At 45.8% G+C, this 288,358-nt stretch overlaps 1 protein-coding gene across 8 annotated transcripts; it reads right to left on the bottom strand.

Annotated features, from left to right (window-relative positions):
• Positions 1-58,184: 58,184 nt before the first annotated feature.
• On the bottom strand, positions 58,185-267,657 carry CALCOCO2 (calcium binding and coiled-coil domain 2). 8 transcript variants are annotated; one of them, XM_077459788.1, is made up of 23 exons: positions 267,504-267,657; positions 265,892-266,033; positions 212,902-213,141; positions 203,647-203,725; positions 199,547-199,683; positions 190,494-190,535; positions 188,916-189,011; positions 164,747-164,817; positions 161,542-161,626; positions 151,911-151,990; positions 147,102-147,186; positions 131,420-131,515; positions 128,578-128,649; positions 117,407-117,514; positions 110,695-110,790; positions 110,435-110,503; positions 103,030-103,137; positions 101,193-101,288; positions 99,037-99,132; positions 96,440-96,557; positions 73,707-73,732; positions 65,407-65,459; positions 58,688-58,825 (listed from the first exon to the last, which is right to left on the bottom strand). In XM_077459788.1, coding segments are annotated over exons 2-23 (1,899 nt in total). In that variant the 5' UTR covers positions 265,937-266,033; positions 267,504-267,657; the 3' UTR covers positions 58,688-58,824. The 8 variants fall into 8 exon arrangements, with proteins under 8 accessions (XP_077315909.1, XP_077315910.1, XP_077315906.1 ...); XM_077459783.1 differs by lacking the exons at positions 65,407-65,459; positions 265,892-266,033; positions 267,504-267,657 and adding exons at positions 254,178-254,340; positions 254,441-254,559 and having other exon boundaries at positions 58,185-58,825; XM_077459784.1 differs by lacking the exons at positions 65,407-65,459; positions 265,892-266,033 and having other exon boundaries at positions 58,185-58,825; positions 267,504-267,651.
• Between the last annotated feature and the right edge of the window lie 20,701 nt (positions 267,658-288,358).

Below are 288,358 nucleotides of genomic sequence, written 5' to 3'. Positions count from 1 at the left end.
TACCCTCCTCTTTGAAGAGGTTGAGCGGTGTCATATTTCTACTGGGGCTGCTTATGATATCCCTGTGCTGTGCTGACTTCCTCCTGGGGGTTCTTATTATGAAGGGATCACACTATCCCTGTGCTGTGCTGACTTCCTCCTGGGGGTTCTTATTATGAGGGGATCACACCATCCCTGTGCTGTGCTGACTTCCTCCTGGGGCTGCTTACGGTGCTGCTGTCAGTGCTGTATGTCACGGTGCTGCTGTCAGCGCTGTATGTCACGGTGCTGCTGTCAGCGCTGTATGTCACGGTGCTGCTGTCAGCGCTGTATGTCACGGTGCTGCTGTCAGCGCTGTATGTCACGGTGCTGCTGTCAGCGCTGTATGTCACGGTGCTGCTGTCAGCGCTGTATGTCACGGTGCTGCTGTCAGCGCTGTATGTCACGGTGCTGCTGTCAGCGCTGTATGTCACGGTGCTGCTGTCAGCGCTGTATGTCACGGTGCTGCTGTCAGTGCTCTGTATTACGGTGCTGCTGTCAGATGCCTCTATCACGGTGCATGTGTCATTCCGGTATGTCACGCTGCTGGTGATCATCTCCTGCACCCTCTTCTTTGCCTACCCTGGTCCCTGACCTTCCCTCTCCTCCATTGCCTTCATTAGCTCCATAGTCCTGAATTGTTAGAACAATTTCCCAAATAAAATAAAAATGCTTGTAGTTATCGATCCCAAATTCACCTCATACATGTATTATGTCATTGTCCAGATGGTGGGACTACGTTTTACCCCCTAATAATTACCACGTGGCCGCAAATTCGACATGAAGGTTTGCAAAGTTCGCCTCCCATTGAAGTCAATGGGGCCCGCGGCGAACGTTCGGTTTCGCGAACGTTTGGGTCCGTTCGCATTTCGCGTTCGCGAAACGTCCCGTCGGAAGTTCGTCCATCACTAGCTCTGAGTTTGAGAATCTGGGACAGAGATATTTTACAGAGGTGGCTAGATCTTCAGATCTCACTTTTCATAAACCGGCCATCTCATGACAGAAGGGTTTGTCCTATGATGAGAAGTGAAGAGCCTACAACCTCATGGGACACTACTCTGAAGAGTTTAATATACATAGAGGTACAAGACAGGTTTGCCCACTGTCTCCACTCATATTCACGATTGCTATTGAATCACTGACTATAGCCATTAGATCGAATCCAAATATTAAAGGAGTTCTATGCGGATCCCAGGAACATAAGTGTGCTCTGTTTGCGGATGACATGCTCCTCTTCGTTACATCCCCATTAACCACTTCAGCTCCGGACCAATAAACACCTTAAGGACCAGAGGTCTTTTTGCAATTTCGCACTGCGCTGCTTTAACTGGTAATTGCGCGGTCATGCAATATTGCACCCAAACGAAATTTGCGTCCTTTTCTTCCCACAAATAGAGCTTTCTTTTGATGGTATTTGATTGCCTCTGCGATTTTTTTTTTTTGCGATATAAATGGAAAAAGAGCGAAAATTTTGAAAAAAAAAGATATTTTCTTCTTTTTGTTATAAGAAAAATCGAATAAACTAAATTTTAGTCATACATTGAGGGCAAAATTTATTCAGCCACATGTCTTTAGTAAAAAAAATGTCAATAAGCGTATATTTTTTGGTTTGCGCAAAAGTTATAGCGTCTACAAACTAGAGTACATTTTCTGGAATTTACACAGCTTTTAATTTATGACTGCCGATCTCATTTCTTGAGGTGCTAAAATGGCAGGGCAGTACAAATCCCCCCCAAATGACCCCATTTTGGAAAGTAGACACCCCAAGGAAATTGCTGATGGGTATGTTGAGCCCATTGAATATTTATTTTTTTTGTCCTAAGGGATTGAATAATGACAAAAAAAAAAAAAAAAATTTTTTTTTACAAAAAGTTGTCACTAAATGATATATTGCTCACACATGCCATGGTTATATGTGAAATGACACCCCAAAATACATTCTGCTGCTTCTCCCGAGTACGGGGATACCACATGTGTGGGACTTTTTGGGAGTCTAGTCGCGCACGGCACCCCGAAAACCAATCACCACCTTCAGGATTTCTAAGGGTGCAAATTTTTGATTTAACTCCTCACTACCTATCACAGTTTCGAAGGCCATAAAATGCCAAAATAGCACAAAACCCCCCCAAATGACCCCATTTTGGAAAGTAGACACCCCAAGCTATTTACTGAGAGGCATGTTGAGTCCATGGAATATTTTATATTTTGCCAAAAGTTGCGGGAATATTACAAACTTTTTTTTTTTTGCACAAAGTTGTCACTAAATGATATATTGCTCACACATGCTATGGGCAGAAGTCAAATTACACCCCAAAATAAATTCTGCTGCTTCTCCCGAGTACGGGGATACCACATGTGGGGGACTTTTTGGGAGCCTAGTTAACTAGCTACCTAGCGACACTAGCGACACTGATGCAGCGTTCAGAAAAATTATCGCTTAGTGACACTGGCAAAAGGGGGTGAAAGGGTTAACTAGCGGAAATCAGGGGGTTAAAACCATTATTGGGTAGTATATCGGGGTACCTAGCGCTATAAAAACCTGGCGGTGAACCTAAAAAAATAAGTAGCTACCTAGCGACTGTAGCGAAACTAATGCAGCGATCAGAAAAACGATCGCTTAGTGACACTGGCAAAAGGGGGTGAAAGGGTTAACTAGCGGCAATCAGGGGGTTAAAAACATTATTGGGTAGTATATCGGGGTACCTAGCGATATAAAAACCTGGCGGTGAACCTAAAAAAATAACTAGCTACCTAGCGACACATGCAGCGATCAGAAAAATGATCGCTTAGTGACACTGGCAAAAGGGGGTGAAAGGGTTAACTAGCGGCAATCAGGGGGTTAAAAACATTATTGGGTAGTATATCGGGGTACCTAGCGCTATAAAAACCTGGCGGTGAACCTAAAAAAATAACTAGCTACCTAGCGACTGTAGCGACACTAATGCAGCGATCAGAAAAACGATCGCTTAGTGACACTGGCAAAAGGGGGTGAAAGGGTTAACTAGCGGCAATCAGGGGGTTAAAAACATTATTGGGTAGTATATCGGGGTACCTAGCGATATAAAAACCTGGCGGTGAACCTAAAAAAATAACTAGCTACCTAGCGACACATGCAGCGATCAGAAAAATTATCGCTTAGTGACACTGGCAAAAGGGGGTGAAAGGGTTAACTCTAGGGGCAATCAGGGGGTTAAATCTTTATTGGGGGGTGATAGGGGGCTACCCTGGACCTAACACTAACTGTCCTGACAGTTTTTACTGTCACAACTGACACTGAATGCATTGATCAGTAAAGAAATGATCAATGCAATCAGTGACACTGTGACTGGGGGGGGAGGGGGGGCGGGGGGGGGGATCGGGGGGCGATCGGGGGGGGATCGGGGGGGGTTTGTGTGCCTGTGTGTACCTACATGTCAGTGTAGTGTTCGTGCAGACTTACTTTTACTCTTCTCCTCGTAGTCCGGTCAAAAAGACCGCCCCGAGGAGAATGACATCACTTCCTCCTTCCTGTGTAAACAATACACAGGGGAGGAAGCTTCTCATTGGCCAGGAGCGATCCAGAGGGGGTGGCCGAAAACGAACGGCCATCCCCTCATCACGGATCGCTGCTGGACCGAATCGGACCGCCGTATCCAGCGGGAGGGGGTCCGATGGGACCCCCCACCCGCTGGAAGGCAATCACGTAGATGTACGTGATTATGCCTGCCTGTGCCATTGTGCTGACGTACAATGGCAATACGGCGGTCCTCAAGTGGTTAATATCCACACCCAATTAAGAACGCTCAAGGACTTTGGTGCCCTCTGAAGGTTAATATATCTAAATCTATGGCTCTCAACATTTCAGTCCCAGAACACCGGCTAGATCAACTTAACCACTTGACCACTGGGCACTTAAACACCCTTAATAACCAGACCAATTTTCAGCTTTCGGTGCTCTCACATTTTGAATGACAATTACTCAGTCATGCAACACTGGACCTATATGAAAATTTTGTCCTTTTTTTCACACAAATTGAGCTTTCTTTTGGTGGTATTTAATCACTGCTGGGTTTTTTATTTTTTGTGCTATAAAAGAAAAAATACAGAAAATTCTGTAAAAAAAATAATTTTTCTTTGTTTCTGTTATAAAATTTAGCAGATTAGTAATTTTTTCTTCATAAATTTTGGCCAAAATTTATACTACTACATATCTTTGGTAAAAATAAGTACAAATTGTTGGATATTATTTGGTCTTTGTGAAAGTTATAGAGTCCACAAGCTATGGCGCCAATATCTGAAAATTGATCACACCTGAAGTACTGACGGCCTATTTGAATTTGAATTCTTGAGACCCTAACATGCCAGAAAAGTACAAATATCCCCCAAATGACCCCTTTTTGGAAAGAAGACATTCCAATGTATTTAGTAAGAGGCATAATGAGTTTTTTGAAGTTGTCATTTTTTCCCACAATTCTTTGCAAAATCAAGATTTTTTTTTACTTTTTTTTTTTTTTTCACAAAATTGTCATATTATCAGTTTATTTCTCACACAGCATATGCATACCACAAATTATACCCCAAAACACATTCTGCTATTACTCCCGAGTACGGCGATACCACATGTGTGAGACTTTTACACAGTGTGGCCACATACAGAGGCCCAACATGCATGGTGCACCATCAGGCGTTCTCTAGCACCCAGGACAATTCTGACATTTCTCTCCTACATGTAAAAATCATCATTTATTTGCTAGAAAATTACATAGAATCCCAAAACATTATATATGTTTTTTTTAGCAAACACCCTGGAGAATACAATGGTGGTCGTTACAATTTTATCTCGCATGGTATTTGCGCAGCAATTTTTAGAATGCTTTTTTTTGGAAAAAAAACAGTTTTGTGCTTAAAAAAAAAAAAAAAAAAAACACAGTGAAGTTAGCCCAATTTTTGCATAATGTGAAAGATGAAGTTACACCGAGTAAATCGATACATAACATGTCACTTTTCAAAATTGCACAGGCTCGTAGAATGGTGCCAAACGTCGCTACTTAAAAATCCCCATAGGCGACGATTGAATTTTTTTTTATTGGTTATATGTTTTGAGTTACAGAGGAGGTCTAGGGCTAGAATTTTTGCTCTCACTCTAACGTTCGCAGCGATACCTCACATGTGTGGTTTGAACACCGTTTTCATATGTGGGCGGGACTTACGTATGCTTTCGCTTCTGAATGCGAGCACATGGGGACAGGGGCGCTTTAAAAAAAAAAAAAATTTATTGTTAATTTTACTTAATTTATTTTAGTTTGACATTTTTTTCCCCAAAAATAAATTTTTGATCACTTTTATTCCTATTACAAGGAATGTAAACATCCCTTGTAATAGGAATATGGCATGACAGGTCCTCTTTACAGTGAGATATGGGGTCAATAAGACCCCGCATCTCACCTATAAGCTGGGAAGCCTGAAAAAAAAAAAAAGATTCTGGATTTGATCGTATTGGCGAGTCGGTAGAAGCACCGGAGGGCGGCGGGAGGGGGGGGTGTCTATGGCTGGATATTGCAGGGTATCACCGACTAGTGATGGACGAACGTTTCGCCCGGCGGTCGTTTCGCGGCGAATTTCCGACTTTCGCCGTCCGCGGGTTCGAACGCCTTTTTCCGTCGTTCGCCCCGGCGGACTTACGTGTTTAATGTATACAAGAACTTTAACCTTTCGTGACACGTTTATCATGTGTTACAGGACAACCAATTGAGACATGACAGCTCATGGACACTTGGACATTCCCCCTAACCTATAAATACACCCGATCCGGTGGCCATTTTACATTCTTTCTTCTGTCACTGTAGGGAAAGGATCCTGTGTGGAGTAGGGACAGAGAAAACGCTAGCTATTTGGTACACAAAAGTTCTTTTCAGGACTGGTATAGGTGTTAGGTCAGCAGCCTGAGTTTCTTTTGTCAGTTTAGATAAAGGGACAGAGCGCTGTATGCTGCTATTTTAGGGACAGCTCAGCCAGATTAGTCTTTCTTCATCATCATCATCATCATCATCATTAGCTGTTACTATCAGGTCCACAAAAGAGCTATTCCAGCTAATCGTTCCAGCCTACTCTTTTTTGCCAATTTGTATAGGGACAGGCAGGAAGCAGTGTGTCAGGCAGTGAGGATAATTTTAAAGACTTGCTGTTACTATTAGTTCCACAAAGGTTCTTTTCAGGACTGGTATCAGTGGTACGGTAATAGGCTTGTACACGTATAATATTCTTTCTTCCAAATATAGAAAGAATATTATACTTGACTGCTGCCCTTCTGCTGCAGTCTGCTAATCATTCACAACTCACTTGTTCCACAAAGCTCTTTATCAGGACTGGTAACTTGGTCTGTCTAGGGTGCTACGGTACATAGGCTTGGGTGCGGTACAGTCTGCTGTTCTGTAAGGACCGCTATCGGTCCACAATACATAGGGTTGCCGTGCACTACTGCTGACCGCTGCCCTATACTGCAGCAGTCCTTCAGCGGTATAGGGACTGACGCACAGTCTGCTAAACACTAATACACAACCTGCTTGGTCCACAAAAGTTCTTATAAGGACTGGTAACTTGGTATAGGGTGCTACGGTACATAGGCCTGAGTGCGTTACAGTCTGCTGTTCTGTAAGGACCGCTATCGGTCCACAATACATAGGGTTGACGTGCACTACTGCTGACCGCTGCCCTATACTGCAGCAGTCCTTCAGCGGTATAGGGACTGACGCACAGTCTGCTAAACACTAACACACAACCTGCTTGGTCCACAAAAGTTTTTATAAGGACTGGTAACTTGGTATAGGGTGCTACGGTACATAGGCCTGAGTGCAGTACAGTCTGCTGTTCTGTAAGGACTGCTATCGGTCCACAATACATAGGGTTGCCGTGCACTACTGCTGACCGCTGCCCTATACTGCAGCAGTCCTTCAGCGGTATAGGGACTGACGCACAGTCTGCTAAACACTAATACACAACCTGCTTGGTCCACAAAAGTTCTTATAAGGACTGGTAACTTGGTATAGGGTGCTACGGTACATAGGCCTGAGTGCAGTACAGTCTGCTGTTCTGTAAGGACCGCTATCGGTCCACAATACATAGGGTTGCCGTGCACTACTGCTGACCGCTGCCCTATACTGCAGCAGTCCTTCATTGGTATAGGGACTGACGTACAGTCTGCTAATCACTAACACACAACCTGCTTGGTCCACAAAAGTTCTTATAAGGACTGGTAACTTGGTATAGGGTGCTACGGTACATAGGCCTGAGTGCGTTACAGTCTGCTGTTCTGTAAGGACCGCTATCGGTCCACAATACATAGGGTTGACGTGCACTACTGCTGACCGCTGCCCTATACTGCAGCAGTCCTTCAGCGGTATAGGGACTAAGAGTTTTGTCACAGGGTGATTTAAAAAATGACAGGCAGAGGAAGAGGCAGGCCCTTCCGCAGGGGTGGTAGGGGTAGGGCAGGAGCAACAGCCTTGAGCCAAAGTGGGAAGTTGCAGAAGGTGCGTTCAATTACTTTAAAGGACGCACCAGACTTGGTTGAGTGGCTCACTCAGCCTTATTCTTCTGCACCCTCCTCATCCTCTCGATCTGCACCCTCTTCTTCACTCTCTGCTATGTGCACCCCCAAAGACACTACCACCAACAACACCACCACCACCACATACCTTCCGCTTGAGTGCAAATGGGGGCCTTCATGCTCCAGTGTTTTAATAGGGACCCCCGTATAAAAAGCATGAGGGTCAAGGACCAGTACTGGGTGGCAACGTACTTAGATCCCCGGTACAAACACAAAATGGCGGAAATGTTACCGCCGTCGCAGAGGGCTGTCAGAATGCAGCACTTCCAGGCCTTGCTTCGAGAAATGCTGCATTCTGCTTTTGCGTGCGCTGGCAGAGGAGCAATTCCCACTCCCAGAGAAGGATTTGCGGGTACCAATCCAACAGCGCCTGCAAGAAGAGGCCGGTTTGAAGATGTGTTGGTGACTTCGGATATGAGGTCATTCTTTCAGCCGACCCATCGACAGGTGTCATCCGGATCCAGCATCAGGGAACGCCTAGACCGTCAGGTGTCCGACTACATTGGGTTAACGGCCGATGTGGACGCTCTGAGGAGTGATGAACCCCTAGACTACTGGGTGGGCAGGCTTGACCTCTGGCCAGAGCTTGCCCAATTTGCAATCGAACTGTTGGCTTGCCCCTCATCCAGTGTCCTGTCCGAAAGGACGTTCAGCGCAGCAGGGGGGATTGTGACCGATAAGCGTACTCGCCTAGCTCACGACAGTGTTAACTACCTCACATTTCTAAAAATGAATGAGGCATGGATCTCGGAGGAATTCAACACATGTGATCAGTAGACCATGTATATGTCTATAAACAATTTTTGGAATCAAGCACACAGACCTTCTTAATTCATTTGGCTCACTTCCCTGACCCAAAAAAGCACACCGTACTATATGCCCCTACCCTCCTCTTTGAAGAGGTTGAGCGGTGTCATATTTCTACTGGGGCTGCTTATTATGAGGGGTTCCCACCATCCCTGTGCTGTGCTGACTTCCTCCTGGGTGTTCTTATTATGAGGGGCTCCCACCATCCCTGTGCTGTGCTGACTTCCTCCTGGGGGTTCTTATTATGAGGGGATCACACCATCCCTGTGCTGTGCTGACTTCCTCCTGGGGCTGCTTACGGTGCTGCTGTCAGCGCTGTATGTCACGGAGCTGCTGTCAGCGCTGTATGTCACGGAGCTGCTGTCAGCGCTGTATGTCACGGTGCTGCTGTCAGCGCTGTATGTCACGGAGCTGCTGTCAGCGCTGTATGTCACGGAGCTGCTGTCAGTGCTGTATGTCACGGAGCTGCTGTCAGCGCTGTATGTCACGGAGCTGCTGTCAGCGCTGTATGTCACGGAGCTGCTGTCAGCGCTGTATGTCACGGTGCTGCTGTCAGCGCTGTATGTCACGGAGCTGCTGTCAGCGCTGTATGTCACGGAGCTGCTGTCAGCGCTGTATGTCACGGAGCTGCTGTCAGCGCTGTATGTCACGGAGCTGCTGTCAGCGCTGTATGTCACGGAGCTGCTGTCAGCGCTGTATGTCACGGTGCTGATGTCAGTGCTCTGTATTACGGTGCTGCTGTCAGTGCTCTGTATCTCCTGCACCCTCTTGTTTGCCTACCCTGGTCCCTGACCTTCCCTCTCCTCCATTGCCTTCATTAGCTCCATAGTCCTAAATTGTCAGAACAATTTCCCAAATAAAAAAAAAATGCTTGTAGTTATCGATCCCAAATTCACCTCATACATGTATTATGCTATTGTCCAGGTGGTGGGACTACGTGCTACCCCCTAATAATTACCCCGTGGCCGCAAATTCGACCTAAAGGTTTGCGAAATTCGCCTCCCATTGAAGTCAATGGAGCCCGCGGCGAACGGTCGTTTTCGCGAACGTTTGTGTCCGTTCGCGTTTCGCGTTCGCGAAACGTCCCGTCGGAAGTTCGTCCATCACTATCACCGACTATGGCTGGGTATCTCAGAGTATGGCTGGGTATCTCAGAGTATGACATTACAGAGTATTGCGTTGCAGAGCATTGCAGGATATTGGAGGGTGTTGCAGAGCATTGCAGAGTGTTGCACGGTATTGGCGGGTGTTGCAGAGCATTGCAGAGTGTTGCAGGGTATTGGTGGGTGTTGCAGAGCATTGCAGAGTGTTGCAGGGTATTGGCGGGTGTTGCAAAGCGTTGCAGGGTATTGCAGAGTGTTGCAGGGTATTGCAGGGTATTGCAGGGTATTGCAGAGTGTTGCAGGGTATTGCAGAGTGTTGCAGGGTATTGCAGAGTGTTGCAGGGTGTTGCAGGGTATTGCAGGGTGTTGCAGGGTATTGCAGAGTGTTGTATTGCAGAGTGTTGCAGGGTATTGCAGAGTGTTGCAGGGTATTGCAGAGTGTTGCAGGGTGTTGCAGGGTGTTGCAGAGTGTTGCAGGGTGTTGCAGGGTGTTGCAGAGTGTTGCAGGGTGTTGCAGGGTGTTGCAGAGTGTTGCAGAGTGTTGCAGAGTGTTGCAGGGTGTTGCAGAGTAATGCAGAGTATTGGCAGGGAATTGAGGGGTTAATTTTCGGTGAGCAGCGATGTGGGCACTGCAGATGCAGCCCATATCGCTGCTGACACCGATCTCTTCCCCCTCCGCTGTTCCGATCGGTACAGGGAGGGGGAGGGAGGAACCGGCGTCATAACATGACGCCGGTTTGTTTACAAGTGATCACTCCATCATTTGACGTAGAGCGATCACGTGGTAAACGGCCACTATGATCCGTGATGCACCGGGTCCTGTGGACCCGGCGGTCACGGATGCTCTCGAGTGCGTGCCCCAGGGGGCGCGCGAGAGCGGAATTCTGGGAGGACGTCATATGACGGCCTCCCAGAGTTAAGAAACCGCCCTGTAGCCGTCATTCGGCTATAGGGCGGTTGTTAAGTGGTTAAACAACATTTTCCCTTTACTTGGGACACAGATTCTATACCTTACCTGGGAATCACACTCCCCAGTAAGGTGGACAAACTCTTTGCTGCAAACTACCCACAAATTTTCAAAAAACTGGAGGGGGACGTCGGGGTGTGGTCTATCTTGGCTGGGTAGGGTCAATGCGATTACAATGACCCTGATGCTTCGTACTTTATACCTCTTCCATTCACTGCCCATTCCTATTCCCAAACATTTCCTGAGCAAATTCCAATCACGCATTATCCACTTTGTTTGGGGAAAAGAGGGACACCTTTTATCAAAGGAGGTCCTTTTTTGCCTCAAAATGCAAGGAGGATTAGGTCTTCCAAATTTATGGTGGTACTACCAGGCCGCTCAATTGGCCCAAATTTCCTCAGTATATTCTGGGGGACCAAAACCGGACTGGATATCCATGGAGAGTCAGGCGGTACCACTCCACATGATAGATTTTTTGATATGGCGTCCCCGGAAACTGAGACCCCCAATAATGGCCCCAACACTTTCACACTTGATGGTACTTTGCGACACATTCTACAAACAGAATTCGCTGGTTTCTTCCCTGAGACAATTGGTCCATATTTTTCATAATCAAGACTTTGTTCCAGGATTGAACACAACAGCTTTCCGGTGGTGGTTGAATAAGGGCATGTTTAGAATTGGAAATTTCTTAACCGCATCGGGCCCTCTCATGCTGACTGACTGTGTTAACAAATTGTAAATGCCAAATAGCGAAAAATCTAGATTTAACCAAATCAATTAATTAATTAATTTTTAAGGGGTGGTATCTCACAAATTTACGCCTTTATTAGCGAGTAAACACAGCTTGCTTCCATATGCTCAGGCATGGGAGGCGGACTTGGGTTTGTCATGGGAGCTGAATAAATGGCACAGTCTTTTCCAGAAACCTAATAAGGGTATTCTCAACATAAACCTAATAGAGGCAAACATTGAGGTTTTCACACGTTGTTTTTTGTTTTCTTGCACTCCATATGATCACAGTTATCTATTACTAGCTACATCACTTGTAGAAATGTCCCTAGGCAGCCCATACATTTGAATGGTGGGGCAGGGAGGGGGCAGAGCTAGATCCCTGTTGGGGTGGCTGACGTGTACTCCCTTGAACCGACTGAAACAAAATCAGACATTGACACTCTGCCGACCCCTGCTCAATCTTATTAACCTATGGCACGCAAAGAGTTTATTGTCGATCATTTGCTCTGATCAATGGTTTATAATAAGCCTTCAGAGGATCCGGTATCATTGATATGGGTTATATATTTGTTACATTAACACACTGTTATCTTCTTAAATTTCGTTTTTGATAAACCCTACCGAATGGCCATGTTGGCACACGTTTGGGATATTTGTTATTACGATGTTACTGATGAAACTAAAAATGGTTTCATAGCATAAGGCTGTGGGTGTGGCCTACTTGCCCAGCACTCGGGGGTACATTTCGCGCAGAGCGGTATGGCCCTCATTTCTACTACCACCTTGTCTCAGCAGTCGGCAGCAGAGAAGAGGACAAAAATCCTCCACCAGATCCTGCGCCTCTCCATGCAGCAATGAGACGACTCATCTCTAACCCCCCTCGTCTTCTCAATCAGCAGCAGAGAGGAGGACAGACCCACCCTCTACCAGATCCTGTTCTTCTCAGTGCTGCTGCCCCTCATCTCCACCTCCCCTTGTCTCAGCATCAGCAAACTCCAGCAGCTGACTCCAGGCATCCTCTGGTCCTCCACAAGACTCTGCAATTTCTGCTTCCCAGCTCTGTCCCCAGCTTCTTCCCCACAACAGCACAAGGTAAGGGGGGTGCACTGTGATGTAAGGGAGGGTGGGGGACTCTTGACTTCTGATGGCAAGGGGGGGCCTCTTGACATCTGATATAAGGGGAAGTGGGGTTGGGTGCTCTTGACATCTACTCTTACAGATACAACTGGCCCTTCCAGGGCAACCATAATGCTGACATTGCTCGCAATGAAATTGAATCTGACACCCCTGCTTTAGCAGAAGGGACTAATGGTTATTGCAGGAGCAGTGCTAGATTCCATCCAGGACCCATGTCTTCTATTGAATGCCCCGGGTCTCTTGGAGTTGATACATTCTATGCATTATACAGTTTTGGAATGTTGGAATTATATATTAAGCCTCGTACACACAATGGGATTTTCCGCAGACAAAACCTCGGACTTTCGTCAGAAGGACGTGTGCCTGGATTTTGTCTTGCATACAAATGGCAAGGAATTGTCAGCCAACAAACATGAACGTACTGACGTACTACTTGGTTTTTCAGCTCTTTAGCGCCACCCTTTGGGTGCCTTCTGCTAATTTTGTGTTAGTAGAAATGTGGGTGGTGTTTGGCACTTTTCATTTTGCGCTTTTCACATCAGCACCATGTTCAGGCGCCAATGGCGTCCGTGATTTCGTAGACGTCGGCATTGCTGGATGTGCTACATCATCTGGATGGTGTGGGGGAGTGTCCTCCTTTGCGTGCCTCCAGATGACGGTGGGCGGCTCCTGCGCTCACATGTCGGCCATCCATACATGGCGTTGGGGGCGAAGCTTCCTGGGCACTTTCAGGGGCATATATTGGAGGTCAGGCATGACGTGGATTTTAATTTCTCTTCATTGAGGACACACAGTTGTGGAGGTCGCTTGTTGTGACTTATTACTCTTATATTTAGATATCCACCACACCCAGGTACTTACTATTCTCACATTTAGATATTCACAATATCTAGGCACATCGGTGTGTTTATTTTTACACAGTTCACTTTTGAGCACTCATTTTTAATTTGTTTTTTTGACACTACAGATTTTATCATATAATCACAGTCTATTCCTCTTTTTGCTCTTATCTTGTCATTTTCTGGCATCCCTCCGCCATTCTATCTTCCCAACAGTCTCCATGTTCCTACCAGCTCTGGCCCAGGCCCTTTACTTACACATAGACATCTTTATACCATTGCTTATTTACTTTACTCTGTTACTTTAGATGCCTGACAAACATACTTATGTTTACAGCCTATACTTTTTATGGACTAGCGAGGTCTCTAGGGACACATCGCAACATCCATGCTGTGCCTGCCCTCCGTTTGGCCCCTGGTGGGTCCCTGCCTGACTCCGCCCCCTCAGCTCCCTGGTGAAGTTCAAGTTCAGTGGCCAGTATGGGGAGCAGGACCCCTCTTACCCTGTGCCTTTATAGTCATTAATATGTTATATCGCCAAACTTGTACCTTTTTCATCCTAGGTACATTTTTACACGCATCCACCACGTTGGGTACTAAAGATGCCTTTGTATTATGACTACTATTACATTTATGTACCAATACTCCATGTTTATGTATTCCTTTTAAATTGGCATTTGTTGGTGATATCTATGCATGTGACAATTTTACTTGAATACATTTTATACTGTATTTACTACTGTTATGCTTAGGGCGAATCTTTTATTTTTCATTTAGCGCTTTTCAGTTCGTTTCTGAATGGCCGTTTATCAATCAGACATGTTGCAGAATCTGAGGAGATAACGTGTTATTTATTATTGACCAATTATGTCATATGCCTTTGCTGTGGGAGCTCCAGGAGAATAATCCAGATGTTTTTCGGAATTATCTCCGGATGACGGACCCCTGCTTTCACCAACTCTTGGCATTGCTGACCCCCTATATTAAGATGCAAGACACATGCATAAAGCTTTTATTTTATTTTTTGGTTGAATAATAATAATTTGATTTGGTATATTTTTGGATAAATAGAATGCACTTTTTGGTTACGTTCTATTGACAGATAGCATGTGTAATTTTATTTGGTTTCTTTTTTAATGCACAATAAAAAAAATAGTGGAGACTAATACTTGGCTAAAATACAATGTAAAATTGAGAAGGGACACCAACATAGTTGTATCTTTCATCTTAAAAACTAAGAGATAATGGTGTTGTGGTAACTTACCCAAATAAAAAAACAAACATAATAATATTCTTGATTATCACTAGAAAAAAAGCCTTTGAAAGTTAATTTGCAATAACTCCATCAGTATCACCAGCAAAGCAGCTTCATTAGGTAAAAAGGTAGTGGTGCGCGGTACTATGGTGAAGAATCTAGTTAGAACAGGTTTAATATATTCAATAGGTACTCAAAAGATTAGAAGATAAATGTAATATCGTCTCCACTACCGGTAATAAATGGAACGTAGAAAAAGAAAAGACAATATATGTATATAAAAAATATTAAAAATATATATATATATGTATATATAGTGAGGGATCCCCTGATGAAGTCACGTGACCGTGACGAACACTAGTCGGGACGCTACCGGAAGTGACGCAATCGAGCTCGAGGCTCGTTTATACACCATACAAAAACTCTGTCTGTTTGTGAGTACCAAAGCTGTTTTTATAAATAAATTTCAATACTGTTGAAAAATACTATACTATGGGGCTCCCTTCCTCCTTATCTGTTTAACCCCTTGCATAAAACCGCCGAGGTATACCACCAATTCCCCCCCCCACGCTGAAGTACCGCTGAGGGACCACTTACAGAGCCCAATACGGCACAGTAGGCAGGAGACGCCAGGACCCGGGGACACGTGAATAGGACCTCAAGGGATAAGGACCACCAGGAACCCTGAGGATACATATACCATATGCTGTTACCTTACAGCTGTAAGGTAAGGGGACACCCATATTCTGATTACACAGGACCACGTGGGAGATATCACTGTTTAAATCTCTACCTTATAGTGCACATATATTTTAAGCACCAGCATTGCAAGCGACTGTCTTGTTACATGCGATTTTGGGCTAATCGTCACTTGTTGTTGCACCAGCTGAATGGACAATTTTAACTAGGATTACTGTTCCATTGTTGTTTTTTATATTTTTTATAGCTTCAAACACTGTGCACCTTTTTCCTTCTGTTTTGGATTATTCCCAGAGGGTTGTTTCCCTCTCACCAACACTTGGATCGTTTATGCGTTTTTGTTTTGATTCAACAATTTGATTTATTTTCTTTGATTGTATGATTCAATTTAGTGCACTGCACCGATATTTAAGTCTATGGTATAAAGACACCCGCACAGAGTCACTTTGCTTAACCCTCCCTTGGCTTTAACACCATATGCGATTTCTTTAGTCACAAGGCAAGCATTACTTACATCTTTTGCCTTTATCTAGCTAATGATTACTTTTGTACACTGTTACACATATACTTTGACTTAGCAGATTTTCTTTTCAGATCTATTTATTGTTCAGCACTAGCACTTTGTATGCGTTTTTCGTCATTTTTAACAAATCGCATGGTGATTCACTTTATATATTTTTTATTTCGTCCACTATTTTATGTATAGTACTTTAGTCACTGAAACAAATACAGTAGTAGTTATTTTCACGGACCTTCTTTATATTCAGCACTGCCACTTTATGCAACTCTGCTACCTAAAAAATCACATTGGGACCACTAGTCTTATTTATCATTAATTGTTTTTCTTATCCATTTGTCCACCACTCAAAATACTACTACGCAATAGGAGTGAGGGTCCCTCACTATATATACATATATATATATTTTTAATATTTTTTATATACATATATTGTCTTTTCTTTTTCTACGTTCCATTTATTACCGGTAGTGGAGACAATATTACATTTATCTTCTAATCTTTTGAGTACCTATTGAATATATTAAACCTGTTCTAACTAGATTCTTCACCATAGTACCGCGCACCACTACCTTTTTACCTTTTGTCTTCTCCAATTGGGGTTCAAGTACCCCATTTCAGTGTGTGCAGCGGTGCAACAATTAGATTACTCTTTGATTAGGCGCAGGAATATTCTCTTTTATACAAAGCAGCTTCATTATTAGCCCATTAAAGAAGAAGAGAATGTGCGCTGCATTTCAAGATTTCATAATTTGCCATGTCATGAATGTTGAGTCTCCATTACGAGCACTAGTTTACAAGACCGACCGCTTCTGGCTCGTCCTTGTCCGATGGACTTGTGTACATGCGCTGGGAAAATTTGACAACAGACATTTGTCCGGAAAATTTTAAAGCCTGCCATCCAACATTTGTCCGCGGAAAATCCGACAACATTTGTAAACTCCATCAAACAAATGTTGTCGGATTTAACGCCAACTGCCTTTCATCACACAATTCCCATCAGAATCTCTGATCGTGTGTACGAGGCTTTAGTCTTAGATTTGATCCAAAATGGTCATCGTGGTATCCTACCATCCTCTTAAAAGGAATGTTGGTGCTACACAAAATTATAGGGGTGTGTGTGTGTGTGTGTGTGTGTATATAATTAGTATCTCACAAAAGTGAGTACATCCCTCACATTTTTGTAAATATTTTATTATATATGTGACAACACTATAGAAATGACACTTTGCTACAATATAAAATAGTGAGGGTACAGCTTGTATAACAGTGTCAATTTGCTGTCCCCTCACAATAACTAAACACATAGCTATTAATGTCTAAACCGCTGGCAACAAAAGTGAGTACACCCCTAGGTGAAAATGGCCAAAATGGGCCCAATTAGCCATTCCCCCCCGGGGTCATGTGACTCTTTAGGGTTGCAAGGTCTGAGGTGTGAATGGGGAGCAGGTGTGTTAAATTTGGTGTTGTCGCTCTCATACTGATCACTGGAAATTCAACATGGCACCTCATGGCAAATAACTCTCTGAGGACCTGAAAAAAAAGAATTGTTGCTCTACATAAAGATGGCCTAGGCTATAGGAAGATTGCCAGAACCCTGAAATTGAGCTGCAGCACTGTGGCTAAGACCATGCAGCGGTTTAACAGGTCAGGTTCCACTCAGAACGGGCCTCGCCATACTCGACCAAAGAAGTTGAGTGCATGTGCTCAGCGTCATATCCAGAGGTTGTCTTTGGGAAATAGACGTATGAGTGCTGCCAGCATTGCTGCAGAGGTTGAAGGGGTGGGGGGTCAGCCTGTCAGTGCTCAGACCATACGGTGCACACTGCATCAAATTGGTCTGCATGGCTGTTGTCCCAGAAGGAAGCCTCTTCTAAAGATGAACACAAACTCCCCCTTAATGGGACTTTAAATGGACCACCAATACCACCAAAATTGGAGATAAAACTTGTATTTTTAATTCATATGACAAAACTTTAAAAAAAGAGAGACCTCCAGACATGTAGTATCTCTAATAAAACAACATCAGACAACTGTACATAGAAAACACATGTATATAACCACTCTCATTGATGTCCCAAACCCGACGCTTTTCCAGTCTCTGCTACTGCAGAACCTTCATCAGGGGTAGAGAGAAATGAAGAATATCAAAGCAGTTCTGTTGAGAAAAAATAAAATAAAGATAAAAAACCAACCTTATTGAAAATGCTCCTCCAGAGATATACGGCAGGAACATAACATGTGTCTCAAGCGTATCTCGTGTGGCCAAAACATCAGCCGCTTGGGCACCACATGCTTGGCCAGACATATGTTGACCTGCCATGCAGCTCATTGGCAAACCTACCTTAAAGACCCACACCAAAGAACAAAGCAGACCTCTCCTTGCTCCTCATCAGCTGGGATCTCCAACCCCACTAGACCTTGAGTCCTCTTTGAAACCTGCACTGAGCGGAATGAAGGTGTAGAATTAGGTGTGTCACAGCCAAGTACTTGCGGACAGTACACCAATGTCCGATTGTAGCAGGCAAATTTCCCTGCCCCAGCTGCTGGACCCTCGAAAGAAGTTCACTCCCAGCCATCCACATGCCCAGCGGTTGAATGCTAGCTTGGCTAAATTGCTAGCACTTCAACTGCTGCCTTTTCAATTGGTAGACTCGGCCCCCTTCCGTGAGTTTGTGCAATGTGCGGTTCCTCAGTGGCAGGTTCCCAAATGGCACTTTCTCACAGAAGGTGATTCCAGCTCTCTACCGGCATGTGGAAGGCAATGTCTATGCCTCGCTGGACAGAGCGGTCAGCGGTAAGGTGCATATTACCGCTGACTCATGGTCCAGCAGGCATGGACAGGGACGTTGCCTATCTTTCACAGCCCATTTGGGTCACTCTTCTGGCAGCTGGGAAGGATGCAGGACAAGGTGCAGTAGTGTTGGAGGTTGTTCCGCCACCGCACCTCCAAAATGCTACTACTGGTTGTGATACACCTCTCTCCTCCACCCCCTCCTCTTCTTCTTCCTCCATGGCCTCTTCCAGTGCTTTGTCCTCAGAACCAGCGGTGCTCCGTAGGCGTTCAAGGGTCTACGCAAGCAAAAAGATGCTGTGCTTGCGCTGGTTTGTTTGGGGGACAGGAGCCACACTGGGGCAGATATTTTGTCAGCTCTGCAGGGGCAAACCAAGAGGTGGTTGATGCCATGCCAGCTTAAGCCAGGAATGGTGGTTTGCGACAATGGCACCAACCTCCTCTCCGCCCTCTGACAGGGACAACTGACCCATGTGCCCTGTGTGGCTCACGTCCTTAACCTGGTGGTGCAGCGGGCAGGTACCCCGGGCTTACAGGATGTCCTGAGGCAGGCCAGGAAAGTCTGTGTGCATTTCTGCCAATCATATAATGGCAGTGCTCTGCTGGCTAAGCTCCAAAAGGAGTTGAACCTTCCCAAGAACCACCTTATATGTGACATGCCCACCAGGTGGAACTCAACGTTGGCATGCTTCAGTGGCTGCACATGCAGCAGAGGGCCATCAATGAGTACCTGTGCGACTACAGCACCAGGACAGGGTCAGGGGAGCTTGGTTTTTTTCACCAAGCTAGTGGGGCATGATCAGGGATGCATGCACTGTCCTGTCACCATTTGAGGAGGCCACGAGGATGGTGAGCAGTGACAGTACATGCATCTGTGACACTGTACCTCTTGGCCACCTGTTGGAGCATACGCTGCATCGAATAATGGACAGGGCACTTGGCAGAACAGAGGCAGGAAGAGGCGGACATCCTTGCCTCTCAAGGCTCCCTTTATTCAGACAGTGTTCCTACTGTGCCGCCCATCACACAGGAAGGGGAGGAGGAGGATTGTGTCAGCATGGAGGTGGAACCTGGCACTCAGCATCAGCAGCAGCAGTCTTTTAGGGATGATTTACAGTTCCAGAAACCTGTGGACTTGTACGTGGCTGGGAGGAGGTGGCTACAGATCATGTTGTCCTTAGTGACCCAGAGGACTCCGGACCAAATGCCTCAGCTAACCTATGCTGCATGGCCTCCCTGATCCTGAAAAGCCTGTGGAAGGATCCTCGTATTCATCGGATCAAGGAGAGGGACCATTACTGGCTGGCCACTCTCCTTGATCCACAGTACAAGGGTAAGGTTGCCGACCTTATCTTGCCATCGCAGAGGGAGCAGAGGATGAGACATCTCCGGGAGGCCTTGCAGAAAGGTCTGTGCAATGTGTTCCCAGAGACTGGGAGGTTACAAACTCCTGGTCCTGGACAACGTGTTGCTGAGGCTTCGGTCAGTTACAGAAGCAGCAGTGGAGAAGGTGGCCGTCTGACCGATGCTTTCAGACAATTTTTTAGTCCACAGCCCCAAGGTATGATCGGTTGCAGCAACCATCGCCAGCATCTGATTTACATGGTGCAGGAATACCTAGTGGCAAGGTCAGACTTGGACACCGTTCCCACTGAAAATCCTCTGGCTTACTGGGTCTTGAGGATGGATCACTGGCCAGAGCTTGCACAGTATGCAATTGAGCTACTGGCCTGTCCTGCATCCAGCGTTCTTTCAGAACGCACCTTTAGTGCTGCTGGAGGCTTTGTAACCGATCACAGGGTGTGCCTGTCAACCGACTCGGTTGATCGACTGACCTTAATAAAGATGAATCAGTCTTAGATCACCACCAGCTACCAAGCACCTGAAACGGATGTAACCGAATATTTTTTTTTTTTTTTAAATGTCACATCCCTTCAAGACTGCCTGTGCTGATGCTGGGTGACTGTCCTGTTATGTTGACTGACTATCCTCTTCCTCCTTAATGATCCTGCTGATAGCTTGGAAGAACATTTTTGGTTCTGGGTGACACCACCAGTGGCTAAGGCCCAATTGTTCAGCCCCTGTTTAACAGGGGCATGTAATTACAATTTTTGATGCAATACTTTGAAGCAGGGCTCATTCCTACACTCCAACTAGAGTATCTGGGAGAGGTTGCAGTGTCGTGGCACCAGCACCAGTGCCTAAGGCCCAATTTTTCAGCCCCTGTTTAACAGGGGCATGTAATTACAATTTTTGATGCTTTGCAGCAGGGCTCATTCCTGCACTCCAACTAGAGTATCTGGGAGAGGTTGCAGTGTCCTGCATAAATTGGTCTCTGGCCGAGATCATGTTAGTGACAAAGGAAGATACACAAGTCTCCCACTCCTCCTCTGTCGGGTCTGGGATGTCTAGCTTCCACTTTACCAGGGTTTTTCAAGTTTCTTCAGTGGGGCTATAGATAAGTGGAAGTATAGGGAGGAGAGGGGTTTATCTATGATCTTGGTAGTAAGTAGTCCCTCCACAGAGTCTGACTCCAGCACAAGCTGTGCCGGGAACTGTTTCCTATATGTATGGCGAAGCTAGTAGTAGCGAAACGGCATCCACCTCGGTAGTACATAGGTGCTTTTGAGATCAGAAAAGGTTCTCAGCTTGCCCCCCGAGACTATATGTTTCAGCTTGGTTATACCCTTCTTTGCCCATACCTGGGGATCTGGAACTGTATTCATGTGTGGTAGGTTGGGGTTGCCCCAGAGAGGGATGTGGGGAGAGAACGTCCCAGGGGAGCTAAAGTGTACCCTGGTCTTATTCCAAACATTAATGGTTGTCCGCATCAGCTCCATGATGCCAGGGTGAGATCTTGCATACCAGGTTGCTGAGGGAGGAGTATGAGCCCATTATGGCTGCCTCCAAGGTCACCGCCGGATTGTCCCGTGGCTGTGAGAACCACCATCTAACCATCACCAAAGCAGCCACCCAGAAGTAGGTCTGAAAATCTGGCAGGGACAGGCCTCCCTGGTTGACAGGCAGCTGAAGGGTAGTAATGGCCAGTCTCAGGGTCTTCCATTCCAAACAAAGGAAGATATTATACTTTTTTATTTTGGCGAAGAATTAAGCTGGGTGGGTCAGAGGGGCGTTACGAAAGAGGTATAGGAATTTGGGGAGATAGACCATCTTAACCAAGTTTACCCTACCCACTGGTGACAGGGGGAGGGTCCTCCAGGCCCCACATTTCTATGAAAAACTTTTTAGTAATGGTTGAAGATTCAGTTCATAGTATGAGGTTGGAGTCCCAATCCTCACCCCTAGGTATTTAAACTCAGATGTCCAGTTTAAGGGAGTACCTGTTGTTGGATGCTGCCCCGACGCATTTTGTGAGAAGAGGATCGATTTTCCCCCAGTTAACTTTGATGCCTGAGAATAAGCCGAATTCGTCTATTATTTGGAGCACTGGTGGGAGGGAGGAGATGTCTTGAAGAAAAAGGAGGGTATCATCGGCATATAAGGATATTTTATCCATTATCATACCAACTTGGATTCCTTTTACTGAGGGGGCGGATATAATGCAGGCTGCCATGGGTTCCATGGCTAGCACAAATAGTCCAGGGGATAGTGGGCATCCCTGTCTGGTGCCCCTGGACAGGGGGAATGGCATAGACAATTATTTGTTCATATACGGGCTGTGGGGTTGCGGTATAACATCTGGACCCAGCTGATAAAATGAGGGCCAGACCTGAATTCTCAAATGATCGCCCAGAGGTAGCGCCACTCAACCGAGTCAAAAGCCTTTTTGGCGTCTAGAGGGGCGACTACCTCAGCGCCGCCTCCATCTACTCTGGAGAGATGTGTATCTAATTTTTAGGGACTCATTAATGACGGGAATAGTCCCACTGGATTGGCGCAGGGCGAACGTGGTGCCTATATTTAAAAAGGGATCAAAGTCTTTACCAAGTAACTATAGACCTGTTAGCTTAACTTCTATAGCTGGGAAGATACTGGAGCGTTTAATAAAAGACCACATCGACGAGTTCTTGCTGAACAAAAACACTTTAAGCAACAGACAACATGGATTCATGAAAGACAGAAGTTGTCAGACAAATCTGATTTCTTTTTATGAGGAGGTAAGTAAAACCTTGGACAGAGGGGTGGCGGTGGACGTGGTATACTTGGATTTTGCAAAAGCATTCGATACAGTTCCCCACACATGGCTCATGTGTAAGGTAAAGTCTACAGGTTTGGAAATATCAGTTTGTAAATGGATAGAAAATTGGCTAGAAGACAGAATTCAGAGAGTAGTGGTTAATGACTCTTACTCTGAATGGTCTAAGGTTATCAGTGGTGTACCCCAAGGTTCAGTGCTGGGACCCTTACTTTTTAACATCTTTATAAATGATATTGGGTCTGGGATCAAAAGTAATATTTCTGTCTTTGCAGATGACACCAAGATATGCAGTGGAATAACGTCTTTACAGGATGTCTCCAATTTACAAGCCGACCTCAATACACTGTCTAATTGGGCGACTATGTGGCAGATGAGGTTTAATGTTGATAAATGTAAAGTTATGCACTTGGGGCCTAAGAATATGCATGCATCATACATGCTAGGGGGAGTACAACTGGGGGAATCCATAGTGGAGAAGGATCTGGGGGTTTTGGTAGACCATAAGCTCAATAACAACATGCAATGCCAAGCTGCTGTTTGCAAAGCGAGCAAAGTCCTTTCTTGTATTAAGAGAGGTATGGACTCCAGAGAAAGAGATATAATTTTGCCCCTGTTCAAATCATTAGTAAGACCTCACCTGGAATATGCCGTTCAGTTTTGGGCACCAGTTCTCAAAAAGGATATCGGGGAACTGGAGAAAGTGCAGAGAAGGGCAACCAAACTGATAAGAGGCATGGAGGAACTCAGCTATGAGGAGAGATTAGAGGAACTAAATTTATTCACTCTTGAGAAGAGGAGATTAAGTGGGGATATGATCAACATGTTCAAATACATTAGGGGTCCATATAGTGAACTTGGTGTTGAGTTGTTCTCTGTACGGTCAACCCAGAGGACACGGGGGCACTCTTTACGTCTAAAGGAAAAGAGATTTCATCTTCAAGTACGGAAAGGTTTCTTCACAGTTAGAGCTGTGAAAATGTGGAATAGACTCCCGCCAGAGGTGGTTCTGGCCAGTTCAGTAGACTGCTTTAAGAAAGGCTTGGATACTTTCCTGATGGTACATAATATAACTAGGTACTAACATAGGTAAAGTTGATCCAGGGAAAATCCGATCGCCTATTGGGGGATCAGGAAGGAATTTTTTTCCCCTGCTGTAGCAAATTGGAGCATGCTCTGCTGGGTTTTTTTTTCGCCTTCCTCTGGATCAATTGTGGGCATAAAATTGGGTATCTGGATTGTACGATTATTTTTTATTTTATTTATTTGTTTTTAAGGTTGAACTGGATGGACTTGTGTCTTTTTTCAACCTGACTAACTATGTAACTATGTAACTATGTAAGGAGGCACCGAATGTTTGTCGGTCCCTCTGCCCAGCATAAATCCAGACTAATGCACGTGAACCAGCGCCGTAATCACTGTGTTCAATCAACCGGCCAACACCTTGGCCAACAGCTCTGCGTCTACATTAAGGAGGGAAATTGGGCAGTACGAGGAACACTGCTCAGGGGATTTTTCGAGTTTAAGGATAACCACTATAACTGCCTCGGCCATTGTCGGGGGCAGCAGCTCCCCTTCCATGACTTTTTGCAGCACTACCGTAATTTAAATGATGGTAGTATTTCCTCTATATAAGTTTTAAAAAATTCAGCAGTTGTATAGGGCCATCTAAAGCTTCTCTAAATGTGGATGTTAGGCAGGGGAGCTCCACTCCGTTGAGGTATGCCGCCAGCTCTTCTTCTGTGCACCCCATTCTGGAACCATATAGGTCATGGTAGAACGCCGCAAATCTGTCATTAATGGAGGAGGGGTCTGTCAGAATCACACCATCCAAATTGCATATACCCGAGATAGTCACCGGGGAAGAGCTCTCCCTTGCCAGCCATGGCAGCATACTATCAGTCTTTTCTCCATGCTCAAAGATTCTTTGGGATTGATGTAGGAATTTAGCCTTGGTGGCAGATGTTCGCAGTAGCATAACATCCCTCGGCGCCGCCTGGAAATTAGAGTTAGCCTCTGGAGCCCCCGACTCTGAGTATTCCTCCTCCAGTGCTGCCACCCTTACCTCCAGCCTTTCGGGTCTCCTCCCCTAGATCTCTACGCATCCTGTGTATATGGGACTGCAAGCTACCCCTAGTGAAGGCCTTAAATGCATCCCAGGATGTGGTCAGAGATATCGACTGATCCAACTCCCGCTAAAACACTGTATTGCTTCAGATCTATACGGCTCAGATATTCTCGAATCAGACAGCCAGAACCTGGACAATCTCCACAGACTCTCCCCCAGTGCATCGGACATGCCCAGCCTCAAAGCAAGCGGGGCTTGATTGGAAATGCCACGGGGGAGAATGGTGACATCCCGGACCCTGGGTAGGACAGACAGATGTGTGAAAGGGTTTTGTGTGAGGCTGAGTGGCATGTATAGGCCCTCTGAGAGGGATTTCCCCATCTCCAGACATCAGTAAGATTAGAGGCTTCCGCCCAGATGAGCCGCTCCGAAGACAAGCCCGCTCCGGGCGAGAATCTGTCCACCCCAGGATCTGGTTAAAATCTCCTAGCATCCCCACATTGTCTGTAGCATACATGGCAATTTTAGAAATAAGTTGGTTAAGTAATCTCATGGAGCTGCTGAATCAGGATCAGGATCTAAAATTAACAAAGGTGTTGACTACCAGACTTTCCCAAGTTATCACTACCTTGGTAGACATAGATCAGACGGGCTTTATTCCGCAAAAATCTATGGACACCAACCTTCGCAGACAGTTTGCTCATCTACAGATTGAACATGACAGGTCGGGAACTAGGGTAGTAGTGTCCCTTGACATGGCCAAGGAATTTGATTCAGTAGACTGGCAGTATATGTTGGCAGTTCTGCCGCACATGGGCTTTGGAGAGGTTTTTGTGACTTGGATCTCTCTGCTCTAAAATAGGTACCTCGATCTCCTTTCAGTTTAGAGTGGGCAGGGGCAAGGTTAAGGCTGCCCGCTGTCCCCATCCTTGTTTGCTCTAGCAATAGAGCCCTTGGCTATAGCTCTGTGGTGGTCACCTGAGGTTGGAGCATTAGAGGTAGGGGTATCAGGGAATGCATAGCGTTATACGCGGATGACATACTTCTCTTTCTACGAGACGCAAGGCCATCCCTGGAGGCGGTGTTCGGGGTGCTTGACAAATTTGCCATGTTCTCCAGGCTCCACGTTAATTGTGAGAAGTCTAATGTGATGGCTCTTGACGCAGATGCCCATGCTCTAGCGACCAACAGGGTACCCATTGAATGGGTGCAGAAGTTCAAGTATTTGGTGTATGAGTATCCCCCTCGAGTTGGTGACTTTCTGTCCCTAAATCTTCTCCCGTTACTAGCCAGGGTTAAAGTGCAGCTGGATGCGTGGAAACATCTACCATTGTCCCTGATTGGTAGGGTTAACTTACTTAAAATGAAAGTTCTACCGGTGTTACTATACCTTCTGTGAAACGCCAATTTGGATTCCCTGTTCCTTTTTTAGGAGAGTGAATAGTCTGTTTAGCTCCTTTTCTATGGGCCGCTGCACACCCCAGAATAAGTCTTCGTACTTTGCAGGAGCCCTGGGGTCAAGGTGGCTTGGCATTTCCGGACCTTTTTAAATATTTCATAGCAGGGCAGATGGTGATTGCTCGATGCTGGCTGACAAAAGACGATGGGGATTCGGCAACGGTACTAGAGGCAGCCCTTTTGGGCTCGTATGAGAGCTTATCCTACTTAGTATATAGGGGCCCACAAGCCTCTCCATCTTTGACGGTCTCAATTCGAGCAACGGTGCAAGCGTGGGACAGGGCACAGATCTTAATGAAAAACGGAGTGGGGAGCTGGTCGCCAGACACCCCCCTTTAGTTCAATCCCAGACTACCGCACTTTGGTGCGATTCCTGATCCAGTAATATGGGCCAGGGTTGGCATCAAACAACTGAAGCATGTAGTGGGGGGGACAAGGCTATTCATGTTTGACCAACTGAAAGTTAAATACAACCTTCCAAATTGGTATCTATTTCGATATCTCCAGTTGAGACATGCCTTTCTCACTCAGTTCATTTCTGACACTCTGGAGCTGGGTGTGTCCCCGCTGGAGAGTACGCTAAGGACAGAGGACTTGCCGAAGCCCCTTTCCACCGTCTACAAAGAATTATTTGTTGAAAGGCCAAATATGCTTAAAAAATATAGAGACACGTGAAGCGCATTAGTAACAGATTTCAGGGGGGGGGGGGGGATTGGGACGACATGTGGGATTACCCGTTCAAAACCCTGGTATCAGTCAGAGACAGGCTCATTCAATTCAAAATTTTACACAAGGTGTACTATACCCCTGCAAGGATAGCTGGGATATATGGTACGGGTACAGCAGGGTGCTGTCGCTGTACGGATAGCCACGCTGACTTTGATCATATATTGTGGCAGTGCCGACAGATAAAGGACTTCTGGAAGGGAGTGACGCACACTATACAAACAGTACTTTCGGTGCCGATTCCTGTCAGTCGCGGCATGTCTGCTTGGACTGGTGGAGGAGTTGGCGCCCCGAAAAGGCGCAGAGGACTATGATCTCCCTGCTTTGTTTTATGCACGCAAAGTTATTCTGTTGTGTTGGAAAAAACCCAAACCGCCTACGGTGTCTTACTGGAAAAGTATCATTAATAAAGCACTACCTTTTTATAAGGCTACATACCTAAGCAGGCTACATACCTAAGCAGGGAAATTTGAGAAGGTGTGGCAGTGTTGGCTAGATGCCAAGGATACCTTGAATTAATTCACTGAGCTGGGGGAGGGCTCCTGAATAGCCATCTGATATACTGGGCAGTGTAATAATGTAATTACGGTTATTTATTTGCCTAACCTTAGGGGATCAGGACTGCCATTAAAGTGGTTGTAAACCCTTCCAAACCACTTTGACCTACAGGTAAGCCTAGATTAAGGCTTACCTGTAGGTCCAAGAAATATCTCCTAAACCTATACGGTTTAGGAGATATTTGCCCGAAGACAGGCACCGCTGTCTACGGTGCATGCGCCGTAGACAGCAGCGCGCAGGCGCACTGAGCACGGCATTTCCAACAACGGAGCTGCCGCGCGTGTCGGCTCCCGTGCGCGGGAGTGACGTCTTCGCGGCTCCGCTTAATGACAGCGGCGGAGCTGCGAGACCCCACCGAAAAGATGGATGCGCCGGACTACAGGGGACAGCGGTGACATCGCTGGATCCTGTGTCAGGTAAGTGACACATAATGGGCTACTATGCGATGCATAGTAGTCCATTATGCTTTGCCTTTGCAGGGAATGAAAGAGGAAGTAAACCCATCAGAGTTTACTTCCTCTTTAATGTCTGGGAAGTATGATTTGTGTGTCGATCCATCCGGAGGCCTCCTCTGGGGAAGTGAAGAATCGTGTAGACTCCCCATCCTCCACCCTCAGCCTGGCCAGGAAGAGCATGCTGTATTTAATATGATGGGAGCGAAGCCTTGCTCTTACGGCGTCAAAGGTTTTCCGTTGCTTCTGGGTTTCCAATGAATAATCCGGGAAAATTAGGAGTTTTTCATTTTCAAAGCGAAGTTCACCTTGTGCCCTGGCCTCCTTCATCACTATATCTCTGTCCCAAAAATGAAGGCGTTTGAAGAGGAAGGTGCGGGGTGTCACTCCTTGGGGTCCCCTGGTGGTGGGTATGCGATGGGCCCTTTCCACAGTGAAAAATGGAGAGAAGCGAGCCGAAGGGAGTAGCTGTTGAAGTAAACGTTCAGCGAAAGCCTTAGGATTCGTGCCTTCTGCCCCCTCCGGGAGTCCCAGGACACACAAATTATTCCTTTTGTTGCAGTTTTCTGTGTCTACTGCACGGGATTCAAGGGCCTTTACCCTGGCCCTTAAGTGCGTGTATGTCAGCCCCATGGTCACATACTGTATCCTCCGTCTGGGAGACCCTCTGCTCCACCTCAGTCATTCTGCCATGAAAGGTATCAAAGTCCTTCCTAATAAACTCCACATTGGCTTGTATATGGTCCCCCTTACCAGTCAGGGTGGTTATGGCCTGCAGAACTGCCTTAAAATTGGCTGCCGTAGCAGGCAGTTTGTCGGGGTCTTCGGCCTGGTTCTCCATCCGGGCAGGAGTCCTAGGCGAGGCCGTGGGTAAGGCCCTGTAAAAATTGTCGAACTTCACAGCCTTTTTCCGGGATCAAGGCTGGCTCTTCCTCTTTTGCACACCCCAGGAAGGGTATCAGGAGCAGAGAGGGGCAGGGGACACCCGTTAACTGTACCTTGTCAGGCAACTCTGGGCTTCTCAGGCTGCCCTGTAAAATCACAGGCAGCTGTTTGAGGCAAGATTGTGGCCCCGGCCCAGTCCTTCTCGGGGTCTCTGCCGGTTTATTCCTCCTCCAGGCACCGTGAAGGGTAGCAGGAGCAGAAAGGGTGCAGGAAGAAGTCTTCCTCTATATCTTCCAGGGGGGGCTCGGGCGGACTCCACATTGGCCCTGTGAGGCCGCGGGTAGGGATCTCAGGCGAGCCCACGGCTTCGGCCCAGTCCACTAGGCCCAGCACCACCACCCCTCCTCAGGGTCCCATCCGGCTTATTCCCCCCAGCACTCTGAAGAGCCGGATGATTTAATAGGGGCAGGAGGAGGCCGTCCACAGTGTCAGGGGTGCGGGCAGGGATCCCAGGCAAGTCCACAGCCTCAGGCCCAGTCCACTGGATCCTGCACCGCTGCCTCCCCTCAGGGTCTCAGGCAGATTGTTCCCCCCAAGCAGTGAGAAGGGAAGCAGGAGTGAATAGGCAGGGTGAAGTCGCCTGCAGTGTGTGGTGGACGTTCGGGCAGGCTCCGCGCTGGCCCTGTGAGGCCGCAGGCATGGATTTCTAGGTGATCTCCAGGCGGCCAATTCTTCCCCCAGAGCGTCCGGAGTGGCCCCCCTGTCAGGAGGGATGAGTGGGGGTATATCACAAGGTTCCTGCACCCCGAAATATGCTGAGCACAAGGCCAGTCTTTGGGAGCTCAGACAAACAAGTCTGCTCCCATTGCCATCTCGGACACGCCCCCAATTAGAATTTTTCGATGCAATGCTTTGCAGCAGGGCTCATTCCTGCACTCCAACTAGAGTATCTGGGAGAGGTTGCAGTGTCGTGGCACCAGTGCCTAAGGCCCAATTTTTCAGCCCCTGTTTAACAGGGGCATGTAATTACAATTCTTGATATAATATTTCACAGCAGGGCCTGTTCCTGCGCCCACTAAGAGTAACTGTGAGGGCTTATAGTGTTGTGGCACCAGCACCACCACCACAACCACCAAAGGCCCAATTTTTCTACCACTGTTCAACAATGGCATGTAATTACAATTCTTGATATAATCGTTCATAGCAGGGCGCTCCAGCACCCACCAAGAGTCACTTTGAGGGCTTACAGTGTTGTGGCAACACCAACACCTTAGGCCCACATTTCTGCAGAGCATATTGGGCAGGCCCCTACTTTCAAACATCCAACTTACAAATGTCTCCTAGTTGCAAACAGAAGGAGACAATAGGAAGGGAGATGAAAAAATACGGACAGCAAAAAAAATTATACAGGGGTGATAACCCTTCCCTATGTTTTCCAAAAAGCTTACAAATAGATTTTCTGACTGGCGCTACAGTTTAAAAATGTACCAGTTCAAAATTACAAACAGATTCTACTTAACACAACAAACACAACAAACAATACACAGTCCCTGTCTTGTTTGCACCGCCTGCATACTGCTGTTCTGAGTATATAGGGCCTGGGGGCCCCACGCCTTTACTTTTTTAATTTGGGTACAGGGTCCCCCTTCATATCCGTACAAGACCCAAAGGGGTTGGTAATGGGCAGGGGGGGCTACCCATGCCATTTTTCTCAATGATTTTCATCTGTATTGCCGGAACCAGACATTACATTAAAATCGCAAGCAGTTTTAAATGACTTTTTTTTCCCGTTAAATGTCATTTTGTGCAGGGACTGTTCTAAACACGGGAAACACGTGGCACTTCACAGGCATATTATAGACACCCCCCAGGCACGATATTTAAAGGAATATCTCACTTTTTTTTTTCACTTTAATCGTCATTAAAATCAGTGCTCCCAAAAAAACTGCCGTTTAAAAAAAAAAAAAATTGGCATTGATCCATGTCCCTTGGGGCAGGAGCCAGGTCCCCAAACCCTTTTTAGGACAATATCTTGCATATTAGCCATTAAAATTAGCACTTTTGATTTCAAATGTTGGAGTCCTATAGACTTCAATGGGGTTCGAAAGTTTGTACGAATTTTTGGTCCGAACCGTACCGGGGGGTATTCGGCTCATCCCTAGTGTAGTAATATGGCTGAACCAGAGTGACTCCATCTTTGTAAGTTCATATGGGATTGTGCTTAGATTCTGTATCTGCAGACTGTAGCAGTTTTTCTGTAAACATGCACATAAGGAAATATAGCTTGCATAGGCAGTCTCGTTCTATGCTGTCTAAATAAAGAGATTGTGTCACAATATGTCTGGGCCACATATCCCATGACTGTGATTCAGAAGCAGATGACATGAGTAATGATATGTAATGATGGTGTGTAATGTACGCCTATGTATTAACCACACCCATGTTCTATGCAATGATTGGCTGATAAGGGTGCATATAAAATGCAGTCCCTCCCACAATATATTAGACAACTCCTGAACGTTGGTCTCGACTCGTCTCTCCTTGTGTTTGTCAGGATGTTTGTCTCCTTAATACTGCAGTATTAAGTAAAGGGTTTCGTGAGTATTGTAATTGCGTTAATTACACCTAGCTGGTCTTTGTCAGGTATATAGAAATACCATTTTAATCACAACACCTAGTGGCCCCACAAATTATTGACACTTTGGGCCCAATTTGGACATTTTCATTTAGGGGTGTACTCACTTTTGTTGCCAGCGGTCTAGACATTAGTGTTGAGTTATTTTGAAGAGACAGCAAATTAACACTGTTATACATGCTGTACACTCACTACTTTACATTGTAACAAAGTGTCATTTCTTCAGTGTTGCCACATGAAAAGATAGAATAAAACATACAAAAATGTGAGGGATGTACTCACTTTTGTGAGATACTGTGTGTGTATGTCTAATATATATATTAACTATTTATCTAATAAATAACTGGGGGGATGTGTAGCGGATGACATTTTGGACAAAGTGTCATTCGATTGTAAATTTAGTTTTTGCCTCAGAGCGGTAATGGGGTTCTGAGGGTTAATTATGTAGGTTAACTTTGACATCAGTTTGGCTGGGCTGTGTTAGAGTTCTGCCTGGTCATGTGTACAGTGAGGTGCACATGACAGGCCAGAACCAGGCCTGGTTGGACGTTTTGGGGATCAGCTTCCTCTGAGCCAATCAGTGGGTGCCGGTCACGGAGCGTTCGACGCTTCGCAACATGCTTCTGTTGGTTAGCCCCAATAGACCTGCCTGGTCTGGGGCAGGGATCCGTCTGTTCCCGAGTCTCGGAACCGGCTGGTCTGAGGCGCAGTAACTGAGGGAGGATTCAAGGTGTCCAGGTGTGCTCTTAGCTTGGAGGGGCACCACAGCTCGTGAAAGTGACCGGGGAGGACTCTTTGGAGGAGGGCCAACAAGCTGACATCCTAAGAAGTGCCTGGTTACTGAGTTGGGAAGGACATTGATGAATCCACGCTTTTTCCAGTACTCTCAAGGAGACAGAGAACATTCCAGGTACTGAGGAAAAAGGTTCCTGTTCACTTTCAGTTACAACTTTTTCAAGGTCCAAGATTTTACAAGTTCTTTTTTAAAGTGCTCACTGCCATAATCTCTGGCTAGAGCCTTGTTCAGCCTTGAAGCGCCCAGCTGCGAGTGGCTACTCTCGGGGTGATACTAGAGACGTTGTTATGTCTGCAGTTCAAGGTGCCTGAGTTCTTCACCTTTGCCCTCTGTTCCCATATGAGACTGTGTTGTTGGATGTTACGCCTGCAAAATAAAACCTTTCAAAAGGACTTTATTGGTGTCAGCGTCCAAAGTTGTTGGTTATCAACCCTGGGAACCCCTAGACGTGAAAGGACAAGCCAAGTGGAGGTAGCCGGGTCCGCCCTGCAAAGGGTTATGGCCGCTACACGCGGGGGCTCGCAGTCCGGGATTTACAGTTACCTCGCAGGGCCTTGGAACAGAGGGTGAAGAATGGTTTTTGAACTGTGCCATAAAGATCAGCGCCATTTTGGAGAGACTTTCACTGAGGTGCATAAGCATGAGAGGAGCCTGTACCAAAAGCCTGTGAAATTACACAGGAGCCAGCGCCCAGTGGGAGGAGTCTAGGCTGATCTTTTCCCTGCATAAGGTACTGCATGAGAGTGTGTTGCGAAAGGAAGAAGCAAGTTTGTTTTCTCTGAGTCTGGAGAAAAGTTTGAAAATGCACCGATCTTCGCACACGCAGCCAGCACCTGGACCCAGGATGCCTACAGTGAGGTGGCCAGTGAACATGCAGACGCCTGGTACAGTAATTACAGATACAAAAATAGAAAAATTAAGAAACCCCCTAGAAGTGGGACTTTATAGGTACTACCATATTCACATACATAGGAAAATGTGTGTGTATGTATATGTATGTGTGTGTGTATGTATATATATATATATATATATATATATATATATATATATATATATATATATACGGTATATAAAATGTTTTATTATACAAAAAATACATAATTACAGTATCACAGAAACATATACATAATTAAGGATCCTATCAGCCACACTGCAGTCCAAAATAACGGACCACCAGGGGGCCTACATGTGCACTGGGGCCCCACTGCAAAGCCCGGGCTTGGAGACGGACACTGGTTTTGGCATACTTGGTGGGGCCATGACTTGAATCCAGTATGTGCAGTGGGTACAACTTGATGCATCCCTCTCCTGTTTATTAGTGGCCTGTAATCGACATCACTGTTTGACTAAGATTCTCCAGCCTCTTCTGGGCCCCAGTGCACATGTAGGCCCCCTGTTGGTCCGATATTTTGGACTGCAGTGTGGCTGATAGGATAGGTGATTAAGTAGGGGAATGCAATATTATTCCCTTGTCTTTTCCAATTTTCCATTTTCTTGTTTACCATCTTTAAAGAATATCTGGTTGGACGGGATTTGTATTGTCCCCTGTGTCAGGATGTCGACTTCTGCATTTATTTTAAAATAGTTTTGGATGCTAGAATGTACCTATCTAGTGATTAGGATATATGGTGTTACCCAGAAAAAAATCCCTGATGAAGGAGAATACGACTCATCTCTGAAACGTTGTTGGGTTTGGGTTACTCCATTACACCTATCCATGATTTTTTGTGTATTGTTATGCATCCTTGATTATTTATATGTTTCTGCGATATTGTAATTATGTATTTTTTGTATAATAAAACATTATATATATATATATATATATATATATATATATATATATATATATATATATATATATATATATATATATATATATCCCTCCTACATATGTGAATATGGTAGTACCTATAAAGTCCCACTTCTAGGGGGTTTCTCAATTTTTCTATCCTTCTGGGGATGTGGTACACCTTTTATAGCAGATTTATTTCAGATAGCTCTGTTTCAGTAATTACAGATACAGGCATTTGGTTGCTGCTGCAGGGGCGGTTTGTCCTGCGCAATATCGGGGAAGTTGAGGCCCTCAGGATGTTGTGCATGAAGTGTGATGTGTTGGTCACAAACCCCCGGCCGTTCTCAAAATGTCGGATGTGTGGTGACTATGTGTTCAGGGTCGAGCAGCCAACCGTGCAACCCCAGGCCTTCCGGTATGATTGGGTCACGGGTATCTCCACGGAGGAGTCTGTTGGATATGCCCCAGTGTTGTCCTTCAGGGCTCAGACTGCCAAGAGGGATCCTGCCCCTTCTGAAGCTTTGGAGACCCTCACAGAAGTTGCGGATGTGACTCTGCAGAAGAAGGCTGCCGCTGCAGCATGGGCCATCCAGACGGAGGAGCAAAGCAGCAAACCCCGACAACGCAGAGGCAGGCTTTCCTCCTGCACCCCAAGGCCAGATATCTGGGGGAAGGTGTTTAAATGCAAGCGGCGGGGCACTGCAAGTGCTGCTATGGAAAACTATCTACCTGCAGGAGTTTCCTCGTCTGACTTGCCAGTTGAGACCGGCTCCGACGAGGGAGACGACTGGTATTTTGAGCCAAAGCTGCCGTGAGTAAAAGGTTTTAAACTTTTAAAGCTTTTATGCTAAACTGAACTGTTGCCGGTGCATGGACACTGCCCGAGAATGACGGGGTTGTTAGGCCCCTGAGACTTTTTTTAGGCGGGCGACAACAGAGTATGGACTTGATCTCTCCTGTGTTTGGGGGAAGTCATGGACATTGTGAAAGAATTGACATATAGAAAATGTTCTGGACCACCTTAAGGTCTCAAAGTCACTGCGAAAGATGTCCTTCACTCGGAAAATTGTTGAACTGATTTCAGGGCTGTTTGTTGCACTGGAGCTATGGTCGGCATATCTATTGTGACAAAGTTATAATATCCAGACCGGATAAAGAGAGTGCCATATATTTCATCACCACCGTTGATGCACAAGGAAAAGACCTAACTTTGCCTGATCCAAGGTTTTATTGGTGAACTGTTCCTGGAGTTGCGTCTTTGAAAAATTTTGCAGAAAAGAAGAATTTCTTTGTGTCTTCAGCTTTTTAAGTGTTTTCTGCAAGTTACAAGGACTCTGGGGTAGTTAGGTAGGTAGTTACTACAGGAAGATGCACGTCAAGTTCTCCAGGCTTTTAGGCCACCGTGCTCTGTTATTGAGAGGCTTGCAGTTACAGCGGCTCTGACCACTAGGTGGCGTGAGTCGGCAGGAAAGGAGCAGTAATAGGCAAGAACTTCTTCTCTCACAAGTCGTTAGAAAATGTTAGAGAAATATTTCATGTGTCTATGAAGGAGGAAGTTCCTTTGTATTAAAAATGGAATTTCGCCCTTCAGGGCGAAATGTACAGTGTTGTCTTTTGTATTATGTTTTCTTTCAGGATGCACGGAAATCGACTGCCAAGCTCATCGGAGGTTGGGTGGGTTTAGTCTGTTAGCTGGGTGGTATATGTACAGCATTGAATGTGTCATTGTGAAAACGTTAATGTTTGAATATGTTTTCCCTTCTTTCCCTTCTTTCCCTTCCCCAACACCCAAAAATAAAAATAAACCTCAGGCACTGCATAGTTTTTTTGATAGGATTTTTACCCTGGTTGTTGCCTAGACGATGGGGACATCGTCTAAATAACTGGGGGGATGTGTAGTGGATGACATTTTGGACAAAGTGTCATTCGATTGTAAATTGAGTTTTTGCCTCAGAGCAGTAATGGGGTTCTGAGGGTTAATTATGTAGGTTAAGTTTGACATCAGTTTGGCTGGGCAGTGTTAGCGTTCTGCCTGGTTATGTGTACAGTGAGGTGCACATGACACGCCAGAACCAGGCCTGGTTGGACGTTTTGGGTATCAGCTTCCTCTGAGCCAATCAGTGGGTGTGCCGGGCCCCGCTGAGGAATCTGGGGAGGGGTACTTAAGATGTTGAGGTCACGTGTTAAGGGTGGTTCGTTCATGAGGCCCTAGAGGTCTGTTCCTGTTTCCTGGACCGGGGGTAGCCCCACGAGGGGTCCCGGTCACAGAGCATTCGACGCTTCGCAACCTGCTTCTGTTGGTTAGCCCCAATAGACAAGCCTGGTCTGAGGTAGGGATCCGTCTGTTCCCGAGTCTCGGAACCGGCTGGTCCGAGGCGCAGTAACTGAGGGAGGATTCAAGGCATCCGGGTGTGCTCGTAGCTTGGAGGGGCACCGCAGCTCATGAAAGTGACCGGGGGAGAACTCTTCGGAGGAGGGCCAACAAGCTGGCATCCTGAGAAGTGCCTGGTTACTGAGTTGGGAAGGACATTGATGAATCCACGCTTTTTCCAGTACTCTCAAGGAGACATAGAACGTTCCAGGTACTGAGGAAAAAGGTTCCTGTTCACTTTCAGTTACAACTTGTTCAAGGTCAGAGATTTTACAAGTTCTGAATCAAAGTGCTGACTGCCATAATCTCTGGCTAGAGATTTGTTCAGCCTTGAAGCGCCCAGCCGCGAGTGACTACTCTCTGGGTGATACTAGAGACTTTGTTATGTCTGCAGTTCAAGGTGCCTGAGTTCTTCACCCTTGCCCTCTGTTCCCATATGAGACTGTGTTGTTGGATGTTACCCCTGCAAAATAAAACCTTTCAAAAGGACTTTATTGGTGTCAGCATCCAAAGTTGTTGGGTATCAACCCTGGGGACCCCTAGACGTGAAAGAGGACAAGTCAAGCGGAGGTAACCCCAAAAAGTTAAGGCTGCCGTGCAAAGAGTTTTATTTATATATATATATATATATATATATATATATATATATATATATATATATATATTATGCCATATATATATATAATATAGCACCAACCCCCCAAGGAGCGGCTGGTTTTGTTGGGCTTACCATTACCTTCTTGACCTTGTGTACGTCTAGGGGTTTCCCGAGGTAGATAGCCCAAAGAACTGCAGGGGCTGACACTGGATCCACTTCCACAAGTAGACAGAACAGTCTCTCAAGGAAGGGTAGAGGGTTAGGTAGGAAGTTCAGGTACTCTTGGAACTGCAAAAAGATAGGAAGTCTCTCACTATAGAAATCCAGAGAATTGCCACTCACAACTGGATTCTCACAGCTACCGGATAGGCCTAGCAGCCAATAGAATATTTGAGTAAAGCGAAGCCTCTGCCACAGACTTGCATATAGGACACTTGAACAAAGTCTCTGCCACTGACTTGAATGTAGAACACTTGTGAATAAAGTCTCTGCCATAAACTTGACTGTAAATGTAGGATGTAGATAAATTTAGAGAGCCATACCGTACGAGTGTAGATTCACTTGGTGTCTTTCAACTGAGCCTCCAGCCTCTTTCTGAGAAGCCAGCCTTCAGTGTGGCCTTCTCCCGAAGAGTCCTCCCCTGGTTGCTTCCTCAGTTGCTGGGCCTCCACAGATGAGATGGCACCAGACCACCTTTGAATCCTCCTTTCAGTTACTTTGCCTCGGAATTGGATGGATCCGCACCCCAGGCCATGAGAGCCATGGGAGCTGGTCAGGAGGACAGGACCAAACCGACAGATCTTCTGGACCGGAATCCAGAAGCACGTGATGTCAGTACCTTAAGTACCCTCTCCCAGAATGCACAGCAAGATGACACTCCAACTGGGCTGGTTCCGAGAAAGAATGGCACTCAATGCATTCTCACACTTGCCAGTAGTAACAGCGCCACCTGTGTCCAAGCAGAACCCAGTGCAATCCAGCTAGACTGGTACTGAAACCATAATTTGGTATAATTGACCCTAAAACCCAACTGTGGTTTTAAGAATTTTAAATAGAGAAAAACACATAGCGTGTGCTCTTCAGGAGTCGGCGCTACATATGTATTTCTAAACACACACACACACACACACACACACGCCATGTAGCAGAGTAGAGTTTGCTTTTCATATACTGTATCTTTTTAGAGTTGCAATACTGAGCTGGACAAGAAAACCAATTTAATATGAAAACCACTAAACTAAAGGTTGTTAAACCAGTAAACATCTCGCTCCAGTGCGGCATTTGATGAGTGTTAGTAGTGTCAAGATAATGTTTTAGTGTCCCACAGTAACCATTCAGCTTTGGAGTATAATTTTTCCAGTGACGGTCTGAAAATAAAAGGAAAGAATCTGGTTGCTATGGTGACCACAACTCTTAATTCAGACATTCTGACAAATAAAACCCGATTTTGTTAGCAATCCTTTCAAGCTGATAGAGAAATCGGACATCTGAGCCAAATGTCCGTATCCTGATTTTCAACTGATTTTGGACTCTGATCTTGAGCAAACAGTGTTGCTGGATGACATTTACTGTGAAATACATAAGGGGTGTCGCAGAAATTTGTATGTCTCTGTGGAAATTGATGACAAATGGTGTAAATTGCGACCGATTGATGTATGTGTCAGTTAGGCCTCATGCACACGAGACGCCGGGGCAAACTCTGCTGGACACATGTCTTTAAAAGCTGAAACCGGCGTTTAGGAACACCTCTTTTGCCGCGATTTTACCGCGATTTAGCTGCGTTTTACCGCGTTTGCGTCTAGAAGTGTTTAGTTAAGCTAACATCATAGACCCTCCCCAAACTCAAAAAACAGTATTATTAACTATTTTAGCCATTTTGTGAGACCAGAGTGAGTAGCAGCAGCTGTGAAAGCAGCAGTGTACTTGTATTTAGCATGTCACTTGCCACATCACCTGCCACAAGTTGTGGATTGTCCACTTGCCACGTGACTTGCCACATCACCTGCCACAAGTTGTCAATTGTCCACTTTCCACGTCACCTGCCACGTCACCTGCCACAAATTGTGGATTGTCCACTTGCACGTCACTTGCCACCTCATCTGCCATGTCACTTGCCACAAGTTGTGGATTGTCCACTTGCCACGTCACCTCCCACAAATTGTGGATTGTTCACTTGCCACGTCACTTGCAACGTCACCTGCCACAAGTTGTGGATTGCAAATTGCCACATCACCTGCCACGTCACCTGCCACAAGTTGTGGATTGTCCATTTGCCACGTCACCTGCCACAAGTTGTGGATTGTCCACTTGCCACATCACCTGCCACAAGTTGTGGATTGTCCACTTGCCGCGTCACTTGCCACTTCACCTGCCACAAGTTGTGGATTGTCCACTTGCCGCGTCACTTGCCACTTCACCTGCCACAAGTTGTGGATTGTCCACTTACCACCTGCCATGTCACTTGCCACAAGTTGTGGATTGTCCACTTGCAATTGCAATTGTTTACCCACTTGCTTACTGGGCACTTAAACCCCCCTCAGTCCCAGACCAATTTTCAGCTTTCAGCGCTGATGCACTTTGAGTGACAATTACGCGGTCATACAACACTGTACCCAAATTAAATTTTTATCATTTTTTTCCCACAAATAGAGCTTTCTTTTGGTGGTATTTAGTTACAGCTCGGAGTTTTATTTTTTGCTAAACAAACAAAAAAAGATGCAAAAAAAAAAAAAAAAAAAATCATGTTTTAATAGTTTGTTATAAAATTTTGCAAACGGGTCATTTTTCTCCTTCATTGAAGTGCGCTGATTAGGCGGCACTGATAGGCTGCATTGGTGGGCACTGATGGGCTGCATTGGTGGGCACTGATGGGCTGCATTGGTGGGCACTGATAGGCTGCACTGGTGGGCACTGATAGGCATAGTTAAGGTGGCACTAATAGGCACAGATAAGGCGGCACCGATGGGCACAGATAAGGCGGCACTGATGGGCAAAGATGGGCACAGATAAGATGGCACGGATGAGTGGCACGGATAAGTGGCACGGATGGGTGGCACGGATGGGCACTGATAGGTACCACAGATAGATGGGACTGATGGGCACTGATAGGTGGCACTGATAGGTGGCTCTGATAGGTGGCACTGCTGGGCACTGATGGGCGGCACTGCTGGGCACTGATGGGCGGCACTGCTGGGCACTGATGGGCGGCACTGGGGTGCAGCACCTGAGGCAGATTTTGGGTGGCACTGTGGGTGGCACTGCTGGGTGGCACTGCTGGGTGGCACTGTGGGCACTGCTGGGTGGCACTGTGGGCACTGCTGGGTGGCACTGTGGGCACTATGGGCACTGCTGGGTGGCACTGACAGGGGGGCACTTACTTTATTTCAGGATGGCACTGCGGGTGGCAGGCTGGCACTGGCAGGGGGCAGGTGTCCTTTTAAATTGCTGGCCGTGATCGGGACTGATGTCCCGAACACGGCCGCCGGCGATCGGCTTTTTTTTTTTCTCCTCGCGCTGACAGCGAATACTAGCGAATACTAGCCGATTACCGGCTCCGTTTTATCACATGATCAGCTGTCATTGGCTGACAGCTGATCACGTGATAAGGGGTCGGGATCGACCCCTTACACGGATCGGTGATCAGGCGAGTCTCACGGACTCGCCGATCACAGAGCGCGCCGCGCGCGCCCCTCAGGGGGCGCGCAGGCCGCTCGTAACCGGGACTACGTCAATAGACGTAGTCCCGAAAATGTGGGTCCGCGCTATTGCTGTCATTTTGCAATAGCGCGGATCCCAAGTGGTTAAAATATTTTTTAATTGTTTTTCTTCATTTGCCATCATTTTTTGAGATTTTTAATGTAAAAAAAATAGGTCACCTTTAAAAACGCTTATAAACGAAAACGTGGCAAAACGTGGTACCGACGTTTTGCCGTGTTTTGCGTCTGAAATGTGAAAAACGTTTGCGTCTCAACCCATTTTTTTGCTTCTGAAAAAACGAGGTCAAATGCAACTGCATAAAAACAAGACTGTGCACATGGACACATAGGATAACATTGAATGAGTTCAGGGGCAGTTGAAACAAGTGTCCAACTGCCTCTGAACACGTGGGCCATGGATGGGTATTCCAGCATGACAATGACCCAAAACAAACGGCCAAGGCAACAAAGGAGTGGCTCAAGAAGAAGCACATCAAGGTCCTGGAGTGGCCTACCCAGCCTCCAGACTTTAATCCGATGGAAAATATGTGAAGGGAGCTGAAGGTTCGAGTTACCAAACGTCAACCTCGAAACCTTAAAGCGGGGTTCCACCCTAAAATGGAACTTCCGCTGATCGGAACCCTCCCCCCCTCCGGTGTCACAATTGGCACCTTTCAGGGGGGAGGGGGTGGAGATACCTGTCAAAGACAGGTATTTACACCCACTTCCAGGCGTAGACTCCCGTGGGAGTCTATGCCTCTTCCTGTCCTGCCGCTCTGTCTGCTGGGACACACACGGGTCCCAGAGACAGCGCGGACAATTCCTATTGCGCTGCGCGACTCGCGCATGCGCAGTAGGGGTACCAGGAAGTGAAGCCGATTCGCTTCACTTCCTGATTCCCTCACCTAGAATGGTGGCGACAGCAGCCGAGAGCCGAGCGATCGATCGGCCTCGGCTGCCGGCATCGCTGGAACCCGGGACAGGTGAGTGTCCATTTATTAAAAGTCCACAGCTGTAGTATTTATAGCTGCTGGCTTTTAATATTTTTTTCCCCAGTACAGTCCCGCTTTAATGACTTGGAGAGGATCTGCAAAGAGGAGTGAGACAAAATCCCTCCTGAGATGTTTACAAACCTGGTGGCCAACTACAAGAAATGTCTGACCTCTGTGATTGTCAACAAAGGTTTTGCCACCAAGTACTAAGTCGTGTTTGCGAAGGGGGTCAAATACTTATTTCACTCATTAAAATGCAAATCAAATTTTTATAACTTTTTTGAAATGTGTTTTTTGGGATATTTTTGGTGTTATTCTGTCTCTCACTGTTAAAATAAACCGACCATTCAAATTATAGACTGATCATTTCTTTGTTAGTGGGCAAATGTACAAAATCGACAGGGGAGCAAATACTTTTTCCCCTCACTGTAGCTCCCAAATGTCCCTGATTTCGAGGGAATGTCCCTGATATGGAACAATGTTCATCTGTCCCTCTTTCCTCTTCATTTGTCTTTCATTTTGTTCTGACCTATATAGTTGTATATAAAATGCATTTTTTATCTTTCAAACAGTGTTTCCTAGAGCTAAACCTTGCATCCAAATTCTAAATTGCTGTATCTGTAAATTTTAAAAGCCAATATAAAGGAATGGCAGTGGTAAAAAAAAACAAAAAAAAAACACTTGTGGGTTTAACTAATTTTTATTTTGTGTGTGTGTGTGTGTGTGTGTGTGTGTGTAGTTCTCCTTTAAGGGGACATGGCAGAGGGTGTGTCCTCTGTCTACATATTTATGTTAATAGTGTCCCTCGTTCCCATCTCAACAAGTTGGGATGTATGCTGGTATGGCAGTATTTCTTTATGAATTTGGGGCAACGATACTGACAGAGTGCATAAATTTGCTGCAGATGTTGAACACTTAAAATAAAAATGCCTTTAGTGAATTTGGCACAAGGCTTTCCTTTACATCCACACTACCAGAAACATGCATACTTGTCAACAGTCCCGATTTTCCCAGGACAATCCCGATTTTAGAACCCTCATCCCGATTGGAGGCCGTCCCAATTAATCTGCTTTTGTCCCAGGAAATCAGGACTGTTTTTGGCTCCAAAAAATATGACCGCTGCAAGATCTCTTTCCTGTTTCCCCCTAGCTCCCAGCTCAGATCCAAAGTCCGCCCCTCCAGCCCTGCAGCTCCTACAACTCTCCCTCAATAACATTGCGAGGGAGAGTTGTAGGAGCTGCAGTGCAAAAAAAGCTGGAGCGGTGGAGATTAGGAGGAGCTGGAGTGAAGTAGGCTGGAGGGCGGAGTTCCAATCTCAGCTGAGAGACAGCCGAGAGCCTGGGGAAACCGGTTTTCTGGGGGAAACTGATTTTGGCACAACATTCGTCTGTGAGAGGAGGGCCAAGGGACTCTACTGCACTGGGGATACCTGATGTAAGGAGGCACGTCACTGCCGGGGGACACCTGATGTAAGGAAGCATTCCGCTGGGGATGCCTGCTGTAATGAGGGACTCCGCTGGGGATGCCTGATGTAAGCAGGGGCTCTGCTGGGGACACCTGATGTAAGGAAGGATTCTGCTGGAGACACCTGATGTAGGGAGGCGCTCTGCTGGGGGCACCTGATGTAAGGAGGGGCTCTGGTGGCAGGCGATGTGACAAGTAACACGCTCAGGGCTCCCACTGATTCTGCATTACATTGAGTTAAATGATTTAATTTTATATTACAATGTATTAAGAGAAATAATATGCTTCAATCATCCAGACACTATAACAACCATGGTACCGTAATGATGTAAGGAAGCATTCCGCTGGGGATGCCTGCTGTAATGAGGGACTCCGCTGGGGACGCCTGATGTAAAGAGACACTCCGCTGGGGACGCCTGATGTAAAGAGGCACTCCGCTGGGGACGCCTGATATAATGAGGGACTCCGGTGGGGACGCCTGATGTAAGGAGGTGCTCTGCTGGGGACGCCTGATATAATGAGGGACTCCGGTGGGGACGCCTGATGTAAGGAGGTGCTCTGCTGGGGACGCCTGATGTAAGGAGGGGCTCCGCTGGGGATGCCTGATGTAAGGAGGGGCTCCGCTGGGGACACCTGATGTAGGGAGGCGCTCTGCTGGAGACACCTGATGTAGGGAGGCGCTCTGCTGGGGCACCTGATGTAAGGAGGCACTCCGCTGGGGACACCTGATGTAAGGAGGCACTCCGCTGGGGACACCTGATGTAAGGAGACGCTCCGCTGGGGACACCTCATGGCATCTGGTGGCAGACGACGTGACAAGTAACAGGCTCAGGGATCCCACTGATTCTGCATTACGTTGAGTTGAATGATTTCATTTTATATTACAATGTAATAATAGATATAATGTGCTTCAATCATCCAGACACTATAACAACAATGGTACCGTAATGATTGAACAGCTAACAGGTGTTTGGAGTATCTTTATCTGCTGATTGTTAAACTTTCTGGTGTACACATATTTCTATTGTGGTGTAGGATCTGGGCCTGCAGTCAGTCCATCCCTCTTTCTTTCCTTCCTTCTCTCTCCTTCCCTTCCTATCTTTCTTTCTTTCTCACTCTATCCCTCCTTCATCTCAGACTCAGACGTAAGCCACGCCTACTATATACTTAAAACCACGCCCATTTTTTTGCCGCATTTTTCTTTTCCTTCTACACCATGCCTTAAAACGAATGCCTACCCCCTAATTATAAGACTCCACCTACAGACAAAGTGTCCATATACATTTTTTTACAATGTTAGCAACTATGAACGCAAATGCCTTATTAAATCACCCCCTCTTTTACAGATATTCAGACTCCAATTGTTGTAATATTGACTTAAGTCTTCCTGAGATTTTTTATGCCTGGCCTAAATGTAGGAAAGAAAGTAGCTGCAAACAATCTTCATCAGATATGTAATCTCACCAAACACTTGGCATTAACCACTTCAATACTGGGTACTTAAACACCTTCCTGCCCAGACCAATTTTGAGCTTTCAGCGCTGTCGCATTTTGACAATTGCGCGGTCATACTACACTGTACCCAAATGAAAATTTTTATCATTTTTTTCCCACAAATAGAGCTTTCTTTTGGTGGTATTTGATCACCTTTACGGTTTTTATTTTTTGCTAAACAAATAAAAAAAATACTGAAAATTTTGAAAAAAATAAGGTTTTTTTTTGTTTGTTTCAAAACTTTGTAAATAAGTAAGTTTTCTCCTTCACTGATGGGGTTACACTGATGGGCAATGATAAGGCGGCACTGATGGGCACCGATGAGGTGGCACCAATGAAGTGGCACTGATGAGTTGGCATTGATGGACACTGATATGTGGCACTGATAGGCGGCACTGATGGGTGGCACTGATGGGTGGCACTGATGGGTGACACGGATGGGCACTGATAGGTGGCACAAATTGTCACTGATAGCTGGCACGGATTGGCATGGATAGGCATGGATGGGCACTGATAGGTGGCACGGATGGGCACTGATAGGCGGCACAGATGGGAACTGATAGGCGGAATTGTATTATAATATACTGTACTAATGGATGCCAATCAGTGCCAAACAATAATGCATGCCAATCAGTGATGCCCATTGTGGGCACTGATTGTCATCCATTATGGGCTCTGATTGGCATCCATTGTGGCACTAACTGGAATCCCTGGTGGTCTAGGGTGGCATACCTTGTCCTGGGCATCCCTGGGGGTTTGGTGGCATCCCTGGTGGTCCAGTGTGGGCATCCTCGGGGGGGCTGCGCTGATAATCGATTGACGATCACCGGCTCTTCCTATTACACTGTGATCAGCCGTGATTGGACACGGTTGATCACGTGGTAAAGAGTCTCCGTCGGAGACTCTTTACCGAGATCGTAGTTGCCGGGTGTCAGACTGGCTCAAAATCCTGTTTACGTCATATGACGTCCGGTCAGGATTTTGAAACCACTTTGCCGCCGTGTATCTGCTATAGGGCGGGCGGCAAGTGGTTAAGGATGAGCCGAACACCCCCCTTTTCGGTTCGCACCAGAACCTGCGAACAAACCTAAACTTCGTGTGAACTTTAGAACCCTATTAAAGTCTATGGGACTCGAACGTTCAAAATCTAAAGTGCTAATTGTAAAGGCTAATATACAAGTTACTGTCCTAAAAAGTGTTTGGGGACCCGGGTCCTGCCCCAGGGGACATGGATCAATGCAAAAAAAAGTTTTAAAAACATCAGTTTTTTCAGGAGCAGTGATTTTAATAATGATTAAAGTGAAACAATAAAAGTGTAATATTCCTTTAAATTTCGTACCTGGGGTGGTGTCTATAGTATGCCTGTGAAGGGGCGCATGTATCCCGTGCTTAGAACTGTCCCTGCACAAAGTGTAATTTCTGCAGGAAAAAAAGTCTTTTAAAATCACTTGCGGCGTAATACAGAGAACACTCAATGAGTGTTCTCTGTATTACAGGAGCCAATAATTCATTCATTGATAGAAAAAAAAAAAAGCGTGGGGTTCCCCTAAATTCAATTACCAGGCCCTTCAGGTCTGGTATGGATATTAAGGGAAACCCTGTTTCAAATAAAAAAAAATTGACATGGGGGTCCCCCTAAAAATCCATACCAGACCCTTTATCCGAGTACGCAACCTGGCAGGCCACAGGAAAAGAAGAGGGAACGAGAGAGCGCCCCCCCCTCCTGAACCGTACCAAGCCACATGCCCTCAACATTGGGAGGATGCTTTGGGGGTCTGTGACCCCTCAAAGCACCATGTCCCCATGTTGATGGGGACAAGGGCCTCATCCCCACAACCCTTTCCGGTGGTTGTGGGGGTCTGCGGGCGGGGGGCTTATCAGAATCTGGAGGCCCCCTTTAACAAGGGGACCCCCAGATCCTGCCCCCCCTGTTTGAAATGGTAAGGGATTTCACAAAGAAAGTGTAAAAATGGTTAAATAAGACAAACACACTTTTGAAAAATTCCTTTATTAAAAAAAAAAAGATTCCAGTGGTGGTAATCCACTCTTGCTATCCAGTGATGGATGATCATCTCTCCGGGATCCAGCGATGGCTGATCTGATCCAGTGACGGGTGATTTTCAGTCCAGCGCAGTCCATCCATGCATCCATCTACTGTCTCCACTGAGGAGACACTGCGGGGAGCCCAGCGCCTGATGTTTCTTATATTAGGAGGGTGGGGCCACCCGTCACCTGACCCCGCCCCCTATGACGCTAGCGAGGGAAGCCAGGGGTTCCCCAATGATGTATGAGTGACCCCGCCCCCTCTGATGTAACGTAATGTTACAGACCCCCAAAGCATGCTCCCAATGTTGAGGGCATGTGGCCTGGTACGGTTCAGGAGGGGGGGCGCTCTCTCGTCCCCCCTCTTTTTCTGCGGCCTGCCAGGTTGCGTGCTCGGATAAAGGGTCTGGTATGGATTTTTAGGGGGACCCCCACGTCACGTTTTAATTTGACATGGGGGTTCCCCTTAATATCCATACCAGACCTGAAGGGCCTGAATTTATGAAATTTAATGGAATATTACACTTTTATTGTTTCACTTTAATCATTATTAAAATCACTGCTCCTGAAAAAACTGATGTTTTTAAAACTTTTTTTTGCATTGATCCATGTCCCCTGGGGCAGGACCCGGGTCCCCAAACACTTTTTAGGACAGTAACTTGCATATTAGCCTTTACAATTAGCACTTTAGATTTCTCCCATAGACTTGTACAGGGTGTTCGAATTTGCCACGAACAGCCCAAATTGTTCACTGTTCGCTGAACAGGCGAACAGGCAATGTTCGAGTCGAACTCGAAGCTCATCCCTACTTGGCATCCACGGATATCTTTATTGCAAGCCCTAGTATTTAGGCAAACAATATGAAGCAGTAGATGTCGGCATTTGCAGTATTTGAAGGTCTGAAGGAATATTTATTTCTGAGCCTTAATGTGTGTACCTTGCAGGAACAATACAGGAAGGGAGGAAGTTACATAATAAAAAAAGGAAAATTACAGAAAACAAGTGCAGCTAACACAGTGACCCCAGGGTGGCAGCATAACCATAAAAGGGAAGGATTAGAGGCAATGACTGCAGTTAGCACAGTGACCACAGGGTGGCAGCATAAATATTAACAATGTAACAACAAAAGAACATAGATGCAATTGCATTGCCCATATAACTGTTGTAGGCTTCACAAGGTATCATATAACAGTCAGTGTTGTCTGTTTTATAGGAATAAAATAAAAGAGAAGGAAAGGGAATTAAAGAAGAATTCCTGTTGAATGACCAAACTAAGAGCTTTAAATATAAACTATTAACAATTCCTTTCTAAAAGGGCTTTAATAACACACTGGTCAATGTAGCATTTTTTGTAAACACATGGTACCCTAGGGTGCCTCTCGAGGTTGCAAGGAGTTCCTCGGGCAATAAGCAATTTCTGCCTCTCTGCTTTCTTTGGGGGCACTCGTGCAGGCTCGCTCCCGATCCCTACTGTGTGTGTCCAATAACTCAGAGTGCAGCAACTTGCAACATCCCCCCCCCCCCCGCTGCGTCCTCACTGGCTGTGATTGACAGCAGCAACAGCCAATAGTATCCACAGCTGCCTCTGATCCTAAAGGGAGCAAGAGAGTGAAGAGAGCCGCTGCTCCTATACACAGTGCTGGATGGAGATGGGGCTCTGGTAATTATATGTGAGGGCTGGGGGGGAGCTGCATCCAGAAGTTTCTTGCATTAGGTAAAAAACTTTCAGCCTTTAGAACAACTATAAGCCAGGATAGATCTCCCCGCAGGCATCCCTTCATGCAAGGGAAAATAGGTTAGTTCCCCATCAGGAGCCCTGTGCCCATAGCATGCTGTTAGGACAAAGTCACTACCTCTGGGTCTGGGCAGGAACAGGTTAAAGAGTAAATGGGCTATCCCACTAAACAACCCAGACACTTATATTTGTAAACTGAGCATTTTTAGGAGAAGGTTATCATGAGATAAAATAAGTAATTATGTAAACATCCCTTGTAATAGAAATAAGGCTGACAGGTCCTCTTTATGACAAGATCTGGGGTCAAAAGACCCCAAATCTCTCCTTTGCCTTTAAAAGCAAAAGTTAAAGTTTTTTTTTCCGCCTAAAGCTTTAAAAAAACAAAACTGTTTACTTCCACCCTGGACTGGAAGTGATGTCAGGACGTCGCCCCAGTTCTCCAAGGTCATAGAGACGATCAGAGACGATCTGGTCTCTGTTCACCTTTCTGACCAGCCAGCCACACTGTTGCATTGTTTCTCGGGCACGCTGGTAAAAATGGTAAGCCAGAGAAACACCGTTAACTGGCAGGAGGAGTGGGGGGGAGTGGGGTGTCCCCTCCTGTTGCTTCTGAAAGCGATCCATTTGCTAATGATCCGCTCGGACCACTTTCTCTAATGAGAAAGCCAGCCACCAGCTGAAAAATAAATAACTTCAGGGGGTTATGGCTGATATCTTTAGCCATAACCCCTGTAAACCACTTGCAAACTGCAATTTATACAGTATATATGTATTGCGGTCGGCTAGTGGATACAGAAAATAATTGTAAAAATTTACAAACATTCACAACAGTATAATCCCCCCCCCCCCCCCGTGCTGTCACTGAGCATGCTCGCATTGTGTACTAATTATATTTCTTGGTTAAAATCCCAGAGCCCTCATAACAGACTCCTAATAGACTGGCTGTGACTGGACACATTTGTTTGATCCTAATAGGTCATGATGTGACATTTTCATCTACAGGGCAGGAATTTCACAGCTGACATTTCTCATGAATTATGTGTATGACAGTGACTGAACATTGCAATTCAGCGTTCACTGGGCTAAGGCATCAATAGAGCTTTATTAGTGTTGCATGATAAGGATACGTTCCAATCAAAATTGACAACTGAGCAACAAATTCAATTCTGGAGTCAGCCTACCTGCCTTGAGGCTCTGCATACTGCAACTAGGGTTGCCACCTGTCCAGGATTCACCTGGACAGTCCGGGTTTTGAATCATGTGTCCGGGTTTCAGTCAGCCTGAATCCCGGACACATTTTTCAGACAGGAATATGGCTCAAAACAGGGCCTGACAAGAGGGTGAGGGAGCACTATGTGCGCCACATTATTATTATTTTTGGAGTGCCCAAAGATGCCGCAGATCTGTTACAATCCTATAGTGTAGATCAGGAATCTCCAAACTATGGCCCTCCAGCTGTTTCAGAACTATACGTCCCATGAGGCATTGTAAAACTCTGGCATTCATGGACACGACTAGGCATGGTGGGAAATGTAGTTCCTAAACAACTAGACTAAAAAAATGTAGCACTGCATCCATAAGGGTTGCTAAGTATAGTCTTCCCTGGACCTCCCTCTGATTTTCCTGCAGCCAGACACTTATGAATTATCACACTATAACCGCATACTCTTCTGCTCGCAGTCTAGGGTATTTGTTTTTTTGTATTTTATTGGTAGAACTTGGATAGGAGAAGGGATTAGTGAGATACGCCAACTTGAACTCTGCACAGATGAGGACAACTCTCACTTGACCGCATTAAATCAATCTGGATAGCAGATTCCCTGCTGAACCGCACTATAGCAGTGTGGGAAGATAAGTCCTTTGCTTGCCCTGGCAGCAGACTCAATGCACCACTCTTCTCCAGCACACTCACTAATATCCTCTTTAGCTGACACCCGTTCCACTGACTTCTCTAGCCTGAAGGGATTGCCCTCACAGAACAGACCCTTAGACACAGGTCTGTACTCAATGCAGCCAACAACGGATCCTTCCTCTTAGCTCCACAGGACATCTGGGTTGCAGTTTCCTCGATTCTGGCCCTCAGGTCAAACCCCCCCCCCCCCAGGCTGCATCCGTATGGCAGCCTATACAGAGGAGGGGCAGCAGCCCCCTCCCTCCAGGACCCCACTCTCCAGCCGAAGACCCCAACCACATGTGCCCTAGGCATATATACAGTCACCCAGCATGCCTTGAGGCACCTGTTTCTGCCACTGGCCAGGGCTGTAACTATGCCTATGCTCCCATTTGTCAGGTTTCCTCCCATTGTTCAATATGCCTCATTCTAATAACTTACAAAGTCATCCACAACTTGCCCCCCCAGCTACTTAAAACACCGACCTACTCGTTCCGTTCGTTCCTCCCAAGACCTCGTGCTCTTTAGTTCCCTCGCCACCTCCTCCCATACTCGCCTCCAGGACTTTTCCTGAGCCTCTCCAATCCTCCGGAACTCCCTACCCCAATCTATCCGACTATCTCCTACTCTGATTGCCTTTATTCAATCCCTGAAAACCCTTCGCTTCAGAGAGGCCTATCCGGCCCCCACCTAACAACTGTACTTTTTCTTTCTCCTTAGATCATCCCCCACAGATATTACCTTTTGTATCACTTGACCCTCCCGGCTAGATTGTAAGCTCTAAGGAGCAGGGCCCTCTGATTCCTCCTGTATTGAATTGTATAGCTGTACTGTCTTCACTCATGTTTTAAAATGCTGCGCAAACGTTTGGCGCTATATAAATCCTGTATAATAATAATAGCAATATTAATTCTATTTGACCAGTGTGAAATAGGCAGACAACATGAGCAGCACCTGAGCACAATGAGCTTGAAGAAAAAGTGGCAACCCTAAGTGAAACCAGGTCAGGCTGAAACTTAAAGGGGTTTTCCAGCAGCTTAAAAAAAAAGTAGCTTCTGACAATTAATAAGGACACTTACCTTTCCAGGGCACCCGCAATGTCGGCCGCCCGAGGCCAACCCGCTCCTTGGCTCTTGGGTTCCGGAGCCGCCATCCTCACTAAGGGAAACAGGCAGTGGAGCCTTGCAGCTTCACTGCCCATTTCTTACTGCGCATGCGCGAGTCGCGCAGCGCTTTGTGAATGGGACGCGCTGTGTTAGGAAACACACAGTTCCCAGAACACAGCGCGCCCCATTACCCAGGAGACAACGTGAGGAGGAGAGAAGACCGAAGATCACCACGGAGTAGGAAGAGGCAGATTAAGAAGACTGCCTAGCAACAGGGGTTTCTGGTAAGGTAAACATTTTTTTTTTCAGATTTTTTTTTTTAAGAATATTAATGCTGTTTTTTTTTTAGGGTGGCCCTCCACTTTAGTAATTAACTTTCAGTAATTTTTTCATATTTCCATCTATTAAATGCTCTTGTTGTTTTAACTTTGGATAGTAAAACATTTTTTTTTTCTGCCAGTAAATATCATATACAGCCTACTTTCTGTTTCTTGTCTGGTAAAAAGCCTAGGCTTATGACATCATAAACAGCTCTCTCTCTCACTCCCTGAGAGTTTGCTATGAAGGGAAGGGGGGGTGAGTCATAAGAGGGCCAATGAGAGCTACAGAGCTGGAGGTGGGCCTCTATGTGTCTGTGTAAATACAGGATGTGAACAGGCAGCAGCTTCAGCTGCCCACAGTTAAAATGGTTGCAGCCAGACTCAGTAGAGGGAGATTTCTGCAGCATATTTGGTAAGTACGGAATCACAGTATATATAAAATAATATGCAAAGTGGTTGGAGGGAAGCTTCAGAATGGCAAATATGTTTTTATTACAAATTATGTGAGCAGACTGCAGTTCCCAATTAAAGCATAACTATAGTCAACTCCACCTCAGTGCATTGGTGTCCCGGAGTTCCCACACCGGCCGTTGGCATCTTTGCCCAGTCTTCTTCTGGGTTCTGATCTTCAGCCGTTTTGATTGGCCAGGCTGAGATGATGTCACTTCCTCACATGCCAGGGAGTTCATTTGTCACAGAAGATGTCATGCAAGTCGGTTTACAGTGGAGAACAGGAAAGTAGGATGTAGAAGACACAGTATGACAAAAAAAAAAAAGAGAAATGTTTTCACTAGAAATGCACTTTAACCACTTGACCTCCGAAAGGTTTACCCTCCTTCATGACCAGGCTGCTTTTTGCGATACGACACTGCATTAGTTAACTGACAATTGCGCGGTCATGGGACGATGTACCCAAATAAAACTCATGTCCCTATTTCCCCACAAATAGAGCTTTCTTTTGGTGGTATTTTATCACCACTGTGGTTTTATTTTTTGCATTATAAACTAAAAAAGAGCGACAATTTTGAAAAATACCCAATATTTTTTATTTTCTGCTATAAAACCTATCCAATAAAAAAAGGTAAAAATCTCATTTCTTTATCAGTTTGGGCCAATATGTATTCTGCAACATATTTTTGGTAAAAAAAAATAAAAATAAAAATCACAGTAAGTGTAAATTGCTTGGCTTGCGCAAAAGTAATAGCGTCTACAAACGATGGTATATTTGTACTTATTTTTTTGCTAGTAATGGCGGCGACTTATATCGGGACTGCGATATTGCGGCAGACAAATTGGACACCTGACACTTTTTTGGGGCCCAATGACACCAATACAGTGATCAACGCTAAAAAATATACACTGTCACTACACTAATGACACTGGCTGGGAAGGGGTTAACATCAGGGGCAATCAAAGGGTTAACTGTGCCTAGGTTGTGGGTTACTCACTGTGTGAGAGGTGCTTTTACTAGGGGAAGGCAAAGATTCATGTTCCTGCTTTGCAGAAACAAAGGATCAATGCCTTCCCTTCTGACAATCTGCCTTGTTTACATGGGCAGATCGGTGCTCTGCCTGTGTCCTGTGTAATCGGTGGGTGTCAGCAGACATCAAGCTTGGGGTACCCGCTGCTGGGCTTCTGCTGTGTATAATGACAGTGGAAGTGGGTTGCCGGTGTAGAGCGTGCACACCCCAGACCCAGAAGCATCAGATCACATACAAGGTAAGTGATCTGCTGCAGATCGGCCGCCTTGCCGCAGTATATATGCGAGGGTGGTCATTAAATGGTTAAAACCACCTTTATTTTTGTAATCTAGGAACTCTGGTAACCTGGTAAAGAATGGACATTCAAATAATTACATATTCTTAAAAGGGAAGTATATGTCACGGTCCCTACTGTGTATTTTGGACAGCCAGGTGTAGTCACGCCTCAAGTGGCTCTGGGTGGTATTGAACTCATGACTGCCAGTAGTTGTTCCCGTTACCTTACCTCTGAGCCACACCTCAGTTCTATTCTGCCTGCTTTCCAGCCATGTCTAGTTTTGCATTAGTACTGTGGGCAATTCTGTTTGTACCTTTCACTCTTGGATCAGCTGTGGCAGGTTACCTAATCAGCTAGGGTATAAAACACTGCCTCACTCTGAGGGCTTTGTCAGTTCATGTCTCTTGTTGCCAAAGGTTCCTGAGTTCCTGAGTTCCTGAGTTCCTGAGTTCCTGAGTTCCTGAGTTCCTGAGTTCCTGAGTTCCTGAGTTCCTGAGTTCCTGAGTTCCTGAGTTCCTGAGTTCCTGAGTTCCTGAGTTCCTGAGTTCCTGAGTTCCTGAGTTCCTGAGTTCCTGAGTTCCTGAGTTCCTGAGTTCCTGAGTTCCAAGACTGACCCCGGCTACCGACCCTGGCTTGTATATCGTTTATTCTGTCTTCTGGAATCCCTGACTACGGCTTTACCTGGACAATCCTTTGGCAAATTCCTGTCAAGCCCCCGTGCACAGATTCACAGCCCAGGTAGCTTATCTGTTTGTTACTGTGGGCTGTGTTTATTTGCAAGGGTGAGCCTACATCTCTGCAACATGGACTCCAATCTAGGTAAGCCCTTACAGTATGGCCCAAGCTTGTTTGGCCATACTTACCATGTGAGTCACAGGAGTGCACCTACTTTTGCACTCTTGTTACCCAAAGTCAGCTGACAGCTGGCTAAATTCTGCTGTTGGCTGATGTCACAGAGCCGCTCCAGTCTTTGAGAAGATCCCAACAATAATATTGGGATCCACCAAGTTTTCTGACCGGCAGCTGGCTCAGCCTTTCAGAGTGTCACTTAGAGGCTGAGTCCGCCGCTCCCTGTCTGCTCCACAGCCTGGTGCTCCAGTGAGCACTGGAGGAGTAGAGCAGAGATTGGTGATTCACAGCCACCGCTCTCTACTCAGAGCAGAGCTGAAATCTGAGCGAACAGCAGTCATGCAATTGCTCAGTTCTCAAGCTTAGAGTTAAAGAGGAAGTAAACCTCTGATGGGTTTTACTTCCTCTTTAGCTCCCTGCAAAGCCTGCAAATTAAAAGCATAATGAGCTAGTATGAATCGCATACTAGCCCATTATGTGGCACGTAATTGTGAAGTGGAAGGAAAATGATAAATGGTTTTCAAAATTTTTTACAAATAAATATCAGAAAACTGTGGCGTGCAGCCCTCTTTACTCTGATACCCCTAACGAAAATGTAGTGGAACCAATTGTCTTCAGAAGTCAACTAATTAGTAAATAGAGTTCACCTGTGTGTAATTGAATCTCAGTATAAACACAGGTGTTTTGTGAAGACCTCAGAGGTTTGTTATAGAGTGTTAGTGAACAAACAGCATCATGAAGGCCAAGGAACACACCAGACAGGTCAGGGATAAAGTTGTGGAGAAGTGTAAAGCAGGGTTAGGTTATTAAAAAATATCCCAAGCTTTGAACATCTCACGGAGCTCTGTTCAATTCATAATTCGAAAAGAGTATGGCACAACTGCAGTTTGTTCTGTGCCCATGTGCAGCCTGATCTGTGCCCATGTGCAGCCTGATCTGTGCCCATGTGCAGCCTGATCTGTGCCCATGTGCAGCCTGATCTGTGCCCATCTGCAGCCTGATCTGTGCCCATCTCCCCCATCAATGCAGCTCACCATATCTCATATGAAATCACCGAGCCGTCACCTGTTTATTCGGCTCTCAGTCGGCAGTCACATACACAGTCCCGCCTCTACCATTGGCATTGGACCAGCTCTTGTGATAGGACACAGGTCTAATGCCGGTGGCGGAGGCGGGACTGTGTGTGTGACGTGAGAGCCGAGTGGAGATGATGGCTCGGTGAATTCCAGCAGCACTCGTTCCCCTCCAAAATATGTGGTCAGCGTATAACACACACCCACGATTTTCCCCCTATTTTCAGGGGAAAAAAGTGTGTGTTATACGCCGATAAATATGTTGAATAAAACCTTTTAAAAAATGTAATTGCACGCAAATTTAATGTGCACGTAGGTCCCGCACCCATATCTAATTGGTGATTGTACCTCACATGTGAGGCATCTCTGCAAACATCAAAGTGTGACTAATAATTCTAGTACCTTAGCTCACATTTAACCACTTCAGCTCCAAAAAGATTGTGACCACTTCCTGACCAGGCCATTTTTGCGATCGTGCGACACTGTACTAAAATAATATTGACTTCCTTTTTTTCCCCACAAATATAGCATTCTTTTGGTGGTATTTGATCATCTCTGCATTTTTTTTTTCCCTATAAACAAAAAAAAGTCTCAAAAATGTTGAAAAAAAACCCCAATATTGTGGCGGATAAATCTGACACTTAGGCTGGGTTCACACCTATGTGATTTGGATGTGGCTTTCACCACATCCAATTCGCATAGCAGGAGAATATGAGCGGCTCTCTATGGAGCCGGTTCACATGTCTCCGGGGCAGCTGCGGAGCGCACTGCACAGAAAAGATTCTGCCCTGATTCGTCCCTGAAATGGAGTACAGGGACGGACAATGTTTAGGTTTAGGTGTGAACCGAGCCTTAGTGCCACTTTCTGGGGACCAGTGACACCAATACAGTGATTAGTGCTAAAAAACAAACACTGACACTGTATAAATGACATGGAAGGGGTTAACGTCAGGGCCAATCAAAGGGTTAACCGTGTTCCCTATGAGTGTTTTCCTTAGACCCCTTTCACACCAGGGCGTTTTGCAGGCGATATAGCGTTGGAAATAGCGCCTGCAATCCGCCCTAAAAAAGCTGCACCATTGTCTGTAGTGTGAAAGCCCCCGGGCTTTCACACTACAGCGGTGCGCTGGCAGGACGTCAGGGAAAAGTCCTGCCAGCAGCTTCTTTGGAGCGGTGAAGGAGCGGTGTGTTTACCGCTCCTCCACCACTGCTACCCATTGAAATCAATGGGGCAGCGCTGTAATACCGCCAGCAAAACGCCACTGTTGCGGCGTATTGCTGGCGGCTTTTACCCCTTTCTCGGCCGCTAGCGGGGGGTAAAAGCACCATGCTAGTGGCAGAAATGCGCTGCAAATCTAAAAATAGCAGCGTTTTACCGCCGACCCTATGGGCAGTGTGGTGTGAAAGGGGTCTAAAGTGGAGGTCCACCCTGAAAAAAAAAAAAATTACATGGAAATGCAACAAAAAAATTGAAAATAAAAATGATTTACTCACCAGAAATGCCTGTTGCTAGGCAAATCATCCTAATCTGCCACTTACTATTCAGTGGTGATCTTCAGTCTCCTCCTCCTTGGGTTGATTTCTGGCAAATTTGGGCGCGGTGTCTTCTGGGACCTATGTGTATCACAGAAAACAGCCGCCCATTCAGAAATCACTGGGGGACTTGCGCAAGCACAGTAGGAAACGGGTTTCCCTTAGTGAGGATGGCTCACCTGATATGAGGGATGGATCGGCCGACATCGCGGGCGCCCTGGACAGGTAAGTGTCCTTATTAAAAGTCAGCAGCTACAGTGTTTGTAGCAGCTGACTTTTACATTATTATTTTTTTTAGGGCTGGAACACAGCTTTAAGCCCCATACACACTCAGATTTTCGTCTTCTGATTTACCAAAACCATGTAGTGCAAGGGCCTGCCTGATTGCATACACATTGAAATTCCTTTTGACCTCATATTATATGGTTTTGGTAAATCTGAAGGAAAAAAATCTACAGAAAATCTGATAGTGTGTATGGGGCTTTACTGTGTGGGGGACGGATGCACTCAAGGAAGAGAGCATGAAATTGTCCAAAATGTCTTGACGTTGCTGATGCCTTAAAGAGGAAGTAAACCCTGATGGGTTTACTTCCTCTTTGATTCCCTGCAAAGGTAAAGCATAATGGACTACTATGCATCGCATAGTAGTCCATTATGTGTCCCTTACCTGACACAGGAGCCAGCGATGTCACCGCTGTCCCCTGTAGTCTGGAGCGTCAATCTTCTCGGTGGGTCTCGCTGCTCCGCCGCTGTCATTCGCTGAAGTCGCGATGACGTCACTCCCGCGCATGCGCACGGGAGCCACCACTCGCAGCATATCGCCATTGACAGCGGCGCGCTCAGTGCGCCTGCGTCACCTCATTCTGAACGATCGGATTTTCCGACAACTTTGTGCAACCGTGTGTATGCAACACAAGTTTGGGCCAAAATCCATCGGAATGTCTGATCATGTGTACAGGGCACAAGACTGGGATGTCATTAAAGTTCTTGTATGTAAAGGCAGGTGACCCAATACTTTTGACAATATAGTATATGTGAAAACTGTCAAAATTGGCCTGGTAGGCAAGTGGTTAAAACAGCCTCCCACTCTGAGGAAGCAGTAATTCCGTTGTTTTTTTTTTTTTTTTTTTATATATATATACATTGAATGGTTAAAAAAGACTATTCTAAATTCAATAAAAAAAGATACACAGTAATCAACTAACATTGATAAATAATGATTCAATTGAGAAGCTCTCACAATCTATAATTGATATTTCATACAATACATTAAGACATAATACAATACTCAAATATCTGTTTTTAATTCAGTATAACGATTCCAAAAAATCAACAGTATTATGTTTATTTAATATCCTTATTATATCTACCTTTCGCAACCATATATTCACAAAACAGGTGCGGCGTGTATAGGGTTAATTGGACAACTGTTACATCATCTGCAGCATTGCAACATTTTGCATAGATTTTCAACACATTTCTTGCAAACGTTATTTCTCCCCCAACTGCATACATACATTATACAGAGAAGATAAATGATCGCACTGACGCACAACTAGAATTTTTTAGTATTTTAAACAGTTTGTCAGTTTATGATAAATATATATATTTTAAACATTTAATATAAAACTGAGAACTGCAGGTTTTTAGAAAAAGAGAGCAACCACTTCCACGCTGTCCCTCCATTTATGTGCATTCTTACATTTTCTACTTCCAGCAACAATACAGTAAAGTTGAATTCTGTAAGTGATATAACACGCCATTAGCCATTGAGTTCATAATCGTGACACAACACATGATCCTTAAACACTTGTTCATCAACATCTTGGAACTCTGCAGAACAATATGGGCACTTCTTTGTCAGTGTTGGTATCTCTTGTTGCTCCAAACTGGTTTCAAAATGCTGCCCAAACGATTCATTCTGTGCAATAGATATAAAAATTACATTGAATTGAACATTGCAACATATTTATTTAAACTGGTAAAAAAAAGTTATTTTTTTATATTTACAGTAAAATCTTTTTCTTACATTTTATTGAGGAACACAGAAATTTAGGAAATCTTAAACAATCGGATTATACTGCCACCTACAGGAAGGGAGGACACTGAGTACGAAAACATTAAGTCCACCGGGGGGGGGGGGGTAGAGGGGGCCATGGCCCCCCAACATTATACTGTGCCCCCCAATTAAACTGTGGTGTCACTAGGTTATTCCTTGTCCCCCACTTGTGCCCCCCGGTCACATGCGGCATGCACAGCAAAGGAAACGGACACAAATAAGCAAAGAGAACAGAGCAGAGGGAGGATCTGCCAATCACCTGCCCAACTAGGCACTGATCGACCAAAGCTAACCTTCTTCGGAGGCTGTGTCCAGCCCCAGATCCAGGGTCTGGCTGCCACCCATCCCTCCTCCACTCAGGGCAGGAGATCATGGCATTCTCGGGGTGCCCTAGGCTTTTGTTGAAGAACCTGACAACCAGGAGGAGAGGACTCGGGAGGCAGAAGATCAGGCAGGCCACCAGATGACTACCAGGAGGAGAGGTGATTGAGCCATCACACCAAGGCCAAGCAAAGTTCTTAGTGGGGTGACTAGGGTTGGAATTTGTGAAGAGGGGGTATTTGTGGAGTGTAGGGGGTAATGCTGGAGGTTAATAGTGCATCCGCCGACACCAATGCTGGGGGTTAATAGTGCGTCCACCGACACCAGTGCTGGGGGTTAATAGTGCATCCACTGACACCAATGCTGGGGGTTAATAGTGCATCCGCTGACACCAATGCTGGGGGTTAATAGTGTGTCAGACACCAATGCTGGGGGTTAATAGTGCATCTGACACCAATGCTGGTGGTTAATAGTGCGTCCGCCGACACCAGTGCTGGGGGTTAATAGTGCATCCGCTGACACCAATCCTGGGGGTTAATAGTGCATCCGCTGACACCAATGCTGGGGGTTAATAGTGTGTCTGACACCACTGCTGGGGGTTAATAGTGCGTCCATCGACACCAATCCTGGGGGTTAATAGTGCATCCGCTGACACCAATGCTGGGGGTTAATAGTGTGTCTGACACCACTGCTGGGGGTTAATAGTGCGTCCATCGACACCAATGCTGGGGGTTAATAGTGCGTCTGCTGACACCAATGCTGGGGGTTAATAGTGCGTCTGCTGACACCAATGCTGGGGGTTAATAGTGCATCCGCTGACACCAATCCTGGGGGTTAATAGTGCATCCGCTGACACCAATCCTGGGGGTTAATAGTGCATCCGCTGACACCAATCCTGGGGGTTAATAGTGCATCCGCTGACACCAATGCTGGGATGTTAATAGTGTGTCTGACACCACTGCTGGGGGTTAATAGTGCGTCCATCGACACCAATGCTGGGGGTTAATAGTGCGTCTGCTGACACCAATGCTGGGGGTTAATAGTGCGTCTGCTGACACCAATGCTGGGGGTTAATAGTGCGTCTGCTGACACCAATGCTGGGGGTTAATAGTGCGTCTGCTGACACCAATGCTGGGGGTTAATAGTGCGTCCGCTGACACCAATCCTGGGGGTTAATAGTGCATCCGCTGACACCAATGCTGAGGGTTAATAGTGTGTCTGACACCAATGCTGGGGGTTAATAGTGCGTCCGCTGACACCACTGCTGGGGGTTAATAGTGCGTCCTCCGACACCAATGCTGGGGGTTAATTGGGCATCCGCTGACACCAATGCTGGGGGTTAATAGTGTGTCTGACACCAATGCTAGGTGTTAATAGTGCGTCCACTGACACCAATGCTGGGGGTTAATAGTGCATTCGCTGACACCAATGCTGGGAGTTAATAGTGTGTCCGCTAACACCAATGCTGGGGGGTTAATAATGCGTCCACTGGCACCAATGCTGGGGGTTAATAGTGTGTCTGACACCAAGGCTGGGGGGTTAATAATGTGTCCGCTGGCACCAATGCTGGGGGGGGTTAATAATGCGTCCGCTGGCACCAATGCTGGGGGGGTTAATAATGCGTCCGCTGGCACCAATGCTGGGGGTTAATAGTGCATTCGCTGAGACCAATGCTGGGAGTTAATAGTGTGTCCGCTAACACCAATGCTGGGGGTTAATAGTGCGTCCGCTGACAACAATGCTGGGGCATAATAGTGCGTCCGCTGACACCAATGCTGGGTGTTAATAGTGCGTCCGCTGACACCAATGCTGGGTGTTAATAGTGCGTCCGCTGACACCAATGCTGGGAGTTAATAGTGCGTCCGCTGACACCACTGCTGGGGGTTAATAGTGCATCCGCTGACACCTATGCTGGGGGTTAATAGTGCGTCCCCCTGACACCAATGCTGGGGGTTAATAGTGTGCCTGCTGACACCAATGCTGGGAGTTAATAGTGTGCCTGCTGACACCAATGCTGGGAGTTAATAGTGCGTCCCCCTGACACCAATGCTGGGGGTTAATAGTGTGCCTGCTGACACCAATGCTGGGAGTTAATAGTGTGTCCGCTAACACCAATGCTGGGGGTTAATAGTGCGTCCGCTGACAACAATGCTGGGGCATAATAGTGCGTCCGCTGACACCAATGCTGGGTGTTAATAGTGCGTCCGCTGACACCAATGCTGGGTGTTAATAGTGCGTCCGCTGACACCAATGCTGGGAGTTAATAGTGCGTCCGCTGACACCACTGCTGGGGGTTAATAGTGCATCCGCTGACACCTATGCTGGGGGTTAATAGTGCGTCCCCCTGACACCAATGCTGGGGGTTAATAGTGTGCCTGCTGACACCAATGCTGGGAGTTAATAGTGTGCCTGCTGACACCAATGCTGGGAGTTAATAGTGCGTCCGCCGACACCAGTGCTGGGGGTTAATAGTGTGTCCACCGACACCAGTGCTGGGGGTAAATAGTGTGTCCGCCGACACCAGTGCTGGGGGTTAATAGTGGGTCCGCTGACACTAGTGCTGGGGGTTAATAGTGGGTCCGCCGACACCAGTGCTGGGGGTTAAAAGCATCCTTAAATTTAAGCAGCTTAAATTTAACCACTAGCTGACCAGCCTCTGTCGATATACTGCAGCAGGTTGGCTCTCCTGCGCAAATCGCTGTAGCTGTACGTCGGTCCTTTAAACAGCTATAGCAGGTGTGTGCCCTCTGCATGGCAGGGGATCCGGTGCACATAGGTCAGCAGTCGCAAGCATGAGAGCCAGAACGGGGATGTGTGTGTGTGTGTGTGTGTGTGTGTGTGTGTGTAAACACACAAATCCGTGTTCTGACAGGAGAGGAGAAACAGATCCTATTAATTCCTAATAATCAGGAACAGCAATCTGGCTCCTCCTCTAGTCAGTCCCATCCCCTCACAGTTAGGAAGACACATGAGGGAACATATTTAACCCCTTAATCACCACTAGTGTTAACCCCTTCCCTGCCAGTGACATTTACACAGTAATGAGTGCATTTTTATAGCAGTGATCGCTGTATAAATGTCAATGGTCCCAAAAATGTGTCAAGTGTATGATCTGTCTGCCGGAATGTCGCAGTCCTGCTAAAAATAGCAGATTGCTGCTATTACTAGTAAAAAAATAATAATAATCATAAAAATGCCATAAATCTATTCCCTATTTTGTAGACGCTATAACTTTTGCGCAAACCAATCAATATACACTTATTGCGATTTTTTTTTTTTTTTTTTTTTTTTTTTTTTTCAAAAATATGTAGAAGAATATATATTAGCCTAAACTCATGATGCAATTTCTTCTTTTACATTTTTTTTCGATATTTATTATAGCAAAAAGTATAAAATAATGTTTTCTTTTTTCAAAATGGTCGGTTTTTTTTTTTGTTTTTTTTTTAATAGCGCAAACAATAAAAACCAGAAAAGGTGATCAAATACCACCAAAAGAAAGCTATATTTGTGGGGAAAAAAAGGACGTCAATTTTGTTTGGGTACAGTGTCGCACGACCGCGCAATTGTCGGTTAAAGCGATGCAGTGCCGTATCACAAAAAATGGCCTGGTCATTAACCACTTTCAGACCGGACCATTTTGCTGGCTTAAGACCAGACCACTTTTTGCGATCGGTTTAACTGACAATTGCGCTATCGTGCAACGTGGCTCCCAAATAAAATTGACGTCCTTTTTTTCCCACAAATAGAGCTTTCTTTTGGTGGTATTTGGTCACCCCTGTGGTTTTTATTTTTTGCACTATAAACAAAAAAAGAGCGACAGTTTTGAAAAAACGCATTCTTTTTTACTTTTTGCTATAATAAATATCCCACAAAAATGTATAAAAAAAACGTTTTTTCCCTCAGTTTACGTGTATTTTTTTACATATTTTTGGTAAAAAAAAATCGAAATAAGCAATTATTGATTGGTTTGCGCAAAAGTTATAGCGTTTACAAAATAGGGGATTTTATGCCATTTTTATTAATTTTTTTTTTACTAGTAATGGCGGCGATCAGCGATTTTTATTGTGACTGCAACATTATGGCGGACGCATCAGACATTTTTGACACATTTTTGGGACCATTGTCATTTATACAGCAATCTGTTCTATACAAATGCACTGATTCCTGTGTAAATGACACTGGCAGTGAAGGGGTTAACCAGGAGGTGGCAGTGTAGGGGTTAAGTGTGTCCTAGGGGCGTGTTGCTAACTGTAGGGGGAGTGGCTGTTTTACCCATCACTTATCTCTGCTCCAATTACAGGGAGCAGAGATCAGTGTCACTGTTGCTAGGTAGAACGGGGAGATGCATGTTTACTTTAGCATCTCCCGGTTCTTCCTCCCCGTGAAACGTTCGCGGGTATCCCCGCGGCAATCGAGTACACAGGACCCGCGATCTGACTCACGGAGGTCCCGATGGCAGGGCACCACATTTAAAGGGATGTACCTGTACGCCCATTTGCATGTCCGTGCCATTCTGCTGACGTATATCGCCGGGCGCCAGTCAGGAAGCGGTTAAGGAGGCAAATCCTTCCAGGGCTAAAGTGGTTAAACTATAAAGAAAAGCTTTTGACAGCTTTCCTCTGTTTCTGAGGTCTGAAGCAATACCTGAAGAAGAAAGGAAAACTCTTGAAAGCTTGTCTGTTAAGTGTTAAAGTGGTTGTAAACCCTTACAAACCACTTTGACCTACAGGTAAGCCTAGATTAAGGCTTACCTGTAGGTCCAAGCAATATCTCCTAAACCTATATGGTTTAGGAGATATTTGCCTGAAAACGGGCACCGCTGTCTACGGCGCATGCACCGTAGACAGCGGCGCGCAGGCGCACTGAGCGCGGCATTTCCAAGAATGGAGCTGCCGCGCGTGTCGACTCCCGTGCGCATGCGCGGGAGTGATGTCATCGCGGCTTCGCCGAATGACAGTGGCGGAGCTGCGCGACCCCACCAACAAGATGGATGCGGCGGACTACAGGGGACAGCGGCGACTTCGCTGGCTCCTGTGTCAGGTAAGTGACACATAATGGGCTACTATGCGATGCATAGTAGTCCATTATGCTTTGCCTTTGCAGGGAATGAAAGAGGAAGTAAACTCATCAGGGTTTACTTCCTCTTTAAGTTAGTACAATAGAAAGGTATCATTGCATACCGCATTACTCTCCCATTTTGTAATCTTAATTATATATACTTATTTTGTTTTTTTTCAGTGGTGAAAATTATTAGTGCCCCCCTAGTTTTGACTATGGTATCTTATGTGCCACCCCCCCCCCCCCATATATTGTTCCCAGAGTCACCACTGAAGCCAACCCTCATAAAATTTCTCCTTTAACTGTTATGTCTCAGGTTTTGAGCAAGCAGTGTGAGAGTCAGTGGTATATGCTCAATGGTTTCAATGTGAGTGGTGCACACAGGGCCCAAGGATAATGAGGCTCACTGTGCTTTCACACCGCACACATTGAGGATTTCTCTCAGCAGTGGCTGTTGTGAGGGGGTTCGCTCGGTAGCGGGTGTGTGTGACCCCCCTGGATGGGTTCACAACACAAAGTCAGGCACAGCAGACAGCGGTGTAGGTGCAAAAAACAAAAGGTCCGGTTTATTTAGGCTACATGCAGTGATACATATAACAGCCAAACAAAATAAAACAAGAAAATAAATCCTGGTCAGCTTGACCTCTAACTACACACGTAGACTCCCTGTCTAACAACTGGGTGCAGCCTTGTGCTGCCCCAGTCCCTGTCTCTATTGTAGGGGTTTGCCACACAGGCGTTAACTCACCGCACAGAACAGATCTCAGACTCCCCAGTCTATACACACAAAACTGGTTCCAGGATGGAGCATCTCCCTATGCATGCTGGGGTTTTTTGTAGAGGTCTTAATGAGCCCACTTACTTCAGCTGGGCTCATTAACTCTTCCCCTCTAATTGTAAAAGTCTGCATAAAGCCTGAATCTAGGACACACATATTTCCCATCCTGAATACAACCAGGTGATTTTACCTGCGTGCTGCCACACTGTCTGTTCTGTTGGATTTGACCTATTACTAACTCACCCCCACCACCACCACCACCACCACCAATGATAAGCTCACCTACCATGCACAGCAGGATGAAACTTTATGCAGTGCTCCTCCAACTCCCAGCTCCTGCTGTATAAAGTAAGGGGACACTGGTCAGGGGGGCTCCTAATCCAAGGAGGACGCTGATCTAAGGGGGGCATCTAATCCAAGGGGAAGACACTGATCTAAAGGGGACTCTGATCTAAGGGGTTTCTCTAATCGAAGGCGGACTGGAAAAAGCAGGGCAGTGAACAGGGGTGAGCAGCACAGGGGGTCAGCAGGGCAATGTACAGGAGGCTCAGGAAGGCATGGTACGAGGTAGTCAGGTGAGCACACCACTGAGGGCTTAGAAGGGCACAGAAGTGGTTTCTGGATGCAGGGAAGCTACTGTGACATATCTACCTGTTCTAGTGCTGATCCCAGCCAGCTCTCTCTCATTTATCTCACATGATGTCAAGTGCCTTGGATGGACTGAAAAGGAAGGCCAGTTGGGATCAGCACAGTACATTCCGTGGATGAGCTTGGGCGCATTCGGACAAGAGCCTGAACCTGCCCAAGCTATCCTGCCTGAAAGCTGTCATAGGCGGCAGAGGCATTCCCTGCCCCACAGCTGCACCTAAGCAAAGCGCATGCTGCAGGGTGGGGAATGCCTTTGCTCGCTAAGTTCGGCTTTGACAGCGTCCCGGCAGCTCACTGCTTTCCTGCTCAACTCTGCCAGTTGGGGGTTGGCAAGGCAGGGACAAGATCACAATCTACCTGTCACCTGCCCGCGGTTTACTGGTAGATTGTGATCACTAGGTTGTCAACGCCTGTTCTAGAGTGTCCAAAGAAATCAATAAGTCTGAAGCATCAGCTGGGATTGTTCTAAGAGAAAGAGGTCATTAAAGACAGGTTTGTGTTCTCTATTCATCTGTCTTGTCCAGTTAGCAATAGTCTAGGAAACAGACATGGCGACAATGGCTGGCTGAAGGGCTGGGCCTGCAAGGCTAAGGAGGCCTTAAAGAGGATCCAAACGACAACAGAATCATTGATAGGATCATCCTCAATAGGAACTATATTGGGTTTTTTTAAATCAGAAAAATAAATGTTATTGTGTCACAAATGCAATTGTACAATCGCATTCAGGAGGGAACCATCAGCATATACAGTGAAGTCAATACAGTGTACAAAGGATGTACAAGGCTCAGAAAGCTAAGATATAACATTTCCATATATCACGGAGCACAGTAGTAATATCTGTATCCTTAATATACATTTTTATTATCCTGCATACACATGGTGAACGGACTCTTAAATGATTGACACAAAAATAGTCAAATATATAATATAATACACAAACGATGTATGTAAAACTAACTACCTTCCAACAGGAAGGCAGACAAACCAGCAAAAAAAAGTGTGTATTACCTTGACAATGATCCATAGGTCTTTAACAGGCATTTTTATTAGCCGTCCAGTGAGATGAAGAGACAAATGACTATACATACAGCCGTGACCAAGCCAGAAGAGCCCTAGTTGCAGACTGTGAGAATGACTGCTACTATAGATCTAGAGGCACACAGAGATTACATCTGGAGCAGATGTCCCAGCACCAGTTGGGATGGCGCTAGACCCGGACGGAGTGTCTAGCCATGGCTGCCATATTTTATAGAATTTGTTAGGAACTTTTCTATGCTGATATGTTAACTTTTCCCTAATGAGAATGGTATTTAACTGTTCAATCCATGTTTAGTTGTTGGAATGCGCAGAGATAACCACAGGCCAGCAATCTGTTTGTGTGCAATATACAACAATCTAAGTACTGCTACATTAGTTGGAGGAGTAAACAATTCCTCATCTACTGCACCCAGCAAGCTAGTCACTGGATGCAATGGAACAGTGGCTTGATAGACAATATAATATCAGTCACATTTTTCCAATATCCAAAAAGTTTCGGGCAGCACCACAGCAAATGCACTAGGTCTCCATTAGCTCCTCCACATTTGGAGCACAGAGGACAATCCCTCCTACCCCATCTGTGAAGCAGCACCTGAGAGTTGTTTATCTTGCATAGAACTTACCACAAAGAGTTGGCCTGACGGGGAGGCTGAGATGATGGGCATAGATTCTAGGCAAAATTCCCAATCCTCACCCCCTATCTCTCCCAGGTCTTGTTCCTACCGCTGTCTACATGGCAATCTAGCTGTGTCATGTGTCCTTGAGGAGAGGTAAATGTGCGAGATCATGCCCTTTTTATTCATTGCGGCAAGTATGTCACACTTCAGCCCCGGAAGAATTTAGCCAGAAAAGGTTTCAAACTGAGTTATTGGGGACATCTGAAATGAGGTGGTAGTGTCTCCTAAGCACAGGAGTGTATCGTCTGCATATAAAGAGACTTTGTCCTCCACATGCCCTCTTATAAAACCTGTTATTAATGGTGAAGCTCTGATTGTCTCTGCCAAAGGTTCCAGGGCTAAAGCAAACAACAGGGGTGACAATGGGCACCCATGTCTCGTGCCACTGTGAAGACAGAAAGATTCAGTGACGGCCCCATTAATGCGTAACCTAGCTGTGGGATTTGTGTATAGCAGTTGGACCCATTTTATAAAATCTTCCCCCAATCCGAAGCGTTTCAGGACCTCCCATAGGTATGGCCACTCAGTGCTGTCAAATGCTTTAGCAGCGTCAAGGGACAGCACTGTGATATTGCCAGGGTTGTCAATCAGAATCTGTAAGTTGAGGAATAAACGGCTAATATTCAAATCTGTTGATCTAGAGGGAATAAATCCCGATTGGTCTCGTTGAATCAATTTTTTAATAACTGATGTGAGACGAGTAGCCAGCACTCTGGCCAAAAGTTTTATGTCTGTTGTTAGTAAGGAGATCGGTCTATAGGAGTCTGGGAGAAGAGGGTCCCTGCCTGGCTTATGTAGGAGAATAATAGTAGCTTCAGACATCGATGGAGGCAGTTGGTCAGTTGCCAAGGCCTCCGTCAATGTCTGCTTTAATTGTGGCATTAAAGATTCAGAGTATTTTTTGTAGACCTCTGCAGGTAGCCCATCTGAGATTTACTGGGGGGGAGGGCTAGTGCCTCCAGTAGGTCATCAGTGGTGAGGGGGCATTTAACATATCCCTATCAGACCGGAAAAGCTTCAATAGTGTGCTTCCTGATAAGAAGTCCTGAATGGCCGTGGCAGTAGAGGAAACCTTTTAGGAATACAAATCTGAATATGAATATGAAAGGCGGAGAAGGTCTGCAAAATATTGGAATGGAAACTCACTACTGCCCCTGACATGTCGCGAACAGCTGAAATGAAGAAGGAGCCTCTGTTGGACTTGGCCATCATGGCCAGCATATAGTACAATGTTCTCCCCTTCCTCATAGAATTTTTGGTATAGGAAGAAATTATAATTTTCAGCTTTCGTGAGAGTCATTTGCTTGGCCATATTTTGTGCCTCAAGCCATCTCCTCTCAGTTTGGTTGGTGGGATTAGCAATAAACACCGACTCTGCCTCGCTAACCTCCTGCAGCACAGAAAGCTCCCAGGCTTTGGTCCTGGTCTTCACAGAGGTGATTTGTTTAATAAACTGGCCCCAAAGGAAAGCCTTAAGTGCGTCACAGTACACCCCAGGGGAGGTTGTATATCTATTGATATTAATAAAATACGTTATGACAGAAATGACTGGGTCAGGAGTGGGGAATAAGGAGAGCCAAAACAGATTTATTTTCCAGTACTTACGTTTAGGAGGGCCTAAGGTATTTATTTGAGCTCAGTATGGAGAGTGATCAGAAATCGTCCTCGGTTCATACTGGGCATCAGTGATGAGGGAGAGCATTTCCTTGTTGCAAAGACCAAGATCAATCCTAGAAAGGCCTCTGTGCGAGGCCGAGTGACAAGAGTAAGTTTAACTAAGAGGATTTTTTATCCACCATACATCATGTACTCCCAACTCCGCTAGAAGATTAGCAAATGGTGTTGGTCCCCCAGTCGGGGTCCAACGGGAATGAGCCTGCATAAATTTGTCTAGCTCAAAGTCTAGGTAATTATTGAAGTCTACAACAATGAGAGCCGGAACATTAGGGTGACTGGCCAAAAGCCCATCCCAATCTTAAGGATTTCTGCAGAGAAGGGAGGGGGTATGTACACATTAAAAAGTGCATCTCTAATAAAAAGCAACAGTCTTTGAAGTATTAAAAGAGGAAAAGATGATAATCCCTTCACCAATTTTCAGTGTGTATAGGGAAGCACACCACACCACGTGAGACTCAAATCTGCTTATCAGATAGCAGCAAGTGATAGGCATTTATTAATAACTTCCCAAGGGATCACATCTGAACTTGTCAATCACCAGTAAGTAGATGGTTAAAATACACTGCAAAGCTTGCATCCATTCACTTGTCCCAGGCAGCAACAAAGCAGTAAAATTCTAACTCTCAGTGGGCGTCTCACCCAATCAAGGGGATATCGTCACTAAATGAAAATACAGCAGCGTATGGTGAAGCCCGTCTCACTTGTGAAAGGATTTATTGTAGCAACTTACATGTGCAGTCAAATAAAACGATCATCATAAAACAAAACAGCAGCGACATTCAGCTTGCTTGTGTCGCATATCCAGCCTCACAGATTTCATCTGAGTGGATATCATCAGAGGTGTGATAAAGTGACGGTTAGAAGGGTGCAGATCAGCTGGAAGTAAAGATGGCCAAAAACTTAGAGGGGTTTTTAAACTAGGTGACGGGTTATGCCAGAGGTAGAAATAGTCAGTGCGGAACATATTCCAGAGGGTAGTATTGGGGGCATTAGTGGTAGGTTGACTAAAGCAAATAAACTCAAGGTAAGTATAGTAACAAGTCCTAGTTGCAATCTCGGAACACCCAATAAGAGGATAGTATGTGGCCGGTCTAAACTACGTGGCATGTTCAACAATGCCAGGAGCCTGGCAGACAAGATGGGTGAACTAGAGGTACTGTTGTATGAGTAGGATTTGGATTTTGTGGGAATTTCAGAGACCTGGTTCAACAGCTCTCATGATTGGCTGGCAACCATTCAAAGGCATTCCCTTTATTGCAAGGATAGAGAGGGTAAAAAAGGGGGGGGGGGGGTATGCCTATATATCAAGAATAATGTATGTAAGTGAATGTGAGAGATGACATCACTAAGGGAGCTAGGGAGGAGGTGGAATACTTATGGGTAGAGCTCTAAAGGGATGAAGCTAAGGGGAAAATAATACTGGGAGTATTCTATAGGCCCCCTAACCAGAGGGAGACGGATCTCCTATCACAATTTGGATTAGCAGCAAGGATGGGAAGTGTTATCATAATGGAGGATTTTAATTATCTAGACATAGATTGGGTGGAGGGAATCATGCATTTGTTTAAGGCTCGCCAGTTCCTAAATATCTTGCAGGACAATTTCATGGTTCAGATGGTAGGCACACCAACTAGAAATAAAGCATTACTGGATCTACTTATTACCAACAATACAGACCCGATCACGGATCTGGAAATATGGGGCAATTTAGGAAACAGCGATCACAGGTCAATTGGCTTCAGTATAAATCACACAAATAGGAAACACAAGGGGAATACAAAGGCACTGAATTTCAAAATAGCCATCCTCCCTAAACTACAAACCTTGCTAGAAGACATAAATTGGGATAAAATCTTAGGAACAAAGAACATGGAGGAGAGATGGGTTGGCTTTAAGAGCATATTAAATAAGGGCATTAGCCAATGCATCCCATTGGGTAATAAATTTAAAAGCGCCAACAAAAGTCCCAGGTGGCTTAACTCCAATGTAAAAATGCATATAAAAGCAAAGGATGTTAACAGTATGTAAGTATGTAAACAGTAAAAAAGGCAGGACAGACGATATTGGCCCCATAAAAAATGAGGAAGGTCATCTGGTTACAAAGGATGGGGAGATGGCGAAGGTATTTCATTTATTCTTCTCCTCAGTCTTCACAAGGGAATCGGGGGGCCTTCAGTAACCAAAACTGCAGTGTTTATCCTCATGACACATCACAGGAAGAAGCTCCATGGTTAACAGAGGACAGAATTAAAATTAGACTTGGGAAACTTAACATTAATAACTCACTGGGACCAGATGGCTTGCACCCGAGTGTACTTGGGGACCTCAGTCAAGTAATTGCTAGACCATTGTTCCTAATTTTTACTGACAGTCTACTGACTGGAATGGTACCAGCTGATTGGAGAAAAACCAATGTAGCACCAATATATAAAAAGGTCCCAAAATACATCTCTGGGAATTACAGACCAGTTAGCCTAACATCAATAGTATGCAAGCTCTTTGAGGGGATGATAAGGGACTATATACACATGATTTTAGTAATGAGAATGGTATCATTAGTAGTAATCCAGAATGGATTCATGAAGAATCGTGCTTGCCAAACCAATCTATTAACCTTCTATGAGGAGGTGAGTTGCCATCTAGATAAAGGAAGGCCCGTAGACGTGGTGTATTTGGATTTTGCAAAAGCATTTGACACAGTTCCCCATAAACATTTATATTTACAAAATAAGGTCCGTTGCCATGGACCAGAGGGTGAGTACATGGATTTAAAACTGGCTACAAAGGCGAGTTCAGAGGGTGGTGATAAATGGGGAGTACTGTGAATGGTCAGGGGTGGGTAGTGGGGTCCCCCAGGATTCTGGGCTGGGACTAATTCTATTTAATTTGTTCATAAACCACCTGGAGGATGGGATAAACAGTTCAATCTCTGTATTTGCGTACAATACTAAGCTAAGCAGGGCAATAACTTCTCCGCAGGATGTGATAACCTTGCAAAAGGATCTTAACAAATGTAATGGGGTGGGCAACTACATGGCAAATGCAGTTTAATGTAGAAAAATGTAAAATAATGCATTTGGGTGGCAAAAATATGAATGCAATCTATACACTGGGGGGAGAACCTCTGGGGGACTCTAGGATGGAAAAGGACCTGGGGGTGCTAGTAGATGATAGTCTCAGCAATGGCATGCAATGCCAAGCTGCTGCTAACAAAGCAAACAGAATATTGGCATGCATTAAAAAAGGGATTAACTCCAGAGATAAAACAATAATTCTCCTGCTCTACAAGACCCTGGTCCGGCCTCACCTGGAGTATGCTGCCCAGTTTTAGGCACCAGTCCTTAGGAAGGATGTACTGGAAATGGAGCGAGTACAAAGAAGGGCAAGAAAGCGATATATAACAAATATATATTTTTTGTTTTTATATATATATATATATATATATATATATATATATTTTATTATTATTTTTTGTATGGTTGGTTGTTTGACACATGTAATAGGGCGCTGTAAAGCCCCCTTCTTTATTATACTTTGAATAATGTTTTACACAAATTGAGTTTTAGTTATGGGTAGGCAAGTGGGTGGGCTTTTTCCTTTTTTTTTTTTCTCTTTCTCTTTTGAAGAGGACATGATCAAGGATCTGGAGTGTTTTCTCGGGGTGGGTGGGGGGGCTAGTGTGGAGTATGTTAATGAAAATATTTATATAGATATATTGTGCAATGTGTATTTCTATGTTGTATGTTGGAATTTGTCTTAATAAAGAAAAAGTGATTATAAAAAAAAAATAAAAATAAAAATTGTGCCTTTCAAATTTCAGCCTAAGAAAAGGTATGTCAGGCCACAACACAGACTAGTTCTGCAGTCCAGGATAGGAACTGTGAGAACTCCTTGAGAACACTGGAAGTGTACACAGGACACACGGCAGCTCTAAATTTCAGAAACAACTAACAGGTATTTTTGTGCATTTATCAAACCGATATAACAAAGTCTTCAATGGTATATTTAACATGCCAAAAAGGGAAGTGAATAAAAGATGTTCATTGTTAGGGTTTACATACACTTTTAGGTTCTTAATTTGCATGAAAGTATTTACATAGATGATAGCAACAGTATACCCTGTCATGTATACATTTTTCTAATCCAGCTTCTTGTTTTTACAAGATGAACAATGGACAGCGACTGAAGGGTTGCTAAGGGCTAAAAGCCACCCATGTAATTGGCACCGGAAACCAAGATGCTCATTTTTACTTCCACTAGGAATACCAAATCTCTGATGATTAATTTCTCAGTCTTAAGGGAAGCTGTCTCATGCTTGTGACCCACTGGTGCTTTTTAAACACATTTCATGTTGCTAATAGTGTCTAAATGTTCAGTAGTCTGAAATTACACAATTCCTATTAGAATGAATTGTAAGTGCTAATTAATGTACTTGAACTAAAATGTTTACCAGTTTTGTAATTAATAGCATGATCATGTTTTTTATTGTATTGTGTTTTAAATGCTAAACTTTAGCAGAATACTAAACGGTGTTATCCAAACTCACCTCTGCTGGGATCCTAGGAGGAATTGCTGAAAAAATACAAACATATGTCAAATTAATAAAATTGCAAGCTAACTCTATAATACCATATATGTGGCATTAGTAAATGCTAACACACACTTAGCCTATCACTCAGAACCGGTGACTTCAGTACTTTTTCAGTGACTACACTGAAACAAGAATACAGATCAGGAGCTCTGATTTGCCTCTGATCTTCAGACTTGTCCAAAGTCAGTGTCTCAGAAAGTATTGAAGCTAGAAAGGCCAAAACAATCAGCATTTTCAGAATGATGTCAGCAATGCTAGACCCTGTATTTGGCTTTATTCACATCAGCACATAAACCTATACCTCTGTGTAGAGAGTCATGTTTATCCATATAGGGAATGACCGGTATTCCGTGCAGCCATCCTGCCAATATCAATGACAGCCTCAGAGATGCAGTGGTTGTGTCGATCTATCTGCCATTGCCAGTGTTTACATCCATACAGGGACGGACCCACAGCTCTGGACGGGAATCTGTTTCCTTCTAATAGGACTGGGCCAACCTCTAATCAAATCTACCTTGGGTATTTGGGGTTTTATCATGCCTCATCCAATGAGGTAAAGACGGTACTGCACTTCTTCCAGACCTATGGCACACTTCTTTGGGTTTGCTCTTGAACCCGCTTCTGGTATGGAGTTTAATATCGCCTCTACCCTGGGAAAATTAATCTCCCACTACATCATCTAGGTAGGCTACTGTGAAGTACTATTGAGACCTAAGGGTCTCATTCATCATTTGCTGAAATGTAGCAGGCTTGCAGGCCAAGCATACTTTGGGGTAGCAAATGGTGTCTTTTCTTTTGCCTGGTTCTAAATCTTGTGGGACCCAACCTCTCAATGAGTTCATAAACGCTGGGCATAGGGTAGGCATCAAACTTTGATACCTTGTTCAATTTTTTAAAGTCGTTACAGAACCTCAATGAATCATCATCGTCTTGGGAACCATTACTATTTGGCTATACGACTTCGTTTTGGCCTCCTCTATTAACGCAAGGTCTAATATGCTTTGTACATCCTTGGCTACTACTTGTCTGTGGGCCTACAATAAGACTTAAGTCAAACTCAAATATTGGAGTCCATAATAAAGCTAATGGTTAATTATTTTTGTGCAGTCTGGCAATTCTGAGAAAATTATTCTTATTTCATTACAGAAACTCACTTTTTGCTTCTAGGCTACAAACAGGGACTCAGCTTTCTAAACCTCCCATATGCCCTTCTTTTTCTTTGGAGTCTGGCTAAGAGGGCTTCTCCATCTTTCTGGGCTTACATTAAATTTGCATTCTAGATCTTCTCCTTCTTCCATATGTCTGGCTGCTATACCCTGTAGTTTATCTGCTCAACCCAAATTATCTCATAGGGTTCCTGCTATTTAGCAAGAATCCTACTCTTTCCACTGTGGGCACTTCACAGATCTATTGTATCCCCAGCTTTGGGCAGCATCAGTATAACAGACTCACAGCTGTTATAGCAACCAAAAGCTGTTTATGTTTTGAATCCTGTCTGTCGGCTACCTACTAGAAGTGTTTTTTTACTGTTGCCTGATCAATTCTACATGCTGCCGAAGATACCGCTAATGTTGAGGTTAATTAATAAAAAATATTCATGGCATTATTTCAAATGTGTGTGTGTATATATAACCAATTTTTTTTTTTACATTTTGGAGAGAGAAGTCAAGGGTTGGAATCCCTGTCAGGTCTTTATTGTGCCGGTTGTTGCTATGGTTGAATAAGTGCCTTTGGAAAGGTCTTGTCAGCTTGCAATCGCAAAATTAGTTCTAGTTGTAGATCAACATCAGACTTCTTTTGCTGAGCCTCTGCTTCATAGATTCACCTTCTTCATTTGTCCTGATGGCCATTAGTGACCCAAGACAGAAAGTACGTGCACGTCAGCAGGCCCTCCGTAGTCACGTCACGTCCAGCCCCACGCCATGTTGCATTCCACGCTGGTTACGGCTTTTTCCTGCTACCATCTGTTCACACAGCCACTGCTCAATGCTTCCACAATACTGGAAATTTCCTGAGAGGACGTGTGCCTGTATTATTCATATATTTATGAGTTGCCACTCTGTAATTAAACTGTTTATTTTAATGCTGCACTTAGTCTAGCACCCCTCTTTTTTTCCACTATATGTATCCTATTTACAGATGGCCATCCTGGACAAGATCTAGAGCTTTTTGCCCTTACTGGCTGGGCTTTATACCCTTTTTTCTTGAACCCTGAATTGACGCTATGGGTTCCAGTATGACCCCTTTATATACAGTATGTCCTACATTTCAAGTAGCTATAATTTACTTTCAGGTGAGTGTATGAAGGCTGCTAGGGCCCAAAGGTACCCTCTTGAAGAGATGCACGTTATTGATTATTATAACTACTCACCTCCAAATTTATCCGGTGGTTTGCTTGTTATAATTGGTGGTAACACTTGAATAATTGAGACAGGAACCTCTACGACACACATTTATTGTAAGTTGAAAATACCCATATTAAATTCAAACAATTGAAATATTAGGCTGGTTATTATCATACCTATACCTTTGTTGTGTCTCGCTGGCTGCTACCTATAGGACACCCCCACATTTGCCTGTGTTTTGGTCCATGTTGGTGTTATGTCTCCGCATCTACTCACCTGTATTGATCTAAGTTATACACCAATTAATGTAAGTGAACTAGGATCATTTTAAGTGCTTGTACAATGCACATTGCTTTGAAAAAATGTATAGATAGTTTGTTAACGTTGTTTTTTCCATCTATTTAGATATACAGTTAAGCTCCTGAGGAAGCACTTTGCAGTGAGAAACCAGTTGTGCGGGAACTGTTCGCAACCCAGGCTGGAATAGTCCCCAAATGACAGTCATCAGGCAGATTAAATTTTTTTGTCATTTGTTATGTCACTCCGTATCGGGGTAACTAACCAACAATGAAGGTGCTATTCAATAGATGAATATTTGGTTATACACTTTGGATAATACTCAATTTTAATATTGTAGTCGTTTTTTTATATTTTTGTATGAATTTTGTTAAAATAAAGATGTACATATGTTTTTAATCTTAACATTTGTGCCTGAAAAAGTCCATCTTTTCCTTGCAAATCTCCTTCTATGAAATATTAGGAAATTGCATTGTGTACTTTATTGGAGCCCTCAGCAACAACCTGTGGTGACACTCTGCATTAGTGAATAGTCTATTTGTCTACCTTGACTGTGTGTATGGTTGTGTATTTCTGCCCTAACAGAGCGTGTGTCTGCTGTGTGTGTGTGCCCTGACTTTTTGTGCATGTTTCTGCCCTGGCCATCTGTTTTCTGACCACTTGTGTGTCTTTTTTTACTGTGTCTGTTTTTCAAAGGACAACAGCATGTAATGTAACGTACTGTGAACTACCGTATTTATTGGCGTATAACACGCACTTGTTTTACCCTGAAAATAGAGGGTAAACCGTGCTTGTGTGTTATACGCCGATATCTGTTTTTTTACAGGGGGCAGGGATCGGGAGTCCGCCCCGGGTGCCACCGATTGGGAGGGTGTCAGGCCGTGGGACAGCGCTGCCAGTAAACTCTAATGTTCAGAAAACATTACTGCCAGCCCTTTGTCTTATACCGCTCCTCCTGTGTAACTCTCAATGTAACTCTAAGCCTCTGACTCCCTTAATTAACACTGCTCATTGTGGCTGCTCTCCTCATCCCACTCTGCCTCCTCCTCGTGTGTAGCTTTTCATTGGAAGAGGAGAGCGGTCACGTGACCATCAATGACAGAGAGGAGAGCAGTCACATGACCAGGTCCACAAGAGAAAGCGGCATTAATGGAGGTATTTAGAAGCTTTCATTTACAATGAGAGTGACACAGGAGAAGCGGTGGATGAGAAGGGGCTGACAATGTGAAGTTTTCTTAACCTTGGAATATGCTTGCAGCGCTGTCCCTGTCCCAGTGCTGGGAGTGCAGGGGGGGGGTCTTTATAATGAAAGGGGGCTGTGTGTTGTACAGGGGGCCGTGTACTATGCAGGTGGGGTCTGTGTATTATGCCAGGGGGCTGTGTAACTTTTTCTCCTGAAACGTCTCTCTTAAAGTTAAGATGCGTGTTATACGCCTGTGCGTGTTATACGCCAATAAATACGGTATTGTCAGGGCTGGCTTAGCCCTTCCTTCTCTGGGCTGGCTGCTCAGCTGTCGGCTATTTGCCAGCTCTCATCTCTCTCCACAGTTACCCAGCTGTCCCTGATCCTGCTCGTTTGACCTGCCTACTTAAAGCTGTCCAGCTCACTTCATCTTTGCCTTCTCCTTGTTCACATCACAAGAAACCATCTCCTGCGGTTCTGTTTAAAGACTGGCTTGCTGACATCCCTTCTGGCTCCTTATCCTGCTTGCTGTTGCTCCACTTGGGTCCCCGACTTCTGGCCTCGCTGATTACCTGATCTGGTTATTGAACTCTGGCCTGGCTGACTACCCGATCCGGTTACTGGACTCTGGCTATGCTTTGACTACGCTTACTCTATTTACCTTTTTATTTTTTATTAATAAACAAGTGTGATTTAATTGTACTTCTGTCTCGATTTGGTTCATGGATTCTGACAGGTATATACTGTATGCATTATACTTATCTATGCAAAAGGTTATTGGAGCCAGGTACTGGAGAGGATACTGCAAATCCTTGAGTACTGTATACAAGCTGCTGAAAGATGGCAAGTGGCTCAGATGTGAAGTTTGCAATCGCAAAGCTGAGAAATGCCAATTACCAGCTGTGGAAGTTTAATCTAGGAATGTTTCTGAACAAGGATGACTCATGGCAAGTGCTGAATACAGACAGACCCACAAACGGAGAGACGGAGGATTGGGACAGGAAGAATAGACAGGCAATAGCGACTATAAGCTTACTAGTGGAAGATGACCAGCTTATCCACAGAGAAAACGGCCAAAGGTATGTGGACTTCATTACAAAAAATACATAAGCAAAGAAGTGGCCTCATATCTGAAGAGACAAGGAATAGTACACTAGAAAACCACACCATGCACATGCTGTTGAGAAGGGGTGTTGGAAGGACAACAGCATGCAATGTAACGTACTGTGAACTATATACTGTATGTATTATACTTATCTATGCAACATCTGTGTGCATGAGGTTGTCTGTCCTGATTCTGGGTGTGCAATACAGAGCCTGTGTACTCCATTAAGGTCAAATGGTGACAACAAAGGGAAGAGAAGACACACTGGAGGATAATGTAACATTGCAAAGGAAAAAGGTTGCTAGGGAGTGGGAGCGCCGCACTAAACAAAAATGTTGCGTGAGCCAAAAGAGTATAAAGCTGAGTGTGTACAGGAAGCCTTCAGTACTGCTATAAGGAAGTAGGAGGAGAGCGGGAAGGTGAGAGCAAACACTCAAATTAGGGAAGAGGTTAAATCTTTGGTCCTTTTATACATTTTTTTTCTTCCTGTTTGTGTCCCATTGGGGAGATTTCCTTCCTTTTCCTGCCCATATAACAGATGTCTCCAAGACAAGATTGTTGTTCTGGTGACTTTAACATTTTGTATTTCTCATCACTTTAGGTTTTGGTGACAATGGTTAAGAGGACAACATACAGGGTGAATCTACCTGATTATTTATAGAAAAGCCAATGATTGTCATCATAAATCTAAAACATGGGCAAAGAAAAAATTAAAAATACATATATACTATATGCATATACACACATACCGATCAGCCATATTATTATAACCACTGACTGGTACTGTACAGTGAATAACATTAATTATCTTACAATGGTTTCTGAATAACGGTGAGATTTAAATGGCAGCAAGTGAACATGTTGTTCCTGAAGTTGGTCTGTTTAAAGCAGAAAAAATTATGAATTTGGCATTTGAGCGACTTTCACAAGGGTCAAATTGTAATGACCAGACGACTGGGTCAGAGCAACTCCAAAACTGCAGCTCTTGTGGGATGTTTCCAGTCTGCAGTGGTCAGGACCTACCAAAAGTAGTCCAAGGAAGGAAAATCGACAACAGAGTCATATTCACGTGGGGAGCGAAGGCTGGCACGTAATGTTCGATCTATTAGAAGAACTTCTGTAGCCCAGATTGCTGAATAGTGATGGACGAACTTCCAACGGGACGTTTCGCAAACGCGGACTGCAAACGTGGCCGATAGTTCGCAAACCGTAACGTTCGCGGCGGGCCCCATTGACTTCAATGGGAGGCGAACTTTGCAAACCTACAGGTCAAATTTGCAGCCACAAAATAATTACTAGCTGTGCAAACATAGTCCCACCACATGGCCAATGACATAACACATGTATGAGGTGAATCTGGGATCGACAACTACAATTATTCTTTTTTTTTATATGTGAAATTGTGACAATTCAGGACTGTGGAGCGCATGAAGGCAATGAAGGAGAGGGAAGGCCAGGGTAGGCAAAGAAGAGGGTGCAGGAGATGATCACCAGCAGCGTGACATACAGCAATGACACCTGCACCATGATAGAGTGATCTGACACCAGCACTGTGATAGAGAGCACTGACATCAGCAGCGTGACATAAAGCACTGACACCAGCACCGTGATATACAGCACTGACATCAGCAGCGTGACATAAAGCACTGACACCAGCACCATGATATACAGCACTGACACCAGCACCGTGATAGAGAGCACTGACATCAGCAGTGTGACATACAGCAGTGACACCTGCACCGTGATAGAGTGATCTGACACCAGCACCATGATAGAGAGCACTGACATCAGCAGCGTTACATAAAGCACTGACACCAGCACCATGATCGAGAGCACTGACATCAGCAGCGTGACATACAGCAATGACACCTGCACTGTGATAGAGTGATCTGACACCAGCACTGTGATAGAGAGCACTGACATCAGCAGCATGACATAAAGCACTGACACCAGCACCGTGATATACAGCACTGACATCAGCAGCGTGACATAAAGCACTGACACCAGCACCGTGATATACAGCACTGACATCAGCACCGTGATATACAGCACTGACATCAGCAGCGTGACATAAAGCACTGACACCAGCACCATGATATACAGCACTGACACCAGCAGCGTGATAGAGAGCACTGACATCAGCAGTGTGACATACAGCAGTGACACCTGCACCGTGATAGAGTGATCTGACACCAGCACCATGATCGAGAGCACTGACATCAGCAGCGTGACATACAGCAATGACACCTGCACTGTGATAGAGTGATCTGACACCAGCACTGTGATAGAGAGCACTGACATCAGCAGCATGACATAAAGCACTGACACCAGCACCGTGATATACAGCACTGACATCAGCAGCGTGACATAAAGCACTGACACCAGCACCGTGATATACAGCACTGACATCAGCAGCGTGACATAAAGCACTGACACCAGCACCATGATATACAGCACTGACACCAGCACCGTGATAGAGAGCACTGACATCAGCAGTGTGACATACAGCAGTGACACCTGCACCGTGATAGAGTGATCTGACACCAGCACCATGATAGAGAGCACTGACATCAGCAGCGTTACATAAAGCACTGACACCAGCACCATGATCGAGAGCACTGACATCAGCAGCGTGACATACAGCAATGACACCTGCACTGTGATAGAGTGATCTGACACCAGCACTGTGATAGAGAGCACTGACATCAGCAGCATGACATAAAGCACTGACACCAGCACCGTGATATACAGCACTGACATCAGCAGCGTGACATAAAGCACTGACACCAGCACCGTGATAGAGAGCACTGACATCAGCAGTGTGACATACAGCAATGACACCTGCACCGTGATAGAGTGATCTGACACCAGCACCATGATAGAGAGCACTGACATCAGCAGCGTGACATAAAGCACTGACACCAGCACCATGATCGAGAGCACTGACATCAGCAGCGTGACATACAGCAATGACACCTGCACTGTGATAGAGTGATCTGACACCAGCACCGTGATAGAGAGCACTGACATCAGCAGCGTGACATAAAGCACTGACACCAGCATCGTGATATACAGCACTGACACCAGCACCATGATAGAGAGCACTGACATCAGCAGCGTGACATACAGCAATGACACCTGCACCGTGATAGAGAGCACTGACATCAGCAGCGTGACATAAAGCACTGACACCAGCACCGTGATATACAGCACTGACACTGGCACCGTGATATACAGCACTGACACCTGCACCATAAGCAGCCCCAGGAGGAAGTCAGCATAGCACAGGGATGGTGGGAGCCCCTCATAATGAGCATAGCACAGGGATGGTGGGAGCCCCTCATAATATGCACAGCAGAGGTACAGCCCCAGGAGGAAGTCAGCACAGCACAGGGATGGTGGGAGCCCCTCATAATAAGAAGCCCCAGGAGGATGTCAGCATAGCACAGGGATGGTGGGAGCCCCTCATAATAAGCAGCCCCAGGAGGAAGTCAGCGCAGCACAGGGATGGGGGGAGCCCCTCATAATAAGCAGCCCCAGGAGGAAGTCAGCACAGCACAGGGATGGTGGGAGCCCCTCATAATGAGCATAGCACAGGGATGGTGGGAGCCCCTCATAATATGCACAGCAGAGGTACAGCCCCAGGAGGAAGTCAGCACAGCACAGGGATGGTGGGAGCCCCTCATAATAAGCAGCCCCAGGAGGAAGTGAGCACAGCACAGGGATGGTGGGAGCCCCTCATAATAAGCAGCCCCAGTAGAAATATGACACCGCTCAACCTCTTCAAAGAGGAGGGTACGGGCATATAGTACGGTGTGCTTTTTTTGGACAAGGAAGTGAGTCAAATGAAGAAAGAAGGTCTGTGTGCTCGATTAAAAAAATCGTTTATAGACATATACATGGTCTACTGGTCACATGTGTTGAATTCCTCCGAGATCCATGCCTCATTCATTTTTAGAAATGTGAGGTAGTTAACACTGTCGTGAGCTAGGCGAGTACGCTTATCGATCACGATCCCCCCTGCTGCGCTGAACGTCCTTTCGGACAGGACACTGGACGAGGGGCAAGCCAACAGTTCGATTGCAAATTGGGCAAGCTCTGGCCAGAGGTCAAGCCTGCCCACCCAGTAGTCCAGGGGTCCATCACTCCTCAGAGCATCCACATCGGCCGTTAACCCGATGTAGTCGGACACCTGACGGTCTAGGCGTTCCCTGATGCTGGATCCGGATGACACCTGTCGATGGGTCGACTGAAAGAATGACCTCATATCCGAAGTCACCAACACATCTTCAAACCGGCCTCTTCTTGCAGGCGCTGTTGGATTGGTACCCGCAACTCCTTCTCTGGGAGTGGGAATTGCTCCTCTGCCAGCGCACGCAAAAGCAGAATGCAGCATTTCTCGAAGCAAGGCCTGGAAGTGCTCCATTCTGACAGCCCTCTGTGACGGCGGTAACATTTCTGCCATTTTGTGTTTGTACCGGGGGTCTAAGTACGTTGCCACCCAGTACTGGTCCTTGACCCTTATGCTTTTTATACGGGGGTCCCTATTAAAACACTGGAGCATGAAGGCCCCCATTTGCACTAAACTGGAAGCGGTGTGGTGGCCTGGCTCCTGCTCATCATCCAGGATAATGTCGTCCTCTTCATTCTCCTCTCCCCATCCACGCACAACAACAGGGATCCCAGAAAGGTTTAAAGCATGCTCTTCTTGCTCCTCCTCATCCGCCCCGGCACCATCCTGTTCTGACTTCTCTTCAGACTCCTGTTGTTAACTTGTCTCAGATAGAGTAGCCCCCCTGGGAATTCATCCAGCATTGCGACTTCCTCATCTTCCCGCTCCTGCTCCTCCACAGCTTGATCAATGACACGATGCAATGCACGCTCCATAAAGAAGGCATAAGGTACCATGTCACTGATGGCGCCATGGCTGCGACTGACCAGTTTGGTGATCTCCTCAAATGGCCGCAGAAGTCTGCATGCGTCGCGCATGAGCAGCCACTGGCGCGGTGAAAAAAAACCCAGCTCCCCAGAACCTGTTCTGCCGCAGAGTTCATACAGGTAGACGTTAACTGCACGTTTCTGCTGGAGCAGCCTATCAAGCATATAGAAGGTTGAGTTCCATTGCGTCGGGCAATCGCAAATAAGACGTCTGACCGGCAGATTGTGTCGCCGCTGAATGTCGGCAAGGCGAGCCATGGCCGTGTAAGATCTTCTGAAATGGGCCGAGATTTTCCTTGCCTGCCGCAAGATGTCCTGGACCCCAGGGTATTTGACAACGAATCGCTGCACGGCCAAGTTTAAGACGTGTGCCATGCATGGCACGTGCGTAATTTTGCCCTGTTTCAATGCGCTAAGCAGATTGGCACCATTGTCACACACCACTTTACCAACTGTCAAATTGAGCGGTGTTAGCCACTGATCTGCCTGTGAACGCAAAGCTGAAAGGAGTGCCGGGCCAGTGTGGCTCTTGGCTTCCAGGCACAACAGACGCAGCACAGCATGGCAACGTCTCACCTGGCATGTCGAATAGGTTCTGGGGCGCTTGGGTGGCGCAGCAGAAGAGACGCTAGCAGCGGAAAAGGAGGAGTCAGCTGAGGAGGATGGAGGAGGAGGAGAAGAAGAGCCGGGCCTGCATGCAATCCGTGGCGGTAAAACCAAACCTACACGGGTGCCACGGGTTACATGCTTGACGGCCGTCAGAAGGTTCACCCAGTGGGCAGTAAAAGTGATTTGCCTTCCCTGCCCGTGTTTGCTAGACCACGTGTCTGTGGTCAGATGTATCTTGGCACCGACACTGTGTGCCAGAGATACATTCACTTGCCGCTGAACATGGCCATATAGCTCTGGGATGCCCTTCTCTGAGAAATACTTCCTTCCTGGGACCTTCCATTGTGGTGTTCCAATGGCCACAAATTTTTGAAAGGCCTCCGAGTCCACCAGTTTATATGGCAGTAGTTGGCGGGCTATCAGTTCTGACAAGCCAGCCGTCAACCGTTGGGCAAGAGTGTCATCCGGCGTCATCATTTTTTTACGCTCGAACATTAGGCCCACGGAAGCCTGCCTTTTTGCAGAAAAATGTGAGCTTGGCGTGATGGAAGGTGGAGTGGAGGACAATTGTGAGGAGAGAGGAGAAGGAGAAGGAGAAGTGGAAGACGAGGCTGGATGGTGAGAGCCTGGAGTGTGGCTTTGTGTGTTCCGTTGCTCCCACTGGGCTCGGCCATGGCTGCTCATGTGCCTTCTTAAGGCGGTCGTCCCTAGGTGAGTGTTGGGCTTACCGCGACTAATGCGTTGACTGCAAAGATTGCAGATGGCAACGCTATTGTCAGCATCGGACACGTTAAAAAAAGCCCACACTGCGGAGCCATGTGTCGGCGTCCTGGGAGCGCCTGATACATTAGCAGTCTGCTTTGTCCCTCCTGTGCAATGTAAGTTATTCCTGCTTCTCCTCCCTATCTGCTGGTCCATATCTCCCTCTGAACTCCCCTCCTCTTCCTCTCTTGTGGGCACCCACGTGACATCACTAGACACATCATCATCGACGTCACCTTCCCCACCGCTATAAGTAGAGATCTCGGAGTAGGCAGCAACACCGGGGACCAACCTCCTCCTTGGGCTCATCTGGATACTGTCGTCAGACTGCAGAGTGGCGGTTGTTGCTACCTCCTCTTCCTGATCCAATGCCAAGAGTGGCTGCGCATCAGAAATGTCTTGATATGGATCGGAAAATAATTCCTGTGACTCAAGCGGAAGGTATGTGGTGGTGGTGGTGGTGGTGGTGTTGTTGGTGGTAGTGTCTTTGGGGGCGCACATAGCAGAGAGTGAAGAAGAGGGTGCAGATCGAGAGGATGAGGAGGGTGCAGAAGAGTAAGGCTGAGTGAGCCACTCAACCAAGTCTGGTGCGTCCTTTAAAGTAATTGAACGCACCTTCTGCAACTTCCCACTTTGGCTCAAGCCTGTTGCTCCTGCCCTACCCCTACCACCCCTGCAGAAGGGCCTGCCTCTTCCTCTGCCTGTCATTTTTTAAATGACCCTGTGACAAAACTCTCAGTCCCTATACTGATAAAGGACTGCTGCAGAATAGGGCAGCAGTCAGCAGTAGTGCACCTCAACCCTATATATTGTGGACCTATACCAGTCCTTAAGGATTAGCAGACTGTACCTCACTCAACCCTATGTACTGTAGTACACTATACCTTACCAGTCCTTATAAGGACCTTTGTGTAACTAGTAGGTTGTGATTAGCAAACTGTACCTCAGTCCCTATACTGATAAAGGACTGCTGCAGTATAGGGCAGCAGTCAGCAGTAGTGCACCTCAACCCTATATATTGTGGACCTATACCAGTCCTTAAGGAATAGCAGACTGTACCTCACTCAACCCTATGTACTGTAGTACACTATACCTTACCAGTTCTTATAAGGACCTTTGTGGAACTAGTAGATTGTGATTAGCAGACTCTACCTCAGTCCCTATACTGATAAAGGACTGCTGCAGAATAGGGCAGCAGTCAGCAGTAGTGCACCTCAACCCTATATATTGTGGACCTATACCAGTCCTTAAGGAATAGCAGACTGTACCTCACTCAACCCTATGTACTGTAGTACACTATACCTTACCAGTCCTTATAAGGACCTTTGTGGAACTAGTAGGTTGTGATTAGCAGACTGTACCTCAGTTCCTATACTGATAAAGGACTATATATATATATATATATATATATATAGAAAGGCCAGTGTGGTGGCCTGAAATTATGGGAGGAGCCCGGTGGTGTATATAACCAGCCCGTTCGCCTTTCCTCCTCGTCGGTTCCGGTGCGCGATATCTGATACGTCAGACATCAAGGGCTGACTATCCAGACCAGATGCAGTGAGCCTGTTCGTGAGTTCCCGCGTTATTCGTTTCCGTCTTGACAACTCGTCTTCCCGTACATCAGCGTCCGTGGGTTTCGCCGTCGGAGTGTCGTCGTACCCATCGAATTTGTCGTTTCACGTTGGGCCGGCTGTCGCAGGTTTGGCTTCGGCATCCCCTTTTCAATTATGTATTTCGATGTACCATCAACATTCCCTGTACTCTCGACCCGCTCGCTTCTTTTAAATCGAATGTTTTACCGTGGCCCTCGTACGCATGTCACTATTTTCTATTTTCGATGTAGTCGTTATCACTTTTCGACACGTTCGATTACGCCACGTCAGGCGATTCATTCGCAGGTACGGCATTCAAAACTATTCGTCTGCCCGAGCATTTCTATTAGTATCGGTCGAATCGTTCGACTCACAGCCGACTGCTTGTTACGACAAGGCAAGCAGTCCGCACGTTTCGCTTTGTCTGCTCCAGTTCGAATATATGTCTCTTCATTCATGCAGTTATGCTATGTATCTTATTTTATCTCATGTCAAATCATTTCACTCCCAGTCATTTCTACCGTTTCAAATCATTTCTGTCACTAGTCGCGCTCTGGCGCGAATCTTGTCGCACCTCTGGTGCACCGATTCGCTTTGAAGTGCCCCAGGGTTCGGCCTCATTTCTGTACATGCTCCAGAGACTGAATCACTCGCAGGTTCACGCACGGTCCCTGATTCTCGTCTCTGTCATGGCATACCATTTCTGTCACTTATTACGCCCCAATTCGAATCCTGTCGCATTCCTCTATGCACCGATTCGTCCTGGTGTGCCCAGCTGCTACGCCTCATTTCGGTACATGCTCCAGAGACGGATTCTTTGTAACCTACAGTCCAGTCGTTGAATCCTGTCTCTGTCATGGGACATCATTTCTGTCACTTATTACACTCCAATTCAAATCCTGTCGCATTTTTATGCACCGATTCGTTCTGGTGTGCCCAGCTGCTACGCCTCATTTCAGTACATGCTCCAGAGACGGGTTCTTTATTGCTACCATCAGTCCAGTCGTTGAATCTTGTCTCTGTCATGGGTTATCATTTCTGTCACTTATTACGCTCCGATTCGAATCCTGTTGCGTTTATTTATGCACCGATTCGTCCCGGTGTGCCCAGCTGCTACGCCTCATTTCAGTACATGCTCCAGAGACGGATTCTTTGTTGTAACCGTCAGTCCAGTCGTTGAATCTTGTCTCTGTCATGGCATATCATTTCTGTCACTTATTACGCGCCAATTCGAATCCTGTCGCATTTCGTTTTATGCACTGATTCGTTCTGGGGTGCCCAGCTGCTACGCCTCATTTCAGTACATGCTCCAAAGACAGGTTTCATCTGTTGCTTCATGGGGTCGTCCTCTGATTCTTGTCTTTGTCATGGGTTTTCATTTCATTTCACCTATCACGTTCCGGTACGAATAGTCACATCTGTGTACCAAATTCATCTCGGCGTGCCCCAGGAATGGCCTCATTTCGGTACATGCTCCAGAATCCATTTCGTGCTCGGTCGCAAGTTGTGGCATGGCGATCTGGATCTCTGTCATGGCAGGTTCTCTCACTTCACTGTCACATACCGCTTCCCGGTTTGGGTCCAGTTGATTCTTCAATGTTTGGACGCCTACCGGGGGCCTTGCTCCTCGGCCTCATTTCATTATCAGTTGCCTCGGAAGGGAAACTCAGCTTCGTTTAGGTGGGTCTCGCCGTTTTCTCCACATACAAGCGTAGACTTCTTGCAATCGTTGCAAACGCACATCCAAGCGTAGACTTCTTGCAATCATGGCAAGCACGCATCCAGATATAGACTAATCGCAATCATTACAAGCACGCATTCGAGCATAGACCTCTGGCACTCATTGCAGGCATGCATTCGAGCTTAGACCTCTTGCAATCATTGCAAGCACGCATTCGAGCATAGACCTCTTGCGATCATCGCAAGCACGCATTTGAGCATAGACCTCTTGCGATCATCGCAAGCACGCACTCAAGCATAGACTTCTCGCAGTCATCGCAAGCACACATTCGAGCATAGACCTCTGGCACTCATTGCAAGTATGCATTCGAGCATAGACCTCTTGCAATCGTTGCAAGCACGCATTCGGGCATAGACCTCTTGCGATCATCGCAAGCACGCATTCGAGCATAGACCTTTTTTCATTCATTACAAGCACGCATTCGGGCATAGACCTCTTGCAATCGCTGCAAGCACGCATTCGAGCATAGTCCTCTCGATGGCATTACAAGCACGCATTCGAGCATAGACCTCTTGCAATCATTGCAAGCACGCATTCGGGCATAGACCTCTTGCAATCACTGCTAGCACGCATTCGAGCCTAGACCTCTCGCGGTCATTACAAGCACGCATTCGAGCATAGACCTTTTGCATTCATTACAAGCACGCATTCGGGCATAGACCTCTTGCAATCGCTGCAAGCACGCATTCGAGCATAGACCTCTCGCGGTCATTACAAGCACGCATTCGAGCATAGACCTTTGCATTCATTACAAGCACGCATTCGGGCATAGACCTCTTGCAATCGCTGCAAGCACGCATTCGAGCATAGACCTCTCGCGGTCATTACGAGCACGCATTCGAGCATAGACCTCTTACACTCGTTACAAGCATGCATTCAAGCATAGACCTCTTGCAATCGTTGCATGCAGGCATTCGAGCTTAGACCTCTGGCGATCATTGCAAGCACGCATTCGAGCATAGACCTCTTGCACTCATTACAAGCACGCATTCGAGCATAGTTCTCTTGCAATCATGGCAAGCACGCATTTGAGCATAGACCTCTTGCAATCGTTGCAAGCAGGTGTCCAGGCACAACTTGTTGCAATCATTGTGGGCAGGCACTTCTGGCTGCGCGATGGATTGTTTTGGGGAAAGCCTGGATACCTTCCTAAAGATACGTTGTATTACGGGGTACTTATTTATAGGTATAGTTGATCCAGGGAAAAATCCGATTGCCTCTCGAGGGGTCAGGAAGGAATTTTTTCCCCTGCTGTAGCAAATTGGGCTATGCTCTGTTGGGGGTTTTTTGCCTTCCTCTGGATCAGCTGCGGGCGTAGAATTGGGTGTGTCGGCTTGTGTGATACTTTATTTAATTTGATTTGTGGTGGGACTGGATGGACTTCGGTCTTTCCGGCCTGGCTACCCATGTGACCTACCATAATTCCTTGCAATCGTTGCAAGCACGAATCCCGGCATAACTCCTTGCATTAGTTGCAGGCACGCATCCTAGCATAACATCTTGCAATCATAGCAAGCACGCATCCTGGGTAACATCTTGCAAGCACGCGTCCAAAACATACATTCAAGCACAACTCCTGCAGTCCTCGCAGTGCACATGCGGTAACATGAACGGCTCACAGTCACTACGTACACATCTCCAGTGACAAACTCCCGGGCATTTATCGCAAGCACACGTTTAACACACTTTTGGTCATACCAAGACTCGCGACTTAGCATAACTTCTTGCAATCATTCGTTGGCAAGCACGTTCTCAGTGGCACACGAACCGGCTACACGTCATTTTCAGCAGCACTCAATCGGCCACTCGTCTCCTGTGGCTTTTCTTACACAACCACTCACTGTTGTCTGCCTACTCATCTCTTCCTTAGGACAGTTGAGTTCAACTCCCGTCCCGCACCAGGATCATGTTGACACACGCAACTGACTTCTTCCTGTAGCACGCCCAGGCTATTTCTAGCCAGCGTTCAGCATTTCTTATCCTTACAAATGCACGGAGAGCCTTCTGTCATTCGGCCCATACAGCAAGATCCCCACTACGAGGCATCCAGAGGCATCAGCCCATAGCCAACGGCAGACGCTCGCCCATCACAACTACCGTCTTTAGGGGCATATAATATCCTCGCATATTCCCCTGTCTAGTCATCCAATAGACACCTACAGTCCCTACACGGCATGTCGAGTTTCCCTATGCGCATCATCCCTCAGGGTTGCGCCTTTGTGTCACGCCTATTGGTCTTACTGTCCCTCTCACAGGATTCAGAGCAAGTCCTCAGCCTGGATCCCGCGGCAATAGCAGTCCTTGCCTTGCGGGAGGAATTGCTATCGTTTGGGATTGGCGTCTCCCTGTTCATTTCCTCTGTGTCTTCCCTTTCTCCCCAGGTGATGACCGACGCAGCGGCCTCCACGGGCTTGCGGCTGTTTTTGGCCACCTCTGGCTCGCAGCTCCCTGGCCTCCCCAGTTACTGGCAATTCCTGGCTGCGCCAAGGCGTCCTCTCTGTTGATTATGTCCTTTCTACGTCGACTGGTCCAGCTCTTGTTGTTGTTTCAGTTCAACATCCGTTGTTCCTTTATCCCCGGTAAATTCAATCAGGCAGCGGACGCCCTCTCCCGCTTTAACCTTGTCTCGTTTTCCGTTCAGGTACCTGGAGCCGGACCAACATCAGCAGCTATCCCGGACTGGTCTCAGCTGACCCTGGATTAGCCCCTCACCTCCTAGCGGCTACACAACTCATTGATCACTCCCTTTTCCGCAAATAACCTCAAGGCCTATCAATCAGCCTGGAGGGCCTTTAATCGTTTAATCACGGATCACAGCACAGAGACGTCCCGTGTCAAGCAAGTCATAGCCTTCATTTCCTACTGCCACTCGCAGTTGGCGTTATCCTTTAATACGACCCGGCTATACCTGACCGGTGTATAACATTACACCTCCCACCAGGACCCTACCGTACCCTCCTTATTTACCTCGCCGTTCAGGCTGTTATGTGCGGTATCCAGAAGCGCCAGCCGATGGCCGGCACCAGACTACTGCCTATCACAGGAGACGTTTAGAAATGTGTCAGATATCCTGGCCACTGCACCTTTTCGGTCTCCACAGTAGTGTCATTTACAAACAGCCATACACCCGGCCTTCTACGGCTTCTTACGGCCAAGCGAGTTTACTTGTAGTAGCCTCACAGCACGCATGCTGTACAAGCACCACCTGGTCCGATACAAAGACCATTCCGCCTTATACTTAGCAGTCTCCAAGACACAGCAGCTTGGCTCGGGTACGGACATACACTTCTATAAGTCCAACAACCGCTGGTACCCGATCGCCATTCTCACCGCTCGTTGCCCCTTTTGGCTGATCAACCAAGTACTAGTCTGCTTCTGCCGTTTCACACTAAGCCTCTGAACGCTGCCCGCTTTATGGATCATCTCAGGATACTCCTGGGTATCCTTCGCCTCTATCCTACCCACTATTCATTCCGTATCGGAGCAGCTTCAACAGCATCCCGCCAAGGGGTCCCGGACCACATTATCAAGAAGTTGTGCAGATGGAGGTCCACCTGTTTCGCCCGCTTCATATCCAATCCGCTAGTGGAGATGGCCCAGGCCTTTGTCGAGCTCACCCAGTAACAAACTTGAATCAATAGAAGGCAACCCCTACCTGAATGTTTTGCCCCCTTATTTTGGTATACCGTACGTCGGACCAGGGCACACTTTCAGGTCCATTTCAAGTAAGCGAGTTTATGTTAACCTTGTTTGTCATCCTTATCTGTATCGGTCAGAGGGCTCTGGACCATAAATATATATATATATATATATATTATAAAATATACATTATATAATTGGGGATAAGGTAACAGGGACATAATATTTCGAAAAAAAAAGAAAAATGTAATTGAATGTGTAGGGCTATTAATCGTACAGCATTACATTTTACCATGTTCTACTGTTTTAGGTAATAAAGTATACAAAAGCATGGATTGCATTTTAATATGTTTCAACGTGGCCAAACTGGGCCATAGCATGAAATGAAATGGGGCACTGTTTTCAATCAAGAAATCAGCCAGTTACACCTCTGCATTAAAAACAGAACTGGGTGTTATGGCTGCCATAACTATAATGATGTCTAGAACTCAATACGACACAGCCAACACTTACAGATAGATATAGAAGAGGCCATATAACAGACCAAACTGGCCATATACAAGACTTTCTGATCATTTGTATGGGAATGCTCAATGCCTTAGAAAATCATTTTTATAACCCACATACATATCCAGAGTTCACTGCCTGGGTTGTTGATTGTTCAGCAATGTACGGGGCTTTCTAAAAAAAAGTGAAGGCTGTCCGAACCTGTCCATAAAATTGGTGAAAAAAAGCAAATGGATGTATTTTAATAAATCAGAGATAGTATTTTAACAACGTGTCCTTAACTTAACTTAATTTCCCAATGATTCACTATCGCTCAATTCTGTAAGTGTTCTAATGTACTATCATTTTTGATGTAAAGGGACACTTTTTAGTTACCATGGACAATCTCAAGTTTCCAGGCAGAAAGAACAGTATATATAATATAAAAGTGCATGCAGGGCACTGGACAAAGCACTAGGGACAAAATGGAGATGAAATGATTTGATACAGTAATGTAATCTGTAAGATTACAGTGTACTGTATGTGTTATGAATTTTGTACTTTTTGAATTTGCCGCCGGGCTCCCCCCCCATGCGTTGCGATGCTCGCAGGGAATGGAGTCCGGCACACAGAGCTTCGGCCAGAGGACACAGCCCACATACATAGTGGGGGGGACATTGCAGGATCCTGGGGTCAAGATAAGTAACCTTTACCAGGATTCTGAGATGCAAACCTGAGTGTGGCACAGGGTTACCACTAATAGTACTTAAATGTAATCCCGAGCCACATTCGGGAATACCGCCAGGGAGGTTAGCAACGGATGACTCATCAGCTGTCAGCAAGGTTCCCTTTTCCTCTATTACTGGAAGTGTTTTGTTGTTTTCTTGGACATACTTATAAACATAGATCAGCTCTCAAAATTCGAGCAGGTGAGTGGAAATTAGCTGAGGGTGAGTGTGGAGCAGAGGTGGACTGATCCGACAGTTTCCTGGCTGATCTCTTCTGGCAGAAACGGTGCAGATTTTTTTACAGGGCATCATTGCCTACCACCCCCCTGGCCACTCTAATGCTCTGTAATAAAGGCCGCACTGCTGATGTGCACGGTTAGGCCCTGATGAGGCTGTGTCGATGGGCACTGATGAGGCTGCACTGATGGGCACTGATATGCTGCACTGATGGGCACTGATAAGGCTGCACTAATGAGGCTGTGCTGATGGGCACTCATATGCTTTATGTTAATATTGTTAAAGTTGTCATTAATATACATTTTTGTAACTTAATTCTGTCTAAAACATTTAACAGTGTAATTTCATGAGATAATTTACGAGGGCATGTTTAGGGGCGGAATTAGTAATGGGTTGAGCAACTGGTGGAGAGTAACTCTTAAGACCTGGCTAGTAGTTCAGGGCTTGACATTTTGAGCCCTGACATAGATAATATGTCAAGTCTGAATATAGATTTCAATGTATTACAAGTTAAAGGGCAAACATATGACAGTATAATGTGGTTCATGAACAATGTTCATGGTTCAATCATTTTTGTTAAGTTAAAACAGAACAACAAGAGAAAGCATCTAGTCCGCCCACGCAGGGCCCAGGACTGGCAACATGGGTATAGACAGGCTTACAGAGTATAAACAAAAAGGGAGGAGCATCCTCCATAGTCAATTGTTGATATACACAAATACCGAACAAAAAACAGTTCAGGGATCATCGGAGGTGTCAGTCAAAGCCAGCCCAAACAAGTCACGTGGTGAGAAGGGAAGGCATACGCCAACCAGGATTCACAAATTGTTAAGAACTTGGCGTGAGAATCATCAATATATTGGACATTTGTTTATTGAGCATCACAGCCCTCCAACGGTCTCTCGCTTCCTGAAAGGGGACTGTAGGTTTCTTCCAGGCCTGGACAATCATCCTCTTAGCTGATATAAACAGATAGGATGCCATTTTTTTTCGACGCGCAAGAAGGCAAATTTTGCATTCTTTTGAAAGTTCAGATAAAACAGAGTGTGTAGTATGGCAATCACTGGAGACCAAAAGCCTCCCAGAAGCAGACAGACAGCAGGTATGTAGAACAGCTCCACGATGACCACATCCTCAGAAACAGCGGTAACAGACTGGATTAACAAGGCCGATATGGGTAGGAACCCAATACCACCTTAGGAGAACTTTATACACCTCCTCTAGAATGGCAGTGTTATGTAGGTATTGGCGACGATACAGTTTTACTTTAGTATGATTAATAAGAAACATATTGGGAAGATGTCATTTTTTTAAATGTATATACACTGTATATTCATTTGAATAGAGTTTGAGGTTTATAGACGTTTCAGATATAAATGGATTTTGAATATGTATTGTGACCTTTGGTGCTTCTAGTGATGGGATGGAGAAGCCGTGGTAGATTAGTGTATTATATAGATGGTTTAGGTAGCAGCTTTTGACTTTTATATATTTTAGGCTGTGGTGATGAATGGCGTCTCCCTATACTTGTTGTCCTGGATGTTGGGGGCGAGGAGATCCGGTGAGTGATCCCTCCCACCATTTGCATCATTAACCACATCCTTGAATGGCCAGATAAGATGGGTATAACCATTATAAGTGGTGAACGGAATGTTAGGCTCCACACACTGATGAAGTCCACACCCGGACGATACACGTCTGGGAATAGGAACCAGACCTTCGATTTTTCAATCCCGCGGTCACCACTACCTATGCTGAAGCGCCTTGAGAGCTGATTATCTGTCCAAAATGCTGGCACGGTTGAATGCCTTTTATGTGAGTGCGTTATCTTCATTTTATTCGACAATAAACACTCTGACAGAGAGCACTAGATTTCCTTCTGTTTGATTTTCATATACCGCTGATTGAGAGCGTGCAATACTGACAGGAGGTGTTGGAGATTGAATCACAGACCAGGAGCAGTCATCTGAGATTATCCCCAATAGGGGACTGCATGCTTAGACCTGCTTGTGAAACAGGGGTCTAAATATAAGGTGAATGGCCATCCATTCACGGTGGAAGATTACTATTGATGAGCACATTTATTTTTGTTAAAAATGGAGGTGGAAGATCACAGCCTACTATTACAATGAACTTTGGAGCCATTTATTTTGATTGAATTTTACTATTTATTTTATTGTAGCTAATTTATTTTGCTTTTAGCACACACTGATACACATATAGATCTTTTTTTGAACGTTTGATACACTGATGCTAGTTGCGCTGCACTAAATGATTCTAATTATATTTTGAAGTGACAGCGAACGCTTTTGCCCCGTACATACGATTAGACTTTCCGACCACAACAAAACCGTGGATTTTTGTTCGAAGGATGTTGGCTCCAACTTGTCTTGCATACACACGGTCACACAAATGTTGGCCAACAATTACAAGTGTAGTGACGTACAAGACGTATGTGATATTTCCATTATGAACGCTAGTTATATCTCTGGCTTATACTTGATTCCGTGGACTTTTGTCCGATGGACTTGTGTACACATGATGGAAAGTCCGGCAACAAACATTTGTTGGCGGAAAATTTGAGAACCTGCTAGTCAACATTTGTTGGCAGAAAGTCAGACAACAAATGTTTGATGGAGTATACACATGGTCAGACTTTCCGCCAACAAGCTCACATCCAACATTTGTTGTTAGAAAATCCTATCATGTTTGGCAGCAACTGGAATATTTATTTTGAAAAGCTATTGGGATTTATTCACTTTATATATTTGCGGTGATTAAGGTTGCAGTTTATTTTTTATATAACAATGTCTAGGAGTGTGGAAAATGATCCACCACACAGGATAACGTTTTGCATATAGGGCGAGTTTAGGAACTGGCATCCTCTTCAGCTATATGAACGGTTACAACTGCTGTATAAAGATCAAGATTACACATGCAAGCACAGCAGAAAATGTGTATTTAACTCATAGTTCCACAACAGCTGTAGAGCACACTGGGGTGTCTAAGCTTGCTTTAACACATACCTGGATATGGATTCCCATAGACCAGTCCCGGGGCCTGGGACATGGAGAAGGCAAGAGAGGCTGAAGAACGTTCCTGTAAAAGTTTGTGGTTGAGGTCATCTACTTCTTCTAGTTTTCTCTGTAAAGAAGTAAAAGCATTATAAACCTTTGTACTGGCACCTTGTATTTTTCACCTGTATAAGATGTACATTAGTCATGTAGTTTCATGGTGTCATTTGTTGCCCCTGTATACACATTCTTGTGTCAGAAGTTTCTGCTTGTGTTCATGGCACATGGCACTGCACAAGTTAATACATGTCCCATGTCTGTAGTCTAAGAACTGACATTTCCTGTGAATAAACTGTATCCCACAATCCCTGGTTCTCTCAGTCTAGTGCTCTGCAGGTGAGAGATGCACAGTATTTAGATCTGAGGCAGACCAAGCAGGCAGAGCAATTAACAGAGAGATCACCATTCACGCACTGTACATGACTGTTGCAAACAATGTGAAGTGAAGGGAAAAAGAAGAGGTTCAGGAGCTTTCAGAGGATGTTACAAAGGGCAGAAAAAAAACAGTAAGAAACAACTGATTTTAAAAATGGATTCTAAGGTCATTAAGCGGTGGATATGTATGGCTTTTTAGTGTCACTTCAAAATTTTAGAACTTGGGGTTCTCCATTGTATGTTAATGAGGGGAAACTCAGTGTCCATCTTTTTCGATGGGGACAGATTGTGTTTTTTTTTATTTCAAATTGTTCTTGGTAGATTGCAGGTCTACCCAGGCCAAGGCTGCTCCAAACACCTAGAAGGGAGGAAATCTTTTTTTCTTTTTTTTTTTTTTTATTAATTTAGGGTACATGCACACTGTGGTTCTTGTAAAGGCTTTTCTTCTGGCAGGAAAAAAAGCAGCTTTCAAAATGCCCCTAGGCTGCATTTTTGCAAATATGTTTAGACGCGTCAAACGCTTAGGATTTTATTAATTTAATTGACCAGAATATTATTTATTATTATTTTTTTATTCTGGCCATTGAAATGAAAAAAAAGCATTAACACACACCTAGCGCTTAGGCACATTTAGATGGGCTTACGTGTGTTTAGGAGCATTTTGGTGTTTTTTTTCTTGCCAAAGCACTCCTCTCTTGAACACACAAGTGATTTTTTTCTGCCTCTAAACTCATGTAAATGCCTATGTGTTCATGAAAACATAGGCTGGGATTAAAGGGGCATTTAGACACAGAAAAAAAACTCAAACGCCTGTAAAACAGGTGTTTTTGAGCTACAGTTTGCATGAGGCCACTGTGTGAATGGGAGATCATAAATATATAGTCTGATTTTTCCAAATTTGATGGCAAAAGTGGAAATACAGTTTACGTTTTACTGTTGCCTGTGCCCATTAACCACTTGCAGACCGGACCAATTTGCTGGTGAAAGACCAGACCCCTTTTTGCAATTCGGCACTGCGTCGCTTTAACTGACAATTGCGCGGTCGTGCGACGTGGCTCCCAAACAAAATTGACGTCATTTTTTTCCCACAAATAGAGCTTTTATTTGGTGGTATTTGATCACCCCTGCGGTTTTTATTTTTTGCGCTATAACCAAAAATAGAGCGACAATTTTGAAAAAAACACATTATTTTTTACTTTTTGTTATAATAAATATCCCCCAAAATTATATAAAAAAACATTTTTTTCCCTCAGTTTAGGCCGATACGTATTCTTCTACATATTTTTGGTAAAAAAAATCGCAATAAGCGATTATTGATTGGTTTGCGCAAAAGTTATAGCGTTTACAAAATAGGGATAGTTTTATGGCATTTTTATTAATAATGTTTTATTATTTTTTTTTTTACTAGTAATGGCGGCGATCAGCGATTTTTATTGTGACTGTGACATTGTGGGGGACCCATCGGACATTTTTGACACATTTTTGGGACCATTGTCATTTATACAGTAATCAATGCTATATAAATGCAGTGATTCCTGTGTAAATGACACTGGCAGTGAAAGGGTTAACCAGTGGGTGGCAGTGTAGGGGTTAAGTGTTCCTAGGGGTGTGTTACTAACTGTGGGGGGGTTGGGCTTTCATTTAGTGAACACTGATCTCTGCTCCAATCACATGGAGCAGAGATCAGCGTCACTAGTTGCTTGGCAGAATGGAGAAATGTTGTTTACACAGCATTTCCTCCATTCGGCCGCTCCGTGAGACGATCGTGGGGATGCCCGCGGCGATCGAGTCCGCGGGTCCCGCGACCGGACTCACGGGGGTCCCGCAGGACGGCATTGAATATTGGACGTACCTGTACGCCAATATGCCTGCCCGTGCCATTCTGTTGACGTACATCGTCGTGCGCTGGTCGGGAAGTGGTTAAAGGATACTGGTGCAAAGATGAAATCACTCGTATGAACTGAAATGCACAGTTCAACTTTTGTCCTTTCTGGTTTGAATTCAGCGATGGTAACCCAGAGTTGGTAAGTGATGTGTATAAAGAGCAGTGGCCACTGAATTAACCACCATTTCCTTGATGTGTTCTTCCATGTGAGCATTTTTAGTCTTTATCTGCAATTGCGTGTTATATACAATCATACACATAAAATTTTGGTAGGGACAGATTTTCTTACTTCAATTATTTCTTTGAGATCTGTGACTTCTATGTCTCTCAGCTGAATAGTGCTCCTTAATTCTCTTATTAATTCTTTATTTTTCCTGTCTTCATCCTATGAAATCAAAGCATAACAAATCATTACACAGTAACGTTACAATTGAGAACAATCTTTGCACTTCACAAAGGAGGAAGTTCCAAGATACATAATAAATTTAAAGTGTAAGTATAGCCAAATTAGTATTTTTTAGATTAGGGAGTGCTTGGACTTCCTGGTAGTAAATTTTTTGCCCTTTTTTTTGGTGGGTAGGAGGGGGGGATATCCTTTCACTTCCGGTCTTGGAGAAGCAACAAGAAGGAATCTCTTGAAAGGGGTAATCCCCTCTAAGCCCCCTTACACACGGTCGGACATTCCGAAAGAACATGTCCAATCGGACCGTGTTGTCGGATAATCCGACCGTGTGTGGGCTCCATCTGACTTTTTCCGCCGGAATGTCTGACCAACAAAGTTTAAGGGCTGGATATAAAATTTTCCGACAACATGATCCGATCAGACTTTGTCTGATCGCTTGTAGAGAATTCCGATTGGACAAAGTGGCACGCATGCTCAGATCAAATTACGAGACAAAGCTATTGGCTACTAGCCAACTTTTTCCGACCGTGTGTATGTAACACCAGTTTCGGACAAAATCCGTCGGAAAAAATCAGACGGATTTTGTGGTCAGAATGTCCGACCGTGTGTACGGAGGCTTAGACAGTTACACCTGAACAGGTGTCCCATTGGAGGGCTCATCCTCACCTATTGTTCCCATGTCACCCTAATGCCGAGTATACATGGTCGGACTTTATGACGGGAAATGTTCGATGTGAGCTTGTTGTCGGAAAGTTCGACCCTGTGTAGGCTCCATCAAATATTTTGCTGTCAGAATTTCCAGCCACAAATGTTTGAGAGCGGGTTCTCAAATTTTCCGCCAACTTCAACTTATCGGAAATTCCGATTGTGTGTACACAAGTCCGACGCACAAAAGCTCACGCATGCTCGGAATCAAGCAGAAGGAGCCGCACTGGCTATTGAACTTCCTTTTTCTCTGCTCAAAGTTCCTCCACCCCAAATTCGCTCATCCATGTCTTTATGGACCTTGCTTTGTGCACTGGTGGGCAGTCATGTTGGAACAGGAAGGAGCCATCCCCAAACTGTTCCTAGTTGAGAGCATGAAATTGCCCAAAATGTCTTGGTATGCTAACGCCATAAGAGTTCTCTTCACTGGAACTAAAGGGCCCAACCCCTGAAAAACAGCCCCACATCATAATCCCTCCTCCACCAAATGATTTGGACCAGTGCACAAAGCAAAGTGCATAAAGACATGGATGAGCGAGTTTGGGGTGGAGGAGCTTGACTGGCCTGCACACACGATCGAATGGTCTGCCGGAATCATTCCGTCTGACTTTTGATGTTGAAAAGTCTGGTCGTGTGTACGCGACATTAGGATTTTATTAATTTAATTGACCAGAATATTATTTATTATTATTTTTTTTTATTCTGGCCATTGAAATGAAAAAAAAAAGCATTAACACACACCTAGCGCTTAGGCACATTTAGATGGGCTTACGTGTGTTTAGGAGCGTTTTTGTGTTTTTTTCTTGCCAAAGCACTCCTCTCTTGAACACACAAGTGATTTTTTTCTGCCTCTAAACTCATGTAAATGCCTATGTGTTCATGAAAACATAGGCTGGGATTAAAGGGGCATTTAGACACAGAAAAAAAAAAACTCAAACGCCTGTAAAACAGGTGTTTTTGAGCTACAGTTTGCATGAGGCCACTGTGTGAATGGGAGATCATAAATATATAGTCTGATTTTTCCAAATTTGACGGCAAAAGTGGAAATACAGTTTACGTTTTACTGTTGCCTGTGCCCATTCCTTAAAGGATACTGGTGCCAAGATGAAATCACTTGTATGAACTGAAATGCACAGTTCAACTTTTGTCCTTTCTGGTTTGAATTCAGCGATGGTAACCCAGAGTTGGTAAGTGATGTGTATAAAGAGCAGTGGCCACTGAATTAACCACCATTTCCTTGATGTGTTCTTCCATGTGAGCATTTTTAGTCTTTATCTGCAATTGCGTGTTATATACAATCATACACATAAAAGTTTGGTAGGGACAGATTTTCTTACTTCAATTATTTCTTTGAGATCTGTGACTTCTACCTCTCTCAGTTGAATAGTGCTCCTTAATTCTCTTATTAATTCTTTATTTTTCCTGTCTTCATCCTATGAAATCAAAGCATAACAAATCATTACACAGTAACGTTACAATCGAGAACAATCTTTGCACTTCACAAAGGAGTACGTTCCAAGATACATAATAAATTGAAAGTGTAAGTATAGCCAAATTAGTATTTTTTAGATTAGGGAGTGCTTGAACTTCCTGGCAGTAAATTTTTTGCCCTTTTTTTTTGGTGGGTAGGAGGGGGGGATATCCTTTCACTTCCAGTCTTGGAGAAGCAACAGGAAGGAATCTCTTTAAAGGGGTAATCCCCTCTAAGCCCCCTTACACACGGTCGGACATTCCGAAGGAACATGTCCAATCGGACCGTGTTGTCGGATAATCCGACCGTGTGTGGGCTCCATCTGACTTTTTCCGCCGGAATGTCTGACCAACAAAGTTTGAGAGCTGGATATAAAATTTTCCGACAACATGATCCGATCAGACTTTGTTTGATCGTTTGTAGAGAATTCCGATTGGACAAAGTGGCACGCATGCTCAGATCAAATTACGAGACAAAGCTATTGGCTACTAGCCTGAAGGTAGTCCCGTCGTAACGAACGAACGTCTTCACGTTCCGAACGATCGGATTTTCCTGCAACTTTTTCCGACCGTGTGTATGTAACACCAGTTTCGGACAAAATCCGTCGGAAAAAATCAGACGGATTTTGTGGTCATAATGTCTGACCGTGTGTACGGGGGCTTAGACAGTTACACCTGAACAGGTGTCCCATTGGAGGGCTCATCCTCACCTATTGTTCCCATGTCACCCTAATGCCGCGTATACATGGTCGGACTTTCCGACGGGAAATGTTCGATGTGAGCTTGTTGTCGGAAAGTTCGACCCTGTGTAGGCTCCATCAAATATTTTGCTGTCGGAATTTCCAGCCACAAATGTTTGAGAGCGGGTTCTCAAATTTTCCGCCAACTTCAACTTATCGGAAATTCCGATTGTGTGTACACAAGTCCGACGCACAAAAGCTTGCGCATGCTCGGAATCAAGCAGAAGGAGCCGCACTGGCTATTGAACTTCCTTTTTCTCGGCTCAAAGTTCCTCCACCCCAAATTCGCTCATCCATGTCTTTATGGACCTTGCTTTGTGCACTGGTGCGCAGTCATGTTGGAACAGGAAGGAGCCATCCCCAAACTGTTCCTAGTTGAGAGCATGAAATTGCCCAAAATGTCTTGGTATGCTAACGCCATAAGAGTTCTCTTCACTGGAACTAAAGGGCCAAGCCCAACCCCTGAAAAACAACCCCACATCATAATCCCTCCTCCACCAAATGATTTGGACCAGTGCACAAAGCAAAGTGCATAAAGACATGGATGAGCGAGTTTGGGGTGGAGGAGCTTGACTGGCCTGTACAGAGTCCTGACCTCAACCCAATAGAACACCTTTGGAATGAATAAGAGCGGAGACTGCAAGCCAGATCTTCTCATCCACATTAGTGTCTGACCTCACAAATGTGCTTCTAGAAGAATGGTCAAACATTCCCATAGACACACTCCTAAACCTTGTGGAAAGCCTTCCCAGAAGAGTTGAAGCTGTTATAGCTGCAAAGGGTTGGCCAACTTAATATTGAACCCTACGGACTAAGACTGGGATGCCATTAAAGTTCATGTGCGTGTAAAGGCAGGCATCCCAATACTTTTGACAATATAGCATATATAACTATATCATTAGATGACCTTAAAAGACAGGGTTCTATACACTGCCAACAGTTATAGTCTGAAAAATACATTCACCTGCGCCTTTGCCTGCTTCTGTTCCATTCTGATCTTGTACTCTTGAGCAAATTTGAGGTTTGTTTTAAGCTCTGTTATTTTATTTTCCAAGTCAGACACTTTCTTCTCCTAAAAGGGAAGTTTACAAAAGTCTGTTTTCATCAGACAGCAAATAAGACATGAAAAGAAGATGGGTCGTGAAATCAGTTTTTACGTATTACAGTCCTGCCTGCATGACTGGCATCCCTTCACTACTACTCCATGTATTTGCAGCACTGTATACATGTATTAACGGCTCCAAGATCTGAATAAACATATAAAAAAAGGCCATTGAAGCACTTAGGCAACCATACATTCTAGGTTAAAAAAATAAAGATACGTATAGAGACATTTAGGGCCCATTCACACCAATTTACACCTGACATCACACAGTCCCTTTATCAGCAGTGGGTGCTACAGTGTCATCACATCACATTGTCACTGTTGCATGAGGAAGGGGTTCTTAGTCTTGTATTTTTTTGTTTGATGTTGCACGTTTGTCACTGTGTAATGAGTAGGGTGTGGGTCCTCAGGCCTACCCTCAAAGTTTTTGGTGGGGGGGGGGGGAATGGCCTTTTGGTTTAGTTCGCCCTCTCTCATGGGGTCTCCCTTCGGGGGAGCCCCACCGAGTAGAGAAAGGGGGTCCATCTGGTTTTGGCCAGATGGACCCGAGTGATGTACCTCAGTCCCCATCTGGAGTCTAACGCCCCGGAGGATCAGGGCAAGGTCCTTCCTATGGAGGACCAGTGTAACGTTTTACGTTGCACATTTTGTGTCACCTCTTTATGTGTGTGCACTTTTTTGGTTTCACACGCCACAGTCTTTTTTAAAAAAAAAAAGTGTTCTTAGTAGCTTTTGGCTGAGATCAAGTGTAGTATCTCTTCTTATCAGTTACCAGAGGAGGCGCTGTGCTGCTCCTATTTGGGGAGGGCTATGCACATCCTTTGGTGTGATGGTATCTAGATGGTTTGTATCAGCAGGGACCGAACCTGAGGGCTCCTATATCTAAAGGCTGGTACTCTGTTGTGCCCGAGCGAGCCAGAAGGATGCTCCTGGTGAGGATGGGTGCTGCACTGATCTGGCCGAAGGCTGGGTCATCCTGGCCTTTTGGCTAGGATTGGTGTGGTCTCTGTTCCTGTCAGCGTCCAGTGGAGGAGCTGCCGCCCTGACCTTTAGGCAGGTTGGGGTACTGCAATGCATATCCAGTAGTATGATGGGGGGCCTGGAAGGCTAGTATCGGTGGATGCCATATCTGGTGTCTGTGGCTCTCCGTGAAAAAACCTAGAAGGACTCACTATTTCGCAGTGATGGAGGTTGCACTGGTCCGGCTGAGGGCTGGGCCCGAAAGAAGCCTGTGGTTCATGGAGTGGCAGTCCAGGGGTGCCGTAACCAGGGCCGTCTTTAATATTGATTGGACCCTGGGCAAAGCTTTTCTTGGGGGCCCCCCTCCCCAAGCAGTTTTGCTCTCCACCTGCTCTGAGACATACAATAAATAGCAGTTAGACTCAAAATCAGTTTACTGAATCAGATCAGGCAGCTATTGCGATTGGTTGCTAGAGGTTTCAGTGTATCATTACCGCTCACTGACTGGTTGCTAGAGGTTACAGAACATATTACAGCTCACTGGTTAGTTGCTAGAGGTTACAGCACATGATTTCTGCTTGTTGATTGGTTGCTAGAGATTACTGTGTATATGACCTCAGGGGGGCATGATATACATATCAATGCCACCAGCCACCTCTATTTACATATGAATGCTGGTAATTTACATGTAAACACAGGGTCTGCAGGTGAGTCATCTGGGACTCAGCACAGGACTAAAACCTCAAGGGGTGAGAGAATTTCAACCAGGATAGTTGGCAAGTATGAAGCAGCTGCTTTGGGCCCCACAACAATGACAGGGCCCAGGGCAGCTGCCCCTTTTGCCCTGCCTTAAAAACGGCCCCGGCCGTAACTTAACTGTGACTGAGGGTCACTTTTTGTTGTAGCACCAAGGTCACTGCACTACCACACACTTTTTTCACACCTGCCTCTTGGGCCGGGCCTTTTGGCTGGGACCAGAGGAATTTTTTATTCCAGGCCGAAGTGCAGGCCATTATATTGCACAATGGTCATTTTCACTTCCTCTGCCCACTTCTTTTATTTATAGCCCTTTGTTTGTCACTTTTTTGTCTTTTTTTTGTACACGGTTACGCACATGTGACTGGTAGGGTGTAGGTCCTCGGGCCTGCCCTGAAAGTCTTGAGAGGGGGTGGACATGGTCTTCTGGCTTAGTTTGCCCTCTCTCATGTGAAGCCCCACCTATTACTTGGTTGGGTCTGTTTCGGCAGACCCTCCAAAGAATGGGGTCCATCTGGTTTTGGCCAGGTGGACCAAGTGTAAGTACCTCAGTCCCCTTCTGCAGCCTAACGCCCTGGGGGATCAGGGTTAAGGTCCTTCTTTTTTGGAGGACTATGTGTACACCTATTGCACATTTTGTGTATCACTCTTTATGTGTCTGCACTGGGTGGAGTTTTTGGAGTGTGTTCACACAAAAAAAAGGGGTTCTTAGTAGCTCCGAAATGTTGCATCTTTTTGTGACAAAACCTTTTTTCACTTTATTGGCTGGTTCATCATTTATCTACTGTTTGAATTGTTTCCATACGTACTTCTCCCAGTGAGGATCCTCTCCACCGATGATCAAGCCTTCCTGCATCAATGGGTACCAGCATAGAACCCATTGATTCAAACCTTTCAGCAATGACAAATAGTGTTACAATTGTGTATAGGATTTATAGGGGCAGGAAACTAGGTTTTCACCATTCTGTCTGCTTTCAAACTCTTCTTAAAGCCTCAGGCCTCTGCATTATGACAAGTGTAAGGGCATCTCAGCAGGATCACTTATCCCTGCAATTTTATTATATGCAAAAACATTTTTTTGGGGGGGGGGGGGGGGTGTGAATAGACTAAGGTAAGGTGATATCTTATCATTTAAATTCCTTCTCTCAGTTTTGTGGTTATGCTATTAATTGGACAAAATATAAAAGGTTGTGGTCATCAGGAGATCTGGGAGAATTAAAATTTGCTTTAACACCCTTTGCAGATGCTACATCTAATATTCAATAATTTGAAATATATATACCATGAGATTTGGGTTGTTTATATGAACTGAATTAACAGCATATTTTCTCAAATTTTACAAAACAACTGGGGTAACTTATCAAGTCTTATGGGGCAAGTGGCTCTAATTAAATTGATGATAGTGCCTTTATTACATACAGATGTTGCCTTTTTTGTTAAAAACAAAAAGCAAGGCATTCCAGAATTGTATCTGGCATTCTTAAAAGTATACCGTGTCATGCAGACTTTTATAAGATGTGGGATTACCATACCTTATTTTGGTATACTATCAAAGCATTATAAAGTATAGCAAAACATCGACTACTTTTTATTAAAAAGGGATTATTTTCAATTTTGTTACACAGTGGGGCTGTGTAAAACAGGGTGACAGATTTATTATATGACCAGTTTTATTCATAATTGTATATGTGTTTTGAGTGTTTCAAAGACAATGGCAAATCTGTAACAGGTGTTTGAAAAATGAAAATTTGGCTACTTTGATTGTAAGGAAAGCAAATACACACAAAAGTTGCAAAATGTTAAAAAGCAGGCAGCCTATTTTGCAAATGATGCACAATCGAAAAATTCATTCATAGGCTACTGATCCTTTTTTTCTTTCTGTTTTTCTTTTCTTTCTGTAGAATGATCAATTCAATTTAAATATTTCTGTAAATATCAGAAACTATGAGGCTGATTTAATAAAGGCAAATAGGCTGTTCACTTTTCAAATGAATGATAAGCTAAACATTAATGTTATGTTAAAAGGTCTTAAAGGAGAAGTCCAGCCTGAGCTTTTTAGGCTGGACTTCTCCTAAGGGTCACAGGAGTGCAATTCGTTTTGCACTCCTGTGACCCGTTTTCAGCAGAGAGCGGTCTGAAATCCGCTCTCTGCTGATGTCACTATCAGTCGAAGCAGCACGTCATCCCCACTTCCTAAGTCTGGATCCGCCAGCTGCCTTGACTGATGGCGGTCTCAGCTAGCCACTGAGCTGCTGAGACAGCCGCTCCCCACCCCTCCACAGCTCAGCCCTCCAATGAGCAAGGAGGATTAGAGCAGGAGAGATGCTGACTGACAGGCAAGACTGCCAAGACTGCTCTCATCAAATAGCTGAAAAATGTAACTTCTAGACAAAAATGATATTTATCAACATAAACTACTTAGGGAAACAGAGACAGTGCCTTCCTCACCAATGTTCACATATACCGGGGCTGCTGTGAAGGCTCTGTCTCTGTTTCCCTCTCAGAAACCCACGAAGGGAGACCATTATATTTCTTATATTAAGGTTGGCTTACAACCACTATCATCTATTACGTTCCAATCCTCCCCCGTTTTGGGGCACTACTGGATGTGTGCAACTGGAGGATCTTTAGATTCTTTATTACTCCCCTTTTTTTTTGTCCTTTACCTGTATGCTTTTTGAGGTTCATACTACCACCCTCATCTTTATATTGACGAGCCTTGTCTTAGCTATGAGGAATAAAATCATCATAATCTTTATGTTTCATGGAATGCGTAACATGTAGAGCACCTCCGAGCGAAACCATCTATGATACACTGTTCCTGCAAAAGATTTTTGTGATTCTATTGTATTTTATCCCTATACTATATAAAATGGGAATGTATGAATCATTTGTTTAATTGTGATACAGTAGACAGTGTAATCGTCATGCTCTGAGATACAATAATGGATGTTTTGTCTTTTTAGAAATAAATATTGTTTGAATTTATAATTTTCCTGTATGTCTATGCCTAAAAAGTCCATCGTCAACAATAGTTGTTTTCTTCTTTAGTAAATGCTAGAAAGATTGACTGGGTACGGGGATGGAATATATCAGCATGGAAGCAATGTCTGGAAAAAGTCCTCAGGCTGTCAAGGCAAAGATTGCAAAGCTCCTAAGCTGAGATGGACCATTCTTGCATGTATGCTTTCATTGGCCACTGATTTCCCCATTTTATAAATGCATAAAATTATCTTTGTGGTACAAAAGTATGGTTAAGGTATTTACAAATTAAGGGCTTTTTTAAAATGATGTGTATAATTTTGAAAAATCGTGAACAAAACAGACAAAAAAAAGGAAAAGTGTTGAATATTAAAAAATCCAAACCTACATACTAACCTAAATGGCTACAGCATCGGTCCAATGCTGCAGCTGTTCCCTGCCAGCTTTAAGATTGGGAACTGAGCGATCACCTAAATGCTGAAGGCTCATTTCTTGGTCTTCACTGAGCAGAGAGCCAATCACTGTCAATCACCTGTTTTCTGCTCTGCCTCTCCAGTGCACACAGGAGCACTGTTTGTGGAGGGGGCAGGGGGGCTGGGTCAGGCTCTCAGCGGCACACTGAAAGGCAGAGCCAGCTGTTGGTCAGGCATCTGGGTGGATCCTGACCTTAAAGTCCTTAAAGATCCTTCCAGAGCCTGGATGGGCTCCTTGAGGTCAGCTGACAGATTTTTCTCACAGAAATAAGTGCATTCCTGTGGCCCAGAAGAGAAGTATAGCCAAATAAGCTTTGGTCATACCTCTTTTAAAGCGGTAGTTAAAGTGATAACGTTTTTTTGTTTTGTTTTTTGTTAAAAATAACAAACATGCTATACTAACCTACACTTTGCAGTGGATTTGCACAGAGCAGCCTGGATCCTCCTCTTCTGGGGTCCCTCTTTGGCTCTGCTGGCCCCTCCCCCCTGTTGAGTGCCCCCACAGCAAGCAGCTTGGTATGGGGGCACCAGAGCTGAGCCACAGATCCCTGTGTCTATTCAGACACAAAGCTGCAGCCTGGCCCTGCCCCCTTTCTCTCCTCATTGGCTAACTGACTTTGATTAACAGCAACAGGAGACAATAGCGCTGCATTGCTGTCTCAGCTAATGAGGGGAGTCCCGGGCAGCCAAGACACTCCTACAACAAAAAACCAAGTTTACTACCACTTAAAAAAAACAGCTAAGGAAAGCAGGAGTAGAAGGAGTTTATACGAGTACTTAAAGAGGAAGTAAACTCTCCCACTCTGATGCTTCTTTTCATTTAGTCCATTATAATAAGTAATTATCAAACTATAGCCACTGTAATCCAGCCCACATTTCATATTACTTACTCTTTAAAGAAACTTTAAAAAACTTGTTTCCAGGGGTTAGGCAGCGCCATCTTAAGTATTGTTTTCTGAGTCCACAGTGGATTGTATTTCTGCCCTTACATTAAGCACTTCCTGTACTGTTAACCAAGCCTCCTTCTCAATGCAACGTTTCTATGGCAACCCTGCTTCCCTGTTCAAAGCTGACTTGTTTTATTTCATAGTATTTACTTGTGCCAATTGTCTAATGTTTACCTTTGTCAGTCTTGTCAGCTTCAGCTGATAAGACTGCAGTAATGGCCAGGTTTACACTGCATGTGATGTCACATGGTCACATGGGTTGTAGGAGGAAGCTCTGAGTGATTATGCAGCCTCCTGGGATATCAGTGCCGTAGGTAGTCCTGACAATAGATAGACAAGCACATAGAGAGTGTGCTGTAAATCAGGGGAGATCTGGGCATGCTCAGTGACGTCATTCTAAAGAACAAAAAGGATTACAACAATACTAAGCAAGTAAGGAGATATCTACAAGCATTGTTCATTAGGGTTTTTTACGCTGATTTACATGGGACAAAGTTGTGGGGGAGAGTTTACAACCACTTTAACTGACGTTAATGAACAGTTAAGAAGGGCAAAACTTTTATGGAAACATAAGAAAATTTGTATTTATTTTCTTCGCAAAATTGTAGGTTGGCTGAAATGGACATTAAATGCAGACCAAAAAAACAATACTTTCGTTTTCAAATAAGTACTCATTTATGAATGAAGGCTACAACTTCTCTAAATCCATCACTCATACAAAGCTGCTGTCGGCACTCCTAATACACAGAGTGGAACTTGCTGACAGCGTAAGAGGATACCACCTCAGCTGCACGCCTCCATCACCACTGTAGCAGCCCAGATGGCTGGCATAAATTTAAATGCGTCTGTTTACATCCAATTACCTCCGAGTCTGTCTAGGTCTATAAAAAAAATTGGAAAAAGTGTGCTCTTTTTTCATTTTTTCCAACCTAAACATGACAGATCAGGGATAGTTTGATGTAAACAGATGCAAGTCTGTTTACATCTGGCTGTCCATAGATCAAATCTGGGTCTGCAAAGTTCTGGGCTGGACTGGACACAACCTATGTGAGATAGTCCATAGACTAGCTTGGTGCTTGGTCCTAGTGTAAAAACAATGTTTTTTAATAGTAAGTTGTGAACACCATGTATACTATACTCTCTTACCTGTCTGTTCACTATTTGTTCTAATTCTGTCTTTGCCTTCTTTTCATCCGCCATTATCCGCATATGCTCCTTTTGTATAAAATATATATTATTAGTATCTGTCATATAGCAAGTAGTTAAAGCTAGAATAAAAAAACACAGTTTATGAAACACAAGCTGGTTTATTTATATATTTTTTTCTCCTTGCACCAATTATCTTTGCAAAGGTGTAGGGGAATCTAAAAAGGTTCTAGACCAAGGAAGAAAAGAGGTACAATTACCTCAAAGTTGTCTTTCAGCTTGACTTCATTGGCTTGAAAATGAGTAATATCTAAATGTAATTTTTTCATTTCTTCATCTTTAGTTGCAAATTCCTTCTGTAATATGAGCATAATTATTTTATGATCAATATATTTATTATACAAGATTAACGATATAACCAAAGGATATGCATCATACATCCAGAAGAACATTGATAAGTTTCATTGTGCATCCAAAATATCTAGCCATAAGACACAATCAGCTATCAATAAATGCCACAACTTCTGAAAAACAAGGTCACACGGACCCCTCCAATATTTGGCTCAACAACATTACGAGGAGATCAAGAAAAAAAAAAGGAGTAGAAAAGAGGAAAGAGAAATAGTCTGAACCTGTGAACCTCAGCCAATACTCTGCTGGGTACAATATTAAGTACTGTATTTATTGGCAATGACCCCGCTTCAAAATCTTTGGGCACTTGTACCCTGAAGATTGCAACCGATAAAACACAGGTTAATGGAGCTTAATTATTTTTAATGCCAGAAGGCAACTGCATTAAAACCAGAAAGTTCATCCATGGTCATTTGTTTCATAGTTCAAAAGGTTGCATAAAGACACAAATACATCCAGTTCAACCTGTGTACTTGGTGTATGTGTATCAAAAATTATTTCCCATATACCTGTATATTGTGTTCACTAAGATGCACGTCCAAGAGTCTTTTAAAATGATCAATACTTCCTGCTGACACCACCGATTGTGGAAGAGAGTTCCACATCCTTGCAGCCCTAACAGTGAAACACCCCCTAAGCAGCTTAAAGTAATTGTACAGGAAAAAAAGTTTATTAAAAAACAAACATGGTATACTTACCTGCTCTGTGCAGTGGTTTTAAACAGAGTAGCCACAATCCTCCTCTTCTCAGGTCCCCCACAGGTACTCCGGACTCCTCCCTCTTGCCGAGTGCCCCCATAAGGAAGCCGCGCACGCGTGCTCCTGAGCTGGCTCTCTGCATCTATAAGGCACAGAGAGTGTGGCTGAGCCCCGCCCCATGCTCCTGCCTCACTGGCTGTGATAGACAGCAGCGGGAGCAAATGGCTCATACTGCTGCATCTCAGCCAGTCAGGAGGAAGAGACCGAGGAGAACCTTGAGTCTTGTGCACATCACTAGATCGAGATCGGGCTTAGGTAAGTATTAGGAGGGGCTGAGGGGGCTACTGACAGGCTCAATTAACGGACCCTGAGCAGATCACCCATGACAGGAGAACCAACATACCTGTTGCTGACTCCAGGAATATGAGCTGCAGCGGTGAAGGAGGAGAGCTCTGACAGTAAGCGGGTCACACTGGGGACACTGATGGAGATTGGAAGGTCAGACTGGCAGCATTCGGCTGGCAGCGGTGGGGGGTGTTGGGGGGGGGGGCGAGTCAGGTGGCAGTTGTCAGGACCAAAAGAGCCAGTGCAAGAATTTTTGGCTACAGAGGCGAAGGTGCATTTTTGATGCCCTTCCACTCCACTGTCCACCTGCCACCCCTCCACAATGCAACCCCCCCACCCCTAATGTCTACGGCCATGCTGGTACCGCCTTCACATTATGCCCGTGTTTGTGATGCGGTGTTACGTAATCCCCCTCTCAACAAAAATCCTCTCCCCACCTCTAGCAAAGATCCTCTCCTCCCTTCAAGCACAAGCCCCCACCCCCCCCCCCATCCTGGGTCAAATCCTCTCCCCCATCCTCCCCAGCATGAAATGAATCCTCTTCCCCCCATGCCAGCATAAGTACTCTCCCCAGTTCTGTCACAAAAGCCTCTCCCCTTCTAATACAAGTCTATACTTCCCAACTGTCCTGGTTGAGGTGGGACCTTCCTGAGATACAAATTAAATCCTGTGTATCCGGACTAAGGGTCTGTTTATACCAGAATGCTGTGAGGGAAACCTGCATTTTGCGTGCGTTTCCCACACTGCATTCAAAATGCACTGCCATAGCGATTTGTAGTGGTTGTCAACTTAACCTCTTTACGCTGTACCTCCTGACGATCACGTGATCTGGTTACCGTAGATGCCGGTAACTGTGAAGGGGGCATGCAGGGCATGCACTCTTGGCACAATGCTATTGATCACAATTCATGCAAATATGCGCCAAATATATGTGCACCAAATGGTTAATGACTCCCCAAATCCAGGTCGCAAATGTGGTGTTTGCCTGCACCAGATCGTATGATCAGCAGTACCATGCAATCCTTTGCTGTGCGTGCATAACTCTTGGTGCAGACCAACACAGTTTTAGCCCATTCAAATGAAAGGACTGAAATCGCACAGTACCTGGAAGGCATGTGAACTGCAAAGGAACGCACAGCACGTTCCTATGTGATTCGTGGTGTGAACTGGCCCTGAGTCTTGGAGCCCATTGCCAAAAAAAAGTTCAGGCACTTGGCTCCACTAACTTGCCTGACAGGGGGGCACTAGCATAGGCATCTGGAGCAATTGGCCTGAATTTCCAGCTAGGTTCCAGGATCCCAGACACTACGATTGTCTCCTCAATAGCAGCCAGTTTTCCTTTGAAGAAGGGAGGACGGGGGTAAGTTGTCAAAGAATACTTGCATTGATTTTTTGGGGGGGGGGGGCGGTGCGGGATAAGAGGATGCTCTATGTGCTAGGGGACACTTTCAGAGAGGAGAGAAATTGTGCTGGGGGGGTTTGAATAAAAAAATCTGCCCCCCCAACACAAGTTTTCTCCCCTCCAAAATGTCCCCCTAGCACATACAGCATCCTCTTATCCCCCCCCCCCCCCCCCCCAAAACACTACTAGTATTCTTCTTTGACAACTTGCCCCCTTCTCTGAGTCTCCTTCCCTGTGTCTCCTACCCCTGCAAAAGCCGAGCATTCAGATTTAGTATGATCAGCATGTCCTGTCCTGTTAATGCTGTGTCCATTCTCCTCCCCCTCCTCCTCCTGTCTGTGACATGCGAGTTTAGGAGGAGAGGGCGGGGCCTTTAGTCCGTGTGTTATGGCCAGTACACCCAACCCGAAAATCAGACGTAAAAATACCACTTTTGTCACGATTGTACGATAATCGGATCATTAGTACAGAGCTTTCGAGAGCCGATCATGACAATTCATCCGATGTTATTCAACCGGACAAGCACGAAAATTTTCCTTGTATGAAACCAGATCGTACGATTTTTGTTTAGTCCGTATAGTTGTCGTCCGAAAATACAATACAAATACATTAAAACACATGGCATCACTTCAGATTTTATTTTTATTTTTTGTCGTACGAGAATTTGAGACTTTAGTAACCTATTTAATTTATACTTGCGACTATTAAGCGAAAAAAGTTGTACGATCTGTTGTACGATATTCGGATCGTGTGTACGGGCCATTAGTGTGTGAGGTGGGGGGGGGGGTAGGGGGAGATGACCGTACAGAGTAATTGCAGCATGTGGGAACAGAAACACCCTTCACGAGCTGTGAGTCAATCACTGGAGCCAAGCGCCACAGGTGAGAGTACCAGCAGCCGCTCCATCAGGCGCCGGACCGGAATCTTTTGTGCAGTTTTGGGGCCCCCTTACAGTGGCGGAATGCCAGGGCCCAGTCGCAAGTGTGACTGTTGTGACCCTGGTAGTTCCTCCACTGGTCTGCTAGCTTTGCTTGATGCAGCTTGGCATTGCATGCTATTGCTGAGTCTGTCTTTAACTACTTTAAACTACTACTACTTTAGTAGTAGTACTTTAAATTTTCAACATTAAACCTAATTTGCCATGTAGTTGCCCATCCCAATTTTTTTATTCAGATTTTCTTGTAAAGTTTCTATATCCTGCTGTGAGTGTGTGTGCTGCTACTCTACTTATTTTTGTGTCATCTGCAAAATCCAGATACACCATATCCACAGGCCTTCCTTTATCTAGACGGCAGCTTACTTCCTTGGTAAATGTTAACAGGTTGGTTTGGCAAGAACAATCTTTTGTAAACCCATGCTGATTGCTACTAATGGTACTGTTTTCATCAGCAAATTCTTGGATATAGTCCCTTATCATTCCCTCTAATAGTTTACATACTATCGATGTTATACTGACAGGCCTGTCGTTTTCAGGAATATATCTCTGCCCTTTTTTGAATATTGGTACCACGTGGGCTTTTTGTCAATCAGCTGGTACCAATCCTGTCAGTATGCTGTCCATAAAGACTAGTGTGGATTACAGGACCACAAACTATTTCTCACAGCTAGCGCCCACAGGACTACCTCTAGCAGGACCCATAAAAGTTCCACCTCTGTTCTGTACTCTTGGACAAATTACTTTTTTGGCATCCATCTGTCCATGAAAAACAAATGTTTTTTGCCCTCCCAATGTATACCAGCACATTAAAGTGGATGTAAACCCACTCTCATCCTTTCTAAACTACTGCAATATTGGTTATCTAGAAGGATATACATGCAGGAGGCTATACTTATGAATGAATGAATGAATGAAATACTTATATAGCGCACAATGCGAACTGAATCGCCTCTAGGCGCTGTGGCGAGCTTTGATCATCTGCTAAAAGAGGAAGGTCTTGAGTTTTTTCCTAAAAGCCAGGTGATTTTCTTCCAGGCGGATGTTGATTGGTAGAGCATTCCATAGCAGAGGCCCTTGGACAGCGAATCTCCGATCACCCTTGGATTTATACCGGGCTTTGGGCACGAGGAGGAGGTTTTTGTTGGCTGATCGAAGACTGCGGTTTGGTGTGTAATGATTTATTTTCTCCATTAGGTATTGCGGAGCTTCTCTATGCACGCATTTGTGGGTGAGGCAAAGGGTCTTGAACGTGATCCGATTTTTTACGGTTAGCCAATGTAAGCTCCTCAGTGAAGGAGAAATGGATTCCCAGGGTTTTTTTTCCTGTTATCAGCCTTGCCGCCGTGTTTTGGATCAGTTGTAATCGCGCAAGTTGATATTGTGGTAATCCTATGTAAAGCGAGTTTGCGTAGTCCAGTCCTGAATTAATGATTGTTCCAACTACCACTGCTTTGTCATTCTTTGGGATAAAAGGGATGAGTCTGCGAAGCATGCGCAGTAGATGGTGAGATCGACTGACTACAGATCCTATTTGCGCATCCATTGACATTTGTGCGTCTAAAATAACCCCGAGACTCTTCGCTTTGGTCTTTGGGGAGATAGTCTGCCCAAAGACGGTTGGTGGAGACCAGGAGGTTTTGGTTGCGGGCTTATGATTTGGGTGTAAGATAAGAAGCTCTGTCTTTGATTGGTTCAGCTGGAGGGAGTTGGTGGTCATCCAGTCCTCTATTGATTTGAGGCAGTTTTCAAGTTGTTGTTGGTGATCTTTTTTTCCATTGATCCGGAAATAAAGTTGCGTGTCGTCAGCGTAAGAGTGGAAGCAGAGATCTGAGCATCTGATGATTTGAAGGAGTGGGCGAATGTAAATGTTGAAGAGAACGGGTGACAACGGAGAGCCTTGAGGGACTCCGCAGGTGACTGCCCGAGTTTCGGAGAGGAATTTTCCTAGTTTCACTGTCTGTGACCGATTTCCTAGGAAGGACGCGAACCAATGGAGATCTATGTCTTGGACTCCGGCTACTTCTGTGAGGCGGACGAGTAGAGTATTGTGATCTACTGTATCAAACGCTGCACTTAGGTCTAGCAGTACGAGGAGACACGGCTCTCCGTCATCTGCTGCTTCGAGGGCGTCATCCCAAATCTTGAGGAGAGCTGTTTCTGTTCCATGACCCGGGCGGAAGCCTGATTGCAGCGGGTCCAGGAGTTTGTGAGTATCCAGGTGAAGTTGTAGCTGATGTACTACAGCTTTCTCCATGATCTTAGAAATGGTGTTGAGGCTTGTAATCGGCCTACGGTTGTTTGGATCCTGAGGGTCCAGGTTTGGTTTCTTGAGTAGAGGTTTGACAATGCCTTGTTTGAGGATGCTGGGAACAATCCCTTCGTGGAATGATCGGTTTATGAGGTGGGTTATGGTTGGAGCCACGATGTCGGAGCATTCTTTCAGTAGTTTTGTGGGGATGATGTCAATAGGTGAGGTACTGTCACGCAGTTTATTAATGATGTTTTTTGCGGTGTCTACGGTAATTGGGGATAGTGAAAATTTTGGCGGTTGCGGTATGTTGGTGCGGACATCCTCTTTATGTATTTGCTGGCTGAGGTTGGATGTTGATACTTATCTGTCAAATGTCTCCCCTCTGTCTGCTATGAGACCCAAAAAACTGCAGATTTTGTGGGTGGGTCTGTTTTAGAGCTCAGTAGGTGGAGTCGTGATGTCAGTAGACTCCCCGCCCATTTCTACACTCCCCTTATCAACATGCGTTTTCTCCTGTGTATTTCTTACACTGAACTTCTACTATGATCACTAACATCCAGTCAAAATCCAGAAAAGTCCCCACATGACTTCAGCATGCCAAATCATGCTGAGGTGTAGAACAGCCAATCCTGGGAGAGCTGCTGAAGAAAGGAATGGGGTGAGAATTAAAAAATAATGTATGTCTTAGGCTAGTGCATGAGATATGTAAATCACCTGTCAATCACAGCAAGGGGGAAGAATGGACAAAGATTTCACAGTTTGTCTGTTTTATTTCACTGAAAAAAGATATGAGGATTGCTCAGAGCTGGATTAACTCTTTGTGGCAAGGCTGGGCACATCTGATCTGAAATCCCATACTCTATATTGTGCCAGACAAAAAAAATCAGATTTACATCCACTTTAAATTAAAATAACTATAAGTGCTTACCTGCTGTAAGGCCAGCTGTTGATTTAGTTTGGATACCTTGTCTTCTGCTGTTTTGAGCATTGTACTAGTCATCATTAAATTGCTCTCCAGGTGCTGTAACTTCCCTGTCTAAAAGGATAAACATTTTTTGTTTAATAAGACTTTTCAAATTATCTCCATCTTGAGACCTAGTAGGTACATCATAAAGATAATGAAGATAAAAAGTATCCTTACAAATGATCTTCACACAACTGCACAATAGCCTTATTATATATATATATATATATACATATATATATATATATATATATATATATATATATATATATATAGATTAAAAGTGACTGCGGCAAGTCAACCCTGAGTTTAACAATCATTTCCTAGCAGCTACGTATTTGGAAAAAATTAAACTAGTCCGTACTTATTATTTATGTATCCAAAATAAGAACTGTCTGTGCAAAGTGATTCAGTCCTCCCCTTGAAACTGATAGTTTGAATCCGAAAGTAGAATTAGGCAGTATTTGACATTTTGGTAAACAAGGATCTGTTTCTACAATGCTGACCCATAATCATTGTTAGGGCAATGTCATCCAATAGTGATACCTGTGTCCTTTCAAAACAAGAAAATGTTTAAAATAGGAAGTTCTCAGTTCTATGGGCAATATCAATAGCGCAGGCCCTGTTGTTTCAGATTTAGGACAATATGGGCCCTGGGCATGGATCTCCCATTTAAAAAATAGTCTGTGCGATATTATAGCTTATAATTTTTAGTAAGTGGTGGGAGATCTAATATTTATATTTAGTATTAGGCCTTTATATCTTCATAAACCTGACTTTATTTGGTTACCCATTATCATAGGATTTATGACCTTGGGTGTTGCAGGGAAGGTTATGGGAATAGTAAGGGAACTCAGTATATCTCTCTGCTTCACTATATGATTGGACATCTAATTGAAATAGTGACTCCTTACTATTAAGTGGGTATTTCCCATCGTTGATATGCACAAGAATGAGTAGTGCCGTATGTTAGATATACAGTATCTCACAAAAGTGAGCACACCCCTCACATTTTTGTAAATATTTTATTATATCTTTTCATGTGACAACACTGAAGAAATTATACATTTTGTTACTATGTAAAGTAGTGACTGTACAGCTTGTGTAACAATGTAAATTTGCTGTCCCCTCAAAATAACTCAACACACAGCCATAAATGGCTAAATCGCTGGAAACAAAAGTGAGTACACCCCTAGTAAAAATTTCCAAATTGGGCCCAAAGTGTGAATAGTTTGTGTGGCCGACATTATTTTGCAGCACTACCTTATCCCTCTTTGTCATGGAGTTCACCAGAGCTTCACGGGTTGCCACTGGAGTCCTCTTCCACTCCTCCATCACGACATCACAGAGCTGATGTATGTTAGAGACTTTGCTCTCTTCCACCTTCCGTTTGAGGATGCCCCACAGATACTTAATAGGATTTAAGTCTGGAGACATTGTTGGCCAGTCCAGCACCTGTACCCTCAGCTTCTTTAGCAAGGCAGTGGTCATCTTGGAGGTGTGTTTGGGGTCGTTATCATGTTGGAATACTGCCCTGTGGCTCAGTCTCCAAAGGGAGGGGGATCATGCTCTGCTTCAGTATGTCACAGTACATGTTGGCATTCATGGTTCCCTCAATGAACTGTAGTTCCCCAGTGCCGGCAGCACTTATGCAGCCCCAGACCATAACACTCCCACCACCATGCTTGACTGTAGGCAAGACACACTTGTCTTTGTACTCCTCTCCTGGTTGCCGCCACACACGCTTGACACTGTCTAAACCAAGTAAGTTTAGCTTGTTCTCATCAGACCAAGATAAAGTAATCCACGTCCTTAGTCTGCTTGTCTTCAGCAAACTAAATGCAGGCCTTCTTGTGCATCATCTTTAGAAGAGGCTTCCTTCTGGGACAACAGCCATGCAGACCAATTTGATAAAGTGTGCGGCGCATGGTCTGAGCACTGACAGGCTGACCCCCCCCCCCCCCCCCCCCCACACACACATCGCACTCAACTTCTTAGGTCGACCATGGCGAGGCCTGTTCTGAGTGGAACATGTCCTGTTAAACCGCTGTATGGTCTTGGCCATCATTCTGCAGCTCAGTTTCAGGGTCTTGGCAATCTTCTTATAGCCTAGGCCATCTTTATATAGAGCAACAATTCTTTTTTTCAGATCCTCAGAGAGTAATTTTGCCATAAGGTGCCATGTTGAACTTCCAGTGACCAGTATGAGAGAGTGAGAGCGATAACACGAAATTTAACACACCTGCTCCCCATTCATACCTGAGACCTTGTAACGCTAATGAGTCAAATGACACCGGTGAGGGAAAATGGCTAATTGGGCCAAATTTGGACATTTTCACTTAGGGGTGTACTCACTTTTGTTGCCAGCGGTTTAGACATTATTGGCTGTGTGTTGAGTTATTTTGAGGGGACAGAAAATTTACACTGTTATACAAGCTGTACACTCACTACTTTACATTGTAGCAAAGTGTAATTTCTTCAGTGTTGTCACATGAAAAGATATAATAAAATATTTGCAAAAATGTGAGGGGTGTACTCACTTTTGAGAGATACTGTATTTGTAATCTCCTTTTGTAGTTGCTGTTCTGTCTGCCCCCACGCCTGCCCAAGTAGAAGCATTGTGAAACATTGCTTGGTTTCCGTCTCCCTTGTTGTGTGGACCCTCAGAGAGTTTGGTGAGCTTCAAATTGTTATATGGTGTTGGTTTCTTTATTTCTAATGTATGGTTGATAATCTCTATTTTTTTGTTTGATTTTAGTTTTCAAAACTGCACCCGTATCCCTCCTGAAGAACCTGGTTCCCCCAGAAAACGCGCTGAGGCGAATTTTCCTATGGCGAAAGTATCCCCAGCAAATGCAGAATTGAAGAAAATGTGGAAAAGTAGAAACACCACAGTATATAACAGTACACTCAATGTATGGGGACTTTGATCCTGTGGGGCAACATTTAAAGTGAAGCATTGTATGTAATTGTTAGGGATGAGCCGAACATCCCCCTCCCCCCCCCCCGGTTCGGATCGCACCAGAACTTTCGAACAGGCCGAAAATTCGTACGAACTTTAGAACCCCATTGAAGTCTATGGGACTCGAACGTTCGAAATAAAAAGTGCTAATTTTAATGGCTAATATGCAAGATATTGTCCTAAAAAGGGTTTGGGGACCTGGCTCCTGCCCCAGGGGACATGGGTCAATGCCTAAAATGTTTTGAAAAACTGCAGTTTTTTCTCGAGCACTGATTTTAATGAGGATTAAAGTGAAAAAAAAAGTGAAATATTCCTTTAAATATCAAGCCTGGGGGGTGTCTATAGTATGCCTGTGAAGTGGCTCGTGTTTCCCGTGTTTAGAACAGTCCCTGCACAAAATGACATTTAATGGCAAAAAAAATCATTTAAAACTGCTTGCGGTTTTAATGTAATATCTGGTTCCAGCAATATGGATGAAAATCATTGAGAAAAATGGCATGGGTAGCCCCCCCTGCCCATTACCAGCCCCTTTGGGTCTTGTACGGATATTAAGGGGAACCCCGTACCCAATCCATATTAAAAAAAGGAAAGGCGTGGGGACCCCAGGCCCTATATACTCAGAACAGCAGTATACAGGCGGTGAAAACAAGAGAGGGACTGTGTAGGTTTGTTGTGTTAAGTAGAATCTGTTTGTAATTTTCAACTGGTACATTTTTAAAATGTAACTCCAGTCAAAAAATCTATTTTTAAGCTTTTTGGAAAACATAGGAAAGGGTCATCACCCCTGTATAATTTGTTTTGCCGTCCGTCTTTTTTCATCTCACTTCCTGTTGTCTCCTTCTGTTTTCAAGTAGGAGACGTTTGTAGGTTGGATGTTTGAAAGTAGGGGCCTGCCCTATATGCTCTGCAGAAATGGCGGAACAAGGTGTTGGTGTTGCCACAACATTGTAAGCCCTCAAAGTGACTCCTGGTGGGCGCTGGAGCGCCCTGCTGTGAACGATTATATCAAGAATTGTAATTACATGCCATTGTTGAACAGTGGTAGAAAAATTGGGCCTTTGGTGGTTGTGGTGCTGGTGCCACAACACTATAAGTCCTCACAGTTACTCTCGGTGGGCACAGGAACGGGCCCTGCTATGAAATATTATATCAAGAATTGTAATTACATGCCCCTGTTAAACAGGGGCTGAAAAATTGGGCCTTAGGAACTGGTGCTGGTGCCACGACACTGCAACCTCTCCCATATACTCTAGTTGTGGTGCAGGAATGAGCCCTGCTGCAAAGCATTGCATCAAAAATTGTAATTAAACTGGTGGCTGGTGGCATCACCCAGAACCAAAAATGTTCTTCTAACATATCAGCGGAGGAGGAAGAGGATAGACAATCAACATAACAGGACAGTCACTCAGCATCAGCATAGGCAGTCTTGAAGGGATGTGATATTTCAAAAAAAAATTATTCAGTTACATCAGCTTCAGGTGCTTGGTAGCTGTGGGTGATCCAAGACTGATTCATCTTTATGAAGGTCAGTTGATCAACCGATTCGGTGGACAGGCGCACCCTGTGATCGGTAACAAAGCCACCAGCAGCACTGAAGGTGCGTTCCGAAAGAACGCTGTATGCAGGACAGGCCAGTAGCTCAATTGCATACTGTGCAAGCTCTGGCCAGTGATCCATCCTCAAGACCCAGTAAGCCAGAGGATTTTTGGTGGGAAAGGTGTCCAAGTCTGACCTTGCCCCTAGGTATTTCTGCACCATGTAAATCAGACGCTGGCGATGGTTGCTGGAACCGATCATACCTTGGGGCTGCGGACTAAAAAATTGTCTGAACGCATCGGTCAGACGGCCACCTTCTCCACCGCTCCTTCTGACCGATGCCTCAGCAACACGTTGTCCAGGACCAGGAGTTTGTAACCTCCCAGTCTCTGGGAACACGTTGCACAGACCTTTCTGCAAGGCCTCCCGGAGATGTCTCATCCTCTGCTCCCTCTGCGATGGCAAGATAAGGTCGGCAACCTTATCCTTGTACCGTGGATCAAGGAGAGTGGCCAGCCAGTAATGGTCCCTCTCCTTGATCCGAAGAATACGAGGATCCTTCCGCAGGCTTTGCAGGATCAGGGAGGCCATGCAGCGTAGGTTAGCTGAGGCATTCGGTCCAGAGTCCGCTGGGTCAATAAGGACAACATGATCCGCAGCTACCTCCTCCCAGCCACGTACAAGTCCACGGGTTTCTTGGGACTGTAAATCATCCCTACAAGACTGCTGCTGATGTTGAGTGCCAGCCTCCACCTCCATGCTGACACAATCATCCTCCTCCTCCTCATCCTGTGTGATGGGTGGGACAGCAGGAACACTGTCTGGATAAAGGGGGCCTTGAGAGGCAAGGAAGTCCTCCTCTTCCTGCCTCTGTTCTGCCTCAAGTGCCCTGTCCATTATTCCACGCAGCGTATGCTCCAACAGGTGGGCAAGAGGTACAGTGTCACTGATGCATGCATCCCTGATCATGCCCCACTGGCGTGGTGAGAAAAAAACCGAGCTCCCCTGACCCTGTCCTGGTGCCGTAGTCTCACAAGTACTCATTGATGGCCCTCTGCTGCGTGTGCAGCCGCTGCAGCATGGCCAACATTGAGTTCCACCTCGTGGGCATGTCACATATAAGGTGGTTCTTGGGCAGGTTCAACTCCTTTTGGAGCTCAGCCAGCCGAGCACAGGCATTAAATGATCGGTGGAAATGCACACAGACTTTCCTGGCCTGCTTCAGGACATCCTGTAAGCCCGGGTACCTGCCCAAGAACCACTGCACCACCAGGTTAAGGACGTGAGCCACACAGGGCACATGGGTCAGTTGTCCCTGTTCGAGGGCGGAGAGGAGGTTGGTGCCATTGTCGCAAACCACCAATCCTGGCTTAAGCTGGCGTGGCGTCAACCACCTCTCGGCCTGCCCCTGCAGAGCTGACAAAATATCTGCCCCAGTGTGGCTCCTGTCCCCTAAACAAACCAGTGCAAGCACGGCCTGGCATCATTTTGCCTGCGTAGCCCCTTGAACACCTACGGAGCACCGCTGGTTCTGAGGACAGAGCACTGGAAGAGGCCATGGAGAAAGAAGAAGAGGAGGGGGTGGAGGAGAGAGGTGTGTCACAACCAGTATTAGCATTTTGGAGGCGTGGTGGCGGAAACAACCTCCAACACTACTGCGCCTTGTCCTGCATCCTTCCCAGCTGCCAGAAGAGTGACCCAATGGGCCGTTAAAGACGGGTAACGTCTTTGTCCATGCCTGCTGGACCATGAGTCAGCGGTAATATGCACCTTACCGCTGACCGCCCTGTCCAGCGAGGCAAGGACATTGCCTTCCACATGCCAGTAGAGAGCCGGAATCGCCTTCCGTGAGAAAAAGTGGCGTTTGGGGACCTGCCACTGAGGAACCGCACATTGTACAAACTCACGGAAGGGGGCCGAGTCTACCAACTGAAAAGGCAGCAGTTGAAGTGCTAGCAATTTAGCCAAGCTAGCATTCAACTGCTGGGCATGTGGATGGCTGGGAGTGAACTTCTTTCAACGGTCCAGCAGCTGGGGCAGGGAAATTTGCCTGCTATAATCGGACGTGGGTGTACTGCTAGCAGAGTGCCCGGAAGCACTTGGCTGTGACACACCTAATTCTACACCTTCATTTCTCTTAGAGCAGGTTTCAGAGAGGACTGAAGGTCTAGTGAGGTTGGAGATCCCAGCTGATGAGGAGCAAGGAGAGGTCTGCTTTGTTCTTTGGTGTGGTTCTTTTAGGTACGCTTGCCAACGAGCTTCATGGCAGGTCAACATATGTCTGGTCAAGCATGTGGTGCCCAAGCGGCTGATGTTTTGGCCCCGCGAGATACGCTTGAGACATATGTTGCAAATAGCAGCGGTGCGATCTGATGCACTCATCTCAAAAAAGGCCCACACCAAAGAACTTTTAGTATAACGCGCAGAGGCAGTGCCCTGCACAGGCGGAGCTCTGCGGTGTGATTCAGTCGGTGTGCTGCCCCTAAGCTGGCCCCCAAAGGGCATCCCGCCTCATTGGAGATGTGCCTCCTCCTCCTCCCTCCTACCAGGCACCCACGTGGAGTCAGTGCCCTCATCATCCCCTCCCTCTTCATCGCTGGAGCAAACCTGGCAGTATGCTGCAGCTTGTGGAACATGACTGCCAGATTGCTGTCCTTCTTGAGCATACCCTCTCTCTGCACTAAAGCTACTGCCTTCCTCTAGCTGAGTTTCATCATCAGAGCCTACAAAACACTGGGCATCCTCCTGGAGCATGTAGCCAACACTGTGCTCAAACGTGGTGGGTCTAGGGAAGGAGTCACTGATGATGACATTGAGACGAGGGAAGACGATGCGTTGGCAGCTGCTTTGCTAGTACCCTGAGCCTGGGTGAGAGAGGATGAGGAGGATGAGGAGGGCTTGGTCATCCACTCTACCAAGTCTTCAGCATGATGCGGCTCAACACGTCCAGCTGCCGAAAATAAGGACAAGTGTGTCCCATGGCCACGTGCTGATGACGATGCACCGCGTCCACGACCAGCACTGTTGTCTCTAAACACAGAGCCTGCTTGCCCTCTTATCAGCTCGTGCCTGTCTGCCTCTCCTTGTTGGCCTTCCAGACATGGTAATGGCCTGAAGGGAGATGGGAAAACCAGCAATTGGGTAGTGTATATTGTGCTGGAGGCACACAACACCCACTAACTCCTGCAGATGCCTTTATTATAGAACAACAGGAATTAAAGGGTATATACCGGTGTATACTGTGCTGTGCTGGAGGCACACAACACCAACTAACTGGCTCAATTAGGTAAGAGCTATATAGGTGGATAATGGTGTATACTGCGGTCAGGGCACGCAGACAACACCCACAAACTCCTACAGCTGACTGAAAGCTGAATTACAGAAGAGCAATATAGCTAGCTATATAGGTGGATAATGGTGTATACTGCGGTCAGGGCATGCAGACAACACCCACAAACTCCGACAGCTGACCGAAAGCTCAATTACAGAAGAGCAATATAGCTAGCTATATAGGTGGATAATAATGTATACTGCGGTCAGGGCACGCAGACAACACCCACAAACTCCTATAGCTGACTAAAAGCTGAATTACAGAAGAGCAATATAGCTAGCTATATAGGTGGATAATGGTGTATACTGCGGTCAGGGCACGCAGACAACACCCACAAACTCCTACAGCTGACTGAAAGCTGAATTACAGAAGAGCAATATAGCCAGCTATATAGGTGGATAATGGTGTATACTGCGGTCAAGGCATGCAGACAACACCCAAAAAACTCCTACAGCTGACCGAAAGCTCAATTACAGAAGAGCAATATAGCTAGCTATATAGGTGGATAATGGTGTATACTGCGGTCAGGGCACACAGACAACACCCACAAACTCCTACAGCTGACCGAAAGCTCAATTACAGAAGAGCAATATAGCTAGCTATATAGGTGGTTAATAGTGTATACTGCGGTCAGGGCACGCAGACAACACCCACAAACTCCTACAGCTGACTGAAAGCTGAATTACAGAAGAGCAATATAGCTAGCTATATAGGTGGATAATGGTGTATACTGCGGTCAGGGCACGCAGACAACACCCACAAACCCCTACAGCTGACTGAAAGCTGAATTACAGAAGAGCAATATAGCCAGCTATATAGGTGGATAATGGTGTATACTGCGGTCAGGGCACGCAGACAACACCCACAAACTCCTACAGCTGACTGAAAGCTGAATTAAAGAAGAGCAATATAGCTAGCTATATAGGTGGATAATGGTGTATACTGCGGTCAGGGCACGCAGACAACACCCACAAACTCCTGCAGATGGCTGAAAGCTCCATTACAGAAGAGCAAGAACACTAAATCGGTTGATAACAAACAATGTATACTGTGTTGAAGGTACACAGAGAACACCCACTAACTCCTACAGACGCCAACACACTACACAAGGCCGCCGCGCTGGCGGCCTTATATAGTGTGGGGCGTGTACTACACAGCCTGAGCTATGATTGGCCACAGGCATCCTGCCTGTGGCCAATCATTGCTCTCCTCGCTGCCGGCGCTGTGATTAGCCAAGCATGCGGGGTCACAGCACTGCATGCATGAGCCAGCACTGCACTGCGATGGTGCAGTGCATTGTGGGCCGTGAGCGCCACACGAATTTGGCGCGAATGGCCCATAACGTTCGGTATTCGCCGAACGTGCAAACTGCCGATGTTCGAGTCGAACGTATGTTCGACTCGAACACTCAGCTCATCCCTAGTAATTGTAATAACTTTTAACATTTACTATCTTAAACATATATGTTGCTCAAAATAAAATTGTGACATTTTTAACCGGTTCCCGACCAGCGCACACCGATGTACGTCAGCAGAATGGCACGGGCAGGCATATTTCGCCTAACTGGTACATCCAATCTTTAATGCCGCCCTGCCATCGCGAGCGCGCCTCCGGGGGTACGCTACCGTGCCGGTCGGGAGTCCCGTGAGTCTGGTCGCAGGTCCCGCGGACTCGATCGCCGCGGGCATACCCGCGATGGTCTCATGGGGTGGCTGAATGGAGAAATGCCGTTGTAAACAGCATTTCCCCATTCTGCCTAGCAACTAGTGACGCTGATCTCTGCTCCATGTGATTGGAGCAGAGATCAGTGTTCACTAAATGAAAGCCCAGCCCCCCACAGTTAGTAACACACCCCTAGGAACACTTAACCCCTACACTGCCACACACTGGTTAACCCCTTTACTGCCAGTGTCATTTAAACAGGAATCACTGCATTTATATAGCAGTGATTGCTGTATAAATGACAATAGTCCCAAAAATGTGTCAAAAATGTCCGATATGTCCGCCATAATGTCGCAGTCACAATAAAAATCGCTGATCGCCGCCATTACTAGTAAAAAAAAAATGATAAAAAATTATTAATAAAAATGCCATAAAACTATCCCTATTTGGTAAACGCTATAACTTTTGCGCAAACCAATCAATAATCGCTTATTGCGATTTTTTTTACCAAAAATATGTAGAAGAATACGTATCGGCCTAAACTGAGGGAAAAAAAATTTTTTTTATATATTTTTGGGGGATATTTATTATAACAAAATGTAAAAAATAATGTGTTTTTTTCAAAATTATCGCTCTATTTTTGTTTATAACGCAAAAAATAAAAACCGCAGGGGTGATCAAATACCACCAAAAGAAAGCTCTATTTGTGGTAAAAAAAGGACGTCAATTTTGTTTGCGAGCCACGTCGCACGACCGCGCAATTGTCAGTTAAAGCGACGCAGTGCAGAATCGCAAAAAGTGGTCTGGTCTTAGGCCAGCAAAATGGTCCGGTCTGTAAGTGATTAATAGGGTGTAAAAGTGTCTTGGCACCAGAAAAATCCATATTTCTGTGTTTTTCCAATTGTTCCAAGAGCATAAGTGTAGGCACGTGTGCTTCCTCGTCCATTGGAATCTATGCCCATGGATTTCCCACTGATTTTCAGGGGAATAAATTGCGTGTTATACACCAATAAATACGGTATGTGAACCCAGCCTAAAAAACTTTAAAGTGGACCTTAACTCAAAAGTAAAATTGCTGCTTATTCCCTCTCCACCCCCATCACTAACACTTTTGACATTTTTTTTATTCCGGGAATGAAGTGCACTTGGGCATGTCCCTTGCCCACACCCCCCGCCTGCAGCCTCCGGGGACACGTTACATGTCCCAGGAGGCTGCAGAACCAGTCCCGCATCACCTCCTGACCCTGCTGGAAGGAAATCTTCCATGCGCATGCGAGGGAGTGACGATATTGGTGCTCTGGCCACTCACAGCGCCGGAAAGCCACGATATCCGGAAGACACGCCGAGGGAACATGTCAGCTCCCTCGGTGTGTATCGGGTGAGATGTCGGGGGCTCGTTCTAAGGTAAGTATTTCATAATGAGCTAGTATGCGGTGCATACTAGCTCATTATGCCATTTGCCTTGCTGGTGTGAAAAAAAACAAAAAATATGTCAGCGGGTTTATTACCGCTTTAAGTTCCTCTTTAACTTGCTGCACACATACTGTACATTTACATGTATTCATGTTAACAGGTATATTTCAAATACAAACTTTTTGTTGTAGAATAGTGGATAAATGGTCAGGGCACAGATTATTACTTTACCTCTTCCTTCAGTAATCGCTCAAATTCCTCTTTCTGCCTCTTCTCTGATTCCAAAGTACTTGTTTGCACCTTCTATATAAAAGTACAGAATTAACTAGATGACTGTCACTGTAATACTTTCACCCAATCAGCATGGTTATTGGCCATATCTAGAAAAGGCTAATAAACTCCAGTTTCATTAACAGGATATCACAATTTCCCTCTTTGGAACAACAATGCCAAGTGTACTCAGCTTGTAATAAAGGTTCCCATGATCCTCATTCCTGCATTCTGTAATTAGCTCACTGGCTTTAACCCCTAACAGAGCCTAAAGTCAAATTACATGCAGCCCTGGCATTTGTCATCTTGTTAGACGGTGAGTTCGTAAAACTGTGACCATACAATTGACAATTTTGAAATAAATGTTCATGCAAATATTCATATGAATATTCTCAGCACATTCGATCTCTTGACGATTGTCCTTAGAAAGTACAGTAATACATTGGTTTGCGAGTAACGTGGTATAGGTCCTTTTGCAAGATGAGCAACATTTTTTTAAATTAACGTGACGTGATATGTGAAAGCTGTTTTGCAAGACGAGCAGTAGGACAATCACCATTTTAATGTAAAAAAAATAAAATTAGAATTACACTCCCGCATTAAGGAGTCTGGTGCTCATCCATGTAAAGCCGCTGATGTATACAGTAAACCACTGGTGTAAACAGTACTGTATGTGGCCAGGGATCCAGGGGCGCTGGTGGCTCCTAGTGCTTTCTGGAGAACTCGGAGACACTCCCTGCTGGGTGGGGCGGGCATAACATTCAGAGCACATGAAAGTGTCAACAGTTCGAGTGGCTCTGAGTTCTTCAGAAAGTGCCCCCGCACCTCTGGCCACATACAGAAATGTAATCACCAGCGCCCCGCACCTCTTTCCACATACAGTCATGTATACACCAGTGCCCCCGCACCTCTGGCCACATACAGTAATGTATACACTAACGCCTCCGCACCTCTGGCCACATACAGTAATGTATACACCAGCACCCCTGCACCTCTGGCCACATACAGTAATGTATACACTAATGCCTCCGCACCTCTGGCCACATACAGTAATGTATACACCAGTGACCCCGCACCTCTAGCCACATACAGTACTGCATACATCAGCGCCCCCGCACCTCTGGCCACATACAGTAATGTATACACCAGCGGCTTTAATGGATGAGCACCAGACTCCTTAACATGAGTTATAAGCTGTTAGTGTAATTCCCCAAAAAATGTTTACATTAAAACTGAACCTTCTACTGTTCAGATTGCCCCTGTACCTCTGGCCACATACTGTATACACCATACACTTTATACTGTACTGTATTTTGCATTGCTGTGATCATTTTCATATGGATAATTGGTTGTGGAAGGAATCATCTAAGTTTCCGTTATCTCTTATGGGGAAATTCACTTTTATATACAAGTGCTTTGGATTACAAGCATGTTTCCGGAAAATAAATTATGCTCACAATCCAAGGTATTACTGTACTTTAAAATTTTGTTTGCTTTTTAACATTTGATTTTAGAATGAAAGAAATTTCCCAAAATGTAAAACACATACACTGTTAGAAATCTGTTTGTTCGAGAAAAATTTACCATCCTGCTCCTTTACTATTTCTTGTCACTTCGGTTGAAAATGACCATCAATTTGATCCCAACAATGATTAGAAAATTGAAACAAACATTTCAAACAAAATTTACTAGTGTATGGCCAGCTGTAGGGAACAACTGAATGATCATGTACCAGGAACAACGGAATTCGTAAATGGAAGTGTACATTAACATTTCATAGCAGTAAATTTCATCTCCCTATGACCTGTCTGACTAAAACAATCTGTACAACTCTTCTGGAAGTATGGATGGATGAGCACAGGGGGCACAGCAGCATTGCCATTCTGAGATGAGTGGGCACATCATATATAAATGGTCAATATAGTGAACTTGGTGTTGACTTATTCACTGTAAGGTCATTACAGAGGACAAAGGGGCACTCTTGTTGGCTAGACCCCCTCTGTACTGACCCCCCCCATGATCCCCTTCCTGCAGCGCTGCTGACCAGCCTCCCGTCCTCCCCCTCCTGCTGGCTACAGCTGCTGGGGATCAGTGTCAGGATGGAGAGTGGGGAGGAAGCTGAGGCTGATAAACATTTCCTGTTGACCAGCGCTTTCCTAAATGAACACAGTGAGCGATCGATACCAATCGCTCCTGTGTTCATTCATCAATGAAGCATAGTACACAGTTTACTATGCTTCAGATTGAATGGATAGGCTTTTATTCATTCACCTGCAGTGCAGCTAAGGTCTGTTTATACTTTTGATGTCTCAACAAAACACCCCCCCCCCAAAAAAAAACAGTAAGACCTTGTTCACATGGGGCATATTACAGCATTTACCATTGAGAGGCTATGTTTACCTTCTGTGCATCCCTGTGCAGGCAGTTCCATTTATGTCTATTGGGAAGCAATGGTTGCACAGACACAGCCGCTGCTCTCGATTTGACATCTGTGTTGGTATGAGTACATGTCCCTGATCTTACAGTGTCTACTTTGCACCTGCACCCACACAAATGTCAGATTGGGAGCAGCGACTGAATCCGTGCAACCCCTGTATCAATTGACATGACTAGGACTGCCTGCACAGGGATACATTGAACACCTGTGCATCCCCACGCGTGTAGACACGGCTTGTACACAAGCGTATACCTTATGTGAATGGGGCCTTAGTAGGAATTTAACAGATTTGTAAGTTATGTTGTTGTGTATCCTTGACTTTTTTTTACTGCGCCCCCAGATTAGATCAGAAGTTGGCATACAAACCTCAAGCTTAGCCGTCAGTTTGGTGACCTCTTTTTTACAGTTATCAGAAAGAGCACTGAGGTTCTCTACTGCTTGCTGCTTGGCTTTATTCTCACTCTGTAACAAAAGAGAGTAACATATTGATTGTGGTCACAGATGGAAGTACCCATCATATTGTAATCCTGCATATTTTCCTGCCTTAGTATTTGTATCTTTTCCTGTATTAAGAGTCTTACTCTTTGTTATTGCACAAAATATACAATATATAATGATTTTTGGTCGAATTTGTTCATTTTGTACTCAGTGGAACTAGCAATCCAGCTAGATTGGGCTTGTTTCCAGCAGACGTCTATTGTTTTCCTACCCAAAACTGGGGCTGTGGATATCCTCTTCCCTACATAATAGCAATTAATACCAATACTAATATCAACACTAATATCAAATGTCAGTATGCCAAATGTGGTCAACAATGATCTATCAAAATTGTTGGGAAGGTAATACTCTATCCAAGTAACCATATACAGTTGTGCTCATAAGTTTACATACCCTGGCAGAATTTATGATTTCTTGGCCATTTTTCAGAGAATATGAATGATAACACAAAAACTTTTTTCACTCATGGTTAGCGTTTGGCTGAAGCCATTTATTATCAATCAACTGTGTTTACTCTTTTTAAATCATAATGGCAACAGAAACTACCCAAATGACCCTGATCAAAACTTCACATACCCCAGTTCTTAATACTGTCTATTGCCCCCTTTAACATCAATGACAGCTTGAAGTCTTTTGTGGTATTTGTGGATGAGGCTCTTTATCTTCTCAGATGGTAAAGCTGCTCATTCCTATTGGCAAAAAGCCTCCAGTTCCTGTAAATTCTTGAGCTGTCTTACATAAACTGCACGTTTGAGATCTCCCCAGAGTGGGCCAATGATATTGAGGTCAGGAGACTGAGGTCCACTTGGCCTTGTATTTTGGATCATTGTCATGTTGGAATGTCCAAGGACGTCCCATGTGCAGCTTCCTGGCTGATGAATGCAAATGTTCCTCCAGTATTTTTTGGTAACATAATGCCTTTATCTTGCCATCAATTTTGGCCAAATTTCCTGTGCCTTTGTAGCTCACACATCCCCAAAACATCAGCAATCCACCTCCGTGTTTCACAGTAGGAATGGTGTACCATTCATCATAGGCCTTGCTGACTCCTCTCCAAATGTAGTGTTTATGGTTGTGGCCAAAAAGCAAAATTTTGGTCTCATCACTTCAAATGACTTTGTGCCAGAAGGTTTGAGGCTTGTCTCTGTGCTGTTTAGTATATTGTAAGTGGGATACTTTGTGGCATTTGCGTAGTAATAGCTTTCTTCTGGCGACTCGACCATGCAGGCCATCTTTCTTCAAGAGCCTCCTTATTGCGCATTTTGAAACAGCCACACCACGTTTTCAGAGAGTCCTGTATTTCACCTGAAGTTTTTTGTGTTTTTTTCTTTGCATCCCGAACAATTTTCCTGGCAGTTGTGGCTGACATTTTATTTGGTCTACCTGACTGTGGTTTGGTTTCAACAGAACCCCTCATTTTCCACTTCTTGATTAGAGTTTGAACACTGCTGATTGGCATTCTCAATTCCTTGGATATCTTTTATATCCCTTTCCTGTTTTATACAGTTCAGCTACCTTTTCCCGCAGATCCTTTGACAATTCTTTTGCTTTCCCCATGACTCAGAATCCAGAAACCTCAGTGCAGCACTGGATGAAAGATGCAAGGGTCTGTCTGGAGTCCAGAAACTCATTGACCTTTTATACACACACACACACTAATTACAAGCAAACAGATGACAAGTGAGGATGGTTACCTTTAATAGCCATTCAAAACCCTTTGTGTCAACTTGTGTGCATGTTATCAGGCCAAAATCACCATGGTATGTAAACTTTTTATCAGGGTCATTTGGGTAGTTTCTGTTGTCATTATGATTTAAGAAGATAATAAATGGCTTCAGCCAAAAACTAACCATGAGTGAAAGAAATGCTTTCGTGCTAGTATTCAGATTCTCTGAAAAATGGCCAAGAAATCAAATTCTGCCAGGGTATGTAAACGTATGAGCACAACTGTGTGTTTGAAAGTACATATCCTATCATATAAGACAGGGGTCTTCAACCTTTTTTCACTTAAGGGCTGGATTCAATTTATGTGAATGCATGGAGGGCTGCATTCACCTGCTAATAAATTAAGATAATAATAAGATACCTAACATGTCATGCTTTAAAACTCGTGAAATGGTGACAAACTACAGTACTTAAAAATCTCCATAGGCGATGCTTTAAAAATTTCTACATGTTACCAGTTTAGAGTTACAGAGGAGGTCTAGTACTAGAATTATTACTCTCTCTCTAACGATCCCAGCGATACCTCACATGTTTGGTGTTAACACTGTTTACATTTGCGGGTGCGACCTACCTATGCGTTCACTTGAATGCAGAATGGAGGGATGGGCGCTTAAAAAAATAAATAAATTTGTATATAGTTTTTTGTTTTTTTTACACTGTCCCTTAATTTTTTTTTATCACTTTTATTGCTCACACAAGCAATGTAAACATGCCTTGTGACAGTAATGCCACTTATACATGATCAGACTGTCCGGCGGACTTAGCCCGGCAGATAAACAGCCGGACTTTGAAGCGGAGGTCTGCCGAACTTTTTCGAATGAGCGGACCTGCCCACACACAACTGGACTTTTCCGCCGTACTTTTGAAATAAACAGACTTACCCTTACATGGAGGAAAGTCCATTAATTTTGAACGCGGCTCCAGGTAGCCGGGACTAGCGAAGGAAGTCAATGTCGCCACCTTCGGTGGCGAGATTGACACGTCGATGGCCCCGTCACCTGGTATGGACTTAAAGGGGAAGCCCTATGCCGGAAAAACGGCGCGGGGGTCCCCCCAAGGTCCATATAAGACCCTTATCCGAGCACACAGCCCGGCCGGTCAGGAAAGGGGGTGGGGACGAGCGAGCCCCCCACCCCAAAGCACCTTGTTCCCATGTTAATGAGGACAAGGGCCTCTTCCCGACAACCCTGGCCATTGGTTGTCGGAGTCTGCGGGCGGGGGGCTTATCGGAATCCGGGAGCCCCCTTTTTATAATGTACCCCTACCCATTCACCTGTAAATAAAATGTAATTAAAACACAACACAGGGTTTCAAAATCATTTATTGCACAGCTCCGGGGGTCTTCTTCCGTCTTGGAGGGTCTTCTCGCCGGACTCCTCCGCTATCTTCTGCTCTTTTGCTAGCTCTTTTACTAACGGAGGAGCCCGGCTTTCTTCTTCGTTGCCACCCGGGGGTCTTCTTCCGACTTCGGGGTCTTGTCCCCCTCTTCGGGGGTCTTGTCCCCCTCTTCGGGGGTCTTGTCCCCCTCTTCGGTTCTTCTTGCCGGGCCTCCGCTTTCTTCCTTTAGCTCTTTTACTAGCGGTGGCCAGGTCTTCTGTCGCCGCCTCTTCTTCCGACTTCGGGGGTCTTGTCCCCCTCTTTGGTTCTTCTTGCCGGGCCTCCGCTCCTTCTTCCAGCTCTTTTACTGGCGGTGGCACGGTCTTCTTTCGCCGCCTTCTCTTCTTCTTCCTTGAGATGTTGACTCAACGCTGTCTCTGGCCATAATGACAGGGACGTGATGCGCGGCGACTTATATAGGGACAATGGGCGGGGTCACCGGGTGATGTCCCCCGCCCATTATGATGTCACAGTCCCAGCATCCCAGGGTCTTACACGCTTTATATGGTGACTGTGGGGAAATAGGACTCCCAGGTGCTGAATTACCAAATTCGATAGAAGAATTTCTTCCAAACACAAAATAGGTTCTCAGATTATATAAAAGGCCCAACTCCAAACGGTGTGCATATAGAGTGGAAAGATAAGGCCATATAGCGTAATTCCGTTTGTAAAATAAATTTATTAAAAAAAGGTAGCAAACTTACATTTAAGTAGTTTTTTCAAGCGCTTTCAGTATAAAAATGGTGGCAGTGGAGTCCACCCGACGCGTTTCATCCTCATAGACATCGTCTGGAGTGTACCTCCACTGATGCCGGACTTACTTATATAGACTATTGAGCACAAATGAGCAAGATTCCATCTTCCTGTGTCACCGCGTGTCACTTCTGGTTTTGAGTTAAGATGGCCACTAGGCGTGCGTTCCACGCCTCTATTAAATTGTGTAACTTTGCGTTCCACTATAATAGCCTGTGGTATAACCAATCTAATCACTTCCGGATAGAATCAAGATGGCGACCGGGCGTGCACTCCACGCCGCCATCTGTTGCCCTGCATTTCCCCCATATCATCTTATAGTGGAACACATAACGTCACTGCCGGAAGTGATGCAATGAAACAGACCGCATCACTCCCGGGTAATCTCAGAATGATCTCCAAGTGTACGAATCATGCCTAGGTCTCATTATATTATTTGCGTTCCATTCGCGTTCCACCGTCCATCGACGGCAACGTGAGTGCCAGACTAGCACTTACCAGACCGGTGAGGGCGCTTGGGCAGAGGGTGGTCTCCTGTACGTATCCGACTTACAACCCCTGATAGAGTAGACAGGTGGCTGAGAGTGCGGAGTGGTAAGAGAGCCTGTGGTGTGGCTCCAGGAGCAGGAACTCGCAGGAAACTTCAGCAGCAGGTATTTAGGCAGGACACAGGCAAAACTGGGTGCAGAGCAGGAACTGAGCAGGCAGGTCCGGGTTCAGGCAGGGTTCGGCAACAGACAGACAGCAGAAGTACAGAAGGAGCAGGCAGGAGCGAGGTCAAACAGGCCGAGGTCAGGTGCAGGCAGAGGTCAGGGGTGTCCAAGGAGAGCCGGGTCGTCAGGAGATCAGGAAGCAGAAATGCAGGATACAGGCAACGGAACAGGAACCGGGCAGCTGTTGATCAGGCAGCACCTGAATGGACTAAGCAGCAGACCTAAATAGGCCGATTGGCGCCAAGCGCCGCGCGCGTGCCGTCGTGCACGGGCGCGCGCGCACCCGGGCGCCAGCACACACACCAGCGTCTCCCGAAGCGCACACAACAGGGCGCACCGGCGCGCATCGACGCGCACCGGCGCCAGCAGGAGCACGCATGGGCACACACCGGCGCGCACCAGCGCCCGCAGAAGCGTGCACAGGAACGCGCACCCCCGCACGCACAGCCGCACATCGGCACACACCAGCGCTGGCAGCACCGCGACCATCCAGGTAACGTCCCTGACAGTGCCCCCTCCTTAAGGGCAGACTCCGGCTGCCCAAGTGAGAGGATCTGGAAACCTGCCGGTTCTTGAAGGCCCGCAAAAGTTCCTGAGCATGCAGGTTTCCCTCTGGCTCCCAGGAGTTGTCTTCAGGGCCATACCCTTTCCATTTGATGAGGTACTGGGTTACATTACCCTTCTTCCTACAATCAAGAATTGCTTCGACCTCAAACTCCTCTTCGTTGTCCACTATAACAGGTTCGGGTGGGCCAGTAGTGCGGCCAACAAAGGGGTTTGGGGTAACGGGTTTCAATAAGGTCACGTGAAAGACCGGGTGCACTCTAAGAGAGTCAGGTAGGTTAAGTTCATAGGCAACTTAATTTATCTTCCTCTTTACTGTGAAAGGGCCCATGAATTTAGGGCCTAATTTCCTGGAGGGACAGGCCATCTTTAGGTTAGCTGTGGCTAACCACACTTGGTCGCCGGATGCCAGAACAAGTTCTCCACGTCTCTTCTTGTCAAACGTCCGTTTATAGTATTCCTGGGACTTGGCCATAGTCTTCTTTAGGAGTTTGTTGTTATTGGAGAAGAAATCCAAAGTCTCGGAACCTGCAGGAACAGTACATTCTGGAACTGAACTAGGTAAAAAAGCTGGGTGGAAGCAGTAATTGGCAAAGAACGGTGTTTGATTGATGGTGGAATGTAAGGAGTTGTTACATGAGAACTCCACCATAGGTAGTAACAGGACCCAGTCATCTTGCGAAAAAGAAAAAAAAACAGCGGATGTACTGCTCCAGGGACTGATTAGTTCTTTCCGTTTGTCCATTTGTCTGGGGGTGATAAGCAGATGAAAATGCCAATTCAATTTCAAGGGACCCGCAGAGCGCCTTCCAACCTTGAAGTGAATTGGACACCTCGATCAGACACGATACTCGCTGGGACCCCATGCAGCCTTACAATTTCCTTGACAAAGATCTTGGCCGTCTCCATTGCCGAGGGGGTGCCCCTCATCGGGAGGAAGTGAGCCATTTTGGACAACCTATCAACTACAACAAAGATGGTAGAGAACCCCTCGGATGGGGGAAGTTCCACGATAAAAATCCATCGAAATCTTTTTCCACGGTCACTCAGGGACAGGCAAAGGTTTCAGTAGACCCCAAGCCCGTGTCCGGCTGTTTTTACTTCGGGCACAAGTACTACAAGAGTCCACATAGTCCTTACAATCCTTAAGTAGTTGAGGCCACCAAAAGGACCAGCTCGGCAGTCTTCAGGGTACCAAAGTGTCCGGCCATCTTATGGTCGTGGCAGAGCTCCAACAGGTTCACTTTCAAGGCTTCAGGAACCACAATTTTGCCTTTATGCCTTTATGCCAGAACAACCCCTCACTACAGCTGACTTCAGGGACCGGGGGCATTTCCACAGAAGCCTGTCTGATCCGGGAGATAAGGTCCCCTTGGAGGAGCAGGAAGTTCCCAGAAGAGAGGATTGTGTCAGGAGGCAGAGTCTTTTCAGGGTCATAAAACATGCGTGACAGCGCATCCGGCTTGACATTCTTAGAACCAGGTCTATAGGTAATGTGGAATTGGAACCGGGGAAAAAAAAGAGCCCATCTGGCTTGCCGTGGTCTAAGTCTTTTAGCAGTTCTCAAATATTCCAGGTTTTTATGGTCAGTGTAGACCAAGATAGGATGTGCAGCACCCTCCAATAGATAACGCCATTCCTCCAGAGCGGCCCAGAAGTTCTCGGTCTCCAACGCCATAGTTCCTTTCGGATGACGAGAGTTTACGGGAAAAGAATGCCACCGGAAAAAGAAGGCCCTGGCACCCTGTCGCTGAGAGAGCACTGCCCCCACGGCGATTTCTGAAGCATCAACCTCAAGGACGAAGGGCAAGGCGTTTCAGAATAGAGGCAGAAGTAAATAGCGTCTTGAGTCTTTCAAAGGCCACCTGAGCCTCAGGGGTCCAAGAGAATCGGGTACCCTGCCTGGTCAGTTTGGTGATGGGAGCAATAATTGCAGAAAAATCCCTGATGAATTTCCGGTAGAAGTTGGAAAAGCCAATGAAGCTCTGTACACCCTTCTTGTCCACAGGCGCAGGCCAGTCCAGGATGGCAGACACCTTTTGGGGATCCATCTTGATGCCCTCCACTGATATAACCAGGCCCAGGAATTTGATGGACTGGCGTTCAAATTCATACTTTTCGAGTTTCGCATTGAGCCCGTGTAACCTGAGTCAGGTTAAAACGCTATGGACGTGTCTACGGTGGTCCTCCAATGATGAGGAAAAGATTAAGATATCGTCCAGGTATGCAATTACATATAGATCCAGGTAATCACGAAAAATAGCATTGACAAAATTTTGAAAGGTCGCGGGTGCGTTACACAACCCGAAGGGCATGACAAGGTACTCGAAGTGCCCAAAACGAGTACGGAACGCTGTCTTCCATTCGTCTCCTTCACGGATACAGATTAGATTATAAGCTCCGCGAAGATCCAATTTCGAAAAGATGACTGCAGATCCCAGCCTTTGGAATAACTCGGGTACTAGGGGTAAAGGATAACGGTTTTTAACAGTTATTTTGTTAAATTCCCGATAGTCAATGCAGGGACGTAGGGAGCGGTCCTTTTTTTCAACAAAGAAAATGCCAGCACCGGCAGGGGAAGTAGAAGGACGGATAAACCCCCTTTTCAGGTTCTCATCGATATAATCTTTCAGCGTGCCTAGCTCCTGCTCTGTTAGTGGAAAAATTCTTCCAAAAGGAACTTCAGTGCCTGGTAACAGTTCTATAGGGCAGTCATAAGGCCTGTGGGGGGGAAGAGTCTCTGCCCCTTTCTTGCTGAATACATCCAGAAAGTCTTTATAAGGTTCAGGGATGGACTGATGTAATTCCGGATCGACATCCAAACAGAGAAGCTGAGAGGAATCATTGGTTGGTCGGCCCAAGCAGTGTTGTTGACAGTATTTAGAAAGAAACTTAACTTCTCCTGTGGCCCAGTTTATGCTTGGATTGTGGGCCTGCAACCAGGGTATCCCCAGGATAATGGGAAACAGGGGGGAGGAGATGGCATCAAGACATAGGTGCTCCTGGTGACAGGTGCCCATAGTAGCCAGCAAAGGGACAGTCTCTTGCGTGACAGGACCAGAACTAAGAGCGGAGCCATCCGCTAGGTGTACAGCAAGCCCCTGAGCCTTGGGTAGAAGCGAGATGTGATGGTTGGCAGCGAAATTCAGATCGATGAAGCAGCTGCATGCTCCGGAGTCAATGATGGCTGACACTGGAAAATTCCCTGCTGGAAGCTGCAATGTGATGAGAAGAGCAAGGTGAGAACTGGGTTTTTGCAGAACAGAGGCACACATGGAGGAAGTGGAAACACACTTACGTGTCTTGTTGGGGCAGGCCCTGACATAGTGCCCAGGTTCCCCACAGTAGAGGCAAAGGTTATGAGCACGTCTGCGCTGCTTTTCTTCAGGGGTCAGCGAGGGCCAAAGCAAACCGAGCTGCATCGGTTCAGGAGCTTCCAGAGCAGGAGCAGAAGAGGTGGAAGGAAACTGACCAGCAGAACTGGGAACCTTGGGGAGCATCCAGGTGGGCGGAAGTGGCTGGAGGATCTCTCCAACCGGCGCTCCCTTAATCTGAATGGAGAGATTGACAAATTCATCCAGGGTTTGTGGTATTCCTACCCGTGCCAACTCATCCTTAAGGTGGTCAGAAAGTCCCATCCGGAATTGGTCACGCAAGGCGGCGTCATTCCAATCCGTGTCGGAACTCCAACGACGGAATTCCACCGCATAGTCCTCAGCCACCCTGCGACCTTAGAGAGAGTGCAGTGTGGCTTCTGCAGTCGCGGTCAATTGGGGGTCCTCATATAGTTGAGACATGGCCAAGAAGAAATCATCAAGGCTATCCAGGGTTCCAGATTTCTGCTCCGGCAGACGGTGGGCCCAGGTCTGAGGCTCGCCGGACAACAGGGATATCACAAAGCCCACCTTAGTTGCTTCTAGAGAAAATGTCCGGGGCTGCAGTGCGAAGTAAAGTTCACAAGAATTGTGAAACGCACGGTACTTGGTGTGATCACCAGAAAATCTTTCAGGCGTAGGTACTCGTGGCTCTGGAGGAAGCATCACTACGGAGGGTGTGGATGAAAGGCCGGTGGAAGAGGTTCCTTGAGGGTTAGATGAGGAGGACAAGGCTTGAACTTGCTCCTCCAACCTTGAGTAGCCTTCCTGGAGATTCTTCACGGCTTGGGTCAGACCAGCCAGGTGTCTGCATAATTCGTCCATGGGGGAGGCCCCCTGCCCGGGCTCAGTCATGGCTGCCTGATACTGTCAGACTAGCACTTACCAGACCGGTGAGTGCGCTTGGGCAGAGGGTGGTCTCCCGTACGTATCCGACTTACAACCCCTGATAGAGTAGACAGGTGGCTGAGAGTGCGGAGTGGTAAGAGAGCCTGTGGTGTGGCTCCAGGAGCAGGAACTCGCAGGAAACTTCAGCAGCAGGTATTTAGGCAGGACACAGGCAAAACTGGGTGCAGAGCAGGAACTGAGCAGGCAGGTCCGGGTTCAGGCAGGGTTCGGCAACAGGCAGACAGCAGAAGTACAGAAGAAGCAGGCAGGAGCAAGGTCAAACAGGCCGAGGTCAGGTGCAGGCAGAGGTCAGGGGTGTACAAGGAGAGCCGGGTCGTCAGGAGATCAGGAAGCAGAAATGCAGGATACAGGCAGCGGAACAGGAACCGGGGAGCTGTTGATCAGGCAGCACCTGAATGGACTAAGAAGCAGACCTAAATAGGCCGATTGGCGCCAAGCGCCGTGCGCGTGCGTGCGCCGTCGCGCACAGGCACGCGTGCGCGCACCCGGGCGCCAGCACACACCAGCGTAGCCCGAAGCACACACAACAGCACGCACCGGCACGCATCGACGCGCACCGGCGCCCGCAGGAGCGCGCACCACCTCGCGCACAGGAACGCGCACCCCCGCACGCACCGCCGCACATCGGCGCACACCAGCGTGCCCAGCACCGCAACCATCCAGGTAGCGTCCCTGACAGTGAGCGGCCTCTAATTAACAGCCAATAGAGCCGGCGGGCGTGCGTTCCACATTTACGATGTATCTATTATTTGCATTCCACATTCTTTTACGGATGGAGTATGTTAAACGGCCCCACCCCAAACCAAAATGTAGGATGGACACACCACCTCCCACATATAAAGAATGCCGCTATGTCCACACAAAAGTGAACAGTACATCCGCATATTGGGGACAAAAAAAAAAATCATAAAAATATATATATTTTCACTCATTAGAGCCCATATTTGTAATGTGAATGGCAATGCACTGCAAATATACCTCAAATTTAAAAATACTCCAGAATGATTCTAGTACGCATTGACCAAGGAGGTAAGACAGAAACCCACAAGAAAAAAAAAAATTCCCCAAAAAAATTCAAGCTTCATTGATGAAAGCATTGATGTCCTACTCCACGTTCATACCGAACGGAGACTGGGACTGGAGCACGTAGATTCAGTAAGTCTCTAACCGAGACACCCCTTTCGTCATGGCACCCCCCCTCCACGGGGGTACATATTTGTCAATGGCAACAAATTGTGTTCCCTTTGGATTACTGTTGTGAAACTCCTTATAGTGTCTAGGGACACTGTGTTTGGAGTCCTTACTTTTAACCAAAGCAATATGTTCCCCTACTCTAACTGAAAATGTCCTTGTTGTACGTCCACAAGGGCAAGTAATTAAATACACCACGTATCTGGTACTACACGTGCAAAACGTTTTAATAGTGTATTTATTTTTAGTAACTGATGACATAAACTCAACCATTTTATGTTTCCCTAATGTGTTGTATTGGCACACAACACATTTCTTACAAGGAAAGAAACCAATCAAGTTATGAAAAATGACGGGCGGACAGGTGGGTTTATAATATTTGGTGCAATACGGCTTTGTAAAGAAGGTGCTTCTTTAAAGAGAACTTTTGCTCACTCGGGTAATTTGGAACCAAGAATGGAATCATTTCTAAGAACATCCCAATGTCTGTTCACAATGGTTTTAATTTGTTTATGTTGTATTGAAAATTATGTTAACATGGCCCATATGAAACTCTCATCAGGTTCTCGTTGAGGTTTAATGGCTAAAAGGGAGTCTCTACTGACATTGGTTGCCTTTTGTAATTCTAAATCAAGGGTTTTGATGTCATATCCTTTATCAAGAAATCTTTGTTTCAAAGTTTCAGCCTGCACAATAAATGTATCCATGTCAGTGCAATTCCTCCGAAGCCTGAGAAATTGGCTGCGTGCAACTGAACCCAGCCACGATTTGTGGTGGCAACTGTCCATGGAAATAAAACCATTACGGTCTGTGGGCTTGAAATAGGTTTTAAATTCAAATCTGTTATAAACTATTCCTATTTCTAGGTCCAAAAAATAAATCTTATTGGTGCTCATGTCATATGACAAATTCTAATGACAGAGGTATAGTATTAGGAAGTCAAAGAATTCCTTCAAAGCATGTGCAGTGCCATTCCAAAGGAGGAGGATGTCGTCAATATACCTTGCCCACAAAATTAATGATGAGTTCTGTTGAGCATAGATGACATCCTCCTCCCATTTGGCCATAAAAAGTTCTGTGGCAAATTCTAAAAGCTCTACAAGATATTCACATTGGAACGGTGCAAGAGAGTGCTCACGATCAAGAAAATGGTGAAACGCCTCTATAACCCTTCCATGCGTCATGTACGTATAGAGAGACGCCACATCCGCCGTAGCAATAATACAATGGTCCTGGAGCTTAATATTCTCTAATTTCCTTATTGTAGCACCGGTATCCTTAAGATATGATGGTGTTTTTCTAACGAGGGTCTGTAAATAAAAATCTATATAACAACCTATGCGTGAGGTTATTGAATTCATGCCACTCACTATCAGTCTTCACGGGGGTTTAACTGGACCCTTGTGAATTTTGGGTAAATAATATATTCTGGGTATTAATCAAGGATGTTACAAAAAAAAACGCCCCCCTATGCACACCCCTCCGCATTCCTTGGACTAAACTCCTTATAGTTATACCTGTATTATAAACAGCAGCTGCTTAATATAAGAGTCCAAAATAGAAAATTGGCAATAGTACAAAAAACAAATAAAAGTCCTTTTGATAATATTGCAGCAGCCCTTTTTTCCTCATTCACATATGAACATTACTCTTCATGATCAATACAATGAGGTAGATACTGGAAAGGTAGAGTCTCTTATTGTGATTTGTGCACAGCTTCCACCCACGATTCACCACTTGTGGTAAAAAACACCTCTTTTGGGGGTGCACTCACCAGACCATAAATAAAATAGAGCCTTGATATCTCAAGCTTAGAAACTCCGCTTTCCACTGTCCGTCTCCAACCATCCACTAGGTGTCAGGGTTGATTCACATAGGGAGATCAAACAAAGATTATTCCTAGCATGGACACCAGCTGATGCTCCCTCAGATATCATGTATTGCTGAATAGTGCAATGAACACCATTAAAGAAATACGAGGACAGGTGTGTATATAGAAACTTTCCTTACACGCCAATCAGTGTGCACAGCTTAGACAGACTCCTCTCCCAACCAAAACAGCAGCATGTCAGTTCATATGGGGAGAGCCACAAAAATAGGGGCTATGAATGAATGTCTTAAGATTTTTTGCACATTTGGAACAGCTCACTGAGATACAGCATGTATCCTGGCTAGGAATCTGTCTAAGCTGTGCCCGTACGCTCACGAAACGCGTCACATTCCAGTGACATCATCTCTCCGCGTCTGCTGCTTTCCACGCTTCCTATGCTCCAAACCTCGTTTTGAGACCCATCTCCACCCCGGCCGGCATTTCCACCGTGCGGTGTAAACAACGAACGGCCTCCAAAGCGCAGCAGAGAGGATGAAATTATGACAACAACTGACGATCTCCCCCTGATGGACGATTTTTATAATTACATGCTCATGATGATCACATAAAATGCGAGTTGCCTGTGCATTTTTTTACAAAATAAATTGTGTGTTAAAATCTACACTCAGAGGCGCCCCTCTCCTTACTTTCTTCTAGAGTCTTTTAGAACCTGGTTTCAGTTCCCCATCGGAGGCAGCCCTGCTCGTGGATCATCTATTGTCATATTTCCTTCCCTGCAGTCATTGATTGTGGACTTATGTATGGACAATTTTGACATACCGTATATACTCGAGTATAAGCCGAGATTTTCAGCCTCTTTTTTGAGGCTGAAAGTGCCCCCCTCGGCTTATACTCGAGTCATCGCTGTCTGCCCGCTCGATCAGCGTGTCGAGCAGACAGACAGCGGCCATTCTATCATTCAAAAGCCGCGCCTCCAGCTCCGCCTTCGCCTGTGATAGGCGGAACACTGAATTTCCCAGCAGCCTGTGTTCCGCCTATCATGGACATCGTATCATCCTCGTACTACGGACGAGGATGATACGATGTCCGTGATAGGCGGAACACAGGCTGCTGGGAAATTCAGTGTTCCGCCTATCACAGGCGAAGGCGGAGGCTTTTGAATTTTACAATGGCCGCCGAGGCGCCGACGAAGAGGGCACGGGACGGAGGCAAGGCAAGGCACGGCACGGGACGGGACGGGACGGAGGCAAGGCAAGGCACGACACGGGACGGAGGCAAGGCACGGCGGCAAGGCACGGCACGGGACGGAGGCAAGGAGGCAAGGCACGGGACGGAGGCTCGGGACAAAGGCTCGGGACACAGGTAGGCTGGACACACACACACACACACACACACACACACACACACACACACACACACACACACACGGATGGATGGAGACACACACACGGATGGATGGATGGAGACACACACACGGATGGATGGATGGATGGAGACACACACACACAGGGATGGATGGATGGAGACACACACACACAGGGATGGATGGATGGATGGATGGATGGAGACACACACACACAGGGATGGATGGATGGATGGACACACACACACACAGGGATGGATGGACGGACACACAGGGATGGACGGACACACAGGGATGGACGGACACACAGGGATGGACGGACACACACACAGGGATGGACAGGCATGTCTCACCCTCGGCTTATACACGAGTCAATAAGTTTGCCAGTTTTTTGGGGGGTAAATTGGGGGCCTCGGCTTGTATTCGGGTCGGCCTATACTCGAGTATATACGGTAATGTATATATTGAAATAAACATAATTCAGTTATATTACCCTCCCCCCCCCCTTTCATTTTCTCCTTTTTCTCTATTTTCTTCCAGTTTTATTTTAATTAATTTAGTATATATTTGCTATTCCAATAGAAATATTTTTTCTTGGTCCCCCTAAAAATAAGTAATAAATAATCTTTTGACAATCCTCATTACCAATGAGTTGCGCCATTTTAGTGTGTTAGCTGCTTCTTAACATTTGGATAGCGCAGTGCTTTTTTGGTTTTATTTTTTGTACACTTAGCACCAATCAGCCTAAAATATTGGCTGCAAAAAACGGCATCATATATTGGCCATCGGCTGGCCCGATTTCCAAATACCGGCATCGGCCAGAGAAAGACCCATATGGGCTGACCTCTAGACACTGTTTTCCCATTTTTTGGGACTCAAAGACCTCTTGCTGTGAATATATCAGAATCTAGAGACTGCAGTGCGTAGGATCAGCCGGATCTCCTCATCATGCATAAAATGTAAGCGTTCTCTGCATAGGGACAGTTATATTCCTTGCAGGGTTTCACTCCAGGTTTTCTGGTCCCCCATTAGGGAGCTCAGCAACCTCACAGATGGAAGTACACCATTGCATTTTACCTCCTCTTCTTACATTTTATCCAACCATCTAATAAACCACAAAGCTATAATGAACTATCCCACAACCTCTGTCTTCTTCCCTTTTTCTTTTTCTTCTTGGAGGCACCCCAGTTATGTTCTTTTATTCCTTGTTATTTTTTCTGTACTGGAAGCAGTTAGGCCAAGAATTTATTTAGGACTCGTATTCCATGACGAGTAGATTCTAGACTGATTTGTCGTTTCTAAAAGTCTAAATCCAGGAACAAAAATTGTATGTACAACGGCTAACTAATCTTTAGATGCGGTGGCTGCATTCATTTTCTATGTTTTTTATTTTGATCGACTGCTCCTGCCGGTAACACACTTCATGTCCTTAGGTGACAATTCTCAGCAGGAAGTGTGTTAGGACTACAGAACTCCCCCCATTCTCATCTCCATAACATAGGGAAGGGTGGTTGAACTAGATGACTTGTGTCTTTTTTCAACCTGACTAACTATGTAACTATGTATTCTGTAGTTTACAAAGGTGAACTGGGCAAGACTGGAAAGCTTGCTTCAGCAAAAAACTGCAGTTTTGCACACTTTCAATGTTATGATTAACAGATTAAAATGGACAAATAACAGAAATTCATTGGTTTTACATACACTTTATAGAAAATCTTTGAGAAAGAAAATCCATAGATCAGAAACTCACCTGCAGCTTTTTATTTTCAGCCTCAATTTTTTCCAGATCCATCATCTTTTGCTTTACTTCTTTTTGTAAATCCTGCACTTGTTTCCTGTTTTAGGAAAAAATAAATGCATGATTGCATGTTTATGGTAATTTATGGTCTTTTTAAAAAAAAAAAATTGGCTAAAAGTAAGGGAGGTTTATAACCCCCTTTTTTTGTTGCCATTGGAGAGATTTCCCTTCACTTCCTGTCCTACAAACAAACCACAAATGAAGACTGGAGACTAATCTGTGCTTATCAATATAGAAATGATCTACTGCTGGTTTAGAAAAAACACAATGCGTGGCAATAAATTCATAAAAGCCTACAAGCATGATGGAATAAATATATCATACGAGCACTTGACATGCTGAGGACAAAATTTTTTTTTAAAAATTGTGCTTTCTTAATTTGTTTATTTTTGAATTTTTAATATTCGTTTACAAAAGCTTGTAGGCTTTTATGAATTCATTGCCATGCATGGTGTGTTCTTTCTAAACCAGCAGTAGAGGATTTCTAGATTGATAAGCACAGATTGGTCTCCAGTCTTCATTTGTACTCTAGTGTTTACTCATGGTGGGTGCCATTTTCTTGTAGAATGTTTATCAAGGAATTTTTGATCACGTGAATGGAGCAGTTTATCCACATGCTGACCAGCGCACAATGATATACGTCGCCACAATGGCACGGCTGGACAAATGGCCGTACAGGTACGTCCCCTTTAAGATGCAGCATTGTGGGCCTGTTGCATGCTCTGTGACCATGCCCTCGGGTCACGCGGACTCCATGTCCACCGGGTACCTGCGATCGTGCCACGGAGCAGAAGAATGGGGAGATGCCTTTGTAAACAAGGCATTTCCCCATTCTAATTAGTGACATGACAGGGATCTACTGCTCCCTGTGATCGGGAGCTGTGATCTCTGTCATGTGCGTGGTAGTCCTCCCCCCCCCCCCACAGTTAGAATCACTCCCTAGGACACACTTAACCCCTTGATCGCCCCCTAGTCTTTAACCACTTCCCTGCCAGTGTAATTTGCACAGTAATCAGTGCATTTTTATAGCACTGATCACTGTATAAATGACAATGGTGTCAAAAGTGTCCAATGTGTCCGCCATAATGTCTCAGTCACGATAAAAATCGCAGATCGCCGCCATTACTAATAAAAAAAATTAACAATAAAAATGCCATTAATATATCCCCTATTTTGTAGACGCTATAACTTTTGCGCAAACCAATCAATATACGCTTATTGCGTTTTATTTTTTTTTACCAAAAATATTTAGAAGAATACACATTGGCCTAAACTGAGGAAAAAAATTAGTTTTTTTTATATTTTTTAGGGGAATATTTATTGTAGCAAAAAATATTGATTTTTTTTTTAAATTGTCACTCTTTTTTTGTTAAACCACTTGCTTACTGGGCACTTAAACCCCCCTCAGTCCCAGACCAATTTTCAGCTTTCAGCGCTGATGCACTTTGAATGACAATTGCGCGGGCATACAACACTGTACCCAAATTAAATTTTTATCATTTTTTTCCCACAAATAGAGCTTTCTTTTGGTGGTATTTAGTTACAGCTGGGAGTTTTATTTTTTGCTAAACAAACAAAAAAAGATGCAAAAAAAAAAAAAAAAAAAAAAATCATGTTTTAATAGTTTGTTATAAAATTTTGCAAACGGGTCATTTTTCTCCTTCATTGAATTGCGCTGATTAGGCGGCACTGATGGCTGCATTGGTGGGCACTGATGGGCTGCATTGGTGGGCACTGATGGGCTGCATTGGTGGGCACTGATAGGCTGCACTGGTGGGCACTGATAGGCATAGTTAAGGCGGCACTAATAGGCACAGATAAGGCGGCACCGATGGGCACAGATAAGGCGGCACTGATGGGCAAAGATGGGCACAGATAAGATGGCATGGATGGGTGGCACGGATAAGTGGCATGGATGGGTGGCACGGATGGGCACTGATAGGTACCACTGATAGATGGGACTGATGGGCACTGATAGGTGGCACTGATAGGTGGCTCTGATAGGTGGCACTGCTGGGCACTGATGGGCGGCACTGCTGGGCACTGATGGGCGGCACTGCTGGGCACTGATGGGCGGCACTGGGGTGCAGCACCTTTGAGGCACATTGTGGGCACTGTGGGTGGCACTGTGGGTGGCACTGTTGGTGGCACTGCTGGATGGCACTGTGGGGGCACTGTGGGTGGCACTGTGGGCACTATGGGCACTGCTGGGGGGCACTGATGGGGGGCACTGATGGGGGGCACTTACTTTTATTCAGGATGGCACTGCGGTGGGCAGGTGGGCACTGGCAGGGGGCAGGTGGTCAGCTGTATTGCTGGCCGTGATCGGGACTGATGTCCCGATCACGGCCGCCGGTGATCGGCTTTTTTTTTCTCTCCTCGCGCTGTCAGCGCGAGGAGGAATAATAGCCGATTACCGGCTCCGTTCTATCACATGATCAGCTGTCATTGGCTGACAGCTGATCACGTGATAAGGGGTCGGGATCGACCCCTTGCACGGATCGGTGATCAGGCGAGTCTCACGGACTCGCCGATCACAGAGCGCGCCGCGTTAATCCGCGCTAATGCCGTCATTTGGCAATAGCGCGGATCCCAAGTGGTTAAAGGGCATAAAATAAAAACCGCAGAGGTGATCAAATACCACCAAAAGAAAGCTATTTGTGAGGGAAAAAAGATGCAAATTTTGCTTGGGTACAACCTCACACAACCGCCTAATTGTCAGTTAAAGCGATGCAGTGCCAAATTGCAAAAAGTGCTCTGGTCAGAAAGGGGGTAAATTCTTCCAGGGCTGTAAGTGGCTATAACTCTGGTCTTTGTCATTGCACATTTATGCTCCTGTTCCCCTGATGATGCTCTGTGATGCGAAACGCGTTGGATGGGGCCACGAACACATGATGTCACACGCCCCCCTGTTGCCCAGTTGTCGGCAGGGCTCCATGCTGCTTGAATGCTTTTGATCCTCCTGATCCATGTGAGTAACTTGTGGTGTTTTGTTTTAAACAATTAATGTGTACTAGCAGTATTCACGCTATGTGCGGCCTATGTCCTTTTTCCTCTATGGCGGCTATCTTAGTTGGATCCAAGGTTGTGGCGATGGTATTGGTGTATATTACATGTTGAAACCCAGTGGACTATACTGATTCTATATAGAGACACCCGGAGGGATCTATTACTTATATATACTGTATGTATGCTTGATCTCTGTAATTGTAGATCACAACCATCTAGTAAGAGGCTTGATTAAATTCTGATACTCTGTTAATTTGTACATGTTTGATGAATCACGTGTGTGATTTGCAAAGATTGCTGATAGAACAGACTATATTCGATTTTCATGTGGAGAAAGGCTGCACTTGTCATCTCTTGGCAATAGTCAGCATGACCGGGATCACATAGAAAGATACAAGTGGTCATAAATCCTTACATATACTTAGTGAGGTGACTGGCCTCAGGCGATACACAGGGATAAAACAAATCCTCCTACATAAGTTGTACCTGTCTATCTGCAATCTTCTCTTCTCTACAATCGTTCAAAGTCCAGAATTTATAAAGCTTTTCTGAGCTTTCAGAAAGCAGGGGGCAGAGAGCTGAAATTGCACTCTGCATAGCTCAGTGAGGACAGCACTGATAGCTGATTGGAGGGAAGAGACACCCCCCACCCCCTTTCACACAGCACAAAGGAACAGAGCTAAGGCTATCAATCACAGGGTGTGTGCGGGAGCTCCCTCCCCTCTCACCTTTATTTCTTGGTGTCAGGAAGTGACTTATGCTGATAGCAGAGGAACAAAGCAATAGACAGAAATTACACTTAGTGCTCTGGATTGAGACAAGTATACATGATAGAGGTGTGTGCTTTGTTCATATTCCATGTCCAAGGTTTACAACCACTTTACCCAAAATGTGTTGCTATAGATTTGGATAGAGTGCAAATTGTTTAAGCCTTTGTCAGACTTTACCATGGAAGTCACAGGCAATAAAAGCACTCTTCTAGTACTCTGGGGGAAGGTAAGAACATCTAAGTATTATTTGCTTTTTGTATCTTCATTAAAGAGATTTCTCTTCTGTCTTATTCAGTAGTAGTTAATAAGTAGTAACAATAAAACAATAAACTGACGCGTTTCGGCAATAGCGGAAAAGCGTCAGTTTATTGTTTTACTGTCACTCTGATGTACCAATAAACGACACAAGGATTACAGTTTTGCCGGCTCTTCTTACTACTGTTGCATTGGAGTGTGTTAAGATACATCGAGGCTCAGCACCTGTGAGTGGACCTGGTGTATGGATTGAGTTGTCCCTGCAGAGAGCGCTGTTACCTTTTTTCATCTTCCTAATCAGGACAGAGACAGCAAAATTGTAGAATAGTAGAAGTACCCTCATAAATAAATGCAATTGGCAAGTTGCAAGTTTATTGAGAATAAAACTGTCCATATTTATCGAGGGGATAATATATTATAACTGGATACTGACATTTATAGGTAAAGTTGATCCGGGGAAAATCCTATCGCCTCTTGGGGGATCAGGGAGGAATTTTTTCCCCTGCTGTAGCAGATTGGATCCTGCTTTGCTGGGGTTTTTGCCTTCCTCTGGATCAAATGTGAGTAAAGGATTGTGTATATGGGATTGTATGGTTTTTGCCACCCTTTATTGGTTGAACTAGATAGTTTTGTGTCATTTTTCAACCAGACTAACTATGCCACATTAAGAAAACAGAATTCAGTAGTATGCAATATATGCAAAGAGCCATCATTTACGTATACATACAATAGCACCTCTGATTCTTGGTTCTTTCTCAACCACGACTCTTTTTCCGATTCAAGGTTCTCCACTTTGATTTGCAGATCCTGATTAATTGGACAAATACATTACTTTAGATGCTGATAATGTGTGACTTCAATGAGCTACTTGTCAACTAAGGTACATTTATAACTGACATGAACACAAGCGGGTAAAGTGGTAAGGACCAGGCCTATTCTGACACTTCTCTCCTACATTAAAAAAATCTGTTCTAGAAATCTACTCAAACATTATAAAAAAATTTTTTTTTTAAGCAGAGGCCATAGTGAATAAAATGGCAGGCGTTGCAATATTTTATGTCACACGGTATTTGCTCAGTGTTTTTTTCAAATGCACAAATACTGGGCATTTTTACCAGCCCAATTTTCAGCTTTCCGCTTTCACTGCGCGGTCATCCAACACTGTACTCAAATTAAACTTTTATAATTTTCTTCACAAAAATAGAGGTTTCTTTTGGTGGTATTTAATCACAACTGGAGCTTTTATTTTTTGCTAAATAAACAAAAACAATGTAAAAAAAAATGTTTTTCTTCGTTTCTGTCAGAATTTTGTAAATAAGTAAATTTTCTCCTTCACTGATGTGCGCTGATGAGGCAGCACTGATGGGCACTGACAAGACAGCACTGAAGGGCACTGATGAGGTGGCTCTGATGAGGAGGCACTAATATGCAACACTGATGGGCACTGATATGCAGCACTGATAGGCGGCGGTGTTGGGCACTAATGGGCAGCACTGATGGGCACCACTGACTTGCATCATTGATGGGCACTGATTGGCATCACTGCTGGGCACAAACTGGCATCACTGATGGGCACAGATTGGTATCACTTCTGTCTGGTCACATTGTGGCAGCACTGCTTGGCACTGTTGGGGCTGCACTGATAATCAGGGCACTGATTACATACACAGGTTTCCCCTGTGAGGAGATGCCGCTGATTGGCTCTCCTCAACACTCTGTCAGCGTGAGGCAAGGAGTAAACTTATGTAAACAAAGCATTTCCTTGTTTACATATGATCAGCTGTTATTGGACACAGCTGATCATATGGGTAAAGAGCCACGTATTCAGCTCTTTACCGAGATCTGGGCTTGCGCATTGTCCCAGGGGCACATCATGCCTTCGTTTGCGCACCCGACTGGGGCGACATCATATTTTTGTAAAATATGAAAGATTATGCCAAGTAAATAGATACCTAATATGTCATGCTTTAAAATTGTGCACTCTTAATGTGGTATGAACACCGTTAACATATGCAGGCGTGACTTACGTATGCATTCACCACTGTGCACGAGCATGGGGGGACAGGGGTGCGTTAAAATGTATTTATTATTGTTTATTTTGTTACTTATTTTACACTATCCCTTTAAAAAAAAATTTATCACATTTGATGTCACAAGTAATGGAAACATCCATTTCTTGTAACAATAAGAACCCACATCTCTCCTCTACAATGGAAAGCACTAGATCAGAAAAAAAAAACATTGACCTAATGCTTTCCAAACAAAAAAAAGGGGTTGTTTACATTGGCTGTGAAACAGAAGTGATGTCATGGTGTCGCTCCCAGCCTCCCAGGTCACAGAGTTGAGCAGAGGCCATCTTTCCTCTGCTAATCTCTATGACCAGCTGCCGCAACCGCCAGATCGGTTTCTGGGCTTCCCAATGAACCAGGTAAGCCCGAGAACCACTGGAAAGCAGTGGGACGGGACGACCCATCCCACCACTTCTAAAAGTAACGTAGCGACTAATCAGCCGATTGGCTCACTTTTATCGAAAAGAACAGCGGCTGCTGAAAACACAGGTATTCCACTTCAGAACCATTAAATATATTTCCAGTTAGGCGGTCTTGAAATTAACCCAAAACATAAAATGTATTATATTTCAGCTTACCAATCATTATATGTGGTGGCTGCATTCGTTATCTTTTTTTAGACTTTTTTCCCTCTTTTCATCTGGCTATTTGGCCAATAACACACCTCCTGTATTTGAGTGCTCCCATTCTAGATGAAAGAGCGCAGAGAGCATCTTTGGCCGGTAGCATTGTCAGTCCAGGGGGGGGGGGGGGGTGTGTTATGCCGCATACACATGACCGGACTTTCCGTCGAAATGAAGCCTGACGGACTTTTTGACTGACTTTTCGACAGAGTTCCACTGAAATGGACTTGCCTACACATGATCACACCAAATTCAGATCGTTTCACGCAATGACGTATGATGGGACTAGAAAAAGGAAGTTCAATAGCCAGTAGCCAATAGCTGCCCTTGCATCGTTGTTGGTCCATGGGACCTGCATACAGACGAGTGGTTTTCTCGATAGGAACTGGTTCCGGCGGAAAGATTTGAAACATGTTCTATTTCTAAAGTCCGTCAGATTTTTCTAAAGAAAAAGGTCCGATGAAGCCCACACACAATCTTTTCTGACGAAAAGTCTGGTCGTGTGTTCACGGCATAAGATGTACTACCAGATTTAGATACACTAACAAATTAAAGCCAAACCCCAGCTAATACTTTATAAGCAGTTACAGCAACAGTTTTTTCCATTTTGGGATAAAGGTTTTACATGATTAAATACAGTTGTGCTCATAAGTTTACATACCCTGGCAGAATTTATAATTTCTTGGCTATTTTTCAGAGAATATGAATAACACAAAAACATTTCGTTCACTCATGGTTAGTGTTTGGCTGAAGCCATTTATTATCAATCAACTGATTACTCTTTTTAAATCATAATCACAACAGAAACTACCCAAATGACCCTGATCAAAAGTTTACATACCCTGGTGATTTTGGCCTGATAACATGCATACAAGTTGACACAAAAGGATTTGAATGGCTATTAAAGGTAACCATCCTCACCTGTCATCTGTTTGCTTGTAATCAATGTGTGTGTATAAAAGGTCAATGAGTTTCTGGACTCCTGACAGATCCTTACATCTTTCATCCAGTGCTGTGCTGACGTTTCTGGATTTTGAATCATGGGGAAAGCAAAAGAATTGTCAAAGGATCTGCGGGAAAAGGTAGTTGAACTGTATAAACGAGGAAAGGGATAAAAAAGATATCCAAGGAATTGAGAATGCCAATCAGTAATGTTCAAACTTTAATCAAGAAGTGGAAAATGAGAGGTTCTGTTGAAACCAAACCACGGTCAGGTAGACCAACTAAAATTTCAGCCACATCTGCCAGGAAAATTGTTTGGGATGCAAAGAAAAACCCACAAATAACTTCAGGTGAAATACAAGACTCTGAAAACATGTGGTGTGGCTGTTTCAAGATGTACAATAAGGAGGCACTTGAAGAAAGATGGGCTGCATGGTCGAGTCTCCAGATGAAAGCCATTACTACTCAAATGTCACAAAGTATCCCACTTACAATACGCCAAACAGCACAGAGACTAGCCTCAAACATTCTGGCACAAAGTTATTTGGGGTGATGAGACCAAAATTGAGCTTTTTGGCCACAACCATAAACACTACATTTGGAGAGGAGTCAACAAGGCCTATGATGAAAGGTACATCATTCCTACTGTGAAACACGGAGGTGGATCGCTGAAGTTTTGAAGATGTGTGAGCTACAAAAGGCACAGGAAATTTGGTTAAAATTGATGGCAAGATGAATGCAGTATGTTATCAAAAAATACTGGAGGAACATTTGCATTCATCAGCCAGGAAGTTGTGCATGGGACGTACTTGGACATTCCAACATGACAATGATCCAAAACACAAGGCCAAATCGATCTGTCATTGATTACAGCAGAATAAAGTGAATGTTCTGGAGTGGCCATCTCAGACTCCTGACCTCAATATCATTGAGCCACTCTGGGGAGATCTCAAACATGCAGTTTATGCAAGACAGCCCAAGAATTTACAGGAACTGGAGGGTTTTTGCCAAGAGGAATGAGCAGCTTTACCATCTGAGAAGATAAAGAGCCTCATCCACAAATACCACAAAAGACTTCAAGCTGTCATTGATGTGAGGGGGCAATACGTGGTATTAAGAATTGGGCTTTTGATCAGGGTCATTTGGGCAGTTTCTGTTGTCATTATGATTTAAAAAGAGTGAAAGGATATTTTTTTTTTTTTTTTGCGTTATCATTCATATTCTCTGAAAAATGGCCAAGAAATCATAAATTCTGACAGGGTATGTAAACTGGTGAGTACAACTGTATAAGCTGATCATAGTAAACACCCCTGTCAGTAATAAATGGTTTGACTCAATCCTCTAACTGTTACATCTGCAAGAGAGCTTGCTGTGTTAAAAAACAACAAACTTTACTGGCTGTATCACCAGGTGAAAAAAAGGGAAAGAAAGCCTAAAAAAGAAAACGAATGCAGTATTCACATCTGAGATTTGGTAAGCTTCAATATAATATATAATAGAATATAATAAATTGGGTTTAATGCCGTTTTCAATCAAGCTGAGATCTTGGTACTGACTTTAAGAGCCAGCAAAGGGCTTTCTGAAAAAAGTGATCAGGCGGCTCTAAAAATGCCTGATCACTTTTATGGAGCTCTCAAAAAGCACACCTCCTGTTGGCATCACCTGTGGTGGTTTCTGGGCATTACTGTTCCTCCAAGGACCCCAGGACCACAGCAAATAGCTTCCCAATAAAAACAAGAGGGAACATCAATTCCTTGATCTGTCCTGCAACTAATGAACCCGGAAGCTGTGTGTATTATGTCACTTCCAGGATCACAGCTGTCATTCCTTGGCGAATGTAGCCAGAGGATACAGCTATTCAAACACAATCTGTTTTTGAATAGCTGTATTGGAGGGCAGGGGACACATAGGAGTTGATTTACTAAAGGCAAAAAGACTGTGCACTCTGCACTTTCTCCAGAGCTTAGTAAATAAGGTAAAGCTTCACTTTGCAAAGAATAACCAATCACATACAAGGAAAATAAAAAAATAATAAAATTTTTGCTTGCATGTGATTGGATGATAGAATTCAGCAGAGCTTCCCATCAATTACATTGATGGAGCAACTGATCTTGCAGTGTGCAACTGCAAAGTGCACAGTCTATTTGCATTTAGTAAATTAACCCAGCTGTTTCCATAAAGAATACCGGTCACCTGCAAATGGTTAGAATCCTTGTGATAGATAAAGAAAAAATGTAAATATATAGAATACATTGAAATGTTCACCCCATCACACACCCAACTTGAAAAGCGCAGCATAGGACAAGCATGTGTATATAAACATAAATTGCGCCGCACATACGAGTTATGGTCACTAACATTGGAGTAAAAGTAATAATTCTATTGCCATAATTCATGGTTAACTCTAAACTTATAACCTGTGAAGGCTTTAAAGAGTCACCTATGGAGAATTTTGAATACCGTAGTTTTTTGCAATTCTACAGGTGTACAATTTTATAGCCCAACATGTTTGGTATCTCTTTTGATGCAACCCCTTCTTTTATATTTTACTGAAAAATTGGGTTTTGTGTTTGTGTGCACTAGAAATAATTTTAGTGTATTTTTTCCTGAAAATATGCTTTTGATAAATAACTTCACAAATATTGTACAACATAAAAAATTGTATCCACCACCATTTTATTCTCCAGGGTAAAAAAAGTGCAAAGTGCACATGACAGCTGTGAATTTCTGGCAGGATAAACAGGTATTTTGTTGCTCTTATCACACAGATATAACAAAATGCTTTCAATATAGTATGAATAACATCAAAAGGTAGCAAATAAGAAAAAATCATTGTTAGGCTTTACAGTACATACACTTTAACCACTTCAATACCGGGCACTTTCCCCCATTCCTGCCCAGGACAATTTTCAGCTTTCGGCGCTGTCGCACTTTGAATGACAATTGCTCGGTCATGCAACACTCAAACCAAACTTTATTTTTATAATTTTCTTCCCACAAATGGAGCTTTTTTTTGGTGGTATTTGATCACCTCTGGGGTTTTAATTTTTTTGCTAGACAAAATAAAAAAGACCAACATTTTTGGAATTTTTTTCTTTGTTTCTGTTATACAATTTTGTTTTCTCCTTCACTGATGAGGCTGCACTGATAAGGAGGCACTAATATGTAGAATTGATGGGCACTGATAGGTGGCACTGATGGGCACTGATAGAGGGCACTGATAGGCACTGATAGGGGGCACTGATAGGCAATTATAGGGGGCACTGATGGGAAATTATAGGGGGCACTGATGGGCACTGACAGGCGACACTGATGTGCACTGATAGGCAGCACCAATTGGCACTGACAAGTGGCACTGATGGACACTAATAGATGGCACTGATGGACAGCACTGGTGATGAGGTTCTGAAAGGTGTTACTGATGGGCACTGTGATGGCCCCTGATTGGCACTGTGGTGGGCACTGACTGGCAGCTTATGGGCATGGATTTGCAGCTGTGGTGGGCACCTCTCAAGGGGGCTGCGCTGATGATCAATGTGCTGACACCCACTCTGACAGAGAGAGCTGTCGATCGTCTCCCCCTGTCAGTGTGAACCGAGGAAAGCCGTTTATGGCAAAGCCGTTTATGGCACCCGCCTCTCAGCCAATCAGATGGCCGGGTCTGTTACTGGTCACCTGAGTGGCTGAAACGTCAGGCGCTGTGATTGGATGAGGAGGACGGGAGAAGACACATGGAGGGGAGAAGACGCATGGAAGACAATGCTCGCCGTCACCCACTGCCCCGCCGAGACAGGGTAAGTGCCCAGCAGATGGCGAGCGGGCAGGAGCGAAGGGGGATCACATTGGCAGCATTGGATGGCACAGTGGCAGCATTGGATGGCACAGTGGCAGCATTGGGAGTATTTGATGTCATAGTGGCAGCATTGGAAGCATTGGATGGGACAGTGGCAGCATTGGATGGCACAGTGGGAGCATTTGATGGCACAGTGGGAGCATTTGATGGCACAGTGGCAGCATTGGGAGCATTGGATGGGACAGTGGCAGCATTTGATGGCACAGTGGGAGCATTTGATGCCACAGTGGGAGCATTTGATGGCACAGTGGGAACATTTGATGGCACAGTGGCATTATTGGGAGCATTTGATGGCACAGTGACAGCATTGGATGGCACAGTGGGAGCATTTTATGGCACAGTGGCAGCACTGGGAGCATTTGATGGCACAGTGGCAACATTGGATGGAACAGTGGCAGCGTTTGATGTGCACAGTGGCTGTGTTTGATGGGACAGTGGCTGGAACTGAGCGGCACAGTGGCTGCGTTTGATGGCACAGTGGCTGCGTTTGATGGCACAGTGGCTGCGTTTGATGGCACAGTGGCACCGTTTGATGGGCACAGTGGCACCGTTTGATGGGCACAGTTACAGTGGCTGCGTTTGATGGGCACAGTGAGGCTGCAATTGATGTTTTTTTTTTTTTGAATTTTTTAATTTGTTTGCGCCCCCCCAAAAATTTTGAGCACCAGCCGCCACTGGTCACAGCTAATCACATGGTAAGGAGCCTCTGTCAGAGGCTCCTTACCACAATCGGGTATGCGGCGTGTCAGACTGACACACTGCACCACCGATCGCCACTCTATACGCCCCCGCAGGCGGGCACGCTCCGGCATGTTATCCTGAAAGACGTCATATGACGTCCAGTCAGGATAACAGAACCACCACCCGGCCGTCATGCTGCTATAGGCCGGGCGGGAAGCGGTTAAGGCCACATTCACACTGGGCCCAAATGGGCCCAGCAGGCCAGCACTGATTACAAGAACCGCAGAAAACGCAGACTGTCTGCATCCAGGGCCAATAACTTACAGGTGATGGCTGCATGAGTGATTAAATGCGAGGGGCCGCGATTAGCTGTGGATGCTGGCAGCCTGCCCTTGCCTTCACTGGGCCTGCTCCCCACAGCCAATCCTTGGAATCCCCTATTGGGGATCTCTCATTAATTGGTGTCGGGTCCATTTGCAGGAGTGAATGTGGCCTAATGCCGCATACACACAAGTCCGGCAAACTCAAGTCCGCCGGACAATCCGCCTGTGTGTAGCCTCCGGTGGACTTTTTTTTACCCAAAAGTCCGGCGGACTAAGAAAGTATTTTTGCACTCCAATCTGTCCGCCGGACTCGCTTTTCAGCGGACAGTACGGCCTTGTGTGTGCTAGTCCGCCGTTCTTTTGAATTGAGTGGACTTTTGCAGCGCGGAGAAAAGTCCGCTCATTTTGAGCGCGTCTCCAGGTAGCCGGGGCCAGCAAAGGAGGCGTCGCTGGCCCCGTCACCTGGTATGGACTTAAAGGGGAACCCCTTACGCCGAAAAATCAGCGTGGGGGTCCCCCCCTAGGTCCACATCAGACCCTTGTCCGAGCATGCTACCCGGCAAGCCAGGAAAGGGGGTGGGGACGAGCGAGCACCCCCCCTCCTGAGCCGTGCCAGGCCGTGTGCCCTCAACATGGGGGGGTGCCTTGGGGAAGGGGGGGCCGCGCGGCCCCCCCACCCCAAAGCACCTTGTCCCCATGTTGATGAGGACAAGGACCTCTTCCCGACAACCCTGGCGTTGGTTGTCGGGGTCTGCGGGCGGGGGGCTTATCGGAATCCGTGAGCCCCCTTTAATAAGGGGGGCCCCGGATACCGGCCCCCCACCCTATGTGAATGAGTATAAGGTACAATGTACCCCTACCCATTCACATAGTTCTTCATGGTTCATCTTGCCGGGGTGGCCCGGCAAGAAGAACCGAAGAGGGGGACAGGACCCCCGAAGAGGGGGACAAGACCCCCGAAGTCGTAAGAAGAGGGCGGCGGCGAAGAAGAAAGCCGGGCTCCTCCGCTAGTAAAAGAGCAAGCAGAAGATAGTGGAGGAGTCCGGCGAGAAGACCCCCCAAGACGGAAGACCCCCGGAGCTGTGCAATAAACTATTTTAACCCTTGTGTGTTGTGTTTTTTTTTTTACTTTTTTTTTTACAGGTGAATGGGTAGGGGTACATTGTACCCCATACTCATTCACATAGGGTAGGGGGCCGGTATCTGGGGGTCCCCTTATTAAAGGGGGCTCCCAGATTCCGATAAGCCCCCCGCCCACAGACCCCGACAACCAACGGCCAGGGTTGTCGGGAAGAGGCCCTTGTCCTCATTAACATGGGGACAAGGTGCTTTGGGGTGGGGGGCCGCGCGGCCCCCCCTTCCCCAAGGCACCCCTTCATGTTGAGGGCACACGGCCTGGCACGGCTCAGGAGGGGGGGGGCAGCTCGCTCGTCCCCACCCCCTTTCCTGGCCGGCCGGGTAGCGTGTTCGGACAAGGGTCTGATGTGGACCTAGGGGGGGACCCCCACGCCGATTTTTCGGCATAGGGGCTCCTCTTCAAGTCCATACCAGGTGACGGGGCAAGCGACGCCTGCTTCGCTGGCCCCGGCTACCTGGAGACGTGCTCAAAAAGAGCGGACTTTCCTCCCCGTGTGTGGGCGAGTCCGTTCATTTCAAAAGTACAGCGGATAGTCCGGCGGACTTAGTACGCCATATTAGTCCACTGAAAAAGTGCCGTGTGTGGGCAAGTAGCTCGTTCGGAAAGTCCGGCGGACAGTCCGGCGGGAAGTCCGTCAGACTAAGTCAGCCGGATAGTTGGCTACGTGTGTACGCGGCATAAGGGAGAGTTAACAGAAACAAAATCTAAACTCAGATGTTGGAAACTCACCTGTAACTGTTTATTTTCAGCCTTAAGGTTTTTCAGTTCCATGTCCTGTTGCTCTAATTCTGTTTCTAAATCATGCACTTTACACCTGTACCAGGAAAAGAATAAAAAATAATAAAAGCATGATGCATGGTAATATTAGTGTATAGTGTATGAGTGCAAAATCTGTACATACACACTAAAGCCTGGTACACAATATTATTTTTTCATTCAACCCAGCGGGCTGAACAAAAACAAAATTTGAGGCACGCTAGAGGAACCACTGTACTAACTATCAGATGTTAGTACAACAATCTCTATGCTGAGCTATTGTGTTCTGACACCCCCCGCCAGAACACATCGGTCAGCACTCTCAGCCACTTGCTGAGAGTGCTGAACGGGAGCTGATAGGCAGATCTTTTTCGGTCATGCCTCTTTGACAGAAGCAGGACGTTCAACCAGTTTCTGCTTGACCAGCTGATCCTGGCCTATATTCAGTAAAAAAAGCTGTTAGATCCTGTCTTCTCTGATCCTCTCCTCCTTCCACTGTCCCAATATATTTCCTGATAATACAGAGCCAGGGGACAAGCTGCACATGCTCAGTTTGGTGTGTATTTCTAGAGAGTTGTTTTTTTTTTCTTTGGAGGGTGCATGTTATCAGCACAGGGCCAATCAGCACTGTGCAGACAGAGGGTCAGAGGTCCTGCATCCTCATAGGACAGTCAGTGCAGAATGAAATCTCCTCCTTCAAGCTTTAACCAGATACTGACAGAAATCACATGACTGCTACTGTATATACTGATGAGAAAAGGTATTTAACAGTTTATATTTACTAAAATAATTGCATTTTCATGTTCTGTCTACTGTGGGAGACCAGATATAGTGAATGCAGGGTCCTGGGTTCAGGAACACTTTAACGCAGATTAGCATAAATGGCAATTTAAACAGAACTAAGCACATATCAGGGGAAAACAGTAAATCTATATCATTAGCTTAAATCAATTTATCAATTAGCAAATCAGCAATGAACAATGTATGATAACTCTACTGTAAATGCATTCAGAATGATAGCAGCTCTATACTGGTTCTGAGTGCACTCAAATGAATGAACAGAGGCGGGGTACCTCCTTAACTGGCCAGCGGCTAGAGCTTTAAGCTGGTTACAATTAGGGGCAGTCCTTAGTACTAAGTTTCGTTGGAGCTCATTGGCACATTTTGCTGCCATCAATAAGGCCTGCAGGCAGTATTAGAGCTATGGGGTCACTGGTTATGTAGCTCCTAGTGGCTTATTCCCTAGCAGTGGTAAGTAGTGGCTGCAAGGCCCGCTCGCCAGTCCCGGTAACACAGTGTTAGTTGCCCCTCCAATCAGGCGTCTGCTCGCTTAGGTTGCTTGGGGCGACTCTGGCAGGCAGCATGGCAATGACCAGGAGCGTTGCCTGGTCTACAAAAGATCTGGGGCTAGAGCCCATGGCAGCGTAGTAAAGAAAGTCATATGTTTGGGCGGGCATACACATGTATATACAGTAATATACGTGTGTGTGTGTGTGTGTGTGTGTATATATATTCCTAGAGAGCCCCCCACTTACATCAGGGTCCCCAGAAAGTCCTCCTTATATCAGGGTCCCCAGTGAGCCTCCTTACATCAGGGTCCCCAGAGACCCCCCCACTTACATCAGGGTTCCCAGAGAGCCCCCACTTGCATCAGGGTCCCCAGAGACCCCCCCACTTACATCAGGGTTCCCAGAGAGCCTCCCCCTTACATCATGGTCCCCAGGGAAACACCCCTTAAACCAAGGTCCCCAGATAGCCTTCCCCTTAAAACCAGGGTCCCCAGAGGGCCTCCCCCTTCCATCAGGATCCCCAGAGAGCACCCCACTTACATCAGGGTTCCCAGAGAGCCTCCACTCCCCTTGGGGATCCCTGCAGAGGCTCAGGGCTATCTGCTTTCCCATGCTGTAGTAGCTTCCAATGGTGTGGCCTCCCTCCGTCTCTGGAAATGACACCCCACGCTTCGTCCTCTCACAACCCTGACCCCGATAACACTCTGCAGACTCACAAGATCCCCCCCCCCCCATGGCTGTGGGTTTCTGCTGACTCAGACTCTCTTTCTATGGCTGACAATCTTGGGCACAGTCATTCTCTCCTCCGCCCTATCCTCTGTCATGCTCTCCTTCACTCTCTCTCCCCCCCCAGCACTCTCCTCCCAGAGCCTTTTCCCGGGCTCCTTGTTCTCTCTTTCATCCAGTACTGCAATCTGGACCCTGTAGTCCGCCACCAATCAGAATAAATGGGGCCGCCTGTGCTCTGGGACTACATATCCCATAATCCATTTGTCCTCCTCCCTGACTGGTCCCTAGGAGAAGGGGGGAGGAAACAGAGTGAGCAGCGGGTGGGAGGAAACACACAAGCCCAAAGCTGCACTCTTCCTCTGGGATGGCTGGCCAGGTCTCCTTCTGTGACGCTGCTCCGAGCAGGGGGGGGGGCCCACAGATTCTTACAACACAGCCACTGTGGTCCCCGTTGTCACTGCTCCCCGCGCTGAGAGGAGAAAGGCGGGAGCCAGGGGGGGAGACAACTGGCAGCCGCCCTGTGTCCCATGCAGCAGCCAGCTTTTTGGGTGGATTTATTAAAGGCAAATTGACTGTTCAGTTTGCAAGTGCAGTTGCTCCAGAGCTTAGTAAATGAGGTGAAGCTTCACTTTGCGTGTGAGACATGCGTGTGAGACATACAATCTTGCGTTATGGATTCCATACTCTTGCTTGAACATTCTCAATTCGAGATTGAGTGGCTTTTCTTTAAATATGCATGCGCTATTCGAGAGCGAGTGTATCATATCAACAGAACACCTGTTGCAAAGTGAGTGGAACTCGGAACCAAAGTGGAGCGCATACTGGAAGATTGTATGTTTCACGCGCATGCGCAGTTTGGGAGCATCCCATATCTACAGAGCATCCCATATCGACAACACTGGCACCAATGACAATTAAAGACATTTCTCCTCCCCTCCTGTCTCTGTGACCAAACAGGAAGTGATGGAAAATGTCTTCAATCACAACAAATGCAGTTGGTGAGGTGCAAGTTTATTGAACATAAGACTATATATATTTACGTGTATGAGATATTAAGTAATTGTATAATGCCGTATAGTCTGTACAATGTTGAAGCTCTGAGTAAACAAAATTAAGTAGTATGCAAAATATGCAAAGAGCCATCATTTATGTATACATACTCTAATTCTGGGATGTTTCTCCTCAACGCCTCTTTTTCCTCTTCAAGGTTCTTCACTTGGCATAGCATAACCTGATAAAAGACAGATGCATTCCTTTATTAGATTTTTAGACACTGATAATGTGTGGCTTTATAACATGCTCATTTCTTGGCTGTCATGCATATACTTTGGCTTCAGTGCTTTCTAAATCTGTGACCTGGAACAAATATGTTAAAGCAGAGTTCCACCCAAAAGTGGAAGTTCTGCTTTAAATACTCCTTTCCCCCTTAGATGCCACATGTCATTTTTTTATTGGGGGTGGCAGGTACCTAGTTTTGACAGGTACCCAGCTCCCACTTCCGTTCGGGCCACCTAGACAGCTCGAGCAGAAGTTCCTCCCCCCTCCCTCCTTGCAATATTCTGGGACATGTCACAGGTCCCAGAAGATTGCCCGACCATTGAGGAGGCGTGGCACGATTCATGCAGTGCGCACCCGGCTGTGATACCGCAAGCTGTCGCAGCCGGGTGCCCACACTTCAAAATGCCAGCACCGGGAAGAGATGAAGGAGAGAGCTGGGGGTTTGGGTGGTCGCATCGCTGTATCCTGGGACAGGTAAGTGTGTGTTTATTAACCACTTAACCACTTAAGCCCCGGACCAATTTGCAGCCAAAGGACCAGGCCCCTTTTTGCGATTCGGCACTGCGTCGCTTTAACTGACACTTGCGTGGTCACGCGACGTGGCTCCCAAACAAAATTGGCGTCCTTTTTTTCCCACAAATAGAGCTTTCTTTTGGTGATATTTTATCACCCCTGCGGTTTTTATTTTTTGCGCTATAAACAAAAATAGAGCGACAATTTTGAAAAAAAATGCTATATTTTTTACTTTTTGCTATAATAAATATCCCCAAAAAATATATAAAAAAAATGTTTTTTCCTCAGTTTAGGCCGATACGTATTCTTCTACATATTTTTGGTAAAAAAATTGCAATTAGCGATTATTGATTGGTTTGCGCAAAAATTATAGCGTTTACAAAATAGGAGATAGTTTTATAGCATTTTTATTAATTTTTTTTTTTTTTTTTAACTAGTAATGGTGGCGATCACCGATTTTTATTGTGACTGCAACATTATGGCGGACACATCAGACATTTTTGCAACATTTTTGGGACCATTGTCATTTATAGAGCAATCAGTGCTATTTAAATGCACTGATTCCTGTGTAAATGACACTGGCAGTGAAGGAGTTAACCACTAGGGGGCGGGGAGGGGTCAAGTGTGACGTGTATTTTTTTTACTGTTGGGGCGTGGCTTTGCATGTGACGTCACTTATAGTCTTTCCCTATAAACAGGGAACAGACAATCAGTGACAGCTACACTAGGAAGCACGGGGAGAGGTTTGTTTACACTTACCTCTCCCCGTTCTTCAGCTCTGTGACCCGATCGCGGGACACCAGCGGCGATCGGGTCCCGCAGCCACGGTCACGGAGCTCAGGACCGGGTCGCAAGTGCACCGCCAGCGGCGCGCTCGCGATCCACGGCTGGGCACTTAAAGAGCCCTGTACAGGTACGTGATTGTACCCAGCCGTGCCATTCTGCCGACGTAAATGTGCAGGAGACGGTCCTTAAGCGGTTAAGGACCGAGCCTCTTTCTGAGATTTGTTGTTTACAAGTTAAAAACATTTTTGCTAAAAAATTACTTAGAACCCCCAAACATTATAACATTTTTTCTAACACCCTAGAGAATAAAATGGTGGCCATTGCAATGCTTTCTGTCACACCGTACTTGCGCAGCGGCTTTACAAGCGCACTTTTTTGGGAAAAAATACACTTTTTTAAATAAAAAAAAAGACAACAGTGAAATTAGCCCATTTTTTTTTATATTGTGAAAGATAATAAATTGATACCCAACATGTCACACTTCAAAACTGCGCCCACTTGTGGAATGGAGACAAACTTTTACCCTTAAAAATCTCCATAGGCGATGTTTAAAAAAATTCTACAGGTTGCATGTTTTGAGTTAGAGGAGGTCTAGGGCTAGAATTATTGCTCTCGCTCTACCAATTGCGGCAATACGTCACATGTGTGGTTTGAACACCGTTTTCATATGTGGCCGCTACTCACATATGCGTTCGCTTCTGCATGCAAGCTCGGCGGGAAAGGTCACGTTTAAAAAAATGTTTTTTTTCTTTTTCTTATTTATTTTACATCTTTATTTTTTATTTTTACACTGTTCTTTAAAAAAAAAAAAAAAGAAAGATTGTGTCACTTTTATTCCTATTACAAGGAATGTAAACATCCCCTCTAATAGAAAAAAAACATGACAGGACCTCTTTAACCACTTGAGATCCGCACTATAGCCAAATGACGGCTACAGCGCGGATCTCCTTTTCCGGGACTACGTCTATTGACGTAGTCCCGTGCACGAGCGGCCTGCGCGCCCCCTGAGGGGCGCGCCCGGCGCGCTCTGTGATCGGCGAGTCCATGAGATCCGATCCGTGCAAGGGGTCGATCCCGACCCCTTATAACGTGATCAGCTGTCAGCCAATGACAGCTGATCATGTGATATAACGGAGCCGGTAATCGGCTATTATTCCTCCTCGCGCTGTCAGCGCGAGGAGAAAAAAAAAAGCCGATCACCGGCGGCCGTGATCGGGACATCAGTCCCGATCACGGCCAGCCCTGCTAGTGCCCACCTGCCCCCTGCAGTGCCACATGTCTAAAAAGTAAGTGCCCCCCGTCAGTGCCACCCAGCAGTGCCACCCACAGTGCCACCCAGCAGTGCCACCCAGCAGTGCCCACAATCTGCCTCAAAGGTGCTGCACCCCAGTGCCACTTATCCGTGCCCATCAGTGTCATCTACCAGTGCCCAGCAGTGCCGCCCATCAGTGCCCAGCAGTGCCACCTATCAGAGCCACCTATCAGTGCCACCTATCAGTGCCCATCAGTCCCATCTATCAGTGGTACCTATCAGTGCCCATCCGTGCCACCCATCCGTGCCACCCATCTGTGCCACCCATCCATGCCATCTTATCTGTGCCCATATTTGCCCATCAGTGCCGCCTTATCTGTGCCCATTGGTGCCGCCTTATCTGTGCCTATTAGTGCTGCCTTAACTATGCCTATCAGTGCCCACCAGTGCAGCCTATCAGTGCCCACCAATGCAGCCTATCAGTGCCCACCAATGCAGCCCATCAGTGCCCACCAGTGCAGCCTATCAGTGCCACCTAATCAGCGCACTTCAATGAAGGAGAAAAATGACCCGTTTGCAAAATTTTATAACAAACTATTAAACATGATTTTTTTTTTTTTTTTTTGCATTTTTTTTTTGTTTGTTTAGCAAAAAATAAAACTCCGAGCTGTAATTAAATACCACCAAAAGAAAGCTCTATTTGTGGGAAAAAAATGATAAAAATCTCATTTGGGTACAGTGTTGTATGCCCGCGCAATTGTCATTCAAAGTGCATCAGCGCTGAAAGCTGAAAATTGGTCTGGGACTGAGGGGGGTTTAAGTGCCCAGTAAGCAAGTGGTTAATGTGAGATCTGGGGTCAAAATGCAAAATGCACTAAAATGCAATAATAAAAAAAAGTCCCTTTAAGATCTATGGGCGGAACTGACGTTTTGACGTCATTTCCGCCCTGCAATGGTATGGAGATGGGTGGGGCCATCTTCCCTCACTTGTCTCCATACCCAGGAAGGAGAACCATCCGACCGCCTCCACCACTACCGATGGCTCCACTAAGTGGCGGAGGGCACTGGAGAGCCCTCTCCTGCCGCCAATAAAAGTGATCTTGCGGCGAATCCGCCTCAGAGATCACTATTATCGGAAACCAGACCGCCCGCTGAAGAAGAGGATACCAGGGTGAGAACAACGATATTCCTTTTCAAAGTGAGGATGTATATCGTCATGCGGCGGTCCGGAAGTGGTTAAAATTCAGCAGCTACACTTTTTTGTAGCTGATGACTTTTAATAAACACAAAAACGGCTGGAACTCCTCTTTAAGATATGGAATTTTGAAACTTTCCTGACACTTATTTACAACATGACTGTCCTAGATCTTTGACTCAAAATACTGAAGTTAGAAACAGCCAGGCAAATAGCAGTTTCTAAAGAGGGCCAGTAATGGCAGCCCCCCCCCCCCCTACTTTTCTAGAGCCAGAAAAACTTTCAAACATGTCAAATCAAAATTAAAAAAACAATTATTGTGTGTGACATTGGTTGTGGTTGCCACCGTCCTTATTAACTATATGTAGAAAACCACAATTGTTCTTTTTAGGACTTTGATGACAACTTCTAACCTAAAAGTAAGATTAAAACAACATTTATTTCCTCAGTTCAAAAGGTTTGAACCATATATATTACATCACATGCTACATAAATTCAATGGGGTACATTAGCATTTATTACTATTTTATATGCTTCAACAGCTTGCAATATAATGAATGATGGTCTTTGCATGCACTTATGGGGGTCTTGATGACTTGGGAGTCTATTTACATGGATCCAGACTTTAATTTTCTATATAGGACTGATGCAACAAATATAGTCGTTCTTCTTAATGTATTATGATGGCTGAACTATTATGTATAAATTGTAATATGTGGATAGTAAAAAATGTATATTTCAGAATGGTATCTTATCCCTGAGGAAAATAATTGGTATGAAACATGTTGGAGTTTAGTGATGGACGAACTTCCGACGGGACGTTTCGCGAACGCGAAACGCGAACGGACACAAACGTTCGCGAAAACGACCGTTCGCCGCGGGCTCCATTGACTTCAATGGGAGGCGAATTTCGCAAACCTTTAGGTCGAATTTGCGGCCACGGGGTAATTATTAGGGGGTAGCACGTAGTCCCACCACCTGGACAATAGCATAATACATGTATGAGGTGAATTTGGGATCGATAACTACAAGCATTTTTTTTTTATTTGGGAAATTGTTCTGACAATTCAGGACTATGGAGCTAATGAAGGCAATGGAGGAGAGGGAAGGTCAGGGACCAGGGTAGGCAAACAAGAGGGTGCAGGAGATACAGAGCACTGACAGCAGCACCGTAATACAGAGCACTGACATCAGCACCGTGACATACAGCGCTGACAGCAGCTCCGTGACATACAGCGCTGACAGCAGCTCCGTGACATACAGCGCTGACAGCAGCTCCGTGACATACAGCGCTGACAGCAGCTCCGTGACATACAGCGCTGACAGCAGCTCCGTGACATACAGCGCTGACAGCAGCACCGTGACATACAGCGCTGACAGCAGCTCCGTGACATACAGCGCTGACAGCAGCTCCGTGACATACAGCGCTGACAGCAGCTCCGTGACATACAGCACTGACAGCAGCTCCGTGACATACAGCGCTGACAGCAGCTCCGTGACATACAGCGCTGACAGCAGCACCGTGACATACAGCGCTGACAGCAGCTCCGTGACATACAGCGCTGACAGCAGCTCCGTGACATACAGCGCTGACAGCAGCTCCGTGACATACAGCGCTGACAGCAGCTCCGTGACATACAGCGCTGACAGCAGCACCGTGACATACAGCGCTGACAGCAGCTCCGTGACATACAGCGCTGACAGCAGCTCCGTGACATACAGCGCTGACAGCAGCTCCGTGACATACAGCGCTGACAGCAGCTCCGTGACATACAGCGCTGACAGCAGCTCCGTGACATACAGCGCTGACAGCAGCTCCGTGACATACAGCGCTGACAGCAGCACCGTGACATACAGCGCTGACAGCAGCTCCGTGACATACAGCGCTGACAGCAGCTCCGTGACATACAGCGCTGACAGCAGCTCCGTGACATACAGCACTGACAGCAGCTCCGTGACATACAGCGCTGACAGCAGCTCCGTGACATACAGCGCTGACAGCAGCACCGTGACATACAGCGCTGACAGCAGCTCCGTGACATACAGCGCTGACAGCAGCTCCGTGACATACAGCGCTGACAGCAGCTCCGTGACATACAGCGCTGACAGCAGCTCCGTGACATACAGCGCTGACAGCAGCTCCGTGACATACAGCGCTGACAGCAGCTCCGTGACATACAGCGCTGACAGCAGCTCCGTGACATACAGCGCTGACAGCAGCTCCGTGACATACAGCGCTGACAGCAGCTCCGTGACATACAGCGCTGACAGCAGCTCCGTGACATACAGCGCTGACAGCAGCACCGTAAGCAGCCCCAGGAGGAAGTCAGCACAGCACAGGGATGGTGTGATCCCCTCATAATAAGAACCCCCAGGAGGAAGTCAGCACAGCACAGGGATGGTGGGAGCCCCTCATAATAAGAACACCCAGGAGGAAGTCAGCACAGCACAGGGATGGTGGGAACCCCTCATAATAAGCAGCCCCAGTAGAAATATGACACCGCTCAACCTCTTCAAAGAGGAGGGTAGGGGCATATAGTACGGTGTGCTTTTTTGGGTCAGGGAAGTGAGCCAAATGAATTAAGAAGGTCTGTGTGCTTGATTCCAAAAATTGTTTATAGACATATACATGGTCTACTGATCACATGTGTTGAATTCCTCCGAGATCCATGCCTCATTCATTTTTAGAAATGTGAGGTAGTTAACACTGTGGTGAGCTAGGCGAGTACGCTTATCGGTCACAATCCCCCCTGCTGCGCTGAACGTCCTTTCGGACAGGACACTGGATGAGGGGCAAGCCAACAGTTCGATTGCAAATTGGGCAAGCTCTGGCCAGAGGTCAAGCCTGCCCACCCAGTAGTCTAGGGGTTCATCACTCCTCAGAGCGTCCACATCGGCCGTTAACCCAATGTAGTCGGACACCTGACGGTCTAGGCGTTCCCTGATGCTGGATCCGGATGACACCTGTCGATGGGTCGGCTGAAAGAATGACCTCATATCCGAAGTCACCAACACATCTTCAAACCGGCCTCTTCTTGCAGGCGCTGTTGGATTGGTACCCGCAAATCCTTCTCTGGGAGTGGGAATTGCTCCTCTGCCAGCGCACGCAAAAGCAGAATGCAGCATTTCTCGAAGCAAGGCCTGGAAGTGCTGCATTCTGACAGCCCTCTGCGACGGCGGTAACATTTCCGCCATTTTGTGTTTGTACCGGGGGTCTAAGTACGTTGCCACCCAGTACTGGTCCTTGACCCTCATGCTTTTTATACGGGGGTCCCTATTAAAACACTGGAGCATGAAGGCCCCCATTTGCACTAAAGTGGAAGCGGTGTGGTGGCCTGGCTCCTGCTCATCATCCAGGATAATGTCGTCCTCTTCATTCTCCTCTCCCCATCCTCGCACAACAGGGATCCCAGAAAGGTTTAAAGCATGCTCTTCTTGCTCCTGCTCATCCGCCCCGGCACCATCCTCCTCTGACTCCTCATCAGACTCCTGTTGTTGACTTGTCTCAGATAGAGTAGCCCCCCCTGGGAATTCATCCAGCATTGCGACTTCCTCATCTTCCCGCTCCTGCTCCTCCACAGCCTGATCAATGACACGACGCAATGCACGCTCCAGAAAGAAGGCATAAGGTACCATGTCACTGATGGCGCCATGGCTGCGACTGACCAGTTTGGTGATCTCCTCAAATGGCCGCAGAAGTCTGCATGTGTCGCGCATGAGCAGCCACTGGCGCGGTGAAAAAAAACCCAGCTCCCCAGAACCGTTTCTTTCGCAGAGTTCATACAGGTAGACGTTAACTGCACGTTTCTGCTGGAGCAGCCTATCAAGCATATAGAAGGTTGAGTTCCATCGCGTCGGGCAATCGCAAATAAGACGTCTGACCGGCAGATGGTGTCGCCGCTGAATGTCAGCAAGGCGAGCCATGGCCGTGTAAGATCTTCTGAAATGGGCCGAGATTTTCCTTGCCTGCCGCAAGATGTCCTGGACCCCAGGGTATTTGACAAGGAATCGCTGCACGACCAAGTTTAAGACGTGTGCCATGCACGGCACGTGCGTGATTTTGCCCTGTTTCAATGCGCTAAGCAGATTGGCACCGTTGTCACACACCACTTTACCAACTGTCAAATTGAGCGGTGTTAGCCACTCATCTGCCTGTGAACGCAAAGCTGAAAGGAGTGCCGGGCCAGTGTGGCTCTTTGCTTCCAGGCACAACAGACGCAGCACGGCATGGCAACGTCTCACCTGGCATGTGGAATAGGTTCTGGGGAGCTTGGGCGGTGCAGTGGAAGAGACGCTAGCAGCGGAAAAGGAGGAGGCAGCTGAGGAGGAGAGGGAGGAGGATGGAGTAGGAGGAGGAGAAGAAGAGTCAGGCCTGCATGCAATCCGTGGCGGTAAAACCAAATCTACACGGGTGCCACGGGTTACATGCTTGACGGCCGTCAGAAGGTTCACCCAGTGGGCAGTAAAACTGATATACCTTCCCTGCCCGTGTTTGCTAGACCACGTGTCTGTGGTCAGATGTATCTTGGCACCGACACTGTGTGCCAGAGATACATTCACTTGCCGCTGAACATGGCCATATAGCTCTGGGATGCCCTTCTCTGAGAAATACTTCCTTCCTGGGACCTTCCATTGTGGTGTTCCAATGGCCACAAATTTGCGAAAGGCCTCCGAGTCCACCAGTTTATATGGCAGTAGTTGGCGGGCTATGAGTTCTGACAAGCCAGCCGCCAACCGTTGGGCAAGAGGGTTATCCGGCGTCATCATTTTTTTACGCTCAAACATTAGGCCCACGGAAGCCTGCCTTTTTGCAGAAAAATGTGAGCTTGGCGTGATGGAAGGTGGAGTGGAGGACAATTGTGAGGAGAGAGGAGAAGGAGAAGTAGAAGACGAGGCTGGACGGTGAGAGCCTGCAGTGTGGCTTTGTGTGTTCCGTTGCTCCCACTGGGCTCGGTGATGGCTGCTCATGTGCCTTCTTAAGGCGGTCGTCCCTAGGTGAGTATTGGGCTTACCGCGACTAACGCGTTGACTGCAAAGATTGCAGATGGCAACGCTATTGTCAGCAGCGGACACGTTAAAAAAAGCCCACACTGCGGAGCCATGTGCCGGTGTCCTGGGAGCGCCAGATGTGACCGTACATGGTCGATGACTCGCTCCTGATACATTTGCAGTCTGCTTTGTCCCTGCTGTGCAATGTAAGTCATTGCTGCTTCTCCTCCCTATCTGCTGGTCCATATCTCCCTCTGAACTCCCCTCCTCTTCCTCTCTTGTGGGCACCCACGTGACATCACTAGACACGTCATCATCAACGTCACCTTCCCCACCGCTATAAGTAGAGTAGGCAGCAACACCGGGGACCAACCTCCTCCTTGGGCTGATCTGGGTACTGGCGTCAGACTGCTGAGTAGCGCTTGTTGCTACCTCCTCTTCCTGATCCAATACCAAGAGTGGCTGCGCATCAGAAATGTCCTCTTGATATGGATCGGAAAATAATTCCAGTGACTCAAGCGGAAGGTATGTGGTGGTGGTGGTGGTGGTCGTGTTGTTGGTGGTAGTGTCTTTGGGGGTGCACATAGCAGAGAGTGAAGAAGAGGGTGCAGATCGAGAGGATGAGGAGGGTGCAGAAGAGTAAGGCTGAGCGAGCCACTCAACCAAGTCTGGTGCATCCTTTAAAGTAATTGAACGCACCTTCTGCAACTTCCCACTTTGGCTCAAGCCTGTTGCTCCTGCCCTACCCCTACCACCCCTGCGGAAGGGCCTGCCTCTTCCTCTGCATGTCATTTTTTAAATGACCCTGTGACAAAACTCTTAGTCCCTATACCGCTGAAGGACTGCTGCAGTATAGGTGAGCGGTCAGCAGTGGTGCACGTCAACCCTATCTATTGTGGACCTATAGCGGTCCTTACAGAACAGCAGACTGTACCGCACTCAAGCCTATGTACCGTAGCACCCTATACCAAGTTACCAGTCCTTATAAGAACTTTTGTGGACCAAGCAGGTTGTGTATTAGTGTTTAGCAGACTGTACGTCAGTCCCTATACCGCTGAAGGACTGCTGCAGTATAGGGCAGCGGTCAGCAGTGGTGCACGTCAACCCTATCTATTGTGGACCGATAGCGGTCCTTACAGAACAGCAGACTGTACCGCACTCAAGCCTATGTACCGTAGCACCCTATACCAAGTTACCAGTCCTTATAAGAACTTTTGTGGACCAAGCAGGTTGTGTATTAGTGTTTAGCAGACTGTACGTCAGTCCCTATACCGCTGAAGGACTGCTGCAGTATAGGGCAGCGGTCAGCAGTGGTGCACGTCAACCCTATCTATTGTGGACCGATAGCGGTCCTTACAGAACAGCAGACTGTACCGCACTCAAGCCTATGTACCGTAGCACCCTATACCAAGTTACCAGTCCTTATAAGAACTTTTGTGGAACAAGCAGGTTGTGTGTTAGTGATTAGCAGACTGTACGTCAGTCCCTATACCAATGAAGGACTGCTGCAGTATAGGGCAGCGGTCAGCAGTAGTGCACGGCAACCCTATGTATTGTGGACCGATAGCGGTCCTTACAGAACAGCAGACTGTACTGCACTCAGGCCTATGTACCGTAGCACCCTATACCAAGTTACCAGTCCTTATAAGAACTTTTGTGGACCAAGCAGGTTGTGTGTTAGTGTTTAGCAGACTGTGCGTCAGTCCCTATACCGCTGAAGGACTGCTGCAGTATAGGGCAGCGGTCAGCAGTAGTGCACGGCAACCCTATGTATTGTGGACCGATAGCGGTCCTTACAGAACAGCAGACTGTAACGCACTCAGGCCTATGTACCGTAGCACCCTATACCAAGTTACCAGTCCTTATAAGAACTTTTGTGGACCAAGCAGGTTGTGTGTTAGTGATTAGCAGACTGTACGTCAGTCCCTATACCAATGAAGGACTGCTGCAGTATAGGGCAGCGGTCAGCAGTAGTGCACGGCAACCCTATGTATTGTGGACCGATAGCGGTCCTTACAGAACAGCAGACTGTAACGCACTCAGGCCTATGTACCGTAGCACCCTATACCAAGTTACCAGTCCTTATAAAAACTTTTGTGGACCAAGCAGGTTGTGTGTTAGTGTTTAGCAGACTGTGCGTCAGTCCCTATACCGCTGAAGGACTGCTGCAGTATAGGGCAGCGGTCAGCAGTGGTGCACGTCAACCCTATCTATTGTGGACCGATAGCGGTCCTTACAGAACAGCAGACTGTACCGCACTCAAGCCTATGTACCGTAGCACCCTATACCAAGTTACCAGTCCTTATAAGAACTTTTGTGGACCAAGCAGGTTGTGTATTAGTGTTTAGCAGACTGTACGTCAGTCCCTATACCGCTGAAGGACTGCTGCAGTATAGGGCAGCGGTCAGCAGTGGTGCACGTCAACCCTATCTATTGTGGACCGATAGCGGTCCTTACAGAACAGCAGACTGTACCGCACTCAAGCCTATGTACCGTAGCACCCTATACCAAGTTACCAGTCCTTATAAGAACTTTTGTGGAACAAGCAGGTTGTGTGTTAGTGATTAGCAGACTGTACGTCAGTCCCTATACCAATGAAGGACTGCTGCAGTATAGGGCAGCGGTCAGCAGTAGTGCACGGCAACCCTATGTATTGTGGACCGATAGCGGTCCTTACAGAACAGCAGACTGTACTGCACTCAGGCCTATGTACCGTAGCACCCTATACCAAGTTACCAGTCCTTATAAGAACTTTTGTGGACCAAGCAGGTTGTGTGTTAGTGTTTAGCAGACTGTGCGTCAGTCCCTATACCGCTGAAGGACTGCTGCAGTATAGGGCAGCGGTCAGCAGTAGTGCACGGCAACCCTATGTATTGTGGACCGATAGCGGTCCTTACAGAACAGCAGACTGTAACGCACTCAGGCCTATGTACCGTAGCACCCTATACCAAGTTACCAGTCCTTATAAGAACTTTTGTGGACCAAGCAGGTTGTGTGTTAGTGATTAGCAGACTGTACGTCAGTCCCTATACCAATGAAGGACTGCTGCAGTATAGGGCAGCGGTCAGCAGTAGTGCACGGCAACCCTATGTATTGTGGACCGATAGCGGTCCTTACAGAACAGCAGACTGTAACGCACTCAGGCCTATGTACCGTAGCACCCTATACCAAGTTACCAGTCCTTATAAAAACTTTTGTGGACCAAGCAGGTTGTGTGTTAGTGTTTAGCAGACTGTGCGTCAGTCCCTATACCGCTGAAGGACTGCTGCAGTATAGGGCAGCGGTCAGCAGTGGTGCACGTCAACCCTATCTATTGTGGACCGATAGCGGTCCTTACAGAACAGCAGACTGTACCGCACTCAAGCCTATGTACCGTAGCACCCTATACCAAGTTACCAGTCCTTATAAGAACTTTTGTGGACCAAGCAGGTTGTGTATTAGTGTTTAGCAGACTGTACGTCAGTCCCTATACCGCTGAAGGACTGCTGCAGTATAGGGCAGCGGTCAGCAGTGGTGCACGTCAACCCTATCTATTGTGGACCGATAGCGGTCCTTACAGAACAGCAGACTGTACCGCACTCAAGCCTATGTACCGTAGCACCCTATACCAAGTTACCAGTCCTTATAAGAACTTTTGTGGAACAAGCAGGTTGTGTGTTAGTGATTAGCAGACTGTACGTCAGTCCCTATACCAATGAAGGACTGCTGCAGTATAGGGCAGCGGTCAGCAGTAGTGCACGGCAACCCTATGTATTGTGGACCGATAGCGGTCCTTACAGAACAGCAGACTGTACTGCACTCAGGCCTATGTACCGTAGCACCCTATACCAAGTTACCAGTCCTTATAAGAACTTTTGTGGACCAAGCAGGTTGTGTGTTAGTGTTTAGCAGACTGTGCGTCAGTCCCTATACCGCTGAAGGACTGCTGCAGTATAGGGCAGCGGTCAGCAGTAGTGCACGGCAACCCTATGTATTGTGGACCGATAGCGGTCCTTACAGAACAGCAGACTGTAACGCACTCAGGCCTATGTACCGTAGCACCCTATACCAAGTTACCAGTCCTTATAAGAACTTTTGTGGACCAAGCAGGTTGTGTGTTAGTGATTAGCAGACTGTACGTCAGTCCCTATACCAATGAAGGACTGCTGCAGTATAGGGCAGCGGTCAGCAGTAGTGCACGGCAACCCTATGTATTGTGGACCGATAGCGGTCCTTACAGAACAGCAGACTGTAACGCACTCAGGCCTATGTACCGTAGCACCCTATACCAAGTTACCAGTCCTTATAAAAACTTTTGTGGACCAAGCAGGTTGTGTGTTAGTGTTTAGCAGACTGTGCGTCAGTCCCTATACCGCTGAAGGACTGCTGCAGTATAGGGCAGCGGTCAGCAGTGGTGCACGTCAACCCTATCTATTGTGGACCGATAGCGGTCCTTACAGAACAGCAGACTGTACCGCACTCAAGCCTATGTACCGTAGCACCCTATACCAAGTTACCAGTCCTTATAAGAACTTTTGTGGACCAAGCAGGTTGTGTATTAGTGTTTAGCAGACTGTACGTCAGTCCCTATACCGCTGAAGGACTGCTGCAGTATAGGGCAGCGGTCAGCAGTGGTGCACGTCAACCCTATCTATTGTGGACCGATAGCGGTCCTTACAGAACAGCAGACTGTACCGCACTCAAGCCTATGTACCGTAGCACCCTATACCAAGTTACCAGTCCTTATAAGAACTTTTGTGGAACAAGCAGGTTGTGTGTTAGTGATTAGCAGACTGTACGTCAGTCCCTATACCAATGAAGGACTGCTGCAGTATAGGGCAGCGGTCAGCAGTAGTGCACGGCAACCCTATGTATTGTGGACCGATAGCGGTCCTTACAGAACAGCAGACTGTAACGCACTCAGGCCTATGTACCGTAGCACCCTATACCAAGTTACCAGTCCTTATAAGAACTTTTGTGGACCAAGCAGGTTGTGTGTTAGTGATTAGCAGACTGTACGTCAGTCCCTATACCAATGAAGGACTGCTGCAGTATAGGGCAGCGGTCAGCAGTAGTGCACGGCAACCCTATGTATTGTGGACCGATAGCGGTCCTTACAGAACAGCAGACTGTACTGCACTCAGGCCTATGTACCGTAGCACCCTATACCAAGTTACCAGTCCTTATAAAAACTTTTGTGGACCAAGCAGGTTGTGTGTTAGTGTTTAGCAGACTGTGCGTCAGTCCCTATACCGCTGAAGGACTGCTGCAGTATAGGGCAGCGGTCAGCAGTAGTGCACGGCAACCCTATGTATTGTGGACCGATAGCGGTCCTTACAGAACAGCAGACTGTAACGCACTCAGGCCTATGTACCGTAGCACCCTATACCAAGTTACCAGTCCTTATAAGAACTTTTGTGGACCAAGCAGGTTGTGTGTTAGTGATTAGCAGACTGTACGTCAGTCCCTATACCAATGAAGGACTGCTGCAGTATAGGGCAGCGGTCAGCAGTAGTGCACGGCAACCCTATGTATTGTGGACCGATAGCGGTCCTTACAGAACAGCAGACTGTACCGCACCCAAGCCTATGTACCGTAGCACCCTAGACAGACCAAGTTACCAGTCCTGATAAAGAGCTTTGTGGAACAAGTGAGTTGTGAATGATTAGCAGACTGCAGCAGAAGGGCAGCAGTCAAGTATAATATTCTTTCTATATTTGGAAGAAAGAATATTATACGTGTACAAGCCTATTACCGTACCACTGATACCAGTCCTGAAAAGAACCTTTGTGGAACTAATAGTAACAGCAAGTCTTTAAAATTATCCTCACTGCCTGACACACTGCTTCCTGCCTGTCCCTATACAAATTGGCAAAAAAGAGTAGGCTGGAACGATTAGCTGGAACAGCTCTTTTGTGGACCTGATAGTAACAGCTAATGATGATGATGATGATGATGATGAAGAAAGACTAATCTGGCTGAGCTGTCCCTAAAATAGCAGCATACAGCGCTCTGTCCCTTTATCTAAACTGACAAAAGAAACTCAGGCTGCTGACCTAACACCTATACCAGTCCTGAAAAGAACTTTTGTGTACCAAATAGCTAGCGTTTTCTCTGTCCCTACTCCACACAGGATCCTTTCCCTACAGTGACAGAAGAAAGAATGTAAAATGGCCACCGGATCGGGTGTATTTATAGGTTAGGGGGAATGTCCAAGTGTCCATGAGCTGTCATGTCTCAATTGGTTGTCCTGTAACACATGATAAACGTGTCACGAAAGGTTAAAGTTCTTGTATACATTAAACACGTAAGTCCGCCGGGGCGAACGACGGAAAAAGGCGTTCGAACCCGCGGACGGCGAAAGTCGGAAATTCGCCGCGAAACGACCGCCGGGCGAACCGTTCGGCCATCACTATTGGAGTTCCTAAGCTGAGTGGGCCAACCAGTAATCCAATAATTGCGAGCTAAATCATCAGCTGTGGAGAATACCATTTGGACCGCATTCCTTGATGTTGTAACCCAGATCTGTACAATATTTTATACTATGTAACATGTGATGTAATATATGTGGTTCAAACCTTTTAACCACTTCAGCCCGACTGAAGAATTTACTCCCTTCCTGACCAGGCCATTTTTTACAATACGGTGCTGCGTCGCTTTAACTGACAACTATGCAGTCGTGCGACGTTGTACCCAAACAAAATTGAAGTCCTTTTTTTCCCACAAATAGAGCTTTCTTTTGGTGGCATTTGATCACCTCTGCGGTTTTTATTTTTTGCACTATAAACAAAAAAAGAGCGACGATTATGACAAAAAAATTTTACTTTTTTTTATTGATTTTTTGTTACTAGTAATGGCAGCGATCTGTGATTTTTATTGGGACTGCAACATTGCGGTGGACAGATCGGACACTTTGGACACTATTTTGGGACCATTGACATCTATACAGTGATCAGCGCTATTAATTGCTATTGATTACTGTGTAAATATCACTGGTAGGGAAGGGGTTAGCACTAGGGGGCGATCAAGGGTTTAAATGTGTGTCCTAGGAAGTGATCCTAACTGTGGCGGGATGGGACCTGCCTGAGTGAGGAGAACGACCATTGTTCCTAAGCAGTGGGAACAGATCGCTCTCCTCACCTCTGACAGAACGGAGATCTGTCTGTTTACATTGACAGATCTCTGTTCTGTCCTTCTCAGGAGCAATCGCAGGTAGCTGGCTGGCCATCGCGGCTGCTGGCCACGCGCATTGGCTGCTGCATCACGTGGCAGATGCGCATTGGGTGCCCCCTACACTCCTTAACCCCTTAAGCCCCCCGGACCATTTGGCTGCCCAAAGACCACAGCACTTTTTGCGATTCGGCACTGCGTTGCTTTAACTGACAATTGCGCGGTCATGCGACAAAACAAACAAACAAAATTTTTCATTTTTTTCCCACAAATAGAGCTTTCTTTTGGTGGTATTTGATCATCTCTGCGTTTTTTTTTGTGCTATAAACAAAAAAATAGCAACAATTTTGAAAAAAAAAACGCATTATTTTTTACTTTTTGCTATAATAAATATTCCCCCAAAAATATATAAAAAAACATTTTTTTTCCTCAGTTTAGGCCGATACGTAATCTTTTACATATTTTTGGTAAAAAAAAAATGCAATAGGCGTTTATTGATTGGTCTGTGCAAAAGTTATAGCGTCTACAAAATAGGGGATAGTTTTATGGCATTTTTGTTATTTTTTTTTTTACTAGTAATGTCGGCGATCAGCGATTTTTATCGTGACTGCGATATTATGGCGGACACATTGGACAACTTTGGCACGATTTTGGGACCATTCACATTGATACAGCGATCAGTGCAATTAAAAATTAATTGATTACTGTTGTAACTGTGACTGGCAGTGAAGGGGTTAATCACTCAGTTGCGCTGTAGGGGTTAAGTGTGTCCTAGGGAGTGATTCTAACTGTGGGGGGGGGGCTATGTGTGACACGACACTGATCACTGCTCCTGATCACAGGGAGCTGTGATCAGTGACAGTGTCACTAGGCAGAATGGGGAAATGCTTATTTACATTAACATTTCCCCGTTCTTCCTCTTTGTGAGACGATCGCGGGTATCCCCGTGAACATATAGTCCGCGGGACCCACAATTACACTCATGGAGGTTGCGACGGGCGCACTTCATAAAGGGCAACGTACAGGTATGTTAATCTGCCTGTACGTGCCCTTCTGCCGACGTATTTTGGCGTGAGTCGGTCGGCAAGCGGTTAAAGCATCCACCATACAGCTACGGCAATTTTCACAAATCTTTTGAATTACTAATTAGGTTGCCATCGCTTATGTGAATTGATTATGTTTTTATGATTGCCATGTGCTTATAATGCATATATTTGTGAATATGATGACATTAGTCTTATACCTATGTATAGATATGATAATACTCATTTATAAACCTCTTTTTTTACATTACGAATGTATTACTATTGATGATATTATATCATGTATATGTGCAGATATTACAACAGTTAAGCATGGACTTTCCTATATAAAATTTATCATCATTATGTATTGACAAATCTTTACTCTTACAATAAACTTCGACTGCATTGATTTACAGGAGCCAACCACTTCATTTAGTCCAGTCCCAATTTCCTTCTTGAACCTGGGATGGAGGCGCATTATATGCACCTCATTTAAAGTCCCAACCCCCCTTCTATAGACCGGGAGAAAGTGGGAGCATCAGCAGTGGTGACAGCACAGTGATGGAGGGCTCAGTTTTAGAGGTAAATCTGCAAATAATGTGCTAGTATGCGATGCAAAGTGGAGTGGTAAACTTTACTATTACTTTAAAGCATCTTCTTTCTGGGCAACTATTATTTTTTGTATATGAATATACACATATATATATATATATATATATATATATATATATATATATATATATATATATATATATATATATATAAGAAGGCCAGTATGGTGGCCTGAATTTATGGGAGGAGCCCGGGGGGTATTTAACCAGCCCACTCGCCTGTGGTCTTTGTCGGTTTCCTGTGCGCAATACCACGTCACTAGGCCGACAGCTCGTGTTGATTACCATTCGGATAGACGTCTCTCTTCTAGAAAGTCTTGTGGTTTTCGTGTCCCGTCCGTTTTTGTACAACGTCGCCGGCTCGACTGCCGCAGGTAGGGGTCTCGATTGACCTTCCTTTCTATTTTGAGTGTCGTTAGAACCTGAAATATCGAATCGGTCGTTATGATACCGGGTTGTTATCACTCAAACGCACCATGTTCGCAACGCCCTTCATTTCACGGGCGTCGTTCGGTAGATGTTGCTTGTAAATGCACTGTTTAGTAGCTTGATATATAGTCTTGTTAAACGTGTGCCACAGTCAAATCGTTGCCAGTCGTATCTCACGGCACAACGACTCATACCTCTGCCATAGCTGGCTCACGTAGGTCATTTCTTCATTTCACTCTGTTCTGTCACTTGCTGCGCTCCGATTCGAATCCAGTCGCATCCGTTAAATGCGCCGATTCGTTCCGGTGTGCCCCTAGTTGCTCGGCCTCATTTCGGTACATGCTCCAGAGCCCGCTCGTTCCTAACCGTCCGGGTCTCTGTCATGGGAATCATTTCACGTCACCTACTACGTTCGAATCGATACCAGTCGCGTTTTCAAAAATCGCACAGGTTCGATCGACGTGTCCCAGTTGTCTTGGCCTCATTTCGGTACATGCTCCAGAGCCCGTTCGTTACCAATCAACCCGGGTCTCTGTCATGGGAGTCATTTCACGTCACCTATTACGTTCGAGTCGATGCCAGTCGCTTTGTCAAAACGCACAGGTTCGATCAACGTGTCCCAGTTACGTTGGCCTCATTTCAGTACATGCGCTAGAGCCCGTTCGTTGACGGTCGCAGGTTGCGTCCTCTCCGAGTCGTAGCTCTATCATGGGAAACATTTCATCCTCACCTAGTACGCTCAGTTCGAATCCGGTCGCATCCCCATGCATCGATTCGTCCGGACGGCCCCAGGTTTTTGTTGGGTTTTTCTCGGCCTCATTTCAGTGCATGCTCCAGAGACCGGTTCGGTTCCAGTCTCAGTTTGTGGCCGGCCGTTCCAGGCCTCTGTCATGACAGAAGTTATTCAGTTCATTTCACTGTCACGTTCCGGTTCGAATCCAGTCGCACGGTCACATGCACCGATTCGTTCCGGTTCGCCCCAGGTTATTTCCCACATTTCAGTACGTGCTCCAGAGTCCGTTCTGTTGTCAGTCACACTTGCGACACGACCAGTTTGTGCCTCTGTCACGGCAATCATGCTTCATTTCACGGTCACTTATAGCGCTCCGACTCGAGTCCAGTAGCATCCATGATGCATCGATTCGGTTCGGCGTGCCCCAGAGGGAACAGCCACATTTCATTTGTTTTCTCAACAGGTTGCCTGGTTGTACGGTCTCAGTTACAGCACTTACTTATGCTCCCGCATTGGACACAAGTCGTCCCACTCTTCGTCCTTTACGCAATAAATACCTCGGATTAGGACAAAAAAAAAAACGGCTAAAATGAAAAGACAGGGAAAATGAGGAAAATAGAGGCGTGATAATTAAGAAGTTGTGGCGAAAAATATCTACTCACCGGTGCACTTCGGTTGTGTTAGCCAGCCGCTTACATCGCTCTTCAGTTTACTTGTTAGGCTCCTCAACAATTGTCATCTGTTGTTTCTCTCTCCAGGTCAGTCAAGTTTAGTAGGTCCACCCTGCACCAGCTTGGACGTTATCTCCCAGGTAAAAAAAAAAAAGAGGGGTAGGAGTGGAAAAGGCGACAGCAAACCGGACTGGTACACATATATATGTACGCAAAGGCACGCGACAATATATATATATGAATACACGTTCGCTCCCGCCTTAGTACCCAGCAACAGGTAGGTTCGTTTGGAAAATAGAGAAACAGTCTTGACTTATGTCGTCCTCTATAGGTTCCGGTCGTCCATCTGTCTTCCCCAAAGAGATAGGACATCACTCCTAGGGCACGATTCACCAGGAGCCATGTCCCAACTCGGCAGCGAAGACCTTACTGCCCCCTTGTCACCTCGCCCGCCTTCAGTGAGCGACAGCGTACAGTCCTTCAGGGGCTGGACTATCCCCAGGCTGACAGCGGAGCTGAGACGCAGGGGCATTCCCTTCCCAGCCACGGCTAGGAAGGCAGAGCTTTTCAGGCTCCTCTCTACCCTGCCAGCTACCGCCGGGCCTAGTACCCCGCCTCAGGCTACTCTCCAGTCCATCTCAACGGCTATAGGCCAGCTGCATGCTATGGTGTCATCCCTATCCAGTTCGGTCACGGATGTCCAAACCAGAGTGATCCTCCTAGAAACGCTCCCAGCTACAGCCACCCCTGTTCCGGCCTCAGTCCCGTCTCCACTGCCGACAGGTATCGTAGGAACATGTCCCGTGGTCTGTCCAGCACATCTGGTGCCGGCCAGCATAAGGAAGGACATCTTGGACGGCAAGGATGTCAACCTTGCCTCCCTGCTTATTTCAGTACACGACCTGGCAGAGAACAAGGCTTACACCTGGGGGGATGTATCTGTAGTCCTCAAAGCTAAGGACCCCAGGCTAAATCGTAAACTTTCCATCCCAGAGTTTACCCTAGCCTTTGGGATGCTGAGAGACGTCGTTTGCTCAGCTTCCCCTGCCAGGAGGGAAGAACTGGATTTGTACCTCCACACGGTGGTGGACCTAGGGTACAAGTACGGAGGCTTTGCCTTTTACGATTACCATCGTTCCTTCTCAGCTAAGGCAGCCGCTAAACTGGCACAGTTCCAGTCACCCACAGACTGGAGCCTTATGGATACTGAACTATTCTGCCGGCATTTTGCCGGCCTTCGTTCACCCCTGTGTGCCATCTGCCAGTCCTCCACCCATACCGCTCCCTGGTGCGCCAACATACCGGTTAGTCGCCCGATAGAGTTCCCCTCCACCTCTGCTGCAGCCCTAGGCCCATCAGGCCCTGCACCAAAGAATCAAGTGGACAAGTTTGGACGTACGGTCCGAACCGTAGGGGGTGCGGCCATCTGCAATAACTACAACTATGGTTCTTGAAATTTCAGCCAGTGCCGCCTACTGCACATCTGTGTTGTATGTCACAGAGCGCACCCCAGAAATTTGTGCGAGGTCAAAGCGCACAAAGGCTCATGACTGAGCCGTATAGACGTCCTATGCTTGGGCTTCTACCTCACTACGCACCCCACTCCTTCACTAGCCACCTTCCTCATCGGTGGCTTCACGACAGGTTTTTACACCGGCCTCATCTCCCTACCCCACCAAACCCACGAGTGCAGAAACCTCCGCTCAGCAGCCTCTGACGAACAGGCCATTGACCTACTGCTGCAAAACGAGGTGGAACGAGGCTTCGTCATAGGGCCCTTCATACAGCCCCCCTTCAATATGTGGAGAGTTAGCCCTATTGGGCTTGTCAAGGGCAAATTTTCAAATAAAAATCGTTTGGTGTACGACCTGTCTGCGCCTCGTTCTTCCCACATTCCCAGCTTAAACTCCTTGATTCCTTCCGAAGAGTTCTCCTTAAAATACACCTCTGTGGACATGGCAATTCAGGCCATCCTTAAAGTAGGCACAGGTGCGTGGCTGGCCAAAGCTGACATATCCGACGCCTTTAAACTGTTGCCTATCCACCCGTCCCTCTGGTGCTGGCACGGGATTAAGTGGAAGGATCAATATTACTTCGCCACTAAGTTGACGTTTGGCTCCAAAAGCAGCCCGTGGCTGTTCGACACATTCGCTCAGTCTCTCGAGTGGATTCTCCTGCACAAGGTCGGTTGTCAGCAAGTTATCCACTACCTAGATGACTTCTTGTTGATTGAACAGCCGGGCGCACCTCCTAGGGATCTCGACAAATTAAGGACCGTCTTTGGGAACCTCAATGTTCCCATCGCTGAACATAAGGTGGACGGGCCCGCACATTCAGTCACCTTCCTCGGAGTCAATCTAGACACCAGCTCCATGCAGGCCAGCCTGCCCCTTGACAAACTAACCCGCATCAGGGCAGTGCTCCACGAGTTCACCCGGACCAGGGGATGTACAAGGAGACAGCTTCAGTCACTGTTGGGCATGCTCAACTATGCCATGCGCATTATTCCACAAGGTCGCTCCTTTGTCTCACGCCTGTTGGTCTACCTTTCTCAGGCACAAGACCCGGATCAAATCCTCTTCCTAGATACCGCAGCCTTAGCAGACCTGTCAATGTGGGACGAGTTCCTGTCCACCTGGAATGGTATCTCTCTCTTCATCCCGTGCATCTCACTGCTCTCACCACAGGTAGTCACAGATGCCGCGGCCTCTACAGGGTTTGCGGCAATTTTTGGCCACCATTGGTTCACCGGACCCTGGCCTTCTCAAATACTTAGGATCCCGGGGTTTAGTCAATCCTCATCACTTTTCGAGCTCTACCCCATGGTAGCAGCCGCCCAGCTCTGGGGTCCTACCTGGTCAGGACAAACGGTAGGTTTCACCACCGATAATCAGGCCACAGCCGAAATTGTCAACAAAGGCAGGTCTAAATCTCCCTCCGTGATGTCCTTCCTACGCAGGCTGGTGCAGCTATCTCTACAGCACCAGTTTAATGTTGTCTGCATGTTTATTCCAGGAAAATATAACCTTGCAGCTGACGCTCTGTCCCGCTTTAATTTCCGGTCCTTCTTTCAGCAGGTTCCCAGTGCAGATACGGTGTCAGCTCCTATCCCGCATTGGTCTCAGTTGACCCTGGACTAGAGCATCTACATGGAACCACTCAGCTCATCAACCATTCACTATCGGACAATACTCTGAAAGCCTACCGGGTAGCCTGGAAGGCCTTCAATACATTTCTGGTTGCCTCCACAGTAGGCACCCCCACAGATGCTAGGCACATACTAGCCTTCACCTCGTACTGCCACAACCAACTGGCCTTGTCATTCAACACCATCCGCTTATACTTAGCTGACGTACAGCACTTCCTCTCACTTCAGGATCCTACCAAACCCTCTATCTTTTCGTCCCACGCAATCCGAGCCATCCTACGCGGCATCCAGAAGCAACAGCCGCCAGTAAAAGTCAAACGGCTCCCCATCACCAGTTCCATCTTCAGGGACATGTCCACCATACTCACCAGCTACCCCTTTGGTGTTCTCCCCAGCCTGGTCATACAGGCAGCCATTTACCTGGCCTACTATGGCTTCCTTCGGCCCAGTGAGTTCACTCATAACAGCCCACACAGCCCAGTCCTTCGCAGACGTCATCTGCTCCGTCACCAGGACCACTTCATCCTCCACCTCTCGGTAACCAAGACCCAGCAAACAGGCACCGGCGTAGATATCCACCTCTACAAAACCAACAACGCCTGGTGCCCGGTCGCGGTGCTTACACAGTTACTCTCTCGGCTACCCGAGCTCCCGGACTCTAGCCCTCTTTTGCCCTTCCCGGTCAAACCGTTAACGAACTGCCAGTTCATTAAACATGTTAGGATTCTCCTCCGCAACTTGCTCCTCAATCCCGGTGAGTATTCCGGCCACTCCTTCCGCATCGGAGCAGCTTCATCCGCATCCCGACCTGGGGTCCCGGACCACGTCATCAAAAGATTGGGCAGGTGGAAATCGGCCTGCTTCACTCGGTACATCCCTAACCCACAGGTAGAGATGTCTCGAGCATTCACTCAACTTGCTCAATAAAGGTTAAGCTGGAAACAATAAAACTCTCTTATCCCTACCTAAGTGTTTTGCCCCCTTATTTTGGTATACCGTCTATTAGACCAGGGCACACTTTCAGGTCCATTTCATATAGGGTATCTCATGATAAGTTTGTATTGTTCGGATACGTATCGGTCATAGGGCTTCAGCCATAAGTAAGAAGGCCAGTATGGTGGCCTGAATTTATGGGAGGAGCCCGGGGGGTATTTAACCAGCCCACTCGCCTGTGGTCTTTGTCGGTTTCCTGTGCGCAATACCCACCCTCCCATCCCCTTTTTTAGGGCATTTATCAAAACATTTCTCTTCAAACACATTCATTTCTAATTACTGGGTATGCCCCCTTATTTTGGTATACCGTCCATTAGACCAGGGCACACTTTCAGGTCCATTTCATATAGGGTATCTCATGATAAGTTTGTATTGTTCGGATACGTATCGGTCATAGGGCTTCAGCCATAAATATATATATATATATATATATATATATATATATATATATTAGTATTTCAAATTGTTCATATTATATTCATGTTTACTCCTCAGGAATTCAGGGTAAACTGTTTATGCATGCGCTTAATACGAAGGTATAGACATTATAGAGATACCATATTTTCCTTCTCTATTCTGTTGTCCTTCTCTGTTGCAGTCTGTAACTGAGTCTCTACGGTCTTCATCCTCTCAGCCTGATCCTGAATTATTTTCTTCAAGAAAACAAAAAGAGAATTATACATTATATAATACAGTATCATTGAAAGTAGCCCCTGCTTATGCATGTTTTCATCAGATACCCTGTTTGATTTTTCAGCTTTGCGATTGGTTAATTAAAAATGTATAAATAGGCATTATTTTATAGGTTTGGATGGAGTAGCAAAGGGTTAGGACTCCTTTTCATTGCTTTCTGTGCCCCTGCTGGGTAGGATCACCCTCTCTATTTGTCCCGGTAAACATTATCACCAGGACAGAAAGTGATGGGAAATCCAATTTTTTTGAGTTGTCACCAGTACAGAAAGTGAGGGGAACTGTTTAACTGTTCAAGTAACAACTGTCTCACTTCCTCTCACTTCTGTTGCTATTCTAGCACTGGAAGTGAAGGGAAATCTTCCCAATAGGACACAGACGGCAAAAAATTATTTGCTACACTATCCAAAACTAAAATCAGAAAAAGTCTTTAAGGAAAACAAGGTGGATAACATATTTAAATGGCTGTAAACCCTTATATATACCACTGAAGTGACTAGCCTTAGGTGTTATACAGCGAGAAAACAAATTCTCCTACATAAGTTGTACCTGTTTATCTGCAGCCCCCTCTTCTTTACAGCCTCCTAAAGCACACATTTAACACAACATTTCTAAGCTCTAGAGTGGTGGTCTCCAAACCGCAGCCCGGGGGCCAGATGCCTGCTTTTATTCAGCCCCATTTCATCCACTGACGGGGCACAATTCCTCCCACTGACATCAACGATGGGGCACAATTCCTCCCACTGACACCAACGATGAAGTACAATGATACCAATGATGGGACACAATTACTCCCGCTTAAACCAACAATGGGGCATTATTTATTTCCACTGACGTCAGGACTTTCTGCTCCTACTGACCACTGTCTGGCCCTCATAAAGTCTGAATACTAAATCACAAGCATTGAGTTTCCTCTAACTGGGACTTTTTAACTGAAGTAGCCTCTCATCTAAAGTCCCAATTAGAGGAAACTCAATTCTTGTGATTTAGTATACAATTTAGGGATGTGGGTTGGCTAACTTCTTTTGCTAAAAACTTGTAACACCACAAACCCCCTATTTCGTAAAGTCTGACAGACAGTAAACTGGCCCTTTATTTAGGAAGCTTGGAGACCCCTGCTCTAGAAGGCAGGGTGTAGGGGTCTGATGTCATGCACTGTACAGCATAGAGCTGAGTGTAATCAGAGACCTGAGTGGAGGGAATCTATACAACCCCCTCTACGCAGTCTCCTATGGAAACCAGCACAGTTAAGGCTGTCAATCACTTTCTGTGTGCTGGAGGAGAGGCATGGCCAACCCAGAGGATTATGCGGCACAACCTGTCAGAAGAGCTTAGTAGTTAGGCTAGTACAGTACACACTCCAGAGTAGTGGTCCCCAAACTGTGGCCCTTTGCTTGCTTTTATCCATTTATGGCCTGACATTTTCACTTTTGAAGTAGTGGTACCTTAAGCTTTTTGTTCTCCTCATTCACGTTTTCGATTTCCTCCTAAAATTAAAATAGAAAAGCAACGGATTAGGATAGCAGCAGCTGTGAAAGACTAAGGACCTTTATGGAGGGTATTCAATGGATATTACAATAAACAAGCTGCACTTACAAATGATAGTGCTCGAAGGAACACCTTTTGAGCACCACTTTTGAGCACATTCCACCATGTATTGTACAATATGTTTGTAATAGCTACTGCTAGAATGTGCTATTGGAGGTAACATGGAGCTTGTCTTTTATTTCCAGCTACTGTTAAGTGTAGAGAACAACAAAGAAAGAAAAGGTGGTTTCATGTGTTTTGAACCATGACATCACAGGTGACATCACATCACTTGTTTCTAGTGCTCTGCTACAAATGCTCTTTTGGAGTGATCTGTCATGCTTACTGTCAGTGCCTACTGTCATTGATAGCCAGCAGTGTTTCCAGTGCTTAAGCTGCCAGAACTCTATTGCATTCTCTCTACGCACTACCTGTTTATTAGGTATCAGGTGTACCATTTTACCTTTGGATACTGGGTGTATCCCCACATCTTTCCACACCCTATGGCTACATGCCTGCTCCTGGCTTGGTGATTTTGAATATACGTTTATCTCCTATTAACAAAATGTATTTATTATGTTTGACAACACTTTTTTTTCTTGTTTGTATATTTACTATTGTTTTCTCTATCTGGTTAGTGAAAAACATTGATAAGCTCCCGAAGAAGCGTTATTCGTGAAACATGTTGAGCTTGTATCTTTAGAAATTGTATTTTGCTCCCACTCTACCAAGGGAACATCCCAGTGGCCATACGTGCACTGACCCGGGCCCAGCGGATAGGGCTGGATGTGCTGTTTACCACTTTTATAAGTCTGTACTGTATATGTTTTTACATTTATTTTGTTAATTTGTTACTAATAAAAGTGTTTTTTTAATATATTCGTGCCTAAAAAGTCCATGTTTTCCTCTGATTAATTTACATTTCTGTATAGGACGTGGCACCTTTTATCACTTCTTATACACCCACAGTACCATCCAGTGGTGGTGTATCTGTTGCCAAATTATCTGCCATGATCCACTAAGTCCAAGTGCCATTGTAAGGGCTGATGCCAATGGGATGTGGGTTTGTGTCAATTACATCACTCTGGTATCAGTTGGCAATGTCAAACACACAAAGACATCAAAAGGGCACGAAGGCCTAATGCATTACCAGATAAAACTTTATTCAAGTTTAGAAAATTAATGAATGCTCACAAATGCTGAAGGCTAGTACAGCAGTAAAAAACAGGCCTAAGTGACCAGGTAGCCTCTGGCATTACAAAGACTCACCAGCTAAAGTGTTTCAAGGGATGAACCCTCTTCATCAGAGCAAATCAAGTCAATGTCACATCTCTTCATATTAGTATTTAGGATATGACATTGACTGGCCTTGCTCTGATTAAGATGGTTTGTTCCTTTAAATGCATTAGCTGGCAAGTCTCAGGGATGCTAGAGCCATTTTTATACGTAATCTTATGAGGGCTACCCTGTCATTTGGGTCTAGTTTTTACTGCTGTAATCGCCTTTGGTTTTTCTGAGTATGCATTCATTACTTGTCATCTCTTGAATATAGTTTTATCTGGTAATGCCCTAGGCCTTTGCATTATTTTGATTTCTTTGTTTGCTATAAAGATTTCCCACTCTGAAGAGGGCAGCATTGGCGCAGGCTACCAGGACGTGTTAAAAGGTGATTTTTAATGGTCCATAATACAGCAGTCCTTATGAATTTCCTAGTGCTACCGTGCCATTTGGAGGTACAGTTAGTAATGCTTCTGGGATCACTCAGAATTTGACAGGTGCTTTTGACCCGCAGTTGGCCTCCTTGGCTTCATATGACTTCCTCGAGTTGAAGTGGCCATCATCCCAGTATGAAAATTTTCAGCTGTCGATTCTCTTTTAGGCAGAAGTGATTCAAGTGGCTGAACAGCCAGTGGATCAATTCTGCTGGTGTGGGAATGGTGGTCCCCCCTTCCCACCACTGCCTTTCCTGGGCACTGCCATCAGATCGCGGAGCCCGGCAGCAACGGCGGCACTACAAAGAGAGGAACTGATGTTGTTCCTCCCTCTCAGTGACCCTAGAAACGAGAAGCGACAAGGATTTCTCTACTTCTGGTTTTGGTTCTTTATTTACCCTGCCTTTACCAGCCAGGGAAGCAGCCAATCAGAACGATTTGTGTCTGATCGGCTTCATTTGAGCCCAGAAGAGAGATTTGGGGTCTAATAGACCCCAGATCTCTCCATAAAGAGGACCTGTTACAGCCTATGCTTTCACATTTTGTCCATTCCTTATGAAAGCAATAATGCTGATTTTAAAAAAAAGTTAGAGACAGTGTAAAAAAAGTTTTATACAGGCATACCCCACTTTTAAGTACACAGTGGGGTTTATTTACTAAAGCTGGAAAGTGCAAAATCAGGCTCACTTCTGCATAGAAACCAATTTTACAAAATCTTAATTGAACAAGCTGAGGTTAGAAGCTCACAAAATGTATTTTCTTTTATAAAACAGATTACAATACCGATATAAGTACAGGAATCATGAACAGCAAATAAACATTAAAGGTGCACTTAGTCTTCCACATCTGTTCTACAGTTACATCTCTGCTGACTGGTGGGGTTGGTCTTAGGTAGGGATTGAAATCCAGAAAGGAGAATTTGTTTGCTAGGGGATGGTGCAGTGTTCACTGTGTACTGACGTTTGTTAGAGATTAACAGTAAGAGCTATGTGGAGATAGTAAATCTATTATCTCGTGTTCTGTAACCTGTACTTAGGGCGATGTTTGTATGGTCATATGTAGGGTGGAATAGTGAAACTGATGAGTAGGCTGATCTTTTGGGCAGTTGAGGGATTGGGGTATGGGGGTACCGAGGTTGGGATGGAGAAGGTGAGGTGGGGGGGTAGGGAAGGAGTGGGAGGGGGTATTGTCTCTGGCTCCCATTTATCAGCGCTTGAGCAGGTATACCATAGATCCAGCTGGTAGGTTGAGCGTGAGGTAAGTGTAAAACCCAGATGTTATAGCATTTTAATATTTCAACGGGAGAGGAGGTCTTCAGCAGGTAGATTAGGCTGTTTTTTTTTTGTTGTTGTTTTTTTTTTCTCCTCTTCCCCCCTCCCCCTCTTAGTCTCCTTTATTAGGTTAGGTGGGAGAATTTGTTATTTTGTCATATTCAAGCGTTGTTTTGTAGTGCCTCCAGCCAGCCCATTTTTTACTGAATTCGGTTGGGGTGTCATGTATGAGTTTTTCCATATCAGCAATTTTCCTGATTTTGGCGAACCATTCTTTAAGTGAGGGTGTTTGCGACGATTTCCAGTGAAGTGGGATACACTGTTTAGCTGCATTAATCATATGCATTGCTAATGATTTTATGATATACTTTGTGTGGTAGTGGCGAGTGGTGAAGGAGGATTTGGGCTGGGGAGAATGTCATGTTTAGGGAGGTGACTCTGGAGGTGATGCGATGAACTTCTTTCCAAAATGTTTGTAGGGAAGTACTGGCCCACCAGACGTGGAGCAGGGTGCCTTTTGCCTCCTGGCATCTCCAGCAGTCGTCGGGGACATTTGGGTTAAATTTGTTTAGGAGGGCCGGTGTGCGGTACCATCTGGATTGTATTTTGTATCCATTTTCTTGGGTATTCACGTTAATCGATCCCTTGTGTATGAAGAAAATTAAATAAGGAAGGGAGAGGCCTAGGCGCTACCTATCATAGCTAAATAAAATATGTGTATAAACCCTATATATGTGAGCAGAGTAGAAAAAATTCCAGGTAAGTAATAGTTACCACACACAGGAGGTCACAGTGAAAGATTTTGTAGAAGATGTTTCTTATAGAGTTATATCCAAAGCGGGCTACACAGAGGTACTAGGGGTAGGTGACTCTAACGAGAAGGAAAACAATTGTGCCCAAATTCTACATAAACGTGTGGCCAGTGAATGAAAAATAAAAATATTAATAAGAATTCCAAAAATAGAAGTAAAAGTTCTCCAGTACTGGCTAAACCATGTGTACGTGCCACTATAAAATCATAAGTGTATATAAATACCAGAATGTGACTGTGCTCAATATACCATAGATACAATGTATATATATAAAAGTGATTATATATGTGCAAGCAACTGTGCAGCAAATATAAACATGTACAGCAAATAATATATATTATGTGCAAAAATAGCAGTCGGTGTGCACTAGTGTGCAAAAATGCAAAAAATTCCAAAAAAGCTCTTATATAAAAAGCCCCTTTAAAAAATGTGTGCACAAAGGATGTGCAAAGAATGTTCAGAGAAAGTGCAGAAAAATACAGAAAAGGTGCAGAGAAAGTGCGGGGGTTATACTGATAATATATATATTTTTATTTATTTTCTGCTTCGTGCTTTCTGTTTTTGTTGTTGCTGTTTTTTAAACAAGTTCTTTTAATAAGCTTTCTTATTATTATTATATTTTGTTATATATTTTTGTCATATATATATATTTTTATTTTTTGATTTTTGTTGGCGTAATAAAAAAACTTTTGGATAAAAATATTTTTTTGAGCGGATTTTTTTGAGCATATTTTTAAAAATTTTTTTTGAAAGTCTGAAGATACTGCACTATGAGATCCCTTTCACTATTATTATCTTTCTGAAGATCCCCTGGCACAGTACTACCTGTTGAGCAAAAACTAGTCCACGCACCAAGGAAGGTGATACAGTTGGAGAGTGAAGGCCCGCTGGATGTGCCCCCTTCGGACGTGCCTACCCGTGGAATAATCAGATCCTGCACCGTGCAATACTGAAGGCTTGACCGCCCCGTGTGGGCACAGAGTTTTGGTGAGTGGGGACCTGAGGGGGCGAGCACGGAAGTCACCTGAATTTCTTCATGTTTGAGCACCAGTCACTTTTATCTGCACCCACTGGAAGATTTTGAAATTTTACTTGGACTGTATCTATTTTGGACTGTTTTGCTTTGTGCTCCTCTAAAGGACTGTTTTCTTTTCAAATAACAATTTATTAAGTTTTCGTGGTCGCATAACAAAAGTAGTAGTGCAGGCATACAGCAATAGTAACATGGCTTCCAAAACACAGGAGGCCCAACGTAAGTGGGCAGTGCAGAAAAGTACAGTACCGGGAAATACAGCGGGATCAGACCAACCGACCCAGGGTGCACAGCAGGACGGAAGACACCAAGAGTCAGTTATCCGTGCTGGAAACCGAGAGGCCACCCGGGGTCTGCTGCGTAGCTTACATTCCAAACTTAAAACAAAACAAGGACCATCAGTAGTATGAACGAGAAGAGTGGAGGAGAAAAGAGGAGAGAGAAGGGAAGAAAGAGGGAAAGACAGAGAAAAGGAAATAGAGTGCCAACGGTCCACTTCACCATGTCCACACCGGTTCACCATCAATCCTCCAGCAGCCGCCATCTCCCCCAGACCAAGTCATGCTCTTCAAGCCTGTCCCTCACCCTGGCAGTCATCTTCTCCATGAGCTCAACGTCCTTGATCCTGGAGTAAAGGGCCTCCCTAGACGGGGGTAATGGATTCTTCCAGTTAAGGGCTATCAGGCAGCGGGCCGCTGTCAGGATGTGCCTAAGGAGCTTCCGGCCCGGCCTAGTCAGAGCGGGTTGGGACAGGCCCATCAAGAAAAATTTGGGGGAGTGGGGTACGGGAACGTCGAATAGACGCTGGAGCAGCTCACGAGTCGTAAGCCAGTATGGGGCAATCAGGGGACAGGCCCAGTAGATATGGAACAGGGAGCCCCGCTCCCTCAGACATCGCCAGCAGCGATCCGAGGTAGAGGGGTATATCCTGTGGAGAATATCCGGGGTCTGGTACCAGAAGAAAATAATTTTGTAGAAATTCTCTTTGTACAATGTACACAGAGAGGATTTGGCTGCCTGGCGCCACACCCCCTGCCAGGTCTCAAGGGGGAGCTCCTCACCCAATTCCCCCTCCCAGCGTTTCTAAAGGACTGTTTTCATTGTCCGTGTAGGACGTTCTTAGTAATCTAATCATGTATTCAGTATAACCCCCGCACTTTCTCTGCACCTTTTCTGTATTTTTTCTGCACTTTCTCTGCACATCCTTTGCACATCCTTTGTGCACAAATTTTTTAAAGGGGCTTTTTATATAAGAGCTTTTTTGGAATTTTTTGCATTTTTGCACACTAGTGCACACCGACTGCTATTTTTGCACATAATATATATTATCTGCTGTACATGTTTATATTTGCTGCACAGTTGCTTGCACATATATAATCACTTTTATATATTTTTATATATATACATTGTATCTATGGTATATTGAGCACAGTCACATTCTGGTATTTATATACACTTATGATTTTATAGTGGCACATACACATGGTTTAGCCAGTACTGGAGAACTTTTACTTCTATTTTTGGAATTCTTATTAATATTTTTATTTTTCATTCACTGGCCACACGTTTATGTAGAATTTAGGCACAATTGTTTTCCTTCTCGTTAGAGTCACCTACCCCTAGTACCTCTGTGTAGCCCGCTTTGGATATAACTCTATAAGAAACATCTTCTACAAAATCTTTCACTGTGACCTCCTGTGTGTGGTGATAACTATTACTTACCTGGAATTTTTTCTACTCTGCTCACATATATAGGGTTTATACACATATTTTATTTAGCTATGATAGGTAGCGCCTAGGCCTCTCCCTTCCTTATTTAATTTTCTTCTTGCTATATCTCACACTCCTCTGGGTCTGTGAGACATAGGGGCGGCGACACCTTTTCCTGATAGCGTTTGTCTGGTGTACTTACATATACCATTTAGCGCGGCTGTGGCCTTTTGAGAGAGCTCTTATACAGTTTTCTGATCCCTTGTGTATGTTTAAAAAGATTTGTTCCCAATTCTCTTCCGAGATTGGGACAGAGAGATCCCTCTTCCATTTTTTGCAAGCTAGGCTGTCACCGGCTTTAACGTTGGCAAAAATAAGATTATGCGTTAGAGAGATTAGGTGGGACTGGGGTGTCTGTTGTATGCATAGTCTTTCAAAGGGCGTTAGCTGTCTTGAACACTGCGAGCCTTTATCTATAGATTTTAGTGTGCGAGGAGCAGGTATTTCCATGGGGGTATCAGTGGCCGTTCCATCTTAATCGATAGTTGGTGATAGAGTTGGTGTGTTCTGATATGTTCACCTGGCCAGTTCTCGGACAGGTAGCGGTCATGCATTCCCGGGGGGAAATCGGGGTTTAATTTTATTGGGGTCAATGGTCCTGGTGTGGAAGAGATTGAGGTTTGTCTGCATGTCTGGCATAAGTAATCTAGGATTGGTCCAATCAGGGGGTAAGGCGGATTTCTTGTGGAATAGAAGCTCATTGGTTTCTATGCAGACATGAGCCAGATTTTTCACTTTCCAGCTTTAGTAAATAAACCCCATTGTGTACTTAAAGATGGGGTATGCCTGTATAAAACAGATAATTAAAAAAAAAGTAAAGTGCCCCCGCCCCCTGTGCTTACGCGTAAACGAGAGTGCATACGCAAGTCCGGTACACATATATAAACACTGATTGCACCACACAAGTGAGGTACTATCTCTAGACCTTCTATGTAACTCTAAACTGGTAACATGTAAAGGCCTTTAAATCATTGCTAATAGAGATTTTTAGGTACTGTAGTTTGGCATTGTTCCACAGACTTAGGCAATTTTTAAAGAATGACATGTTAGAGATATATTTACTCGATGTAAGATCATCTTTTATATTTTAACAAAATGGGTATTATATAGTGTTTTTGTGTGCAAAAAAATAATTAAATTGTATTTTTTCCCAAAAAATTGTGTTTGAAAAATCGCTGCGCAAATACAGTGTAACATCCAAAATTGCAACAGCCATCATTTTATTCTCTAGGGCTACCTTTTTTAACCAGGGTGCCTTCGGGTGTGCCTTGACAAAATGCCTAAAAATTGCAGAAAAATTGTGTACAAGGCACTGGGTGGATCAAGCCTGTCTTTTGTTTATGCACGGATTTTCATTGTGCACCATTACAACCTTCCAGCTGCCAGCGCCTTAAGAACCAGTGATGTCATTGGTTGAAAAGGAGAGTATTGGGTGGCTGCACATCAGCACTGGGGACAGATTTGTTAAATGAGGGAGTACCATTGTGCAAAGGTGTATTTCCTCTGGAAGAATAAATCATATTGGCTGTCCGACATGTGTGGATCTTGGCGTGTTATGCTTAACTATTAGTTTAGTATTTTGCATTTTAGAATGGGGTGCCTCGAGATTGAGCATCATTTTAAAGGGTGTCTTAACTGATAAAAGGTTGAGAAACCCTGCTTTATGGTCTTTGCTAAAAAAAACATATATATCATTTTGGGGGTTCTAAGTATTTTTCTAGTAAACAAATACAGATTTTTACATGTAGGAGAGAAATGTCAGAATTAGCCTTGGTTGGAACTGGTTAAATGGGTTTTGTGTTCACATTGACATGTATAGGAATGCAAAACCCACTTGAAGAGAATAAAAACCTGTCAACACAAGACCTAGAACATACTTTGAATTAACAGCTACTATCCCAACAACATTTTAAAAGGGCACCTGGGACTCAAGTGGTCAACAGCTGTAGCTTCAAACAAGCTTTTAGAAAGCATTTTGCAAGATTTTATGGCTGTCAAAGCTTGCTAAAGCTTGTCTAACACTATAGATTGCCTTACCGTACTCAAGTTTGTACTTACTGCTCCCAGAAGACTTTTGAAGGGAGCCTACATGTCTTCAAGAAAACTGCTGGTCTTCTCTATCTAAATGCTTGCTAAGTCTGATGGGTTCATGTGCACAGACTTTTGTTATGGTCCAAGTTCTCTTCTTTCCCATACAAGTCAATGTGAATGCAAACTCACCTCAAAGCATATAAAAGCTATTCTTTGAACAACTCAAAAGCACAATAAAGCAACTCGGAAGAAACTGAATGCATACTGTATTCTGAAGCCCAAAGACTGATTATTTGTCGCGTGTATGACATGTATAACTCGTTTTAAAAGTTGAAAACAAACCACTGTTGCCACGATCACAATTTCATTTTCCTCATCATCCTCCCTAAACTGGAAAGGGATGCTGACTCCTCGAACATCTCCATTCTGGTCCACATAGCAGAACTGATAGTGTTCATCATCCTTGGGCAGATAATAGGCTGCAAGAGAGGTCCTCATGTTACTATCTGGGCTTTAACAGAGATTCTATTAAAGATGGTCAAGCTAAATTTACACAAAACTGGAATACAAGATATATAAAGCTACAGCATGCATCTGATGGCTTCTGTTGAAAAAGTTTCTTTTCACCACCTATAACTTTGAATATCTATGAAACAGTTTTCCTTGCTGTGAAAGAGTAACACCAAACACAAAGTAAAATCTGTTAGTGATGATCTGCTCATGCAGTCTTTCTCAACCAGGGTTCTGTGGAACCCTAGAGTTCCCCCACAGGTTGGTAGGGGTTCCTTGAGCAATGAGCAACTTCTGCTTCTCAGATGTTTTGGACCAGGGTGGTGCTGTGGACATAGCATACAGTATCTTGATTTCAGCAAGGTATTTGATACAGTTTCACATAATGATCTAATACAAAAGTTGTACAAGATAGGACTTAAGCCTTGGGTGGCTCAGTGGATATGCAGTTGGCTAAAGGATAGATACCAGAGTTTGGTTTTAAAGGGGGTTCATTCGGAGAGAGAACAGTCACTAGTACCACAAGGCTCCATACTGGGTCCTGTCTAGGTATGTCTTTTTGCTGAAGACACAAAGGCGTGTAATAGGGTTAATATCCCAGGAGGTTTCTGTAACATATGGAACATGATTTGGCATTGCTGAAAGACTGATCAAAGTAGTATAAAGTGCCCTTCAATGTTTCTAAACGTAAAATAATGCACCTAGGGAAAAAGAATCCCCTGAGAGAGTACAACATTGGGGGTACAGTTTTGGCCAGCACTACAGAGGAAAACTATGTGGGGGTAGTTATTTAAGATGATTGCAAAATGAGCAAATAGTGTGACCAGGCAGTGTGCTTAGTGAATAGAATTCTAGGATGCTTCACCAAAGGGATCACCAACGGGAAAGAGTAGACTCGAGGGACCAGTCTTTTTTCTGCCCTCACTTTTCTATGCTTCTATATTTCTATGTAGATGAGTAACCGCTGACAACAATTATTTTTTAGCTTTCTGTAAGGGTGAGATTATTCCCACTGGCCACGATTGTAAGAAGCATTCTTCCTACTGACCATCACAGGAATGTGGCATGAATTGAATAGTAATTATTAGCAGGGGTTGCCTGAGAACTGAAAGTTTTTTCTTTTTTTGTTTACAAACTTTTTTATTAGGTACAAAACTGAAAGTTTTTTCAAGGGTTCCTCCATGTTGAAAAGCAAAAATTTAAAGCCACATCCGTATGAACTTGGTTGGAAGAGAGAAAGGGTAAAGGGCCACAAGGCCCTAATTCGGACTTTACAGGCAAAATGGACAAATATATAGTACAACAATATATTTTATTAACAATAAGTCATATCAAACAGGTCAAGTAAAAAATAATTAAAAACATTCAATAGGCATATAATATTAATAAGTATCTAGTGTAAACAAGAGAGTTGACACCAAATAAACGACAGTGAGCCCCTGCTTTGACAGGACACACTTGGGGTAGTTGAAAAGAACAGGTCTCACTTGCCAACATAGAAACTGTTGACAAGTGAGACCTGATTTTTTCAACTACCCCCAAGTGTGTCCTGAAGAAGCAAAATGCGTTGACACACAGGGGCTCACTGTCATTTATTTGGTGTCAACTCTCTTGTTAACACTAGATACTCATTACTATCATATGCTTATTGTATGTTTTTAATTATTTTTTACTTGACCTGTTTGATATGACTTATTGTTAATAAAATATATTTTTATACTATAGCATTGTCCATTTTGCCTGTAAAGTACAAATTAGGGCCTTGTGGCCCTTTACCCTTTCTCTCTTCCATGTTGAAAAGGTTGAGAAAGGCTGTGCTAATGCTACATTTCAACTGCAGCCAGAACTAAGCTTACCTGAATAGAGTAGGAAAGGGTTAGAACCGAATCCCATATGATATATGACAATCAGATTCTGCAAACTCTCACATTTGTTATTAAATAGGCTTGTGGCCTTCTCTTCTATCATTCTGTACTGCTCAAAGTTTCTGTGCTGCAGAAAAAATGCCCTACATAATCCTAGGAACACATTTAACAAATATACTTCAAGGTTATTTGCAACAAGAAGATTTAACAAGCTCAAAAGGAGTGCATTTTTAAGAGCGTGAGAGAATTGTAGTGAGGTAGAACACCTGTCAGCTTTTATTTTTTTGCCATCTGTACACCTATTGAGATTTATTCAAATTTCCTGTCTTGAAAGGATATTGCTAGGGCAGGAAGTCAGGCAAAACATTCCCTTGCAGAAATAGCAATTTTTACCCTTTCACAATTCTACTAAAATGTGTTTTTAAACTGTGTAAAGTCTGGGGTGTGGTGGTAAAACGTGGACCGAAGGATCTCTACAGGGGTTCCTGGTAAAGCTCAGATTTTCAACCGAAAAAGAAAAGAGAGGGAGACAGGAGAGCTCTTATACTGTAGTAGAATAATTCAAAAACAAGAATGCAGTGCTTCCACCATAAAAAAAGGAAAAAAGGTTAAAAAGCACTTACAACTGTTGAGGCTGTGGTCACTCAGCTAAGGGGGAAAACGCGGCCTTCCTAGTGCACGGGTGGGGAAAACCTGTCTCTACGCAGGGTCAGTGTGCCTCGGTCATTCCCATCCTGGGTGCTCTTTGGGAGTTCTCAGGTGGGAGAACGAAGTGGTAGAAAAAAAATCAGAAAGGGCCCTTTGATTGGCAGAGGCGCCCAATGTGGTTGTTCAAAGGATAGGCACGACTTACCTGCCATTCGTTTATTTCACCAAATAATACCGTGAAGTAAAGTAATTGGAAGTTTTACTAAAACAGACGACTCGTGCCTATCCTTTGAACAAAAACAACGGATGCCTCTGCCAATCAAAGCACCTAAAGGCCCTTTTTGCATTGACTCTCTCTACCACTTTGAAACTGTGTGTTTCCCTGTATATCTAGGCCCCTTTCACACAGGCTGTCTGATCGGGTCCACCTGTCAGTTTTTCAGGTTGATCTGAATGGACCCTTCAGTCTCTTCTATGGAGCAGTGGATGTCAGCAGACATGTCTGCTGACACCAGCTGCCATCCCATCTGATCCTGTTCACCAAAAAAAAAAGAGGGATGGTGGTCCTATTCCCCATCCGTCCGGCGGTTTGGATCGGATGGTATCAGATGGAAACGGACAGGTGGTCACATCTGATTGCCCATAGAAGTGAGTGGAACTGTGTCCTTGTCCTCTCTGCATAAAGGGGACTGGTCATCTGCCAGCTCAGTGAGGATCAGCAGAGAGATCCCCTGCTGAGCAAGGGGATTCCTCTTAGCGTAGGTGCCATGTGAAAGGGACCTTACCCTTATGCCGCGTACATATGACCAGACTTTGACGGACTAGGTCCAACGGTCTTCCCGACGGACTTTCAGTGGAGTTCCGACAGACTTTCCAAATTAACAGACTTGGACACACACAAGCACACCAAAGTACGATGGATTCGAACATGATGATGTACGACCGGACTAGAATAAGGAAGTTCATAGCCAGTAGCCAATAGCTGGCCTAGAGTCTGTTTTTGTCCGTTGGACTAGCATACACACAAACAGATATCTCGATAGGAACTGGGTCCGGGCGAACAATTGAAACATGCTATTTCTAAAGTCCGTCAGAGTTTTGGACAGCAAAGGTCCGATGGAGCCTACACACGATCGAATTGTCCGACAGATTTGTTCCGTCTGACTTTTGCTGACGAAAAGTCTGGTTGTGTGTACGCAGCATCAGTTCTTATCTCAATGAGGAATGGGGGGGGGGGGGAGTAGAATCTCTCTGAAGGAACACAGCAATAAAAATAAGCCACACTAGCAATCTTTTATCAGAGGAAGCATGAGATCTGATTGCAGAGTATAAAGTGCACTACGTGGCTGTGAAATCATCCAGAAGTTTACATGGGGAGAAACTGTGTTTTAGCAAAGATTCCTAAGAAAAGATTCTGACCTTTGAATAGAACTTGGTTTTCCACACTTGTTGATAATGAAACCCACGTGTAATATTCTTTTGTGGTTTGCCATCCAACCTAAAGGAAAAAAAATCCATAAACAAATAACAATATTAGATCTATCCATAGCAGACGGCTGCATGATTAAACATGTAAATAGGAAAATCTACAAAATTGTTCATAAAGATCCAGGCAGACGTTAAAGCTCAAACCTGGGCAAACTTTCAAATTTAACACATGTATTGGCAAGAATATATGGTATTCCTCTTATGCCGCGTACACACGTTCGTAAGTTCGGCCAGCATAAGACCGATGAGAGCTTTTCATCGGAAAATATGACTGTGTGCAGGCTCCATCGTACTTTTGCTGGCAGAATTTCAGCCAGCAAAAGATTGAGAGCATGTTCTAATTTTTCAGACGGAAAAGGTTTCTATCGGAAATTCCAATCGCCTGTGGCAATTCCGACACACAAAATTCCGATGCATGGTCGGAAACAATTAGACGCATGCTCGGAAGCATTGAACTTCATTTTTGTGGCTCGTCGTAGTGTTGTACGTCAGCACGTTCTTGACAGTCGGAATTTGGTGTGACTGCGTGTAGGCAACACAAGCTTGAGCGGAATTCCGTCGGAAAAACCATCCAAGACTTTTCCGGCGAGAATTCCGATCGTGTGTACGCGGCATTAGCCTTCTTAAAAAATATACTTATTACCATAGTCATTGCTCTCATGCATGTTCCCCTGAGACTGGACAAGTTTGCCTGCTACTTATTTGCATGGTGTCCAGTCCCCTCACACCTTCTTGTAGGTGGGAATCCTGGAGATGGGCTTCAAAGGAAACATTTTCTGATAGAAGCATGAAACTGTAACTGATGTCTTCTCAGTCTGCAAATAATACTTGCCTGAGCGTCATCTGAGCGTATTGCTTCAATACTTTGAGTCACTAATCTGGAACATGTATGCAGATAAAGGAGTCCTGACTTCCTTGAACTGCACTCTTATTCTTAGTATAACAGCTAAGGAACTAGAATTTCACAAGGCAAAAATATATGTATAACTAAACATTTTCTTTTTAGTCCTGGATAGAGTAAATCGGTCTTGTTTTGCTTTTTTGTTTTTTTTTTGCTTTCTGTGTCACAATAGGGAAATTTATATATAGAGCATAACATAAATTTCAAATAGTATCAATGTAAATAGATCTTAAACAATTCATAAACTATCAAGTGCATAATAATAGTGTAGTCCATAACAAAATACATATGTGATGATAAAGTGTGTATGTCAGGTCACCTGAGACCAGGTGACAGATGCACTCCGTAGGAGTCGGAAGTGCACCGCTGGGTAGTGGACCTTAGGACTGACTGCTGCGGATTGTACCCAGGGAGATTCAGGACAAAGGTCTACTGGATCACTAACACAGATCCCAATAGGAGCTGGAGCATAGATTCCCCAGGACGCGGAGTCTAAGAGCCAGCAGGTGTTCGCCAGAGCCTCCAGTGGTGAGGATGGACTTCGCTGCAGTCTGGCTCCAGTTTGCGGCCTCTAGGGTCTCACAGATCACGCTCACAGTAGACTACAGGAGATGGAAGCAGCAGGCTGGAACAATAAGGATAGTAAGGGGATAAGGCAGAGGTCAGGGCAACTAGCAGACAGGAACAACAGAGTACACGCCAAAGGTTCAGGGTCACAGGCAGACAGGGATGGTCAGGGACATGCCAAAAGGTCAAGGTCACAAGCAGACAGGAATCGTTGAGAACATGCCAAGGTCTATAACAGAGACAAACATAGTGCACATGGCAAGTAGGAAACAGGAAGCCAAACACACAATGGATACACAATGGTTGATCAGCACCGCTGGCTTGCAGTGCACAGCCATGCTTAGAGGAGAGGTTATAAAAACCACCAGGTGGAAGTGGCTGGCCTCTTAGTCTGAACACATGAAGAGAGGTAAGCATCCAGAAGAAGATTACTGCATAACCATGACAGTAGTACCCCCCCCCCCCCCTCTTACGAGGCCTCCCCTTCCCCACCTGGGTCCAGGCTTAAAGGTAAACTCCAGATGGAACCTCCTCAACAGAGGAGGAGCAAAGCCCTCAAATGCAGTGATCCAAGACCTCTCCTCAGGGCCAAACCCTTTACAATGTACGAGGTACTGAAGAATGCCTTTACGGAGCCGGGAATCCAAAACTTGACTAACCTCATATTTTAGATTATCCTCAGAGACTGGAACCGAGGTAGGGAGAGGACGAGAGGACTTGAGGACTAAAGGCTTTTTAGGAATGGGTAAAGGCATGAGAAGACCATCAGGAGTCTGAGCAGGGTCCCCTAGACCCTTAAAGATGAGCTGGACATCCAGCACAGGACTACCAGACTGGGCAGAGGTTAGTGGTTCCCTGAGGTCAGGTTGGTTAGAAGGTGACATGTCACAAGAGTCAAGCTGGATAGCTGAAACACAAACAGAATGCAGAGAGCCCTGAGAAAAAGATTGAAAACCCCACCTGGCCGAATGAGGCAGTCTATCCAAAGGATGGATTGAGCCTCTTAAACGGGTTTGAACGGGCATAGTAGCAGTAGGGTGAGGCCAGGTTACAGAAGGTCCTGAACAAGAAGCAGGAAGCTCACTGGGCATGGGCTGGACGGACATAACTGGTGCAGAGGTCGACTGAATAGTATTGTCAGGTGTAGCGACCATCTCAATCGTATCACAGGGCATAGCGACTGTGGAACTTGCAGACAAGTTAGCCTGGCTGTGCGTCCAAGGGAGATTAGGGACAGGCAAATGTAAATGGTTATGCATACTGGAGTGAATGATCGACTCAGGTTCATAGGTGGGCCCCTCATCCAGAGTGCCACATGACCTAGAGAGTGCACCAGTCCGACTATTGCAGGACACATCCCAGAGATCGCTATATACAGCAGGAAGAGCCGAAGATACTGGGATGGTGGCAACAGGAAGTTTCTCTTTTGTGGTAACCTTGAGTAGGCAGGAAGAGGAACAGGAGGAACCCCAAGCCAGGATCTGTCCAGCAGTCCAGTCAACATGTGGAGAATGGAGCCGTAACCAAGGAAGACCTAATATGATAGGAGATGAAGCCTTAGGTAAGACAAGGAAGGATATCCACTCCTGGTGGAGTGTTCCTACTGACATCTTAACAGGAAGAGTCTGAAAGCGGATAGGGCCCCCTGGGAGAACAGTGCCATCAATCGCCAAGACCACCAATGGCGTTGTAAGGGGCAAAAGGGTAAGTCTCAGGGAGGATGCAGTTTCCCAATCCATGAAATTTGCGGCGGCTCCAGAATCCAGATGTGCTGAGACCGAACAAGAGGAAGCGCCGACTTGAAGCAACACAGAAAGGAGAAGACGAGAAGGTGATGGTGATATTTCAGGGTCTAATACTCCACCTTCCAGATGTATTAGCCCAGAGCGTTTTTCCGGACGAAGAGAACAAGTGTCACGGAAATGACCTTTGGCCCCACAATAGAGGCATAGGCCCAGAGTTGTGCGCCTAGCGCGTTCTTGGGGAGATAACTTGGTCCAGCCCAGCTGCATAGGTTCCCCAGCAGGCAGGGGGTGCTCCTCGGATCGAAGAGAAGGGACTGGGGGCTCAAACTGCCTAAAGAACAAGGAGTACTGGCGTCTTTTTTCCAGGGCCCTCTCCTGAAAGCGAATATCAATTTAGTTACACAAGGTGATACTGTCCAGATCAGCAGGAAGGGATCTTCCTGCTAATTCATCCTTCACTCTATCAGAGAGGCCATGTAAAAAGGTTGCAACTAGGGCCTCATTATTCCAGCTCAATTCAGCTGTGAGGATACGGAACTGAAGAGCATACTGTCCCACAGAAGCGGACTCTTGACAGAGATGTAAAAGAGCGCTAGCCGCTGAAGAGACACGACCCGGTTCCTTGAAGATATTCCGAAAAAGTTTCAAGAAATCAGACAGGTTAGAAACCACTGCATCATTCAGTTCCCACAGAGGGTTAGCCCAAGCTAGCGCCTCGCCGGACGGGAGGGATATAATATATGCTACTTTTGCCCGATTAGACAGGAAGTTTTGGGGCTGAAGTTCAAAATGAATTGTGCACTGGCTAAGGAACCCCCTGCAAGCCTTGGAGTCCCCAGAGAAACGGGCCGGAGCTGGTAGTTGTAATGAATGCGTGGCTGCGACTGATGTGATAGGTGCAGCAGCAGATAGCGGTTGAGGTTGTTGAACCGGGGGTCCTAATGAGGCCTGAACCTGTTCAAAATGGGATACCAAATCCTGAAGGAATCGCATCACCTGGGTCTGATGCGATTCTTGGGTCTCAAGTCTGTGAACTAAGCCCTGAAACGGATCATCTGCGGATAGCGGCACATCAGCTGGGTCCATGGCTGATCAAACTGTCAGGTCATCTGCGACCAGGTGACAGATGCACTCCATAGGAGTCGGAAGTGCACCACTAGGTAGTGGACCTTAGGACTGACTGCTGCGGATTGTACCCAGGGAAATTCAGGACACAGGTCTACTGGATCACTAACACAGATCCCAATAGGAGCTGGAGCATAGATTCCCCAGGGCGCGGAGTCTAAGAGCCAGCAGGTGGTCGCCAGAGCCTCCAGTGGTGAGGATGGACTTCGCTGCAGTCTGGCTCCAGGTCGCGGCCCCTAGGGTCTCATAGCTCACACTCACAGTAGACTACAGGAGAAGGAAGCAGCAGACAGGAACAACAGAGTACACGCCAAAGGTTCAGGGTCACAGGCAGACAGGGATGGTCAGGGACATGCCAAAAGGTCAAGGTCACAAGCAGACAGGAATCATTGAGAACACGCCAAGGTCGGTAACGGAGACAAACATAGAGCACACGGCAAGTAGGAAACAGGAAGCCAAACACACAATGGTTGATCAGCACCACTGGCTTGCAGTGCACAGGTTAATATAGGATTCCCTGATAGGGCCTGGGGTGGAGCCACGCTTAGAGGAGAGGTTATAAAAACCACCAGGTGGAAGTGGTTGGCCTCTTAGTCTATACACATGAGGAGAGGTAAGCATGCAGAGGAAGATTACTGCATAACCATGACAGTGTATTAGTTAATTTTCCAACGATAACATCCACTTTCCTCAAGAGAAGAAAACTGAGTGTGTAAACGTGCAAATATAAGTGGTGTGCTTCCACCTCCTTGTGACACCAATGTGCTCACAGAACTCTCACCTTCTTATGTAATCAACTTCGCCTTTTGATTACAATAACATCCTTGGGTGATGGTCAACCGATATGAGCCTGGTCCTAGATCAGATGTGTGGTGGTGGTAGTCCCTTTAAGGCCCTCATACATATGTTAGGGTGAGACAAAATTATCTCCCATAGTGTAGTACCCTGAGACGCGGCCGTGTCAGGAGAAAGCATTGGAGTGGAAGAACACCACTTATTTTGCAAGTTTACACACGCAAAAGTGGATGTCACCGATGAAAAATGAACTGTATAATGAAGTATAAAGTGAACTGTAATAAATTGTCCCAATGGGAACACAGACTAAAAACCTAAGAGAGTTCCTAACCCTTCCCTACTTTATCTAAAACATTAAGAATGCTGGCTTACACACTTTAAGGCAAATATAATGCATCCAGGATAGCCGCCAGCTAAACTGCAATTGTATTTTAATCTTCTGTCTTCCTGTAAACAGAGATCCAGAGGGAAACATCCTCAGACTGACTGCCCAGCCACATAGTAATGACAGGGGGGCACTCGCTTGGCACAGCTGCTGTTCAGAGATTTCATCAATATCCCAGGGGTCCTGCAGATCTTGGTTGTGGCTCGAAGCCCCGTGCCAGAACAAGTATTGGCATTTGGCTCCACACAAATCACCTGGCGGGGCGTGCTAGTGCCAAGCACCCAGGGCACCTGCCCCATATCTCCTGCAGGGTGCCTCGGGGACCTTAGCACTTCAGTCTCCCCCTCTGCAGCAGCTGGTATTTCTCCCCATGGATACCAGTAACAACAATACACATCAGACCCAAGGGAAGCTAGGATAAATCTTGACTCTGATGTGTAGCATGTAAAAGAGGAAGAGAAGGAGTCAGGAGGAGGAATGTCCCCCTGTATTCAGCCACACTGGTTTGAGGCCTGTTTCAGGGTTTATGACCTGTTTCAGGGCTTATGATCTGGAGGGAGGGGGGATCTGTGCTGGGGGTGGATTTATGCTGTAAGGAGTGATGGGGGGGAAGAATTGGTAAGAGGAACTGAGCAAAAGGGGAGGATTTCTGCTGGGGGGGGGGGTTGTACTAGAAGGGGAGAGAGGATTTGTACTGGGAGAGGGATATTATATGTATATTAGTGCATCTAACACTACACTCTCCCCAGATTGACAATGGTGCTGTCCAAGTGTGTCCTTGTTGCTCCTCCATCCAGAGTGGAAACACCCTAAGACAGAAAGTGTGTTACTTTCTGGATCTCCATCTGAAATAAAGGAAAAAAGAAAACAAATGCAGCCACCGCAAGGATTGGTAAGCTACAATATTTAAAATTATTGTTTTGGGGTTTATTGCTATTTCAACCCCTTCAGATCTGCGCTATAGCCACATGACGGCTACAGCATGGACCTACTTTGCTGGGAGAGCGTTAATAGATGTCCTCTCTTGCTCGAGCGGCCTGCGCGCCCCCTGCAGGGTACACACGGCACGCTCTGTGATCAGCGAGTCTATGAGACTTTGCTGATCAGGGATCCGAGTAAGGGGTCAATCCCGACCCCTTACCACGTGATCAGCTGTCAGCCAATGAATGCTCTGTTTGTGTGAAAAAATATATAAAAATGCCATTTGGGTACAGTGTTGTATGACAGCACTGAAAGCTGAAAACTGGTCTGGGCAGGAGGGGGGTTTAGGGGGCCAGTAAGCAAGTGGTTAATGGTGTTTCCTTATTCAAAACATGTGGGTGCCTTTTCTATGGATCCCAGTGTCGGTAGCATTTTCTAAACTTATCGTACGTTTAAAGATGTTGTAAAGGCTCAAGGCTCGCCCTAAAACTTACCTGAGCCCCATCTCGATCCAGTAATGTGCACGAGAGCCTCAGCTCTCCCGGGTCTCTCCCTCCTCATTGGTTGAGACAGCAGCGGTAGTTATTGGCTCCTGCTACTGTCAATCTCAGCCAGTGAGCTGAGAAGAGAGCAGGGATGGGGCCAGCTGCGCACCACGTGTGAATGGACACACAGAGCAACTGCTCCGAAGCGAACCTGCTCAGGTGCCCCCATATTGACATGCAAGCATCACGCAATTGCTGCAAATTTGTTGGCTGCACATCCATGATGTGGCTCTCTCGTGCCACCACATCCCAAAGGTGCTCTATTGGATGAGATTTGGTGACTGTGGAGGCCATTGGCGTACAGTGACCTCATTGTCATGTTCAAGAACCCAGTGGTCACATGATTAGAGCTTTGTGACATGGCGCATTATCCTGCTGGAAGGAGCCATTAGTAGAAGGGGACACTGTAGTCATAAAGGGATGGACATGGTCAGCAACAATACTCAGGTAGGCCGTGGTCTTTAACCACTTCAATACAGGGCACTTTCACCCCCTTCCTTCCCCCCTTCTAGCGCTTTCAGTGACAATTGCGCGGTCATGCTACACTGTACCCAAATGAAATTGTTATCATTTTGTTCGCACAAATAGAGCTTTATTTTGGTGGTATTTATTCACGACTCCGTTTTTTTTTTTTTGCGATATAAGCGCAAAAAAAGCGGAAATTTTGGAAAAAAACAATATTTTCTTTTTTCTATTTGAAAAGAAATCCAATAAAATCAAATTTTGTCATAAATTTAAGCCAAAATGTATTCTGCTACATGTTTTTGGTAAAAAAAATTCCGTTAAGCGTATAATAATTGGTTTGTGTGATCACGGACATATGTACGCAAATGATCATGTACATATGTGTGCAGGTGATCACGTACATATGTGTGCAGATAATCATTGGGACATGTGATTTTAGTGGGACATATGTGGGGGACATGTTTTTATTATTAGGGACATGTGTTTTTATTATTTGGGGACATGTATGTTTTGGGGACATGTGTGTTTTGGGGACATATGTGGGGAGTGTGTTTGTATTGTGTGGTGTGTTGTGTGTTTACACTACACTGATGATCAGTGAGTAAAAAGCTGTAAAAAGCAGCCCATACTCACTGATCATCAGCCGGCTGCAGCGTTCTGCTCTCCTCTCCTCAGCGGTGACTTCCGTGTGAGGAGAGGAGAGCCGATTGCCTAGCAACCGGCTGTTTGTTTACATCACATGACGGCCGTGATTGGACACGGCCGTCATGTGATCAGGAGGGCCAATCACAGAGCCCTCCTGCCGATCTGAGATGTGCCGTGTCCGGGTGACACGAGCACATCGGGATCGCGCCGCTGCGCGGGCGCGCGCGCGCGCGATCCCGCTACTCCTGAATGACGTTCCTGAACGTCCTATCAGGATTAGACGGCTCCCACCCGGCCGTATATATGCATTGGCCGGGTGGGAAGTGGTTAAATGATGCTCAATTGGTACTAAGGGGCCCAAAGTGTGCCAAGAGAATATCCCCCACACCATTACACCACCAGTCTGAACCATTGACACAAGGCAGGATGGATCCATGCTTTCATGTTCTTTACACCAAATTCTGACACGAACATCTGAATGTCACAGCTGAAATCGAGACTCATCAGACCAGGAAATGTTTTTCCAGTCTTCTCTTGTCCAATTTTGATGAGCGAATTGTAGCCTCAGTTTCCTGTTCTTAGCTGACAGGAGTGGTAGACGGTGTGGTCTTTTGCTGCTGTAGCCCATCTACTTCAAGATTCCATGTGTTGTGCATTGAGACAGTATTCTGCATACCTTGGTTGTAACAAGTGGTTATTTGAGTTACTGTTGCCTTTCTATCATCTCAAACCAGTCTGTCCATTCTCCTCTGACATCAACAAGGCATTTTCCTCCACACAACTGCCGCTCACTGGGTATTTTCTCTTTTTCGGACCATTACTCTGTAATCCCAGTAGATCAGCAGTTTTTGAAATACTCAGACCAGCCCGTCTGGCACCAACAACCATTCCACATTCAAAGTCACTTAAATCCCCTTTCTTCCCCATTCTGATGCTCGTTTTGAACTTTAGCAAAGTCGTCTTTACCACGTCTAGATGTCTAAATGCATTGAGTTGCTGCCATGTGATTGGCTGATTAGCAATTTGTGTTACCAAGCAATTGAACAGGTGTACCTAATAAAATGGCCGGTGTAAAACTTCATATCAACTTACCTTGAAAATTCCTATCCAGTCTTTGGTGCCAGATGTGAAGTCTTTTCTTTTGTGAAAGCTGCATAGGATATCAGTTTTAGGTCGATAAGACTTCAGAATGTTTGGGAAGACAACTTGAGAAAAGTTTTCAAAGCTCATTGGATTCAAGGATGTGGGGGGTCCATCTTGACCGCTATCTTTTTGTACAGTATCTTGCTTTTCAGCACCTTCAGCCTCCATGACACTTTCCCTGGGGGAATTCTACACAATGAAATAGAAAAGCAGAAGAAAATTGTTACGATTATTACTAACACATAAAAACACACACTTTTATAGTTATGTACCTCTCAGAACAAGCACAAATGAATCTTCTATACTGAGCAATCATTTAAAATCAGACCTCCAGACATTTAAAATAAAAACTTGAAATGTATATAAACCCAAGAAGAAAAGAATTATGTATTGCAGCTTACCAGTTCCTAGATGTGGTGGCCACATTCGATTTATTTATTCGTGCTTTCTCCCTTTATAGACCTGGCAATCCTTCCAGTAACACACTTCCTGTCCTAGGATGGCAACCTTCTTGCCCTACTGTATCTATGGAGGAACAGAGTTGTCATCCTAGGACAAGAAGTACAGTGCCTTGAAAAGTATTCATACTCCTTGATATTTTCCGCATTTTGTCACGTTACAACCAAAAACTGAAATGTATTTTATTGGGATTTTATGTGATAGATCAACACAAAATGACACATAATTGTGAAGTGGAAGAAAAATTATAAATGGTTTTCAACATTTTTTACACATAAATATGCCACAGATTCTCAATTGGATTTAGGTCTGAATTTTGACTGGGCCATTCTAGCACATGAATATGCTTTAATCTAAACCAGGGGTCTCCAAACCGTGGCCCGAGGGCCAGATGTTGCCCTTTGCTAGCCTTCATGCGGCCCTTCTTCTACTGATATGAGAGGCACTATTCCTCTCATTGACACCAACAATGGGGCACTATATCTTCCACCAATACCAATGATGGAATACTATTCCTCCTACTATTTCTGGCCACAATCTGGCCCTCCTAAAGTCTGAAGGAAAATAAAATGGCCCTTTGTTTGAAAGGTTTGGAGACCCCTGATCTAAACCATTCCATTGTAGCTCTGGCTGTATATTTAGGGTCGTTGTCCTGCTGGAAGGTGAACCTCTGCCCCAGTCTCAAGCCTTTTGCAGATTCTAACAGGTTTTCTTCTAACGCCACGTACAAACGACCGGACTTTCCGGCAGAAAAGGTCAGACGGAATCATTTCATCGGATATTATGATCGTGTGTGAGCTTCCGCAGACTTTTTTCTTCAAAAATTCAGACGGATCTAGAAATAGAACATGTTTTAAATCTTTCAGACGGAATAAATTTTTATCGGGAAACCATTCGTCTGTATGCTGGTCCGATGGACCAAATACAACGCGAGGGCGGCTATTGGCTACTGGCTATTGAACTTCCTTTTCTAGTCCTGTTGTACGTCTTTGCGTTCAGAATGAACAGACTTTGGTGTGATCGCGTGTAGGTAAGTCCGTTTGGTCGGAACTCCGTCGGAAAGACCGATGGAAAGTCCAGTCATGTGTATGCGCCATTAGATTGTCCTGTATTTGGCTCCATCCATCTTCCCATCAACTCTGACCAGATTCCCTTTCCCTGTTGAAGAAAAGCATCCCCACAACATGATGCTGCCACCATCATGTTTCACAATGGGGATGATGTGTTCAGGGTGATGTGCAGTGTTAGTTTTCCGCCACATATAGCGTTTTGCTTTTAGACCAAAAAGTAAAATTTTGGTCTCATCTGACCAGAGCACCTTCTTCCACATGTTTGCTGTGTCCCCCACATGGCTTCTCGCAAACTGAAAACAGGACTTTTTATGGCTTTCTTTCAACAAAGGCTTTTTTCTTGCCACCCTTCCATAAAGACCAGTTTTGTGGAGTGCATGACTAATGCCGCGTACACATCACCGGACTTTTCAACGGACTAGGTCCGACGGACTTTTGGCGGAGGTCCGACGGACTTTCTGAATGAACGGACTTGGCCACACACGAATGGACTAAGTCCGTTCGTTTTGAACATGACGACGTTAGATGGGACTAAACAAGGAAGTTCAATAGCCAGTAGCCAATAGCTGCCCTTGCGTCGTATTTGGTCCGTCGGACTAGCACACAGACAAATGGTTTTCCCAATTTTTAGTCCGTTGGATTTGAGTCCGTCGGATAGATTTGAAACATGAAACATGTTTTTTTTATAAAAAAACAATCGGACTAGTCCACACGCGATCGGATTGTCCGACGGGCTGATCCCGTCAGACCTAGTCTGCCGGAAAAGTCCGGCCGGGTGTATGTGGCATAATAGTTGTCATGTGGACAGATTCTCCCACCTGAGCTGTGGATCTCTGCAGCTCCTCTAGAGTTACCATGGGCCTCTTGGCTACTTCTCTGATTAATGCTCTCCTTGCCCAGCCTGTCAGTTTAGGTGGATGGCTAAGTCTTGGTAGGTTTGCAGTTGTGCCATAGTCTTTCTATTTTTGGATAATGGATTGGACAGTGCTCCTGGAGGCGATTCAGTTCGCATTGTGCGCTATATAAGTATTTCATTCATTCATTCATTCATTCCGTGAGATGTTGAACGTTTGGGATATTTTTTTTTTATAACCTAACTCTACTTTAAACTTCTCCACAACTTTATCCCTGACCTGTCTTGTGATGCTATTTGTTCCCTAAGGTTGTCTAAAAAACCTCTGAGGGCTTCACAGACCAGCTGTATTTATACTGATATTAAACTACACACAGGTGGACTCTATTTACTAAGTAGGTGACTTCTGAAGGCAATTGGTTCCACTAGATTTTAGTTATCAGAGTAAGGCCGGGTTCACACCGCTGCGATGCGGGAACGCCGCAAATCCGCGGCATTTTCCCGCATCGCACACCTCCCGCCGGCAGTTCACACTGCCCTATGCGGACGGCTGGGAGTGTCAATGATATGTTAATGACACCCCCAGATCCGTCCGCATATCGCAGTGCGATCTGCCGACTCGCACAGGAATCAGATCGCATGGTGTGAACACACATGCGATCCGATTCTGTTGCGGACCAAAAAAAGGGTCCCGTGCGAGTTTGCTGCGGGAGCGATGCGAATTCAGCCATACTATCTGTATGGCTGAACTCGCATCGCTACGGAGATCCAGCCTAAAGGGGGTCGAATACAAATGCACGCCACACTTTTCACATATTTATTTGTAAAAGATTTTGAAAACCATTTATCATTTTCCTTCCACTGCACAATTATGTGCGACTTTGTGTTGGTCCATCACATAAAATCCCAATAAAATACATTTACATTTTTGGGTGTAACATGACAAAATGTGGAAAATTGCAAGGGGTATGAATACTTTTTCGAGGCACTATAGTTTAGGACTACAGAAATCTTCCAATCTCTTCTTTTTTTTAAACGTTCTGTAATCCACAGAGACAAATGGGAATAATTCTAACAAGAGCGCAAAAGAGCATACAGGAAGTTAGAAGCACACATGTTTTATTGCAGGATAAGCAGATGTTTTTTGAAAATTTTTGAACAAATTTAACATGTCTCTTTCAATCCTCTTTTGAACAAACAAAAAAAAGTGCAAATAAGAAAAGTTCATTGTTATGTTTGACATACTTTAGCTTAAAGTGGTGTTGCCACCAAAAAAAAAAAATTGCTGAAAATTCATTAATAAAAAAATAAAAAAAATAATTGGAATTTTTTTTTTTTTTACTCACCTCTAAATGCCTGTTGCTAGGGGGTCCCTCGTAGTCTGCCTTCTTCCTTGCCCGGGCTGGTGACATCACTTCTCCTTGCGCCGCACAGTCATCTGGGACCTGTCACATGTCCCAGATGACTGTGCGGCGTATCACGGCACCCGGCGCCGCTCGCGCATGCGCAGTGGGTGCCTGGCTGTGAAGCCACAGCCGGGTGTCCACAGTAAGAATGCCAGCGCTGCAAGCGGAGCGGGGAATGAGGGGGGGTTCCCCCGCATCGTTGGACCCTGGAACAGGTAAGTGTCCGATTATTAAAAGTCAGCAGCTGCAGTATTTGTATCTACTCTCTTATATTTTTTTTTTTTCGGGGGCACCCCACTTTAAGTATTTCTTATAGCTTGTACTTTTAACCATTTAATCTCCACCAACATATACATCAGTGGCGGTGGGGGATTTTCCATACACTACCGGCGCCTGCAGCCAGAAGGAGTGTGTGTAAATCTGATAAGCCAACGCCAACTGTCAGATGGAAGAGATTCAGCAGCTGCCCGATCGCCGAATGCTTCCACACACCCTTGTAAGTGCAGGTCCCCCAATTCCCACCCCCACAACGCCATGCTCTGCATGCCAGTATGGCTGGAAAAAAACGGAGCGCGATTTGTGCTCCATTACCTTCACTGGAGGGCAGGTGTGATATCAAGGATCTTTTAGCCCCACATTGGCTCATAAAAAAAAAAACTATTACCAAAAAAAAAAAATCATAATTTTGGGGAAATCACTTTAAGGAAAGGAAAATATAAGGGTACCGAAGTTTGATGTTGTTTCATGAGTGCGCACAATTTTAAGGTTTTACCAAATTTACCATTTTAATTTCTAGGGTGTCTGTTTTCAGAAAAGACATAATTTTTGGGGTTTTTAGGTATTTTTCAGACCTAAAATGTTTTTTAAACTACGCGTGAAAATAAACACAAAAATAGAGACTCACCCACACACTTGACTTTGACAGGCGTGCAGGGATGGGCGCACCACCCTGAACGCACACTGTCTGCCTGGGGGGGCTGCACACCTGTCCCTGATTAGTTACATGTTTGAATGCAGCTGTTTTATTTTCAATTGAGACATTCACACAGGTGCGCAAACATGCACTGCGTTAAGATCCAAAATCCATCAAATCTGCGCTTGAGGACATACAGACACACGCATGCCAGATGCAGGTGTTGGAAAAAAAAACTGAACAATTTTACGCAAGTATTTACTGATCATTACATCGGAACTTTTGAACTAGTAACAGTGGCGGCACAGCCAGTGGAATTTTTTTTGGGGCGGGGGGTTGGCAAACAGTATGCCACCCCTCCCATCGGTCGGTAGATCTTACCCCTTCACCATTGGCTTCACTTGCTCGGCGGCAGTGGCCTCCTGTTCTCCTGCTCTCCATGGGTCAACATGGCGGCGGCGGCTTCTGTTTCCTCCTTGGCAGCCAATTGGGAGTCTTCTCTTTTCGGCCAACCTGAAAACGGGTCTCACATCCGCTTCTGATTGGCCGGATTGAGGATCAATGTTTCAACAGCAAATATTCATTCACTGTTGTAACACACCTGGGTGGGCACCGGTCGCATTCTATCCACCCGATTTTGAAGCCTATTAGAGCCTCCTGGCTCTAATCAGGTGCTTAAAAAAACAAAACCCTGGCTGCTGTAATATGCTATGCATGAATCTATCCATTGCACATAGAGGGTGGCTTGGAGAGAGGGGGTTGGCGCCTAGGGTTGCCACCTTTTCTTCAAGTCAAACCCGAACACTTCAGCTGCATTTTTTTTTATAGTATAAACTATACATATATTTTGCTATTAAATAACATTTCTAATCATATGAAGTTAAGAACAAGAGCCCCCCTTTACATCTGAACTTGCAGAGTTCCCTTTTACTGTAAGGGGGGACTCGGCAGACTCTGATGTAAGGGAGAACTCTGGGGACTCTGACCTAAGGGATGCTCTTGGGACCCATATTTAAGGGGGATACTGAGTACCCTGATGTACAGAGAAGACTCTGATGTAAGGGGAAACACTGTGGCCTCTAGTGTAAAGGGGAACTCTGATGTAAGGGGTGCTCTGAGAACCCTGATTTACCTTAGTGTACTCAGAGGCAGGAGAGAGAAGGGAGAGAGTTCAGTCACAGACAGGGATGGATGGTGAGCTCACTCACCCCTTGGCAGTCAGCACCTCTCATCCAGATGTAGCTGAGACTGCTGGATTTCACATTTCCGGCCCCAACTTACTTTCCTATTCTAAGGCACATCCCTGGCGATTGGAGTGTGGGCAGACACAGAGGGGTAAGGGTGGGAGGGAAGAGGAGTAGATCGAGCCCTCTCTTGTCTCCTGTCTGTGTGTGTGTTTGGGGGGGGGGGGGGTTGTTAGTGTTGGCTTTGGGCAGTGTGAAAGAGAGTGTAACAGACACTCTCAGCTTAGACAACTGCAGCCAGCAACTCTGCTGGAAAGCCATAGTCCAGTCTAAATAATGTGTCCGGGTTTCAGGTGGTCTGAAACCCGGACGCATGATTGCAAACCCGAACTGTCCGGGTGCATCCTGGACAGGTGGCAACCCTATTGGCGCCTGGGCGCCCCTAATGGACAGGCAGCCCCTGACTAGTAAACACAAGATCAGTAAAATTTTTATTTATTTTATTTATTTTAAAAAAAAATTATTTAATATAGTTTACTGCTCTTTGCAGCTTATTGTTGTTTTTACCCTGCTTCAGTTAATAAGGCCCTATATATGATGGTACTGACAGGTTCAATGTAAGCCTCATGCACACAGGTGGTGTATTTTGGGCCCAGGAGGCAAAGGTGGTACATACAGCCCATTACCAGCAGACTGTCAAGAAAGATCAAGGACAGGATGACAAATGTTCTGGCTGTACACAATCAGAGTGGTACTTGTATACAGGGACCTATGCTTAGAGGGATGTAAAACCCCAACATGGACTTTCTACATAGAAAAATACAGCAGGCTGCTGGCAGCAAGCTTTAATCACCACTTGTGCCCCCTTGGCTCTGAAATACAATTGATTTTTACGCTGTATGGGCACATGGGTCCATGCGCATAATGGCTGCTGGTGCCAGCAGAAAATTCAGCTGGAGTACACAGACCAAAGAGAGTTGCTCGCTCTGCAGCTCATCCATTCTGAAAACACGTTGAATCCTTTTCAGTGAAAGCAAACATTCTGTGATTGGAGGAGGGGAGGTTGTAACATTCATGTCACAGGGAATATCCAGTCCTTTCTCTGTACTTATTATTGGGAATTCATGGTGAAGAGAGGGAACAAAGAAAAAAAACCTTGAATTTTAGATTCTACCTGACTTATCACCATTTATAAACCACTTCAGCTCCGGAAGGTTTTACCCCCTTCCTGACTAGGTCATTTTTTGTGATACGGCACGGCATTGTTTTAACTGATAATTTTGCGGTCATGCAACGTTGTACCCAAACAAAATTGATGTCCATTTTTTCCCACAAATAGAGCTCTCTTTTGGTGGTATTTGATCACCTCTTTTTAAAATTTTTGCGCTATAAACAAAAAAAAGACAGACAATTTTGAAAAAAATATATCCAATAAAATAACAAAAAAAAATCGAATTTCTTCATTAACTTAGGCCAATATGTATTCTGCTACATGTTTTTTGAAAAAAAAAAAACAACAATAAGCGTATATATTGGTTTGCGCAAAAGTTATAGTGTCTACAAACTATGGGACAGATTTATGGACTTTTTATTATTTTTTTATGTTTTTTACTAGTAATGGCAGTGATCAGCAATTTATAGCGAGACTGCTACATTGTGGCAGACAAATCTGACACCAAGTAACACTTTTTGGAGACCAGTGACACCAATACAGTGATCAGTGCTACAAAAAAAATGCACTGACACTGTATAAATGACACTGGCAGGGAAGGGGTTAACAGGGGTAATCAAAGGGATAAATGTGCTCCTAGGGCGTTCTTGCTAACAGTGGGGGGGGGGGGGGGGGTATACTGTGTGATTGTATACTGTGTGTGTGTATACTGTGTGTACATGTATGTGTATACTGTGTGATTGTATACTGTGTGTACATGTATGTGTATACTGTGTGATTGTATACTGTGTCTGTGTATACTGTGTGTACATGTATGTGTATACTGTGTGATTGTATACTGTGTGTGTATATACTGTGTGTACATGTATGTGTATACTATGTGATTGTATACTGTGTCTGTGTATACATGTATGTGTATACTGTGTGTGTGTATACTGTGTGTACATGTATGTGTCTGTGTATACTGTATGAACATGTATGTGTATACTGTGTGATTGCATACTGTGTGGCCCCATTATCTCTGATTGCCCGGGTGCCCCATAATCTCTGATTGCCCGGGGGCCCCATAATCTCCTATTGCCCGGGGGCCCAATGAGTTGTCAGTCCGCCCCTGAATGCATCAGTGTTTTTTTCTTCTTTTTTTTTCAAGGACTTATTCATACCAGCCTGCACACTAAAACACATGCACACTAGCATACTTTGTGTAGGGGTGTGCAATGCATTGTTACAACACATCCCTGCATTTACTGGCGTGTTTTCCCCTGTATGCCACTACAGTGTAGGCATGCAGGGAGCTACATTGGGCTGAGGTACACATTCAGTTTAACCAGCAACTTTTTTTTAGCCGCTTGCAACTTGGATGCAGAGGTTAATACAAAAGCGTTTGCAATGTAAACAAATCCTGATCCTATATTTTATAAATGTGAAAAAAATACCTCATATATTTTATTGTAATATTACAGCTGTGTAGGGGGGATTTCTATTTTATTTTATATATATATATATATTTTATATCTGTGTGAGGAATAACCCTTTCTCTCAGAATGTCAGGGCCATGAAAGAATAAAATAGAGAAGTGGCCCCATGGAATTGTCACCATTCAGGGGGGGACTGACCATTCAGGCCCTCGGGCACAGGCCGAGGGCCCCATGCCACTAAGGGGCCAACATCAGGGTTTCCAGCCTCAATAAAACCAGGGACAGTATGTAAAAATATATATTTTTTTTTAAATCCCAAGATTATAGCTGCCCCACCTCTCCAGTACCTTTTTCAGTGTGTGTGTGTGTGTGTGTATTCTGTGTGCGTATACTATGTGTGTGTGTATACTGTGTGGCCCCATAATCTATTGCCTGGGGGCCCCATAATCTCCTATTGCCCGGGGGCCCCAAAATCTTCTCCTATTGCCCGGGCGCCCCATAATCTCCTATTGCCCGGGGGCCCCAAAATCTTCTCCTATTGCCCGGGCGCCCCATAATCTCCTATTGCCCGGGGGCCCCATAATCTTCTCCTATTGCCCGGGCGCCCTATATTCTCCTATTGCCCAGGGGACCCATAATCTCCTATTGCCCGGGGGCCCCCATAATCTTCTCCTATTGCCTGGGCGCCCCATAATCTCCTATTGCCCGGGGGCCCCATAATCTCCTATTGCCCGGGGGCCCCCATAATCTTCTCCTATTGCCTGGGCGCCCCATAATCTCCTATTGCCCGGGGGCCCCATAATCTCCTATTGCCCGGAGGCCCCATAATCTTCTCCTATTGCCCGGGGCCCCATAATCTTCTCCTATTGCCCAGGGGCCCCCTAATCTCCTATTGCCCGGGGGCCCCATAATCTCTTATTGCCTGGGGACCCCATAATCTCCTATTGCCCAGGGGCCCCATGAGTTGTTGCTTTGCTGGTTCTTTCTGTTTTGTGTTTCAGGTGCCTGCTGTTGCTAGGAAGATTTACCTCAGATGCGGAGCACTGGATTGGTGACAAATCATTTGGTGGGAAACATCTGGCCAATGAGTGTAACCTTTTATTTCTATCCTCTCCTGTCACTGGGCGGAGTCAGCGTTTACCTCAGGTCTGTCAGCTGGACTCACCTCTGGATTCTCCTCAGCTTTCCTTCTGGATCTTGTGACCTGCTCTCAGCCCAGAATGGATATTCTACTTCATGAACTACTTCAAAGGACTAATTACCCCGGAAAAAAAAAAAAGGCTTGCCTCAATCATTTAATTACTATTATTATTTTTATTTTTTTTACTTTTCTCCCCAAGTTTTCACTGCCGACTTCTGTATATTCACTTACATCTGTGGGCCACGGGCCTGTATTGTGCCTCTCATTCCTGAAGTGCCAGGGCTGCCCTGTATACTGATGGTAATAGGTTACCTGAGGCCAGCCATGGCACTTTTCATCCACCGACCTGGACCTGAGGCAAGACCATAGGATCATCACATCATCACTGGGACTTTACAGGAACCAGAAGAGGAGGACCGCTGACTGGAAGTGTCAGCATACAGGCCGACAGGACAGGAGCTACCCTGAGAGAATAAGCGGGATAAGGAGGCCCTACTCAAGACATCCACAGCGCCACTGTTCCTGCCAGTGTGAGCCAGGTAGGCAGCGGGTCTGAAGCTGCTGCCATGGACAGACAGCGTGATCAACACCTCTCCAACAGGACCCTCATCATCATCATCAGCACAGACTAGGGGTGAGTTTTCATTTGTAGTATGAAAACGTATTTTCATACTACAAATTAAGTAGTAGTAATAGTAGTTCACTTATCACACTCCGACCTGTGAACTGTCTTCATTGTGTTTTTATTTGCTGCAGTTATTGCAGGTACAGTTCTGTGCTAAGATGGCCCATGCTCCTGTCCATTATACAGCAAGTCAGGGTTGTTGGGGGACATTGTGTAGTTACATGTGTGCCTAACGGGCTCATCAGTCAGCTTATCATCATTGCCTTTTCTGAGGGTTTTATTTACTTTCTTTACAGGAATTAGGCTGCTTAGGGCTTGTAAGTTTTAAATCTGTGAATGAGTTGCCCGCTATTGTATTTTTACATATATTTTTTTCCACTTTGTTTTATTAGGAAAAGTTAAAGAGCAGTACACATACAGTACATAGAGTGTCACAGAACATGACATGTAGACATGATAGTGTTTTAAAATTTTCTAAATAAATTTATGAAGTGAGGATCTCACCTCCGTGTGTTTATTTAGGTTATCACCTCTAGCTGTGATTCCTGAAGAATCCAATGAGTTTTATCATTTGTTAGTTCCTAAGAGCCGGTTCACACAGGGGCGACACGACTTCCAGGATGACTTTGTGAGGCAACTTGGAGACGACTTGAACACGACTTAGACACGACCTGGGGCGACTTACAACACGACTTTAAGTTGCCCCAGGCCAGGCGACTTTTGCCGTGGCCAATCAGAGAATGAGCTCTGAGAGCATACCAGGTCCTTAGGTCTGGTATGGATTCTAAGGGGAACCCCCTACGCCAAAAAAATGGCGTGGGGGTCCCCCCCAGATCCATACCAGACCCTTATCCGAGCACGCTATCCGCCCGGCCAGGAAAGGGGGTGGGGACGAGCGAGCGCCCCCCCCCCCTCCTCCTGAGCCATACCAGGTCACGTGCCTTCAACATGGGGGGTGCCTTGGGGAAGGGGGGCCACGCGGCCCCCCTACCCCAAAGCACCTTGTCCCCATGTTGATGAGGACAAGGGCCTCTTCTCGACAACCCTGGCCGTTGGTTGTCGGGGTCTATGGGCGGGAGGCTTATCGCAATCCGGGAGCCCCTTTTACTAAGGGGGCCCCCGGATCCCGGCCCCCCCACCCTATGTGAATGAGTATGGGGTACAATGTACCCCTACCCATTCACCTGTAAAATAAAGTTAAAAAAAAACACAACACACAAGGGTTAAAATTGTTTATTGCACAGCTCCGGGGGTCTTCTGTCTGTCTTCGGGGGTCTTCTCGCCGGACTCCTCCGCTATCTTCTGCTAGCTCTTTTGCTAGCGGAGGAGCCCGGCTTTCTTCTTCGCCGCCGCCCTCTTCTTCCGACTTCGGGGGTCTTGTCCCCCTCTTCGGTTCTTCTTGCCGGGCCACCACGCCTTCTTCTAGCTCTTTTACAGGCAGTGGCCCAATCTTCTGTCGCCGCTGTCGCCGTCTTCTGTTCTTCTCTTCTTCAGATGTTGCCTCGTCGCTCCCTCCGCTCACAATGGCAGGCACGCGGCGCGCGGCGACTTATATAGGGACATCGCCGGATGATGTCCCCGCCCATTATGATGTCACAGCCCCAGCATCCTCTGGCACTGTGACATCATAATGGGCGGGGACATCATCCGGCGATGTCCCTATATAAGGCGCCGCGTGCCTGCCATTGTGAGCGGAGGGAGCGATGAGGCAACATCTGAAGAGAAGAACAGAAGACAGCGACAGCGGCGACAGAGGACCGGGCCACCGCCTGTAAAAGAGCTAGAAGAAGGTGCAGTGGCCTGGCAAGAAGAAACAAAGAGGGGGACAAGACCCCCGAAGTCGGAAGAAGAGGGCGGTGGTGAAGAAGAAAGCCGGGCTCCTCCGCTAGCAAAAGAGCTAGGAGAAGATAGCAGAGGAGTCCGGCGAGAAGACCCCCGAAGACAGACAGAAGACCCCTGGAGCTGTGCAATAAACTATTTTAACCCTTGTGTGTTGTGTTTTTTAAAGGGCATGTTGAGGGCACGCGGCCCGGTATGGCTCAGGAGGGGGGCGCTCGCTCGTCCCCACCCCCTTTCTTGGCCGCGCGGTAGCGTGCTCGGATAAGGGTCTGGTATGGATCTGGGGGGGACCCCCACGCCGTTTTTTTTGACGTAGGGGTTTCCCCTTAGAATCTATACCAGACCCAAGGACCTGGTATGCTCTCGGAGGGGGAACCCACGCCAAATTTTTTCATAAATTTGGCGTGGAGTTCCCCCTTCAGAGCTGATAATTCTGTGAGAGTCGCTTCCGTATAGACGGAGATCCGACTTGTAGGCTACCTCCATTGACATCAACGGGTACCAGTCGCCTACAAGTCGGATTGAAGTAGTACAGGAACCTTTTCTGAAGTCGGAGAGACTTCAGTAGCGTGCATTAAGACGGCTCTCATTCACTTACATTGATTTTTACATGTTGTCCGACCTGAGGCGACTAGGGGCGACCTGAAGTCGGATCTGAGTCACCCCTGTGTGAACCGGCTCTAATGCCCCGTACACACGATCCGAAAATCGTACGGAAAATACCGCTTTCGAAGCGATCGTACGATAATCGGATCGTTAGTACAGAGCTTTCGAGAGCCGATTAGGACAGTACATCCGATATTATTCTATCGGACATGCACGGAAATTTTTTTCGTACGATGCCAGATCGTACGATTTTCGTTTAATCAGTACAGCTATCGTTCGAAAATGCAATACAAATGCATTACAACACATGACATCACTTCCGAATTTTTTTTCTGTCGTGCGGGAATTTTCGTGACTTTAGTAAACTCATCAGATTCGATCTGAGATTAGCATGCAATAAAAAACGGACGATCATTCGTCCGATAATCTCATCGTGTGTATGGGGCATAAGGGTTCATGTTCTTTAACCACCTGGGCTTCTTTCAAACTGATTTGCAGGTGCAGCGCAGAACACCTGTGGGTGACCTGCATTGAGCCATAGACTTCTGTTATTACCTGCAGGTGTGGGGAGCTTTCAGAAAGTGCATCATAACTACAGCATATATTAGAAGTCTAAGTGCAGCTAACCCACAGGAAAACCACAGGTGTACTGCACTGCACCAGTGCACGTAATCCACAGCATGTCAGTGTGAAAGCTGCATTAGGCCCCTTTGGCACGATCGGTCCAACCCAATCGGACCCTCCATTCACCTCTATTGAGCCTGCAGATGTAAACGGACTTGTGACCTTATACACCCACCTACCTCCAATCCGGTCCACTAAAAAAAAACAGAAGGGGGATCCGTCCCATTCCAACATGGCAGATCAGTTCGGAGGGCACATAGAGTAGAGAAAGCCATGTCTGTGTCCGCTCTGCATATGCAGGGTGGACATGGACTTGTCATCCGCCCACTCCACTCCTTGTGGCCCGCGACTGGTTACTAAGTCTCTTAAGTGGCCCTCGCTCTTTAAAAGGTTGGGCACCCCTGGTATAGAGTTTGCCAGGATGGAGTTTTAGACTCCTACAAAAAAGACACAGTATATTTTCAGAACCACCTTATCAAAAACGAGTATACTGTTTATGTGATTCGGTTGTCCTTGGGCTTTTTGGTGTTTGTATCAGGCATTATGCCTATGAGCAGAAAAAACCTGCATTATCTATGCCACTGCTTGCTTCTCTTTTGAGGACTCTGTGGAACTTTTTTGGCCTTTTATATGACATCAAAGGGGTTGTTTCCACACTCTTTCATCAAAACTGTTAGTTGGAGTTTGAGGCCGCGTACACACGCGGGGACTGTTCGGCCAACTTTGTCCGCTGAACAGTGTTTCGGCGGACAGTCCGCCCGTGTGTGGGCTTTCAGCGGACAGTTTCAGCGAACAGTCCGCTGAACAAGGTTTTTCGGAAATTCCGAAAAACTGTCCGCTGAAACTTTGTTTCAGCGAACAGTCCCCTCGTGTGTAGGCTTGTTCGTCAAACTATGTTCCGCGCATGCTCAGAAAGGATTTACACGCCGAAAGTTATAATGCAGTGTATAGGACGTCGTATTTTTCGTCCCGTCGTACGTGCCGTTCACGTCATCGCGCACGGTTTCAGCAAACTGTTCGTTCGTCGTGTGTGGCCATGTCCGTCCATGCTAATTTTGAGCGGACTGTTTGCTGAAACTGTTTGACGGACAAAGTTGGGCGAACAGTCCCCGCGTGTGTACGCGGCCTGAGACATAATGACTTTGCATATAATTCTAGCTATTGGTTAGGAGTTCTGAAAAGGATTTTAGAAACAGTGTTTATATGCTGCTATTGGGTCACAAATTGCATTCAACATGTCATTTAATTTTGCTACTGCTTTGGAAACAATCTTTTCTTCTGCATATAAACACATTAAAACTGCTTTACCACACAGTTGAGTCTGGTAAGTTGAGGTAAGTTGTTAACTGGCCGGACAAAAGTGTTTGCAGAATTAGATTAGTAAGACAAGGATAGGCAGTTCTCATTTAATGCCTTAGGTCATTCCCATTTCCCAATACAGCTGATTCAGCAATTTCAACTATTCGCAAGGCTTTCCTTTCTTTTTCTGTCGCAATGGCTCTCCTTTATCAGAATCATATTTTAATTCTGTCTCTAAAAGATGTTGATGGTACAGGATATGCAGCTGCTACATAGGGAGTGCATCAGGACATAGATGGGCGCACTGCTCTTTATGTCCATCCTGCTCTTTGCATTTATTACGCAAGTCCCCACCTTTTATAATAATAATAAAATAAAAATTAATAGTATGAATAGTTGACATTCATATGTTGTCTAGTGCGTAGGATTTTATTCCCCCCCCCCCCCCGGTTAAAAATCCAGCTCTCTTGCAGGGTAAGTGGGGTATATATTTGAATAGTTGGCTTATCATATTCCCTATTTAAGTGTGAGCTGTGTTGGATATCCTTGTTGTTCACCTGGAAGAGAATGATTTAAGTGGATTTAAAATATTAGACCCTCTAAATTGGGAACTGTTCTGTCTACAAATAAATGGTTTTCTAGGCCGGGGCTTCCGTTCATGGTACAGTTACCATAAAATTTAAAGATTGATATGCTGATTTACTGTATACTCATTATTAGTGACTTAATTTTTCCATATTGTGATCTGGAGAGTTTCATCAGAGGTCTTATTAGTATTTGGCATAGTGCCCAACTGCCCCTTCGTTGGCACCAAATCCCTCTGTCCCTCATGCAGCTTCAGTTGTCCCTCTTTTTAGTCTCTGTACATCTCTATACAAAATGTACTATTTTACTGCCAAAAGTGTTATGCTGCACTAAACTTTCACAAAGACCAAATAATATCCACCAATTTGTACTTTTTACCAAAGATATGTAGTAGTATAAATTTTAGACAACATTTATGAAGAAAAATTACTAATCTGCTAAATTTTATAACAGAAACAAAGAAAAATTCATTTTATTTTACAGAATTTTCGGTCTTTTTTCTTTTATAGCACAAAAAATAAAAAACCCAGCGGTGATTAAATACCACCAAAAGAAAGCTCTTTTTGTGTGGAAAAAAAGGACAAAAATTTCATGTGGGTACAGTGTTGCATGACTGAGTAACTGTCATTCAAAATGTGAGAGCACCGAAAGCTGAAAATTGGTCTAGTTATTAAGGGTGTTTAAAGCGGTTGTATACCCGCTGAATTTTTAATTTTGTTTTTGCTCACCTGCAAAGCAAAAGGCATAATGAGCTAGTATGCACCGCATACTAGCTCATTATGAAATACTTACCTTAGAACGAGGCCCCGACATCTGTCCCGATCCACGCCGAGGGAGCTGACATGTTCCCTCTGCGTTTCTTCCGGGTATCGCGGCTCCAGCGCTGTGAGTGGCCGGAGCCGCAATATCGTCACTCCCGCAAATGCGCGCGGGAGATTCCTCTCCGGTAGGTTCCGGCGTCTGCCGGGCTTCCAGCCGGGAATCCCCTGTGCGCATGCACCGCTGCAGTCGGTGGCGCATTGCGAGGGGAATATCTCCTAAACCGTACAGGTTTAGGAGATTTTTTTTACCTACAGGCAAGCCTTATTATAGGCTTTCCTGTAGGTAAAAGTCCCCAATTTGACTATACAACCACTTTAAAGCGGTTCTCCACCCTTAAGTGGAAGTTCCGCTCATCTGATCCCTCCCACAATCGGCACCTTTCAGGGGGGAGGGGTGTGCAGTTACCTGGATAATCCAGGTATCTGCACCCACTTCCAGGACAAGACCCCCGCAGACCGCCTCACACCCCCCCCCCCCCCCCGTTGTGTTCTGGGAAACACACAGTTCCCAGGACACAGCGGGGACCAGCAAAGAGGCGCAGCGCGACTCGCGCATGTGCAGTAGGGAACCGGGCAGTGAAGCTGCAACGCTTCACTTCCCGATTCCCTGACAGAGGATGGTGGCGGGGACAGCAGAGAGACGAGCGATCGCCGACATCGCTGGACCCTGGGACTAGTAAGTGTGAATTTATTAAAAGTCAGCAGCTGCAATATTTGTAGCTGCTGGCTTTTAATATTTTTTTTAAAAGTGCCTAGTGGTCAAGTGGTTACATTCTTGAGGTCCCTGTAACTGGGGACATGTTCTTTGCTACTTACTGTGCAAAAGGGTGTACCTCTTTATAATTTCAGAAATTTGGGCGGTATGATTTTTGGTACATTTTCTCAGTCATTGGTAGGGGCATTTTCAATGCTGGATTGTAGGGAGTGATTTTTATTTATTTATTTATTTTTAGGCCCCGGTGGTGGGGTGGGGCCAGGTTGGTAACCTGGCTTTTGGGTAATGTCGCCCACTTTGTGGGTGGACAGTGGTTGGTAAACTGTTATTTGGTTGGTATAAGATATTGCTGCTTGAGTCTTAGTGACTAAGCATGTTGGTCTGTTAATGGTTAACAGCGATTCTGTTTGGTATTAAAGGTTAAAATTAATTTCATAATTAAAATAGTTTTAAACCCAATAAAGGGGCCGCGGCCTAAACCTTTCCACAATCCTTGTTGTGTGTTTTATTTTATATTTTAGGTATGTTCTTATGGTATGATGGGTGTTAATGGGGTGTACAATCCCATCATAGGTTTCCTCACAGATTCCTGTCTGCACCTTGAAAATCCTTCCCCGCTTTCTCTCCAACCTTTTCTCCTCACATCACAGTGGCATTTCACTGCTGCTTATCACAGTACATCGCCGTGATAAAGTAGCCTCCTCAATGAGCTAAACTCGGCTGATTCCAACACTCTTCATAAGGTCCTGGACTATGGATAAGAAATCTGGACCTAATTCCTCCTAATAAGCACTCCACCATCAATGGAATTCTCCATCAGCATATAAAGTCATAATGTGTATATGAGATCTTCTCAGGGCCTATACAAGTGTCAGGGTGTTTGCTATATCCCAAAGGTCCTACTCCACAATTGTGGAAGCTTCGGGATCCTTTATCATTATGAAAATTCTGGAATGCAAGCAGCTGCAATTTAATGACAAGTCCACCATGCAACACAGGTTCACAGAAGAACTTTCTCTGCATGGCTTTTCAATGCACTTCATTGCCCCATTAAGCCATATTGGCTATTGTACATACAAATCCTCATAAATGGAGCAAGAAATGTTTCTGTAGGATGAAGAAGACCCCCCAGTAGACACAGCTGTAGTTCCTTGCACCATGCAGGATGAGCATCATCAATATACTGCATGTAATCCAGCCACTGGCCTGAGTTTATATAATGGAACTCATAAATTAAAGCACAGTTCTTAGATGTAGTTACGTCAAATATTGCTGAAAAGATAATTCAAAGTCCATGTACGTAACCATCCAAGGTCTATAATCATAATCCCGGTGAGTGTTGGGGAAAACGGGAGAAAGCCAGCTCAGTTTCGCTGGCCATGCCGGCTGCTTCAGAGGAACTTTTTATTTACACACAGTGCTGGAGTGTTACCCAAGGTCATCATTTGAAAAGTTTAAATTACAATGGTATTGAGGACAGGTTTTTATTTCATTTTTTTGAAAAAAAAAAAAGTTTATATGCACTAGCGACTCCTTCTCATTGGAAATATACAAATGAAATATTTAAAGTTAAAGTGGATGTAAACCCACTACCATCATTTGCAAGATATTAACATAGTTAATATCTATAATGATATACATGCCTCCAGCATGTATCGTTTTGTTTTAATACTCACCCCCTCAGCTGTAATTTGCCCCATAATATCGACAAATTAGTGGGCGTTTCTCATTCCCAGCAGTCGGTGGGCGGAGTCGTGACATCAGAGGACTCCTCCACCCACAGCAACACTCCACTGGTCAGCCGAAAACAGTCCAGGGGATAATGTCCCCCTTGTACTGCGCAGGCGCAGCGCTTGCACAGTACGAAGAAGGGAGCCGCCGAAAATAGCCAAAGCTAAATAGCTTTGGGTGATTTGAAGACGGCACCTGCGCAATGAGCAGGACATTGTGCCTGACGCTTCCGCGCGCTCCTGAGGCTCGTCTTACTATGGAAGGGGAGGGTGTATTATTGTTATATCAAGAGTATCACAAGTATCGTGAGCATGCAGCATTGTTGTAAATGTATATGTTGTAACTGTATCACTGTAGGCATTGTGTGGTGTAGGGGTTAACATATAAGCACGCCCCATGCAAAGTATCAGGAGTATCGGGAGCGTGCGGCATTCTCTGGTATGGAGAGCGCAGGCGCGGTGTGCATCTGACTGACAGCTGTATATGTAAATGCAGCCAATCCTGGGAGAGCTGGAGAGGAGGGGAGGGGGATGTGAATTGTGAACGTTTTACACAAGATGCGCCTGTCTCAGGCTAGTGCACAAGATATGTAAATCACCTGTCACTCACAGCAAGGGGGAGGTTTTGACAAAGTTTTCAAGACTTTGTCAAGATTTCTCTCACTGAACAATAAAAGAGGATTGCTCAAAGATGGAGTAACTCTGTGTGGCAAGACTGGGCTCAAATGATAGGAAATCTTATTATCTACATTATGACATCAAAAAATAAATAAAAAATTTCCGGGTTTACATCCACTTTAACATATATTTCGTTTGAAGGACTTTTTATTTATTCTTTGTGAATAAAGCATAACGGCAGGATTGCTTTTGCTTTAAAGCATCCAATAAGGTACTTTACAGCATGTATCTCCTTGCTTCCTCCTCCAATGACCCTCAGGGGGAATTCATTATCATCTGTAGGACTGTTTCTTGGTGCACAGACAAACCAGGAGGGACAGTGGGGGTTATTTACGAAAGCAGACATCCCAACCTGCAAAAACTCATTTTAGGATGGTGGTAAAATCATTTCAGTGAGGTGGCACTTCGAGCCCGCAACCTTCCGCGGCAAAAATATAGTTTAAATCACCTTTTTAATATTTTTCCACAGTGCTTCTGGGGAAGGGGGTTGGTGGTATGTGGCAGTGGACGGTGTCAGTTTTTTTTATGTTTAATAATAGATTTTTTTTTTACAATTTAATTTGTTTTCAAAATGCTTTTTGGAGGGAGGGGGAGGGGGTTGGGGCGGTGGACAGTGTTGGTAGGGCAGGGGAGAGTGTTTTCAGTCGTTTTTTATTTTATTACACTTTTGAAATTAAATTTTTAATTTTTTTTTTACAATTTATTTATATTTTTGGAGATGTCAGTATATACACTTGTTAATGTTTTTACTCCAAAGCAGATTATTTATATATATATATATATATATATATATATATATATAAAATCTGCTTTGGAGTGTAGCGCCCACCCCACCCCGGGAGTCACATGCTTCCTGGGAGGAGTTCCTGGGAGCTGGAGGAAGAAGCAGGAGAGATGTAGTGTGCAGTGAGAGCAGGCTTCAAGGCCTCAGTGTTGGATAGCAGGAGAGGGTCCGAGGGCCTGAGGGTTCAGAGACCTCAGTGTTGGATAACTCACACCGGCGCTATGTTATCTGGAGGAGAAAACTGGGCGTACTAGCCTGGGATATACCTGACCATGCAGAGGAGGAAGTACTGTAGTTGAAAAGAGATCGGAGGAAACTGGGATCGACCTTCTGTGGCAATCATGGACTGTCCATGGGAGAGTGCAACCCAGCGGTGCTTATCCATCAAGGACACTTTCCAGAACTGGCACTGGGCGCATTGCAGGAGTCAAGGTAGGCGGTGAGGCCTGGGACTTTTAATATCCATGGTCGGTTCATTAATGGAAAGTACACAGAGACAGAGTCAGGAACCAGATTATTAGAGGCAACTCTTATCCTCTATTTCATCGGATCATCACTAAAGTTTCAAGCAATAAAGTTACTAAAGTTTTCAAAGACTGTCTGCTGCTGTGAATTCTTGCATGGGAGGAACGGAACAAGTTAACACAAAGGTAATGAACACACTTTGCAGCTCCCAAGGGAGTAGTGCACTACAGAAGTTATGCTTTGTTCACAAATAATAAATAAAAAGTCCTTCAAATGTAATATATGTTAAGTTTAAATATTTCATATGTATATTTCCATTGAGAGGGAGTCGCTAGTGCATATAAACTTTGACCAAATTGCATTGATTTTAAAGAGCAAGTAAACCCTGATGGGTATACTTCCTCTTTGTCTTCCTCTTTGTCTCCCTGCAAAGGTAAAGCATAATGGACTACTATGCATCGCATAGTAGTCCATTATGTGTCACTTACCTGACACAGGAGCCAGCGAAGTCACCGCTGTCCCCTGTAGCACGAAGCATCCATCTTCTTTTGGGTATCTCTGCTCTGGCATTGTGAGTGGCCAGAGCAGCGATGACGTCACTTCCACGCATTCGCACGGGAGCCGCCACTAACGGCATATTGCCGTTACCAACGGCATGCTCAGTGCGCCTGTGCGCCGCTGTCTACGGCGCATCAGTGGTGCCTGTCTTTTTGCAAAGGTACACGGTTTAGGAGATATTTCATGGACCTACAGGTAAGTCTTAATCTAGGCTTACCTGTAGGTCAAAGTGGTCTGTAAGGGTTTACAATCACTTTAATGGGAGAATTCTCAAACGCTAGAGAACACACGTTCTTCTTATGTTAAGTCTCTGGCTACTTTCCTAAGAAAAACACCTCCTTACAGCATAATACAATATAAATATACCGTATTTATTGGCGTATAACACGCACTTTTTTTCCCCTTAAAATCAGGGGGAAATCGTAGAACAGCCGAAAATAGCCGAGAATGGCCGAGTGCGGCCAAAAATAGCCATTTTTAAACGGAAAGCCTGCAAAAGAAACTGACAAGGCTGCAAATGACTGACAAGACTACAATGGAAGGCTGCAAATGACGGATAAGGCTGCAATGCAAGGCTGCAAATGACACTGACAAGGCTGCATTGATGGGCATTTAAATATAAGTTTTTTTCCTTAAACTTCCCTCCTAAAAGTTTTTTTCTTTAAAATTCCCTCCTAAGGGCCGGTTCACACTGCAGGCGCGGCGAGGCGTCTCCGACTTGCCTCGCCGCGACCTGCGGGGACCTCAGCGGCGACTTGCAGAGGACTTCTGTATAGAAGTCAATGCAAGTCGCCCCCGAAGTCGCCCAGAAGTAGTACAGGAACCTTTTTTCTGAGTCGGAGCGACTCGAGTCGCTCCTCTCAGAACGGTTCCATTGTACAGAACGGGGGCGACTTGCGGGAGCGAGGCGAGGCGAGTCGTGTCGCCTCGCATCGCCCGCTGTGTGAACCGGCCCTAAACTTAGGTGTAATTTGCCGGCACATGTTATACGCCGATAAATACGGTATGTGTATGTATATATATATATAATCTGCTCAGAAATAAAGTAAAAACATAAATAAACAAACAGTGTGTGTGTGTGTGTGTGTGTGTGTGTGTGTGTGTGTGTGTATATATATATATATATATATATATATATATATATATTCCTATGCTGTAAGGAGGTTTTTTTCTTAGGAAAACGGCCGGAGACTCACCACAAGAAGAACTGGTTTGGCTTGAAGAAAGGTGGCAACTCTAGTCTCTCTGCTGCCCCAGGGTCCTTTAACCACTTGCCGACCAGTTGCTGCAGTTTTACTGCGGCAGAATGGCACGGATGGGCGAAACAACGTTATGTGACGTCGCTTCGCCCTGTGGCCACTAGGGGCGCGCCCGCGATCGCCCGTGAAATGCACAGATCCCGGTTCTCTGAGGGGAGAAGAGACTGATCGTGTGTTCACACAAAGCATGAACAGTGATCTGTCATCTCCCCTAGACAGTCCCATCCCCCTTCAGTTAGAACACACAGAGGGAACACAGTTAACCCCTTGATCGCCCCCTAGTGTTAACCCCTAACCAGCAAACCATGTGCTCACACATGGTTTGCTGCTGCCGCCATCTTTGTTTCCCATGTTTAGCGGTTTCTGAACTTGCCCTAAAGCTGTGAGGAATTTTGCATCATCACGCTGGCCGGGAGGAATTGCTCTTTGAGCTGTTGTTACTATATGTACATTACCCATGCACTGACAGTAAGGGTCAGTATAATTGGGTGAAGGTTATGGGACCCTATTACCTCTCTTCTTTCTGACATGGTGGATGATGGTCTACTCCTGATTGGTGGATTTTTTTCAGATTTTGGACTATTCACATATATTTTATATTTCATACTAATTGTATTTGTATTTCTGAGCGCCACATCTTTCTAATTTACAATGCATTTTTATAGCACTGATCGCTGTATAAATGCCAATGGTCCCAAAAATGTGTCAAAAGTGTCCGATTTGTCTGCCATAATGTCGCAATCCTGATAAAAATCGCAGATCGTCCCATTACTATTAAAAAAAAAATAATAATAAAAATGCTATCTATTGCCTATATTGTAGACGCTAATACTTTTGCGCAAACCAATCAATATACGCTTATTGCAATTTTTATTACCAAAAATATGTAGCAGAATACATATCGGCCTAAACTGAGAAAAAATTTGCTAAAATAGGAATATTTATTATAGCAAAAAGTACAAAATGTTGTGTTTTTTTTTCAAAATTGTCGCTGTTTTTTTGTTTATAGCGCAAAAAATAAAAACCGCAGAGATGATCAAATACCACCAAAAGAAAGCTCTATTTGTGTGAAAAAAATATGTCAATTTTGTTTGGGTGCAGCATCGCACGACGGCGCACTTGTCAGTTAAAGCGACGCAGTGCCAAATTGCAAAAATGGCTTGGTCATTCAGCAGCCAAATCTTTTCGGGGCTGAAGCAGTTAATAAACTGTGAATTGCAATGTGAGCTGCAAAAATGGCGATAGGCAGAGAAAAGAATTAGGCCTTGTTCACACGTGCAATCTGTGCACGTGTGAACAAGGCCTAATCCGCCTATCCGCACTTTGTGGCAGCCATTATTATGTGGTGTGTCACCTTTGTATGCAAAGTTCAGTCTTGTATGAATACAACTTGAGTTGTGGTGACTGAGCCAGGCTAACGGGTTAGTTCTCCTATACTAAAAAACTGGCTATTCACCTGAGGGGCATCTGTAGATAAAAACAAACTGCATCCTTGACTAAAGTTGAACAATGCTATAGGTGTGGGCCAGTTACATACCTCATGAAGCTTGACCTGACCTGAAAAAGATGTTGTTAGGACGTTGCTAAGTGAGGCCTACTATTACTGTCCACTTCCACCATCACAAGGGTCAGGGCCGTCTTTAAGGCAGGGCAAAAGGGGCAGCTGCCCTGGGCCCTGTCATTGTTGTGGGGCCCAAAGCAACTGCCCCATACTTGCCAACTATCCCAGTTTAAATTCCCTTGTCCATTGAGGTTTTAGTCCTGTGCTGTGTCCCAATATCTCAGTGTGAAGTTTTGGTACTAAGGCTGCCCAGCTCTGCCCTATTGTTGTGTACAGATGAGATGACTCATCTGCACACCCTGTGTTTACATGTAAATAACCAGCATTCGTATGTAAAAGAGAGCAACATTACTAAGTAAATAGCTGCAGCTGGTGGCATTGATATGTAAATAAAGGTGGCAGTCATATGTAGATCATGCCCCCCTGCAGTCAGGAGATGATGTGTTGCAACCTCTAGCAACCATTCAGTGAGCAGTATTACTGTACAGTAATCTCTAGCAACCAATTAACAAGCATAAATCATTTGCTGTAACCTCTAGCAACTAATCAGTGAGTCGTAAGGTGTGCTGTAACCTATAGCAACTAATCAGTGAGTCGTAATGTGCGCTGTAACCTCTAACAACTAATCAGTGAGTCGTAATGTGTGCTGTAACCTCTAGCAACCAGTCATTAAGCAGTAATATTATGCTGTAACCACTGGCAACCAATCACAATTGCTGCCTTATCTGATACAGTAAACTGATTTTAAGTCTAGCTGCTATTTATTGTATGTCTCAGAGCAGATGGAGAGTGAAATTACATTGGGGGGCCCAAGAAAAATTTTCCCCAGGGTCCAATCAATATTAAAGAAAGCCCTGACAAGGGTGACCTCTCAGACTATGAGCTTAGAACTATGGAATCAGGGGAGAGAAAACGCATGAGAGGGGGTTTGAGCCAGAGAAAGTTTTTGCTCCTGTGTTGGGGAAGGTGAATAGTAATAGCTAGGCCTTGTTAAAATAAGCTTTTGTAATAAAACCTGGAAACAAATTGGTTTCTATGCAGAAGTGAGCCTGATTTTGCACTTTCCAGCTTTAGTAAATAAACCCCATTGTGTACTTAAAAGTGGGGTACGCCTGTAGTTGAAAGTGGAAGAAGAGCAGCTCTCCCATGGCTCCTTCAACAGCCTCCCTGCTCTGTACTTAGAGCTGCACCATGATCCTTATCTACTATCTGGTCAGAAAATGAGTGTGCACTGAAAAGGAAGCTGTGGTAGAGCCAGTTACAGGTGGAAGTGCATGATTACGTATATTTATATGTGATCCGGCTTACAGCTGCCGCCCTGTAGCAGTAAAACTGTGTGAAGACACAATAGGGGAGATTTATTAAAACTGGTGCACACAGAATCTGGCAAAGCTGTGCATAGTACCCAATCAGCTTCTAGCTTTTATCCCCCATTCACACTGAAACTGATTTTGAAATGTAAAAGTACAGTGAAGTCGCACAATTTCAAATCCACGGGTCAGTGCGACTTCATGCACAGATGTCTATGCAAGTCGCACCTGAAATCATAAAAAATAGTGCAGGAACCTTTTTTTCAAGTCAGAGTGGCACAGATTTGAACAGTCCCATTGCCAACAATAGGGTGCGATTTGGACCGTCAAATCGCATGGCAATACGCACAGGTGTGAACAGGGGCTTACTGGCAAAGCGAGTAGGCTGAAGTAAGAAGACAATTGGTTACTATGTACAGCTGCATCAGCTTCTGTGTGCTCTAGTTTTAGTAAATCTACCCCAGTTCATCTCTTTCCCCATTCAAAAGAAGGAAAAAACGCAAGGGTGGGCTGTATAGTCACTGATCATTGTGACAGCCAATCACTGGCTATCAAAGCAATTAGGTTTATCGGGAACTGATCTTCCCGTTTCCTAGTGTAGTGGATAACATTTTGGACAAAATGTCATACGCATGTAGATTTCGTTTTTGCCTCAGAACAGTAGGGGTTCTGAGGGTTAATTGAGTAGGTAGGTCTAAACACCAGTCTGGCCAGGCTGTGTTTGGAAGTTGTGCCTGGTCATGTGAACGGTGAGGTGCACATGACAGGCCAGAACCAGGTGTGGTCTGTTCTGGTTCCAGGATCGGAGTAGCCCCGTGAGGGGTCCCGGTCACGGGGTGTTCGACATCCCGCAACATGTTCCTGTGGAAGGCCCCTGATAGACCCGTCCGGTCTGGGGTAGGGATCCGTCAGTTCCCGAGTCTCGGACCCGGCTGGTCCGAGGCGCAGTAACTGAGGGAGGATTCAAGGTGTCCGGGTGTGCTCTCAGCTTGGAGAGGCACCACAGCTCGTGGAAGTAACCGGGGGAGGACTCGTTGGAGGAGGGCCGGCAAGTGGCATCCTGGGAAGTGCCTGGTTACTGAGTTGGGAAGGACATTGACGAATTCACGCTTTTCCAGTATCATTGAGGAGACAGGAAACGTTCCAGGAACTGAGGAAAAGTTTCCTGTTCGCCTTTGGTTACAACTTGTACACGTTCACAGGACTGTTTCAAGTTTTGAGTCAATGTGCTGACTGCCATGATCTCTGGCTAGAGATCTGTTCAGCCTTGAGGTACCCAGCTGCAAGTGGCTACTCTCTGGGTGGAATTTGAGACTTTGCAAGACCTGCAGTTCAAGGTGCCTGAGTTCTTCACCCGTGCCCTCTGTTCCCAAAGAAACTGTGTTGCTCGGAAGTTATTATTGCAAAATAAAATCCTTTAAAGAGGACTTCATCTGTGTCAGTGTTCAAGTTGTTGGGTATCAACCCTGGGAACCCCTAGACGTGGAAGAGCAGGCCAAGAGAAGGTAACTGGTAAGCCCAATAAGTCAAGGCCGCCCAGCAAGGGTTGTGGCCGCTACACCAGTCATTATTATGAGGCCTGGAGCTGTGCATTACGGGTGCGCTACATCCCATGTAGCACGTTGCAGGTCGCTTTCACCCTCAAGTGTCCCTCATTCTGAAGTTCAAAAGTTGTGAGGTTTGTACACCTATAGTAAGCACTTGACCTCTAGAAGATTTACCCCCCTACGTGACCAAACCATTTTTTGCTATACGGCACTGCGTTACTTTAACTAACAAATGTGCGGGCAAGCGACGCTGTACAAAAATTCGACTAGTTTTAGTAAATCTACCCCAGTTTATCTCTTTCTCCATTCAAGAGAAGGAAAAAACACAAGGGTGGGCTGTATAGTGACTAAACATTGTGACAGTCAATCACAGGCTATCAAAGTAATTAGGTGATCGGGAACTGGTCTTCCCATTTCCCAGTCATTAGTGTGAGGCCCGGAGCTGTCTATGAGCTGCTCAGCCTCTGTGCTGGGATGGCACTGTGCAGCACACTGTCAGCACAAACACAGTAGCACATATATGCGGACGCTCAGCAGGAAGGGGTCAAGCATAATTAATATTTCTAAATGTTTCGGCAAACAAATTATTGCGACAAGCACACATCAATCACTTACTGCTGATAATCGATCTACGTGCGATTACATGCGAACAGTTGTGGACAGCCGCTGACAGTGTCAGCCTGTCATGGATCTGAACAGGCTTCCTGTCCGCGGCTGATCAGAAACACTTAGCCGGAGCCATCAGGTCCAGGTACCCATATCGATCTGATCAGGTCCACCTATCAATTTTTCAGGTGGACCCCATGCATCCCTAAAGACAAGCGGGTGCAAATGGACTTGTGTCAGTTTACACCTGCCTACCTCCGGGTCCGATCCTGTCTGCTGAGAAAAAAACATAAGGGGATCTGTCCACTTCATTAACCACTACAATACAGGGCACTTTCGCCCCCTTCCTTCCCAGCCCAATTTTCAGCTTTCATCACTCTAGCGCTTTCAGTGACAATTGCGCGGTCATGCTACACTGTACCCAAATGAAATTTTTATCATTTTGTTCGCACAAATAGAGCTTTATTTTGGTGGTATTTATTCACGACTCCGTTTTTTATTTTTTGCGATATAAGCGCAAAAAAGCGGAAATTTGGAAAAAAAACAATATTTTCTTTTTTCTATTTTAAAAGAAATCCAATAAAATCTAATTTTGTCATAAATTTAAGCCAAAATGTATTCTGCTACATGTTTTTGGTAAAAAAAAATCCGTTAAGTGTATAATAATTGGTTTGTGTGATCACGGACATATGTGCGCAAATGATCATGTACATATGTGTGCAGGTGATCACGTACATATGTGTGCACATCATTGGGACAAGTGATTTTAGTGGGACATATGTGGGGGACATGTTTTTATTATTAGGGACATGTGTTTTTATTTTTTGGGGACATGTATGTTTTGGGGACATGTGTGTTATGGGGACATATGTGGGGACTGTGTTTACACTGTGTGGTGTGTTGTGTGTTTACACTAGACTGAAGATCAGTGAGTAAAAAGCTGTAAAAAACAGCTCATACTCACTGATCATCAGCCGGCTGCAGCAATCTGCTCTCCTCTCCTCAGCGATGACTTCTGTGTGAGGAGAGGAGGAGCCGATTGCCTAGCAACCGGCTGTTTGTTTACATCACATGACGGCCGTGATTGGACACGGCCGTCATGTGATCAGGAGGGCCAATCACAGAGCCCTCCTGCCGATCTGAGATGTGCCGTGTCCCGGTGACACGGGCGCATCGGGATCGCGCCGCTGCGCGGGCACAATCCCGCTCCTCCTGATGGACGTTCCTGAACGTCCTATCAGGAGTGGACGGCTCCCACCCGGCCGTATATGTGCATTGGCCGGGTGGGAAGTGGTTAAGGTGGATTGGATCAGATCAGGGGCTAGTCGGGTGTAAACAGACAGGCGGAGTCTATTTAGTCCCGGGCTCCCATAGAGTGGGCTCTGTCCGTATCCGATCAGTTTCTGTAGTGTCATCCGCCCACTCTGCTTCGATCAGAAGGAGATCTGTGAGCTGTTTATCTGCTGATCGGAACGGATTCTGCATGAAGGGGCCTAAGACTTTTTTCACAAGGACATACTACATCGTACACCCGTGTCAACACTTGTGTGTCTCCATGCAGAGTACACGGCCTTCACACTGTGAAAACCTGTACGTCGGTCTGTGCATGAGATACAGTGGACTCGATGTCCGCCAGCCACCTGCGATCGCGTTACAGAGAGGCAGAACAGGGATCTATGTAAAGAAGGCGGATCCCCGTTCTGACAGGGGACAGCACTGAGATCTACTGTTCCTAGTGATCAGAAAAAGCGATCTCGGTGTTGTCCCAGTATGCTTATCCCCCACACAGTTAGAACACACCCAGGGAACACAGTTAACCCCTTGATCGCCCCCTAGTGTTAACCCCTTCCCTGTCAGTGTCATTTATACATTGATCAGTGCATTTTCTTAGCACTGATCACTGTAATAATGTCACTGGTCCCCAAAAAGTCAGATTTGTCCGCCGCAATGTTACCAGTAAAAACAATAAAAAATAAATAAAAGTCTATAAATCTATCCCATAGTTTGTAGACACTATAACTTTTGCGCAAACCAATCAATATACGCTTATTGAGTTTTTTTGTTTTTTTTACCAAAAATATGTAGAATACATATTGGCCTAAACTGATCAATAAATTCATTTTTTTACACATTTTATTTTTTTTGGATATTTATTATAGCAGAAAGTAAAAAATCATGTTTTTTTTTTTCAAAATTGTCTGCCTTTTTTTGTTTATAGGGCAAAAAATAAAAACCGCAGAGGTGATCAAATACCACCAAAAGAAAGCTCTTTTTGTGGGAAAAAAAAAAAAAATTTTTTTTTTGGGTACAGCATTGCACAACCGCGCAATTGTCAGTTAAAGTGACGCAGTGCCATATCACAAAAAATTGCCTGGTCATTAAGGGGGCAAATCATTCCGGAGCTGAAGTGCTTGTAGTATTTCTTGGTTAGTAATTGGATAAGCTGACAGCATGGCAAATTGTTTTTTTTTTTTTTTTTTTTTTTTATATATTCTTTTTTTTTCCATTTTAAATACCATTTACCAAATACAAATTGTACAAATAATTCACTGTGCCAGCTTGGACATACATTTATATTAATCATCCATTGAACAATCCATTCCCAGCCCCCTCCCAAAAAAATAAAATAAAAAATAAATAAATAAATAAATAAACCCTCCCTTTTCTCTACTCCTCTCCCTCTCCATCCCCATTACCTTCCAATATTTCAAGATAATCCTTATTCAAGAATGTTCCCCATTGTTGCCATTTCCCTTGGTATTTTTGCCCTGTTTCCTCTAGTTTCTGTATAGACTCCTCTATTACCCTTATCTGTTCCACTTTCCACACCCACTCTGATATTGTCAGAACCTGCGCGGTTTTCCAGTGGCGTGGAATCAGGGATTTAGCTGCGTTCAACAGGTCTGGAATCATTGTACGTCTGTATTGTATAATCTCTTTCTCTGTATCGTGGAACAAACATTCCCATGGGGATTTTCCAATCCTTTCCCCGGTTACTAAAAATATCATTTCTATTATTTTCTCCAAGTAAGGTACTATTTTAGGACAATCCCACCATATATGCTTAAAGGACCCTGGTGCGTTACATTCCCTCCAACAGGATAACCGGATCTCTCCTCCGATCCTCTGTACTCTTTGGGGGGTCAAGTACCACCTCGCTAATAATTTGTAGGACATTTCAATCGTCTGAACATCCCTTGGGAGTGAGTGGGTCATTTTAATTATTTTTTCCCCATGCTCATCATTTCTTAATGGGCCAGTCTCCCTTTCCCATTTCCCCAGATAGACCGGAAACTCGGAGTCTGCCTCTTGCCTTAGTATTTTGTATATTTTAGAAACCCTTTTCTCTAAACATTGCGTAAGTAGTGTCATTCCTCTCAATGGCTGTGGTAGCCCTTGAATAAAGTGTGAGATTTGAGTATATCTCCATCTATCTAGTGGCTTTTGACCCCATTCTTGTGTGATTTCCCTATAGGTGCCTATCCTATTTCCTTTTATCACTTCCGGTGTTATTTCCTCTCTATTTGCCCACCTACTAAAGTATAGACGCTCCTCTTTCCCTGGTAAAAAATAATTTGTGTCCAAAAGTGACATTAATGGGGAATTGTAATTCCAATTGTGCCTCTTATTAATTTTATCCCAAATTTTTAAAGTATGCCTTGTTAAAGTGCTAGTGCTAATCCTTAAATCCCTAAAGTGGGGTGGTATCCATATCATCTTTGCTAACTCCGTATTACTCAGTGTGGCTTCCAACTCTACCCAACGCTTCTCTTGCTTATTGTGGCTTCAATCAGCTACCCTTGAGATCACTATCGCTTCGTAGTATTTTTTTAAATCTGGCAATCTGGCAAATTTTACGTGCCCAAATATACGACACAACCATAGATTTTAACTTCCTGAAGTAACTTGAGGGTAGGGGTACTGGTATCATTTGAAACGTATAGATTACCATTGGTAATATGAACGTTTTAATAGCATTTATCATCCCCATCCATGTAAGGGCTTTATATCTCATTTTATTTATATTATCTTTAATTTTATTCAGCAGGGGTAGGTAATTAGCAACATATAAATTAGACGCTTGTGCCGTCAATTTTATACCAAGGTAAGGCAGTTCTCCTTTACACCACTTAAATGGGAGATGAGTGGCCATTGCTCTCTGTTCTTCCTCTGATAAATTCAAATTTAATATCTCCGACTTGGCCATGTTTATTTTAAAATTTGACAATCGTCCATACTGCTCTAGCTCTTTAAGGAGGGATGGAATTGTTGTTCTTGGATTGGCTATATATAACAATACATCGTCTGCAAATGCAGATACCTTGTATTCCCTTTCACCAACCCGGATGCCCCGACCATCTTGATTCCTCCGAATTGCTACCAAAAGAGGTTCCAAGGTGATCACGAACAGGATCGGTGAGAGGGGACATCCCTGCCTCGTCCCGTTGAACAATTCCAGGGGGCGAGACAGGGATCCGTTCATTCTAATTCTAGCTGTCGGGAGTAAAGAGATTTAAGCCATCTCATCATCCTCTCTCCCAGTCCCATTTATTCTAATGTCTCGTATATGAACTCCCAATCGACTCTATCGAAGGCCTTTTCGGCGTCTACCGATAGTAGTACTGTGGGAATCTCCCTCCTAATAGCCTCCTGGATCAGAACTATGGACTTCAGGGAATTCTCTCCCCTCACGCCCCGGGACAAACCCTACCTGGTCTGGATGCACCCATTTCGGGAGGAGTATTTTCAATCTATCCGCTATTATTTTCGCGAATATCTTTGTATCCGTGTTTAATAGAGAGATCGGCCGATAGCTCTCTTGAGCTGCCGGGTCCTTACCCTCTTTCAGAATCAATGCTATGTGGGCGCAGAGGGCTTCATCCCAGAACGTCTCCCCTACTCCCACTGCATTGAAGAATTCGCAGAGCTTCGGTACTAGATACTTGTGAAATTTTTTATAATACAGAATGGAGTATCCATCGGGGCCCGGGCTACCCCCGAGGGCTGTATTTTTAATTACTCTCTCCACTTCCTCTATTGTTATGGGGGCCTCCAGAGCCTCCATCTCCTCCTTCTCCCCTCTTGGAAAGTCCAGACTCCGTAGATACTCCTCTATTACTCCTTTCCGTTTTACCTTATCACCCCCTTTCCCCCCTATATTATACAACTCACTATAATAGGCGTGAAAATTCTCTTACTCTATTCGTCATCCATTTACCTGACCTATTTCCCCATTGGTATGTTTCCTTATTAATATTATGAAATGCTGACTTCCTTTCTTGTTCTAGGAATTCTTTAAATTCTCATTTTTTCTCTATTAACTCCTGCCTTTCCCGCAACCCCTTTGGTCTGGTTTTCTGCTCTAGTTCATTAATCTCCCTATATAGTTGGACCTTTTGTTTCTCCCTCTCCTTCTTTTTCCCTGATCCAATCCCAATCAGGATCCCTCTTATTACTACCTTGTGTGTTTCCCAAAGGGTTGCTCTGGAAATTTCTGGCGTATCATTTATCTCAAAAAAGCATGTCAGCTCCTGTTTAATCTTACCAATGGTGTCCTGATCCTGGATAAGTGAGTCATTTAATTTCCATGTTCTCCCTATTCCCCTATCTCCCTGCACTTCAAGCTGTATTACTACTGGGGCGTGGTCTGACAGGGTAATTGGTTTTATTTCTGCTTTTTTGAGGTTTGTCACTAGCTGGTGCTCTAGCAAAATATAGTCCAATCTTGCGAAAGAATTATGGGCTGCGGAGAAGTGAGTATAATCCCTCTCTTTTAAATGGCAGATTCTCCATGCATCTAGTAACTGCGCATTGGCCAAAACTTTCTTTAATACTCTTTGTCTGAGCTCTGCCGCCCGGGTACATCCCCCCCGAAGTGTCAAGTTTGGGGTCTAGAATCCAGTTCAAGTCCCCTGCTATAATCAGTTTACCTACTCTAAAGCCCTCCAGCTTCTTTAGTACTTTCTTTAGAAATGTATCCGGGTTTCTGTTGGGTGCATATACATTCACTATTGTACATTTCATGTCAAACAATTTGCCCTTTATAAATAAGTACCTACCCTCCGGGTCAGCCAAGCGCTCCTCTACTTCAAATCTGGTTGATCTGTCAAACCCAATAGCCACTCCTCTTGAGTGGGCTGATGGCATATCCCCATAAAACCAGAGTGTAAATTGGAATGATGCCAATTTTGGCATTGATACGTTGGTAATGTGTGTCTCTTGGAGGCATACTACACTCCCTCCCAGGAATTGAAGTTCTTTATTTATTTTGTACCTTTTTTTTTCCTTCGTATTTAATCCCCTCACATTGTACGATATTACGTTAATTACAACCATCAATTACTATTACCAAGAAAGGCTGACCCAGAGGGGCTCATATTGTGGGATAGAGAGGAAGTGAGAGAGAAAAAAAAAACCCACAAAATCTTCAAAACACAACCTCTCCTACCCCTTCCCACCCTTCTCCGCAACAATACCCCTAAAAAGGTTGGTCGGAGTCCCCCCCTGTCTTTGTTGCTCATTTGGGCTAGACACATATCTCGTTGGTGTCTTCTCCTCTCCATATTTGCCCAGGGACTCACACCGGTGACCCTCTGAAGACCTCCTCCTGCTCCCCTTCCTCCCTCCCCCCGCTCCTTCCCCCCCCACGTCTTTTTACACCTTAGGACTCCTCTACTCCCCTATCTTTTTTTACTTTCTGAGGCTATCTTTTAACTATCTTTTGGCTTCCACCCCTACATTAAGCTCCGCTCCTCTCCCTCTCAACCATCTTAACTTCCTTTGTGTGGGCCTAACTTCCTTATCTTCTTCCTCCCACCCCGGTAGTTGGGGGGGGGGGTATATCTAACCTTTCACAGAACCCTCTCAAGTCCTCGGGGAATTGCAGCACTGCAGAGCTTCCATCTTTTTTCCCTTTCAAGCAGGCTGGGAAACCCTATTGATAGGATATTCCTGATGCAGCCATCCATTGTGTTAGGGGTTTTAATAGTCTCTTTCTCATTAACGTTTCTGGTGCTAGATCAGAGAACACCTGCAGTTCTGCGCCCTCGAAGGACACCCCTGGTAGTGTCCTCAGTTTCTCCATTATTTGCCCTTTCTCTTCTGCATAATGAAACCTCACTATCACATCTCTAGGGGACTCCTCCCTTACAGCCATCCGCCTAGTAATCCTATGCGCTCTATCTGTCTTTAAGGTTTCAGTGAGCTCTCTTTCTAATAACGGGTTGAATAGCTGCTGCACTATACTGCCAAGTTCCCTACTACCATGTTTCTCTGGGAGCCCTTTAATGCGGACATTCTTCCTTCTACCCCGATTCTCTTGGTCCTCCAGTCTATACTGGAGGTCCCTGGGGATATAACTTGTTCTGTTATTTCGTCCAGCCTTCGATCCTGATTATCTAATCTTTCTTCTATCTCTTCTACCCTATCAAAGACCAAACCTATGTCTGCCCTTACTCCTGCTATTTCAGCTTTTAAAGATTCCTCCATTTTGGCAAACATCTCCTCCAGTATGACCTTTATTGCGGGGGCTGCTTCACCCTGAGGTGCAAGTTGTGAACTGTCTTCCCCTCTGATATCTTCTTCTACCTCTCTTGCCTCTTCCCTTTCCTGGAGAGCTCTAGCACTGCTCTGAGAGAGATTACTTACTTCCTTCGACCCCCTCCCCATCTTTACCCCATTTACTTTCCCACCTTTACTTTCTTCTAGTGTCCTCTGCCTGTTTGCCCCTGATCTCTGTGCTATTCCCAACTTAGGACTACTTTGTCCCTCTTCTATTATGCTGGTGTTACTTGCCATATACCGCTGGATCCCTCCTGGGCTGGGCACCGGCGGTATATTTTTTTGCTTTCCCTCTCATTTTTCTATTTAACCCTTCCCAATTCCTATCTTTACCCCTCCCTCCCGCCCCGCACCCCGTCTCCTCCTCTCCAAATCCAGAGGGAAGAGGGGGGGAGAGGCGGGACAAAAAGGGATAGACAAGAAACGGGGAGAGGTGCGGAGATAGCCTCTGGTCTAACAGATCTCTCTTCAAAGTTCTTACTACCTTTTGTCTCTTCACCCTCAGAAGCGTTCCCATACTTCAATATTCTACTTATGCCTCCTATACCATAACTAAGTATACACAGGCCCCAAAAAGCAAATTGTTAACACTCAAAACAAAAGAAGAAAAAAAGGAAGAGAAACAAAAATATGCAGATTGTCCTGAAATGTCTTTATCCGTATCGCTGATTTCTATCGCAGCTTTGCCCTTCATCTTCCTTCCCTTACCAGATCGAGTACCTTAATACCACACTTCTCCTTTTGTTGCCCAATATTTACTACAGTCTCGTTATTTCAGTTCCTTTCAGCTCTCACACAACGATTCTTACAGACTGTCCTATAGTGAGGTTGCAGAACAATACTGAGAACCACGATGATAGTGTAAGGTACTTTTCTCGGGCCCTTTTTTTTTTCTCCGCCCTTTAGACTAACCATGTACTTTCACAGGATGGCTACCAGGTTACATTACATTCTCTGCTTGCTTTGGTGTCTGCATTGGCCACTACCGTTGTCTAAAGTACCATAAAGTTAGTTATACCTCTGCCGATACTTGCTGATTGGGTCTTTCCATCCAATGTCTTTAGTAGGCAACAAGGTTTACCATTAATTCTCGGTAGCAACCCCCACCCCAGTCGTGAGATTCTTTCCGTGGCTCCCTAGCTCATCCAAGAAAAAAGAAAACAGAGAATAACTCCTCCGCTACAGATTACCCAGGCAATAGAGCCGTTAGAATCTTTAAACTGAAATTCCCCTTTAAAGCACAGTGGGTGTTGGGCCTTTCGGAGAAAAAAAAAAAGGACTACTTCTCCGGAGTATAGTCTATTACTCTTGGCGGCCCACAAAATAATTTTTTAAAAGGGCAAACCGGTGAAGCTATTATAGCGTTAACAAAAGTCGGAAAAGGGGGTATGGGGTCTGGGGTATAGCCAAATCTTAACACCACCTCTCCATTGCTATTGGGGTTTCTCCTTTTTTAACTTGCATATGAAGTCTTTGCGAGTGCTTTAAGATTGGAACTGACTTGCAGCGGGTACTAGAGTAGCATCACACATTAATGCGCGACTCACTTTACTGCTCCAACCTTCCGTTCACCGCTCCCGACCCTCTCTTATACCGCTTTTCCCCCATCCGATCGTTACCTCACGTTTTGTTGATTGAGGGTTGTAATCTCTCCGGTCGGCTGCCTCCCACCTGACACGGCAGGTACCTTCTCGCTCTCACTGAGGGTAGATGCCTCTTTCTTAGCGGTGTGTGGGTCTCCAGTCCGCTGATCTGTACAGCCAGGCGGCCGTGTGCTGAGCAGCCCTCTCCTCCACTCCTCCTCTGTGCTGGCGGGGGAGGCCACCTAAACCCTCTGACAGGCTCCTTACCCCTTCTTCAGAGAGGGATCATCCCAGGAGAGCAGCGACGCTCATGTCCGCCAATCTGGACGCTCTGCAATAGGGGCTGTGAATACGCTGGGAGCGATGCCGAGCGCTCCTCCCCAGAACCTTCGGTGGAGCGTGGGGCGGCGTGCCTGTCAGTTCCGCTTTCTGCTCATCGCCGCTACGGTTACAGAGGAACTATCATGGGGGTTCCAGGGCAGCATGGACATCGGGAGGGCGAGAGGACGGGAAGCCTGGAGGACGCCGAGAGCACGTCTACCTCATGGCGTTCCGCCCCTATCTAGCATGGCAAATTGTTATGGTGCACAACTCATCCCAGTTTGTACATAGTGAGGATCAGCTTTGCTTAGTTGTAGAATGAAGCAAGCAATTCCTTCATGCACTACAATTACTCACTGTCCAGCTGAGTAGACTTCAGAAGGAAGAGGAACCAGATCCACTTACAAGCGTTGAGGTACACAAAGACATCAATAAAAGTGAAGCTACGTCTATGTTATCTCACATAACTTCCTGGTTATTTTTTTTCTTGCTACCTGCAGGAAGGCCTCACCCAGCTCCACTCCTTCTTACTAGTAAATGCCCTGTTCTCATCTGTGTGTTTTAGACACAGTGCCTTTAAAAATTTCAATAATCAATCTATAGTTGACAACCTAATTAATATGCCACACGGGAAGTGGATTTCAATCAATATTTAGTAGAGTGCCAGACTTTACCTAACTACTCTTAACCCCCCCCCCCAATACCTATACTAACTAACCCATGTAAGGAAGATGTCTGTAATTACCTATTTTAAGGCTCTTCCGGTCTGGTTATGTAATCTCCTCTGCAGCCAGCGCTAGCTGCAAGGGAGAGCACTCAACAACAGCTGGTTATGTATGGGAGTCACCTATATGGCTCCTATGACCCATCTGATGTCGGCGCTCCCTCCTCTTCCCTGGCTGACACAGGGGAGATCACGTGACCGGACTGGAGAGGCCTGAAAATAAGTAAGTACAGACATTTTTTTACACAGGTTAGTTCGTATTTCCATTGGATACTGCTATTGTTTATGAATAAAAAAAAAAAAAAGGGAAAGAGCACTCAAATTGCCTCATCCGTAAATAATGGAGAAATAAAGAAAAAAGGTTCCAAAGAAAGAAAACTTATGGTTGGACTTTAAAGGCACAACAGACAATGGAGATATACAAAAATATTAGCATTTATTGAAATATACATAGAGTACAAAAGACAGAGACCTGAAAGAAAAATATATGATGTGAGCCCTAATGCGTCTACGCGTTTCGTTGTATACTTCTTCAGGACACATTAGGGGTTCAGCAGTTGCAAGGAAGAGAACGAGGTCTCACTTGCAAAGGAATCACGTATTCGTCAATCAATGAGCAAAAATTCCCCAGGAGAGAGTAGAAAACTCTTCTACTCTCTCCCGGGGGATTTTCGGCATGTCATTGTGTTTGTGTCTGTTCTGGATAATGGCAGTTGGGATCTGGATTTACTGTATCCCATAGACAGTCCAGCTTCTATTTAGTGACTGTCTTTGACTGAAGGATTTTTATACCTTTCATGTCAACGATCCATTGCTGTATCCTGTTTCCTAGAATCCACTCGGATATGACATCCCCTGTTTGCAAATACCATACTTAGACATTTGTGGTCACTAGCCCACAGATGGCTTCTATATGTCTTTGCCTTGCAATCGGCTCTATCTTTGAGCCACCCTGTGTATTTCCTTTAGTGGAAACCACTTTTTCAGTCATTGATTGACTAATACGTGACTCCTTTGCAAGTGAGACCGCTTTCTCTTCGTTGTCACTACTGAACCCCAAATGTGTCCTGAAGAAGTGTACAACGAAACGCGTAGACGCATTAGGGCTCACATCATATATAGACTGCTTTTTGTATATATGATTTTTCTTTTTCTTTCATGTCTCTGTCTTTTGTACTCTATGTATATTTCAATAAATTCTAATATTTTTGTATATCTGCATTGTCAGTTGTGCCTTTAAATTCTGACCACAGGTCTTCTTTCTTTGGAACCTTTTTTCTTCGCTGCTATTGTTTACTTTCATTATTGTACCAATTTGGATCAATATATATCTATATATCTTGGAGGTGTTCTAGAGTCTTTGGGGTCATTCAACATTATAATTTTTTTTTAATATGTGTTTGTATACAATGATTCTAACTTTATCCAATTAAAAACATCAATTCATTTTTACCAATTCTATGCGTGTGCCTATATAGTCAATTTTCCTATTTTAAATTCCTCTTCTAAATAGTTTGTATAGGTGTTAGGAGAGGCGAGCGGTTTTAAACATAGTTAGGTAAAGCCCAAAAGCGTATTTTAACCTCCTTGGCTGTATTCCCGAGTCTGGCTCGGGGTGGAATTTCAGAACCAAAAGAGGTAACCCCGAGCCAGACTCGGGATCGCATCGCAGGATCCAGGAAGAGCTTACTTGCCTTGTCCCCTGGATCCTGCGATGTCTCCCTGCAGTGTGAGCGTCTCGTCCTCTGCTCGATTCATCACAGAGCCGAGCTACGTTCCCTGTGAGCATTGCGACGCACGGGGATGGAGAATGGCGCCAAATTCAAAAAGCGGAACACACACATTACATACTGTACACTGTAATCTTACAGATTACATTACTGTATGTAATTATTTTACCTCCCTTTTGTCCCTAGTGGTCTGCCCAGTGTCCTACATGCAGTTTTATATTATAAAAACTGTTCTTTCTGCCTGGAAACTGGAGATTGTCCATAGCAACCAAAACCGTCCCTTTACATCAAAAGTGGTTTTAGACCAGCTAGAAAACAGCGATAATAAATTAGAATCACAGCAGAATTGAGCGATAGTGATTTGTGGGGAGATCAAACACTGAAAGTAATGACGGTGACAATTCTGCAACTGAGCAAATTTTTGTGTATTTGATTACATTATTGAATAATTTTTATTATTAATATATTATTATTTGGTATAATTATTTATAGTTATTTATTATATTATAATTTATGATTTTGTTTTTCAAACTTTATCATACCCGGGATGTCTGCTAGACTCTGGTTTGGACAGATTTAAGTGAGTTATTCCTAAAGCCGCGTACACACGGGCGGACTGTCTAGCCAACTTAGTCCGTCAGACAATCCGACGGACAGTCCGTCATACTTTCGAATGAACGGACTTGACCACACACGGATACACAAACAGTCCAGACTAGAAATAGGAAGTCCAATACACAGCAATGCAACCTTTCGCCGTGTAAATCCTTTCTGAGCATGCTCCATACTTAGTCCGTCGAACTAGCCTCCTGAAGAGCGGATTGTCCGCTGAAACCAAAGTATGACGGACAGTATTACGGAAATTCCGAAATACTTAGTCCGCCAGACTGCACGCTGAAAAAGTCCGCTGAAGCCCACACACGAGCGGACTGTCCGCTGAAATGTGTTTAGACGGACTAAGTTGGCCAGACAGTCCGCCCGTGTGTACGCGGCTTCAGAATTACAGGACTACAATATAAAACACCAAATTTCCATGCAAAATAATTGTACCGCTTTCAGCACCAAAAATCTGAAATAATCATACCGTCAGGGAGGTTAAGATATGATCAGGACATACAATCATAAATTCGATCTCTGTTTCCAGCATGTAAAATCATAATCGGTTTGATAGAAAATTTGATTGTATTCATGAGCAAAGTATCTCAGTGCTGCTAATCAATACAAAACATCAATAATATTCTGCTCTGGCCAACTGACTCAGTTTGATTGAATCTGATCGAAATTGATCTGAAAGGAAAGGTACAGCTTTTAAAAAATTTGCAGATTCAATTGAATCGCACACCGATCAAATGAAAAAAAAAATCAAAGAGTGCGTGGCCACCATAAGTGTATGACTAAGGCCGCGTACACGCGGGGACTGTTCGCTCAACTTTGTCCGTCAAACAGTTTCAGCGGACAGTCCGCTCAAAATTAGCACGGACTTGCCCACACACGACGAACGAACAGTCCGCTGAAACCGTGCGCGATGACGTGAACGGCACGTACGACGGGACTAGAAAACAACGTCCTATACACTGCAATGCAAACTTCGGCGTGTAAATCCTTTCTGAGCATGCGCGGAACTTAGTTTGACGAACAAGCCTACACACGAGGGGACTGTTCGCTGAAACAAAGTTTCAGCGGACAGTTTTTCGGAAATTCCGAAAAACTTTGTTCAGCAGACTGTCCGCTGAAACTGTCCGCTGAAAGCCCACACACGAGCGGACTGTCCGCCGAAACACTGTTCAGCGGACAAAGTTGAGCGAACAGTCCCCGCGTGTGTACGCGGCCTCAGGGATTTGTATGGACATTGCTTCAATTTATCCCCTGCAATGGAGTTTCACTATTAACTGTAAGCTCCAACGAGCAGGGCCCTCTGATTCTTCCTGTATGGATTTGCATTGCAATTGTACTGTCTGCTCTACTGTTGTAAAGCACTACGCAAACTGTCGGCGCTATATAAATCCCCTATAATAATAATTATAAAAATTTATTGTTTCTTGAAACACCAATATTTTGTCACTGGCTAACAATTTTTTACCTGTCTCCTTCAACAAAAGTTGATGGACTTTTGTAATGCCGAGCAATGCCAACAAGAACAACTGCGGCTCGAGTTTCATCTGAATTGTGACATTGTAAATTGCAGCCTTCAGTTGTGTTTGTTGTCTCTGCCCAAAGGTCCCAGCCCTTTCCTGTTCTTAGATCTACGAGAAACACGACAAAGCCCTATAATCACCTATAATATAGTAGTATAAAAGTGACAGTTCTACAACTGGATCATGAAGAAAAGCAGTTTATACTCACCACTATTAGAATGTAGCGTCACAAGAGTAACCAGCAAAATCCTTTCTTGGAGAATAAACAAGAGCTCTGTAAGGGGAGCTTCAGGCTTTCTTCTAGCTTGGCTTTCAGTTTCACTTACACCAAGGAGGGGCTGGGCTATTACTGGCAAATATTATGCATACCAGAAAGCTGTGCAACAACTGACATTTAGGCCTGATTCACAACTATGCATTTTTAGTGCTTTTTGGACTCTAGTGCAAATCTGCAAAATGCAAAAATCACTAAAAGTGCATAGGTGTGAATCAGGCCTTTACAGCATTCTTTTCAATTATTTTTTGTACAGTTCATCTAGAAAGTATTCACAGCGCTTTCTTTTTGCCATATTTTGTTATGTTACAGCCTTATTCCAACATGGAGTAAATGGATTATTTTTATCAAAATTCTACAAACAATACCCCATAATGACAACGTGAAAGAAGTTTGTATTATTATTATATTATTATACAGGATTTATATTGCATGTAATAGTAATAGTATGTAATCACCACTGGGGTTTTTTAACTTTTGCTAAATAAAAAAATAGACCGAAAGTTTTGAATAAAAAACAAAAAACATTTTCATAGTTTGTTATAAAATTTTGCAAACAGGTAATTTTTCTCCTTCACTGATGGGCACTGATTGGCACTGATAGGCTGCACTGATGGCTAGCACTGATAAGGCACCACTGATGGGCACCAATGAGGTGGCACTGATAGGTGGAACTCATGGGTGGCACTGATGGACACTAGTAGGTGGCACTGATAGGCAGCACTGATAGGCACTGATTGGCAGCACTGATGAGCACTGATAGATGGCACTGTGGGCACTTGTAGGTGGCACTAGTGGTCACTGATCAGGAGGCACTGATAAGGTTGTACAGATAGGTTGCACTGGTAGGTCTCACTGAAGGGCACTGATAGGCGGCACTGATAGGCACTGGTAGGTGGCACTGATAGATGGCACTGGTGGGCACTGGTAGGTGGAGGTTATGATTAAGCGATTTGGTTCGTGAAACATGTTAACCTTGCTGCTATAGTCCTGTTGTATCATGGTCTATTGATGTAATGCTTGGATTTTTACGATTAAAGCATTCATACTGAAGATTGGAGTGTGGTCACCTCTTTTGCACATACTTTGGAGCGGAGGTTCATCTTCCAACAGGAAAACGACTCTAAACACACAGCCAAGATAACAAAGGGGTGGCTACAGGACAACTCTGTGAATGTCCTTGAGTGGCCCAGCCAGAGCCCAGACTTGAACCCGATTGAACATCTCTGGAGAGATCTGAAAATGACTGTACACTGACGCTCCCCATCCAACCTGATGGAGCTTGAGAGGTCCTGCAAAGAGGAATGGTAGAAACTGCCCAAAAATAAGTGTGCCAAACTTGTAGCATCATACTCAAAAAGACTTGAGGCTGTAATTGGTGCCAAAGGAGCTTCAACAAAGTACTGAGCAAAGGCTGTGAATGCTTATGTACATGGGATTTTATTTGTTTTTTATTTATAAGTTTGCAAAGATTTCAAACAAACTTCTTTCACATTGTCATTATGGGGTAATGTTTGTAGAATTTTGAGAAAAATAATGAATTTAATCCATTTTGGAATAAGGCTGTAACATAACAAAATGTGGAAAAAGTAAAGCGCTGTGAATACTTTCCAGATGCACTGTATGCATGTGATCGGTGTACTATAAAAAAAGGTAGATGAGGAGCTATTAAAGTGGATGTAAACCCACTCTCATCCTTTCTAAATTACTGCAATATTGGTTATCTAGAAGGATATACATGCCTCCTGCATTTATACTTATCTGTCAAATGTCTCCCCTCCGTCTGCTATGAGACCCAAAAAACTGCAGATTTTGTGGGTGGGTCTGTTTTTCCAGGGCTCAGTGGGTGAGCCCTGGAAATCCGCATTTTCTCCTGGGCATTTCTTACACTGAACTTCTGCTATGATCACTAACATCCAGTCAAAATCCAGAAAAGTCCCCACATGACTTCAGCATGCCCAATATGTAAATCACCTGTCACTCACAGCAAGGGGGAGGATTTGACCAAGTTTTTCTCTGTTAGTCAAGATTTATCTCACTGAACAATAAAAGACGATTGCTCAGAGCTGGATTAACTCTTTGTGGCAAGACTGGGCTCAAATGATAGGAAATCTTACACTCTACATTATGACATAAAAAAAAAAATATTTGGGTTTACATCCACTTTAAAGGGGATTTGAGGATGAATTTTGGAAGGTGTGAGATTAGAAGAGATCAGCAAATAGTGACAAATACATTATACAGGTTGAACAGTGTGGATATAGGAATCTCCCCTGAAGGCTAATGTATTCTGAGAGACGGCACCTGTGGTTATCAGAATACCTGAACAGCATCTGCACCTGATTGGATACAGTTGCAAATAGCTGACAGTTTTCCAGATTGGAGAGTACCAACGAGGCTTTCCACCCTTTAGGCCTCATACCCAAGGGCATTTCAATAAACAAGCTGTAACGCTAGTACCGACACCAGGAAAAAAGTGGTGTTAAAAACACGATTTTATCTGCGTTTTGCATTGGCGTCAATGCGAGCTTAGCCAAGCTAGCTTTCAGTAGCGTTTCTCTGTCTCTATTCAAAATCAGTGGTTCCCTATGGGAGCCCATTGATTTGAATAGAAGTCGCACCAGAAGTCAGATCAAGAGGATCCGACTTGCTGTGCGACTTGGTTCCGGGTTCCAGTCCAGAAGTATGTTCTGACTCCGTGGTCCTGATCCTCCTGACCAGCCCCCAGAGGCCCTCATGGCCTGGGGTGCAGATCCATCCGTTTTCCGAGTCTCAGGCTGGCTAGTCTGAGGCGCAGTAACTGGAAGGAGGATTTCCAGGTGGTCCTGTGCCATCTCGGGTTTTGTAGAGGCCCAGCAACTCAAATCGCAACCAGGGGAGGACTCTTCAGAAGAGGGCCATGCACGAGGCTGGCTGCTCGGTAAGAGCCTGAAAGCTGAGCTGTAAGGACACCAAGTAAATCAGCATTCTTATGGTATCGCCGGACCGGTTGCAAGATTCTGGTACTGTAAGAAAGTCCTAATTTCATCCTTTGGTTACAACTAAGTTTTTGTGAGAGACTTTCTGTGTTCAGCTAAAGTTTTACAACCAAGTCTGTGACAGAGACTTTGCTAAGTTTGAATCACTTGTCGACTGCTAAATCCATGAACCAGGATTTATCCGACAGTTGAAGTATGTAGTTGCTTGTGGCTTTTCCCTGGATCATCTAGAGAGAGACATTTCAAGTGTCAGCAGTAGGGATGAGCCGAACACCCCCCGGTTCGGTTTGCACCAGAACTTTCGAACGGACCCCAAATTCGAACGAACTTTAGAACCCCATTGAAGTCTATGGGACTCGAACATTCGAAATGAAAAGTGCTCATTTTAATGGCTAATATGCAAGATACTGTCCTAAAAAGGGTTTGGGGACCTGGCTCCTGCCCCAGGGGACATTGGTCAATGCCTAAAATGTTTTTAAAAATGGCCGTTTTGGCGGGAGCACTGATTTTAACCACTTGCTTACTGGGCACTTAAACCCCCCTCAGTCCCAGACCAATTTTCAGCTTTCAGCGCTGATGCACTTTGAGTGACAATTACGCGGTCATACAACACTGTACCCAAATGAAATTTTTATCATTTTTTTCCCACAAATAGAGCTTTCTTTTGGTGGTATTTAGTTACAGCTCGGAGTTTTATTTTTTACTAAACAAACAAAAAAAGATGCAAAAAAAAAAAAAAAAATCATGTTTTAATAGTTTGTTATAAAATTTTGCAAACGGGTCATTTTTCTCCTTCATTGAAGTGCGCTGATTAGGCGGCACTGATAGGCTGCATTGGTGGGCACTGATGGGCTGCATTGGTGGGCACTGATGGGCTGCATTGGTGGGCACTGATAGGCTGCACCGGTGGGCATAGTTAAGGCGGCACTAATAGGCACAGATAAGGCGGCACCGATGGGCACAGATAAGGCGGCACTGATGGGCAAAGATGGGCACAGATAAGATGGCACGGATGGGTGGCACGGATAAGTGGCACGGATGGGTGGCACGGATGGGCACTGATAGGTACCACAGATAGATGGGACTGATGGGCACTGATAGGTGGCACTGATAGGTGGCTCTGATAGGTGGCACTGCTGGGCACTGATGGGCGGCACTGCTGGGCACTGATGGGCGGCACTGCTGGGCACTGATGGGTGGCACTGGGGTGCAGCACCTTTGAGGCAGATTGGGTGGCACTGTGGGTGGCACTGTGGGGTGGCACTGTGGGTGGCACTGTGGGCACTATGGGCACTGACGGGGGGCACTGACGGGGGGCACTTACTTTTGCTTTTATTTAACTTCAGGATGGCACTGCGGGAGGCAGGTGGGCACAGGCAGGTGGCAGGTGGTCCCTTGTATTGATGGCCGTGATCGGGACTGATGTCCCGATCACGGCCGCCGGTGATCGGCTTTTTTTTTCTCTCCTCGCGGTGTCAGCGCGAGGAGGAATAATAGCCGATTACCGGCTCCGTTCTATCACATGATCAGCTGTCATTGGCTGACAGCTGATCACGTGATAAGGGGTCGGGATCGACCCCTTACACGGATCGGTGATCAGGCGAGTCTCACGGACTCGCCGATCACAGAGCGCGCCGCGCGCGCCCCTCAGGGGGCGCGCAGGCCGCTCGTAACCGGGACGACGTCAATAGACGTAGTCCCGGAAATCTAGGTCCGCGCTAATGCCGTCATTCGGCAATAGCGCGGATCCCAAGTGGTTAATGACGATTAAAGTGAAAAAAAAAAAGTGAAATATTCCTTTAAATATGGTGCCTGGGGGGTGTCTGTAGTATGCCTGTGAAGTGCCACGTGTTTCCCGTGTTTAGAACAGTCCCTGCACAAAATGACATTAAACGGAAATAACACCATTTAAAACTGCTTGCGGTTTTAATGTTATATCTGGTTCCTGCAATATGGTTGAAAATCATTGAGAAAAATGGCATGGGTAGCCCTCCCTGCCCATTACCAGCCTATTTGGGTCTTGTACGCATATTAAGGGGAACCCTGTACCCATATTAAAAAAAGGAAATGCGTGTGGCCCCCAGGCCCTATATATATGTAGAACAGCAGTATACAGGCGGTGCAAACAAGACAGGGACTGTGTAGGTTTGTTGTGTTAAGTTGAATCTGTTTGTAATTTTCAACTGGTACATTTTTAAAGTGTAGCTCCAGCCAAAAAAACTATTTTTAAGCTTTTTGGAAAACATAGGGAAGGGTTATCACCCCTGTATAATTTGTTTTGTCGTCCATCTTTTTTCATCTCACTTGCTGTTGTCTCCTTCCGTTTGCAAGTAGGAGATGTTTGTAAATTGGATGTTTGAAAGTAGGGGCCTGCCCTATATGCTCTGCAGAAATGGCGGAACAAGGTGTTGGTTTTGCCACAACATTGTAAGCCCTCAAAGTGACTCTTGGTGGGCGCTGGAGCGCCCTGCTGTGAACGATTATATCAAGAATTGTAATTACATGCCATTGTTGAACAGTGGTAGAAAAATTGACCTTTGGTGGTTGTGGTGCTGGTGCCACAACACTATAAGTCCTCACCGTTACTCTGGGTGGGCACAGGAAGGGGCCCTCCTGTGAAATATTATATCAAGAATTGTAATTACATGTCCCTGTTAAACAGGGACAGAAAAATTTGGCCTTAGGCACTGCTGCTGGTGCCATCACACTGCAACCTCTTCCATATACTCTAGTTTTATTGCAGGAATTAGCCCTGCTGCAAAGCATTGCATCAAAAATTGTAATTAAACGCCCCTGTTAAACAGGGGCAGAAAAATTGGGCCTTAGGCACTGGTGCTGGTGCCACCACACTGCAACCTCTGCCATATACTCTAGTTTTATTGCAGGAATTAGCCCTGCTGCAAAGCATTGCATCAAAAATTGTAATTAAACGCCCCTGTTAAACAGGGGCAGAAAAAATGGGCCTTAGGCACTGGTGCTGGTGCCACCACACTGCAACCTCTGCCATATACTCTTGTTTGATTGCAGGAATTAGCCCTGCTGCAAAGCATTGCATCAAAAATTGTACTTAAACGCCCCTGTTAAACAGGGGCAGAAAAATTGGGCTGATGGCATCAACCAGAACCAGAAATGTTCTTCCAACATATCAGCGGAGGAGGAAGAGGATAGACAATCAACATAACAGGACAGTCACTCAGCATCAGCATAGGCAGTCTTGAAGGGATGTGATATTTCAAAAAAAATTATTCTGTTACATCAGCTTCAGGTGCTGGGTAGCTGTGGGTGATCCAAGACTGATTCATCTTGATGAAGGTCAGTCGATCAACTGATTCGGTGGACAGGCGCACCCTGTGATCGGTAACAAAGCCACCAGCAGCACTGAAGGTGCGTTCCGAAAGAACGCTGGATGCAGGACAGGCCAGTAGCTCAATTGCATACTGTGCAAGCTCTGGCCAGTGATCCATCCTCAAGACCCAGTAAGCCAGAGGATTTTCGGTGGGAAAGGTGTCCAAGTCTGACCTTGCCCCTAGGTATTCCTGCACCATGTAAATCAGACGCTGGCGATGGGTGCTGGAACCGATCATACCTTGGGGCTGCGGACTAAAAAATTGTCTGAAAGCATCAGTCAGACGGCCACCTTCTCCACCGCTCCTTCTGACCGATGCCTCAGCAACACGTTGTCCAGGACCAGGAGTTTTTAACCTCCCAGTCTCTGGGAACGCGTTGCACAGACCTTTCTGCAAGGCCTCCCGGAGATGTCTCATCCTCTGCTCCCTCTGCGATGGCAAGATAAGGTCGGCAACCTTACCCTTGTACCGTGGATCAAGGAGAGTGGCCAGCCAGTAATGGTCCCTCTCCTTGATCCAAAGAATACGAGGATCCTTCCGCAGGCTTTCCAGGATCAGGGAGGCCATGCAGCGTAGGTTAGCTGAGGCATTCGGTCCGGAGTCCTCTGGGTCACTAAGGACAACATGATCCGCAGCTACCTCCTCCCAGCCACGTACAAGTCCACGTGTTTCTTGGGACTGTAAATCATCCCTACAAGACTGCTGATGCTGCTGCTGATGCTGATGCTGAGTGACAGCCTCCACCTCCATGCTGACACAATCATCCTCCTCCTCCTCTTCCTCCTCCTCATCCTCTTCCTGTGTGATGGGTGGCACAGCAGGAACACTGTCTGGATAAAGGGGGCCTTGAGAGGCAAGGAAGTCCTCCTCTTCCTGCCTCTGTTCTGCCTCAAGTGCCCTGTCCATTATTCCATGCAGCGTATGCTCCAAGAGGTGGACAAGAGGTACAGTGTCACTGATGCATGCACTGTCACTGCTCACCATCCTTGTGGCCTCCTCAAACGGTGACAGGACAGTGCATGCATCCCTGATCATGCCCCACTGGCGTGGTGAGAAAAAACCGAGCTCCCCTGACCCTGTCCTGGTGCCGTAGTCGCACAGGTACTCATTGATGGCCCTCTGCTGCGTGTGCAGCCGCTGCAGCATGGCCAATGTTGAGTTCCATCTGGTGGGCATGTCACATATAAGGCGGTTCTTGGGCAGGTTCAACTCCTTTTGGAGCTCAGCCAGCCGAGCACAGGCATTAAATGATCGGCGGAAATGCACACAGACTTTCCTGGCCTGCTTCAGGACATCCTGTAAGCCGGGGTACCTGCCCAAGAACCGCTGCACCACCAGGTTAAGGACGTGAGCTACACAGGGCACATGGGTCAGTTGTCCCTGTCGGAGGGCGGAGAGGAGGTTGGTGCCATTGTCGCAAACCACCATTCCTGCCTTAAGCTGGCGTGGCGTCAACCACCTCTCGGCCTGCCCCTGCAGAGCTGACAAAACATCCGCCCCAGTGTGGCTCCTGTCCCCCAAACAAACCAGCGCAAACACGGCATGGCATTGTTTTGCCTTCGTACTTGCGTAGCCCCTGGAACGCCTACGGAGCACCGCTGGTTCTGAGGACAGAGCACTGGAAGAGGCCATGGAGGAAGAAGAAGAGGAGGGGGTGGAGGAGAGAGGTGTGTCACAACCAATAGTAGCATTTTGGAGGCGTGGTGGCGGAACAACCTCCAACACTACTGCACCTTGTCCTGCATCCTTCCCAGCTGCCAGAAGAGTGACCCAATGGGCGTGAAAGACAGGTAACGTCCCTGTCCATGCCTGCTGGACCATGAGTCAGCGGTAATATGCACCTTACCGCTGACCGCCCTGTCCAGCGAGGCAAGGACATTGCCTTCCACATGCCGGTAGAGAGCCGGAATCGCCTTCCGTGAGAAAAAGTGGCGTTTGGGGACCTGCCACTGAGGAACCGCACATTGTACAAACTCACGGAAGGGGGCCGAGTCTACCAACTGAAAAGGCAGCAGTTGAAGTGCTAGCAATTTAGCCAAGCTAGCATTCAACCGCTGGGCATGTGGATGGCTGGGAGTGAACTTCTTTCGCCGGTCCAGCAGCTGGGGCAGGGACATTTGCCTGCTATAATCGGACGTGGGTGTACCGCTAGCAGAGTTCCCGGAAGCACTTGGCTGTGACACACCTAATTCTACACCTTCATTTCTCTCAGAGCAGGTTTCAGAGAGGACTGAAGGTCTAGTGGGGTTGGAGATGCCAGCTGATGAGGAGCAAGGAGAGGTCCGCTTTGTTCTTTGGTGTGGGTCTTTGAGGTACGCTTGCCAACGAGCTGCATGGCAGGTCAACATATGTCTGGTCAAGCATGTGGTGCCCAAGCGGCTGATGTTTTGGCCACGTGAGATACGCTTGAGACATATGTTGCAAATAGCAGCGGTGCGATCTAATGCACTCGTCTCAAAAAAGGCCCACACCAAAGAACTTTTAGAATAACGCGCAGAGGCAGCGCTCTGCACAGGCGGAGCTCTGCGGTGTGATTCAGTCGGTGTGCTGCCCCTAAGCTGGCCCCCGGAGGGCATCCTGCCTCGTTGGACATGTGCCTCCTCCTCCTCCTCCTCCTCCTCCTCTCTCCTTCCAGGTACCAGTCAGTGTCAGGAGTCAGTGCCCTCATCATCCCCTCCCTCTTCATCGCTGTAGCAAACCTGGCAGTATGCTGCAGCTTGTGGAACATGACTGCCAGATTGCTGTCCTTCTTGAGCATCCCCTCTCTCTGCGCTCACGCTACTGCCTTCCTCTAGCTGAGTGTCATCATCAGAGCCCACAAAACACTGGGCATCCTCCTGGAGCATGTACCCAACACTGTGCTCAAAGAGTTCAGGAGACTCCTCAGGAGGACGTGGTGGGTCTAGGGAAGGAGTCACTGATGATGACATTGAGAGGAGGGAAGACGATGCGTTGGCAGCGGCTTTGCTAGTACCCTGAGACTGGGTAAGAGAGGATGAGGAGGATGAAGAGGGCTTGGTCATCCACTCTACCAAGTCGTTGACATGTTGCGGCTCAACATGTCCAGCTGCCGAAAAGAAGGACAAGCGTGTCCCATGGCCACGTGCTGATGACAATGCACCGCGTCCACGACCAGCACTGTTGTCTCTAGACACAGAGCCTGCTTGCCCTCTTTTATCGGCTCGCGCCTGTCTGCCTCTCCTTGCTGGCCTTCCAGACATGGTAATGGCCTGAAGGGAGTTGGGTAAAAAAGCAGTTGGGTAGTGTATATTGTGCTAGAGGCACACAACACCCACTAACTCCTGCAGATGCCTTTATTATAGAACACCAGAGATAAAGGGGTATATACAGATGTATACTGTGCTGTGCTGGAGGCACACACAACTTCCAATAACTCCTGCAGATGGCAAGTGGGCTCAAATAGAGAAGAGCTATGTAGGTGGATATAGCGGTATGTACTGGGTACAGAGCACGCAGACAGCACGCACTATCTCCTAACACTACTGACTGCAAGCTCTATTATAAAAGATAGATCACTAGCTATATAGGTGAGGTGAATATAGCGGTGTATACTGCGGTCAGGGCACGCAGACAACAACCACTACACAACAGCAAGATTGAAAATTGTCCGAAAACGATCGGTGTGTACTGTGTTGAAGGTACACAGAACACCCACTAACTCCTGCAGATGCCCTTATTATAGAACACCAGAGATAAAGGGGTATATACAGATGTATACTGTGCTGTGCTGGAAGCACACACAACTTCCAATAACTCCTGCAGATGGCAAGAGGGCTCAAATAGAGAACAGCTATGTAGGTGGATATAGCGGTATGTACTGGGTACAGAGCACGCAGACAGCACGCACTATCTCCTAACACTACTGACTGCAAGCTCTATTATAAAAGATAGATCACTAGCTATATAGGTGAGGTGAATATAGCGGTGTATACTGTGGTCAGGGCACGCAGACAATAACCACTACACAACAGCAAGATCGAAAATCAGCCGAAAACGATCGGTGTGTACTGTGTTGAAGGTACACAGAACACCCACTGCTTCAGACGCCAACACACTACACAAGGCCGCCGTGCTGGCGGCCTTATATAGTGTGGGGCGTGCACTACACAGCCTGAGCTATGATTGGCCACAGGCATCCTGCCTGTGGCCAATCATGGCTCTCCTCGCTGCTGGCACTGCGATTGGCCAAGCATGCGGGGTCACAGTGCATGCTTGGCCAATCATGAGCCAGCAATGCACTGCGCCATCGCAGTGCATTGTGGGCCGTGAGCGCCACACGAATTTGGCGCGAACGGACCAAAATGTTTGGACTTCGCCGAACGGACGAACAGCCAATGTTCGAGTCGAACGTATGTTCGACTCGAACACGAAGCTCATCCCTAGTCAGCAGTTTTCAAACAAGTACCTGAGTTTTCCTACCCATACCCTCTATTCCCAACTGAGAGTGTTTTGTTCAATGTTTTATGCAAATAGTGTTTTGTTTAAAATTTTATGCAAATTATATTCCTCAAAAGGGATTCAAGTGTCGGTCTCTGCAGTTATTGGGCCATCAACCTTGGGAACAACGAGGTGTAGAAGGTAAACGGTAAGCCCATAAAATCAGCCGCTCCTTCAGGGGTCAGTGCTACATATATATATGATAAAGTATAAGGAGGGAGGGTATGGAAAACTGGAAGTAAATGTGGTAAAAAAAAATTCCTCTCCTTTGCATGTTGAAATATGTGTTTGACATTCACTCTAAGCTGTGGTGATTTTGAGAAAGGATCGGATTTGTAATTTGTCTTCTAGCTCCCCCTACATAGGTTTTGTTTTTGCCTCCCAGTGCTCTCCCTTCCTAGATTACTCTTGGAGGGGACCGCAGGGGTGTGCAGGCTCAACAAGAGCCCTATTAGCTAATTGCTGCATATACCTTTTTTCCTTCCTGTTTCTCCTAATACTAATTACCCTGCCCCCCCCCCCCCCCGGTCGCTCCAGCCCAACACTCCACCTCAATCCCCCCGGTCACCAGCTTGCTCGCTTGATGATCAATCAACACTTACCTTATTCAGATCACGGCTGTGGCTTTCCCCCTCGGCCTCCTCCATGACCTAACGATTGCTGCTTCTCCTCCCAACCAATCGGGTCTTCGGGCTGCTGACAAATAGGGTCCTAGGACTCCATTTGGGTCTCAGCACCCACTTCCTGATTGGCCGGGAGAAGAAAGAGGAAGACATTAGTGAATAATAATTTGCTAATCTAACACAGCTAGCCCACCCTTTTTTGAGGCCTCTAATTATGTGCTTCAAAAAGAAGAAAACAGTGAAATCCATGCTTCTGGTGCCCTGCCCCATAGACTCCTGTGCCCCTTATGAAGCGACCGCCACTTGCGACCACTCCAGTGTAGTAAGTTCCAACCGATTTTAATAAAAAAGGATTAAAAGATGTAAACAAGGCAGATCGCCTTTCAGGCAGGTGGGAAGGGATGGAGTTTGTGCTCCTACAAACCAAGGAATAAATGTAATCTCTTTCCCTAGTAAAAGCACCTCACACAGTTCAGTAAAACACCAGCTAGGCAAACAGTTAGCCCTTTGATCGCCCCTGTTTTTAACTCCTTCGCAGCCAGTGTCAAAAGTACAGTGACAGTGCATATTTTTTAGCCATGATCACTGTGTCACTGGTCCTCACAAAGTGTCACTAATGCCGCGTACACACGGGCGGACTGTATGGCGTACTTAGTCCGTCGAAACACATTTCAGCGGACAGTCCGCTCGTGTGTGGGCTTCAGCGCACTTTTTCAGCGTGCAGTCTGGCGTACTAAGTATTTCGGTTTTTACGAAATTCTGTCCGTCGTACTTTGGTTTCAGCGGACAATCCGCTCGTCAGTATGCTAGTTCGACGGACTAAGAATGGCGCATGCCCAGAAAGGATTTACACGGCGGAAGGGTGCTTTGCTGTGTATTGGACTTCCTATTTCTAGCCCCGTCGTACGTGCTGTACACGTCATCGCGCAAGCTTTCGACGGACTGTTTTGGCATCCGTGTGTGGTCAAGTCCGTTCAGTCGAAAGTACGACGGACTGTCCGTCGGATTGTATGACGAACTAAGTACGCCATACAGTCCGCCCGTGTGTACGCGGCATTAGTGTCAGAATGTCCTAGGGGTGTGTTACTAACTGTGGGGGGGTTGGGCTTTCATTTAGTGAACACTGATCTCTGCTCCAATCACATGGAGCAGAGATCAGCGTCACTAGTTGCTAGGCAGAATGGAAAAATGCTGTTTACACGGCATTTCCTCCATTCGGACGCTCCATGAGACGATCGCGGGGATGCCCGCGGCGATCGAGTCCGAGCAGGGCGGCATTGAATATTGGATGTACCTGTACACCAATATGCCTGCCCGTGCCATTCTGTCGACGTACATCGCCGTGCGCTGGTCGGGAAGTGGTTAAAGCAATACTCCAGCTAACACTTTTTAGGCAGTTGCAGTTTTTTTCTTTTGGGATAAAGATTTTACACAAATAAATAAAAGCTGACCACTGTAAGCACCACTGTCAGGGGTAAATGGTTTATCTCAACCCTCTAACTGACACTTTTGTTGAGCAGCCTGGTCTGTTAAGAGAAAGAAGAAATTAAGAAAGATAGACTAATGCCTAGTACACACCACATACACTTACCTGCCTGCTTACTATCTAGCGTGGCATCTAAACTGAGCTGTGCACATGCAGCTCAGTGTACATTGCTGACATGGACCCGGTGTGCTAGGATGACTGATGCCTGTGATTGCACTGGAGTTTCCTCACCTCAGGCCTGCCAATGAAGACGTTCGAAGACCAGCACCCAGCAGAAGATTCCAGCTGCGGTGAGGGATGGGATCTGTTGAAGGAAAGGTAAGTTTAGCTTCGCTTTAACACTGGAGATTTTCAAGGACATCACGCGCAGAGCTGACTTGACAAGAATCCTGCAAAACTGGTTGAAAAGAAATGTAGATCTACATAGAGAAACATAGGACTCCAAAACTGTGTTATAACAGCACAAGTGACATATAACACAACACAATGGTCTATACAAACATATGTAACACAACACAATGGTGACATGTAACACAACACAATGGTCTATAGAAACATTCTGCAATAAATACCAGAGGTAGAAGAAGTGAACCCAACTAAAGCAAAGCACAAGGAAACCCACCTAAACTAAGAACTAACTAAGCTATATACAAACAGCAGGAAGAATAGGGCTGAACAGGCTCAGATTGAGGAGCAAGGAACAGCCTCCTCCCTATTCATGGACCTCACTGTCACCAGGAGGATTTCCAACTCCTAACAGTGCTTTTCCGTTTAAGAAGCTGCCTCCTTGGCAAATTAAGCCTGTAATGCTAACCTAGCAGTCCTGCATGGTCCCATCCACACAAGCATTCCTTTGAAAGTTATTAAGCAAGTCAATAGTACAAGTCAATGTGTCATGAGCTGCTGGGGACAGGGCTGCTGATACTGGGCCCAGGCCTCATAAGTTAAACACGGGCTGCCTAAATTAATAAACTGATTTTTCTAGACCAACTTGCTTACCAGGGCCTAAAGGGGGTGGGTGGGGTGGAGGCAGGGTTGGGAGCAGGGCTGTCTTTAATACTGATTAGACTGGGCAAAAGTTTTCTTGCCCCCCCCATACAATTTCGCTCTCCACCTGCTCTGAGACATACAATAAATAGCAGATAGACTTAAAATCAGTTTACAGTATGAGATCAGGCAGCAATTGCCATTGGTTTCCAGAGGTTACAGTGTATCATTACTGCTTACTGACTGGCTGCTAGAGGTTACAGCACACATTATGGCTCACTGATTAGTTGCTAGATGTTACAGAACATGATTTCTGCTTGTTGATTGGTTGCTAGAGATTACTGTACCATAACACTGCTCACTGATTGGTTGCTAGAGGTTACAGCACATCATCTCTTCACTGTAGGGGACATGATATACATATGAATGCCATCTTTATTTACATATCTATACCGCCGGATGCAGCTATTTACATGTAGCACTTACCCCCGAAGGAGCGGCTGAATTTTTATGGGCTTACCGTTTAACTCCTCCAGCTCTTAACTCGTTGTCCTTTTCTAGGGGTTCCCAGGGTTGATGACCCAGTAACTGTAGAGACCGACACCTGGATTCCTTGTTAGGATTTTTATTTTGCATAAAACAGTTGAACAAACTCAGACTCTAAGTTGGGAATAGAGGGTATCAGGATAAAGTTTAGCTCAGGTGCTTGGAACTGCTGACTTCAATAAAAGTCTCTCTCTGTACATAATCCAGGGAATAGCCACTCACAACTGGATTCTTTAACTGTTGGATAAATCCTTGACCTTGGATCTAGCAGCCAACAAGTAATTCTAGCTTTGCAAAGTCTCTCGCACAGACTTGGTTGAAAAACGTAGTTGTAACCGGAAGGATAGAGGTAGGAACTTTTCTTACTGTACCAGAATCTTGCAGCCGGTCCACCGATACCGTAAGAAATGTGGATTCAATCAATGTCCATGGCAGCTCAGCTTCCAGGCTCTTACCGAGCAGCCAGCTTCGTGCGTGACCCTCTTACTGAAGAGTCCTCCCCTGGTTGCATGTAGAGTTGCTGGGCCTCTCCAAACTCGAGACGGCACCGGAACACCTTAGAATCCTCCCTCCAGCAGTTACTGCTCCTCGAACTAGCGAGTTCCGAGGCTCGGAAACGGATGGATCTGCACCCCAGGCCATGAGGGCATCTGGAGGCTGGTCAGGAGGACCAGGACCACAGAGTCAGCGACAACTTCTGGACCGGAACCCAGAACCACGTGACTTCAGCACCTTAAGTACCCTCTCCCAGAATACACAGTGAGACAAACGCCACTGATTGGCTCAGAGAGAGAGATTGGTACCCAATGCGTCCAACCAGACTGCGTTCTAATGCCTCTCACAGGTGAAACCCCCACCTATGACCAGGCAGAACCTTATTACAGCCCAACCAAACTGATGCCAAAGCATAATTTAGAACAATTAACCTCAAAACTCAACTACAGTTTTGGGCAAAAACTAAATTTACAGAAATAACGCGTACTCATCAGGAGTACCGGCGCTACATACATATGAATGCTGCCGCTATTTACATATGAATGCCGGTTATTTACATGTAAACACGGTCTGTAGGTGAGTCATCTGTACACAATATGGCAGAGCTGGGCTGCATTAGTAGCAGCACTTCACACTGAGATATCAGGACACAGCATGGGACTAAAACTTCAAGGGACAAGGGAATTTAAACTGGTATAGTTGGCAAGTATGAGACAGCTGCTTTGGGCCCCACAACAATGACAGGGCCCAGGGCAGCTGCCTCTTTTGCCTTCCTTAAAGACGGTCCTGGTTGGGAGGGCCCCATCTGAAAGGCTGTACGGGGTTCTATCATTTCCAACAGCGGACCATGACTGGGGAGTCCTGATTCCAGAGCATATCCACCAAAAGGAATCAGACAGGGCTGGATAACAGGCAAGGTGTCCTGCCCCCAGAGTTCGGCAACAAGCTGGGTGCTCCACTGCTGGAGTCTGCCAACAGGTTGGCACCGTGCACTGTTTAGGAGATACTCCCTGTTTCTTAAGCCGGTGAAGTTACCAGCGTTTGTTCTCTGAAGGGACGGCATACTAATGCATGGGAGTGATGTTATCATGGCTCGGCCATTCAAAAGGCTGAAGCCCACGAACCCAGAAGGAAAACTGTGTGAAGATGGAAGCCCTGCAGCAATGGCAGCACGCCGTGGGAGGGCTTAGTTTTAAGGTAAGTCTTTTTATAATGTGCTAGTGTAGTCCCTTGTTCCTAAGATATGGGGCTATATTGTAAATTTAGTTTGCTGAGCTGTAACCAGCTCAGATTAATTGTATATAGTTTATTGGATCTGTTCTAGTCTTGACTGTGTTGTGCATTTCCCACTGTCAGTAGGTGTCACTGGTACCACAGGGCAGTGTGAGAATAACAACAAGGTTGACATGTGATACATAATCTTTTCCAGAAACAGCCCAGTAGGAGGTTCCTGCCGCGGTGCATTCTGGGAGGGGGTATTTATTGTACAGGTGCCATGTGCTTAAGGGAGTCCAGACCTCGTGGCCCTCCAGGCCTGGAGGCTACGCTGATGCAAGCTGTGCAAGTAGGCCCAGAAGCCTGTCTGGGGCCTACTGCTGCAGAAGGGGTCCTTAGGCTGTCTTGCCTCAATATAAGAAGCCAAGCCAATTCTGAAGAGTCTGTAAGCCAGGGGTTGACAAATTTGCTTTGAATTTAGGAGCCAGTTGAAAAAGTTAGGAGCCAGTTTTTTTTTGTTTTTTTTAAGAGTGGTATGGATTGTCAGCTCCTGGGATAAGGCCAGTAATTTTTACCCCCTATCCCTAACTCACAACGGAGCACCCAGTCAATAACTCCAATGTAACGCTGTTACATCAGGGTTATGGGCTGACCAGAAAGAGTAAGCCTGGCTACAGATGGAGCTGGTTGGTTTAGGCAGGTGGCACTGGTTTGGGACTGACAGATGGTACTGGTTGCCGCTGGCAGGCACGTGGAACTGCCAGATGGCACTGGCAGGTGACATTGATTGGCACTGGCAGGTGACACTGGTTGGCATTGGCAGGTGGCACTATTGGCACTGGCAGGTGGCACTGATTGGCGGTGGCACTGGTTGGCACTGGCAGGTGGGGCTGGCACGTAGCACTGATTGGCACTGGCAGGTGGCACTGATTGGCAGTGGCACTGGCAGGAGATTGGCAGGTGGCACTGGTTTGGAACTGGCAGGTGGCCCTGGTTGGTGATGGCAGGTGGCCCTGCTTGGCAGTGGCACTAGATGTCACTGGCAGGTGGCACTGATTGTCTTTAGCAGGTGGCACTGGTTGGTGTTAGCAGGTGGCACTGGTTGGTGTTAGCGGGTGGCACTGGTTGGCGGTGGCACTGGCAGGTGGCACTGGTTGGCGGTGGCACTGGTTTTCACTGGCAGGTGGCACTGGTTGGTGGTGGCACTGGTTGTCACTGGCAGGTGGCACTGGTTGGCGGTGGAACTGGTTGTCACTGGCAAGTGGCACTGATTGGCGGTGGCACTCAGCACTGGCAGGCGGCACTGATTGGCGGTGACACTGGTAGGTGGCACTGATTGGCGGTGGCACTGGTTGTCACTGGCAGGTGGCACTGGTTGGCGGTGGCACTGGTTGTCACTGGCAGGTGGCACTGATTGGCGGTGGCACTCAGCACTGGCAGGTGGCACTGATTGGCGGTGACACTGGATGGCACTGGCAGGTGACACTGATTGGCGGTGGCACTGATTGGTGGCACTGACGAGTGGCATTGGTTGTCACTGGCAGGTGGCACTGATTGGCGGTGGCACTGGTAGGTGGCACTGATTGGCGGTGGCACTGGTTGTCACTAGCAGGTGGCACTGGTTGGCGGTGGCACTGGTTGTCACTGGCAGGTGGCACTAATTGGCGGTAACACTCAGCACTGGCAGGTGGCACTGATTGGCGGTGACACTGGATGGCACTGGCAGGTGGCACTGATTGGCGGTGACACTGGATGGCACTGGTAGGTGGCACTGATTGGCAGTGGCACTGGTTGGTGGTAGCAGGTGGCACTGGCAGGTGGCACTGATTGGTAGTGGCAGATGGCACTGATTGGCGGTTGCACTGATTGACACTGGCAGGTGGCACTGGTAGGTGGCACTGATTGGTGGCTGCAGGTGGCATTGATTGGCGGTGGCACTGGTTGGCACTGGCAGGTGGCACTGATTGGCGGTGGCAGGTGGCACTGGTTGGTGGTGGCAGGCTGCACTGGCAGGCACTGGCAGGTGCCACTGGTTGGTGGTGGCAGGTGGCACTGATTGGCGGTGACACTCGGCACTGGCAGGTGGCACTGATTGGCGGTGACACTGGTTTGCACTGGCAGGTGGCACTGGTTGGCGGTGGCACTGATTGGTGGTGGTACTGGCAGGTGGCACTGATTGGCGGTGGCACTGGTTGCAGGTGGCATTGATTGGCAGCACTGGCAGGTGGCACTGATTGGCGGTGGCAGGTGGCACTGGTTGGTGGCAGGTGGCTCTGGCAGGTGGCACTGATTGGTAGTGGCAGGTGGCACTGATTGGCGGTGGCACTGATTGTCACTGGCAGGTGGCACTGGTAGGTTGCACTGATTGGCGGTGGCACTGGTTGGTGGCAGGTGGCACTGGTTGGTGGTTTCAGGTGGCATTGATTGGCGGTGGCACTGGTTGGCACTGGCAGGTGGCACTGGTTGGTGGTGGCAATGATTGGTGGTGACACTCGGCACTGGCAGGTGGCACTGATTTGTGGTGGCACTGGTTGGCACTGGCAGGTGGCATTGATTGGCAGTGGCACTGGTTGGTGGTGGCAGGTGGCACTGATTGGCGGTGACACTGGGCACTGGTAGGTGGCACTGGTTGGCGGTGGCACTGGCAGGTGGCACACTGAGCACTCTGTTACTGAAAAGTAACAGAGGAGCTGTCAGAATTGAGCTTAATGTCGGGGGTGGGCGGGACCCAGCCAGGGTGTGAAACTGACAAGTGACAGAGAGGCAGATCTGTCAGATTTGAGCTTGATGTCGATGTGGGCGGTACCCGGCTGGGGTGGGCGGGACTCAGCAGCTATCAAACATAAGCCAACGATTGGGCTGCTTAAAAAAAGGGGCGGGCCACGTGCAAGTAGCGGCCCGCCCAGATCCCATTGGCTGGTGTTTGATAGCTGCTGGGTCCCGCCCACCCCGGCTGGGTCCCGCCCACCCCCGACATCAAGCTGAAATCTGACAGATCCTCCTCTCTCCTCTCTCAGTTGCTTGTCAGTTTCACACACTTAGCGCGGCGCTTGATGCTTGCCAGAGCCGCTGAGTGTGGAGGAGGGAGGAGGACGGCAGTCAGTGTTAATGCTCTGCAGGTCTGGGGCATCAATAGTGAGTGGGCTGGTGGCAGCTTAGGCACCAGGTTGCAATTTCTGGTCGCATTGGCGACCTGGCGCTTGGGGTTTGTCGAGCCCTGCTGTAAGCGATCAACTACTAAAAGGTATCTGTAACTCCCCCTCAACCTTCTTACTGCTACTTCCTTAAAGTTCTTCATTAAAGCATTGAAAACTACCTAAAGTGACTGGCGCCCATATTGTTCTAACTTCCCATTACAGCCATGGATTCAGCCCTGGGGTGAATGTAAGTCCGCTCCCTGTATCTGGAGGTACCGGCCTGCCCCTAGTATACCCAGGGGGGGTGCTGTACTAGTATGTCAGGTACATTCTGAGGTGTGAATATTCAAGCCCAGCTCCGGGATAAAATTCCCACTGAGGAAGCTGACAGACTCAGAGAGGCAGGCTGACAGCTGTCCATGTGGAGAACACAAGAACTGGAAGGGGAGAGCTTGAGAAGCTGGTCATCACAGCCGCAGCTAAGCCACCCGTTTTTACCACTGCCTGACCACCTGTCTGAAAGAGACCCAATTCAGGAGCAGTTGTACCTATTATTCCTGGCCCCAGGTGTTGGTTTTCTATATGTTTACGTTCTTACGGACCTCCCCAGGGCTAAAATTAATATTGAGAAGAATTAAGTTTGGCCCTCCAGCACAATCCCAGTTTCTCCTGTGGCTCCTTAGGAAAATGAATTGGCCACCCCTGTACTAAACGCTAATCTCAGTAATAGTCCATTTATTCTTCCTCCCTTTAGATTGTAAGCTCCATGAGCAGGACTCTCCTATTCCTTCTGTATTAAACTGTATTGTAAGTGTACTGTCTCCCTTTATATTGTAAAGCGCTGTGCAAACTGTTGGAGCTATATAAATCCTGTGTAATAATAATAATCTATGAGAAATCAGTATTTCACTGCAATACATATCAAGTGGAGATCTAAAACTATGGCTGACCAGTTCAGTAGTGATGACCTGCACTGGTGACTATAATTAGAACCAGTGTCACGATCTTTATTTGCTCTGCTGAGTAATTGTCTGATGATGTGTTCTGCTTGCCAAAGCTCGGGTTTCTAGGCAACGCACCACGTCAACCTTCCTTCCCACATTGTCCTGAATGGATTTGTTCATTTCTTCCACAGACAAGCAAATACAAGTGGACATAATGAAGGGGTGTGTAGAGTCTAGTGCTGCAAAAGATGCTAAGTAAGAGGCTTCAAGGTAAAAATCTAGGAGGAAACCTGCCCAACAGAATTAGAACACAAGACATGTATACAGTAAGGCCTCTTTCACATGACCGATCCGTTCAGGTCTGCCTGTCAGTTTTTTAGGCGGCCCTGAACGGATGCTCCATAGACCTCTATGGAGCGTCTGATGTCAGCGGTGACATGTCCATCTTCAGCCGATCCCCCATAGGGGAGAGCAGCGCTCTGACAGGTCCATCCCTGTGCAGTGTTTAGAGATGGACCTGTCATCTTCCTGCTCCGTCGATCCCCGCTGAGCAAGCGGATGTTCACGGGGCGGATAATCACGTATCTGCCCCGTGTGAAAAAGGCCTAAGACTTTACTATATGCTAAATTCATAGGTTGTTAAATCATCAAGGTCACTTGTGACAGCCTCAAAAATTGCTCTCCTGGGATCCAGGGTACCAACGCAGATAGAAAGAAATGCATCATCAAATGCACCTCATGTGCCATGTTTTTGTTCAGAGCTTAACCAGATGCAGACCGCTCCACATACTTTTACTGCAGTAGGGCGGCCGTACTTGATTCTGCACTTCCAGGGCTGGGGCACGCACGTGTTCCACCGGCGACCCACTTCCGCTGTGATTGGACACAGGGGAGCCAATCAGCGGGTCCGGCTTCGTTTGACAGACAGAACAGCGATTTGCTTATGTAAACAAGGCAGACTGCTGTTCTGTAAGAAGGTGAGGTAGAGATCCTGTGTTTCTGCTAAGCAGGAACATGTATCTCTGCCTTCCCACAGTACAAGCACCTCCCACACAGTTAGCTAGCACTCCCTAGGAACACAGTTAACCCTTTGATCGCCCCTGATGTAAACCCCTTCCCTGTCAGTGTCATTAGTACAGTGACAGTCCATATTTTTTAGCACTGATCACTGTAATAATGTCACTGATTCCCAAAAAGTGTCAGGTGTCTAATTTGTCTGCCACAATATTGCAGTCGCGCTTTAAGTCACTGATTGCCATTACTAGTAAAATATAAATAAATAAAAATTCCAAAAATATATCCCATAGCTTTTAGACGCTATAACTTTTGCACAAATTAATCAATATACGCTTATTGGGACTTTTTTCCCCAAAAATAAGTAGCAGAATACATATTGGCCTAAATTGATGAAGAAATTCGATTCTATAAATCTTGTATTAGGTATGTTTTGTAGCATAAAGTAAAAAATATTTGTTTTGTTTTTTTCAAAATTGTCGCTCTTTTTTTGTTTATAGGGCAAAAAATAAAACTGAGGTGATCAAATACCATCAAAAGAAATCTCTATTTATAGGAAAAAAAAGGACATACATTTTATTTGGGTAGAACATCGCACAACTGCGCAATTGTCAGTTAAAGTAATGCAGTGTCGTATCACAAAAAATGGCCTGGTCATAAAGGTGGGGGAAAACCTTCCAGAGCTGAAGTAGTTAAAGCAAAACTCCAGTCTGCAACAATCTATATTTCTATACTACACTCTGTATGCTGATATTCAGACTTCCTACCCATCTGTACAAATACATAAAGATTTGCCCACATTTTCTTTGTGTTACATGTCTTTGCAGTCTAGATTACACTGTATAGATACTGGTACGGCATATCGCCGTTGACAGCGGCATGCTCAGTGCGCCTGCGCGCCGCTGTCTACGGTGCATGCCCTGTAGACAGCGGTGCCTGTCTTTCGGCAAATATCTCCTAAACGCCGAGATAGGATATTACCCTGCTTTGGGCTACTTAGCAGGGGAGTGAAGCTGCAGTAGGAGCCTTTCTTGGCGCTGCATTTTTTTCCCTGGGTTAATATCTTGGCAATCATGGCTAAGGTTCCCGTTGTGTGTGAATGATGACTGCTTTTCCCCTGAGACAAGGTCATATCCTTAATTAAAGTGTGCTCAACTGCTACAGACTACTACAGACATTATCCCCTCCAAAGCAGTCCAAATATGTAGCAATTGGCCTGGGTGACAACACTGCTCCTTCATAGATACAGTAAGTGATCTTAATCGCCTTAGGACAGGAAGTGTGTGGGTAGGTGCAGCATGGTGCGGCAGCGGCGGTTGCAGAGAACAGAACTTGTATTAATGTAGAATCCAATAAGTCACGACAAACCTGGCGGGAAGGCACCTGACCGGGGACACTCACAGTATAAAACAGCAGTGTGTAGCTGAGCAGGTCTCACGTGTGCCGACCAGCATCTGTCTTGAGGGGTGGAATGTGGCCTGGCCAGTCTGTACCCAAATTGGGAGGTTTCAATGAAATATGGTGTGTCCCTATCTTTTCCCTACTTTTCTGGAACCTCTCACTGCCGCTAACCACTGTCCCTGTCAGACGGGTGACCTATCCCTATACTAACCACATGCAAAATGCGCACCAAGCTTGGGAGCCAGGGTCTTAAAGAAACCCACTGGGGTACTTTGACGCAGTAGTGGGCTTAAGCACTGTATGATCATATGGTGTGACCAAAATCCCCATGTTTGCTTATTATGTTTAGGTGCTTTAAATAGCCTTGTAGGATTTTAAATGACATATATGTATGTGTGCTCTATAATCTTTTGTTCTTAAATAGGCTCTGCCTGACCCAAGAGTCACATGGGGCAGCAGCATTCAACAGGATAGCTCACCCCGTGACCCAGGAAACCATAAAGGGACCAAGTTCCTCTCCCCCTGCAATGTCGCTGCAGTTGAACGCCACCTGCAGTGGAGATAGTAGACTGCACCTGTCTACAAGTGTGTTACTAGCATGATCCCCAAACTAAAATAATAAAAGCCTGGAAAAATACAGATTCACTACACTTTTTCAGAAAATAATTTCAGTCATGGTTTCAGGCTACAAAAGAAAGCTGCCAAATCACATGGCCAGCTATCCTTAGCTGTCAACATTGTAAAATGTTTTACAAAGACACTTTGATGCTACGCTAGTGTATTTTAGCTGATGTGTCTTAGAAGGCCACAGAGACTATTACAATCCCATGACATATCAAAGGGTCAAAGACACAACCTTGCCTGAAATAAACATACCAAAACTGTGACATAAAATGTGCCATAAACTGTGACATTACTTCAAAAGGCAACATCAAGGACAGATAAGGAATTAATGGGGTGTCTCTGCCAATGAGCAGGGATTTTCTTAGGTCTCTTGGCCTGCTGGGAGAGCCTATTTATTTAGGTGAGGTCGGGTAATTGGGGTTCTGTGCCACCTGTCTGGGTGGATGTGTTTTGTGTTGCCCCGGGCTGCTAGGCCAGAGCCTGAGGCCTATTCCGGGGACGTCTGGCTGCTAGGCTGTCTGAGGGCTTATTCAGAAGAAAGAGAGCAGCGTAGGGTTGGGATTGCGGCTTGCAGTCCAACCAGTAGTGGCAGTTCTAAACCTGTCGTAATCAGAGGTAGAGGGAAAGCTGTCGCCACTAAGGGACCATCCACCTTAATACCAGGGGGCAATGTGAGTAGCTCAAGCAAGTACCAGAGCAGTATTCTCACTAACCGGGGGTGATGGTGAAGAATTGGGAAACTTCAGCAGATGTCAAGCAAGAGACCGAGCAGGCCAGTGGGGTGATGCTTGAGAAGTATCTGTGAGTGCCAAGCTAGGAACCCAGCAGGGACGCAGGGGTGACAATTGAGGAAGATACCGAATGAGAAGATTGGAAGAGCTCAGGGGATCCAGCAGCAGTGGATCAGCAAGTCTATTGAAAGACTGGGACCTCAGTTGAGTGAAGATCTACAATAGGAGATTGTAGAAGATGTGAATAAGTTCATTACCACCTTTGTTAGAAACTGTTTCAAGATTGTTGCCATAGGAGACAGTGGTCCTACTCATGCAGATGTGGTGTCTTGCTGGATGCCTTTCCCTGCATGGCTGTCTACCTATAGAAGTCTCGGAGTCTGCTAAATTAACACTGCAACTACTAAAGGATGTCCTGGCCCTAAACCTCTCTCCCACAGTTCTATTTAACAGACAATAAATCTCTTTGCATTCAAGAAGTGTCCGGCAACCATTAATCTACCTTACATTGTATCCACCATGCTTCGAAACCCACGCTGCACAGAAGTATGTCAGCTGTCCTTAACTCTGAAAGTCACCATTAGGCCTAGATAGGCTCGGGACTTGGCTACATTGGGCAAAAGCATTGTCCTTGTAGCAGCTGCCCATAGCAACCGGCTACAGCTTCATCGGGATTTCGTCTGGCTCCATGGGGAAGTGACAAGTAACAGCTCTACTTATAGAAGTTATTGTGCATTCTAACAATGTGGGGAAGAACCAACAAGTCTCATTGCTCATGGGAGAGTACCAGCCTGGTCTTTTGACACTTCCCGCCAGTGCTCCTAGGGTTAAACAGTGTCACGTACCTTAAGGCAGAGCCCGGAATGCAGGGAGCGGCCTCTCGTAAACCTCTGACTCGGGAGGCCCTGATAGGGATTACAGGGGCTCGGGAGCACAGAGGAGCACAAGTGCCTGACTGGATGGCCGGTGTAGAAGGCAGGAGACCGTTGGTAATGGGAGGTGTCCTGTAGTCCAGCAGCGGAGTGCAGGTGACAGCAGGGTACAGCGGACAACGGGAGGAGTCCTGTAGTCCAGCAGCAGAATACAGGTGACTACAGGGTACAGCGGACAGCGGGAGGAGTTCTGTAGTCCAGCAGCGGAGTGCAGGTGCCAGCAGGATACAGCGGACAGCGAAAGGAGTCCTGTAGTCCAGCAGCAAGAGGTAAGAGGCAACAGGACACAGTGGAAGACAACAGCCGGGTACGGTGGAAGACCGGGAGGTGTTCTGTAGTCCAGCAACGGTAAACAGGAGACTGGCAGGTAGCAGAGTAGTACAACGGTCTGGGTCAAGCACAGGTGAGCAGATCAGGTACAGAAATGAAATCCGGAAGAGTAGTCAGGTAGGAAGCCAAAAGTCGGGGGCAGGCAGCAAGCAGAGAAGTCAGGAACAGGCCGGGTCCAATACGGATCAGGTGAGTTCAGATACAGGATAGCAGAGCACACAGGAACGCTGTTGATCGGGCAGCAAGGCAGCAAGGCAAAGATCCGCTTTAAATAGCGCCATTAGCGCCAATTGCGTCAAAACGGCTGTGCGCGCACGCGCGCACCGCCGACCACAAACAGACTCCATTACAGATTTGGCACACTGCAGAAGCAAAAAGGCGGGCGCTGAAGTTTCCAGAAAGTATCTGCACCAATTCGTTGGCAGGGGGAGTAGCCCCCCGCTCAGCAGAGGAGGATAAGGAAGTGCTGCCACGTGTGCCTGGTTGTGGGTTGGAGAAGACGGCATGGTATGGAAGTACAATGGCGGATTGGAACATGTATACTCTGGGTGTTGGCTTTCGACTGAGCAAGTCAAAAAGCATTCTGTATACACCTAAGGGTAGTCTTGCCCTGTACACAGCTGGAGGCTATGAGGCCTTGGGACTAATATGCGTGAAGTGTTTCGGCCTGGCCATGTATCTGAGGACTTGGATCATCTGTGGACGCTGTGGGGAATCCCTGCTCGAGGTAGTCTCACCAGCCTGTACACAGCTGGAGGCTATGAGGCCTTGGGACTAATATGCGTGAAGTGTTTCGGCCTGGCCATGTATCTGAGGACTTGGATCATCTGTGGACGCTGTGGGGAATCCCTGCTCGAGGTAGTCTCACCAGCTCAACCTTCGCGGATACTGCAAGCGGATTGGGACAAGAATGTCACTATCCTGGCTGGGAGTGATATCAAAAGCCCACCTGCCATCACTCAAGTCGTGAAGGGAGATGCTCCTCCTGTCTTGACGGCTGCCCCAGGACCCAATGCTCGGTCGCCCCTCGAGGCCGCGGTCGGGCCTACCTGCTCGCTTTGATATCAGAGTCGCAGAGGAAAAGGGTACCGGAGTCGGGTTAACCTGCAAGGGGTGAAAGCAGTGTGCCACTGGGGGAGGTGATACCTGTAGCCATTAACCACTTGCTTACTGGGCACTTAAACCCCCCTCAGTCCCAGACCAATTTTCAGCTTTCAGCGCTGATGCACTTTGAATGACAATTGCGCGGGCATACAACACTGTACCCAAATGAAATTTTTATCATTTTTTTCCCACAAATAGAGCTTTCTTTTGGTGGTATTTAGTTACAGCTCGGAGTTTTATTTTTTGCTAAACAAACAAAAAAAGATGCAAAAAAAAAAATCATGTTTTAATAGTTTGTTATAAAATTTTGCAAACGGGTCATTTTTCTCCTTCATTGAAGTGCGCTGATTAGGCGGCACTGATGGCTGCATTGGTGGGCACTGATGGGCTGCATTGGTGGGCACTGATGGGCTGCATTGGTGGGCACTGATGGGCTGCACTGGTGGGCACTGATAGGCATAGTTAAGGCGGCACTAATAGGCACAGATAAGGCGGCACCGATGGGCACAGATAAGGCGGCACTGATGGGCAAAGATGGGCACATAAGATGGCACGGATGGGTGGCACAGATGGGTGGCACGGATGGGTGGCACGGATGGGCACTGATAGGTACCACAGATAGATGGGACTGATGGGCACTGATAGGTGGCACTGATAGGTGGCTCTGATAGGTGGCACTGCTGGGCACTGATGGGCGGCACTGCTGGGCACTGATGGGCGGCACTGCTGGGCACTGATGGGCGGCACTGGGGTGCAGCACCTTTGAGGCAGATTGGGTGGCACTGTGGGTGGCACTGTGGGTGGCACTGTGGGTGGCACTGTGGGGTGGCACTGTGGGTGGCACTGTGGGTGGCACTGTGGGCACTATGGGCACTGACGGGGGGCACTGACGGGGGGCACTTACTTTTGCATTTTATTTTACTTCAGGATGGCACTGCGGGAGGCAGGTGGGCACTGGCAGGTGGTCCCTTGTATTGATGGCCGTGAACGGGACTGATGTCCCGATCACGGCCGCCGGTGATCGGCTTTTTTTTTTTCTCCTCGCGCTGTCAGCGCGAGGAGGAATAATAGCCGATTACCGGCTCCGTTCTATCACATGATCAGCTGTCATTGGCTGACAGCTGATCACGTGATAAGGGGTCGGGATCGACCCCTTGCACGGATCGGTGATCAGGCGAGTCTCACGGACTCGCCGATCACAGAGCGCGCCGCGCGCGCCCCTCAGGGGGCGCGCAGGCCGCTCGTATCCGGGACGACGTCAATAGACGTAGTCCCGGAAATGTAGGTCCGCGCTGATGCCGTCATTTGGCAATAGCGCGGATCTGTAGTGGTTAAGGGAGACAACGCGGTTGTGCCGGTTAAAGCCAGTGCCAAGCGCAACTACCTGCCGGCCGAAGAATGCTCCACAATAACCAATTCAGACATCTCCTCTCATGGATTATCTGAACTGTTTTTGGATACTTTGTCTTGGATGGGAAAGTGAAGTGACAGTGATGAGGAGCAAGTGTGTGACATGGAGGAGGATGAAGTTCCTCCTGCTACTACCGTTAGTGTTAAAATTGAGCTGTCTGCCAATGCAGCACCATCAGTATGCATTACTAGATCTTTTGAGGAGGATTGTTGGGCCCGGTGGGTCCCTAAAGTGCCAAGCCAAGGTCTGTAACTAAGTCTGATTGCAAGCCAGATGTTGTTGCTGGGTATCCAGTCCAGCGTGCACCTGATGCCCGAGTCCTAACCAGGTATGGAGACCCTAAAACACCGCCCAGGCTGTACAGCTTATAATTATTAAGAAAGTGGCTGAAGAGTATGGCTACCAATACCCGTATATACCAGCTCACTTAGAGGAAGAAATTCATGGTAAAGAAGCACAGTGGGTGGATAAGGCTGTGCAGAGTTTCCTGCGGACCCCTGTGTGCTTGGATCTTCAGAAGTTGTCAACTAAGGTAGTGGAGAGGTATACTTCAGTGCCGAAAACCTGGGGTTACGGTCGCAAAATTAACCCAGATTGTGTGGTTGTCAGCCAGCCAAATAAAAAGGACATCTGCCAATACATTACCACTGTTAACGCAAGAGGGGAAACCCTCCAGTTGCCGGATCCCAGGTATTACTGGTGAATGCTATGGAACTATATCTGTTCTCTGTGGAGTTAACGACACTATGCTTGAAGCCACTTCACCCCTGCACAGAAGTTGTTGCTAGTGCTAGTGTTGCTGTTGGCTGTACTGCTGAGATCGTGCTGGACTGAATGCTGGCGGCAGATACAGGGAGTGCCCACTTGAGTCACGCTGGCCAGTACTGTGAAATTGTCAGTGTGGATCTCTCTGAATAGTCACCTGTGATGTTCAGCAGGTTGTTCCTTCAATTGATAAGGAGATCTTTCTCAGTCTCCGGCTGTCATGCAGACAGACTGAGACTACCAATGCAAGGGGACTTGTGTTCAGAAGCGCGGCCCCTCGCACCATGGCCTGGCTGCTTGTTGCCTAATCGCAGCTGTGTCACCTGTCCCCAGAGTTACCCCTAAGAAGATGGGAGACTGCTGGGAAATGTGCTTCACCCAAGTGATAATATTGATGGACAATTCAAAGATACTGGGGTGCTAGTTAGCTAGATAGAATAGGTTATGGTAAGAAAGGAGGTAAAAGTTCTTACTGTGTACACTGAATAATGGACTGCCCGGTGTCGCATATTGGCAACCAGGTGGTATGAGAAGTACCAGCCTGAGTGAGCTCTCATTGACATTATGCGTTCATCTATAGGACATGCTAAACCTCTCTCCCACAGTTCTGTTTAAGAGACAATAAATCTCTTTGCATTCAAGAAGTGTCTGGCACCCATTAATCTACCTTACATTGCACCCACCATGCCTCGTAATCCAATCTACATAGAAGTATGTCAGCAGTCCCTAACTCTGGAGGTCACCATTAGGCCTGGAGAGGCCCGGGACTTGGCTACATAATACAATAAAACAATAAAACAATAATAATAATAAAGTGCGATACCAAAACAGACAATGCATATTTTTTTTGACAGCCCAATTATCACCATACCTTCCACTAGCCCCTCCAATTCACCCAGCCTAGTGGGTACCCCAAAATATAACCAATAACCATGAAGGGGAGCTTGCACCCATGACTCCACTAAACCACTTATACCACCCCCTTCATCTTTTTCCAAAGTTTCGTTGTTGAGTCAGCCTGCCAACTGTCAAGAGCCTGCCGAAGAAGGCCAATGGCCAACAACCACATAGCAAAAAGAAACAACAAAACAGAAAAGCACAGAAAATACAAAAACATTGAAATCAAGCTGCTTCTGTTTCTCTGTCCCACTTGCTACAGTTGAATCTAAGAACTAACAAGATAACTAATGGCAGGGTGGACAGAACAACTTTAGTTCCTCTAAAGCCCTATACCAGTGATGGCAAACCTTGGCACCCCAGATGTTTTGGAACTACATTTCCCATGATGCTCAACTACACTGCAGAGTGCATGAGCATCATGGGAAATGTAGTTCCAAAACATCTGGGGTGCCAAGGTTCGCCATCACTGCCCTATACACACTATCAGATTTTCTGCTGATTTTTTCCTTCAGATTTACCAAAACCATATAATATGAGGTCAAACCTTAGGAGTTTCAATTTGTATGCAATCAGGGAGGCCATTGCACTACATGGTTTTGGTAAATCTGAAGGAAAAAATCAGCAGAAAATCTGATAGTGTGTATGGGGCTTAAGATGGAAAGTGATGCCAGCTTTCCTACTATATTGTAGCTCCTCTCAAAAACTGAACCCACCAGTTACCGAATGGATCAACTAAAAATTCCACCGCCCACTCTAATAACTTATTATGCAAGGAGCCAAAACCCCTTGAGCTCTGTAGTTCCACCCCAATCAAGCTGGCCAATCGAGTTGGTTCCTGATGTAGCATCTTGCATTTAAAACACTAGTATTCAATAAAACACTAATGCCGCATACACACATGATTGGATTATCCAGGCGGACAATCCGCCCATGTGTGGGCTCCGGCTGACTTTTTGTTCCCAAAAGTCCTGCGGACTTATGCCGCGTACACACAATCGGAATTCTCGTCGGAAAAAGGTCTGATGGTTTTCCCGACGGAATTCCGATGGAATTCGGCTCAAGCTGTCTTGCCTACACACGGTCACATCAAATTCCAATAATTTATAACGCGGTGACGTACAACACGTATGACGTGACTAGAAAAAGGAAGTTCAATAGCCAGTAGACAATAGCTTTTGTCCCGTGGTTGAATCTGAGCATGCGTGATTTTTGGCGTGTCGAAATTGCATACACACGATCGGAATTACCGATAGAACGTTTTTCAGTCGGGAAAATTGAGAACATGCTATCAATTTTTGGCTGGCGGAAATTCGGACAGCTAAATTCCGATGGAGCATACACACGGTCGCATTTTCCGATTAAAAAGCTCTCATCTGTCTTTTTCTGCCCAGAATTCGGATCGTGTGTAGGCGGCATTAGACCAAAATTGACTCGGCAGTCCGGCGGACAATCTGCCTGTCTGTGTGCTAGTCCGTCGGACTTTTGAAATGAACGGACTTGCCCACACACAAAGAAAAGTCCATTCATTTTGAACGTGGCTCCAGGTAGACTGGACTAGCGAAGGAAGTCAATGTCGCCGCCTCCATCGGCGAGATTGACACCTCGTGAGCCCTGTCACCTGGTATGGATTTAAAGGGGAAGCCCTACGCTGAAAAAACAGCGTGGGGGTTCCCCCAAAGTCCATAGCGACCCTTATCCGAGCACGCAGCTCGGCCGGTCAGGAAAAGGGGTGGGGACAAGCGAGCGCCCCCCTCCTGAGCCGTACCAGGCCATGTGCCCTCAACATGGAGGGGTGCTTTGGGGAAGGGGGGCCCTGCAGCCCCCCCACCCCAAAGCACCTTGTCCCCATGTTGATTAGGACAAAGGCCTCTTCCTGACAACGCTGGCTGTTGCTTGTCAGGGTCTGCGGGCGGGGGGCTTATCAGAATCCAGGGGGCCCCCAGATTCCGGCCTCCCACCCTATGTGAATGAGTATGGGGTACAATGTACCCCTACCCATTCACCTGAGGAAAAAAGTGTAAATAAAAAAACACAACACAGGTTTTTAAAATACTTTATTAGACAGCTCCGGTGGTCTTCTCGCCAGACTCCTCCATTATCTTTTGCTAGCTCTTTTACTAGCGGAGGAGCACGGCTTTCTCCTTCATCGCCGCTGCCGTCCGGGGTCTTCTTCCGAATTCAGGGGTCTTGTCCCGCTCTTCGGGGGTCTCTTTCCGTTCTTTGGTTCTTCTTGCCGGGCCTCTGCTTTCTTCTTCCAGCTCTTTTACTAGCGTTGGCCCGGTCTTCTGTTGCTGTCAGAGGATGCTGGGACTGTGACATCATAAGGGGCGGGGTCACCATGTGACATCACCCGGTGACCACACCCCTTGTCCCTATATAAGTCACCGCACAACGTGTCCCCAGCATTACAGCCGGAGACAGCGTTGTGTCAACATCGGAAGAAAGAAGAAGGAAGAAGAAGAAGAAGCAGAAGGCGGCAGCGGCAACAGCGACAGAAGAACGGGCAACGCTAGTAAAAGAGCTGGAAGAAGAAAGCGGAGGCCCGGCAAGAAGAACCGATCAGCGGGACAAGACCCCCGAAGAGCGGGACAAGACCCCCGGATGGCGGCGATGACGAAGGAGAAAGCCGGGCTCCTCCGCTAGTAAAAGAGCTAGCAGAAGATAGCGGAGGAGTTCGGCGAGAAGACCCCCATCAAGACGGGAGAAGACCACCGGAACTGTCTAATAAAGTATTTTAAAAACCTGTGTTGTGTTTTTTTATTTCCCCTTATTAAAGGAGGCTCCTGGATTCTGATAAGGCCCCCACCCGCAGACCCTGGCAACCAATGGACAGGGTTGTCGGGAAGAGGCCCTTGTCCTCATCAACATGGGGACAAGGTGCTTTGGGGTGGGGGGGCCGCAGGGCCCCCCTTCCCCAAAGCACCCCCCATGTTGAGGGCACGTGGCCTGGTACGGCTCAGGAGGGGGGGCGCTCGCTCGTCCCCACCCCCTTTCCTGACCTTCCGGGCTGCGTGCTCAGATAAGGGTCTGCTATGGACTCTGGGGGGACCTCCACGCCATTTTTTCAGCGTAGGGGTTCCCCTGTAAACCCAAACCAGGTGACGGGGCTCACCGATGGAGGTGGCGACATTGACTTCCTTCGCTAGTCCCGTCTACCTGGAGCCACGTTCAAAATAAACAGACTTTTCTTCGTGTGTGGGCAAGTCCGTTCATTTCAAAAGTCCGGCAGACTCCCGCCATAGTCCGGCCAGAAAAGTCCGGTCATGTGTGTGGGCAGGTCCGCTCGTTCGGTAAGTCCGGCGGGTTGTCCGTTGGACTAAGTCTGCCGGATAGTCCGATTGTGTGTGTGCGGCATAAGAGAAAAATACTAACTATTATAGCAAGAATAAATTTTACCATACATAAAATGACAAGCAGTCCAAAAACTGAGAAACCAGGGATATTTATAGGGATAATAGATTCCACTGACAAATATTCAACACTAGGGAATGTTACTGAAAATCAAGGACAGCTGTCAACTGCAATTGTTTTCTGCAATATTTCCCATACATATTATGTACAGAATTCTTGCTATATAGGTTGTTATTACTTTTTGTTCACCTGAGAATTCAACAAAGTATGTACGTTGATTAAAGTCTGGCAATCTATGTCTGTTGGGGTTTTTACTGCCTCAATGGACTTTGGGAACCTGTTTTCATATGTCTCAGTGAATTTGGGTACTAAGGCACCTGGCCATTTGCATACGTTTGGAGAGCAAAATGGTGGTTAATTCTTTCTGATACCAAATGACAGCTCAGCCAATCATAACTGATCGTATTTGTAATCTTATAGTAATGTATGAGATTAAAACGGACAACCAAAGTTGTCAGATACCATATCAGATAAGAGAGAAGTTGTAAGATGGAAAATCCAGTTGAACATCCATAGCCTTAGTGTGGACATCCATAGCCTCAGTGTGGTGTCACTAAATTTTAATTAATATTCACGCTATCAATTGTGTCCACTTAAAATCTAAATAAAACATAAAACTATAATATCTGACAAAAACTGCCACCAAATTGAGTCAGCAAATTAAAAAGTATAGTTAGGAGGTTAACAAAGATCAAAGTAAGAGGAACAGTATGTAACAACAGTCAATTAAAATTCCAACTTTAATGTCCAATCCAGACATCATTTATACCGTACATCAGATAAGAATCCTAGTTAGAAACAAGAATTCACAAGAATAGGTAGTCAATACTCTCTTCAGACTATACTGTATTAAAAAACAGCTATTTAAAAGAGTGCACATTGTACAAGCTGCATAGCTATATATGTATGGTGAAGAGGATAAACTGCATGAAGTCTACAAACAGAAGGATGTAAGAAAATATAAGTCCTGTAAAACGAAATAGTGTACTAAGACTGGGATGCCATTAAAGTTC

This window comes from Lithobates pipiens, unplaced genomic scaffold, assembly GCF_037356315.1.
Source record: "Lithobates pipiens isolate NorthernLeopardFrog02 unplaced genomic scaffold, aLitPip1_a1.2 Scaffold_28, whole genome shotgun sequence".
NCBI classification, from domain to species: domain Eukaryota; kingdom Metazoa; phylum Chordata; class Amphibia; order Anura; family Ranidae; genus Lithobates; species Lithobates pipiens.
Note: the sequence above shows the minus strand (reverse complement) of the source record. Positions and strands in the feature narration are given on the sequence as shown.

Bases quoted from the DNA above. Each gene is read 5' to 3' on its own strand.
- CALCOCO2 (XM_077459780.1), bottom strand. From the start codon at position 265,936: ATGGAGGAGGCCGAGGGGGAAAGCCACAGCCGTGATCTGAATAAG. The intron at 203,726-212,901 runs GTAAGTTGATAT...TTTTTCCTTTAG, and splicing joins ACTGGATAGGAATTTTCAAG to GTTGGATGGCAAACCACAAA. The intron at 161,627-164,746 runs GTATGTATACAT...TTCCTGGTACAG, and splicing joins AGAAACATCCCAGAATTAGA to GTGTAAAGTGCATGATTTAG.